Genomic DNA, 267,966 nt, shown 5'->3' on the forward strand with positions numbered 1-267,966 from the left:
GTCAGATCCAGGGCCATGCCCCAGATGTGATCATCTGTGCCCTGGAAGCTGCCCACTGGAAAGTGGAGTCTTCAAGGCGAGACCTGGTGCAGAGCATGACACCCTGAATGGACCGCCTTCTCACCTGGCTCTGACTTAGTCATGCCTTATGTCACCCTCCCCTCTTGTCTCCCTACCTTCCTCAGGGTACAGTTTGAACTAACAGAGTGCTTAGAGAGCCTCTGTAAGTCACCACGTCTGGGGGCAGTGGGGTGCAAACCAAAGATTTATTTTTCAAGTAAAATAGGCAGCCCAGGAAGAGCAGAACAAGAGGAAACCAAGGCTGAGAACAGAAAGCTTGGATATGGAAAGACACAAGAAGCTAGACTGCAACTGCCAGGGAGAGCTGGGGAGGTGGGCTATGGAGTGGTCCTGGGCCCTTGCCCAGGTGCTGGGGCCGAAGGGGCCTTGGAGACTCAACTCCAGGTGCAGCATTTGCAAGAGGAGCTGAACACCAGGCTCCTCAGGCAGCTTTGCTGGAACAACCACCCCCCTGTACAACTTGTAGTAGCTGGACCAGTCCAGAGGGTTGGGGTAGAGCCCGTCAGCTTTGCCCTGGCAGAAGGTGTCTTGTCCGAGGCTGGAGCCATACTCAGGTTCAGAGAGCTGGCCTGGTGCAGGAACTTCAGGCTCTGGGGGGCCTGAAGACATATATGGACAACCTGGGAAAACAGTGACGATTCAACCAAGGCTCCTCCAAAAGATCCCAAACCCATAGGCCAAGCACACAGGCAGCAACCATAGGCAGCAGCAGCTCAACACCCCATACCTTACAGGCAGGGCATAGGCAGACACCCAAGGCAGAGAGCAGCCAGACAGCAACCACACCTACAGCTGGAGCACAGCTCAAGAGAAAACACCGGAGCTACAAGTGTCATAGGCAGTCAGTGGCTATCTACCATCTGCAAAGCCCAACCAAGTAATGGTGAGGGCCAGCGGGGTCTCACAATGAAGGCTGAGTGCAGGTCTTGAGAAGAGAGGCTGAGGGCCCTCTGGAGGGAAGCCCTGGTTACCGACACCCTGGGCAGGCATTGGTACAATCAGAAAGAGGAAGAAGAGTGTGAAAAGAGAATCATTTCTACAGCTTCCTCAGCTCCTGGGGGTGAAATTTGGGAAATCACGGTACTGGGGCAAAGTCATTTCCTCAGAAGAAGCCAGTTCCTGAGGTGCCCTGACCCCATACTCACTCAGCTCCAGCAGCAGCATCTTGATGAGGGGGTATCGGCCCTGGTTGCAGAAGAAACCAGCAAAGTCGTCCATGTTCAGTGTCCAAACCATGACCCCACCCAGTCCCATCTGCTTCAGATAGCTGACCTGTGTGAGGAGCGAGATGGGGGTGGAGGAGAGCAGGGAAGCCCGGCCAGCAGCCCCAGAACCGGTTTCCTCATCCAGGCAGGGACCTCCTTTCTCCAGCACCCCCAGGTCCATGAGTCCTTATCCTTGCTGGGCAGGATTCATTCTGGAATCTCCCTGCCCTGACATAAACCTGGCCAGGGGTGGAGGTGTGAGGAGTACAGGGATGTGTGACCTTCCTTAGGTTGGCAGCCTTAACTTCCCAGCATTTTCTGGGCTGAGCTGTTGTGTTTGGGGTACTGTCTGCTGATTGTGGTGAGTTCAGCTGACATAGGGAACGACTAAACTTCCCCAAAGATCTGAATCCATTCCCTGTCTTCATGTCTTTTTGTCCACGCTGAGGGCCTTCTCACCTCCACCAGTTCCCTGAGGCTTCTTTAGGGTATGGCTGTGTGTCCCCTCCGAGTGGGCTTCCCTGGCCCTAGCCCTGCCAGGGGGCCATGGCTCACCTCTGGCGTGAGGCTGGGGTTACAGGGTAGGGGTGGTCGGAACCCTTGATGGCCCCAATGTCCCTCCCAGCTACCTCCCTTTCTACACCAGTCCCCACTCAGGGTTCCAGCTACGGTACAACTTGCTCTCAGAGGCCAGCTTCCCCTTTCCTCTCCATCAAGTCCTTCTCCTGCGCTTTCCTCCCCAGAAGGCCCACCTTCTCTGCTTTAAGGCTTTCTCAAAATCCCTTCCACCATGATGCCTTCTCTCATCTCCCCCAGCCAGGATCATGCTGCCTCCTCAATTCTCCAGAGCAATTTGTCTACACCACCAGAAGGACCTGCCACTGCGTAACTGACAAGAGATAAGCAGATGAGCAAATGCAGGTCCCTCTGCAGGTGCCAATGACCTCACTGGAGAGAGAGACATGGAAACAGGTAATCGCACTCAAGTTTTGAGGCAGGAATGGAGGGGGTGTCATAAAAGTAAATCAAAGGATCTATAATTTGAGCATGCACCAAATATTGTCAATGGACTGAATAAAATGATATGCCTTACTGTATGTATTTCTCCTTTTACATATCTGTAGAATTTGTGTTTAATAAAATACAAATACTTTCAAGAGAGATACTCAATGCAGAGCAATTTTTTTTGCCATTGTGTCTTTTCTTAATCAATAGGTGATAATGGCACCAAATGGTATCACATGGAGATCTGTGAAATGCTGGGATATTTCTCCTTGAAGAGGTTCTGAATGCTGTCATTGAATGTTATTGACAGGCCTTGGGCCCACACAGGACCACACCTTCCCAGCAGGGCCAAGCCTCACCTTGATTTTGAAGCTCTCCACATCGTCAAAACCGACCCACTGGTTGCTCTGAAAGGCATAGGGCACCTTCTGGTCCTTGAGTCTGTGCTCATCAGCCCCCTTCCAAGAGCAGACCTGTAGGAGCAGAGGAAAGAGCTGGGAAGCAGGTGGGAGGCGCTGCAGGCACCTTCTCCCTGTCGTGAGGAGACTAGAGACTGAAATATTCCCGTCTGAGAAGCTTGGAGAATCTAGGAAGCTCTAGACTGAGTGACCTAGAACTGGCAATTCAACGAGGCACCTGGGGTTAGGGATAAATCCAAGATGACAGGCATGGGATGGAATTTACCCAACCAGAATTCACTGTGCCTAGCATCCTCATTCAGAAATTATGGGAGAAGAAGCCCCTGCTCTGCACAATACTCGGGGTGGCTGTGGGTTTTCCTACTTCATAGTAAGCCAGGAGTCCTCCGTCTTTGGTGAAGGGGCCAGGAGTTCCAGGCCCCGTGGCTTGGGCCCCCACTCCGGTGTCCAACAAAGAGGCCAGGGTAAAGGATCATCCATAGGTGGGCATGCCAAGGATCAGTTTGCTGGCAGGGGTCCCTTTCTGCAGCCACCATTGCATGGCAGAGTCCTGGTGGTGAAGGAGGAATGTCAGGGCTAATTTTCTTTGCCTTTAGACTGGTTCAGATCATCCAAGCCTGGGGGCTCCAGAGGAGTTTCATGAGCATTTACTAGTGTTCCAACCCTTCCCCATCTTCTTTAGATCCTGTCTTAGACCCTGAACCACAGTGATTGAAGTTGCATGGCCCTATAGCCAAGAGCATGGGCTCTGGAGTCAAACAGTCATTGACTCAGTAAATATTTACTGAAGGCCAGCTGTGTGCCAGGCACTGTCCTAGGTGCTTGGGATACCTCAGTAAACAACGATCTCTGCCTTACTCAGCAGCTTATTTGATCTTGCTGAGCCTCGAGCTTCCTGTCTATTAAATGGAAATGATAAAAATATTTGTCACTAAGGGCATTGTGAGAATTAAAAGATATAATGCATATATAAGTCTAACATAGTGCAATAAAGGGGAGCTATGATTGTGATCATTACCATCACTGTTGTTTCACCCTCAGTACAAGAGCAGGGAATTTTATTTATCTCTGTATCCTCAGTGCCTAGAACAATGCTTGGCACTAAGATGCGCAAATAGAAAGAACAAATGAGCACAGGGCTTCTTCACCGCCTCTGCACAAGACCTTCCCCCATCATGTATTACTTGACATGACACCCCCAGGCCTGTGACATGAGGAGGTACCCGATATAACTCTGTGGAATAAACAAATAATGAAGACTCTTCCCTCAAACCAGGATGGTAGGCTCACTTTCCCCAAGAAGGCACCCTGTTTGAGTCCAGGTTTTCTAGTTACCCTGCAACCTCTTAGCACTTAGGTATTTTCACCGTATTGATTTACGTGTATTTGGTTTTGCTGGTCCATATGATTTATCTTTGATCAGACTGGAGCTTTCTGAGGGCAGAGGTCAGAGCACCCTGCTAAGTTCTGTGACATTTTTGTGCAAATTTGGAAAAGTCACCCCTCTGCCCAGAAGCAACATGCAGGGCACATAGTATGGAGAGTAGAAGGCCTCTTTGTAGGAGATTAAAGGCCTCCCTTCCCCCACATGGATCCAGGGCACACAGCTTGGAGAGCACTGTGCCAGTGGGAGTTCAACTCCCTCACCTCTCAGCTGAATGTCTTTGTATGTCTCCCCACTTGACTGGGCTGGCTTCTCCTGGGACCCACACAGTTTCCTAGATGAGGGTGGAGGAGCCAGGTGCAATGTGAGGTCTACATGCTCAGCTCAAGTGCCTGAAGAAGTGCACTTTATTTGTGAAAGAGCCATGGAAGTCCTAGATGTTCCACCCAGCTGACACACAAAGATGTGGGCTCCGCAAAATTAACAAACATTTTAATTTAGGGCTTTTTGTTATTGTTGTTTGTTAAGAAGGAGAAATGATACAGTCAATCTTGACTTTTAAAATTAGAATGGGCTTGTAAAACAATGTCTAGCCTACTGAATGAGGAAGAGCTGGGCAGGAAACCTCCACCCACTCCAGTCTACAACCAAGCCTTCCCTTTCCCGGGACTGGGGTGGCGTAGGGGTGGTTCTGTCCTGAGATGTTATGGAAAGCTCTCACCTCTTTCCAGAAAACACCTTCCAGAAGGACATTCAGTGCCAAGGAGCAAAAGCTACCCGTTATCTTGAAGGAAATGGGGCTGAGGGTGTATGAAGGGAGCAGAAGCCATTTTGGCTGGAAACTTGAGCTCAAAGACAGCCTCCCAGTTAGTCACTGGTTTGTTTGATGTGTCCCCAAACTAGATTGGTTTGCTGTGTCTGATATCAGCCGACATGCTACACAGAAGTGAGGTTTCTCCTCAGCAGTGGCATGGAACAGGAAAATAAAACAAACAAACACAAAAGAAACAAAAATATCCTGGCTTCTCCATGCCCTGCTTGGTATCCTGCTTTTCCCTTCCATTTGGTTCTTCGAGGCTCAAAAGGGGCCACCGGCAAGGGCCTGTGCCAGGGGCGTCCTCCCACTTACCACATTGAATTCGGCCACGGCCCCGCTCTCTCCCTGTCTCTTGTCGGGGGGTGGAGGCGGTTATGCCCTGTGTTCTTCTCCCAAGAGCCATGGAAGTCATAGGCCATGAAGCTGAGGAACTCCAGGTTCCTGCATGAGGCATGGGAAGAAAGAGTGAGGGGCTAGAGCGCAGGGTGGAGCCCTACCCCTTCCTTGCTCCTCCCTCCCCTCTCACGCAGTGTGTGGCCTGGGGAGAGACCTGCATCGTGGGGGCGGGCTCCCTTCTGGCTCTGGGAGACGCAGCAGCATAGGCAGCACCTCCGGTCGCCCCCCCGCACACCATCATCCAGGCCATTCTCATTCTTGGCAGCTCACGTCTTCAGCATCCTCCTCCCAGCTGTCCCCTCAGCACCCTCAGGACAGAGTCCACTCAAGGACACTTCTTGCTATTTTGCTATTTTGAAGGGAAATTTAGCTTAGCATTTCTCAAACTTTAGTTGTGCACATAAATCACCTGGGAATCTCATTCAGGTGCAGGCTCTTATTCAGTAGGCCTGGCGTGGGAACTCATTCTCTTGGAGATGCTAAGTGCTTCCCTCTTTCCTCCCCCAGGGATATTTCACTTCAAGACTGAGGGCCAGGCTCCAAAGAGAGGGACTCCGGAGTGATGGAGTAGCAGATGTGGTAAGGAAACCCTCCCTGGGTCTGCTGGTGGTGCAGGCGAGCCCTGCTCCATTCTGGGGGAAGCTCAGCCTACCCTTGGTCTTTTTCCCCTGCAGAGAACACAGGGTCCATGCCATCTGCCTGAGACTCACAGAGCAATGTTGTCCCCCTCGTATCCAACTTTTGTGCAGTGTGGCCCTGCTGGGACAGCTGTGCTCGGCAGGAGGTGTGCCTTCCCTGAGGCCTGGGCTTCCTGCTGAAAGGCGTTGGCCAGGTCCTGCAGGGGCATCTCAGAGTGAACACACAGGCAGGGAACAGGCAGCCCTGTGAGCCCCAAGCAGGTGTTCCCACACAGGAGCCTGAAAACTGACCACAGGCCTGGTCTGTGCTATGCAGACACATGAAGCAGCTGAGCCTGGGGGCAGAGCAGCACCTATGTGGCCCCCTGGCCAACTAGGTCTTCCCTATCTCACCCAGCTGTACCTGCCCCAGAGCTATGAAGCACTGCTTATCTGATGGAGGGCTCCCCCGGCTGCCTGTGTACTCCCAGTCAAGGTCGAGACCATCAACGCCATATTTGCACAGAAACCTGATGGCTGAGTTGAAAAAGGTCTGTCGGTTATTGGCTATAGCCACCATATCCACGAACCTGTGGGTTGATAAAGGGCAGTGTGGGCCTGTCTTACACAGGACAGTGGGTCATGCTCTCTCAGAGGCAAGTGAGAAACTACTCAAGATATCGGTGCTCGGCTGTCTAGGCCAGAAGGGCACCGGAAGGGCTGCTTCAGAGGCTGCCGGGATATTTGCAGGTGGGTTATGGGCCTGGCTAAGGGAAAGGGACAATGTAGAAGTGCCCCCAAACATTGACATCACCAGGGGCACACTGACTCACTAGGAGCTCTGCTTCCCAAAATTCCCTCCAGAAGCTTACTGCCACATCCCTGCCCAGGGATTTGCTCTAACCTGAATCAGAGCTGGCTGTCAACCCAGCATGGAGATTGAAAAAAGAAGAGGAATCAGTTTCTAAGATGAGGAGGAAGAGAAGCCCAGCAGGCCAGTGAGGATCTGGGTAACCTTGGGGCCCTGCTCTTCTACTTCCCTGGCAGGTTAACATGGTTACTATTCTTCTAACTCACGTTTGTAGAGTGCTTCGTGCTATTGTTATTACTATTACTAGTCCAGAGTTCTTTACAATTCCTGAGGTGCCCCAAGAACAACCTCCCCACATCTTACTTTCTCAAGAAGTCCCTGGACTTCTTGGGGGTCTTGAGTTTTATAGACCGTTTCTATTTTAATTTATTTTTTTAAATTAGCTACTAGCACCATTTCTTAAGTGGGGTTTGTGTGCCTGGGAACCCCAGGCTGAGAATCCTGAATTTCAGTGAAAAATCTGTGTATAAGCAGTGTTTGGGGAAGGGGAGTCATAAATTTCATCAGGTTCTCAACAGGGCTCATGATCCAAAAAAGTATTAGAAAGACTGGTTTAGAATTTTGGGGACCTTACAGTTAGCACTTTCTAGGAAAAGTATGGTTCCAAATATACCATTCCATTACCTCCATAAATCATCAAAAATGTCCTGGAAATGTCAATATTCTGGCATCCAAGCTCAATCTCACAGACTGCTTTTGACACCCAGAAAGGGAACAAAAATTCTCAGACATACTGTTCCAGAGCTCAGAAAATATAGACATTATATGTTGTCTGGGATTAGTTGAGACCCTCCCTTTACACATTTCATGGAGGAAGAGACTGAGGCCTGGAAAGAGGTCAGGCTCTGTGCTGCATATAAAGCAAGACTGGATGGGCTTCCCTGGTGCCACAGTGGTTGAGAGTCCGCCTGCCGATGCAGGGGACACGGGTTCGTGCCCCGGTCCGGGAGGATCCCACATGCCGCGGAGCGGCTGGGCCCGTGGGCCATGGCCGCTGAGCCTGCGCGTCCAGAGCCTGTGCTCCGCAACGGGAGAGGCCACAACAGTGAGAGACCCGCGTACAGCAAAACAAAAAAAAAAGACTGGATGTATAACGGCCTGGAGCTAAGCCCACTCCACTGCCTCCTGAGGAGGTACCAAGAAGTCAGAAGGAAGGTCAGCCCCCAGAGTCCACTCTTCTCTCCCACTCTCCCTCACCCTGGCTACACCTCTACCTGGCTGATTCCCCGACTGGGGATCTCTCTGGCCAGTGAGCCAGTTCCACACTAGGGGCCCTGCCACATTGGTGCCCACAGACAACTCACTTCTGAGTGCCGAAGTTCCAGCCCCCAGTGGCCAGCAGCGTCTTCAGCTTGGGATTCCTGGAAAAGACAAGAGAAGCACCAGAATTTATCCAGCCAGGTCCTGGGGCTCACCTCACTAACAAGGAAGCAAGGAGCCTGGCAGGGCTGGTGGGGTGAGGTAGGGGATATATAAAACCCTATGGTCATATTCTGTACCAGGGAAGCTCTAGATTGGGAAAGAAAAGACACATTCCTGCCTTTGAGGACCTCTTATCTGGCTGGGGAGCCGTACACTCAAGGAATTTAGAAAGCAAGAGATCAGGACAGATCTTCAGAGAGGCTGTATTAAGGTAGTGATAACACTTGAGCTGAAGGATAGATAGATTTTAGGAGATAGAGGGGCACTCATTCCCAGTGGAGGGAAACAGTTTCACAGTCCAGATTCCACTTAGACCTAAACTGGAAGGGCACTTAAGGAGTCACTATCTACCCCCACCTCTTCCACATAAGCACAGGAAAGCCCAGAGAAGTGATGAGACTTGCCCAAAGCCACACAGCGGGTCTGCAGCCAGACTGCAGTAATGGAGAAGGTTTCTGGCTTTGAGAGGAGGTGCCCGTCTTCTCCACCTCCCATCCCCACCTCCTCCACTGCAGCTCACATCTTCTTCAAGCTGTTAAATTCCTTGTAGAGTGTCTCAGCATTCCACGCTATGGAGCTGAGCTGGTGATTGTTCATGCCAGCAAAGGCATATATGAGGTGGGTGCACAGCTTGGGGTCCACATCCTTGGGCAAGAAGCGAGCAGCCCCCTGTCTGTACTGGGCCCAGTTAGTGAAGTAGCAGACCAGTTTTGCCGCAGAGCCTGGCCAGTTGGGGCAAAGCAAAGAAATGGCAATCAGAAGGGCCTGCTATGGACTGGCACCCTCTGCCCAGAGGCAGAACTTATGTCATGCCAGAAGACGTTAAACATGGCCCTTCATCTGCTGGAGGCAGGGAGGCAGAACTTTCAAATCACGGCTTGGAATACTTCAGAATGTTAATTAAAATACAAATATATAAAGTGACAGAGAGGAGGCCCCAGTTACAGGCCTGGGTTTATGTTTCTTTAGTTTTGCTTTAAAGAGGTTTGCATTTAAACACTATTATCCCTTGTAGAGAACTGGTTTAATATCACTGACAAGGTTCTAACAAAGAGAATATTTTCTCTAGGCAAAGGCAGCTTGTTTCTGTCATCCCCATACCCTGTAGAATGGCTTTGTGTGTAGGGCCTCTCCTCCCAGATGGGGGCTTGTCTAGCAGTGATGGCTCCCACCAAGGGCAGCATTGTGCAAAGTTGACCAGAACACCAGAACGCAAAGATGCTCGTCTTCATCCCTGCAGCTGCCAGAAGTGTACTTTGGGCCGATCTCTTTAGCCTTGGCTTAGGGGTCCCCATCTGAAAATAACAGTGTGGTCTCTGAGGGCTCTTCCAGCCTTGCAGACTATGATCGTGTGGTTTGTACACGCCAGCATTTTATGCCAGGGACTTGGCAGAATGATGAGTTTGGACTGGAATATGTCTGTGGTCACGGTCTAGACCCTAGGATTTCCTTTTGCACAGACAGGATCTCTCTGCACCCTCCTGCAGCCCCCATGTGGCCAGTGAGAGGACGAGGAGGGAGAGCAGTGCAAAGTGGCTATAGGAGGGTGTGTAGGAACCCAGAGCATGAAGGGCTGGCTGAGACACCCCTGCACCCATGGATGGCTCTCAGAAGGAGGAGTCAAAGCTCCTGGGTAGTCACTGGCCCTAATTAGAGGTCACCCGGGAGTGAAGTTTGCCGATGGGACTGGGGCGTTGCCTGAGTGACATAGAAGGAGGATTGGTGAACTCCCCAAAGCAAAAGAAGGAAGCAGGGGATTAACCCAGCGAACACATCCCTGGGACCATCTAGAAAGGAGCCAGGAGAGTCTTTTTATTTTGTATCATATCCTGCCATAGCATATTGAATATTGTGCATGAATATTTGTACTATAGAGGCAACAAAGTCTGGTGGTTAACAGCAGGGACTTTGGAATTTCATGCCTGGGTTGAAATCCCAACTCTGCAACTTTTTAGCCAGATAATTCAGCTTTCTCCTTCATAAAATGGGAATGATGATTGCTCCTATCTTAAGGACTACTGTGTGAATGAAGAGTTAATGTATGTGAAACACTCAGAACAGTGCTGGCAGAAAGTAAGCTCTGTTCTAAGTGCTTTGCATACATTAACCCTTAGCCCACACAAAATTCTATTATTATAAATATATACCATCCCATACCATAGCACACCATATGCCCAGAAGTAGCTTGGATTAAAGCTTTTGAGGAAATCTTCAACTTTTCTCTCTTCCCCATGTTTGCTATTTCTCTGGACCTGGCTGTCCCCTCCTGTGAGATGAAGAGGGGAAATGTGTGTCCAGTGCCACAGCCCAGGCTCAGGATGAGGGTCTGAGTACAGGGAGTGGTGTGGGATAGGAAGGGAACCCAGGAGTCCAAGTTGCTAAACACAGGCTCCGGACGTGCAGGCTCAGCGGCCATGGCTCACGGGCGCAGCCGCTCCGTGTCATGTGGGATCTTCGCAGACCAGGGCACGAACCCGTGTCCCCTGCATCGGCAGGCGGACTCTCAACCACTGCGCCACCAGGGAAGCCCGACTTTTAAGCTTTTTAGAGAGAAAGTTTCTCTTTTGAAATAAGTAGAAAACCTGTCCTCAGGATGAAAAGAGCCAGTTTGGAAGGGCTAGGCCAGAGAGCTCATCTCTAGGTGAGGTCTCTGTACCGCTGCTCACAGCCACAACTGACTACTTTTTGCTGCTTTCCTGCCACACTGAACAAGAGGTTGGCTGAGTTACCAATATCCTTGGAGACGTAGGCCTCAGTGGGACTCCTTTAAAAGTATTTATTTCACCTCTCTGGAGACCTTAGATCTTCCCATTAACCTAATAAAACCTGCATGAAAATTTGTAAGGGCACCCAGGGTCATGGCTCCCAGGCTGCCTTTTGCAGGGCAACCAGCATCAGGGTGGGGAAGAATTCCTTGGCAGTGGGCACCCCTGGAGAGTAGGGGGCCTCAGAACACAGGAAAGACAAAACCACCCAATGCCGAGGGGTTCACTGACTCTGGGCTTCCAAAACAGGAGGAAAAGTCATTTTCAGCCTGTTGAGAAAAGCTTTTCCTTGCAACACAAAGCCTCTTGGGCTGAAAGACCTCAGGGGGGAGCCCACAGGGACTGCAAGCCTGGCAGCAGAGAGAGAAATGGAATGACCCTTCAAAGTTCTCCTGAAAGCTTCTGCTTCCTTACACACAGCACCAAGGAGCCATTTCACATACACATCCCCACTTCCCCACAGCTCCCGGGGCGCAGCCCATGCTCCCCGACAGCACCCACTCACCTGCCCAGGCTACAGAGGTGCTGGCTCAGTGACAGACTCCAGCCCACGCGACCAGCTAACCAGGTCCTGCCCTCCTTTTATCAGGCCTCCCTGTCCCACCACAGCCAGGGGTGTTGAAGTCAGACAGGGGCAGGGGATGTGGTATGGAGGTCTAGGGTGCCAAGTAGCACGGACTGGGGACACCTGACATAATGCCCTTTAGCAATGCTTGGTTTTCTGGAACAATCACAGGGTGTAACCTGGGCTCTTATTGCCAAGCCAGGAGGCAAAGGGAGGGAAGAGGGAAGTGTTTCTAAACCTTCTGCTGGGCAAGTTTGATTCTGATTTTCTCTGTGTGGGCTGGTGAGGACCACCAGTAGCCCCAGGCTTTGGAGGAAGAGAAACACCTCATGAATGAGGGGAGCAGGCTTCCAGACCAGCCTGCCTGCTTGCTTTACCAGGGCCCTCTCTGGAATTTAGGTAATCTCTCTGTGAGATGATAGTGTTGCACATATAATCTATATTTTACAATAGTAATATTTTTATTACTATTCATGTGATAGTAATATTTTATATCCATTGAGAAAAATACATAATGATAAATAGCAACTATGAGCTTAGTAATATTTTTAAATGCCTGTGTTTCTTACGAAGAATCAGAGGGACATCTATCAGTGCCCTGTGGCTGCTGTAACAAATAACCTCAAACTAGGCGGCTTAAAGCAACAGGATTTATTACCTCACAGTTCAGGAGGCCGGAAGTCTGAAATCGAGGTATTGGCAGGGCCATGCTTCCTCCAGAATTTCTAGGGAAGAATGTTTCCTTGTCTCTTCCATATTCTGATGGCTTCTGGTGTTCCTTGGTTTGTGGCAGCATCACTCCGATGTCTGTCTCCATTCTCACAAGGCTTTTTCCTCTGTGTCTTTGCATGTCCTCTTTTCTGCCTCATATAAAGACCCTTGTCATTGTATTTAGGGACCACCCAGGGTGATCTCATCTTGAGATTCCCACCTTAATTACATCTGCATAGACCCTTATTCAAGTAGGGTCACATTCTGAGGTGCTGGGTGGATATATTGGGGGAGGGGGCAGCATTCAGCCACTGCAGGACCTACTGGGACATGTTACTTATTCTGTCTGCAGACAATGGCCAGTGCATACATGAACTCCAAGGTCCTGGCAAAACTCTGAGCTTCTAGGGGATCTGCTCTTTGGTCCTAGGCCTTAATGTGAGTGGCCTGAATGGCTGAGTGGGAACGTCCAGTGACAGCAGACTCTGGAGTCAAGTTGCCTGGGTTTGAATCTCAGCTCTGTCATTTACTATCTGTGTAACCTCGAGCACATTCCGTGATTTCTTTGAACTCCAGTTTCTTCATCTGTAAGGAGAAGTCCTCAGAGGATGGTTATTAATGCACTGCCTGCTCTTATTCCTGGGGCTGCCCAGCCCTGACACTCCTGCCCAGTCTCTGTTGGTGTCAGAGATCAGGGCCCTGGTAACCTCTGTGAGGTCTCTGAGGCGGTCAGAGCTCTGTGCCCAGATGGACGGTCCCTGTGTCCTTGCCTTCTCTTTCACTTAGGGATCCTGCCAAGGAGCCTGTTCAGAATCACCTGAGGTCTATAGAGCTGCCTCAGGTCTTGGAACGTGGGCAGAAGGGGAAGAGAGAAGGTGGAAAGTGAAAACCAGGAGACTTTGAGAGGCTTCTCCAGAGAGACAGGTGGCCTCCTTATCTTGCCCCATTCTCCTGTACATATAGCTGACCTGTCAGCTTTGAGCTTTCCTGACTCGGCTTCATGTCACCAAAAGGACCCTGCATTGTGGTGCCCAGGATTCTGAGTCACTCTAAGTGCTGACCTGCCCCCAATCATCTGGGGTCTCCACTGTGCCCAGTAGCCCCGCCATTAGCATCACTACCTTGGTTTATGTAGCTGTTTCTTTTCTTTCCCCCTGACTACCTCATTCCTGCTACTCTCTCCTGAAGCAGAATGCTCTTTTCCTTCCTAGCCCTTATCCTAATTTGAAATTATGTACTTATTTTGTGAGTTTATGAATTGAATGTGTGTCTTTCTCACTAGACTGGAAGCCCCAAGGGTGGGAACCATGTCTGTTTGTCCACTACTGTGCACTGACAACCCCAGTGGCCAGCACAAAGAATAGTCCTCAACAAATATCTGAAAATATTGAGTTTATTATTGAATGCTGTTTCCTCAGTCCTCTCACCATTCAATGTCAAGTGCTCAGAAAGTATCTGGTTGATGTGAGAAGTGCCAACCTCCCCATAAAACCTCTTAGCTATTAGCAGAAGCTATTCTCCCATATTGCAGTTGAAGAAACAGAAGCCAAAGCTTCTGTTTCTTGCAGACTTGCCCAAAGCTGGATAAAAGAGGAGCCAGAGCCGGAGTGAAGGTTCCCAGGCTCTTCCCTTTTCTATCTGGGCATCTTCTGATGGGCCTGAGCCCCAGGCAGGGGTGGACCTCGTGGATGCTGGCCACTGTGCCCTTCAGTCATGCGGAAACGCACATCTGGGAGCCCACCCACCCACCCTCTGGCAAGAAAGGGCACACTGAGCCCTCTCTGGCCATGCAGGTTGTGGCCTTGCCTGTCCAAACGTCAGCTTGTTTCCTGATCCTGGTAGACCACATCCCAGTGGAAGCTGCTTTTCTCACAAATAACAACACGTTTGAGTACGAGGCAGTTAGCATTCAGTGGGTACCAGAAATGAGAGGCGAGGATTGGATCTAGGTAGTATATGGGCCAAGGCTAGAACTACAGCCCATTCATTTCCCTGAGCTTCTCCCCCACTCCCTCCTTCAGAGCCTGACATTCCATGTAGACCCCTTTCCTCTTCCTCCTTCCTTCTCTCTTTCTCACTCTCTTTCTCTCTCTCCTTCTATTCTTCTCTCCTTTATTTCTACACATAATTATTAGTGTAAAATAATGTTCATTGTATACTTTGCAGCATTAAGCAACATAAACTTAAAATAGATTTATGTGTTGCCTATTGGAGCCTGGAATTCTATACCCAATTACAAAGAAATAAACACTTTCTCAATATATTGTTAAAAGGAAAAAGCACAGTGTACCCATTGCACATGGCAGATTGAACACAGGTGTTTATCTCCACTCTCTTCTGAAACCCCCTCAAAATAGCAGTTAAAGGATTAAAATGGTATAAATCAACTAGGATGAAGTAAATGGAAGAGGGGACCAAAACTGATGGGAGATATCAACAGCTGTTTGGAAGATGAAACAGAATGAACAAGTGGAACTCACTCAGCAGACCTGAAAAAGCTGAAACCTCAGCCAACAGGTGGGGAATGCACAGGAAGCAGGGGATTCATGCCAAGGTACCCTGGAAAGGCACAGGAGTTAGCAGAAAATTGTGAAGTGGAGTGAAGCTGACAACAGTAGGTATGAGTGAACTGTTTAGACCCCCAGATCTTCTTCTCCATCCCCATAAAATACAAGATGAACCAGAGTGACTGTACATTTGGGAACACGTTGCCCAGCAGAGAGTGGAGGGGAATGGGGTAAGGGGGATACCAGACTGAAGACTGAGACTGATGACAGGGGAATTAAATGAAGGTCTCTGAAAGTCTCTGGGATGCTCAGACCAACCAGCCCTTCCCTCCACTAGAGCCCCAAGCAGAGCATTAACTCCTCTCAGGAAAACAAACCAGCCTAAGAGAAAAGTTACCAAAACTCAGACTACCAAAACGCAAATGACATCTTGAATAGAATAGCCATGCCCCTATCCCATCACCCCAAAGTGGGGGCCCTTAGATAAAAAGCCACCAAGCCCCCGGAGCTTCCAGTAATGATGACTCACTATTGCATATGGAAGAAATGCAGGATCACCAGACATTTGAGGAAAGAGTCCCTACGTGAAAGATAGATCAAACAAACAGAAAATAAAAGGAACTTGGAGAAATCAGAGTGAGTGGCCGTGAGGGCTTCTGATTTTCTAACCTCAGACAATTATGTTCTGACTGTTAATGATGAGCACACGTTACTTTTACTGTTTTACTTTTATTATTTTAAAAAAGTTAGTCTACCTGTTTGCTGTACACCTTTTAGATAACAAGCACTGTGCCAGGCACTGGGGACCCTGAGATGAATTCACAGCCCCTGTGCCTGTGGAGCTTGCAGCCTACAAGGTTAAGTACTGCTTCTCACTGGGGTCATTTCTCAAAATGCAAATCCCCTTGAGAATCACTCACACTTCAGCCTTTTCTCACTGGTAGGGAGAATTTTCTTTTCTCTTTTTACATCTTTTTTTTCTTTTACATCTTTATTGGAGTATAATTGCTTTACAATGGTGTGTTAGTTTCTGCTTTATAACAAAGTGAATCAATAACACATATACATATGTTCCCATATCTCTTCCCTCTTGCGTCTCCCTCCCTCCCACCTTCCCTATCCCACCTCTCTAGGTGGTCACAAAGCACCCAAGCTGATCTCCCTGTGCTATGTGGCTGCTTCCCACTAGCTATCTATTTTACGTTTGGTAGTGTATATATGTCCATGTTACTCTCTCACTTTGTCACAGCTTACCCTTCCCCCTCCCTACATCCTCAAGTCCATTCTCTAGTAGGTCTGTGTCTTTATCCCCATCTTACACCTAGGTTCTTCATGACATTTTTTCCCTTAAATTCCATATATACGTGTTAGCATACAGTATTTGTCTTTCTCTTTCTGACTTACTTCACTCTGTATGACAGACTCTAGGTCCATCCACCTCATTACAAATAGATCAATTTCATTTCTTTTTATGGCTGAGTAATATTCCATTGTATATATGTGGCACATCTTCTTTATCCATTCATCCGATGATGGACACTTCGGTTGCTTCCATCTCCTGGCTATTGTAAATAGAGCTGCAATGAACATTTTGGTACATGACTCTTTTTGAATTACGGTTTTCTCAGGGTATATGCCCAGTAGTGGGATTGCTGGGTCATATGGTAGTTCTATTTGTAGTTTTTTAAGGAACCTCCATAATCTGGAAATAATAAATGCTGGAGAGGGTGGGGAGAATTTTCCATCCCCACGATGGGCCCTGAGCCTTTTCTATCTTCCACCAAACTTGTTGAAGCTGAGATTCCTCATTATTCAAGGCTTTAAATGTGCAAGGGCAGTGGACTTTAGCTTGGGGCCTTGGGCCAAGGTCTGCTGGTCCCCCTGTGATGGGTTCCCTCTGGCAAGGAAGGCTGGTCCAAAAAGGCTCCGTGTGGCAGCATCATGGTTCTGGCCCATTGCCCCATTAATATGAAATCTCATCTCCCAATCAGGGGGGTGCACAGCCTTCTGTTTCGGGTGCTTCCACCCACTCACTGCCTGCTGACTGAGGAACGCTATAAGTATCAGCTTCCTCTCCCGTGAGCTCCCCATATCATCATGGGATGCGCTATCACAGGCTCCGAACTGAGCTGGGCTTGGCCTTGCAGGACTCATTGTACGTTGTGCCCATGTATACTCGTCTATAATTCTCCCTCCCATTTCTAGGCATTTGAGTTTTCCTTTTTTTAAAATTAGCATTACCAAAGCTTTGTGTATATAGCTCATTTTTTTGAATTTTATTTTATTTATTTTTTTATACAGCAGGTTCTTATTAGTCATCAATTTTATACACATCAGTGTATACATGTCAATCCCAAACTCCCAATTCATCACACCACCAGCCCCACACCCCGCCGCTGGCCCCTCTTTGTGAGCATACGTTTGTTCTCTACATCTGTGTCTCAATTTCTGACCTGCAAACTGGTTCATCTGTACCATTTTCCTAGGTTCCACATATATGCGTTAATATATGATATTTGTTTTTCTCTTTCTGACTTACTTCACTCTGTATGACAGTCTCTAGATACATCCACGTCTCAACAAATGACCTAATTTCGTTCCTTTTTATGGCTGAGTAATATTCCATTGTATATATGTACCACATCTTCTTTATCCCTTCGTCTGTTGATGGGCATTTAGGTTGCTTCCATGACCTGGCTATTGCAAATAGTGCTGCAATGAACATTCGGGAGTGTGTGTGTCTTTTTGAATTATGGTTTTCTCTGGGTATATGCCCAGTAATGGGATTGTTGAATCATATGGTAATTCTATTTTTAGTTTTTTAAGGAGCCTCCATACTGTTCTCCATAGTGGCGGTATCAATTTACATTCCCACCAACAGTGCAAGAGGGTTCCCTTTTCTCCACACCCTCTCCAGCATTTGTTGTTTATAGATTTTTTGATGATGGCCATTCTAACTGGTGTGAGGTGATACCTCATTGTAGTTTTGATTTGCATTTCTCTAATGATTAGTGATGTTGAGAAGCTATTCATGTGCTTCTTGGCCATCTGTATGTCTTCTTTGGAGAAATGTCCATTAGGTCTTCTGACCATTTTTGGATTGGGTTGTTTGTTTTTTTAATATTGAGCTGCATGAGCTATTTATATATTTTGGAGATTAATCCTTTGTCCATTGATTCATTTGCAAATATTTTCTCCCATTCAGAGGGCTGTCTTTTCGTCTTGTTTATGGTTTCCTTTGCTGCGCAAAGGAAGTTTTTGTTTCATTAGGTCCCATTTGTTTATTTTTGTTTTTATTTCCTTTACTCTAGGAGGTGGATCAAAAAAGATCTTGCTGGGCTTCCCTGGTGGCGCAGTGGTTGAGAGTCCACCTGCCGATGCAGGGGACACGGGTTCATGCCCGGTCAGGGAAGATCCCACATGCCACGGAGCAGCTGGGCCCACGAGCCATGGCTGCTGAGCCTGCGCATCCGGAGCCTGTGCTCCGCAATGGGAGAGGCCACAACAGTGAGAGGCCCGTGTACCGCAAAAAAAAAAAAAAAAAAAAATCTTGCTGTGATTGATGTCAAAGAGTGTCCTTCCTATGTTTTCCTCTAAGAGTTTTATAGTGTCCGGTCTTACATTTAGGTCTCAAATCCATTTTGAGTTTATTTTTGTGTATGGTGTTAGGGAGTGTTCTAATTTCCTTCTTTTACATGTAGCTGTCGAGTTTTCCCAGCACCACTTAATTGAAGAGACTGTCTTTTCTCCATTGTATATCCTTGCCTTCTTTGTCATAGATTAGTTGACCATAGGTGCGTGGGTTTATCTCTGGGCTTTCTATCTTGTTCCATTGATCTATGTTTCTGTTTTGTGCCAATACAATATTGTCTTGATTACTGTAGCTTTGTAGTATAGTCTGAAGTCAGGGAGTCTGATTCCTCCAGCTCCATTTTTTTCCCTCAAGACTGCTTTGGCTATTCAGGGTCTTTTGTGTCTCCATACAAATTTTAAGATTTTTTGTTCTAGTTCCGTAAAAAAATGCCATTGGTAATTTGATAGGGATTGCACTGAATCTGTAGATTGCTTTGGGTAGTATAGCCATTTTCACAATATTGATTCTTCCAATCAAAGAACATGGTATATCTCTCCATCTGTTGGTATCATCTTTAATTTCTTTCATCAGTGTCTTATAGTTTTCTGCATACAGGTCTTTTGTCTCCCTACGTAGCTTTCTTTCTAGGTATTTTATTCTTTTTGTTGCAATGGTAAATGGGAGTGTTTCCTTAATTTCTCTTTCAGATTTTTCATCATTAGTGCATAGGAATGCAAGAGATTTCTGTGCATTAAATATGTATCCTGCAACTTTACCAAATTCATTGATTAGCTCTAGGAGTTTTCTGTTGGCATCTTTAGGATTCTCTATGTATAGTATCATGTCATCTGCAAACAGTGACAGTTTTACTTCTTCACTGCCAATTTGTATTCCTTTTATTTCTTTTTCTTCACTGATTGCCATGGCTAGGACTTCCAAAACTGTGTTGAATAATAGTGGTGAGAGTGGACATCCTTGTCTCATTCCTGATCTTAGAGAAAATGCTTTCAGTTTTTCACCATTGAGAATGATGTCATATATGGCCTTTATTATATTGTGGTAGGCTCTCTCTATGCCAACTTTCTGGAGAGTTTTTATCATAAATGGGTATCGAATTTTGTCAAAATCTTTTTCTGCATCTATTGAGATGAGCATATGGTTTTTATTCTTCAGATTGTTAGTATGGTATATCACATTGACTGATTTGTGTATATTGAAGAATCCTTGCATCTCTGGGATAAATCCTGCTTGATCATAGTGTATGATCCTTTTAATGTGCTGTTGGATTCTGTTGGCTAGTATTTTGTTGAGGATTTTTGCATCTATATTCATCAGTGATATTGGTCTGTAATTTTCTTTTTTTGTAGTATCTTTGTCTGGTTTTGGTATCAGGGTGATGGTGGCCTCATAGAATGAGTTTGGGAGTCTTCCTCCCTCCGCAATTTTTTGGAAGAGTTTGAGAAGGATGGGTGTTAGCTCTTCTCTAAATGTTTGATAGAATTCACCTGTGAAGCCACCTGGTCCTGGACTTTTGTTTGTTGGAGAATTTTTAATCACAGTTTCAATTTCATTACGTGTGATTGGTCTGTTCATATTTTCTATTTCTTCCTGGTTCAGTCTTGGCAGGTTATACCTTTCTAAGCATTTGTCCATTTCTTCCAGGTTGTCCATTTTATTGGCATAGAGTTGCTTGTAGTAATCTCTTAGGATGCTTTGTATTTCTGTGGTGTGTGTTGTAACTTCTCCTTTTACATTTCTAATTTTATTGATTTGAGTCCTCTCCCTCTTTTTTGTGATGAGTCTGGCTAATGATTTATCAATTTTTTGTTTATCTTCAAAGAACCAGCTTTTTTTTTTTTTTTTTTTTTTTGCGGTACGCGGGCCTCTCACTGTTGTGGCCTCTCCCCTTGCGGAGCACAGGCTCCCGACGCGCAGGCTCAGCGGCCATGGCTCACGGGCCCAGCCACTCTGCGGCATGTGGGATCTTCCCGGACTGGGGCATGCACCCGTGTCCCCTGCATTGGCAGGCGGACTCTCAACCACTGCGCCACCAGGGAAGCCCAAAGAACCAGCTTTTAGTTTTATTGATTTGCTACTGTTTTCTTTGTTTCTATTTCATTTATTTCTGCTCTGGTCTTTATGGTTTCTTTCCTTCTGCTAACTTAGGGCTTTGTTTGTTCTTCTTTCTCTAGTTCCTTTAGGTGTAAGGTTAGATTGTTTATTTGAGATTTTTCTTGTTTCTTGAGGTAGGCTTGTATAGCTATAAACTTCCCTCTTAGAACTGCTTTTGCTGCATCCCACAGGTTTTGGATTGTCGTGTTTTCATTGTCATTTGTCTCTAGGTATTTTTTGATTTCCTCTTTGATTTCTTCAGTGAGCCCTTGGTTATTTAGTGACGTACTGTTTAGCCTCCATTTGTTTGTGCTTTTTATGGTTTTTTCCTGTAATTCATTTCTAATCTCATAGCATTGTGATCAGACAAGATGCTTGATATGATTTCAATTTTCTTAAATTTACTGAGGCTTGACTTTGACCCAAGATGTGATCTATCCTGGAGAATGTTCCGTGCCCACTGGAGAAGAAAGTGTAATCCGCTGTTTTTGGATGGAATGTCCTATAAATATCAATTAAGTCTATCTGGTCTATTGTGTCATTTAAAGCTTCTGTTTCCTTATTTATTTTCATTTTGGATGATCTGTCCATTGGTGTAAGTGAGGTGTTAACATCCCCCACTATTATTGTGTTACTGTCGATTTCCTCTTTTATAGCTGTTAGCAGTTGCCTTATGTATTGAGGTGCTCCTACATTGGGTACATATATATTTATAATTGTTATATCTTCTTCTTGGATTGATCCCTTGATCATTAGATAGTGTCCTTCCTTGTCTCTTGTAACATTCTTTATTTTAAAGTCTATTTTACCTGATATGTGTAGTGCTACTCCAGCTTTCTTTTGATTTCCATTTCCATGGAATACTTTTTCCCATCCCCTCACCTTCAGTCTGTATGTGTTCCTAGATCTGAAGTGGGTCTCTTGTAGACAGCATATATATGGGTCTTGTTTCTGTATCCATTCAGCAAGCCTGTGTGTTTTGGTTGGAGCATTTAATCCATTCACGTTTAAGGTAATTATTGATATGTATGTTCCTATGATCATTTTCTCAATTGTTTTGGGTTTGTTTTTGCAGGTCTCTTTCTTCTCTTGTGTTTCCCACTTAGAGAAGTTCCTTTAGCATTTGTTGTAGAGCTGGTTTGGTGGTGCTGAATTCTCTTAGCTTTTGCTTGTCTGTAAAGCTTTTGATTTCTCCATCTACTCTGAATGAGATCCTTGCCAGGTAGAGTAATCTTGGTTGTAGGTTCTTCCCTTTCATCACTTTAAGTATATCATGCCACTCCCTTCTGGCTTGTAGAGTTTCTGCTGAGAAATCAGCTGTTAACCTTATGGGAGTTCCCTTGTATGTTATTTGTCATTTTTCCCTTGCTGCTTTCAATAAGTTTTCTTTGTCTTTAATTTTTGCCAATTTGATTACTATGTGTCTCAGCATGTTTCTCCTTGGGTTTATCCTGTATGAGACTCTCTGTGCTTCCTGAACTTGGGTGGCTATTTCCTTTCCCATGTTAGGGAAGTTTTCGACTATAATGTCTTCAAATATTTTCTTGGGTCCTTTATCTCTCTCTCCTCTCCTCTGGGACCCCCTATAATGCGAATGTTGTTGCCTTTAATGTTGTTCCAGATTTCTCTTAGGCTGTATTCATTTCTCTTCATTCTTTTTTCTCCATTCTGTTCTGCAGCAGTGAATTCCACCATTCTGTCTTCCAGGTCACTTATCCGTTCTTCTGCCTCAGTTATTGTGCTATTGATTCCTTCTAGTGTAGTTTTCATTTCAGTTATTGTACTGTTCATCTCTGTTTGTTTGTTAATTCTTCTGGGTCTTTGTTAAACATTTCTTGCATCTTCTCGATCTTTGCCTCCATTCTTTTTCCGAGGTCCTGGATCATATTCACTATCATTATTCTGAAATCTTTTTCTGGAAGGTTGCCTCTCTCCACTTCATTTAGTTGTTTCTCTGGGGTTTTATCTTGTTCCTTCATCTGGCACATAGCCCTCTGCCTTTTCTTCCTGTCTCTCTGTGAATGTGGTTTTTGTTCCACAGGCTGCAGGATTGTATTTCTTCTTGCTTCTGCTGTCTGCCCTCTGGTGAATGAGGCTATCTGTAGCTCATTTTTTAAAGGAAATAAACTCATATGTTTCCTAACTGATTCTATGTTTCTTAATAAAATGGTAGGAACACTTTAGTGATTGTGATGAATTATTGGAGACGCAGCATGAACTAGCTTGAGAGTTAAAAACTCCTCAGGGCTCATTCTAAGTTAGGGCACACTTTGTTTTACCTCCGGAAGCTCCACCCAGTTCTCACATTAAAGATTGGGGAAAAAAATCTAATGTTCCTTGCAAAGGGAGAGGAAAAGCAATTATTTGGAAATAGGCCTGGAGCATTGTCCATAACAAAGACTTGTCCTCTAAGGGAAACTACTTTACCAGAGCTTTATCTGAGCTGCAGAAAATCAGTTAGCCAACTCTGGCCCCCTTTAGCCTTCCTGTCTCATGTAAAAGGAGTAAACACAAAGGCTAAGAAATTCTTTTGAAGGGCACAGCCCAGAGACTGAGGTCCAACTAAAAAGCTGAGATTTATATAAGATTATAGAATGCATCCCCTCCCCAACAATTTGCCCGCAAATCAACAAAGTTCTAGTGGATTACCTATAACAGTGAATTACAAATGAGAGAGCTGCAAGACACAGACTCTATTTAAGAAGGAATTCTAAGGGAAACCCAAGGACAACAAGAGAGGAAACAAACAAACAAACAAGGAAAGTAGGGGACACTGAAGCCTCTGACACTTACATTAAACTACATTAAACATGAAACTCAGTCCCATTCCTCATACTAAAAGCTTAATTATTTCAGTTTCTATTTCTTGATACATCATGTCCAGCTTTCAACAAAAAATTACAAGCCATGATAAAAGGCAAGTAAAAACACAGTTTGAAAAGAACCGAACTCAGATAAGACACAGATTTTTGAATGCGCAGATATGGAAGTTAAAATTACTATGATTAATATGTTAAAGGCTCTAATGAAAGAGTAGACAACATGCAAGAACAGGTGGGTAATGTAAGCAGAGAGGTGGAAATTCTAAGAAAGAATCAAAAGAAAATGCCAGAAATCAAGAGCATTGTAAAAGATAAGACGAATGTCTTTGGTAGTCTCATCAGTAGACTGGAATCAGCCAAGGAAAGAATCAGTGGTCTTGAAGATATCAATAGAAACTACCCAGGGCTTCCCTAGTGGTGCAGTGGTTAAGAATCTGCCTGCTAATGCAAGGGACATGGGTTCAAGTCCTAGTCTGGGAAGATCCCACATGCCATGGAGCAACTAAGCCCGTGCACCACAACTACTGAGCCTGTGCTCTAGAGCCCGCAAGCCACAACTACTGAGGCTGCGTGCCACAACTACTGAAGCCCATGTATCTAGAGGCTGTGCTCTGCAACAAGAGAAGCCACTGCAATGAGAAGCCCATGTACTGCAACGAAGAGTAGCCCCCACTGGCTGCAACTAGAGAAAGGCTGTGTGCAGCAACGAAGACCCAACACAGCCAAAAATAAAAATAAATAAATAAATTTATTTTTTTAAAATAGAATTCACCTGCCAATGCAGGGGATACAGCTTCGAGCCCTGATCCAGGAGGATCCCACATGCTGCAGAGCAACTAAGCCTGTGCACCACAGCTACTGAAGCCCACATGCCTAGACACTGCACTTTGCAACAAGAAAGGACACCGCAATGAGAAGCCCGCGCACCGCAACGAAGAGTAGCCTCTGCTTGCCACGAGAGAAAGCCCGCGTGCAACAACGAAGACCCAACACAGCCAAAAATAAATAAATAAAATAAATAAATTTTAAAAAATAAGAAACTACCCAAACTGAAATTTTAAAAGAAAAATAGAATTAAAAATAAAAGAACACCCAAGAAATGTGGAACAATTGCAAAAGATGTAACATACATGTAATGGGAATATAAGAATGAGAAGAAAGAAGGAAGCAGAAGAAATATTTGAGGCCAAAAATAAAATAAATAAAATGTTTTTAAAATTCCAAAATTAATGACAGACATCAAAATCACTGATCCAGCAAACTCAGCAAACACCAAGCAGTATAAATATGAAAAAAAAATACCCCACAAAACTATGTCTTGGCATATCATATTCAAACTACAGGACACCAAAGACAAAGAGCAAATCTTGAAAGAAGTCAGAAGGAAATTATGCCTTACCTTTAAAAGAGCAAGGATAAGAAATACATGAGGCTTATTATCAGAATCCACACAAGGAAGAAGAGAATGGAGTGAAATATTAATGTGTTAAAAGAGAAAAAATCAACTTAGAGTTCTGGATCTAGCAGAAAATTACCCTTCAAAAATAAAGAAACAATAAACACTTTTTCAGACAAAGAAAAATTGAGGAAATCTATTGCTTGTAAGAAAATTTAAAGAAGTTTTTTAGAGGGATGGAAAATGATATAGGTCAAAAACTCAGATCTACCTAACAAAAGGAAGAGTATCTTTAATTAAAGTCCTTTATTTTTCTTATTCTTAATGAATCTAATAGATAACTGTTCAAAATAATAATAGCAACAATGTATTGGGTGATTATAGCATATGGATGAGTGAAATAAATGAAAGCAAGGCTATAAGAGACATGAGGGAGGAATTGGGAATAATCTGTTATAAAGCACCTGTACCTCTCATGAAATTGTATAATGTCCTTTGAATCTGGATTTATGTTAGCTGTAAATGTATGTTGCAAACTCTAAGACAACCACTAAAAATATTTAAAAAGAAGTACAACTGATATACTAAAAGAAAAGGGAAAAGGCAATCCTGTAAAACGTTCAGTTATAACTAGAGAAGGCAGAAAAAGAGGGGAAGATAAAAAAGGAACAAGTGTGACCAATAGAGCACATTTACAAACATGGTAGAAATTAACCCAACTGTATCAATAATCATTTTCAATGTGAATGGTCTAAATATACAAATTAAAAGACAGAAACTGTCATAATTGATTAAAAACACAACTCGTTTATAAGAAATCCACTTTAAATATAAAGGCACAAATATATTAAAAGTAAAATGGTGGAGAAAGATATACCATGCCAATACTAATCAAAGAAAGCTGGAGTAGACATATCAATTTCAGACAAAGCAGACTTCAGACCAAGGAAAATTATCAGAGATAAAGAGGGGCACTGCATAATGATAAAATAATCAATTCTCCAAGAATACATAGCAATTCTTAATGTGTATACACCTAACAACAGAGCATCAAAACAGTGAGGCAAAAACTGAGAACATCAAGGAGAAATAGACAAATCCACTATTATAGTTGGAGACTTCAACACCCCTATCAGTATTTGACAGACCCAGTCTGTCAAAATCAGGCATAAAATCAGTAAGAATACAATTGAATTGAACAGCACCACTAACCAACTGGATCTAATTGACATTTATAGATTACTTCATCCAACAGCAACATAATCCACGTTCTCCTCAAGCTTACATGGAACATTCACCAAGATAGAGCATATTCTAGGCCATAAAACACATCTTAACATATTTGAAAGAATATTTATCATGCAAACTATGCTCTTAGACCACAATGCACTTAAACTAGAAATCAATAACAGAAAGATAGCTGGAAAATAAAAAAAAAACATTTGGAGATTAAACTTATAACTAATACATAGGTCAAAGAAGTCTCAAGAGAGATGAGAAAATAGTTTGACCTATATATATGAAAATGAAAATACATCAAAATTTGTGTGACGCCATGAAAGCAGTGATTAAGAGGAAATTTTATAACATTGAATGTATTTATTAGAAAAAAAGAAAACTCTAAAATCACTACTTTAAGTGTTCACCTTAGGAGACTAGGTAAATAATGGTAATACAAACCTAAAGCAAGTAGAAGAAAATAAATTGAAAAATTAGGGCAGAAATCAAAACAACTGAAAACAAGAAATCAATAAAGGAAGTCAATAAAAACCAAAAGCTGGTTCTTTGAAAAGATCAATAAAATTGATAAACCTTTAGCCAGGTCAACCAAGAAAAGAAAAAGAGAAGACAATAATTACTAATATCTGAAATATGTGAAAGGGGGCTCCTCATTACTAATCCCATGGACATTAAAAGGATAATAGAGGGGGACTTAGTTGACAGTCCAGTGGTTAAGGCTGCATGCTTCCAACACAGGGGGTGCAGGTTCGATCCCTGGCCTGGGAACTAAGATCCCACATGCTGTGTGATGCAGCCAAAAATTTTTTTTAAAAAAAGGATAATAGAGGAATATTATGAACAATGTTATGCCCACAAATTTGATGACTTAGACTAAGTGGATCAGTTCCTTGAGAGACACAAACTATCAAAACTCACATAAGGAAAAATAGATAATCTGAATAGGCCTTTAAATGATTAAAGAAATTGAATCAATAATTAATAGCCTTCCAAAAAAGAAAGCACCAGGCCCAGGTGGGTTCACTAGTGAATTCTACTAAACGTTTAAGGAAGAAATGATACCAATTCTCTACAATCTCTTTCATAAAATAGAAACAGAGTAATACTTCCTAACTCATTCCATGAGGTTAGTGTTACCCTGATACTGAAACCAGATAAAGATATTACAGCAGGAAAGCTACAGGCCAATATCTCTCATGAACATAGATGGAAAAATCCTCAACAAAATATTAGCAAATCAAATCCAACAATGTAAAAAATTATAAAAAAAGAATTATACAACATGACCAAATGAGATTTATTCCAGGCCTGCAAGCCTGGTTCAACATTTGAAAATCAATTAATGTTATTCATCACATCAATAGGCTTAAGAAGAAAAATTACATTATCAGATAGATGTAGAAAAAGCATTTGACAAAATCCATCACTCATTTATGACAAAAAAATCTTAGCAAATCAGGAATGGAGGGAAACTTCTTCAACTTTATAAAGAACATCTACAAAGAACCTATAGCTAACATCATTATTAGTTGTGAGAAACTAGATGCTTTTCCTGTTACAAAGGGAAATAAATTGGGAACAAGGCAAGGATGTCCCCTCTCACTACTCCTTTTCCACATTGTATTGGATTTCCTAGCTAATGCATTAACACAAGAAAAAAAGGAAATTAAAGGCATATAGCTTTAGAAGGAATAACTAAAATTATCTTTGTTCACAGGTGGTATGATTGCCTATGTAGAAAATCTCACAAAATCAACAACAACAAAAACTATCTTGGAACTAATGAGGAATTGTAGAAAGGTTTCAGGATATGTTAATATGCAAAGTCAATTCCTTTCACATACACAAGCAATGAACAATTGGAATCTGAAATTTCAAACACGATACCATATTACATTAGTGCACACACACACACACACACACACACACACACAGATAAATACTTAGCTTTAAATCTAACAAAATATGTACAGGGCGCTCATGAGGAAAACTACAAAACTCCAATGAAAGAAAATTTAAAAGATCTAAATAAATGGAGAGATAATCCATGTTAATAAATAGGAAGATTCAATATTGTTAAGATGCCAATTCTTACCAACTTGACTATCAATTCACATAATCCCAATAAAAATCCCAGCAAGTTATTTTGTGAATATTGACAAGTTGATTCCAAGATTTAAGTGGGAAAAAAAAGGCCAATACTGAAGAAAAAGAACCAAGTCAGAAGGCTGACTTTATATGAATTCAACACTTACTGTGAAGCTACAGTAAATAAGACAGCATTGGTATTAGTGAAAGAATAGGTAAATACATTAATTTAACAGAATAGAGAGCACAGAAATAAACCCACCCAAATAGAGTCAACTGATCTTTGACAAAGGGGTCAATGGTGAAAAATAGTTTTTCCAGCAAATGGTACTGAAGCAATTGGATACCATGTCTGGTGTTCCCCAAATCACCCTCAGATTTAATGATTCACTAGGTCTCAAAGAACTCTGAAAAAATGTTATGCTCATGGTTATGGTCTACTACGTGAAAGAACACAGATTAAAATCAGCAAAGGAAAAACACACACTGGAAAGACCAGGAGCAAGTTTCTAGTTGTTTTCTCCCAGTGGAGCTGTACAGACAGTGCTTAATTCTCCCAGCAACAATATGTGACAACATGTACAAAGTATTGCTAACCAGGGGAGCTCACCTGAGCTTTGGTGTCAGTCACATAGGCATGGAACATTAGGGTGATTAACCTTAGTTGCTCCTTTTCCAGCCCCTCCAGAGGTCAAATTAATATAGCATCACACAAGACCCCCAAAATAAATCACATTGTTAGAATAAACTATCTGGCATGATCCAAGACCCCAAGTATGAAAAGACAGGCAGGATATTTCATGAACTTAAAGGTTATTTCCAAGAAGCAGTTCAGGAGCCAGTCCCTTCTTTAGAATGTGCAGGGTTTGAACACCTCAAGGCTGCTGAGTTAAACCTTTGCTGAAGAGACATCCATATGCAAACGAATAAAATAAAATGAATCCAGACACAAATCTAACACCTTTCATAAAATTAACTCAATATGGATCATATATCTAAGTGCAAAACACAAAACTGTAAAAGTTTTAGAAAGTAGCATAGGAGAAAATCTAGGTGACCTCGAGTTTGCTGACAAGTTTTTAGACAAATGCCAAAAGCACAATGCATGAAAGAAAAAAATTGCTAAGTTGGACTCTATTAAAATCAAAAACTTCTCTGTGACACTGTTAACAGAATGAAAATACAAGCCACAGACTGGGAGAAAATATTTGCACATCTGATATGATTTGCATATTTGATATGTGTTTAGTATCCAAAATATACACAGAACCCTAAAACTCAACAGTAAGAAAACAAACAACCCAATTAAAAATGGGCAAAAGATCTGAACAGACACTTTACAAAAGAAGACATATAGATGGCAAATAAGCACATACAAAGATGTTCACATCTATTTCCTTAGGTAATTGCAAATTAAGACAACAACACATACAAGGAGGAACAAGCAAGTGAGCAGGACACGAGTGGTCCATGAGGCAGCCATGATGTGGAATGGACCGCCTGGCTGGTACCACATTTTAGAGCACATTGTTTCCCACTTAAATTTCCTTTGATGAGTACTTGAAGAAAAAAAAAAGTAATAACCCAGCCATTATCACACATCAAAAAATTGAGGTTCTGCTCCCTTTGAGGATTTTACCTAATGCTAAAGAGAGAGAAGAAATCCTCATCATACACTGTACAAGCACACTAAAAGTAGCCAGCAGATAAATTGACCTACAAATACTCTGAGCACATTAAGCTTTAAAGATATGGAGATTAGCTCAAGGTGGCTGAGTAGAAGGACATAAGCTAACCCCTTCTCATGAAAACACCAAAATCACAACTAACTGCTGAACAATCATTGATGAAAAAATGCTGGAACCTATGAAAAAAGATGCCCTATGTCCAAAGACAAAGAAGAAGCCACAATGAGATGGTAGGAGGGATGCAACTGCAATAAAATCAAATCCCATACCCCTGGGTGGGCAACCCAAAAACTGGAAAATAACTATATGCAGAAGTTCTCCCACAGGAGTGAAAGTCCTGGCCCCAATGTCAGGCTTCCCAGTGTAGGGGTCCAGCAATGGGAGGAGGAGCCTCCGGAGAATCTGACTTTGAAGGCCAATGGTCTTTGATTGCAAGAATTCCACAGGACTGGGGGAAACAGAAACTCCATTCTTGGAGGGCACACACAAGCTCTCATGTGCACCAGGACCCAGAGAAAAAAAGCAGTGACCTCATAAGGGACTGGGACAGATCTACCTGCTAGTATTGGAGGGTCTCCTGCAGAGGTGGGGATGGCTGTGGCTAACTGTGGGGACAAGGACACTGGCAGTAGCAGTTCTGGGGAGTACTCATTGGTGTGAGCCCTCTTAGAGGCCGCCGTTATCCCCACCCAACAGCCTGTAGGCTCCAGGACTCTGATGTCTCAGGCCAAACAACCAACAGTGCAGAGGGAACACAACCCCACCCATCAGCAGACAGACTGCTTAACATCTTCCTGAGCATGGCCTTGCCTGCCAGAGGGACAAGACCCAGCTCCACCCACCAGTGGGCAGGAGCCAGTTCCTCCCATCAGGAAGCCTGCACAAGCCTCTTAGACAGCCTCATCCACCAGAGGGCAGATAGCAGAATCAAGAAGAACTACAATCTTGCAGTCTGCAGAACAGAAACCACAAACACAGAAAGTTAGACAAAATGAGACAGCAGAGGAATATGTCCCAGGTGAAGGAACAAGATAAAACCCCAGAAGAAAAACTAAGTGAAGTGGAGATAGACAACCTACCAGAAAAAGAATTTAGAATAATGATAGTGAAGATGATCCAAGATGTCGGAAAAAGAATGGAGGAACAGATCAAGAAGATACAAGAAATGTTTAACAAAGAACTAAAGAAGAAACAAACAGAGATGGACAATTCAATAACTGAAATGAAAAATACACTAGAAGGGATCAGTAGCAGAATAACAGAGGCAGAAGAATGGATAAGTGACCTGGAAGACAGAATGGTGGAAATCACTGCCACAGAACAGAACAAAGAAAAAAGAATGAAAAGAAATGAAGAGTCTAAGAGACATCTGGGACAACATAAACACATCAATATTTGCATTATAGGGGTTGCAGAAAGAGAGAAAACACCTGGGAAAATATTTGAAGAGATAATAGCTGAAAAGTTCCCTAACATGGGAAAGGAAACAATCATCAAAGTCCAGGAAGCACAGAGAGTCCCAGGCAGAATAAACCCAAGGAGGAACATGCCAAGACACACAGTAATCAAACTGACAAAAATAAAAGACAAAGAAGACAAAAAATATTAAAGGCAACAAGGGAAACCCAACAAATAATATGCAAGGGAACTCCCATAAGGTTATCAGCAGATTTCTCAGCAGAGACTCTGCAGGCCAGAAGGGATGAAAGGAAAGAACCTACAACCAAGAATACTCTACCCACCAAAGATCTCATTCAGATTCAATGGAGAAATCAAAAGATTTCCAGACAAGCAAAAGCGAAGAGAATTCAGCACAACCAGACCAGCTTCACAACAATGCTAAAGGAACTTCTCTAAGTGGAAAAGAAAAGTCCACAGCTAGAAACAAGAAAATTGCAAATGGAAAAGCTCACTGGTAAAGGTAAACATATAGTAAAGGTAGGAAGTCATTCACACACAAATATGATATCAAAACAAGCAATTGTGAGAAGAGGAGAGCACAAATGCAGGATATTGGACATGCATTTGAAATTAAAAGACCGGTAACTTAAAACAATCTTTTTAATATATAGACTGCTATATCAAAGCCTCATGGTAGGACTTCCCTGGTGGTCCAGTGGTTAAGACTCCATGGTTCCAATGCAGGGGACCTTGGTTCAATCCCTGGTCAGGGAAATAGATCTCACATGCCACAACTAAGAGCCTGCATGCCACAACTAAAAGATCCCACATGCCGCAAATAAAAAATCCCACATGCCACAACGAAGATCCCTCACATGGCAAAGAAGATCTCATGTGCGGCAACTAAGACCCAGTGGAGCCAAATAAACAAATAAATATTTTTTAAAAAAACAAAATTCCTTAAAAAAAAAAAAAACCTCATGGTAACCACAAACCTAAAATCTACAATAGATATAAACACAAAAAAATAAAAAGGAATCCAAACACAACACTAAAGTTAGTCAACAAGAGAAGAGAACAAAAGAGGAAGGGAAGAAAAAAGACCTACAAAAACAAATACAAAACAATTAACAAAATGGCAATAAGAACATACATAAATGTATTAAATGCTCCAATCAAAACATATAGACTGGCTGAATGGATGCAAAAACAAGACCTGTATATATGCTGTTTATGAGAGACCCACTTCAGATCTAGGGACACATATAGACTGAAAGTGAGGGGATGGAAAAAGATATTCCATGCAAGCGGAAATCATGAGAAAAAAGGAGTAGCAATACTCATATCAGACAAAATAGACTTTAAAATAAAGACTGTTACAAGAGACAAGGAAGGACACTACACAATGATCAGAAATCCAAGAAGAAGATATAACAATTGTAAATATATATGCACGAAACACAGGAGTACCTCAATAGATAAGGCAAATGCTAACAACCATAAGAGGAGAAACTGACAGTAACACAATAATAGTGGGGGACTTTAACACACCACTTTCATCAATGGAGAGATCATCCAGACAGAAAATCAATAAGGAAACACAGGCCTTCAATGACACATTAGACCAGATGGACTTAATTAATATTTATAGAGCATTCCATCCAAAAGCAGTGGAATATACATTCTTCTCAAGTGCACATGGAACATTCTCCAGGATTGATCACATGCTGAGCCACAAAGCGAGCCTCAGTAAATTTAAGAAAATTTAGATCATATCAAGCATCTTTTCTGACCACAACACTCTAAGATTAGAAATAAACTACAAGAAAAAACTGTAAAAAACACAAACATGTGGAGGTTAAACAATATGCTACTAAACAACCAATGGATCACTGAAGAAATCAAAAAATATCTAGAGACAAATGAAAACAAAAGCACAACTATCCAAAACCTATTGGAAACAGCAAAAGCAGTTCTAAGAGAGAAGTTTATAGCAATACAATCTTAACTCAGGAAACAAACAAAAAAAATCACAAATAAACAACCTAACCTTGCACCTAAAGCAACTAGAGAAAGAAGAACAAAACAAAACCCAAAGTTAGAAGAAGGAAAGAAATCATAAAGTTCAAAACAGAAATAAATGAAATAGAAATGAAGAAAACAATAGAAAAGATCAGGGAATTTACTGGAAGTCCAGTGGTTAGCTTGCATTTTCGAGGGCCTGGGTTCATTCCCTGGTCAGGGAACTAAAATCCCACAATCTGCACAGTGTGTTAAAAAAAAAAAAGAAAGAAAGAAATCAATGAAACTGAAAGCTGTTTCTTTGAAAAGATAAACAAAATTGATAAACCTTTAACCAGACTCATCAAGAAAAAAAGGGAGAAGGGCTCAAATCAATAAAATTACAAATGTAAAAGGAGACATTTCAATGGACACCACAGAAATACAAAGGATCATAAGAGACTACTACAAGCAACACTATGCCAGTAAAATGGACAACATGGAAGAAATCAACAAATTCTTAGAAAGGTACAATCTCCCAAGATTGAACCAAGAAGAAATAGAAAATATGAACAGACCAATCACAAGCACTGAAATTGAAACTGTGATTTCAAAACTCCCAACAAACAAAAGGCCAGGACCAGATGTCTTCACAGGTGAATTCTATCAAACATTTAGAGAGGAGTTAACACCTACCCTTCTGAAACTATTCCAAAAAATTGCAGAGGAAGGAATACTCCCAAACTCATTCTATGAGGCCACCACCACCCTGATACCAAAACCAGACAAAGGTATTACAAAAGAAGAAAATTACAGGCCAATATCACTGATGAACATAGATGCAAAAATCCTCAACAAAATACTAGCAAACAGAATTCAACAATACATTAAAAGGATCATACACCATGATCAAGTGGGCTTTATCCCATGGATGCAAGGATTCTTCAATATCCACAAATCAATCAGTGTGATTCACCACATCAACAAACTGAAGAATAAAAACAATATGATCATCTCAATAGATGCAGAAAAACCTTTTGACAAAGTTCAATACATATTTATGATAAAAACTGTCTAGAAGGTGGGCTTAGAGGGAACCTACCTCAAAATAATAAAGGCCATATATGACAAACCTACAGCTAACATCATACTCAATGGTGAAAAGCTGAAAGCATTTCCTGTAAGATAAGGAAAAAGACAAGGTTGTCCACTCTCACCACTTTTATTCAACATAGTTGTGGAAGTTCTAGCCATGGCAATCAGAGAAGAAAAAGAAATAAAAGGAATCCAAGTTGGAAAAGAAGAAGTAAAACTGTCACTGTTTGCAGAGTACATACTATACAAAGAAAATCCTGAAGATGCTATCAGAAAACTATTAGGGCTCATCAATGAATTCAGTAAAGTTGCAGGATACAAAATTAATACACAGAAATCTGTCATATTTCTATACATTAACAACAAAACATCAGAATAGAAATTAAAGAAACAATCCCATTTACCATTGCATCAAAAAGAATAAAATACCTAGGAATAAACCTACCGAAGAAAACAAAAGACCTGTACTCCAAAAACTATAAGATGCTCGTGAAAGAAATTGAAGATGAGACAAACAGATGGAAAGATATACCATGTTCTTGGATTGGAAGAATCAATATTGTCAAAATGACTATACTACCAAAGGCAATCTACAGATTCAATGCAATCCCTATCAAATTACCAGTGGCATTTTTCACTGAACTAGAACAAAAAAAAAATCTTAAACTTTGTATGGAGACACAAAAGACCCCAAAGAGCCAAAGCAATCTTGAGAAAGAAAAACAGAGCTCGGGCTTCCCTGGTGGCACAGTGGTTGAGAGTCTGCCTGCTGATGCAGGGGACACGGGTTCGTGCCCTGGTCCGGGAAGATCCCACATACCGCGGAGCAGCTGGGCCCGTGAGCCATGGTCACTGAGCCTACGTGTCCGGAGCCTGTGCTCCGCAAGGGGAGAGGCCACAACAGTGAGAGGCCCACATACCACAAAAAAACAAAAAAAACAAAAAAAAAAACAGACCTGGAGGAATCAGACTCCCTGACTTCAGACTATACTACAAAGCTACAGTCATCAAAACAGTATAGCACTAGCACAGAAAGAGAAATATATATCAATGGAACTGGATAGAGAGTGCCAGAAATAAACCCACTCATCTGTGGTCAGGTAATCTATGACAAGGAGGCAAGACTATACAATGCATAAAAAAACCTAAAAGTAAGACAAGCTACTATAAAATTCTTAGAGGAAAACATAGGCAGACACTCTTTGACAAAAAGTGAAGCAATATCTTTTTCCAATTGTCTCCTAGAGTAATGGAAACACAAACAAAAATAAACAAATGGGGGTGACCCTGAACCAAGATGGCGGAGTAGAAGGACGTGATCTCACTCCCTCTTGTGAGAACACCAGAATCAAAACTAGCTGCTGGACAATCATCAACAGGAAAACACTGGAACTCACCAAAAAAGATAACCCACATCCAAAGACAAAGGAGAAGCCATAATGAGATGGTAGGAGAGGCGCAATCACAGTAAAATCAAATCCCATAACTGCTGGGTGAGTGATTCACAGACTGGAGAACACTTACACCACAGAGGTCCACCCACTGGAGTGTAGGTTCTGAGCCCCATGTCAGGCTTCTCAACCTGGGGCTCTGGCAATGGGAGGAGGAATTCCTAGATAATCAGACTTTGAAGACTAGTGGGTTTGATTGCAGGACTTTGACAGGACAGGGGGAAACAGAGACTCCACCCTTGGAGGGCACACAAAAAGTAGTGTGTGCATCAGGACCCAGGGGAAGGAGCAGTGACCCCAGGGGAGACTGAACCAGACCTACCCTCTAGTGTTGGAGGGTCTCCTGCAGAGGCAGGGGGTGGCTGCGGCTCACTGTGGGGACAAGGACACTGGCAGCAGAAGTTCTGGGAAGTACACCTTGGCATGAGGCTTCCCAGAGTCTGCCCTTAGCCCCAACAAGGACCCCAGATAGGCTCCAGTGTTGGGTTGCCTCAGGCCAAACAACCAACAACACTGGGAGGGAACAACCCTGGGAGGGAACACAGCCTACCCAGCAGCAGTCAAGTGGATTAAAGTTTTACTGAGCTCTGCTCACCAGAGCAACAGTCAGCTCTACCCACCACCAGTCCCTCTCATCAGGAAATTTGCACAGCCTCTTAGATAGCCTCATCCACCAGAGGGCAGACAGCAGAAGCTAGAAGAAATACAATCCTGCAGCCTGTGGAACAAAAACCACATTCACAGAAAGACAGACAGGATGAAAAGGTAGAGGTTTATGTACCAGATGAAGGAACAAGATAAAACCCCAAGAAACAACTAAATGAAGTGGAGATAGGCAACCTTCCAGAAAAAGATTTCAGAATAATGATAGTGAATATGATCCAGGACCTCGGAAAAAGAATGGAGGCAAAGATCGAGAAGATGCAAGAAATGTTTAACAAAGACCCAGAAGAATTAACAAACAGAGATGAACAGTACAATAACTGAAATGAAAACTACACTAGAAGGAATCAATAGCACAATAACTGAGGCAGAAGAACGGATAAGTGACCTGGAAGACAGAATGGTGGAATTCACTGCTGCAGAACTGAATGGAGAAAAAAGAATGAAGAGAAACGAATACAGCCTAAGAGAAATCTGGAACAACATTAAAGGCAACAACATTCGCATTATAGGGGTCCCAGAGGAGAAGGGAGAGAGAGAAAGGACCCGAGAAAATATTTGAAGAGATTATAGCCGAACTTCCCTAACATGGGAAAGGAAATAGCCACCCAAGTTCAGGAAGCACAGATAGTCCCATACAGGATAAACCCAAGAAGAAACACGCTGAGACACATAGTAATCAAATTGGAAAAAATTAAAGACAAAGAAAACTTATTGAAAGTAGCAAGGGAAAAATGACAAATAACATACAAGGGAACTCCCATAATGTTAACAGCTGATTTCTCAGCAGAAACTCTACAAGCCAGAAGGGAGTGGCATGATATACTTAAAGTGATGAAAGGGAAGAACCTACAACCAAGATTACTCTACCTGGCAAGGATCTCATTCAGAGTAGATGGAGAAATCAAAAGCTTTACAGACAAGCAAAAGCTAAGAGGATTCAGCACCACCAAACCAGCTCTACAACAGAGGCTAAAGGAATGTCTCTAAGTGGGAAACACAAGAGAAGAAAAAGACCTGCAAAAACAAACCCAAAACAACTGAGAAAATGATCATAGGAACATACATATCAATAATTACCTTAAACGTGAATGGATTAAATGCTCCAACCAAAAGACACAGGCTTGCTGAATGGATACAGAAACAAGATCCATATATATGCTGTCTACAAGAGACCCACTTCAGATCTAGGAACACATACAGACTGAAAGTGAGGGGATGGAAAAAGATATTCCATGCAAATGGAAATCAAAAGAAACATGGGGTAACAATACTCATATAAGTTAAAATAGACTTTAAAATAATGTTACAAGAGACAAGGAAGGACACTATCTAATGATCAAGTGATCAAACCAAGAAGAAGATATAACAATTATAAATATATATGCACCCAATGTAGGGGCACCTCAATACATAAGCCAACTGCTAACAGCTATAAAAGAGGAAATCGACAGTAACACAATAATAGTGGGGGATGTTAACACCTCACTTACACCAATGGACAGGTCATCCAAAATGAAAATAAATAAGGAAACAGAAGCTTTAAATGACACAATAGACCAGATAGACTTAATTGATATTTATAGGACATTCCATCCAAAAACAGCAGATTACACTTTCTTCTCCAGTGCGCACGGAACATTCTCCACAATAGATCACATCTTGGGTCACAAGTCAAGCCTCAGTAAATTTAAGAAAATTGAAATCATATAAAGCATCTTGTCTGATCACAACGCTATGAGATTAGAAATGAATTACAGGGAAAAAAATGTAAAAAGCACACACACATGGAGGCTAAAGAATACTTTACTAAATAACCAAGGGCTCACTGAAGAAATCAAAGAGGAAATCAAAAAATACCTAGAGACAAATGACAATGAAAACACGACAATCCAAAACCTGTGGGATGCAGCAAAAGCAGTTCTAAGAGGGAAGTTTATAGCTATACAAGCCTACCTCAAAAAACAAGAAAAATCTCAAATAAACAATCTAACCTTACACCTAAAGGAACTAGAGAAAGAAGAACAAACAAAACCCAAAGTTAGCAGAAGGAAAGAAACCATAAAGACCAGAGCAGAAATAAATGAAATAGAAACAAAGAAAACAGTAGCAAATCAATAAAACTAAAAGCTGGTTCTTTGAGAAGATAAACAAAAAATTGATAAACCATTAGCCAGACTCATCAAGAAAAAGAGGGAGAGGACTCAAATCAATAAAATTAGAATTGAAAAAGGAGAAGTTACAACGCACACCACAGAAATACAAAGCATCCTAAGAGACTACTACAAGCAACTCTATGCCAATAAATTGGACAACCTGGAAGAAATGGACAAATGCTTAGAAAGGTATAACCTGCCAAGACTGAACCAGGACGAAATAGAAAATATGAACAGACCAATCACACATAATGAAATTGAAACTGTGATTAAAAATCCTCCAACAAACAAAAGTTCAGGACCAGATGGCTTCACAGGTGAATTCTATCAAACATTTAGAGAAGAGCTAACACCCATCCTTGTCAAACTCTTCCAAAAATTGCAGAGGGAGGAAGACTCCCAAACTCATTCTATGAGGCCACGCTGATACCAAAACCAGACAAAGATACTACAAAAAAAGAAAATTACAGACCAATATCACTGATGAATATAGATGCAAAAGTCCTCAATAAAATACTAGCAAACAGAATCCAGCAAAACATTAAAAGGATCATACACCCTGATCAAGCGGGATTTACCCCAGAGATGCAAGGATTCTTCAATATACACAAATCAGTCAATGTGATATACCATACTAACAATCTGAAGAATAAAAACCATATGATCATCTCAATACATGCATTAAAAGCTTTTGACAAAATTCAACACCCATTTAAGATAAAAACTCTCCAGAAAGTGGACATAGAGGGAACCTACCACAACATAATAAAGGCCATATATGACATCATTCTCAATGGTGAAAAACTGAAAGCATTTCCTCTAAGATCAGGAACGAGATAAGGATGTCCACTGTCACCATTATTATTCAACACAGTTTTGGAAGTCCCAGCCATGGCAATCAGTGAAGAAAAAGAAATAAAAGGAATACAAATTGGCAGTGAAGAAGTAAAACTGTCACTGTTTACAGATGACATGATACTATACATAGAGAATCCTAAAGATGCCAACAGAAAACTCCTAGAGCTAATCAATGAATTTGGTAAAGTTGCAGGATACAAATTTAATGCACAGAAATCTCTTGCATTCCTATGCACTAATGATGAAAAATCTGAAAGAGAAATTAAGGAAACACTCCCATTTACCATTGCAACAAAAAGAATAAAATACCTAGGAAGAAAGCTACCTAGGGAGACACAAGACCTGTGTGCAGAAAACTATAAGACACTGATGAAAGAAATTAAAGATGATACCAACAGATGGAGAGATATACCATGTTCTTTGATTGGAAGAATCAATATTGTGAAAATGACTATACTACCCAAAGCAATCTACAGATTCAATGCAATCCTTATCAAATTCCCAATGGCATTTTTTATGGAACTAGAACAAAAAATCTTAAAATTTGTATGGAGACACAAAAGACCCTGAATAGCCAAAGCAGTCTTGAGGGAAAAAAACGGAGCTGGAGGAATCAGACTCCCTGACTTCAGACTATACTACAAAGCTACAGTAATCAAGACAATATTGTACTGGCACAAAACAGAAACATAGATCAATGGAACAAGATAGAAAGCCCAGAGATAAACCCACGCACCTATGGTCAACTAATCTATGACAATGGAGGCAAGGATATACAATGGAGAAAAGACAGTCTCTTCAATTAAGTGGTGCTGGGAAAACTGGACAGCTACATGTAAAAGAATGAAATTAGAACACTCCCTAACACCATACACAAAAATAAACTCAAAATGGATTCGAGACCTAAATGTAAGACCGGACACTATAAAACTCTTAGAGGAAAACATATGAAGAGCACCCTTTGACATCAATCACAGCAAGATCTTTTTTGATCCACCTCCTAGAGTAAAGGAAATAAAAACAAAAATAAACAAATGGGGCCTAATGAAACTTCAAAGCTTTTGCCCAGCCAAGGAAACCATAAACAAGATCAAAAGACAACCCTCTGAATGGGAGAAAATATTTGCAAATGAATCAACAAAGGATTAATCTCCAAAATATAAAAGCAGCTCATGCAGCTCAATATTAAAAAAACAAACAACCCAGACCAAAAATGGGCAAAAGACCTAAAGAGACATTTCTCCAAAGAAGACATACAGATGGCCAAGAAGCACATGAATAGCTTCTCAACATCACTAATTATTAGAGAAATGCAAATCAAAACTACAGTGAGGTATCACCTCACACCAGTTAGAATGGCCATCATCAGAAAAGCTACAAACAACAAATGTTGGAGAGGGTGTGGGGAAAAGAGAACCCTCTTGCACTGTTGGTGGGAATGTAAATTGATACCGCCACTATGGAGAACAGTATGGAGGTTCCTTAAAAAACTAAAAATAGAATTACCATATGATCCAACAATCCCATTACTGGGCATATACCCAGAGAAAACCATAATTCAAAAAGACACACACACCCCAATGTTCATTGCAGCACTATTTACAACAGCCAGGTCATGGAAGCAACCTAAATGCCCATCAACAGACAAAGGGATAAAGAAGATGTGGTACATATATACAATGGAATATTACTCAGCCAGAAAAAGGAACGAAATTGGGTCATTCATTGAGACGTGGATGGATCTAGAGACTGTCATGCAGAGTGAAGTAAGTCAGAAAGAGAAAAACAAATATCATATATTAACACATATTTATGGAACCTAGAAAAACAGTACAGATGAACCGGTTTGTGGGGCAGAAACTGAGACACAGATGTAGAGAACAAACGTATGGACACCAAGGGGGGAAAGTGGTGGTGGGGTGGGAGTTGTGGTGTGATGAATTGGGTGTTTGGGATTGACATGTATACACTGATGTGTATTAAATTGATGACTAATAAGAACCTGCTGTATTAAAAATATATATAAAATAAAATTTAAAAAGGGTCCTAATTAAACTCAAAATCTTCTGCACAGCAAAGGAACTCATAAACAAAATGAAAAGACAACCCACAGAATGCGAGAAAATATTTGTAGACAATGTGACTGACAAGGGATTAATCTCCAAATTTTACAAATACGTCATGCATCTCAATATCGAAAAAACAAACAACCCAATCGAAAAATGGGCATAAGGTCTAAATAGACATTTCTCCAAAGAAGACATAGAGATGGCCAAGAGGCACATGAAAAGATGGTCAACATCACTAATTATTAGCGAAATGCAGATCATAACTACAATGAGATGTCACCTCACACCAGTCAGAATGGCCATCGTCAGAAAATCTACAAACAATAAGTTCTGGAGAGGGTGTGGAGAAAAGAGAACCCTCCTACCCTGTTGGCGGGAATGTAAATTGGTACAGCCACTATGGAAAACATTATGGAAGCTCCTTAAAAAACTAAAATAAGAGTTACCATACAATCCAGCATTCCCATCCTGTGCATATATCTGGAGAAAAACATGGTTCAAAAGGTTACATGCACCCCAGTGTTCACTGCAGCACAGTTTACAATAGACAAGACATGGACGCAACCTAAATGTCCATCGACAGATGAATGGATAAAGATGTGGTACACATATACAATGAAATATTATTCAGCCATTAAAAAGAATGAAATAATGCCATTTGCAACAACATGGATGGACCTAGAGATTATCACACTAAGTGAAGTCAGACAGAGACAAATATCATGTGATATCGCTCATATGTGGAATCTTAAAAAAATGATAGAAATGAATTTATTTACAAAACAGAAACAGACTCACAGACATAGAGAAGAACTTATGGTTACTAGTGGGGAGAGGTGGGGAGGAGGGATAGATTGGGAGTTTGGGATTGACAGGTACACACTGCTATATTCAAAATAGACAACCAACAAGGACCTATTGTATAGCACAGGGAACACTGCTCAGTATTCTGTAGTAACCTAAATGGGAAAAGAATTTGAAAAAGAATAGAGACGTATTTATGTATAATTGAATCACTTTGTTGTACAACCAACACACCATTGTCAATCAACTATACTCCAATATAAAATAAAAATTTTTTTAAAAATAATAAAAGTAAAGATATGAAGTGGTTTCCAAAAAAAGATAACAGTACATGCATATTAGAATGGCTAAACCAACATAAACAAAAAAATAATTGACAATATGAAATGCTGGTGAGGTTGCAGAGCTAAAAGAACTCTCATTGCTGGTGAGAATGCAAAACAGTACAGTCACTGTGGAGAGAGTTTGGTAGTTTCTTACAAAGAAGACAGGCTTAACATACCAATCATGCTCTTAGGTATTTACCCAATTAAGATGAAAACTTAACACCTGGATGTTAAAAACCTGAATGAAGGGCTTCCCTGGTGGCGCAGTGGTTGAGAGTCCGCCTGCCGAAGCAGGGTACACGGGTTCGTGCCCCGGTCTGGGAAGATCCCACATGCCGCGGAGCGGCTGCGCCCATGAGCCATGGCCGCTGAGCCTGCGCGTCCGGAGCCTCTGCTCCGCAATGGGAGAGGCCACAACAGTGAGAGGCCCGCGTACCGCAGAAAAAAACCAACAACAACAAAAAAAAACCTGAATGTTTACAGCAGCTTTATTCATAACTGCCCCAAACTGGAAGCAGTCAAGTTGTCCTTCAATAGGTGAATCAGTAAGCTGTGGTACAGTGTACATCCATAAAGTGGGATAAACAGAATTGAGCTATCAAGCAACAAAAAGACATGAAGGAAACTTAAGTTCATATTAATAAATGAAATAAGCCTAAAAACAGTCTGAAATGCTAAATATGGTATAATTCCAATTATATGACATTCTGGAAAAGGCAAAACTATAGAGACAGTTAAAAGATTAATGGTTGCCAAGGATTCAGGAGGAAGAGGGGGAAGGATGAGTAAGTGAAGCACAGAGGATTTTTAGGGGGCAAAACTATTCTGTACAATACTGTAACAGTGGATACATGACATTATACATTTGTCAAAACCCATAGAACTGAACTATTAATACAAACTATGTACTTTAGTTAATAGTAATATACCAATATTATCAATAGTAGTATATCTTGAATTATAACAAATGTATCATGCAAATGCAAGATATTAATAATAGGGGAAACTGTGGCAGGAGAGGGGATATGAGGATTCTTTTGTACCGTTAGCTTACTTTTTCTATAAATCTAAAATTGTTCTCAAACTACTATGTATAAAACAAATAAATACAAGGATATCATGTACAGCACAGGGAATATTGCAAATTTTTTACAATAACTTTAAATGGAGTATAATCTATAAAAATATTGAATCACTGTTGTACACCTGAAACTAATATAATATTGTAAATCAACTATACTTCAATAAAAAATAAAATTATTCTAAAAAATAAAATTTATTAATTTTTAAAAATCAGTGGGAATAGAAGTGGTCGTATAGGGCATCCTGGTTGTGCTCACAATCTTAAATCTTTCGACATTTCACTATTGAGAATGATGTTTTGTAGACACCCTTATGAGATTAAAGATGCTTCCCTATTTTCATAGTTTGTCAAAACTTTTTTTTCAAATAATAGATACTAAATTCTATCAAATGCATTTTCTAATCTACTGAGATGATTATACTTTATGTTTCCTCCCTACTCTGTAACTGTGGTGCATTATACTGATCAATTTCTACTGTTTAGCTGAGCTCACATCACTGCAATATACCAGCCTGGGCAGGAGGGTTCTTAACATATGTTGCAGGGTGAATTTATTGGTAGTTTCTTTAAGACTTTTGCTTCTGTGTTCTTGTAACTTTCTTTTCTCATAGTATCTTGCCAGGTCATACTAGCAAGATCATGCTAGCCTCATAAAATGAGTTGGGATGAGTTTCCCATTGTCTCTTCCTTGGGAGAAATTAAGAAAGTTTGGCATTTGGTAGGGTCCTCCTGGACCGGGGCACGAACCCGTGTCCCCTGCATCGGCAGGCGGACTCCCAACCGCTGTGCCACCAGGGAAGCCCGCCACTTGTACTTTTTTGAGGAAAAATTTTTCATTACAGAATTTTTATTTTTCTGTTAGTTATAGAACTATTCATCATTCTTATTTCTTTCTATGTCAGTTGTGGTAAGTTGTATTTTATCAAGGAATTTCACCTAAATTTTCAAATGTAATATCTTCTTATCTTTTTAGTGGTTTTATGATCTGTAATGATGTGCCCTTTGCACTGCTGACTTGTATTATTTTGTGTCATTTCCCTTTTTAATCTTGCTTAGTTTTGCCAGAGGTTTATTAATTTTATTAGCCTTTACAAAGAGCCAACTTTTGGCCTTGTTGACTATCTTTATTTATGTTTTCTATTTTATAATTTTCAGCTCTTTATTCGTTTCTTCCACTTTAGGTTTATTTAACTGTTCTATAACTTCTTGAGCTGGATACAAGATCATTAATTTTCAGCCCTTCTTATATAAAGCATACATTGTTAATATCCCTCTAAGCCTTGTTTAGCTCCATCCCACAAGTTTGGTTTGCTTTTGTTTTTGGTTTTTTTTTCCCCCAGTGGGCTGGCAGCTCCTGAACACACACCTCAGATTCTGGGCAACTCTGACCTCACAGATTTTGATGTATAGTTTTTTGTTACGCCTCACTTAAAAATATTTTCTAATTTGCGCTATGATTTCTTCTTTGCTCCAAAAGTTTTTTTTAGAATTGTAGTTCTTATTTTCTAAAAGTCTGGAATTTTCTTATCTTTTGTTGTTGTTGTTAGTAACTCTTGGCTTAATTGTATTGTGGTTAGAAACATTCTCTGTGTGATTTCAATCCTTGCTTTATGGCTCAGGGTATAGTTAATTTTAGTAAATGCTTTGTGGATGTTTGAAACAATGTACATTCTGTTATTGGGTGTAATGTCCTGTATATGTCAATTAGGTCGTTTGTTAATTGCATTCTTCAGTATTTTATAATTCTTTCTGATTTTTTTTGTTTGCCTAAATCTTTTACCAAAAGAAGGTGTGTTTAAATTTTCAATTATGATTGTAGGTTAACTTATTTTTCCTTGCAGTTCAGTTATTTTTATTTTTAAATTTTTTTTAAATTTTATTTATTTGTTTACTATTTATTTATTTTGGCTGCGTTGGGTCTTCATTGCTGCACATGGGTTATCTCTAGTTGTGGCGAGCAGGGACTACTCTTTGTTGCGGTGCTCAGGCTTCTCACTGCAGTGGCTTCTCTTCCTGTGGAACACGGGCTCTAGGCATGGAGGCTTCAGTAGTTGTGGCACACAGGCTATAGAGTGCAGGCTCAGTAGTTGTGGTGCACGGGCTTAGTTGCTCTGCGGCATGTGTGGTCTTCCCAGACCAGGGCCTGAGCCCATGTCCCCTGCACTGGCAGGTGGCTTCTTAACCACTGTGCCACCAGGGAAGTCCTCTATTTTTAAAAATTAACTAAACTCCGTACTTTATTTGGACATCTGATTTTTCCTTAAAGTTACTTTTCTGTTTTAGTTGTCTCCTTAGCCTTCTCTGATTTATGATATTTAGTTTCTCAGACTTTTTTGTGTGTGATGACCTTAATAGTTTTGAGGAGTACTGGCCAGGTATTTTTTAGAATGTCCTTCAACTTGGGTATGTCTGATGTTTTTCTCATGGTTATGATCTTGGAGAGACAGCAGTGAGCAGTGGCTTGAAGCAAGATCTTAGTTTTCTGCCCAGGAATTGAACCTGGCTAGCCTGGGTGAAAAACCAGGAATCCTAGCTGCTAGTCTACCAGGGGCTAGAGGCTAGAGGCAAATTTGAAAAATGAATTTCACAAGGAGGCAAAAACTGTAAAAACAGGTAAAAAGTTTATTATTAGAGATACAGCACAACCTGTGGAAGAGCACACAGGGAAACAGTTTATTTAAGACAGAAGCAAGGCAGAGATACACACCCGGAGAGAAAGGATGTGGGTGTTCTCCCTAATGAGGAGGAGTGCAGTAAAGAGGCGGTTAAATCATTTTTATAGGGCAGTTCTTCCAGGTCTTTGTTTACCTTTGGCCAATAATCTCATTTCTTTTCCCACATCTAACCTGTTCTAAGACACTCCCCAACATGCATGCATATCTATTTGCCAAGATGGATTCCAACACAGAGGCCTGTGGGAGGCTTGGCATCACCTATTATGGGGTGACGCCCTCTCCTTTTTGACCCCCAAGGAATGTTTCTGCACCTGTGCAGTTGGGGAGTTCTTCTTGACCTCAGGAGTGGTCATCTTATCTCTTTACTCCAGCAGAGCTCAGCTTCTGCCATTAACTTTGTCCTTGGAGTGTCAGGGAAAACAAAGCTCCAATTTTACCCTGCTTGACAAACTCCAGCTGCTCTACCCAGAGGCCTGTATATCTCCTACCTCAGTTAGACACGGGCTACGGACTTGGGGAAGGTAGAATACACAGGTGAACTTGTGAAGGTGAAGTGCCATTCTCATCACATCATATCATGTTCTTGAACACCCTTGCTTCTAGGCCCTCTCAGTGGAGAGCACATATGTATGTATATTGACCACAAGTACAGTCAGTTTTGGCTTTATATATTTTGAGACCATGAAGAAATAAGATAAACACAAAAACTTAGAATTACTATATATTCCCAGTGAATTAAACAGTTTATCATTATGAAGCATTCTTCTTTATCTCTAGAAATATATTTGCTTTAAAGTTTATTTTGTTTGATGTTAATACAATGACACAAGTTTTGGGGAGGTTAGTGTTTGCCTAGTATATTTGATCCATTCTTTTTCTGTCAATTTTACTATATTCTTATGTTTTAGATGTACTTATAAACAGAAAATTGTTATTTTAAAATCTAGTCCAACACGCCCCTTACATGTAATATAATTATATATGTATGTGGATTTATATTTACCATTTTACAATGTGCTTTATTTCTGTCTCATATATTCTATGTTCCTTTTTTCCTTCTTTTGAATTGAACATTTGCATTATTTCATTTTTCTTCTGTTAGTTTAGAAGTTATATGCTTTTATAATTCTTAGAAATTACAATATTACATCCTGAAGTTAGTTGGTGCTTTTATCCTCTTCCCAGTAACGTATGGATAACTATTTAACTCCATTAAACCCCTTCACAACTTAATGCATTTTAATTCTCTCTATATTTTATACCCTAAAAAATTGTTGTTGTTGTCTTATATATACAATATTAGTTTAGATTTACCAATTAATTTAGACTTTTTGTTGCTTTTAAATCCTTTCACTATCTCTGAGTGTCCATCTGGAATTATTCTCCTTCTGTCTCAAGAATGTCCATGAGTATTTTCTTTAGTACAAGCATGCCAGTGAAATATCTTCTCATTTTCTCTTTATCTGAAAATGTCTTTATTTCATATTTATTCTTGAAGCATACTTTTGCTGAGAATAGAATTCTATGTTAGCAGTTATTTTCTTTAGAACACTGAGTACATAATTCCATTGTTGTTCTAGCTTCCATGTTCCTGTTGAAACTATGACTGCCATTCTATTTCTTACTTCTTTGGATGATTTCAAGATTATTTCTTTCTTTTTGCTTTTCAGCAATTTACTCTGACATATATCTAATAGTGAAATTCCTTTTATTTACCCTTCTTGATATTTATTGGGCTTCTTGAGTCTATGGATCATATCTTTCAACTATTTTTGGAAGTTTCACATTCATTATCTCTTCATATATTTTCCCCCATTCTTTTTCTCTTTTCCCTCTAAATATCCACTGAAATATATGTTAAAACTTCTCACTCACTATGTTCTCTATGTCTCTTACATTATCTACTGTTTTATCTCAGCTTTTTTGCCTCTCTATCCTGGATATTTTCTTCTGATCTATCTTACAACTCACTAATTCTCTCTTCAGCTGCATCTAATCTGCTGTTAAGTTCTTTTTTTTTTTTTTTTTTTTGCAGTACGCGGGCCTCTCACTGTTGCGGCCTCTCCCATTGTGGAGCACAGGCTCCAGATGCGCAGGCTCAGTGGCCATGGCTCACGGGCCTAGCTGCTCCACGGCGTGTGGGATCTTCCCAGACCGGGGCATGAACCCGTGTCCACTGCATCGGCAGGCGGACTCTCAACTACTGTCCAAATTCTTTTTTTGAGTTTTACTTTCAGTTATTTTATTTTTTTAGTTTTATAATTTATATTTGAATCTTTTAAAAATAAGCTATTTTGGGCTTCCCTGGTGGTGCAGTGGTTGAGAATCTGCCTGCTAATGCAAGGGACATGGGTTCAAGCCCTGGTCTGGGAAGATCTCACATGCCGCAGAGTGGCTAGGCCCGTGAGCCACAACTACTGAGCCTGCGCGTCTGGAGCCTGTGCTCCGCAACAAGAGAGGCCGCAATAGTGAGAGGCCCACGCACCATGATGAAGAGTGGCCCCTGCTTGCCACAACTAGAGAAAGCCCTCGCACAGAAACGAAGACCCAACACAGCCAAAAGTAAATAAATAAATAAATAAAATTTAAAAAAATAAGCTATTTCACTTTATGTAGTTTTCAGCTCTCTGCAAAAAAATTTCCACCCTCGTAACTTAATCACATCCCAAAGCCTCCACTTCCTAATACCATGATTTGGAGACTAGGATTTCAACACATGAATTTGGGAGGGACACAAAACATTTAGTCCCCAACATTTGGATAAATACATAGATGTGGAATTACAGGGTCATTGGGGAGATATATGTTTAATTTCATAAGAAACTACCAAACAGCTTCCCAAAGTAGTTGTATCATGTTACACATCTAAGAGCAATGTATGAGCATTCCAATTATGCCAAATACTTGCCAATACATGTTGTTTTCAGTTTTTCAAATTATAAACATTCTGGTGGGCATGTAATGATATCTCATTGTGGTTTTGCTTTTCCTTGCTGACTAATGATGCTGAGCACTTTTTCATGTGTTTATTGTCCATTTATATGTCTTCCTTTGTAAAGTGTCTGAGTTTGTCATCCATATTTTTGTTGAATTGTTTGGTTTTATTACTGAGTTACAGGAATTTTTAATATACTATGGACAAAAGTCCATTTTCAGATATGTGTATTACAACTGTTTTCTACCAGTATGTGGTTTTGTCTATTTATAATCTTGAGTCTTTTGATGAATAGCAGCTTTTAATTTTGAGTAAGCCATATTTCATTTTGATTAAAACTTCAGAAAAGAAGAATTTCTTTCATGGTTAGTGTTTTTTGTATCCTGTGTGGGACATTATTTGATCGTATGTGTAGGGGTCTATTTCAGAACTCTGTTGTGTTCCATTCTGTTCCACTTCCATTGACCTGTCTTCAAATTCACGTGTTTGTTTCTTCCAATGCTTCTAGTCTGCTGATAAGCCCATCACATGAATTCTTCATCTCTGATATAATATTTATTATTTCTAGGATTTTCTTTGGGCTTTTTTCTATAGTTTTTATCTCCCTGCTGAAATTCCCCATGTGCTTACATATAATTTCCACATTTTCCACTAGACCCTTTAATATACTTAAAATAGTTATTTAAAAATTCCTATCTCATAATTCCAACACTTGGGCCATCTTTGGATCTGCTTCTGTTGATTATTTTGTCTCCTGATGATGCATCACATATTTTTTCTTCTTTGAATTCTTTAGAAATTTATTAGTGCTCCTATGCTCTCAAGCAGGTGTTTTATTCTTTTGTACAGTTCTAGTTATTCTCAGTGGGATGGTTGACCTAAATTACCTAATTTGTCGCTAGCAGAAGATGCCATATCTATCTTAGTTTATTCCTCACTCAATCTTCCAAAAACCAAGAGCAGTGTTTTAAAATTTCTCTTCTTCCATACCATTTGTGATGTTATTAATTTCTGAATTTTAATATGTTATAGATTTTAATATAATATTATTTAATGCCTTAACTGTTATATACAAATGATGGATATTTTTATGTGTTCTATTCCCCACTCCCTGATTTTTTGCCTTAAATTCTACTTCTTCTGGTTTTTTAGAAAATATTTTCATTTACTTCATATATTTTTGCCTATCCTCTTATTTCTTACCTGATGAGAAACATTTTGCTTTAAGTGTGTCTTACAAAAACATTCATATTTACTATGATTACTTGTAGATGGATACTTCTTATTTTTAAAATCTCTTTAATTTATTAACATCAAGAATAAAACCATAGCTATTGGCATCTCTTATGATAGATGAAAAATTGAACCACTCTCCTTTGCTACCATCCAGTTTTTCTCAAGGTAATTTGTGATACAAAAATCCCAGTTCATAATTATGAAGTCTTTATTATAGATAATTGTAAGAATTATTTTCACCTCATTTTTCTTGAGTTTTATATCATATTAATTACAATTATTTAGCTTACATAGTCTTATTAGTTCTATTGATTTAATTATTCTTTGCCTTTTACACTATATTGTCTTTTGGGTTCTTCATTTTCATTCATTTCTCAGCTGATAGGAATATTTCCTAAAACTATATTTTTCAAAAAGGTTTTATGAAAAATCCCCCAACCCCCCAAATGAGCCCACAGACATCCTGTACCAGTTATCAATTTATTACCTTTCAGCTCCAAATGCACCCTTTATAGATGTCTGGAACACCTTCTCCCTGGCACATGTTATGCTTTATCAGTAGAGGGCGCTGGAGGGACAGGAGAAAAAGAACATCTTCCTGGTTCCTTTGCGCTTTGCTTCTGACTTGCCCTCAGGACTGAAGTCTGGTGGAGCTAACTCCTAGCAGGTTTCAGCAGCACTTCTGCTGACGGCGTCTCTATGGTTAGTTTTGTGGGTGTCCCATCTGGTTTCCCAGTGGCAAGTTTAGCTGCACCCTCGTGGGTGGATTTCTGATGAAAGGCAGGGGTGACTCAACCAGTTCCCTGGAAAGTCCAGCATGCAGCTTCCTCCCAAAGAGGTTTCTCAATGAGTTCTGCAGCAGCACTAGGTGGCTGCGCCATGAGTTCAGCAAAATCCCCCCAAAACAGCTTCCTGGGGAATTTTGTGGACACCCAACAGGAAGCTTCCAGCTGGCAGCCCAAGCCTGCAGTTGTCTGCCCACCAGCCTTGGATCTCTGACTATGGACCAGTTCTGTCCAAAGACAACCCAGAGAGTTTCTCTGCCATCCGGTAGGCTGCAACCACACCTTCCCTAACAAGGGCTGAACCCCAACCTTGGGGAGTCCCTCTCCCCTTCCAAGTGTGTTCCTTCTTTTGTTACTCTCCATCAGCCTTAGGGAATTTTTTAACATTCCCTTTTATTCCCACTGTGTAGTTAATTCCCTGAAAATAGTTAATTTTTATATCAAACCTTCCATTTTCAAACGACTATGTGATTTCTCTCTCCTAATTCGACTGTGACTGAAACACAATCACTGGTTCAGAGACATGGGAAAGCTATATGGGATTTCTTGCCTTCTCTACTCAGAATGGACAGAACCAATGGAATCGTTTTGCTATTAACATCTCAATATTGCACTTGTTTCTGGAGTCTGCACAGAGCAGGAATCCTGCAGAATTATAGCTTGATGGTAAAGTGCTATGTAGGGCGAGGTCACTGCAGAAGAAGTCATATATAACAGGCAGTCAAACCAATTGGAGAAAGTGCTGTTGGTGTTCCATAAAAACCATGTCCCTTCTGATTTCTGCCCTGTGTCTCCTAATACCCCTTGGCTGGAATCCCAGTCCTCTTCCCCTCTTTGGTGTCCTTCATGTGCTCCCTTTTCCACCCTCACTGCCATTGCTCTATCCAGGATCTGATCACCTAGCCTAAGAATTCCCTTGGAAATGCTATCTCCCTTCACTCCATAGGTTCCTGAGTGTCCAACTCAAACCTCACTTCCTGGAAAGCTTCCGCATCATCTTGACTCAAGTGATTCTCCCTGTTCTGCCTTCTCCTAGTATCTATGCAGGTCTTAAGGCACTTTCCTAAGTTGGCTCTGCCACATAACTGATCTTCCCTACCAACATGGGCTGCCTTGATGAAACCTGGTTCAGATTAGCAGAGGGGAAAAACTCACTTATTTGTATAGAAATGGCATCCTCTGTTGGTAACTGTATATATGACTGGATTTCTTTTTCATCAGCTATATAAGAACCCTCACTGCCCAAAGCTGAGAGAACCAAGAAAACTCAGCTGTCCCTCTCTGTTCATCTCACTTCCTTAGCAGATAAAATTCAATCCACTGACAGACTCACCAGATTTCTACCCTTTACTATCACACTAAAAGGTTTCTGATGCTGAAGTCTCTTGGATAACCATCTATAACATTTATTGAACATCTGCTATATGCCAGGCATGGGATTAATTTCTTTACCTATATTATATCATTTAATCCTCACAGAAACTTTATGAAGTAGAACACTTGGGTCAGGTTCCCTAAAATCAAACTTCAGTACATGTTATCTATTTAACATTTATTGAACACTTGCTATATGCCATGCATGGGAAAGGGAGTCTGTTGGGCACAACGTGTCAACAGTATTTTTATTTCTACTATACAAATGCAGAATCATAATCTTTCACATTTGTAGATGCTTTACAGATTTTGGAATGGTTTCATATTCAGTATCTCATTAAATGCTGCAATAACCTTGAGAGATAGTGATTATCATCTCCATTGCACAAACAAGGAGAGTGACAAGATAGGAGACTTCTGCAAGATCAATCAGCCAGTTAAATGTGTCTTGTCTGTTTATGAATAGCACCTTCCCGGATACGTAGCCAGCTGTTGTGAGTCCTAGCTCAGACTCTTCTCTGTGATGTGCAGGCTCTGAGAGTTTACCAGTAGGATCTTACAGCCCTTGTTATTTTGGTTTTTTTTTTTTAACATCTTTATTGGAGTATAATTGCTTTACAATGGTGTGTTAGTTTCTGCTTTATAACAAAGTGAATCAGTTATACATATACATATGTTCCCATATCTCTTCCCTCTTGCGTCTCCCTCCCTCCCACCCTCCCTAACCCACTCCTCTAGGTGGTCACAAAGCACTGAGCTGATCTCCCTTACAGCCCTTTTAACTCAAACTCCTACTCAGCCCTGAAGCTGGTAAACACCCCTTATGAGATCAGGTAAGAGAAAATATACCTGCTTACCAGAAGGGGATCCTTCTGTGCCTACCTGACATTTTGCTGGGCTCACAAAGGTCCTGCAAAATTCCCCTGTAGAAAGAGGATGCTCCTGGAGCATGGCTCACCTGTTTCAGCAGTTTTCCTTAGCAAAGTTTCATTAGAGGTGTCCCAGTAGACCAGAGTCTGTCAGAGCACACTGGGGAACCCAGGGCTACCTGACTACAGCCTTCATCTGCCGCAGAGGGTGGCTGGGTGGCAAGTCCTGTGGCAGAAAGCTGGGGCTTCCCGGATCTCAGGGGAGGTGTCATCTCCACCACCCTCTCAGGGTCCTGGGCTTTGGCCCCCGAGTTGCCCCTGTATCCATCAAAGACCCCTGAGCAGTCTTTTGAATGAATGAGTATGAAGAGTTGCATTAGACAAGCTCCCCTCCTCCAGTTCCCACCCCATCACAATTCTGAGTAATGCTTCACACCTAAGAGCTGATGGAGGTACAGCAGGAGCACATGTAGGGCCCCCAGAAACATCACATTGTGGCAGGAAAGCGTGGGTTTAAGATCTCATTGACTCAGGTTCAAATCCCCCACTCCATCACTTACTAGATTAGGAATCTAATCAGGATGAGGTACAAGTGAAGGTATCAGAAAACCCACAACAATGACTTTAACAAGGTAGAAGTTTATTTTCCTTTTACATAAAAGCCCAGAGGTAGGAGTTTGGGACTGGTATGATGTCCCAGTCTCCTTGCAGCTCACTATTCTGCTGTTCCTAGTGGGTGGCCCTCATCCTCGTGGTTCAAGGTAGCACCCGCCTACCAAACAGCAAAATAGAGGGAGGAACGAGGAAGAAGAGACAGAGAGAATTGACACCGGCTGTGTCTTAAGGAAGAGTCCTAGAAACTACCACATGACACTCCACTTACTTTTCATTGGCCAGAACTCAGTCACATGACCACATCTAACCACACAGGTAGGCTGGGAAATTTAGTCTTCTTTCTAGGCTAGAACGTTGATAACGTAGTAGAAAATTATTGGGAACCACTAGTAGCTTCTACCAGAAGTCTCATGACTTCTCTGGGCATGGGGATGATTCTATCTCATTGTATGCAAATTGTTGTTTTAGCTGAAACCTCCTATGCCAGTCATCTAGACCAGAGCCTGGAGCATACTATGCACAACCTCCCTTTTTCCTCCTCCCCATTTCCAGTATTCTGGAATGCGTGGCAGTAGCTTTTATCCTCTCAAATGTGACCAGAGCTCCTGTAGCCAGTGTCTGAGCATTATCCCCAACCAAACTCTCAGAGTCAGCCTGCAGCTTACCAGGGCTTTGAGCTGGGCCTCCAAGTACTAGAGTAAGTTGTAGGGACTTGCCTTACCCCCATGCCTACCACCCTGGAATCTGTGAAAAGAGATTCTCCCCACTCACCTTTCTGATACTGCTAGTAATTTTGTAAGACAACACCTGCCCCAGCCCCTCAATGGTGCCCCAGCTCTGATTCTTGTCCCGGTACTGGTGGCTGAAGCCCAGGAGAGCCAGGACTTAATTCAAGGCAAGATCTCAGATGTGCAAAAGCCTGTGAAAAAGCTAAGACAGCTCCACTGAAGGGGGCTTGCTGGGCAGGAACCAGCTCCTCACACACATCAGTTTCATACTCTTCTATCAAAAGACTCTCTTGGGCTTCCCTGGTGGCGCAGTGGTTGAGAGTCCGCCTGCCGATGCAGGGGACACAGGTTCGTGCCCCGGTCTGGGAAGATCCCACATGCCGCGGAGCGGCTGGGCCCGTGAGCCATGGCCGCTGAGCCTGCGCGTCCGGAGCCTGTGCTCCGCAGCGGGAGAGGCCGCAACAGTGAGAGGCCCGCGTACCACAAAAACAAACAAACAAAAAAACCCCACTTCTTTCAGTCTTCTCTTCCTTCTTTAAAATTTGTTCAAATTTTACATTTCACTATAGTTTACTTCAAAATATATTTCCCTAAATGCTTCTAGTAAAATTTACACTCCAGCAAGATATACTATGTTTATCCTTTACCTTCACTTGTCCTCAGCCCAGTGTTCATGTCCCTTGGAGTCACTGCATCATTCCCTTTCATTCCTGTACAACCCCATGTGATACGAACTATTATATGGATTGGCAGATTTGGAAACTGAGGTTGAGCGGCTATGCAGATTGCCCAAGGTAACTGGTTGAACTGGGATTCAGGTCCTGGTCCCTCTGGCTCTAAATCCTTACCCTGTAATCATCATGTAAGTAAGTAGGGGCTTCCCACCACCTAGTGATGGAACCTGTGGTTCAGGGATCTTGGCCACACAGGGAAATGAGCAAGGAGGGGACATGATGAAGGAAGCCCTCTCCTAGGTGAGGAGACAGCGCTTTGGAGACTGGCTCACTGACATCAGGAGTTACCACCGAATCAACCTAGCAAGATGCTGGGAGGCTGGAGAGATGCTTCAACAAATAGCATGGGAATGGCTTGGGACTGGCTTGGGAATCCTTCTCATATTGCCCTGGCCTCAAGGACAGAGAGCCAGGACCAGACAGAAGCGGAGAGAGCCCCTCACCCCTGGTCAATGACCCTGAAAAGGGAAAGCTACTTTGTGAGCTGCAGTCAGTCATGAGCACTGATTTCAGCCTGAAGTCCAGGGGTTCCCGGGAGAACTGAGGCCAAGGTGGCCCAGACCGAAGAAAAGAAAGACATGGCCACTGTCTCAATCCATGTGTTCTTCAGAAGAGAGAAAGAGGGACCCCCTACTAGAAGGACACACAAGTGCCGTGTATAATCCTGGAGATGTTGAGCGTGGAGGAGAGTGATATAGGGGATTCCCGATAAGGAGGTAACGATCTAGGCCAGGGTACCCGCTCCCTGCTGGAGACACCAGCTTGGCCTCAGCTTCAGGAGTCCTCCAGCCTCCATCGTGTAAATTCAGCGTTGCCCCCTGCTTGGGGCAGGGATGTGACTTCTTGATGGACTCATCTGGCCTATCTCCCCCATAAGTAGGAGCTCCCCAATGGAAGGGTGCTGCAGGCCCCTTCTTCTGGGCTCCTCATTCCTACAGCAGGACCCCCTACCCACTAGGCACTTATTCCACAGGATGGGCACTTTCCACGTCACCTAAGGACTGTTCCTACCACAGAGTCTGAGGGGCTCGTGCTCATATGGGTCACAGGTAGCTCAACTGTGTCAGCGGTCCAGAGTTAGCCACTGTCTGGCCAAGGAGATAAGGAGGTAAAGTGAAGAGAAGGAGGCCTTGGCCAATGGAGAGGAGAGGACACAGTGATGTCTCCCTGCGGGAGTCTGGTGGTCCTCGTGACAGTCAATGAGCACATCTGCCTCCTCATTGGTCTGCAGTGGAGGAGGCCAATTCCGGTGCCAGCCCCAACTTGCTGTGTGATCCTGGGAGAGTCACTTAAACTCTCTGAGCCTCATCTTTCCTTCCACACTACAGTGAGGTGAATCCTGCATTTGGGAGAATGAACTGAAGTAAATCACTCTGGTTCCCTGGAAGAAAAGAAGATGGAGGGAGACACAAACTGTTAGGTGTTTCTATATCCCAGATAGGACCCAGTACAGAGGTGATATTTGATGTCGCCAAACCTGGTGTGGGTGCCCAGGCCCATCAGCAGGGGGAGCCTGGCCTCTGTTTTGGTCCTTGAGCTGCCCTGGCTGGGAGGGGCTGGGAGTTGGGAAAGACAGGTGTTGCTCCAGGAGAGGTACGTCCTTTGCAGCCCAGATAAAGCACCTGGTGCCCGGAGGTCTGAAATGGCTGATGGAGTTTGTTTCAAGCCGTCATCTGACTTCTTCTGGGCGTGTCCGTTTGGAAGTAGCTGAGTGCAGAGAAGCCTGTGACTGGCAGTGTGGGGGATTCCCTGTGTGCCTCTGGGCTTTGTCCTGAGCTGTGGGAAGGGGCTTCTCTGGTCAGCTCATCGCAGGCTCCAGGCAGTGGCCAGGCCGGACATTTCCTATGCTTGGAGAGGGTGCTACTGGTGCTGCGGAAGAGTCCAGAGCCACTCACCTCCTGGTCCAGCCCAGAAAGGAGTTATTCTGTAGGCCCTGCAAGAGGATGGACCCACTCGGCCAGCCTCTGGAGACAGTCCTTGGAGGCAGCCCGGCCCCTGACCTCTGCAGCAACCCCCCACCCTCTGCTCCTTCCTGCTCTCCAAGTCAGCGTGGACCCAGGACAGAGGAAGTCTCCCTTTCTTCTCTGGCCAGAGGAAAGGAGCCAAGGGCTTGCAGAACAACCCTCAGTTTCTTGGACAAGAAGGCGAAACAAAACAGAACGCAAAACAAAAAGCTCAATCAGATCACTGTCTTACCCAGAGGCAAGTCATTGCTCAAGTCAGGTCAGCCAGCTTGGCCTCTGTCACCTGCTGAGCCCCAGAAACGGACCTGCCCAGGTGGGTGGTCTGATGGGGGCAGGGGCGGGGGGGAGCATAGCCTCTACCCTGGAGCTCCTGGCCTGAGGGAGAGATACTGTCCTCCCCTCTGGAAACAACAGCTTGCAGAATGATATTCCACCAAGGATAAATCAGGCTGTTTCCAGAGGGGCCTGTGGCCATACAGGGCAGAGAAGATGAATTTTAACCACAAGGTAGACAAATTGTTGAGTCCCTTCCCATGGCCCAGTCAGCAGTTCTCTTCTAGCTTCCTGACCACCCAGGGTATCCCCTTTTAAACACTTACCGAAGGGCCACCGGGGCCCATCCTTTCCAAGTTGACGAGGGTATAGACAAGGAGCTTGCAGAGCAGGATGGGTGCTGGACAATCCCCACGCAGTGACAAGCTCTGAAGGAGTCTCTACCTAGGGAGAGGTGTTGAGCCTGCCTTCCCAGAGGCTGAAGGAAGTGACATTCACACTGAGTCGTAAGGAGGCAGAAAAATAATCTAGGTAGAGTGTGGCCCACTGCAATTCCCGCCCTGAAGGTCCCAGGGCCAGTGGCCAGGCAGGCACACACAGCTGGCAGTGATAACTCAGGGAAGAGCACAAAGCACTTTAGTTCACTGAGTTATTTCACATACTTTTATTCTGCGAGGTAGATCAGAAAATGAAGTTCAGAGAAGTTAAATAACTAACCCCAGGACACACAGCAAGGAGCTCTGATTCCACATTCCAAGCCTTAACTAGTTCTTTAGGTAGCCTCTGTCTCACCACCACTCCAACTCCCAGAGGCAGAACCTTGTTGAAAACAACAGGGCCTGTCTTAGCTTGACAGGTCTAGAACTTGGTTTTTTGTTTTTTTCAGGTCACCAGAGTTGATTCACATCTGGAGGCCCAGCTCATGCCAACCAAACACACAGGAGGTGGATGGGCAAGCAGAAAACCAATATGTTCATTTACAGGGAGTGTGGGTTTGTCATTAAGGCTGGTGCTGGGAATATGCTGGAGCCACCCATTACTCCCTGGTGATGCCCATGAATGCAGAGCCTGAGCAAAGGGAGCCAGCCCATCCTGAAGGACTTCTCACCCATCAGACCAGGTGAGAGAGATGCAGGACGTTCCGGGAAGCGTGAGGAAAGGTGGCTCTGGAACGACCTGAATTGGAATCTCAGCTCTACCAGTCTCTGTGTGTCCCTGGCAAGTTACTTAAGCCTCAGCTTCTTCATCTGCTAGATGGAGATAATCATAGAACAACCCAGAATTTCTGGGAGAAGAGACAGAGATGATATGTGTATGATGATGCAAAATAAAAGTTATTTATTAATTGTTATTCAGGGTGGCTGGCGACTTCCCTGTCCCTGCAGAAGGTATATTCACAACAGTTTCCCTTTAGAAGCAGATTGTCCTCACCCCAGTCAGTGCTGGATCCACTCAAATTCTTGCTCTCTCACCGAGCCCTTCTTTTACAGTGTCTCTCCAGTTAGGAGCCAGAGCAAGTCACTGGGTTACAACTTTATCTCGTGGCACTCCTCTCCTGAGGATGCCAATCACGCAGCTTGATGGAAACATCCTCTATTCTTCGAGGAGATCTGAAGACACTATAGTTCACTTCCCTCAACCTACGTCCTCTCTTACAGGGTCATTATCCAAGAAGACAGGTTTCCAAGCCCAAGCCCTGGTTGATGCTACCATGTGTGAACTTCCCCTTGTGGGACCCGTTTCCTCACCTGTCAGTTGGGGCACATCCCCCAACAGAGTTGTCAAGGGGACTAAACTTGAAATGTACGTGACACCTTGTCCAGCATGTGGGGGATCTTAATAAATGGTAACTGCTTTGTCATTTTGATAGTGATGCGGGTTTTACAAGCTTCAAGTTCAGAGATCTTGTCTAGGTAACCATGGTGTAACTGGAGTGTACGAATGACAAGACCTTACAAGTGAATTACTGTTAGAGCCCATGGGTGGAAAAGGCGAACTTCACAAACAGGATGATAGGGGAGGTTTCCTGTGGGCATTTGAACCAGGTCTGCTCAGGCCCCTCCCCTCGTATGTCCTCCCCCCATCAGTGTCCAAGATCCTGCTCGTCTCCCTTTCAGAGCATCCACTCGACACACACTGTGATATGAGGAAAGAGGACAGGATGGAGGGTGCCCTGCAGAGTGGTCTGCTCTCTGACCACCACTGCACCCCAGAGTGTTTCTAGCCTGGAGACCTGAGGGCTCTCCAGGAGTCTGGAGATTTGGGGTCAGGTGGGTGGAAAAGAGGCTTGGGCAGGGAGACTGAGGCCTTTCTGAAGAGCTTTTCTTCTCCCCGATGGCCCCCTCCCTGCCTCTACCCCCACTCCACACTTTCTGTACACAAACCCCTGGGGGAGGCAGGCAGTCCCAAAACAGGTCTTCTCAGGGACACCCACTTAGGCACGCCCTCCAAGAAAGCACACTCACCCCTGCTGCCCAGCCTGCTGCGGTTTGGAGCCGGTGGGGGAATGGATCAGACTGGACAATGGTGGCGCCTGTGCTTGGGTTGCACACACCCGACAAGAGCGGTCTTGTGGGGCAGGCAGAGCGGATGTTTGGGGTGGGGGGAGTTGTTTGCTTTTTTTCTCATTTCAGAAACTTTTATTAATAGTCCCTAAACCACAAGAGTCAAAAGGGTTTTTTTTTGAAAGTACTAAACGTATAATGACATATCTTGAACATTTAATTAAAGTTCTACCAGATTCTAGACGGTGTTCAACCATCTCAATTTCCTAACGCTGTGAGTTTTACTGCCTTCTTCGTTTTCACGGTGCAGTGCTCTTGCTTGGGGGAAGGGCAGTCTATACCGTGGTATAGACTCTGTACTTGAACATTCGGGTAACACAAAGATTTGCCCTGGGACTTCCCTGGTGGTCCAGATAAAGAATCCGCCTTACAATGCAGGGGACGCGGGATCGATTCCTTGTCGGGGAACTAAGATCCCACATGCCACAGGGCAACTAAGCCCGCGTGCCACAACTACTGAGCTCGGCGCCTCAACTAGAGAGGTGCCTGAGCACCGCAACGAAGAGCCCACGTGCTGCAGCTAAGACCTGATGCAGCCAAAAATAAAATAAATTTTAAAAATAATAAATAAATATTTAAAAAAGAAAAAGATTTGCCCTATACCACCCTCCACATGGAGGCAACTGTCTTCCAACCCAAATGAAGGAATTGGAATTTAAGCTTACCGTTAAAGTGATGGCCTTATTCAGATATTAAAGTCTCACATCATTGATCAAAAGCTTTCATTACACTGCAGCAGCCCTTCATTGATGCTGGGAATGCAGAGAGGCAGAAAAGTGTGGCTAGAGCCACACTCCTAGGTCCAAATCCTGGGTAGGAGAGTGACTTGGGTCAGTTACCTAACCTCTCTGTGCCTTGGATTCAGCATCTGTAAAATGGGGAGCAGATTTTTTTTTTTTTTTTTTGCGGTACGCGGGCCTCTCACTGCTGTGGCCTCTCCCGTTGCAGAGCAAAGGCTCCGGACGCGCAGGCTCAGCGGCCATGGCTCACGGGCCCAGCCGCTCCGCAGCATGTGGGATCTTCCCGGACTGGGGCACGAACCCCTGTCCCCTGCCTCGGCAGGAGGACTCTCAACCACTGCGCCACCAGGGAAGCCCCTAGGGAGCAGATTTTTTTATTCTAATTTTAAATTTTTATTGAGGTATAATTGACATATAACATTTTAGTTTTAGGTACACAACATAATGATTTGGTATTTGTACAGACTGTGAAATGATTACCACATCCATCACCATACATAGATAGTTACAAAAATTTTTTTTCTTGTGATGAGAATACTTAAGATCTACTCTCTTAGCAATTTTCAAATATGCAATACAGTGTTATTAACTGTAGTCTCCACGCTGCACATTAATCCCCATGACTTATTAATTTTATAACCGTTTGACCCCCTTCACCCACTTTGCCCCCCTCCCCCTGCCTCTGACAACCACCAACCTGTTCTCTGTGTCTTTGAGCGTGGTTCTTTGTTCTTGGTTTTGTTTTTTTAGATTCCACATATAAGTGAGATCACACAGAGGCAGATGTTTTTATTCCCATTTTACAGATCAGGAGATTGTGGCCCAAAGGGAAGGGACCGTATCCCTCACTCTAAAGTCATGTGGAGAATGGGACTCAGCTGTCTCCCAAGGCAGGCACAGTCTCTGCTGGGTCCTAATGAGCCGGGTAGCCAAGGAAGGCTGCTTGACTGACATGTGGCTCAGCTTAGCTGCCCAGTGAGACATGCCAAGCCCTAGTGCTCCAGAGGGCAGGTAGGTGGCCAGCCCTCCCCCACCCAGGCCCCAACACTGGGACAGGGCTCAGCCTCGAGAAGAGCTGACAGAAACCTGGGTTCCTCCTTGGTCTGGAACAGAAGGGGTTTGAAGGCTCTTGGGGAGGGACCTTCACTCTGAGAATCCCTGTGAGTCTGAGTTTTCCTTGTTTCACTGTCCCTCTGTTTTTTTGTTTTTCTCCAGGGCTGACAAGAAGGGGGAGAAGCTGATACAAATTTCTGAGCTGGGGTTGTGGAAGGGGAACTGGGCTGGACTCCAATGCATATCAATATTAATTCTGTGTACCAATTTAACAGGTCTGCCCTAGCTGGGGCCTTGAAGATTGTCATGGTTGAGAACATTTGGTTGCCCCATCTCTCTGTCTCTGCCCCTGTTTCTTATGTCTGTCTTTGTCTCTTCCCATATATATAAATACACATATATGTGTATCTATACACATATACGTGTGTGTGAGTATATATATATATATATATATATACATACACACACACACACACATATGTATATACATATATATAATGTTTTTCTCTGTCTCTGTCTCTAACCACTAATCTGACTTGAAGGATCACAAGGTGGATGGGACAAGAGTCTTCTTATACATTCACTACCAGAATGGACCTTGAACCATTGGATGTGGGTCAGGTTTTCAAATAAACTCCCACTTCTCACCCTTAGGGAGTCAGTCCACACTTAGCTTGGATCCGACGGTTTCCATATTTCCTCCTTTGGCTAAACTCACATCCTTTGTGCTGCAGTTTGGACACTCACTTTAGTGTCCTAGGGGAATAGTGATAAGACAGAGGTCAGATCCTGGCCCTGCCTGCTGGGTAGTGAAATTTGGTGCTTTATAAGCCTTGCCAGGAGGAGGAAAGTAAGCAGCAGAGGCAGCTCAGGGAGTGTGGCAGGATGCTGTCATGACCCTGTGTGAGATTCCAGTCAAGTGCTGGGTATATTTATAGATACACACACAGAGACACACACGCATGGGAAAGTATTGTTTGTTTCCTGGAAACGTGTGCCCGTTCTCACATTCCTACCCGATTTCCCAGGTCGTGTCATCCTGAAACAGGGAAAAATATGTCCTTTTCTCCCTGGTATCCACCTGAGACATGAAGAGGGATCTTTGGAAAACAGATCTAAGCCCTTCTCTCCCCTTTGGAAGATTACAGGGATTTCCCCTTGTCCTCAGGGTAAGCTTTTTCCTGCACGCCTGACTGCCCAGCTAACTACTCCAGCTCCTCTCCTGCCTCCCAGGCCTCCCTGAACTCCTCCCAAAGCAAAGCACTCTACGTCCAGTCCTATGAGTGCCCCAGACTCCGTTATACTTCCCTCCTTGGCACACACTGTTCCCCCAGCCAGGAGTGCTTTTCCACCCCCTATTCTTCTGGCAGAGTCTTACTTGGTATCCAGATCCAGCCCACACATCACCTCCTCTGGGGTGTCTTTTCTTACCTGTCCCCAGTGGGCAGAGTTACCCATTCCTCTGAGGGCTTAAGACTCTGCCCTCTTATCTCACTGTTGTATTTCTATTCATATCTGTCTCTTCCTCCAAACCATATGCTTTCCAAGGTCAAGAACTGTCTCTTACTCATTTCTGCCTCCCTAGCATCTAGGCCAGTGCCTTCTGCAGAGTAGATGTGCAATGGAGAGCTGTTGAATGAATGGATGAGATGTTTACATTGTAGCTGCTAAGAGCTCAGGGTCTGCTTTTGGTGGAAGTCTGGATTTAAATACCAGCTCCACCACTTGCTAGCCACAGGATTTTTCAAGTCGCTTAGACTCTCTGTCAGTTTCCTAATCTGTAAGGTAGAATATAACAATAGAACCTCATTTATACGATTACTGAGAAATTTTAATGATATTGCATATAAGGGATTTCCTATAGTACCTGGCATAGGCACATACTTTTTTTCTCACAACCCATGCTTTGTCTATCAGCAAATCCTGCGGGCTTTTCCTTTAAAACATCCAGCCACTTCTTACCTTTCAACTGCTAATAGCCGAATTCAAACTACCATCATTTCCTACAGACATATTTTGGTGGCCTCTTCCCTGGTCTCCCTGCCTCCATCCTTGTCCCACTTATCTATTTTCAACACAGCTGCCAGAGGCGATCCCTTAAAAATATAAGTCAAATCAGGTCACTGTTCTGCCACAATTCCCCTTTGGCTTCCCTACCTCAGTGGGAGTAAAAGCCCAAATCCCCATTGTGGCCAACAAGGTTGCTGCTACCTCTGATTCGATCTCCTCACTTTCCCCCTTGCTTTCCCAGCTTCAGCCACACTGGCCACCGTGCTATAACTCAAACCTGCCGCATACCACCCTGCCCCAGTGCCTTTGCACTTGCCATTTCCTTGGCCTGAAATTCTATTTCTCCAGAAAGCCTCATGCCTCCCTGGCTTACTTAAAGTCTTCATTCAAAAGTCACCTTCTCCAGCAGACCTCCACTGGCCAGTCCATCTAAATTTTCAACATTATGCTCGCTGTTGACGCTTTCTATCCCGCTTCCCTCTTTATTAGCCTTTATCATAAATAGAAATATATTTTTTATGATCTGTTCACCATCTGTTGCCTCCAGTAGAATATAAGCTCTAAGAGGGCAGAGATTTTGTCTGTTTTGCTCACTGCTGTACTGCCAGCATCTAGAACTATGTCTGGCACAAAGTACGTGCTCAGTAAGTACTTTGTTGAATAAACAGATCATTCCAAGAAGTTTTACTAGGCTATTTCCCTTCTGTTGCAAGAGCTGGGTGCCCTGAGACTGCAAAGATGAGAATTTAGATTGCTGTAAAATACTGGGACAGCAGCATCTGGGCTGAGCTTGGGCCACTGCTCACTGGCCCTGAGCAGTTAGGACTGACACAGGAGGCAGAGCCCCAAAACATGCTTCTGTCCTCAGACTGGATTTCCCCCTTTTTCAGCCCAACCCAGCTGTGCCCTGCCCAGTAGAGGGTCTGGCTGGGAACTCCAAGCTCCTCCTTTTCTCTGGTGAGTCAGGGATGGCGTCTAGGCCTCAGGAAGAAGGAGTGGCATGAGGAGATGCCCCATAGCTTGAGGGCTGGGTGACACTGCTGAAGCTGCCTTCTGTCCAGTTTTCTTGGGGTTCCCACAGGAACTTCCTCAGGGAAAAAAATCAGTGCCATCCTTCTTGGATTTGGTTTCCCAAGAAAGCAACACCCCTCAGAGTGGGTCCATGGCATCACCTTCCTGCGCCTGGCCCCAGACCTGCTATCAGACTCTCTGAGGTTGGGCCTGGGCATCTGCAAGCTGCAGGTCTACCAAGAAGTTCTTCTTTATACTCAAATGAGAGCCACCCATCAGAGAGTGACCTCCTTGGGGTGGGATTGTGGCCTTCTCACAACCCAGCCACTTGGTCTCAAATTTCACCCCGTCCCCTGCTTTATTTTCCTCCTTAGCACTTACCACAGTGCAATCCAACATAGAATGTACATAGTCTACTTATTTATCCTGTTTATTATCTGACCTCCACCACCCCTTTGCCCACACCAGGAATGGACTTTTTGTCTGTTTTATTCATTGTTGTATCCCCAATGTGTAGAAAAACACCTGACACATAGTAAGTGCTTCATAAATAGTGGCTGAATGAGTAAATCCTTACCCAAAGCCCTCCATGATAAGAGCTCCTTAGTGAGGGAGGGGAGGGCAGAGATAGTAATCCTCTTACAGCAAGATTACCCCTGCCCTCAGGAGACTCCCAGAGGCCACAGGCAGAGCCAGCCCCGAGAATTCCACCTGAGCTGCCTATGCACATTTCACCTGCTGACCTAAATGTTGGACCACTTTGCACAGAGTAGGGATACATTGTGATGGGGCCTAAGACAAGCGGCACATTTTCCTCCCTCCCAAGACCTCCTCCCTTTTGCCTTTATAATTCCCACCCATACGATAGGCCCCTTCCACCCAGCAGGCCCTCCCTTCTCCTCCTTCTCTGAGCTCTAAGGAGCACCAGGGGCCAGTCCCATAATCTGAGCACTCAGTGGCCAGGTGGGGTGCTGCACTGTCAATGGGCCCTTCACAGACATCCTTCTTGCCTCCCTAAGTAGACTGTGAGTTTGCTGACAGTACAGGCTCTGTCTTATTTACCTTGATCTGCCATTATCTAGAGCATAGTAGGTGCCCAATGAGTCGTGAGTCTGTGGCTGTATGAAAGAAAAGTACATGGAATGCAGTTATATTCAGGGCTTGGCATATGCTAGGGCCTAGAGGGGACTGAACAGTGGAGTTTTCTTTACTGTGAAGCTCTATCATACAGGGATTAACTATGGACAAGGGACTATACAGCAACATGCCTTGATGTTGGAACTAAATTGCTCGCCTATTTCCTCTTACTACTACCTCCAGTAATAATAGCTCACATTTATGCACTGTTTACTGTGTGCTAAGTGCTATTCTAAGCATTCCACAGGGATTATCTCATTTAATTCTCATAACATTTCAAGATAGGGACCATTATTATACATGTCACGTGCATTGCAGGATCAGAGCTATTCTGGGGATAAAGGCTGTGAAGTGTTGGTGGGGAGGCCAAGCATGTGTGCTGAGAGGTCAATGAAGAGATCAGGAAGAGAGACTTGATCAGTGTGGAAACCCCAGGTACACATGAGGTAGCATGAGTTTTTCAGAGCAGAGAGACTCAGTTCCATCTCTGTCATGCCTTCAGTCTTGATACCACCAAGTCTCAGGAATGTCATTCAGAATTTCCCAGCCTCTAGAAGTTCAATCTTCAAAAATCCAACCTAGGAATCAAGGGTCCAGGCTTTGTGAACACTTGTCTGATATGCTGGCCACTTTTGATCCATTCAACTGGCTTTCTTCCCATTTGAATTAGGAGCGAAATAAGTATGAAATCACCCTTCCCCGTCCTTGTTTCTACTTGCCTCCCACAGAAGTCTTCCTAAGAAAGCATCCTGCCCTCTTTAACCCCCACCAAACAGGGAGCCCCTATAGGACAGGGCCAAGTCAATCCAACTCCGTGGTACCTCTCTGCCCCCGCCCCCGCCCCACCAATCCCAGGACTAGGAACCTCTCTTGATCCTCTGCCACTAATGGTGAGCCCTCGGCCCCACTCCCAAGCACCTCCCTCTGTCCTGAGAATATGCTCTCCGGGCTCCCAGCTGTGAGTGACACATCGGATCCAGGGGCACGACTCTACTGGGTAGAAAGAAGATGGGAAGGCAAGGAATGGTGACGGGGTGTGAGAAAGTCAGAGAGCAGGGGAAACTGGAGAAGGCAGCAAGTCCATTCCTCTCCCTCCCAGCTTGGAGGCTGGGTTATTAGACAAGGTCTGTAAACACCTGAGTGGTCTCTGGTGCTGTGTTTGAACCATGACTTTCTACTCCCCAAATAGACCTTGACTAACTGCTCCAGGCATTCCACAGGCACTGGGGGAGAGACTGGAACTTGTCCCTCCCTCTCAGGGTACTCTAGAGCCAGGACTCAGGGCTCATAGGTTAATGGCAGTGTTCTGCTGAAATATGGTTAGTGTGACCTTTGCAACATGCTTATGTCCCTGTTTTCCAACAGTTCATAACAATGACAAATATTGCTGTGTTTCCCCCCTGAAAATAAACAGAGATTCAGATGTCCAGGGAGACACCAGAATGGGCTTAAAAGAAATCTGTGTTTAAACCCTACAGAAATTCATCCACTCACCCCCCGTCCCCCATGTTTTGGGTCTCCCAGGAAGGCTCTGTAAAAGGGCAGTGGAAAGACCCTGCATACTCACGGCTGGAGATGGCTGAGGAGAGGCGGAGTGGAGGAGAGTGAGGTCAGAGCTATACAAACATGCACTTGGGTGTTCTGTCCCCACTATAGTGTGTCTCTCATGCCACTCTCCATGTCTCCCGCCCTCTCATACCTTTCACTCCAATAATCTCTCTTCCCTCTGCTATGCAGAGGGCTGACTGAAGGATCTGCCATCTGCTGCCTCCCCCGATCCCAGGTCCCTGTGCCAGGGTGATCTAAACAACTTGGGTAACTGAGATAAGATTCTTGCTGCCATTAAACATTGACAGGTCAGAGCATGGTACTCGGTTGCAGTGAAACTCCCTGGCTAGTCTGCAGGGAGACAGGGAGACCACAGCAGTGGGCCATTAAAAATGGATGGAAACCAACCCACTGAAGAAACAGCTGCGTCTCTCAAAGTGACAGTTCTCCTGTTGGCCAGAGGGAGGGACCTGGAGGACTTAGCAAAGGCCAGCAGGGCTCAAACTGAGCAGTTTTCAGAGTAGCAACTACTCCTGCCCTTCGCATTCTGTCAGTTGGACAGAAAGAACTTGGGCTCTAGAGTCAGGCAGACTTGAATTTAAGTCTCAGTTTGACCCCCTAGTGTGGCTTAAGCACCCTGAATTTTAGCCTGTTCATCTATAAAATGGGCTTAATACTTACTCTAAAGATCGTTATAAGGGTGAAATGAAATAGCATATATAAGATATCTAGCACAGAGTTTGGCCAAAAGAGGTCATTACTAAAGGTTAATCCGCCTTCCCCTTCCTCCTGGAGGTAGATGAGTTTCTCCCCAGGGAAGAAATCTCCCCAGGGACACCCTCTCTGGCCTGGTGGGATATTTTCCCTGACCCAGAAACCCTGGTCTCATTACAGTTTGCTTGTCTGTCTTACCCCACCAGTCTGGAAGCATCTTGAAAACTGCTGTCTCAAGCACCACTGATTTTCCATTGCCCAGCTCAATGTCTGGCATATAATTGTTGTTTGGAGAACTTCATTTCATAACAGCAGAGAAATAGATTAGAAGGCTTCTTAAGTAAGATCCTTTCTCATAATAACAGTATTCATTGAGCCCCAAGTGTTATGTACCCGTTACCTCATTAGTCACAAGCAATCCTATATGATAGAAACTCTTGTAATTCCCACTTTACAGATGAGGAAGTTGAGGCAGAGAATATTAGGTTACTTGCTCAAGCTAAGGTTTGAACCCAAGCAGTTCGACACAGCAGCCTGAACCCCGACCCCTCGTTACACAGCTCTGACTCTATTAGAGAACACCGCTCTGGGGAGCTTGCTGGGTGAGAAGGAACCCTTGTTACAATGACTGACCCCGGGGAAATTTCTCTGGACCTTTGGAGGGAGATTCAAAACCCCTCTCCATCCCAGTTCTAGGTCTGCTTGATAAGCCAGGGATAACGCTATCCTGTTGCCTTCTAGAACCTTCTGCTCCCTGGGGCAGCAGGGAATTTATTTGGCCAGGGATTCACACCTCAGCGGCTCATCTGCCTCAGCAACTAGGGGCAGCTCACTGATGCCAGTGCCAGCCAGCTTTCAGACGGGAAGCTCCTGGGTGTGCTTGCCCTCTGCCACACCTGTGAGAGGTGAGAAGGGCTGGGAGGGACAGTCTGCAGAGCTGGAACCATGAGACCTTTATTCTCTAAAGTAAAGGGACTCCCCGGTTCCATCTCCTCAGGGCTTGACTCTGCTCGGTTTTCTGGGCTCCTCCTGCAAGCAGCTGCCTTTCTGAATGCCCAGTGGATCCCAAATTAGCTTGATTCATAAGAGGAAAATACACAAAACCCCTCTACAGCCAGAGAATGAGTTGTCTATGAAGACCTATGTGTTAAAAATAAAGTTTTACCCTAAGAAGCCATCTGGCTTGTGCCCTCTCCCAAATCCACGCTTCCATTCAGTATACTTGTTACTCTATGCTGTGGGGGAACAGAGAGGTACCGGCTGTGGATCAAGAGAGAATGAGCTTAAGTTCTCATGATGCTGAGAAGGGGGCAGAAGCAGATAAGACAAGCACAGAAACCATGGAAAAGAACTTGAGGGTATTTCCCACACCTGCAAGCAACAGGTGCTGCTCTCTGTGGTACAGTTTGGGTAAGTAAGCGCTGAGGACACAGTGGGATGCGCTCAGCTGCCCAAGGAGGGGAGGCTTGATGTGACGTCTGAGGAAGGCATCTGCCTTGTGGAGATGGCTGCCGGTGGTGACCTGGGCTCTGTGCGGCGGTAGGTAGAAGTAACGGCGCGCACGGTCGCACTGTTTACAGCGCACCTTCACAACCACATCTCACTTGATCCTGACGGCCACTCCGTAAGCAGGCTCCCCCACCCTCACTTCTCAGATGAGGAAACTGAGGCTCAGAGAAGTTTCTGAGTGGCCGTGAACTCAAGTGGTTTCTGACTCAAGTTATTTCCCTTACGTGGCAGTTTGCCTGGGGAAGTCAGGCAAAATCTCACGGAGCAGGAAACCTTGACTTCTACAGAGGCAGCTTCCTCCCAACCTTGGGCAAGGCCCACTGCAGATGCAGGGTCATAGTGGTAAAAAGTGAGTGTGCAGGGGGGCCACACTGAGGAGGGCTGCTGCCTGGACAGCAGCCAGGGGTACTCAGGGGCAGCGCTGGGACCAGGCTGCCCAGCCAGAGTGGGTGTGGCTCAACGCCCCAGAGAGAGGGGTGGGGCTATGGCTGGCCTAGGGGCTGCTGCCCTGTGCCCAGGAGTGGGGGCCTACCCCGAGGGAAGCCAGACTGAGCCCAGGTCTTTTGTGGCCAGAGGTAAGGGTAAGATAAACAAGTGTCTTATTTTTAAACCAAAGAGAGGACAAGGGTTCTTTGTTTCCACAAATCAGCAGGAGAGGAAATGGGTTGTGTGTGGGTGTTGGGGGCAGGGGGATGGGGGGGCGGAGTTTAGAGCTCTAGCTGTGAGGAAGTGGAACTAGTTACCAAAGGACTTCCCTGTTAACCGGAACAGTTGCTCTCCTCCTGGGAGGAGTGGAGCCTCAGGGGGTAGAGGCTTGCAGAGGTTTCTCCCAGCCCTGGGAACCTAGAGTAAACAGTCAGCACAACGTCACGCTGAGGAGATGGGGGTGATGTCGGGCTTTCTGTGATGGGAACAGCAGAAATCCTTGAGTCTGAGCAGTGCCAGGACTTGGTTCCCTTCCTTCTGCCCTCCTCTCTTTGTCAACCTCCCAGAGGATGGAGACTGCTTCCCCAAATTCTACTGGGGCCACCTCCTCTGGTCCCATCACTAAGATAGACAAAAGGGAACTAGCTTTTATTGAGCTCCAACTGCATGCCCTGTCCTGGGCTTCGCACTGCAGTCATGAAATGAAATGAAAAAGGACATATTTTCCTCCCTGAGGGGAAAAGGAGAATTACTAGATTAAAGGAAAGCCATCAACAGAGCTGTAAGCAAAGGTGGCGGGGCAGGGCAGGGGGTGGGGGTAGGCATAGGAGCTGAGGCTGAGACAGTTTTCAGTCTTTCCACAAACTTTTTATTCCCTTAACTTCCACAAAAAGGGAAGCCAGCCAGAAAGGATTCTCCCCATTTTAGTGATAAGAAGTTTGAGGCCCCAGTAAGGGTGTAGCCAGGACAGAAACACCTATCTTGTGCTTCTGTGCTCGCTGCCCTTTCTTCGAGGCCAGGTTGGGATCAGGATGGAGGAGGAAGTGGTGGAGGTGATGAGGTACCAGAGGGAGAAGAAAACTGAGGGATAGGGGACCCCCAAAGGCAACCCTGGAACACCTGATAATGCTGGCTAACTTTCCATGTGGTGTCCTGGAGAGGACTTCTATTACTGCCACTACTTCTAATAGTAATAACAGTTACTATTTACTGTTTACCTTGTGCCAAATACATAAATATTGTGGAAGGGATTAATGTACAAAATGCTTTAGAAGCGATCTCTTTTAACCCTCAGAAGAACCAATAAGATAAATACTTTTGTTTCTATTTTTCAGACAAGGAGATTAAGGTTCGGAGAGGTTGGGGACTTTCCTGAGACCTCATAGTGGCTAGCAGGGGCCACACTCATACCCACTGTGCAGTACGGCCAAGGTGGGACACAAATGCTGCCCCATTATTTTTATTCCTCAACACCTTTGGCATCATCCGGCCCCAGAACGCTGGTCCCTGAAAAAGGAAGGCCTCTGTTTTGCATCCTCTTAAATTCTCAGGCTTAAAACCATTTTTACTCCCCACCACCATCACCACCCCCCCACAAGCCTAGGCCTCAGGGGTGGGGAGATGTCTGCAGACAAGGCAAAGGGACCACATTCTGGGCAGATCCCCTGACAAGGTAGGTCACTATCTCTCCGCATACCTGTGATTCCCACTCTTTGACTGGGCCCAGAGCTTGGTGTGAGGTAGGGTTTTCACCAGACAATTCTCTACCAGGGGAACTACAGAGAGGAAGTGGGTCTTAAGTAGGGTAGGGAGAGTGGGTGGGTGAGCACTGCGGGTGCAAAGGGACAGTTTGGGAGGCCCTGGGGACTTTCCCCTATGCCTGAACTCCTCCCCCAGACAGGGCAGCCAAGTGCCCCAACACCCCACAGGCTGTGAGCCTCTGGCTGGGTTTCTGACTCTTCCCATCCATGTCCTATTTCTCTCCCACCCTCTGCAGTGTACCCCCTCTCCCTTCATCTTAGAATTTGTGTACTACCCATTGCTCCCCTCACCCATCCTTCCCTCCCAACTTCAGGTGAGACAAGGTAGGCCTGGGGGGGCGCACTCCAACAGGCTTTACCCCAGCACAGCTGGACTCAGAAATGAGACAACCCCCCCCACACCCGCCCCCAATGGAGACTCCATGAAGAAGCCTGGTTGAAATGTGAGCCCTGAGCTTCTCTTGTTGCAATTTCTCTTCTGTTTCTGTTTCCTGGCCTCTACAGGGCACTAGGCATCTTGAAACCCTCCTTTTTTAGGCTTCTTCCCCTTCAGCCCCTAGGGCCGACCCCTTTTTATTTGACTTGGCTAGGGCAGCGGTGAGAGGCAGCTTAGTAGAAGGGAAGCGAGTCCCTTACAGCAGCGCCTCTAGTGAGACTTTCTGGGGGTCTCCGGAAGCACAAGTGCCAAGAGTGTTTTTGTTTGTTTAACAAGGAAAACAATGGAGAGATGTGATTTTCTTCAAGCATCCCCCAGCAAAGTTCCTCGTCTGTCTCCAAAGTAAAAATACACACCATGGCTGTAACGTGAAATACGCATCCTTGACACCTTGAGACAAAATAGACTGCAAACACACTTGGGCGTCCAAAGATAAGATCGCCCAGAATACAAATACCTGCTACCACACGGGGACAGAAAGTGATCACGCACGCTAACCCCCTGTTGCACCCACGTTTCTACACATAGCGTAAGGACGAGGCTCGGAGGTGACAGCCCCGTCAGGGGTTAAGCCCGCCCTCCCCTCCTCCTTTCCTCTCTGCCCCTCCTCCTCCCTCCCTACCGGCGTCACTGGTTTTCTTGTCGCGGGGCCGCCCCTCCCCTCCGGCCTCTGACGTGGCCCGCGGCGCGTCACTACCCGGCCGACGGGAAGCGCTGCCCTTATATGGGCGCAGGCTCCGGAGGGGTCCGCGGGGGCGGGAGGCAGGGCGACAGCTACCCGCTGTTCTTGGCCAGGCTCTCAATTTCCAAAAGATTCCCAGGCCCGGGCAAATGTGAGCCAGTTTGGAGATAAGGACGTGGCTTTCCCATCTTCTCCAGAGAGCTGGAGAGCCCAGGTGGGCAGCCTTCCAAGACATTCTCTCCGGGCATCCTCCCTGTTTGTGTTTCTCTTGAAGTGTTCAGCGCTAGATTGAAATGCAGATGACAATTGGCCTTTAATAGATTCACTCAATGGTCCCTTAATGCTCTGGATCCCTAATGTCCACGGCCAGAAGGCTGTGATGCAGAGGCCAGCGTGGAGTAGTGGAAAGGACAGGCTTGCCTCTGCTGGGCAACCTTAAACAAGCCTTTTAGTCTCTTCCAGCCTCATTTACCTTATCCGTGAAGTGTAGAAGATTCTTGCCTGATGGAGTGGTTGTGAGGATCAGATGGGTGTTCAACTTGTTCGTGTAAAGCCGCTTTTTAAGCTGTGAAGTGCTGTGCAAAATTACGGTGGTCACTTTGTACCCTGGAGGAGCCTTGTTCAGGTCCCTTTCTGAGGAAGGGAGCAGCAGAGGCCCAGATGCTGACTTGGCTTCCAGAACCTGTCTCTGGGGCCTTGCCTAACCACTCTGGGAATGCCCTTGGCCCTGTGGAAAAGCTTAAGCCGTGTACACAAAGTCATCCGATGTATGCGTCTGTGCTTCCAAGGCTGTCATGGGCTGTTTGGGGCCGCTGCTAATACGCAAGTGGTGAGTATGCTTGAGATGGCCTTTCCAGTTAAACCACGGAAGGAAACCAGAATTGCCAAAAGACAGCGGGTGAGCAGTTGTGTGAATACCTCATACAGTACTGGACTGTCTTCTGCCCCTGCTAATAAGACCTCCAAATCCAGCTCAGGACTCCCAGCCCCAAAAAGCTATTTCATACTGGACACCAGCTAACTGCTGGTGCCCCCATTCCAACCCTGTTCATTAATTTCGGACTGTGTTTTCTCAGTGCTCATCTGCCCACATTTCTCTGTCTGCCGGCAGCTTTGCATGTGTGTCCTCTGTGTGCGTGCTTCCTCCTCGTCCCCAGCTTGGAGTTTCCTGAGGGCAGGAGCAATTTCTCTCAAACTAGACTGAAGAGCCTCCACCCTCCATGCCTGAGGACAGGCACCAAGTCTCCTTCCTTTGATCGCTATAAAACAAGGAGTACAAAAGGTGTTCAGATCCTGGGGTCAAGTGACTGATTTATGACCCATATATAAATGGCAGTGAGGCATGGGAGGGTCAGACAAGGCCAATCTCTGCAGTATTCACCTCCCCCTCTTTCTCTGCTTCCAGTCTCAGTGATCCCCACAGAATCCACTCCCTGCCAGGGAGAACTGTGCTGAGTTGTTGAGAAGTAGATTGCACAGTGTGCCCTGGCAATCTACTTCTACTTTTTTCTAGTAGAGGGTACCTGCCCCCACTAAAGCTCAAGACAAGTTTGAAGATGAAATCCCACTGCTGGTGCCAGTGAAGGAAACTCCAGCTGCAGGAAGCGTAGAGACACAAAAAGATGCCACAGGAAAGAAGTCTCCAAAGAAGAGTCCTGGTACACACCTCATGGGAAGAAGAGAAAGGCCTCCCCAGCTTTGGAGGCCCCAAGAGATGCGGAGCCCAAGACCCCAGGTAAAGGCCCAGGGAAGAATCAAGGAAGAGTTGGAGAAAGAAAGAACCTCTTCGCTGGGGAAAAAAGACCCAAGACAGACTCCTAAAAAGCCTGAGGGCAAGTTCTTCACTACTGCTAGTAAATCTGAGAAAAAAGCTCCCCGTACCCTCAAAGAGTGGCCCAAAGAACTCAAACTACCCCAGTCAACCTAACATCAGACACTCAACCAGCAGGAAACTCATCAGAGCTATCCAAAGAGCTTGGAAAAAATACCTGGGTCCTGCCCCGCATTGTAACTGCTGAGTGAGGCCTAGACTTAAATATTTTTTAAAACCTCCACAAGTAATTCTGATACGTGTTCATGGGTGTAAGAACCAGTAGTGTGAAGTAATCCATTTATTTCATTGCTCTTCTGTGTATTTACTAATGCAATAGAGGGAAAATAGAGTTTCTTCTAATCTACTTTTTTTTTTTTAATTAGACATATGGGGTTTTTTGTGTGTTTTTTTAAATTAATTAATTAATTAATTTTGGCTGCGTTGGGTCTTCATTGCTGCACGTGGGCTTTCTCTAGTTGCGGCGAGCAGGGGCTACTGTTCTTTGCAGTGCACGGGCTTCTCATTGTGGTGGCTTCTCTTGTTTCGGAGCACAGGCTCTAGGCACCTGTGGGCTTCAGTAGTTGTGGCACATGGGCTCAGTAGTTGTGGCTCACGGGCTCTAGAGTGCAGGCTCGGCAGTTGTGGCGCACGTGATTAGCTGCTCTGTGGCATATGGGATCTTCCCGGACCAGGGCTTGAACCCATGTCCCCTGTATTGGCAGGCAGATTCTTAACCACTGCGCTACCAGGGAAGGTACCCTGCTAGGAGGCAGGTACCCTCCTTTTGGAGGTGGTTGCTCTCATTAAAGGTAAGGCACTTGAGGGTGATACCTAAGGCCATGTTCCCAATTGGTAAACTGTCAGCTGAGGTCCACTGCTCCTTAGGTGCTGGCTAAGATTGGTTCAAAGCTTCATTCTAGGGCTTCCCTGGTGGCGCAGTGGTTGGGAGTCCGCCTGCCAATGCAGGGGACGCGGGTTCGTGCCCCGGTCCGGGAAGATCCCACATGCCGCGGAGCGGCTGGGCCCGTGAGCCATGGCCGCTGAGCCTGCGCGTCCGGAGCCTGTGCTCCACAACGGGAGAGGCCACAACAGTGAGATGCCTGCGTACCGAAGGAAAAAAAAAAAAATCTTCATTCTAAGAACTATGGGAAATCCAATGCCCCTCCTCAAAATATTCCAGATTCCTCTGGGAGTGGGGATGTCTCTAGCTCTGAGCTCCTATTTTTCTTAAGTCAAATCGGTTTAGGAATCATCTTGCCCATCTAGAAGTGCTCTTGCTATGTGAGCGGTGTATTTCAGCCCTTTGCCTTTCAGATTCTTCCTGTTTTCTTTTGCAGAGTAAGTCACCTCTTTCTAACCCCTACCCACACTTCTGTGCCTCTCTACAAATTCAGTGAGATGGGCCCAAAGCTTCTGTGTGTTTAAGTTCTTAGGCAGAGTCCCTCCTCCTAAGCCAGGCCAGGCTGGAGTGGGGTGGTTGGTGGTCTTCCTGGACTTACATACGTTTTTGGTTTTTTTGTTAGTTTGGTTTTTTTTTTTTTTTTTTTTCAGCACACGGGCCTCTCACTGATATTACAACATAGGGATTCACACAGATTAAGGAAGAGACAGGGTGGGTCTCCTGGCCCACACTCTCTTGTTATAGATAAGCAGAGTGTGACTCAGGGAGGTGACTCCCAATCCAGCCACCAGGCTCCCTCCTCTGAACCACAGGTATCAAATGCTTGGCCTCCACTGGCTCTGAGCCATGGTGCAGTTGAGAAATACCTGGGGCCCAGAGCCAGGAGGCCAGAGGGGGAAGCTGCAGTACCTCTTTATTTATTTATTTGTTTATTTATTTATTTTACATCTTTATTGGAGTATAGTTGCTTTACAATGGTGTGTTAGTTTCTGCTGCATCACAAAGTGAATCAGTTATACATATACATATGTTCCCATTTCTCCTGCCTCTTGTGTCTCCCTCCCTCCCACCTTCCCTATCCCACCCATCTAGGTGGTCACAAAGCACGTGCAGTACCTCTTTAGATTCTTCCTCATGTCCCTTTTTATTGAGTCTGTTTTTCTCCACACATTAGCCCGCTACCCAGGGGGGGTTTCTGGCTATCACAGCTGTGATGCCAGCTTCCTGCCTGCCCCAGACACCCAGCCCCAGGAGGCCCAGCCCCATTAAGGCTCTGCCAAAACAACATCTGGGGCAGCTCCAACAGCCTCAGGGCCTCTTCTCTTGTTTTCTGTCTGGAGATGAAGGGGGTTTATGCTGGGCCCCTGGGACTGAGGATGAGGAGAGTTTGCAATGTGTCTGTCCTCTAAGTTTGGGAAAGAGGCAATAAATTCAGCTTCAGATCTGCTGCTGTCCCCAAGTCCGTGTGTTCCCCCGTTGAGTTTCTGGCACTTTCAGTCACACCTTCGAGTACTATTTGAGAAGGCCCAGAGGGTGAAGGTGTGGGAGGTCACATTCCTGGGGGGCCCTCCAGGATAATAGACTTTTAATAGATAGTCTCCATCCTTTTGCTCCTCTGATACACCTAGGGAGTCACAGAAACAAAAACACATCGCTGGGGACCTTTCCAGCCAGATACTGGTCTAGCCATCTGTCCACATGTCTTCTCTCCCCCAGCTCCCACCTTATTCACACTCTCTCTCATACACCCTCAGCCATCCTGCCTTCCTTTGCTCTGTCCTCACCACAGGCCCGTGCTGGTAAAGGAGGGAAGGAAACCGGAGCATTCCTCTAGTGGGTCAGTAGGGCACAGCAGCTGAGAAGCAACCCTCAAGGGAATAGCTATCTTTGGGGAGCAGATCTCCTCCCTAGATAGGAACTGACATACTGTCAGCATATGTCACAAGTTTGATGAATTAATAACACTTTCCAGCGCTCCCTCCCAGCAGAAGGAGAGTGAACCTGTATGAGCCAATGTGGTGCAGGATGATATAAGGGGATGGAGAGGTGACTTTGGAGAGCACAAAGCAGGCCCTTAGAGCCCAATTCCAGGAACCTGGAGGCGTCAACTCTCCAAGCCACAGAGGTCACCTGTGGTCCCCTGGCTGACCCCTGAGAGCAAAAGTGGCAGTTCCCTGTCCTGTCCAACACTCTGTGTCTCATGTTTTTGTGGCTCTTTGCCCTGAGACCCTGAATTCAGTTGTCTCCCAAGGCCCAGCCAGGTCTAAGTCCTCACTCCTCCTCACACTGGTCGCCGTCCAAAGGACAAACACTCTCATCCCCACCCTCTGTGTAAGCGCTGTCTGCTAATCCAACTCCCGCCACCTCCCTCTCAAACCCTCTTGTGTCCAACAAAGTCCCTTGTAGCCTCAAGCCCATCCAAGCATTTTCTGTGCCTCCTGACCCTAGCTGAAACGGGGCTGTCTCAAGGGGAGCTTGTTCCTCTGTCAGAGCCCACACCCCTCAGGCTCACGTGGTGGGGCAGCATCTTCCGTGCTCTGCATTACCTCTTCCGACTGTCACTCCGCATCACCTTCTCTGAAGTTCATTTTGTCCTGCTGTACCATCGTCTTTGACCCTCCTGGTCACTATTTCTCACTGACCCCAGGTCTTGCCCCTGCAGGGCTCACAGTCTTTCTCTCTGTCCCAAACTCCTGCCTCCACCTGAGGAAACATCAACATGTGTGTGAGCAGCTGAATTCATTCTGCCTCCTGAGCTTTCAGCCTCCTACTCCACCTGACCGTATCCTGCCCTCAGCTTCCAACACCTGCCACTCCAAAACCCACCACTGTTCCTCCAGAGCCTGGCACCAAGGGAACTCAATAAATAGTCCCTGAGTAAGTGAAAAAATGAATGAGGGAGTGAATGAAGCCTGTGTCACAAGACGGGATGTGGAAAAATGGAAAGGGCACTAGATGGGGTGGGAGACGGAGGTTTGCCACTAAACAGCTGTGTGATTTTGGGCATCTTTTCCCATCTCACAGCCTCCTTTTCTTCATCTGCAAAATTAAAAAATTTGTGTAGATGATTTCTGAAAACGCTGCTTCTGACTGTTGGCAATACCAAGCTGTGGTTTACTTATACTTATCTGTAATATTTAGGCTTTGCACTAAGCTCTTTCTATATATTACTACTTATCTACCCAATAAATATGTGAAGAACATATTGTCCTCATTATAAAGATGAGAAAAATTGAGGATAAGAGAGATTAAAGATTTACCTTGTCATAGATAGTAGGTGGCAGATTCAGGATTAGAATCCAGGTTGGCCAACAAAAGCAAGTATGTCTGAATGTGTCTCAAGATGAAAGAAGCCTCCTCTTTAGAGGGACTGCTGTCTGCTCTTCTAAACTAGGCCTCCGAGGGAGATTTCCCTGGCGGCCCAGTGGTTAAGACTCTGCACTTCCACTGCAGGGGGCACGGATTTGATCCCTGGTCGGGGAACCAAGATCCCACATGCTGCGTGGTGAGGCCAAAAAATATATAAATAAATAAATAAGGATAAACTAGGCTTCCCGTAGTGAAGGTCTCTCTGAAGTGGCAGGGGGCTGCCTTCAGAATCCTGGCTGGGGGTACAGGCCACGCTTTGCGTGTGCCTGACCACCACCAGTTCAGCCAACAGTTATGAGCCAGGTGCTGCAGCAGGGGGAGGGGTTGACACAGATGGTGGTGTCTGGGCAGACATGTCAGGTGGGTTTGGAGCTCTAAGAGTGCCTCCGAGACAAGGTGTGCTGAGTGGGGTCCATGGACAACTGCATCAGAATGGCCTGGATTCTCATTACAAACAGGCCCATATCCCATCTCAAACTACGAATTAGAATATCAAGGGAGAGGCTGCTTAATCTGAATTTTTACCAAACTCCCCAGTGATCTGAGTTACTGTCCTAAAAAGTCCCAGGGTGTAGGGATTTGAATGCCGGATAACAGATTTTTAATTAATGCTGTAGGCAATGAGAAGCCACTGAAGTTTTTTAAAGGATGGGGCAGAAAGACTGGGGGAGGGAGGACACTGCCCATGGCAAGAGGCGAAAACAGGAGAGATGTTGCACATGTAGACGCTCTAGGCCTTGGCAATTGATTAGCAGGGGTACAGTTAAAGATGTCTGTCAGACTGTGAGCCTGGTGACTAGACAAAGAATGGTAATGCTATTGAGAGAGAGAACGAAATCAGAAGTAGAGAAAGGAGAAAAGTATCTTGATTCCTACATGTTGAGATAAAAACACCAGAAAAAATATTTCAAAAATGTCCAGTTCTCAACTGAAAAAAAAAAAGTAGTTGGGAGTTCAGCAGGAAAGTTAGGGTTAGAGATGATGCTTTGACATTTGCTCTATATCGGGAGATGCTAATTCAAATACCTCCAGGATCAAGGCAAGTTATACAAAAGAGGATTAAGTGTAATAATAATAACAAATCCCAGCATCCAGCCCTGGTAAATGATAACCACCACTTGGTCTCAGCAGGGATGCGATAAAGAGTTGGTGGGGACCTGGGTGAACTGAAGGACACACTTCCTGTCTTAAGTAACAGTCATTGCTAAATAAGAATGTGGAACCAGTGTAAACAGGTATTCTGATTTTTAAAGAGAAATTATAATTCTAGGGTTTTATTTTGATATGACACTTCCTAATCATTAAATGCTGACAACTAATTTTTTAAATGCTTAAACACTATATATCTGTGACTGAGTCAGCTCTGCCTCACAGGCTTCCAACTTGTGACTTCTGAGCTACACGGACTGTATTCGGGAGAGAGAGTTGAGCACACTGAGAGGAAATCCAGAGACTGTGTGCTGTGGAGAACCATGACCCACCCAGGCTCCCAAGTTTGCCTATGGGTGAGCCCAGTAAAGCTTAGAGAGGCCCTGATTGTTTTAGCCACCAGGTGTCTGATGGGCTCCCAGGTTGGTAGTAGCAGGTGGAGCCTGCATCTGCCATGGCTATTTCTATTCAGCACCTGGAAACTGTGTGGGCGACGGCTGAGGTTCTGATACTTTGCAGGTTAGATGCTGCTTGGGGCCAGCAGACTTCACTCCACCACCCTCTGTGGCTATTTTCATCCTTCACTATAAAGGTGCCCTGTACCTCAGTGTCTGAGTCCTGACTGGAGCAGACATCTTGTTTAGCATATCCTAGTTGCTCACTTTCCTATAAGGAAATTCTTCTGTTGCTTAATTTAGGTGCTTTTTATACAATGGAATCTTCTTCTTGCATCTATCTTCAGAGCAAGTGGAGAAATGGGTTACTTTTTAGCTTTCTGACTCTTCTCCAGCCCTCAAGGCATTCTTAGAAATGGTCCTTAGGGACTTGGAAATTGTTGTGACCTGGGGATTAGAAGGCCCTTTTCATATTTATATTCTACCAGGCCTTCCTTCAGTCCAGATGGTAGTTTTCCACTCCACCCTAATCATCTTTGCGTTATCTGTCTCTGTCCCTGTTCTCTTTGCGGTGGGGGAGGGATTTAAAGACAGAAACTTAAAGATAGCTAACATCCCCACTTTCTTAGTCTTTGTTAACAGTTTCTAGGGACAATGTCATCTTTTTTTGTCCTCGATTCCTGTTCCTGATTCTAAAGAGTAACCCCCAGACTGGCTGGCCTAGATCTGAACTTGAAGGGTACAACTTTGTGAGAAGGTGATAGGGAACTCAAAAAGATGTTCCAGACGTTACCCAATGATGCTTGCAAAGAATTATGAATATATTTAGTGGTATTTCCACTCTGATTAGAAAGTGGAGAAGAGGCATCTGTCCTCCCTGGGTGATGTTTCTTATCAGCTCTGGTGCGCAGAGCAAGGTTGTCACCGATGAGGCCTGAAAAGAGGAAAGATCAAATTAGCATCTATACCAGCCACACTCAGACATGCCTGCCAAAATACACACTCCAACAAAACACCCACACATCAAAAGGATGTTCTTCAACATATGCTAAGTACGTGTTAACACCTGCAAACATATATCCACATTCCCTCCTATCCACAAACATCATACACATTTCAGTATGTACACTCAAATAAATATATACCGCCCTCCTACCCACACTGATACACACGTACACACACACATACACATGCACACTCACACACAGACCTAGTGAAACTACACACTGCACAGTGTAGCAGTGAGCTGATGTCATCTTCCTGGAATATTGCAGCCCAGGCTCTGCCTGCAGATCAACTTTACTCAACCTCGGGTTTCAACATGTGGTCAGGAAACTGGGAGGTAGCCTTGACAACCAAGCCAAGACCCTGCAGGCCCAGCAGGATGCTGAGCAAGACAGTCGCATACAATGTTCTGGTTGCTCCTGACTGGGGAGTAGAGAGCAAGGCATGTGTGATGACTCCACAGACAAGGCCAGGGCTGAGACCTGAGGAGAGGGACCCAGTTCTGGTGGGGATTTGGTCTGAAGAGGGCAGTTTGGGATGCTGTGGGTCACTCTAGAGGGGCCACACAGGTAGGCTGTGCAAGTGGGTGAGATGGGCATCCAGGACCAAGGGAGCCAGTGGGTAGGGGTCACATGGTACAGAAGAAGTTTCTGATCCAGTTGAGGCATAAACTAGCATCCACCCCCAGCTCCACCACTACCTGCCCACTTGGCAGTAGGTAGAGCCACAGGTCAGCAGAGTGTCAGGACATTTAATGTTCAAAATTCAACTCAAGGCCCTTCGGGGGAGGGGAAGAGAGGAGTGAGGAAGAAGAGGAGAAGAGGGAGGGAGGGACACACTGTCCTTATCCTGATGCTTGAACTATGCCTTGGCTCTACCGAGGAAAGGGAGGCATCAGGCAACAGAAGAAGAAGTGAAATCTGGACTTTAGAGCTTCTAAGGACCGTGGTCCTAGCAGTTTAAGGGCAGTTTCAGCAAATTCCAAAAGTAATTTGGATTATTATAATGTATTGGGTTGGCCAAAAAGTTTGTTCTGGTTTGACCATAAGATGGGGCAAAAAACCCGAACAAACTTTTTGGCCACCCTAATAGTTGGCCTTAAACTGTTCGAGAATCTAAATCCTGAGTTGGGTACAACTACACTGTGGAGTAACTTGGAAACTTTGAATGTTGGCTACATTAAACTCCCTCTCCCTAGGCTTGTGTGTAGAAAGAAGAGAGGATGAGAAAGTAGGTGAAGTGCTTTCTGGTTCTTATTATCACTGCCCTCTACAAAGTTCAGAACTAATCACCAATGATGAGAATAAGACACTTCCTAGGTAATGGGGGAATGTGGGGGATAAGACCTTGCTACTGTCCCAAAATGAAGGCTGTTTCCCTCCAGTTCATTGCATCATCATCTAGAACAGCTCTGTGGGATGAGGTGGGACCAGCAGCCATTGTAATAGCACAGGGACTCCATGGTCTAATAAAAAGGGCATATTTGAAGTCAGCAGATCTGGTGCCAGTCCTGGCTCTATTAAGAACTAGCTGTGTGACCTGGTGAGTGATACGAGAACCTACATAAGGACAGAGCTCTATTTCCTAAGTCAAAAAACAGGTGATGATCTGTCACAAGACTTTTTTTCCGTCAATTATGGACTAAAGCAAGGCCCAGAACACCAGACCCCAGTCAACAGCATAGTCAGGAAGATGTTAAGTATTTTCAGGTTTTGGTGCTAAACCACCCTGTACACCTGTCTATACCTTGACCTGTTTCCCTGGCCTCCTTGGTGGTTGACCTTGGTCAATTCTGGTCTTGCTGACACCTGATCTTTTTGTTTGATGCACTCCAGGTTATCTTGTTTCCAGTCCTAGCCCTGTTTCCAGTAACAATTGTTTCCCCCTCAATGAGCAGAGGTCTCACCTGGCCTGATCCAGCTTTGTGGAGGAGCCAGTGAAGAGGCCATCTAAGAGATGTGTTCAATGCCAAAATACTAGAATTCCAGGGCATTTTAGTGAGCTATATGAAGCAATGGAGCAGAATATTTGAAACCTGAAGTGTCCTGGAAATGTAGGACATATGAGCATAGTAACCTGTTTTCAAGCAGTCTGCAAACAAGATGTCAACCTCTAAAAAGATCACTAAGAATATCAAACAACAGATTATAAATGCCAAATGGATGGTATGGATAATATTAATTCTGTAGTGAGAAAATGGTCAGCACAGGTTTTCAAGGTGGAGGACCAAGCTTAAGGTGTGCGTTCAGGAGTGTGAGGGATTGGGAAAGATGCGAAGGAGGCAGTGAGGTATCCAAGAGATAATGGCATGAGCCATGGTGCAGCAATGCCAGGCACATATAGGCATACATGGAATGGGGACCATATTACAGGGCAGGGATAGGGATCATAGGCAAATGTTGAGGGCTCTGGGATGCAGAGCTGCTCTGATGCTTAGAGAACAGTGATGAGAGTCACCTTGGAGCACAAAGTGGCAGAAACCTAAAAAGATAGATGGGGCCAAATTATGAAAGGTCTTAACTATTACGCAAAGAAGTCCATACTTAATGCAGTAGACAAGTGGAGGGTGTCTCAGAATGATCTGAGCAAAAGAAGAGCAAGTGAATGCAGAACTTTAGGAAGGTAAGTCTACTAACAGTGGGAAGGGTGATTTGGGGATTGGATTTGACAGAGTCTACTGCAATCATCTAGATATGAAGAAGCAACAGGTCTTGAGACTGGATCTAAGGAGCAAAGTACAAGGTGAAGCCAAACGTGAGTCTGAGTTTTCTGGGTAGAGTGACTGGGAACCGATGGTATCTGATAGAAATGGAGATCAGGAAGGAAGCTGGCCTTGGAGAAGACAGTGGTATTAGACTGACATTGATTTGGTGGCTGGACATCCAAGGGGAGAGACAGAGCAGGTAGGAGGGGCGGGATGAGAGAAGATGTGGACAGACTATGCAGATAAGAAAGTCAATAGTAAAAAAGTAAACATCAAAATGGACAACATGAATAGAATCTCTCTAAGGAAAGAAAGTGGAGAGAAAAGGAAGAGTGAGTGGACCTAGTGAGGGAACGGGGACAGGAAGAGATCCAGGGGAGACACAGCCGGGGAAGGAGGCAGAGAAACCTGGGGTCAAGGAAAAAGAAGGGAGACTGCCTCCAGGAAAAGGTGGTCAAGGAAAATAAGAATTTGCAGAGGCCACTGGGTTTGATTCATTTAACATATATGTATGAGGCACCTATGTATGCTGGACCCTGGTATATTGATTAAGAATTATCCCCATTCAACAGATCTCTAGGAGTGCCTGTGATGCTGCCAGGTTCTGAGCCTGGTTCCCCGTGTGGAAGAGGAAGACTGAAAAATTTCGCAACACTCCCTCCACCCCTACCCACCCAGCAGTCGGTAAGACTCGGATGGTTCTAGGCAAGAGAAAAGGCATTGCTGTAGAAGAGCATAACTTGTTGGGGAAGTTGCTATTGTGGAAGTAAATAGAATACTTAGTCTCCATTTCCGGAGAGCCAAGAGGAACCCATTCCGACTAGTTGGGAAACGCGGCAAAGCGGTAAAATGGGTGAGTTCTGACAGGGTGTGGTTGAAAGTGGGGGAATCAGAAAAGGCGACCTCCTGGTAGAGGTGGTGTCAACGAAGGCTTCTTCTTGGAGGTGTTCTTTAACCTGTCTGGAAGAATGGGAGAATACGAGAGGTCGGAGAATCCCCAGCTTGAAGCGCCACTCTCCTTTCCAGAGAGCCTTCGGGCCCCCCCACCCCTTTCTCCTCCCGCCTCCCTCAGCCTGCAAGCTCAGCTACGGTTCCCAGCACTGACGTCAGCGGGCGATGACCTCAGCGCAGAGGAGGTGGCGGTAGGTGGGGGCGGGACTGAGACCGATGGCGCGCGGGGCGGGGCGGACGTCAGGCTCCGCCCCTATCCGCTGGCTGCGGCCAATGGACTCCGCCGCCGGCTCCTCCGGCTCTCGCAACAGTATGAAAGGCGTGTAGCAGGTAAAGTCCGGGCAAAGCCCTCGCGACTGGCGAGCGAGCAGAGGCTTACGGTTCGGCACGTCCCATCAGAGACCTCTCTCTGACCCCCGCCTCCGCCACCGCTCCCAGAGTTGCACACGACATGAGCCAGGCCAGCTGGACCGGGAAGAGAACAGACATGCTCCCGGAGATCGCCGCCGCTGTGGGTTTCCTCTCCAGCCTTCTGAGGACCCGGGGCTGCGTGAACGAGCAGCGACTTCAGGTTTTCAGCGGAGCTCTCCAGGAAGCCCTGACGGGTGAGCACATTGCGGAGGGTCCTGGCGCCCGTCGAACCCTGACACCGGGGTTCGGCCCTCCTCCCTGCCTGAGGCGTCTTTCCTCTCCACTTAGGGCAGGGCTCCCCACTCTAGCAGCTCCGGGACTCGGTTTCCTTCCAGCTCCCGGGGCGGCCTGCAGTCTCCTCCCCCCACCCCCACATCCCCACCTTCCGCCCATTCCTCTGGGTCCTGTCTCTCCTCCTCGGCCCTGCTCTAGGGTCTCGGTCCGCGGTTGTTCTGGTTGGGCGCTCCCCTCCAAGCTGTCGCGGGCGCAAACACTAGACCTGAGTGCGATCCCGAGTCCCCGGCTTATGTCCCGGAAGAGGGGGGGGCTACCAGCGGGTCTGAGTGCGAGCTCATCTCCCTCAGTGGACCCTGAGACCCTGCAGGCAACAAAGTCTGACCGGCCGGGGGGTCCTTATGGAACAAGAAGGCGCAATTGAACCTTCTCAACAACTTGGAGTCCCAGCCGTGGTTCTTCCCGCCGCGCGGGGCTGCGCTGAGCCTGCGTCTGCTGTTGACTCAGTCGAAGTTGGAATCCGGGCCCCCTTTGTATTTTCTGCCCACCCCCTTAGCCATCTGCCACCTATTATGGTACAGAGAGAGCCTTGTACGTAGTAACTGCGCTCTGCGGGCGTGTGTCGGGGTTGGGGGCGGTGCCGTGTGAGACGGAGGAGGTTGACAAGATACAAGCAGCCGCTGGCAGGGGAAGAGACCCATCTCCCAGCTGTTTCTAGCGGGTTGGCCGGCGGTCTTGGGAAGCAATAGCCATCTCTGAACGTGCCCACACAGATCCTGCCTTCTGAGGAACAACGTATGTTTCACCCAAACATCCCCGTTTTGCCTCCCTTACCCGCTGAGACAGGCCTCTGACTTTTCAAGGCAGAGGGAACCACTGAGGCACAGGGTGGGAGACATGGGTCCGACAATGATGGCAGCCTTCTTGGCCTTGAAACTTCAGCTCATAGGTCCCCAGAGGCCCTGCCTGGACATGCCAGCCCCAGTCACACCCCTCCTCCTTAAACTGGGGATGTGCCAAAGGCAATATACTGGCTACAGAGGATTGACCCAGGGCTCTGGGACACCCTCCCGATACACATAAACCCTTGTCCTGGAAGGAGGGGTTTTTCCAGATCCCGTAATTTTTTTTTCTGCTACAGTGTCAGGAGGGTTTCAGGAGGGTCCTGAAACTCATGAGAAACCATGTTGCTTGCTTAAAATCACTAGGTCCCTTCCTCTCCTATCCCATCACCCCCACCCCCCTTGTGGTAGCATCCATGGCCCAACTGTTCTAACCAGTGCATATCCCCCTTGTCCTGTCTCCACAGAGCACTACAAACACCACTGGTTTCCTGAAAAACCATCCAAGGGCTCCGGCTACCGCTGCATCCGAATCAACCACAAAATGGACCCCATCATCAGCAAAGTGGCTAGCCAGATTGGACTCAGCCAGCCTCAGCTGCGCCAGCTGCTGCCCAGAGAGCTGACCCTGTGGGTGGACCCCTACGAGGTGTCCTACCGCATTGGGGAGGATGGCTCCATCTGCGTCCTGTACGAGGAGGCCCCGGTGGCCACCTCCTATGGGCTCCTCACCTGCAAGAACCAAATGATGCTGGGCAGGAGCAGCCCCTCAAAGAACTACATCATGGCAGTCTCCAGTTAGATCCCCCGCCGCCCCACCCGGCGCTCTGCTATACTCATTCTGCTGTGACAACAGGCCACTGCATACCTCTACCTGGGGAATTGTACTTTAAGTGAAGAGTTATTTATATATATTATATATATATATTATTTTTTTAAGAAAAGGGGGGAAAAAAACCAAAAGATTTTTTTAAGAAAAAAATCCTTAAAGGGAGCTGCTTGGAAGTGGCCTCCCCAGGTGCCTTTGGAGAGAATTGTTGTGTGCTTGAGTCTGGGAGGCAGTGTCTGGAATGGGAGGGGGGAATGGTCAGGGAGGGCATGGGTCTGGCCAAGGTGAGGTGGGAGAAGCTTGGCTAGCAACCCAGGAAGATGTGAGAGGGAGCAAGCAAGGTTAGTAACTGTGAATGAGAGAGGTCAGGATCTGCCCTGGGGAGAGAAGAGAGGCTGAGTTCAAACCTCTCACCCAGGACACCTGCATCCCTGGCCCCTCTCTTACTCTTACTCAGGGGCATTCAAGCCTGGACTTAAATCATACTTTATTGCCTAATCTTCTCTTTCAATTTTTGATGAGATCCTAGGCAGAGAGTGAAAAGGCCTCTCCTGATTCCTTCTGTCCTTCTGTCCTTCTGTCCTGTCCAAGAGCAGCTTTTCTTGAAATCATGACTTGTTTCTAATTCTATTCTCAGGGGGCTGTAGATGTTGCTTCCCACCAAGAATATAAAGCTTTTTGTTTTGGGAGTCAGGGGAGTGAGGCAGGGGTTGAGGGTTATTGGAGTTGGGAGAGAAGGGCACTCTGCACAAAACCTTTGCCTTGCTATGAGCTGCTCTATGTGTGAGTATGTGTGGCAAATACCTTGGGGTTGATTTGCAATGGAATTTGGAATTTTGGGACCCATAGAGTATCCACTGGGATATTTTTTGGCCAAAACCTTTCTTTTTGTAACCAGACGGAAGTCTTCGTGATGCTGCCATTATCCCTTTGAGAGGTGGCTCAAAAGCTACAGGGAACTTCAGGTCCTTGAATACTGCCTTCTTTTTAAAAGCACAACACTCCTCTCTAACTGCCCCCCCCCCCGCCGCCGCTCCTCTCCCCTTCTGGTTGGGTCATGGAGCTACCCTATTTTCTAGGACAAGAGTTCTCAGTCACTGTGCAATATGGCCTCCTGGGTCCCAGGAGGATCTGGAGGAGAACTGGCTCTCACAACCTCCTGGTGCCCTGGTGGGCTTAAGGAACCATTTCTCCCTCTGTCCTCAGGACTATGGCTGGATGCTTAGCCTTGTAGATATTCCTTGGCTGAATGGGAGAATGCCCCAAGTTCTGCAGGACTACTTGGTATTCTTGTAGGGCTGACACTAAAAGCCAAACCTTGGGCATTGTTTTTTCTCCCTGGTGCTCAGAGCACCTGTGGGAGAGGCTACTGTCTCTCTCAGTACAATCCAAATTTGTCTATAGACTTGTGCAATACTTACTGTTCTGGGTTGGAGAAAAATGGAAAATTACACAGGGAAGAAATCTCCTTCCTTCAGTTTCTCGGTGACATTAGTGAGGGATCCTCAGAAGGCCTTGAGTTTCCCAAACCCGAATCACCTTAAGAAGGATGTAGCTAGAACATCTGGTCAACCTGGCTACCCTCCTGCTGTTGCCTTTAGTGAGGAAACTTTCTCCCCACTGCCAGTCCCGTTTCCTGGATTTCTTAAATACTCAATTCTGACTCAAGGGTGCTAGTTACCAAACACTCCCCTACCCATTCCTGCCAGTACTGCCTCTTCAACTTTCCAGATCCCGAGTACCTTCCCAGATCCTTTTTCCAGTCCTTATTGCTTTAAAGTTAACTTCAGGCCAGTAGACCCAAGAGCTCATTTTCTGGTCTGTGGGTTGAAACAAAGCTGTGAATCACTGCAGATTGCTGTTGCGTCTTGTCTGCAAACAGGTCCCTGCCTTTTTATAAGCAGCCTCACGGTCTCATTCTTCATCTTTTCTCTCTTCTTTTTCACGTTCACTTTAAAAACAACACAACGCCCAGAGCTGGACTGTTGAGCAGGCCTGTCTCTCCCGTTACGTAAAAATAAGTCGTTTGTAAGCTATTCTGACAGAAAAGACGAAGGTTACTAATTGTATAATAGTGTTTTTATATGGAAGAATGTACAGCTTTATGCACAAATGGACAAATGGACACTTTTTTTGGGTTTCTTTAATAAAAATGTAGCAGATGAAGTCGTGTGGTATAGAGAAGATAAAATTCCCACATCACTAATTTGCGTTTCCCTCAGAAGCAGATCCTTTGTGCCTCAGAGTATTTCTCTTCAGTTGGATTCAGCAGACCTATCGCGTAGGTGGTAGGGACATTTCCAAGCATCCCCTCTTTCCTGGGAGATAGCTCCTTACTTCCCTTCTTTAATGCATATTCTAACTTCCCTGTGAAAATGCTAGATGGGCCAGTGTTCTAGTCTGAGCATTCCTCAGTCTAGCCAGGGCTCATCTTATGCATCCTGTTCTTCCTCCGCCTTACTCATTAGTTCATTCTGCAAGCATTTATTGTATGTGCTAGGTACTAAAATTATTAAAAATGATTAAGACTCACAGCCTGCTCACAGACTGGGATGGTAAACAGAGGACACTGAACCCCTTTCCAGGTTGGGGCAGAATTTTTCGAAATTCCTGGTCAAGCTCTCTTGTCATCTTTGGAGCTCCCACTTGGCAACCACCATTCTTATTATACAAGAGCAATTGGGCCTCAGGATACAGGCACTGGAGCTGAACATGTGACAGAAGGCCAATGTTACCAGTTAGCTAAAAAGGAGCTACTTCTGACAGCAAACACCAAGAGCATAGGTCTGTTACCCCTTATAACTCTGGCTATGTAGATAGGATCTATGCAAGGACATAGAAACACCCTTTCTCATCCCTGACTCTAGGGTTCTGCCCATGAGGTTTTGAAACAGGCTTCCCCACCCCCACTTCACTTGCTAGCTCCGCAGTTTGCACTAAGGTCACAAGTACATTTTTGACCTGGGCTATCTTTTTTCTTGGCTGTAAGTGGGCTATACTTAAACTAAATTTTAAACATGTTGTCTCATGAGCAGTGGCACCACCCTACACACACACATACACACACACACTTCATTTCATACCTCCATGACCCTCATCAACAAACATGCAGTTTGACCTAGGTGTCTTAGGTGGGAGGTAGGCCTGGGAGTCTGTGTGTGATATACTGGGAGGGTAGGTGAGCCAGGAGATGGGAGTCAGGGAAGCTAGCTCATCTGTATCACAAATAGAATTGGTTAGGGACCCACTTGTGTCAAGGAGTTGTTTAAAAGAATGGTCCCATTTTCATGTCTAGCTTCTAACACAAATGTCCTAGGTACTCATTTGTTAAGGACCTACCTAGGTCCTTAACAAATTAGGTTAGGGTCGAATTTTTGCCATCCTGGTGTACTCTTCTCTTATTCAGTACAAAATCAGCATCTAACTTCTTGTTTCCTAACAGCCTTCTCTCATGAAGGATATTTCATTGTTTAGTCGACGGCCTGAAATTCAGGGAGGGTTGTCTGGGGGTTAAGGGGACACTGTCACCCACCTCTGTTTCCAAGCCAGGTAAACCACAGAATGGCAGATTGGTCTTGAGGTTTCTCATGGCTCTAGGTAGAACTAACAGTCCCTCAATTTAAATAAGAGTGTTCTGTGATCAAGCAGTTTGTTATCTACTTTAGATCTGACCAATGTCAATAGGAGTGGAGAGTACCCCTTAGCCAGGTGAGGGAATAGGGGCTGTGGACAAGAATTGCTTGAGGAATTGCAGTTGGTGGCTTTTATGTGTTCAGGGACTGGGCGTTGGTTGGTCCATTCTGCTCCCAGCTTCCCCACTTGGTAAACAGTGCCAGCCTGGGAGACCTGTGCTTGGTCAGCTGTTTCTGGGTGATAAGCACCGCCCCGAAGAGTGTAGACAAGGCCCTGGGAGCTGCAGATTAAGAGCCCATCCTGGCTCCTGATAAGGAGGTTTGGGTGGGGAAGTCCTTGGTGCTGCAACAAACGAGCCCCGGGGGAAGAAACCCACTTCTGTGAGGCTGACACCTGTTCCTCGAGTAGCCTGTGGTCCGGAAGGATAGTGAGGACTCCTGGCTTCCGAGCCAGCGCTGGCACCCGGCCCAACAAAGAGTGGTGCAGTAGAAAGAGTTCTGGGCTGGGGGGTAGAATCTATGGGCTGTGGTCCAGGTTCTTCTTCCTAGCTAGCTATGTGAGTTCGTATAAACCCTGAAAGTTTCCTGTCTCCGAAATTAGGGGGTGGATTAGATGAACTCTGTTCCTTTCTTCAGCTTCTGGTTCTAAATCATCTCCATTATCCTAGCAATTACTGGAGAGCAAATTAGCACAATTATTATCATATTTTCAGTTAGTTGAACTAAAAGTTCATTTGGGCTGGGAAGTGAAGCCAGTAATAATCTTCCCTTGTTTGGATCAGACTCCTGCCTGATAAGGTTTCAATTTCCAGGTCTAGTGAGACAGTGCTGCAAAGAGGTCAGGAGCTCAGGCCCTGGTGTCAGGCTGCCTGGAGGTCTAATCTCAGCTCTACCACCTACCTACTGGCTGTGAAACCTGGGGCAGATTACTTCACCAGGCCTCCATTTCCCCATTTGTAAAATGGGATTAAGAATAGAACCTATCTCAAAATGGTATGAGGATTAAATGAGATCCATATTCTACTTAGAATAGTGCTTTGCACATTTAAGTACTAAATAAATGAGAATTGTAGTTTTAAGTAGAAGTTAACCTCATCTCTTCATGGGCTCTGAACTGGCCCTGAGACGAATAAGGACACTCTGACATTCTGATAACTGGAAGGAAACCATTATTAAATTAAAATTCCTACTAGGGCCTCCAAGAGCAGCTACAGTTAACACCAAGAAGCCTCTATAAGTACCTGATAAATAAATGAATGAACTGATGTCTGACCTTTGTCATTCTTGCTGAAATGGACAGTGTCCTTTCCAGATATCTGATCTCATTGACCACCGAGCAGTTTTGACCTGTTGGCTTCATGTTCTGCTTGTGGAGATTAACCAAACCGGCTACGTGCTCATTCACACACCAAGTGGGTGGGGAAAGGGATTTTCCAATAACAACTTTGCTTACCTCCATCCTGCCCATCTGTGGAATCACACCCATCTGCTCTCCCTTCCCAGAAGAGAGAAATGGGGAGATTGAGAAGGGGAAGGGTAATGAGTTCTGGAGAGTTCTGGCTTTCTCTCTGCACCATTTCTTTGCAGAGCTGGCAAAAACAAAACAAAACAAAACAAAACAAAAAACCATTTGAGCTTAGTCTAAAAGGCTACCAGGGCCCTGGATAACAATGATCTTATACAAACAAGTGTACCCCAGATGTGCAGCCAGTTCTTTCCCTTGGATTGAGAGAAGCCTGGTTCTCTGAGCTCCCACCAGCTCCAAGACATTTTGTTCCCAGCTGAAGTCTGGCTCTTCCACTCCCCACCCTCATTGCCATAAACAAGGGCGGCCTTAATTCAACCCTGGTTCAGTAAACCTGACAGGCTGCCCGGAGCACATCAGATAAGAGGAGGTTATAGCTGGGCAGGTTGGACCAAGGACTACTTTATATACCAGCAGGGAGAGCTCCTTTAAAATTTGGTGGGTAGCAGGGGTGAGGGTAAGGCCAGACAGTCAATGAATGAGGATAGCTGGACAGAGGCTACAATGAACTTGGAGAGCCAGCTCAAGCCTTGTCTGAAAAGGACCCCACTCATTAGCTCTATACCAGATATTGTAATTTTTCAAGAGAAACCTGAAATGTAGACTCCTATTTGACATCTCCCTAAATTCTAAAGATGGCAACTAATTTTTTTAAAGTGTTAAGCTGTTTTTTTAAAGTGCATATCAGCCTAGGCTGCCAGTTTGTGACCTATGATGCCCCTAGGAGTGGGGATGTAGAGGTTTCTGACCCCATCCCCCATACTAACAGCGAGGCTCTGCATTGAGGATATCAGTGGCTGGCTGTCACCATGGCCATGACCTTTAGGAAGGAACACCCCTAATAGAACCAAGGGCACACCTGAGGCCTCTTCCCCCTCCAAGGACTGGACTAGAAGCAGCTCTCCCTTCCCTCAACTGGTGTCCATTAACCTGCGTCTGGGACTGTGGCCTCTGGACCTTTACTCAGGGATGCTCTGCCCCTCCCCTACCCACCCACTTCATCTGGTTAACTCTTGCCTCTGAAGATTCAGAGCATCTCTTCCAGGCAACTTTTCTGTGACATTTCCCCTTCCCAGTCTGGGACATGTGTTCCCATGTTACTCAGTTCTTTCCTCTACCCTAGTCCTTATAACCCTGAGTTTACAGCTAGAATGTAGGCCAGGGACCTTATCTGAGTAGTGTTTGGTGCTTAGTGGGTGTTAGTGAATATTGGTTGAATGAATGAATGTCAAAGTGGCCAAGAGTAGAGGCTAGCAGATGAAAGAGATTTAGATCAGGGATGGGAGGAAAAACTCAAGTCCATTCAGGGTCTGCCACGAGGAGTCCCAGCTCAAAATACCAACCTGTGATTGCACCTTCTTAAAAAAAAAAAAAACAATCCTTTGACTCTAGCAGCCTCTTAGGTCTTTAACCACCTGCCATTGAAATGTAAATGTCACTTAAAGAGGCGTGCACACACTTTAAGTCATAATATGGGAGAGCCTTAGTTAACAATTAACTCCCTAAATGGGCTTACCCAGAAAGTAATCACCTGGAGAAGAAAAGCCTGGGCTGCCATCAGGAAGGAATTCCAAGGTGGCAGGAGAGAGAATAGAGTCCACAGCTCCTGAACACTGATGCTGTCTACAGAAATTCTCTTCCCAATGTCTACTTGTGAAGCCAGCTATGAGGTGGTGGAAATAGCTCTAGGTTTAGGAGTTGGGAAATAGGGGCCCTAGCTTCAGGTCTGAAAATAGCTAGTAATAGATGTCTTTGACAACTTAGACTGGTCACTTCCACCTCCTGAGTCTTGGTTTTCTCATCTGTAAAATGAGTCACTTATGCTAAATCACCTCTCACCATTCCATTTCCATTTCCAGATGGAACAGGAAAATCTCTGATTCTTCTGTCCCATTTAGGCCAGCACAGAGGTCTAGTCGGGCCCCTGTCACACTTGAAATAAAACAACAGCCTTCTACCTGCTCTACGACCTGGCCTGCCCAGCAGCCCGGGGCAAGTGCAAATTATTTTCATTGTGCCATTCCCTTCCTGCTGCTTTTCTTTTTCATTCTGAATCCCTAAAATGGGAATATAAGGCTCTCCCAGTCTTTCCAACCTCAAATACTCTGTGCAATGGCCTATCTGCACCAGGACCCCTCACCTTGTCAATTCTTATCTGCTCACCTTTCCTTGCAGCCACGTCCACATTTGCAAGTTTCTCTACTCTGACAATTATCACGGCCCAAAACTGCTTGTAAAAGACTTTGACACACTTTCTCCTAGGATATGAGCACTTAACCATGTGCTGAGCGCCCACAATTGCCAGATACTCTGCCTGGTGCCTTACACACAGAATGTCTCTTGTAATGTCCACAGCGCACTGTGAGATATTGTTACCTCAAGTTCACAGATGAAGAAAGCAAAGCACCAGTAACTAGAGGGAGAGGTAGTGGCAACAAATTTAAAATCAATGTGACTCTTGGGACTTCCCTGGTGGTCCAGTGGTTGAGAATCCATCTTGCAATGCAGGGGACACGGGTTCGATCCCTGGTCAGGGAACTGAGATCCCATGTGCCGCGGGGCAACTAAGCCCAAGCGCTGCAACTACTGCGTTCTGCAGTCTTCATGCCACAGCTCAAGAGAAGCCCGTGTGCCGCAATGAAGAACCCACGCGCTACGACGAAAGATCCCTTGTGCTGCAACTAAGACCTGACGCAGCCAATAAATAAATAAATAAAGCTTTAAAGAAAAAAAAAACACCAAAAAAACCTACATGACTCTCTAGAGTTTTTTCCTTCCCCTGTTGCCTCTTCAGGATACTTTTCCTGAATAATCCTGCTAGTCCTCTTTAAAAACATTCTTACCTCAGGGCTTTTCAATGTTTGTACATATGGTTTAAAACTGCTTGCACTTTTATAGCACATTTCTTACTCTAGAGCCTCTTAATGATATATATATACATGTCATCTATTACTGTTTACACTTTCGTAACAAAGAGTCAGCACATCTTCATGTTTTGCTTTTGGTTGAGGTCCGGTGGCTTTGCAAGCTTGCATCCCCTCTCCAACTGTTGCCGTATACGCCTCCACAGGAGGAACCACTGTGTTCTATTTCTTTTTATACCCCCATGTGCCATGCACAACTTGGCATGAGACAGTCTTAGTGCACTGAGTACACTGGCGGTTGAATGAAAGGATGTGCCCACAGGTGACTGTGGGGCAAGTGCCCTCTTCTAATATCCTCCCTCCCATTCAGGACCTAAAAAGGAAATTGCCCACTTTGGGAGTTTCCTAAGAGGGGGTGAGGGAGCCCTGTGAGCTGAGTCCCGCTGCAGATATCACAGTTCCCAGCACATGGTCTACACACCAGCAAATTTGTTCTTAGGTGGATACTGATGGTAGGACTTCATTTGATCTTTTCAGTCAAATCTGTTCCACACAACTGGAACCACAACAACTTGAAATAATAAGCAATGAGTAGGCAGATATGGATGCAGATCTAGATAAATACGTTTGGAAATAAATGGAGACTTATTGTTGGAAAAATGTTTTCACGTAACATAGGCTGATGCATCATTTAAGGATTCTGTCTTCATGCTTATACCATGGGTTTAAATTTACATGGTCTGAAGAGGATTAAACCTTCTGGCTAAGGGTGAGGAGGCCACGGAAGGAGGGAGAGGGGCAGAGGCACAAGCCCTCTCAGGAGTCTTTCCTCTATGAGCCTTCTTGTCCTAGCTCTAGGAAAGCTGGTGCTGGAGGGGGATGATCCCTTTCCTCCGTGTGTGTGTGGTTGGGTGGGGGAGGAGTGACAGCGCATTTGAGCAACTCAGCTGTTAGTTCTCTGCCGCTGGTGGGTTCCCAGAGAAGTGCAATTAAGCAGCCCAGCCCCTCCCCCAGCTCCTCACTGGCCTAACTAATCCTGAAAGCCCTTTCTTCTCCCCGGCAGAGCATCCCCTTGCCAGCTGCCCATTCCTCCAGGTGTTTCCTGTAGCTCTTTGTTTGCTGGCTGGGTGGCTGAGGGCAGCGAGTGGGAGTCTGTTTGGGCTTCCCGTTAACCAATGGCAGCCAGTGGGGGGGGAGGTCTGGAGCTCCTGTATCTGGGGGGAACCGACCACAAACAGCAGCTGCCTCGTGATACCTGCCTTTCTGAGAGTGCATGAACAGTACTGGGCCCAAAGAGGAAGAAGGCTCTCTCAGCAGAGCAGGGCAGGGGCTTCAGCTGGGTCAGAACAGAGGGTCATATCGCAAGTGAAATCGCAAGTCTAGAAGCTTCCTACCTTAATTCCCCTTTCCCCAGGGGAGAGAGTCAAGGTCTAAAGTGTGAGTCACCACAGGGACCTCAGCACAAAGGACTGGTTGCCCTGGACTCTAACGCCAACATGACAAGGGCTGGTGGTGCTGGGTCACCCTCCACCATTCACCTGCCATAAAGTGGAGTGCACTGCTTCTCAAGGCAAAGGCTGAGAGTGCAAGGGGCCGTCTTGACAAAGCCTCCGTTTTCTTACCTCAGAGCTGAAGCGACTATACGCCCCATCTTCACCAAACCTCCCCAACCCCAGACAGTTGGTGCAAAGACAAACGCTGTCTTGGGTTTCTCCCTGGCCACTCTTCCCAGGAAGGTAGGGTAGTATTTGCGGTTCAAGTTTCTCCATTTTAGTTGAAGTGATCCACTCATCTGGGTGATTATTTTATTTATGTCTCCCTGGGAGGCTGTTGGCTCTGGGAGCTGGGCTGCGTATCTTGATGTTACATTGTATCTCCAGTGCTTGCATGGGGCCTGGCATGCAGTAGGTTCTCAACAATAGTGTAAATGAATGAATGGGAATGTTACCTCATTAATCCTTTTCTGTCTTGGTGTTTGCAATGGGCTAACAGAATAACACAATAATAAATGGCGCTAGTGAGCATTCACCATGCGTATAATATCATTAAATTCTCAGAGTAACTCCATGGGTTGATATTATTACCCTTAAACTATAGATGAAGAGACTAAGACTCAGGGAAGGTGAAGCAAATTACCTACAGGCATACTGCTAGTAAGTGACAGGGTCGGGTCAAATCCAGGACTGACTGAATAAACAGAGGGGGAAAAGAAAGAAATAAAAACGAAGGCAAAACTGGATCCAGGGTTTCTTCTAATTCCCCCTGTCACCCTTAGCCCTCTGGTCTTCTGGATTCCAGGAACTTTTACACCAAGCCACAGTTCACATTGCAGGTAGTCAAAAAAAGTTAAGAAGTCTAGAATCTCAATCTTACGTATATTTTATGTCCAAACTCAGATTGCCCGTCCTCTGAACTCCTGCCACTTATCCTAGCCTTGACTGATTTTATAACAACCCTCTAAACTTTTATAGGAAGAAGTTGCTGTTCCCTCGCTTATTCATGTATATGATCTTTTATTTGTGTATGTCTTCCTTGAATTTCTTTTTTTTTTAATATGTCATATTTCAATTTGAAGGCTCTAGAGATCACCTCTGGTATTTCTCAATACCCACTGTAGCTTCTGGGTTTAATGCAGTACCTGGGTATGAAACTGAGAGCAAGAAGGGCTGGGGAACCAAGCAGTCTAGTCTATACACTTCAGTGGACTCCCCGCAGCCCCATAGGGCTCTCTCTCTCTCTCCCTCTCTGCTTCGCCCTTTGCCTCTTTCCGGATGGAGAAATCCTGATCCAATAGAGACCAACCAGCCAGATGGATTGCTTCATCCTCAGCTGCTGACTTCCCAGCTCTTGCGCAAAACACAGGAACTCCTTGTGCTCATTGTGACCCACTTCCTTTCTTACTAGGACCTGCTCAGGGTAGGGGCTTAGGTCTCAGTGGCTTCTCTTGTTTTTGCAAAAGGAAAATAATCTCCCTGTCATAGTCGCCAGTAGGTTTTTCCCATGACTTTTCCCATGGCACCTCCCAGGTGGGAGAGAAAAGAAAGGAACACTGACTGTGTCCTGAGATGAGCTTCAAAGATACCCAGGAGGGCGGAACACAATGTAAAACCACTTGTTAAGATTATAGTGTTATTTGAATACGAGGGATTGAAGTGGGTCGACACAGGTCTTAGAGTCCAGGGTCTGTATCTGGGCTCTAGCACAGAGCCAGCAGCACGTGCAGCTTAAAGGACATTTTTATGGTTTTGAGTTTTCAGTTTGGCAGGCAGGCAATGTGTCCTGGAGTAAGGGCTCTCTTATGTCCAGAGATGGGTCCTTGTGAGAAGCACAGTGTGGGGGGGTGGGCAGAGGCGAGAGTTTTTGCCCTCAGTGTGTTGTCAGTCCAAAAATGTTGATGGGATAATCATAAATGCCAGTACATAAAACACTGATATGTGATTAAATACAAATTAATGGAACTACATAGAATGATACATTCTACATAAATAAGTGCTTAGACAGTTGCTAGACAAATGGAAATGATTAGAGATGGGTGAGGTTAGCTCAAGCAAGGATCGGGAAAGAGAGATGTTTTGAGAAATGCCTTTATTATCTTGTGCCCAAACAGCTCTGAGCACAGGCACCTTGGCCAACTCAAACAACAGGAGGTCCGGTGGGTGGGTGGAGGAGCAGGGCATGGAGCCAGGTAGGAGGAGAGTGGTGAGCTCTGTTCCCTAAGCTCTGAGCGACTCTGCCCACTCCCACTCCTCACCCCTCACCCCCAGCACCACAGCTCAGTTCTTCTGCAGAAAGAGCAACCGGGGGCATTCAGCCCCGAAGAATGCAGACCTGTGGCCTCAGAATCATAACTTTGCATATGCGATACCTTTTTACTGTTTTAAGACATAGGGAATGATTCCCTTTTATTCTGAATTTATCGAGATCTCTTAGCACCTTAACCTAGAGTTCCCATTAATCCTCCCAAAACAGACTGGACTGATGTTGGAGGGTGGAGCGAGAAAGAGACAAAAATCGGAGATTCAGGAGATTAGGGGGCCAGGGGAGCCTTCACCTCTACTCTTTAAAAAAGATCTTTGCATTGCCCTAGACCTTTCTGGTCTCAATTGCCTCATGAAATAATAGATGTGAAGCACTCTGAAAAATGTTTCAACGCTCCACCTCCTGGGAGTTATGACTGTGGGGAAGCTGAAAGTAAAGCCTGCATGGGGGACTTGCCTGGGGGACCAGTGGTTAAGACTCCATGCTTCCACTGCTGGGGGCACGGGTTTGATCCCTGGTTGGAGAACTAAGATTCCACCAAAAAAGAAAAGAAAAGAAGAGAAAACCTCCTATTTGCACAACCTGTCCTGTTTATAGAGCACTGGATTGCACACCAGCTTACTCTCTACTATGCTGGGAGGTAGAGGTGGCGGGTGATTTTACCATTTATGGAGAGGAAACTGAAGCTCAGACAGGCTAGATGACTTGCCCAGAATTATACAGCAAGCAGATGGTAAGCTGAGCATGGAAGCTGACCAGCTGATTCCTGGTCCATTTCTTTCCACCTAGCCTCTTAATGTTTGAAAGCACACATGGGTTATTTTGATAGAATCCTATTCTAGAACAACTCAAAATTCATTATTTAATGGCAGAGTGCCAGATCCCACTGTTCTCCACCTGTTAGGTCTTGGATTTTTCTATTTAACCCTATTTTTTGAGAGGCAAAACAATGCCCAGTCAAGGGAGTTTTACAGAACGAAAGCCTTCAAAGCACAATACGCCAAGCTACCACAGTGTAACATTGTTGCCCCAAATTGAGGTCTCCCTTCCCAGGGGTTCTGGCTCTGCACAGAGCTGGACAGAAGCCGAGGAGGAGTGTGGGGGCAGAGCCTCCCCAGAGGGAAACAGATGGGCAGGCTGGCCCCAGTGCCAGCACTTTGAACAACCCTTTTCTTTTCCAGCCAAACGTCCAACGTCATTCCCCTCTCACCTCCAGCTCCCAGGCAGCCCCCCCCACCCCCATTCTGTCTTTGGGTGGGCTCTGAGCAGCTGATGGACTCTGGAGGGATGGAGGCTGTTCTTTATGACTGGCAGAAGGATGAAAGGAGGCTTGAAACTGGTGTGGGGCAACTGTTGCCATCTGTCTGGTGGGACGTCACCAGGGATGGTCTCGCCCATTCACTCCTTCACGCACCACTGGGCTCGGGCCTTTTGTTTGGTTGGCTAGGGGTGGGGTTGCTGTAGTGCAGTGGAGAGAGGCAGCGGGTGAGAGAAGCAGCTTCTTTGTGTCTGGACCAAACTTTCAGTGATTCACTAGGGTGATTTGCATGAGGAAGCTGCCTAAGGCCCCAAACACCCAAGTGATTGACAGCCTCCAGCCCTCTCTCCTGGTCACACCCCTCCCCCTCCCCCTTCGGCCAAACAGCTCCCCAGGGTTAGAGGGAGTGGCCCCAGCTCCTCTGCAGGGACGGGGAGCAGGGAAAGCTGCTCTGTCCCTCTCTGTCCCCCCTCTGTCCCCATCCCTTTCCCAGTTGGAGGTGGGTCTGGTGTCTTCCTCCCTCCCCACCCCCATCAGTCCCTCACAGCGTTTTTCTTTTTGTTTGGTTTCTGCGTACTAGGCTGGCGGGCAGAGGGGCCAAAGCGGGAGGAAAGGCCCATTAACCACCCAGCAGCTGAGCAGGAAAAAAAAGGAGCTGAATTGAGACGTCGGGGTTGGCAGCCCTCCAGCCCAGCTCCTGGTCTTTGAATAACACCCCAGGCCAGGAGCTGGGATCAGTGTGTGGGAGGCTTTGGGGCATTTAATTATTTAAAGGGCTCACTAAAAGGAGCTAAGACCCAGGGGAAGGGGGAGGATAGGCAGATGGTGTGCCCAAGTTGCTGGGAACCTGGGTGCAGGATGGGTGAGGGTGGGGGTGGGGGAGGTAGGGAGGACTGAGCTAGAGGTCAGGGTTCAGGGAGTAAGAGAATGGGGGAGGGGAAGTGAAACAGAGATTGCCCTCCAGACCCAAGCACGCCCTGTGGATAGTCTTTGCTTACACCAGCTGTGAGCAGGCTCTCAGCTTCTCCTTTCTGTACTCCTGCCCACCACTCCCCAACTTTGAAATTCGTGTCTGCCCTAAGAGGGAACCATTTTGGAAACACACAACAAAACTGTGAAGTTTAGGGGATTACCCCTTCTCTTCTGGCACTTAGGGATGTTCCAGATTGGTTCAATGGTGACCTGAACTGGGCAGACGGATAGGAGGATTTTCTCTTCCTCCCTCCCTCACTCCCTCCCTTCCTTTCTTTCTTTTCTTTCTTTCTTTTCTTTCTTTCTTTTCTTTCTTTCTTTTCTTTCTTTCTTTCTTTCTTTCTTTCTTTCTTTCTTTCTTTCTTTCTTTCTTTCTTTCTTTCCTTTCTTTCTTTTCTTTCTTTCTTTCTACTTGTGGTAAAACTTCTGCAACATAAAATTCACCATTTTATCTAGTTTCATTTTATAAGATGAGACCATACACTGAGTCTGTGGAAATACTGAGAAAGCAAATAATTGGAGGCCCTGCTCTTGGGGGCACAGGATGCTTCAAAAGGCAGTCTGTGCCCCCAAGAGCACAGGGGCCCTAGGTTCCTAGGTAGAAACATACTAGTCAGATTCAATCTGAATTCAGCTCTGCCATGTACTAGCTCTGCGACCACAGGTAAGTTATTTAATTGTTCAATGCCTCAATTTTCTCATCTTTAAAATGAGGATAAAAAATTGCTCCCACTCAGTATTCTTGAGGGGATTAATATAGGTGAAGCACTTAGAAGAGTGTCTGGCTCTTTGTAAGGACACAATAAATGTTATTAAATATTATTGTCATTACCATTACCAGATCAGGAGGCATTTATATAGGCTACACAATGGAAACTGAGAGAAACAGGGAATTTGGGAATTGGGTACAAGGCCAAAGGGGAATTTGGTAAGGGTGTGGATTTGCCTCCATCCTCTCTCCCATTTGTAATGAGCTACGGTTGGAAATATGGTCTTTGCTGTTCCAAAAACAGTGGTCCTGTTCGGGTAGCCCCCCTTTCCCACCTGCATCCCTCTTCCACCTTCACCAGGGCAAGTGAACAGCTCCAGGACCTGGGGCTCTGAAACCCTCTGGTCCAGACCTTGCTTTGTGGCAGTTTAGGCATTATTGTTAGCCCTATTTTACTGATGGGATGATCAATTCAAAGGGGTTAAGGACTTGAGATTTGATTCTTCTGCTTCTTGGGGCTTTCCCTACTCTAGCCCCGCCCAGGCCACAAGGTCATGTGGAATGAACTGGTCACTTGGTCACTGTGGGGCACACAGTGCAATACAGCATCTCAGCCTGTCTTCACTTCTCAGTCTGGCCGGCCTCAAACGTGTGAGGTGGGCGTGTTTTCTGCACCTTCCAGCGAGGCAGTTCTCCCGTCCTCAACACGCCTGGGGGGAAACGGCGACGGCTTTCAGTCGGAGACAGCCAAGGATGATCCCGCGCGGGCCGCCCGGACTCAGACGTGCACCGCAAGGGTGGTGCTGCGGGTAGGCTGGGGGCGTGAGGGCAGGCAGGTGTTTGGCTCCCTCCCTCCCGGATGTGGGCAGAGGGAGGAGCCCCCGGCCAATCATCCACGTCCCTCAGTCCCTAAGGAGAAGCTGTCTGGGACCTTGAAACGCGACCAAACGCGCTAGCTAGTTGATTTTCCTAGTTTGGCAACTGGGTGGTGCCGCAGCCTCCGCCCCCTCTGGGAAGCCCCCACCTTGGTAACAAGCTGCTGATTGGCTGGCCTTGGGGCACAGCGGACCAATCAAAGCTCTCCTTGATGTCGAGGTTTGGCAGAGAGGAGTTAAAAGTGGGGGGTGGGGTGGGGGGACCCCCTCCCTCTCGCCACCTGCTGCTAGAGCGTCTCTGGTCCCTAAAGCTTAGGTCTTTCCTCCATTTCTCAGGCCTTCCTCACAGCCTGACCGACTGCAGGGCTGGTGCAGCCTTTCTTGAGCAATTTTGGAGGTTCCGGGTTTCTGAAACCTCCTCGGTCCTCTCTCCAAAGTCCCTCTGTATTGGGGCGTTTATTTTCCCAAGTTTGTTAGTCGGGCCGTCTTCGTTTTCTTTTTGTACATCTGTGTGTGCTCACGCCCTCCTGGGGCCGTGTTACCAGTCACCAGGTTAATCGTCCGCTTTATTACACTGTGCCTATTGGCACCAACCTCCCAGACTTAGTGCAGTATACATTTCTGAGGACGTACATTGTAAGCTTTGTAAGAGAAAGCATTTTGAATAACATTGTTCCCCCACCTCAACGCACACAAACATACACACATACATATTCAAAGAACCTAGCGCAGTAGCATCAAGATTAAGACTCTAGAGACCGTGACAGGGTACAGTTCCAGCTCTGCCACTGCTACTGGCTCTGTGACCTTGAGCAGCTACTTCACCTCTCTGAACCTCAGTTTTTACCAATGAAAAATGCTAATGATAATAGCACCTACCTCCTAGCATTATTATGACAAAATGCCTGACACATAATGCCTAATAAATGATATTATTTTAGATATTAATAAAGAAGGAATGAGTATTACTTCCCCACAGTTAATCTCAGCCCCCCATTCTTGGTTTAGGTGCTAGGGATAACAACTAGATTCTAGGGACATTTAAAATTACTATCAGTAAAACAATTTAGGACTCAGAATAAAACTTAGCACAGTCTCACAGCCCCCAGCCTTCACATGGGTCCTGTTTTAGCTCATAGATTTCACGAAGGGAGAGATCTGTTGGCAAGATAGGATTCGTTTTTCCTCAAGGACTTTTCTTAACAAGGTTTTTTTTTTTTTTGGCCGCATTCAGCATGAGGGATTCCCCGACCGGGAATCGAACCTGTGCCCCTGCAGTGGAAGCTCAGAGTCAAGGACTTTTCTTCAAATTCCTCCCTCTCAAAAATTTTAGAACAGCAGCGTCTGAAGATTTACAGTAATCCCATTTTAATAGGATTTAACAGTCTCCTTTTTTTTTCACGGACTCATGGAGTGCCTTACTTGACCTCTCCATATACTTACATTAACACCAAGGTGTGACTGTTAAGTTTTTCCCAAAACTCTCCACTGAAGTCCTTTCTTGTTGCTCAGAGACTCATCTTTTCTGCAGTCTCTGCCTCTCCCCCGAATGCTACACACTGGTCCATAGATTTTCCTCAGTGAACACAGAGGCTGGCAGTTCAGTGCTCCCAGACCCGTAGGGGTCATCCTGCCATGTTCTATCACCTGCCGTACCCTGTTGATGTCAGAAGTGGCCTTTGTTGATGTTTTGCATTATTAAGAACAAAAGCAATGATGTGTCTGGGGCACCTCAGTGGTGCCAGATGCCGGGTACAGGGAGGATGCAAGGGGCACCCAGCACTGGGGTGTATTTCAGTGGGAAGCCAGCAGACCTGGGTTTCAGTGTTGAGTATATGTCATTAGGGACAAGTCAATAAAAAGTGTTAGGTCTCAATTACCCTATCTGTAAAGTGGGTGAATCAGACCTGGCTCCTTACTTTATAGATATTTTGGGAAAATAACTGGGGTCATACTGTTGAAAGCACTTCATATTTTTTGGAAATTAAAAGGGGTGTGTTTGTGTGGGTGTGTGCAACAGGCTATTAAATCCATTTTATGCTACTATTTCCATTTGGCTCCCAGAAATATGATCCAACAGTTGTTATTAAAAACTTATGAACCCAGCTTTGTGCTAACTGTTGTGAGGTATATGGAGGGATCATATGACACGCTCTCTACCTTTAAAGAATTTACAGTCTAACCAGGTTGCTCAACTAACACATGAAATGATGTGTCGTATTGACTGTGGGTCCCCCACATATCCTCTTCTGTCTTACAAGTAAAGGATGATCTGGTGGTGTGACAATGGAGCCAATAGGTGGACGTGCCTTACTGCAGCTAGCACAGCTGCTTGCCTCTTACCTCTCTCTTTCTATCCTTGGTGGGGTGTGGGGTCTTACAAACCGTCCTCACTGCTGCCTTCGCCAATGCTCATGAGCCATGGCCTGATGCTTTGTGACCTGTGGTTGGGGAGATGCTCACCTTTGATGCTGCCCTTCACTTACTGTTCATGTAGTTACCTGTTGCTGATGCTTTCTCATCTGCACCTGCCCACTGCCACTGCTTACAAACGCCATCACAGCCATTGTAGCTACAGCAGCTCCTGTGGGGTGGGCTTTGGGTGGGACACTGAGGATACTGTTATTCCCAGCCCCCTGTACCCGACAAGGGAGACCACCTCCCTACCCCTTCTAATCTCTGTATTTGCTCCCATGGGCAGGTAGACTAGAAAAGATGCAAGTTGCTCACGCTTCCCCACAGCACAGAGGGCTGTGTCCCATTTGGGGCTCCCCCCAGCCTTCTTGGTGGAGGGAGCTAGTCTGGGATGGGGTTGAGGACCAGTTCTGTTGCTGATTCCAGCTCCAGGTTCTCTGTGCTGGGCCAGCAGATTTAGCTCCTTTCCTTTTTGGAGACTGTCAACAAAGGCTCAGCATAGCTTCTAAGAAGGAATAGATCAGTGTAATTGCTATCATCTTTGAAAAAAAAAAAAGATGGGCATGCAAATTAAAATAAATATCAATACCAAGTCTCATCCATCAGACTGTCCAAATTACTAAAGTCTGAAGCAGTATTTGGCGTCATGGGGATGTGGGGAAATGGAGGCTCAGGTACAACTGGTGTGAGTGCACATTCGTACAACCCCTTTGGAGAGCAGTTTGACAGAATCTAGTAGAGGTAAATTGTTCATATTTCACGACTTAGCAGTTCCCTCCTGGGCATATATACCAGTAGTTTTTAACTGGTGGTGGTTTTGACCCCCCAGGGAACATTTGGCAACTTTGGAGATATTTTTGAGTTGGACTGGGGAGGGGACAGATGCTAATGGCATCTCGTGGATAGAGGCCAGGGATGCTGCTAAACATCCTACAGGCAGTCCACTCTGTCCCCCCACCCCTTGCCCCACAAAGAATTATCCAGAGCCAAAGGCCAGTAGCGCACTGTTAAGAAATCCTGATGTAAACGCTAGAGAGACTCTCAAATGCAATCTCAAAGAGACAGATAAAAGGATGTTCACTGCATCATTTGTTCCTAACATGACAGTATTGAAAATAATCTAAATGTCCCTCAAAAGGAGAATAGAGAAATAAATTTAGGTGTTTTCACACAATGGTTAGAAGGAATGAACTGGAGCTACAAGAATCGATATGGATAAATCTTGAACACACAATGTTCACTGGAAGAAGCAGAGTAATACAGAAAGTGCTACTCTGTAAAGTTTAAAGACACAAACAACTCTCTACTTCCCCTGTGGATGTAATGCAAGTTAGTTATTTGTGTCTCCACCAAATTCCACAGCAAGTACCTGGAGACCTTTACATTCATTCTTTCATACACTAAATGCACCAACTATTGACATTATCTGGCTCAGGATTTTGCGTACAGAAAAAATGTGTTGAATGATTGAGCTGTGCTCATAGAGAGACAAGACCATGATTTGCCTTCTCTTCTTGCCTTTCCTCTAATAGGATCTGCCTTTCTGCCTGTCTTTTCATGGCTTAATTTAGGGAGGGTCCCAGAACTTGGATGAGAAAACACTGAATCTTCATTTTTCACACTGCTAACTGAAATTTAGCATTCCCTTCAATTATGAAGGTAACAAGTCACTGCAATATTAGCAGCCTGAAGCTTTGTCACCAACTGAAATTACAGATATCTTCATATCACATTACAGTTATTGAAAATACATACGTTCGTGCTCATTAGCACTTCGAAATGACTGTAGTTATTTAGACTTGTTGCTGCATCTCATTATTTATGACATTAATAAACATTTATATATATATATATGATCTAAAATATTTATACATTTTGATAACTGTACTTCATTGGTTTCCTTTGGAATCCAATGGATTTTATTTTATACCTTCAAAAACATTTCGAGAAGAGGTCCATAGGCTTTGGCAGGCTGCCAAAGGGGTCCACAAATGTCAAGACTCCCTGGTTACACCATACCTTCTGATGCTTTGATTATTGGTTAAGTGTCCATTGGGGCTCGGTACTGATCAGAGCCGAATGGGAGAAAGTGGGCATGGATTGCCACCTTTAAAAGTTTCAGAAAAGGCTCTGATGGTGCGAAGTGAGATCTGCCCGCTAGTTGCTGGAAGACAGAACTGTGAGATTGAGCCGGAGCTTTGGAATGTTGGTAAAGTTTTTTGGTACTTGTGTCTGAAATAAGAGAATAAAGGCAGTAGATGGTTTTACCCCTGCCTACAGCTCCAGCCTCGTTGCTCCTTGCCACTGTGCCCCCAGCCATTTTTGCTGTCTTTCAGTGTCCAGGAAGCTTCCTCCTGCATTAGGAGGTCTATACATGCCGTTATCTCTGCTGGACTCTCCTCCCGTCTCTTCATCTAGGTAAGTACACTCTCCCTCCATATCTGATTATCTGCCCCTGTTCCTCCAGACTAGGTCAGGCTCCTTGATAATCCTCACGTAGACCCATCCTCATCTCCTTCACAGCCCTTTCTCAGTTTGTAACCATGTGGTCCTTGGGGTGACTCTTTAGTTCACTGCTTGTCACTGCACCAGATTATAAATCCCCCAATGGCAAGGAAGGCTTGCTTTAATTGTCTGCAGTATCCCCAGTGCCTGACCGAGGGCTTGTGGTAAATATTTATTGATGAAGAGTGAATTTTAATTGGAAAATTCATAAAGGGACTGTGAATGCTAGCAGAATGGATTTAGGTCCACAAAAAATAAAGTCGGATGGCCTCCCCCGCTTGTGAGACCCCATCTACCACCGAGCATCCCCCACACTCCTGGCAGTTGTGCGCACACCAGTAACACAGAGCTCTTCAGGCTAGCACAGTAGAAACAGCATAGCAAAACTGGCAGGCTGGGGAGAGAGAGGGCCTGGGGTCAGATCCTGGCCTCCATGCTTTCTTCCTGGGTGACCTCAGCCTCTTTGTGCCTCAGTCTCTCCATCTATATAAAACAGTGAAAATAACAGTACCAATGGCATAGAATGTTTAGGAATGCTAATGAAGCCACATAAATAAAACACCTCACGCATAAGTACTGATCAAATGGTAGCTTAAAGGAAAAGAGACAACTTTTATCCATCAGAGCCTGATGGATAATCCACCCCTGCTACCCTCTTGAGAAGCACTGGATTTAGAAACAGAATTTCACAGAATGTATTAGTGAATATCTTCAGTCAATAATATATTCAGCTCAGTAAATATCAGTTGTGGTTCTTTCTCTATTAGAAAACTAAAAGCACAAGCCTAGCTCTTAAAGGCTTTCAAGAAACGTGCATTGAGGGCTTCCCTGGTGGCGCAGTGGTTGAGAGTCTGCCTGCTAATGCAGGGGACACGGGTTCGAGCCCTGGTCTGGAAGGATCCCACATGCCGCGGAGCAACTGGGCCCGTGAGCCACAAGTACTGAGCCTGTGCGTCTGGAGCCTGTGCTCCGCAACAAGGGAGGCCGGGATAGTGAGAGGCCCGCGCACCGCGATGAAGAGCGGCCCCCGCTTACCACAACTAGAGAAAGCCCTCGCACAGAAACGAAGACCCAACACAGCAAAAATTAATTAATTAACTCCTACCCCCAACATCTTCTTTAAAAAAAGAAAAAAGAAATGTGCATTGAGAAGTTGAATGAAAGAGCAGATGGGCTACTTGAATGCTTATTTTCCTCTTCCAGGCCCAACTTGGCTTTGCAGTACTTGACTGCCCTCAGTTCTACACAGTTGCCACTAGAGGGCAGGCGCGGTTAAGACAACAATACTCTGTTCCCACCAGCGCCATAATTACTGGGTAAACAAGGGAGGATGGTTGAAGGAGAAAAATGATAGAATGATTGAAAAAAAAATTTTTTTTTCTTTATCTCTTGGGGACCAAATGGAAGGAAATATGGAGCTAGTGAGATTGAAGTTAGACTTAAAGAAGAACTTCCAGAGCACAGAGTTTGCTAACTAGAGATTTTATACAGGTGACTTTTTACAAACCTCTTAGCTATATCTACCCAAGCAGAATAGATGAGAAAGTGGGCTCCTCCAGTCTGAGGCTTATGTGACGCCCCCCCCCCCCTTAAAGTTACCCTTCTGTGTCTGCCTTAATTGACTCCATTCTTGCAGATGCAATTGTAAAATAACTTTATTGGTTGGGTTAGCCACCACTCATGCTTTTCCTGTGATAGGATCCTTTATACAGGCATGATGGTGTTCACATGCAGATACTTTCTGAAGAGCCCTGGGGCAAGGGGCAGCCTTGCCCCTCACCTCAGAGCTCCTTTGTTGAAATGAGCTGGTTTGGCTTTTGTGGATTTCAAGGTCTGGAGCCAAGAAGCAGTCCAAGTATCCCCCCCTTCCCTTTTCAGGAAAACGGCTTCAAAGCATACACTGTATCAGGGACACAGTGGCATCTGGGCAAGGAGCAGATTAGGGCTAGCTGTCCTCAAGCAGTTCCTGGCCATGGCTGCCTGGATGGCTCCATCCCAGTGGTACCCCAGAGAGCAGGAGGGTTAGGTCCCCAGACAACACTCCTTTCAGAAATGGGAAGAATTAATTGCTCTCCACCCAAGCTATAAAGTAACAGCCATCTTCAGTAATGAGAGTGTAGCTCAGAGATGTGAAAGCAGAGGGTTTTGTGCTCAGTACAGGCAAGATTTGGCTGCCTGGCCTGGGCTTCACTGACCCAATGAGCATCTCCAGCCAGAGCTGGTACTATTAACTGTGGCCTTAGGAGAAAACAATTAATACCACAGCCTCCTCCTTTGGCAAATCCTGGGCTGGTTGGAGTCTGTCTCTCCCATCAGGATATAGACCTTTCTGCTTGCATAAGAGGAGAGGACAAATTACCTCTCTCATGCTTTGAGAACCGCATGGACTCTGCCTTTGAAGATAAAGACCCAAGTAGGGAGCTGCTGGGAATGCAGAGTGCTGGCTGAGAATGGAACTACCGCAGCTGCTTCCTCAATTCAGCCAATTCGAGGTGTGTCTGCCTCCATTATGGAGGCTGATGATAAGCAGAATCTGGCCTTTCCTCTTTTTTTTTTTTTTTTTTTTAGTCAAGCCCAAACTAGTCTCCAGCTGAGTCCATGGCCTTTCCTCTTTTGAAGTCTGATCCACCTTCAAAGAATTGCTTAGCTGCTAAAATATAGCCCTATACATTTAGCTAAGCCTGAGGTTGGTTTTCTCCTCCCACATCAAGCCAAGAACATGGTCATCATACTGGTGACCTCTGGTGTAGAGGTGACTCTTGGCGTCCTTCCAACCTCAGACGCGAGTGTGAGTTCTCTGCACAGGCACTGGGCAGATGAGCATATGCCTTGGGGTCTCCTGCCTCTGCCCAAGGCAGAGAAGACGTGTCTGTGGGGCAATGTTGAGTGGATGAGGTGGACTTAAGAGGAGGCAGTTGGCCAAAGAGGTATATACTGAGAAGCAGCGAGTGGGAGCCCAGAGTAACTGCACAACTCGCCCAGCACATGGCAGAGCTGTCAAGCGCTGCTCACAGACAGAATCAGTGACTGTTTAAAAAGTAAGGTTATGTACTATTGCTCAAGCAAATTTTAGGGTTCACGGCACCAGATCATTGTGAAGAATGGGTAATGAGATTTCTGGGGTTGGGACTTCAGGGACAGAAGTCCCTGAAGAAGTCTGCCACCACTTCTGTCCTGGAAAGGAGAGTTTCGTGTCCCTCAGAAGAAGGCTGCCTGTCCCCTGATTCCACCTGAACTTGCCTACAGGGTAGAAAACTGTAGAGGGAGCCCATGGACTTCTGTCACATGGTCTGTCCCAGACCTTCCAGCAAAAGCCAAACCAAACCATCAAGCCAAATGCAGAGGGGCACGGGGGCTCTGGCCCTGCGCCCAGTGCGTGGGCCACTCAGATCTCGATGAGGCTGGCGACGCGCAGGCAGAGGGGTGCGTCGGGCGGCATGGCGCTGCGCTTGATCTCGTTCCCATCCAGGCGCAGCACCTGCAGCTTGGAGAAATTCATGACGTCCACCACGGTGCAGAAGCTGCTGATGGAGAACTCTGTGGGAACAAGAGGGGTGGGGGTGGGTCGGAGAAGCCCAGATCAGGGACCTGGGTCCGCAGTGAGGCCAGACAGCCTCTGTGAAGCTTCTAATGTGAGAGGTGGAACTCGGCTGGGTGGAGCAGGCACTTTCCAGGATCGGAGTCATACTTGAACCAATTAGTGGGCAGAACCAGAGACAGAGTGGGGTCTCTGCCTGCATAGCTCCACCTCATACCCATCCCTCTCTGTAGACCCTGGAATGTCCTTCCAGCCAGGCCTTGATCTTTTCCCATCTTTAGGCAGCAGGTGGCAGCAGAAGGCAGTCAAAGACGAACCCGAGCAACTTTGATTGCTTTTGGAGAGGAGGGTGTTTCCGAATTGCTTTAAGAAGGAAGACTGGGGAAATGCAGGGACTTAAATCTGGAATATTTCCTAACACTTTGCAGATAGAGCAAGTGGCAGAAAATTAAAGAGAGAAAATCTAGACTGAGAGACAAGTGTCTCTGAGTGCAGAGCTTTGAGGGCGTTGTCTGTGTACATTCTGAGTAAAGCCAAAGGAGTGAGCAAGGCCCTGAGGTCTAAGGAGATGGAAACTGATAGATGAACAGGGCTGCTATGGAGCTCAAAAGTCCGATAAATAATTCCCTTGCATCCCACATTTAATATGATACGGTTTACCCTCCTTTTTTGTAATCTCAAAAGAAGCACCCTTTTTTGAAGACTTTCCCTCCAAACCATGCAGTCCTAATTGATACAGTAGTTCTGTTTGATTTAAATACAAACCCTTCTGCTACCATTCACCTTGTTCTCCCTCTGGTTGTCCTCTTGGACAGATCAGCCACCTCTGTCTCTAGCCTGCTGGGTCAGGAACTTGAAGGATAAAAACCAAGAACTCAGCTAAAACTCCAGCAAGGACAGCCAGAGTCACCACTGAGAAGCTGCTGAAGCCCCTAGAGGCGGCCTTCAACACGGTGTGTGAGAGCGTCAGGACGGTGGCTCATGTCAAAGGGGCTTTGGGTGAGGTTACCTGTCGGGTCTCCGTAGGCTGTAACACTTAGGCAGACCCAGAGCTGGGCTTGCTTTTGCCTCAACCAGAGGCATTCCTCTGCTTGCCACAGTGGTCAGGAGCTGTGTGTCAGCCTGGAACTGGGCAGGAGGAATGGGAGGAAGGCTTTCCTGACTCTCTTCCTAGAGGTGACCTTCGAGGGCATTGTGGATGGAGAGATTATGGGTATGAACGTGAAGATTGCAAGGAAGACAGTATGGAGAGCTTAGATAGATGAAGAAATTGTTTTTTAAATTAGCGCTAGCAATTGTTTTCAGTCTCTGTCAAGACTGACAGAGAGGAGATGGGCTGAGGCTGCAGCCAGTTAACTTGTACTGCAAATGTAAGATAGAAAACCCAGCCCCAAAGAATAATGAGAACAGGAAATACCCTTCTTTGGAGAGCACTCGGTGCGGGGTGGGGGTGGAGACCTGGAATGCTTTTGGATGTTTCCTTTCTGGTCCCAGGGAATGGATCAAGTGGCCTCCAGGTGGACAGGTTGGGGGCAGAGCCAAGGCCAGGGGCCAGGTCTATGGTGTCTGTGTGGAACAGGTGGAGTGAGTTGGGCTGGGGAGAAGTAAAGTGGCCCAGCTTAAATATCACCTCCAACCCTGTCGGCAGACTGCACTTAGAGGTTCCACCATAGATCCTCTACACCATCCTGGGGCCTTCAGACTGCCTGCTAAAGTCCTGGATCCCAACTGTTGAGCGCTTAGGGGCTGCTCAACACACAGCATGTATAGATTCTATCCACAGGCTGAGCACCGTGAGCCCCCCTGTTTATCTTCCCATAGCTCATGAATAGGACAGGGGCTTCTGCTTGGAGACTCTGGAGGACACTTTCCATCCCGGATTAAATTCTGACAAAAGTCTTTCCAAATTCCTCCTGGTATACCCGCCCTGCCCCCTGGATCTCAGAGCTACTGAATAACATTCTGAGCTGTGTTTCCTGCTCTTGCCAGGCTGGAAAAACTGAGGGAGATGCTAATGGAAGAAGGAAGGGGGAGGGAGAGGGCCGGGCCTAATTCCACTGCACACCCTTCAGCTCCTGTCCTTTTAGCTCCCCTCTCAGAGGGTTGCTTCAATATCCCACCTTCACCACCCACCCCTGCTCTGGGTCCCTGACCAGCTGTGCAGGGAGACCTCCTTCACATTTGCCCAGGCGAGGGCCTGAGCTTGGAGAACGGTCTTTCCTGCTGTTGGTCTGAATCAGAGAGATACTCCTTCCATTCTCAGCTAGAGAAGCCTGGCTTTCAGTCCTTTGATGTTGATGGTAGAGGCTATGCTACAAGATCTGGGTGACCTAAAGAGATTGCCTTTCCTTCTCTGTGTCTCAGTTTCCCCATCTTTGCGATGAAAAAAATAAAACAGAACAAAACTGTACCTGGCAATTTCAAAGTGGCAATAGAAGAAAAGCTTATAATATGGTTACTATGTATCGCTTTTTCAATTATGTGCCAGGCGAACCAAGCACTTTACATGTATTAATCCACTAATTAAGAAAAATAAGGAGTCGGTGTTATTTTGCCAAAAGAAGACTAAAAGGGAGATAACCAGACAAAGGGGCTTTGGCTTAAATTGCACAAGAAGGGATTTGGGGTAGGCACTGGACATTTTTAGGTTTGACTTAAGGGAGAAATTTCTTGCAAGACCTTGAGACACTCGACTAAAGTGATTTTATCTGTGGCAGAGCTTTTGGAAGGGGTGAACCACCTTGTATTTGAGCGGCAGATGTGGTTCTGCAAGAAGACAGGGTGACAAGATACTGCAATGGAGACTTTCCCACCCCAAGTTTCACTGATTGTACCGTTAGGCAATAACTAATGGCTTCTCTCCCATGACAGCTGCTCTTTGCTGTCACATTTTCAAGGTCAAACTCTGATAAAGCACTGTATACAATATGACGTTTCTGTTGTGACGATCCTCCTGCATTTAGAATGGGTGGCAGGTAAGTAGTGGTGACTCCTGGGTGGGGTGATGAACAGCTACAAGCAAATGTCAAACCCTTTGCAGCATGCACCATCTTAGAGGCCAGAGAACCCTGCCTTGGGAATAGGAAGACCCGCACCCCCACACCCCCACCCCCCAAAGAAAGAGAGACTTTAAATACAAAACAGTTTGCCCTATACATGATGGTGTCTTGCACTTCCAACTAGAGAACCAGGCACCTCTTCACCTTGCCCGCCTCACAGTCAACCTCCGGGACGGGTGCCTCTCTCACTCAGAGGGCTGTCTAGCTCGTTAACATCTGTTCCCTGAGCACAGGGAGAGAAAGTATTGATGGGGGAGGTTGTAGACTCAGTCCCTATCCATGCTTTGATGGTGCTGTTTGCTCTCAGCAGGCTCTACTTCAAAGCCCTTTGCCAATGGTCATTAATGAGTCCTTCATTCCCCAGGGAGCGGGGTACTTTGCTGCAGAGGAAGAGAGGTTAAAATCTGGCTCTGTACCTTCCAGCTGGATTAAGATATCAGAGGCCCTTGGGTAATGTAAGCACATTGTGAACACAAGATCCCGAGAGGGAGCTGAAAATCAACTAGATAATCCAATCTGAAATGAAGATTTTAGCTCTTGGAGACAGAGAGGCAGCACTTTAGGCCTTTTCTGGGAAGAGCTTGGAAAACAAGAAGGCCTTGTCCTTGTCCACCACCCCAGGGTTTGGCGGTGGTCAGGCTCATGTTACCCTAGGGGGCCTCTGCCCTGCCACCAGGGGCTCCTTGTACTCCAGGGAGAACCAACCAGAGCAAGTGCCGCATTCAGCTCTGAGAGGCTACCAATTCTTGTCCACCAGTTGTTATGTTTAAAAAGCAAATAAACATCCAAACACAAGACCAGGCTGTCGAGGCATGAGTAGATCAGGTGGAGACAGAGAGCTCATCCTCTTCCGGGTCAGTGAGAAAGTGCAGATACCACGGTTTCTTAACAGCACACTTTCCTCCTGAGACGGACCGTAGAAGTTCAACTTAAATCCCCTGTCTATGAACTGCCACCTCCCCAACCTCTCCCAACTCCTCTCTCACTGCTTAACACGTGACCCCTTCCTCTTAGACACAGGAATTTCCTGGCTGCCCCCTCCAGGTGGCCTGTTAAATGACTGGTCCCTTTGTTTGTGGCAATTGCATTTCTCAGAAGGGTCCAGTCCTGTGTTCCTCCAGCCCATGCCCGCTTATCTCTCAAGACCTAGATTGAGACTTACCTCTTCTGGGAAGTCTTCTTCCGTACCAACCCACTCTCCCACTGACTTTTCCTAGCACTGCTGTGTATTATAAGAGTATGCCACTATGTACCATTTTGTACGGGGATATGGCAGGGTTTTCAGCTTACTTCATTGGTACTCTTTGGTTCCCCTACTTCTATTTCTTCTGTATTGCCCCCAGCACTCAGAATTGGGTCTTTCCAATGCAGCAGACAGCCCTCCCCTCTCCCCTTTGCCAAAGTCTCACCATTGATCCTGTTGCCTTGGAGGTAAAGGTTCTCCAGGTTGGTGTTCACTGGGGGGATCTTCTGCAGCTGGTTGTAGGAGAGGTCGAGCTCAAGGAGGCTGCTGGAATTGAAGGTGTTAGAGGCCAGGCCACTGTTGGTGAGACTGTTGTGGGACAGCCGCACATACAGCAGCTTGGGCGACCCCCGGAAGTAGCTGTCGGGGACCGAGTAGACATTGTTGTGCTCTAGGTACAGCTGCTCAAGGGCTGAGGGCAGTCCATCAGGCACCTTCCGAAGGTGGTTGTAACTCAGGTCCAGCAAGATCAGTGACCGGAGGCCTCTCACCGAACTGCCCACTTCCTGGATCTCGTTGTGTTGGAGGTACAAGGCCGTGAGGTTCTCCAGCCCCTCCAGTGCGTTGTTGGGGACCCTCGAGATCTGGTTGTGCTCGAGATGGAGCTCCCTCAGGGATCGAGGCAGTGGGCCAGGCATCCGGGTCAGGTTGTTGTGGTCCATGTACAGCCTCTCCAGGTGCCTCAGCTTGGAGAAGACCTTCCTGCCCACCTTATCACTGGTGATCTGGTTGCCATGGAGAGCAATCCAGAGCAGCCCAGTGGCGTTGTCGAAAACTCCCTCCTGGATGGAAGAGATCTGATTGTTCTGGAAGTAGACGTACTTCATGCGGGAGGGGACGAAGGGTAGGTACTTGAGGTTGCGGTTGTCACAGTACATGGCTGTGGGGAAGTTGGGGGGGCAGTCGCACTCCTGGGGGCAGTCGCGGGGCTCTGGCGGGGGTGGAGAGCCATAGGCATAGGCTGGACCTTCCTCTGCCCCGTAGGGGTAAGGCTCATAGGGCTCGTAAGGGTAAGGGTCATAGGGATCGTAGTAGGTGGACTGCTGGTTGCGGAGGTAGTGGAACCACCAGTGGGAGTCTTCCTCATATTGGGCCCGGGAAAGGGAGCAGAGCCCTGCCAGCAGCAGGAGGGAAGCCCACTGCATGTTGTCTCTCTGCAAGAAGGGAGAGAGAACAGAGTAAGCAGGCGTGAGTGAGACTCTAGGGAGGCAGGGAGGCAGAGCAGCTGAGCCTTAGTCTTTGAGCTACGCGGACCTGACTTCAGCAGCAAACAGCTGTGAGCAGTAGCCTTGCTCTCACTTCCTCTGGGCCTCCTCCCAGTGCCGCCTCTGCACACTTGGTCCAGTGGAAACGTGGCTGTCTGGGGGGAGCTAGGTGCATTTTCCTCTGGTCATAGAGTTGCAGAAACATAGCCTTTGAGATTAAAAGGAGCTTGAATGGAGGTGCTGCATTTTTTTTGGAGGGCAGGCCCACAGGAACCTCTAGCAACCTGAAGGTACTGTTGGGGGAGCTAGAAAGGCCACAGCAATTCCCATGGGAGTGGGAGTGGTGGTGGGTGCTCTTTAGTCCTGAATTCACATCCAGTTTGGACTCCCCAGGACATAATGTTTCCCAAGAGTCCAAGGAAAAAGCCTTCTGGCTCTCTCCATATCTCTGGGAAACAGCCAGAAGTGGCTTGAGATCTCAAAGGGGAAGATCTGAACTACTTGGAAAGGCAGAGGTTTCTGTTTTGAGTCTGTGGGGAACGTTGTGGTCCCCCTGCAGCCACCACAAGGCTTGGGCTTGTGGTGCCAGCACCTATAACAGTCTGCTGGTGAGGAAACTCTCTGGTTGGCAGTTTGTGGCTACACATGCAACTTGGCTGGCACAGGGTCTTCATGTAACAGTTACAGATTCGCTCCAGACTGGGGCCACTGCCACCCAGGTATGGCACTTGTCTTCTAGAGTGGGTACTGAGTGCATGCAAGTCTTACTGCACTTGTCCAGTAAAGTGTTACTACTTCTCCCGCTCCACCATGGACATTATGCAAGAGCCAGATGGGACCAAGAGAATGTATGAGGAACATCAAACAGTGGAACAGGAATTGAAGCCTCTTGAGTATGCCCAAGGGAACATGGCTTTAGAATGGGATTTTGGCATCCTTCTCTCCCATCCCAAGCCACCTCTGCATTACCAGGCTCCATATCTAGGCCCCCACATTTCCTGGCAGCCCATTGCCTTCGAGCTTGTTATGCTAGCGAGATGAGAGCAGGGTAGGTTTAGAGAGAAGTGTGGGTTTGGTGTCACCTGAGAGGGAAGCTGAAGGAGTGGAAGATGAGGGGTCATGGGGTGGCATATCAGGCTGGATGTCTTACTCTGAATACCTATAGCCAAAGCACTGCATAACCCCTGTGAGCAATGGGTACCTTCCAGAGGGGTGATTGTCACCCTTGGACAGAAGACCTTAGAACCTTTCTTGGTCTGGAAATAGTCACGTACACCATTCACATTGCTATTGGCCCTTGGCTGGGGTTGGCACCCGTGGACAGGAGAAAGAAAGGAGTCTAAAAGCCAACATCAAATCCAATGAACCGATGAGAAGGACCCTAATAGTGACAATCTAGTCACCTTCTGGCCACCATCTCTGTCAGACCTCTCTGTCCCCTGAAAGCAATTCCCTTAGGCCCACTTTATTCCATTAGCCTCTGGGTTGCAGAGGCGAGGCCCCTGGCTCGCAGAGGCGAGGCGCCTGGCTCATCCTCAGGCAGCCTCAGACAAAGAGCCCACAGTGTTTCTGAGGGGCCAACCCAGCCACCCACTGCCTGGGCATGCTGGCTGGGCCTTGGCACTGGCCGGGGGAAGACGGACGGAATGGCCCATTACCAGTAGCACATTTTTCCATGCTCAGCTCTGGGCTGCTGCAGGATCACGGTGGCTGTCTGGAGGCTGGCACAGTGAGCCTCTGTCTCCATTTCTCCTTCCAGACTAGGCACCGTGGCAGACAAGAGCCATCTTCCTCTTCGAGACCCAGCCTTCCAGGGCTGTGCATCCTGCCCACTTGAGTCTCCTTTGGAGTCATGACGGCTAAAAGGGTTTGGTGGCACCTTATTCCTCTCTTTACCCTACCCCCATCTCTTAGCAATGTTGCTCCAGGGTTTATACTCTTAAATCCTCACCCACCCCACCCCCAATGATAGAGACCCTCCTGTGCTCAGAGCTTTGTAAGGTGGAGAGTTTCTAGGACTGGCACTCTCTGAGTTGGAGGGAGCTTACTCAGGAGTTACTGCCGTTCTTTCATTTCTCCATTCTAGAGAGCCATTTCTCCCTTCTGTCAGAGTCCAGGAGGTCAAGCCAGAGCTATTCCCTAACCTGAATTGGATCCCCATTTCACAGCTCCTTGGACCTGGTCAAGTCTCAATATTTCTGTGTATTCTTTCCCTTTCACCCCAGCAACACACAAGCACGCGTGTGCATGCGCACGCACGCACACACACACTACACAAAACTCCCTCTCCGCTCTCATAACAGAATTTAGTTACCACAACCTTTCTGAAGAGAGACTGCAGGGACACAGGGCTAGGATGGTGGGCTTTCTGAGCAGTAGTGGGGCAGACCTGGCTATGCTAGATACCTGGCCCTTCACTTTTTCATGCCTGAGAATTGGATGTCCCCCAACAACAGAAAGAAACTGTAGGACAAAGGTAGCATGTTGGAAACCCTTCCTTCTACTCCCCTTTCCCGGCTCCAGCATCCTGGGACACAGCCCAGATGGGAGAAGGACGAATGACTCCTTCCGCCCGGCCCTTGCCCTGCTCCCCAGCCTCTTTGCTATGGTCCCTTTGTGGAACTACCAGGGACAAAACCTGAAGTAAAATGACTGACTTACCTCGAGTTGAACCTTTCAGAGAATGACCACGTCTCTCTGTCTGGCCTCCTTGGTTGGAGAGCGTGTGAGAGGGAGAGGAGTGAGGGTGTCTACTGAGAGTGTGTGTGTCTGTGCCAGGCCAGGGCCCGCCCCCACATTCCTAATCAAATGTTGTGAAGAGAGGGGTTGAGGAGCCCGGATCCTGGCTTTTTCGGCTCTGCTGCAGGGGCGGAGCTCACACTCAACCGCGCAAAATCCTGCTGTCCGCCTGACGCTATAAAAACCACCTTCTTTCCACTCATCTGCCCTAAAGCATTGGCAGCTCAGGGTCTCTTTCTGCTGAATGAGTTAGTGGCGCCCTCGAAGTTATTTGTACAGTCTCTTACGAAGCGCCTGGATTTCTCATTAAACCCACAAGGGCAGATGCAGGGATGAGGAGGGCCAGGATTTGGGAAGAGGCATCTTAACTCTTTCAGCAACCCATGGGTGCCACGGGAGAGCGAGGGCTCACCCTTCTGGGCTCCGGCGCCCTCTACGGGCAGGTGGTTAGGCTAATGGACAAGGGAGAGGACACAGGACAGCGGGCTCTGGCTCCAGTTCCATCCCTGACCAGTGTAGACCTGTCTGGGCTGTAGGGTTTCTCTCTCGCCACTGTGATAAAAGGGAAGAAAGGGACTCTCACATTTGTTGATCACTTCACTAGCCTCATGCACTTTCACCTGCCTCATGATGATCTTAGGGTTAGCAACAAGTACCTTGTTGAGTTGTAGCAAGGACTCTGTGAGGTAATTTGTGTGAGGCCCCCGGTCCAGAGATGATTGCTGTTGTGCCCATTTTACAGATGTAGAGACCCTGAGCAAGGGGAAGATGAGGTCGGAGAAGTAGGCAGGAGCTAGATCATGAAGGGACTTTTAGGCCATGGCATGAATTTAACTTTTATTCTGAATGTTTAAGCAGAGGAAGTGAAAAGATCTGACCTACATTTTTAAAAGCACATGGGAGAGACTGCTGTGTGGCAAAAAGCAGGAAAGTGTGGAAGCAGGAGCTCTAGCCCGCCTTTGTTGAGAGATAATGGCAGATTGGGCTAGTGCAATGGAAGAGGGAACAATGTATCTTTAGACAAGGAGTCTTGAAAATGGACCAGATAGGGAGGTAGAGGAAGTCAAGGACGAGTCCTTGATTTTGAGTTTGAGCAACTGGTAGGGTGGTAGCACCATTTCCGGACATTAGAAAGATGGGGAGGGACAGAGTCTAAGTTAGAGATGCCTGTTAGGCATTCCAGTGGAGATGCATGCAGGCAGTTAGATAGATGAGTCTGAACTGGAAGTTCAGGGACTAGAAGAATTTGGATTACTTAGAATCTCAGTAGCTTAGATGAACCCATGCATCCTGAATGCTCTTTCCTCAACTAACTGCCTCATACTAACATCCAAGAAACACCCCTTTAAATTTTTTTAAATTGTGGTAACTAACTCGTAACTTAAACTTTACTATCTTAACAAATTTTAAGTGCGCGGTTCAGAAGTGTTAAGTATTGCTGTACAGCCAGTCTCTAGAACTTTTTCATCTTTCAAAACTGAAACTTTATATTCATTAAACAAAAACGCCCCATTTCACCCTCCCTCAGCCCCTGGCAACCACCAGAGTAGAAAGAATGACTTTCCACCTCTATGAATTTGACCACTCTGCATGACTCATATAAATGGAATCATACAGTCTTTGTCTTTTTGTGACTGGCTTATTTCACTAGAATAATGTTCTCAAGGCTCATCCATGTTGTAGCGTGTGTCAGAATGTCCTTCCTTTTAAAGGCTGAGTAATTACTGTAGGCATATACCACATTTTGTTTATCCATTTGTCTGTCAATGGACATTTGAGTTGCTTATACTTCTTAGCTATTGTGAATAATGCCGCTGTGAACATGGGTGTACAAATATCTCTTTGAGATCCCGCTTTTAATTGTATTGGTTATATGTTCAGAAGTGGAATTGTTGGATCATATGGTAATCTATTTTTAACTTTTTTGAGGAACTGCCATATTGTTTTTCATAATGGATACACCATTTTACATATCCACCAATAATGCACAAGGGTGTGAATTTGAATCGCTCCTTATTTTTTAAAAGTACCGATTGAGAAAGCCTCAGATTTGAATTTGAAGAATTTAGAATTTGAATTTTAAAGAATGGCACTTTTGGTTGCTCCAATAAGGTTGAGCTGTTGACATAATATGAAAGGTCCTTATTAGGCACCCAGTCTCCTCAGGAATTTCAAAGAGTTTTTAAAAAGATTAAATATAACGAATGGGCCTCTGCTGACTACCTACTATAAACTAGATGGTTTATGTATGTTATCTCATTAATAATCACAGTAGATATTTTGTGTTGGAAATAGGGGATCACAGATATAAAGTGATTGGATAGTGGTAAAATAAGGATTTGAATCTTGACCTGCATGACTCCAAAGACCTTTCTCACAACACAAGGCCAGAGGGCTGGTGGAGTGTAGGGGGTAATGACCACCCTGCTGTCAGGGCTGAACTCAATTAATGTGGAGTGCCGCTAATGACAGTGGCCCAATCTGCTTGAATTTGGGGACAGGGGATTGTAAAGATGAGAGGGGGCTGGGATGCAGGGTTTCTCTTCCTGACCCCACACATATTTCACTTCAATTTAATGCATATGAGCATTTACTCTGGGCCTGGCATGCTCTTAAGTGTTCGGGACACAAAGAAGGTTTTGCTAGAGCACCTGCTCAAAATAAAGCAGATGTATAAGCAGCAAACTCTGATCTCATGACGGAGGCAGAGCGGCCTTAATGTGAAGATGGTTATAAAGAATGCACAGATGGGCTTCCCTGGTGGCGCAGTGGTGGAAAGTCCGCCTGCTGATGCAGGGGACACGGGTTCGTGCCCCGGTCCGGGAGGATCCCACGTGCCACGGAGCGGCTGGGCCCGTGAGCCATGGCCGCTGAGCCTGCGCGTCCGGAGCCTGTGCTCCGCAACGGGAGAGGCCACAACAGTGAGAGGCCCGCGTGCCGCAAAAAAAAAAATTGCACAGATAACTTTCCCATCATTTTTGAGTCTAGAAAGCAGTCACTTTTCAATGGAAAACACTAGTTCTGGCAACTGGGCCTGAGAGACACTCCTTAGCTGGATCTAGATAGCCTGGACAAATACACCCATTAGGTACAGATGTTAGTTTTTTTTAATTCCAGCATACCGAATAATACTTCACTTAGTAACAATGAAAGTCAGCAGAGTCTGGGGGCCAAACATTGATTGGGATTCTTTCCAACTAAGATCTACCAAAAAACACAGTATCCCCATGTGGATTTGCACTAGGTCTTTAGTCATCTATTCTGTTTCAAGGTAGACTTGGGAGGAAGAAAAGAGGGAGGGGATGATTGAGATCAGGTCAGGAGGAAGAGTTTCAGGGAATCATTCACTGTTCAAAAATTCCTTTGTCAATGGATTCTAACCTCCATTTTGACTACTGCCTCTCTGTTTCCCTGGTTCCTGGATCTAGGCCCTCAGAGCTTGATTTCAATATAGGAAACCAAGTAGGGGATCCTGATGTCCCTCAGATTGCCAAAGGAACCCGCATGTGAAGAAAGTTCATTTGGGACACTGGTGCTTTCTGGGAGGTGTCAAGCCAGCGCTACCCAGTTACTAGACTGCAAGCAAACTAAGGAAAGAGGCTATGTTATTCATTTCTGTAGCCCCTATCCCCAGCTGGGCATAGAGTGCTTGGCACTTAGTAGGTAATTGGTAAAGTATTATAAAGTGAACTGTATTTTTGGTTCCCTACAGAGTCTGCCTGTCTTCAGAACCCAATGTTTGGTAGAACAGCCACCATCAACCAGGACAGGAAAACCCTTAGGCCTTCAGGCCAGTTAGACTTTCCAGGGGTTCATGTCATTGCTATTTCCTTCCCACCCAGAAAAGTACAGGTTAAGCCACAGCCACTAGGCAAAGCTGATTGCCTTTGATGTTTGGACCCACCCTGTCTGGAAGAGACAAAGTGCCTTCTGATTCAAATTCCTACCAGCAAAGAGAGTTATGCACCTGTGGCCGCCAAACCCTTCCACTTCAACCTTCACAGAACCCAAAAGCCACTGTTTTTATAAAACAGCCTCTGATCCCAAACAACCAAGGGATGAGGGGTAAGCCTGAAATCCACCCAAACAGAATTATTGAGTTGGATATAAAGAGGTCAGTAGAAAGATGATCATGGTGATACAATCCAGGCCCTGCTGCTTGCCCATCCTGAAAACTCTTGATGCCAGAGAGGGACTGTTTACTAGTCTGAGGTTTTGATGGGAAGTCCTGGCTATACTGGCACTCAACAGTGGTATCTCAGAGTTTCCAAGGGAGATGTTTCCCCTTATTCCCTTGGCACTGAGTGGTCATTAGAAGTCCTCACCATGGATAGTCTCCTCTCTCCAGAGGATGAAACAAAGATGTTGGAGCTGGGAGAAAGGCTTGTTTTCTTTCAAATGCAATAGGAGAATAAGAACTTGGAACCTTAAGTTCCAAGTTCTGGGAAATGCATTGAGGGCTTCAGAATTTCCTTTTAATAAGCTCTTTAAAAATAAGACAGAGAACAACCTTTCTTATTTAATGGATAGTATCTCTTATTTTTACTGTATATTTACTGCATGCTTGCTATTATTAACATGATGAGGACATACATGATGGATTCCAGAACATCACCTTCTGGAAAATATGAGTGTATCTGAGTCAGGAAAGGGAGGTTGTTGGTTCAGGGAGCGATACCTAAATGAGGATGGAGGCAGAGGAGACAACCTGAAATTTGAAACCTGGAGGGTTTGGTCATTCAGTGACTCAGTATGTGACATCCCTCTCTGTTCTGCAAATGAGCTAATGGTTCCCCTCAGACTGTGTTTGGGGCTGTTGGAGAGAACAGGTGTAGGATAGACCAGTTCCCAGGATGCTGGTACCTGTCACGGATGTTACCTGGCTGTAGGTGAGACCAGGTCTGGATATTCGCTCTAAAATACCACGTACCATTTCTGAATTCTCACCACAACCCTATGAGATAGGTATTTTCATATCTTACTTTTACAGATGAGGAAACCAAAGTTCAGAAAGGCTAATTAATTTGTTCAAGGTCATATAGCAATTAAAATCAGCAGGGCTTGGATTCTAAACTTAAGTCTGTCCACCCCTAGAGTCTGAGTTCCTAACCAGTATGCTATATAGAATCTCCAGAGTAAAGGAAAAAGCATGGGTTGGGAACACAGATATATGTTCACATTCCAGCTCTACCACTTACTAAAGTAGTCTCTGTGACTTTGGGCTAATTGCTTAAACATCAGTGAGACAACGTTCTCATTTGTAAAATGGGGGCAATAACCTTAACCTCATGAGATGTTGGGAGGACTAAATGACATAAAGGACATAGACTCCTAGTAGGGAGGCTGCCACACGTGGACCTTCAATAAATGGTAGCATCCTTTGGTTATTTTAGTAGATTGTCAGCTCCCTGAGGAACGAGGCAATGTCGTTGTGCCTCCCACTAGTACAATGCTTGGCCAAGTGCCTGGCACGTATTAGCCCTTTTCTAAGCATTATGAATAAATGAAAGGTGAAGAAGCTGGATTTTACTAAAGGGTAGTAAACATACTTTGGTAACTTAAACCAATCGGAGAGAAGCTAGCCAAGGGTAGAGGTGGGACTTTCAGGGCTAGAATTATTGAACTGCCCCAAGGAAGGGCAAGAAAGGTGACTGTAAGGTCAGTGTAGAACCCTCCACAGACAAATGTACAAACATCTTTGGGGGATAGATAGGGAAATATCTTACTTATCTTGGGGGTCATGGAAAGGTCAGGATTCAAGAGCCATGTACAGAGCAGCCCACAAGAGGAGACGCCTCAGCTCCTTCCCAGACAGGAATGTAAGAATCAGGTTTGGGTTGGGGAGAGAATACCACCTAACTGGTAGCACCACTCTGAATACCCTCAGGCTGAGGAGAGTGGTTAACTCCTACCTGGAGATGGATGAGGCTGAGTCCTCAAAGCAAGAATTAGGAACAGGTCCCATGAGCCCATCCAAAGGTCTGTGGACTTGGATCTAGTTCAGTTAGGTCTGCAAAGACCAGGAATAATGATCCTTAGTACCGTGTGAGATATCTAGAACTCTAGTTCCTTCTGTGGTCCCTGAAATAAAACAATAGTTTAACAATTAAATAAAAAACAAATAAGAAAAATTCCTTAAAAACAAAAAGAGGAAGGGCAATATATTGTCATTGTCTTGGAAAGGACAGGGGTTTTGAGTCAGACAGAATGGCTTTGAATCCCAGAATCTAGAGCATGCCCCTTAATTTCCTTGGTTTCCTTAATTTCCTTGGTTTCCTTAATTTCCTTGGTTTCCTTAATTTCCTTGGTTCTCCTTCAGGTTCCTTATCTGTAGCATGAGGATGTTAACACCTAGCTCTTTGGGTGGTTTTAAAACAATTGTAAGTATCTAGCACAGCACCTGGCACATGGGAGACATTTAGGCAAAGCTGATTGCCGTCATTTCCTTTCCTCACCTTGCGTGTTTGTCCAGGAACTCGTTAAAAATAGGACCTTATATCCTAATCTATGGGAAGGTCAGAGGGAAGACAATTTTAGTAGGACTGTAGCTGGTGACAGCCTGGAAAGAAAACAGACTAAATACCTGACACTTGTAAGAAAAAACAGAAATGGGGGTTAGCAGGCCCAAAGGGTCTAGGAGTCTGACAATACAGCCCTCCATTTAGGAGGAGTGGTTCTCAGCCCCGGCTGCACATGGGAGCCACTGGGGTGGCTTTGGAACACACCCGGGCCCAGGCCCCACTCCAGACAAATGGAATAGAATTTCTGCAGTTGGAGCCTGACATCTTTTTGTGGACTGACTGATGATTTTAGTGTGAAACCAGGTTTGAGAGCGCTATCCGGAGGCAGGGGGATGATCATGATGATGTCTAAGACAGAGGTCATCCTAGCATCTACTCCAAAAAGAAGGGCTTTTCAAACTTTTATCTATGAAGTACCCAGAAAAGGAGAGAATGAATGTGATCAAGGAACATGATCCAAAGCAGCTCATTCAAACTGAAATCTCACATTTGATGTAAAAAAATCATCTGAATTTTGTTCCATAAAGCATTCATGTTTATTTCAATAGAAATTACCCCTCCTACCCCCGAAAAAATCTCCTTTAGTAAAAATGGTGCCCCAGATATGCCATGCTTCTCCAGGGCATCATGAATCCCAGGAATCCCCAACTGAACAGCATAATTTTAGGTCATTCACCTTGGCTGACGAGCTCCTCGGCCACTGGAGGGACAGCTGGGCGGGGGGTTGCCCCTGTGCATGATGCTGGCTGTGGGGTCACCCAGAGCAGGAACTGACAGGCCCAGCTCCCTATGTCTGTTGCTGTAGCCTGAGGAGGGGGCACTGTTGCTTCTTCCACAACTTTCTTGCTAGAGAAACTGCCCAATGGCTCCTAGCCAGGCAGCTTGGTAAAGCTTTGTGAAGAAATAGATTCCTTCCCCAATCCTCCTGAGGCTGTATTTCTAAGGGAATTTACAAGAATAGAAATTGTTTTCATCTTCAGTCAAGATACAGAAAGCTTCACTCTCTCCCCATTTCCTCCCACTTTTTAGATCCCCAACTGCTTTAAGAAACACATCCTTGTGGGAGAATTTGCTCTCTCCTCTACCTCCCTACCAGCAGCCAGCCTCACAAAAAGTACTTGAACTGCCCTGAGGCATTTCTGTCTGGCCTGCTACTTTCCTTTGGACCTGCCGCTCTCTCCAAATCCATTGCCCCCTCCTCCTCCAGCCCCCCATTTCATAAATTTCAACAAAACAACATCTTCCAGGAGCAAACATGTTCTGGTTTGAGGGGATAAGTGGGATGTGGGGTGTAGGATTAGAAGGAGCTGCCTTCTTTCCAGAGAACTAGAAGAAGGAAGCAGAGGGAATTAACATTTTTTAAGGCTAAGTCCTCATACATCATTTCATTTAAACGTCATAAAACGCTGGAACACAGCTACAATTATCTCCATTTAACACATGAGAAAAACTGAGGCTCAAAGAGGTGAACTAAGATTTAAACACAAGCATATGGTATGTATAGTATGTATGAATGAATGAACAGATAAATGAGTGAATGGATGGAGTAAACTAGGAAACAAAATTAGGATTCTTTTGACTGCACCACCTGCCCAAGGGTCGCCAGAAGTCCCTACTGTCAGTGATCCCCCTCAGGGAAATATACTGAAGGCCACTGTCCCTGGCTTCTCACAGGCAGTGCTAACTCCTTATTGTCTGTGTTTCTCCTGCTGCTGCGGCTCCCAGCCTCCCATTGTCGGCCCAGGGCAGCAGCAGAGGCGCTCAGCATTTGCCCTGGGACCTGTATTACAAGCTGTACTGTCTAAGTGAATCTTCTTTGCCCACCTGGGAAAGTTAGTTGGAAGGAAGTTCTCCCAGAAAGCCCCAATTCCAGAAGATCTGCTCCTGGGGTCTCCACCACGGAGTCCAGGACTGTGGGAAGCCACCTGACCTGCCGCGGAACACCCACCTTCCGTGTCTCTCTTTCTTCCAGAGCCAGGTTTCCATGAGAACCAAGCCTGAAGGGGACAGAAGGCCGGGTGTTCTCTGACTCTTTCTTTCTTTCTTTTTCTGTGTTCTGGCCTAGTTCTCTTTGACTCTGGCCCTGGTTTGTACTGACACTGCTGAAGGGACATCTCCTCGGACTCTGCACCCATGCCTAGGGCATCGTGGGTATTCAGTCAAGGTTTGATGAAGTGCACTGAGTGGACAGCTGCCAGACATACCATCTTGTCTCAACAGGAGGGAAGAGAGCCCGGACAGGACAAGAAATGGAGGAGAGGAGGGAGACACTGGGGAAGGGAGGAGGGGGCCCTGAGTTAGGAAGGCCTTGGTCTTTAGTTGGCTGCTGTGGGTTTGCTGGAGGAGAGGAGTTAGTGTCACGGATTAGTGGGATTTGACATGAGCAAGTGCTGTTATTTCGAAGGGAATGAAGAATTGAAAGGTTAGTAGCTGAAGAGATGTTCTTGCCTAGTCACACTGTTGTTCTTAGAGACCTGTGTCTGCAGCCCAGGGCTGGGAGCCCCATGGAAGCTCTGAGCTGTGTCGCTATATCATCAGGAGGCATTTTAAGTGAGTGAAAAAAGTGACTGGGGTTCAGGAACAAAGCTGATGCTTTAATTAACGTCCTCTCCTCTGCTGTGTGAGGCCCTCTCCTGATTTAACGCAGCAGGAGGGATGGGAAGAGAGCACCAGCTGGTTATAGGTAAAGGAAAGTCAGATTTTGTTGTTTCTTTTTTTCTTTTTCTTTTTTTTGGCTGGATGCCTCTCCAACTACAGAGGACCACCTCCTGACAAACCTCCTCCCTTCTGCATTATTCATCCTCTTGCTTCTTATGCATATGAGTGCCTGTGTGTGTACACGTGCACGAGCACTGGGGAGGGCGATAGGTGTGCACAGTTTGCCTGGTTGTGCCGGTTCCCTACCTCATGCAGACTGTTGTCTGTGCCCCGGGCTGCCAGCAGCATCTCCTAAAGCCCAGTACCTCCCAGGCCTGGGGGAAATGCAAGGAAACAGCAAGGAGCCATTACCTAAGACCTCTGGCTTCTGGCAGTTGAGCGGGCTTGGCCACCAGGCAGAAGGAACCTTGAGTGCTGCTGGCAGGGCCTCTGGCAGCTCATGTAGTAACTGTGGCTCCAACCCGTCAACCAGGGCAAAGGAGCCCAGAGGCATGAACTCACTTCCACTTTAAGCTCTGGGATTCAGAGAGGTCACCTGGCCCCATTCATCTGGGGTCATTAGGGATGTGGCCTCAGGGGCAGCAAGGCAGCTCCTCTAGAGGTTGGTGACCAGGCGCCTGCTAGAACCCAGCATCTATTGGGGCTTAGAGCAGGCGACGGATGGAGGAGAGCTGGGGCCCCTCTTGCTTGGCAGTCGAAGAAAGCAGTCTTCCTGGTGAGCTTACAGCACCCAAGATTGTTCTCTCCTCACCTCGCACACACTGTCCTGTCCACCCAGCCCTACTGGGATCTTCATGCAAAGTAATAAACACAGGCCTAATGGCCCTAACAGCAGAAGAAGCCTGGGTACCAACCCGGAGTGCCCAGAGCAGCAACAATTTGGCCGCACTCCTTCCCCATGGTACACATCCAGCCCTACAGGCTTTGGGTCCCTCCTGGCCCCTGCCTCTCCAGGGACCCTCCCCGAGGAAAGCAGTACCCTTTAAGTGCTTGGAGATCAGTGCGGGAGGCGCCAGGGGAGTGTGTGTGTCATTCACTAGCTAAAAGCAAATCCTGCCTTCGCATTTGGCTGCAAGTGCCCGCCCGCAGCCTCCCACTTGCTATTGTCTCTGGAGCCTGCCCTGCATTTCTGTGAGCCTTCTGTGGGCACTGCTATGTGTGAAGAGACTCAGTGAGAATAGGAACTCATTGGATTTGCTGATAATTCCCTACTACCTGAGATGCGTAAATTAGGACATATCTGCTCACTGCAGAGGGATGGGTGCTCCACGTGGGAACTGTGTCCTCTGCAGAGCACCACCGCCTGTGGGCACATCAGTGTGCGCGTGGTAACGTATGCCCGCACAGTCTGGCAACAGCACTCTCCCGGGAGGCTGAACTGAACCGCACGTAGTGGAGCATGGTTGCAATGTGCTTTGGAGGAGAGTTAAGGCAAGCTGCCCTCATCTCTTCTCATTGCAGAGGAGTAAGCAAGCCAGCGGGCATATACGCCAAAGGCTTCACACATTGCACACTTCCACATATACGTACATATTTTATTGAGATAAAAAGACGATCATCCATTTAAATGCGCAATGCAGTGTCATTTAGTGCATTCACAGCGTTATGCAGATACCACCACTCTGGTTTCAAAAGATTTTTGTCACCTCTGAAGAATGCCCCTCACCCAGCAAGCAATCACTCCCCATTCTTCCTTCCCACTCAGTCCCTGGCAACCACTCATCTAGTTTCTGTCTCTATGGATTTGCCTATTCTGAATTTTTCATACAAATGATATCATACAATGTGTGATTCTTTGACGTCTTTAACTTAGCATAATGTCTTCAAGTTTCATCCAAAGTGTAGCATGTATCGGGACTCCATTCCTTTTTATGGCCGAATAATAATCTGTTGTATGTATATACCACAGTTTGTTTATCCATTCATCCATTGATAGACGTTGGGGTTGTTACAGCCTTTTGGCTATTGTGAATAGTGTTGCTATGAATATTTGTGAACAAGTATTTGTTTGAGTGCCTGTTTTCAATTCTTTGGGGAATATACCTAGTAGTGGAATAGTGGCTAATATGGTTAAACATAATTCTGTGTTTAACTTTTTGAGGAAATATATATATATATATATATATATAAATTTTTTTTTTGGAAATATATTTTTTATTTGATCCTCACAGCACCCCTGTGAAGTAGACAGGGCAGATATTAGAGAGAATGCATATTAAGCATGTAGGTCGTTCGTTACCTACACATAATAAGTGCTCAATAAATTTTAAAATAGTATTATTATCAGATGCAGAAACTGAGGCTCAGAGAGTTCAAGTGACTTGCACAAGCTCCCTATAAATAATAGAATCTAAACGAAATCCACGGCTTCCAATTTTAGACCATAGAGCCAGTCTTCTTCCAACAGATTTCAGGAACTCAGGACATGGATTTTCCCCAGGAAAAAAAAAAAAACCCGATAGTGTGAATTTCCCCTTGGGCTCAGGGACCTGCCCTGCCCTAGCCCAAGGAGAAGAGACAGGAGAACTGAGCAGGGAGAGACCTCCCACTCTGCTCTCCCAACCTCTGCGCTGTCCTGCCTTCTCCCCGGACCTCAGCTCTGCAACAGCAGCCTGACAGCAGGTGGAGAGTGGCGCTGAGTGTAACTGACAGCTGGCTGGGCTGTCACTTCCCCTGAACTCCCATTGTCCCTCCAGAGCCCCTGGTTTTCCTGCCTTTGGCCCATCTGCAGAAATAGTTACAACGGACCTCCCCCTGGGGCAACCCAGGGCGGGCGTGTGACCCAGAGGCTCGCCCCGCGCAGAGGATCCATCTGCTTGTCTCTTCTCATCTGGGATCCCGCCTGAGCATTTCATGTCTGCATCAGTGTTTACTCACCAGCACCTCAGAGGGACTTGACCAGTACCCTCACCTCAGAGGGCTGGGTCTGCAGCCCGGAGGAGTTAAGTGACTTTCCGGCAGTCAGGCAAGGGAAAGACAGCACAGATTCCCGGCAGGAGCTTTCTGCCCAGCCCCCATTCTCTTACTCTGCCCTGCCCATGATACCAAGAGTAAGGAGCACAGACTTTTGGAGAAGAGAGGTGTCGCAAACTCAGGCAGGAAAGATCCAAGAATCCATGTGGTTCACCCCTGCCTCCGGATGAGATTAGGCTGAAATCCTGTGGGTCTAGCTGACCCCTGCAAATACAGCAGAGGCATCTCCGATGGGATGGGGAGGAAGAAGTGGCAGCCAGGGGGTCCTGGGGGACTTTGTAATTTTTGCTTTGTTTCTTTTACTCGTCCATGATTGTTGCCTTTGGGCCTATCCTTCTGCTTTCCCCCCTCCCTCTCTTCTTGTTAAAAGGCTGTGGTTTGACCGCTTCAAAAAGTGGCAGCCACTCCCAGATTTTATGGTTCTGAAATGTCAAGACCAGTTGGGAGTTTTGTTTTTATTTTTCTCCTGAAGAGTAGGGTGGGGAAGAGCCCTAGAGTGTCCTAGCTTCAGGGGAAAGGCCTTAGGGGAAAAAGTTGACAGGTTTCTGTCTCTTCCTGTGGTCTCTGTTGATTCCTAATGATGCAAAGGTCATAATGGAACAGAGAGGAATGGCCTGGCAGTGACTACCTTGGGCAGAAGGAAGGAGGAGTGATTGGCAGAGGGTGCCTGGGAGCTGGCAACGTTCTATTCCTTGACCTAGTGAGTGGTTATGTGGGTGTTGCTGACCTTGAGCTATACATTTGTGTTTTGTGCATCTTTTAAAAGAAAATATTTATTTGGCTGAGTCAGGTCTTAGTTGCGGCACGCGGGATCTTTCGTTGCGGCACTCAGGCTTCTCTCCAATTGTGGCATGAGGGCTCTAGAGCGCGTGGGCTCACTAGTTGCAGCGTGTGGGCTCTCTAGTTGTGGCGTGCGGGATTTAGAGCACGCAGACTTAGTCGCCCCACGGCATGTGGGATAGAACCCACGCCCCTTGCATTGGAAGGCAGATTTTTAACCGCTGGAACACCAGGGAAGTCCCCTGTTTTGTGCATCTTTATGTATGTGTATTGTTATATTTCACAACAAAAAAGCTTAAAGAAGAAGAATACTGGCTCACGAGTCAGAATATCTGGGTTCATCCTCGGCTCTTCCACTTATTTGTCATGAGGTCATAGTATAGTCAACTTAATCTCTCCGGTCCTCAGTTTCCACATCTGTAAAATGGGGTCAGCAAACCTTAAAGCTCTCAGGGTGGCTGTGAGGGTTGAGTGAAAAACTTGTGTATTGTTGATACCCAGTAAACTATAAAGCGTGATTCACATGTAAAATATTATCGTATTTTATGGAGGGTCAGATAAGGGTGGAGATCAGCAGGAGAGCAGAGGCTGCTGATGGGAACTGGGCCAGCCAAGGAAAGGTCAGCAGCCATGCTTCGGGTCTGTGGGGAGGATGGAGGTATTAGTTTCCTAAGGCTGCCAGAACAAATTACCAAAATCTGGGTGGCTTAAGACAACAGAAATTTATTCTTCCACAGTTCTAGAGCCTAGAAGTGTGAAATCAAGGTATTGGCAGGGCCACACTCCCTCTGAAGGCTCCAAGGAAGAGCCTTTCCTTGCCTCATCCTACCTTCTCCCGGCTCCCCGTAGATCTTGGATTTCTTTGGCTTTGCAGCTGCGTCACTCCCATCTCTGCCTTCATCTTTACACCATCTTTTTCTTTGTGTGTCTCTGTGTCCAAATTTCAGTCTCCTTTCTCTTATCAAGATATAGGTCATTGGATTTAGGGCCAACTCTAGTCCAATATGACTTCATCTTAACTTGACTACATCTGCAAAGACCCTATTTCCAAATAAGGTCATATTCTCAGGTACCAGGGATTAGGACTTCCACATATCCTCTTGGGGGACACAATTCAACCCATCGCAATGGAATTCTGGATGGAGAGATAGAGAAACTGGACTCAGGCCCCACTTCTACCACTTTGTGGACTTGGGCACTGGCTTCTTCAGCCTAAATGAGAAAATAAGTAGGAAATTAGAATTTGTTAAACGCCTGTAACGTGGTGTAAGGGTATTGTGAGGTTGACAATGTCATCCTTATTTTGCAGACAAAAAGATTGAGGCTGGGAAAGGGCATGGAAGTTACTCGATCCCACTGCTAGTAAGAAGGGTCTTCTGGGATATGAGTGGAGAGGAAGTGCATGGTGACCCCTTCTGGGGCTCAAATTCAACAAGTCAAAGCCATAAGATTTTATAAAACACCAGAGGGTTTATTCCTGGTCCCCAGGTGAATCAAAGGATAGGAAGTTAAAAGATAAACTGTAGTTGAACTCAGAACCCAGGACTTACCCTGCCTTGCGGAAATGAGTATGAGTGTAGACCCCTGGGAGAGGATGCACAGCTGTGTAATTCCCTCTGCTCAGTGGCCAGCTCAGCACAGAGTCCTGCATTGGTCATGTGATATGGGCTGTGGAGGACAGGACAGATTCAAATCTCTGCTCTGTCTGCAACGATAAACGTCCACAGCTCCCACCCCAAAGTGCCCTGACCCCTGACTGGGCTATGGCATAGGTTCCTATCTTGGTTATAATGTTGCTGTTGGATTGTCTATGGGTGCTTGGCCTGTCCGTGTGTCCCCCTCAGACTGAGAGATCCCCAGAGACCATCTGGTAAGCATTCAGCACAGCTCACTGTTCAGGTACCTTTCAAATGTAAGCACTGTGCTAGGGATATAGACAAGGGTTGGTTTTCCCACTCCAAGGAATTGGCCCAATTTTCCAGCAGACATCCTCTCTTTCTAACCCACTGGCCAGCTCCTTCCCAGGGATCCAGCTCCCCAGCAGGTGAGGAGTGATCTTCTTTTGCTCTGACCATTTTCTGGGGCCACAGATGCAGCTGCCAACACTTCTGGTCACAGCTCCAGGTGCAGAGGAAAGGAAAAAATGATGGTGTTTGCTCGTTTAACAATTTTGAATAGAACCTTTCAGAAGGGCCTTTGGCTGGCTAGTGGTCTAGCAGCCAGCAGAAACTAATGCCAGGTATAGCAATAGCCTGGAGAAGTTGTCCCTTCCAGCCTCTCCCTTGCAATGTGCTGGTCCCCTAGAGAAGACTAAAGATGTTTCAGTGTTTCCTCGCTACCTCTTGGGCTGCACTGGAAGTGCCCAAAGGAACGGTGGCTGAAATCAGAATTCTGGAAGGCCCCTCGGATCAATGGCTCTCAAACTTGAATCTATCTCAGAGTCACCTAGGGCAGTGGTTCTTAGAATTTTGTGTGCACCAGAATCACCTGAAGGGCTGTTAAAACACAGATTGCTGGGCCCCATCTCCAGAGTCTGTGGTACAGAGGGAGAATTTGCATTTCTCAGAAGTTCTCAGGTGTTCATGATGCCACTGGCCTGTGACTACCCTTTAAGAATACTGGTATAGGACCAGAGTCTCGGGCCCCAGTCCAGGAGATTCTTAGTGAGAATAAGGTAGGGCCCAGACATCTGTATTTTTAACAAACTTGCAGGTGATTCTGAAGCACAAGGTCTAGGAAATCAATGCCTTAGAGCGACATTGTAAGTCAGGGCTTAGGGCTCCCAAAGACACACTCAGGGGATACTGAGGAAGCGGACTTTGAGTACGGTTAGGGCAAGGACAGTGTCACATACATAGACATCTCTGTATGTATTTGGCAGCAAGCAGCATGAAAGAGGTGTGAAATGAGAGTTTATTGCTGAGTGAAAGCTAGGACTTCCCCTGGGGTAAATGGAGATCACGCACTTTGTTTTTTTTAATGAGGGAGACATTGAATAAAGCTAGTGGTCCTGGTTACATTCTGGGACTTTGCTCAGCCTGATTAGAGGATATTTCCCACTTTGGATTAAGAACCAGATAAGATTCTTGTATCTTCTTTCTCTACCAAATTCTCCTCTTCCTAAAATAGGTAGAATAATGTCAGTATCCCTCTGAGATTAGGAGGGAATGGGAACTCCCATGCCAGGTCTGATGAATTGGTAGTGACTGTTTGGAGCTCTGAGTCAAGGGGGGGATTTAAGTCTGAACTCAGCAGAAAAAGTAGGAAAGAGTGATGTGATTGACTAACAGTGGCTACCACGGGTGCCTAGTGAGGATCTGCTGTCCCTGGGCAAGAGCAGGAGGGTTGGGTAGCTGGCAGCCCCCAGAGGCAGGGGTTTACCAGACTGAGTCTTTACTATAATTCTGGTGGAGAGGCTGAGATCTTCAGGATGTGAGGAACTGGCCCTCAACAGCGAGGAAGAAAGCTGGTTGTCAGAACTGGGGCCTGAGGTCAGAGGTGGATGAACAGGCAAGGGCTTGATGCACAAATCCAGGGCTCCAACACCTTTAGTTCCTCTTGCCCAGGTCCAGGACTGGAACACCAGACTGTGTTGGGGCCCCTGAAGGAGTGGGGACCAGGCAAGGTAGCCTGCTCGGGCAGCCTGGACTGACTCATTCTGGAAAGAAGACAAATTTGGGGCTCCTGAGTCCTGTTGGCAGTGCTGACCTCCCGTCCCTAACCTCATCCATCCAGGCTCTGCTGAGGGACTGGCCAGGCCTGGACAAGCATTTGGAAGCGTCTGAGATCAGAAGAAAAAGAAAATAGCCCATGTCTGGGAGATGCATTAACTTTCCACCCTGTGCTCTGACACCTGGTTTTCCACTGGGGAAATTCATGGGATGCCGCTGCCTCCTTCCTGACCTCTGTGTCCCTGTCTGGGCCTCCTGACCTTGTTGCTTCCTCTCATCCTTCAGAAGATGACCGTGCATCCATTCAGGCAAAGTTTAACAGCCAAGATCTCCCACCCCCCACCCCCTCCAGCCTCCTATACTTGTGCAGCCCCGGTTTCTGCTATGAGTCTGTGCACATTCCTATCTGAGGACAGAAGGGGTCGTGATGGGCTCACAATTAAGTCCTGGAACCGCAGCGTGGAGCCAGTTAGTGTGCAAGTCCCAAACCAATGTTGCGTGGCAGCCTGCGGAGGATCCAGTCTGGCCCCAGGGTCTCTGGGCTCTGAGCAGGGAGCAATAGGAAGGTAGCCCCTTACACCCCACCTAAAATAGCAAGACTGTGCAGGACAGCCCTGGACTGGCACCCAGACATAAAAATCACCCCTTAGAGCATTGCCTCTGCCCAGGCTGGCTCCCTGAGAATTCCCTCATTTCTTCACCAGCAACCTGGGGCCTCGGTCAGTTTCCCTCTCCTCCTCACTGTGCCACCACCTACCCTCCCCCAGTACAGTCGGAAAGTGGCCTTTTCGGCTCCCCTTCTCTGGCTCCCTCCCATCCTCCAAACCACAAGTACACAAGTACACGGGTCTTTCTATTTAAAGATGTCTCTACATGGAAACAGACAGGAGGTAAAAGAATTGTGGAAAATATCCCCAAAGGTTTTATAAATTTTTTCTACCAGGAAAGAATTTCTACTGGGCAGTGGCTGACTCACAGTGACACAGCAGGCCAGTGATGCTTGGGGACACATCTGCTCCTCTTAACAGGGTTATATATTCCATGCAATCAGGGGCAATGCACGGTCCTCAATGATCCACAGGGTCTAGTGGTGCCTGCACACAGTAGGTCCCTCATTCATTTTTTTTCAACAACACTTATTGAGAGTCCTTAGGTGCCAAGCATAGGGACTACATTGATAAACAGGACTGTGGAGTCCCTGCTTTTAAGGAACACATGGCTGAAGAAAGAGATGAACATATATCATTGCAAAAGAGGATGTCATCATAAGCCCTGTCAGGGTGGAGAGTTACTAATGCTTTTCCAGAGAGCCCTGAAGGATCAGGAGAATCTTGTCAGGTGTTGATGCAGAGAAAGGACATGGCAGACAAAGGGAGCAGACTTGGCCATTCCTCAGACGCATGGATGGGCCAGCAGGAAGTTGTTACCAGAGTGGTCAAACTGAATGGGGAGGCCGTTCTGTCTCAGCACCCCCTCTCTGACCCCTTTGTTGTCCTCCTCTTATTAGTGTGGCAGGGATTGGTGACAGGTGGGGAAGATGGAGCTCAATGGTCTTTCCACCTTCCTCCCAGCTCTTCTCTAGACTCCTTCTCCCCTTTCAACACCCCCCCCCCACCTATTAAACAAGGAGAGGGGGACAGTTAGGGTAGGGCAACTGTATGGTGTAGTGGCTCAGAGCAGAGACTTTGGAGTAAGACTGTCTGAGATAAAATTTAAGTTTTCCTACTTACTAACTATGTGATCTTAGGACAACCCCCTCTATGTGTCAGTTTCCTAATCTATAAAATGGAGATAATAGTAGTGCCTCCTTCAGAGGGTTACTGTGAGAAGGAAATAACATGTAAAGCACTTAGAAATAGTACCTACCACATGGAGAGTAGCTATAAGTACTAGCAATCATTACTACCCCCACCTCTATTACTATTGTTACAGGATTCTAAGTTATGATATCTCAGGGTCTCTTTGGAGTATCTCTCATTCCAGATTCCATAGAACTGATACCCTTAAACCAGTAATCCCCAAACTTTTGTGTGCATCTGGATTACCTGAAGAGCTATTGGTGCAGTCACAGGGGTCTCTATCTCAGGAGCTTCTAACTCAGTGGTTCTGTGTTGGGGCCCAGGAATTTGTAATTTTATCAATCTCTCTGGGTGTTTCTGATGAACACCAAGGACGGTGAACTTTGTAGAAGCTGATTGTTCCCCCTTTTGGGTTTAGGGACTGGGCATTCTTGTTCTATTGCTCCTGACCCTCAGGGCTGGATTAACTGGGTAATTTGTTACCTTAGAGAAGCATACCTGGGGAGGAGATTCGAATGTATTTGCATCTTGTTGGCAATCAGGAAGGGATACGGACAATCTGAACAAAGGGTTTATTTGTTATAACACTTAGGAGTGAGGGTAGGGCTTCCAGGGACCCAAGTCTGAGAGACCTTGATTAAATGTGAAGGAGAGATGGTGCAGCAAGGTCTAGGTTACAAAAGGAAAGTCTTTTCTCGTCCAGGGGTCCAGGAGAAGAAGAATAGGACCCGGGGGTGCTAAGGTGGGGCAGAGCAGAGGTATAGACCAGCCCTAAGCCAGGGAAGCTGAGATGCAGATCCTGGGAGGGATAAGCAGTCGTTCCACTGACTTCTTGTGTCCCCTGGCCAGCTATCTCCTTTCTCCTCTTTGCAACTTCAACATTTTGACCCCTTTTTGCTCCTGTGTTTCCTCCCATTTCCTGTTGAGAGGAGGATCTTGCCTCTTTGTGGAGGAAGGCCAGAGAAGACCTTCAAGAAATACCAGGCCCTAGAAAGAAACAGCATACATTGATTCAAATGTTAGCTGAGGAGAAGCAGCTGCCTTTCATATCTGCACCAACAAATGTTAAGCAAATCAATGACCCTTCAAGGCTGCTTCTCAGGGGAGGAAAAGGAAGGGAATTATGATCTAAGGCCAGAAGTCTTAGCTGACTTTGGTGCACTTCAATGGGGAGAAAACTTTTACTTAAAAGCTGTTTTAGTGCTGATCCAAAGGGAAATTGAGCCAAGTGAACTACAAAGTAATTTCTGACCTTGGAAAAATAGAAGGCAAAATCCAGCTCCCCCTAAGCACCCCCTCCCCAGGCCTAGAGAGAGCAGAGTTGATTATTGCTATGCCGGCAGGTTATGTTCACTCCAGTAAGATAGTATTTAAATGTATAGTGTTTACCAAGCTGTGGCTTCAGAGGTAGCATGAAAGGTCTAGAAGGGGTTGAGGGGCCTTCACAGTGAGTTCCATGACTGCTTCCAACTCTGCTCAGCTCCAGCTCCCTCTCAGCCACAGGCCGCCACTAGGGAACAGCAGTGATGCTTTCACTTCTTCGGGGCTTTTCATGAAGGAGAGCTGCTAAGGGTTTAGGCCCCTGGAACTCCCTCAAATATGTATGCCTGTCATTTCTGGTCATGTCTATTTCATATCTGTCATTCCACTTCAAAAATTTTTAAAACATTTCATATATCATGACTTCATATTTTGTGTCTGATAATTTCAATACCTGAAGCTCTTGTTGGGAAGCAGGGGGCCACATTTGTTGTGGTCGTTTATTTCTTGTGTGTTTACTGATCTTTGATGGCGAGGTCATATTTGATTTTTATTTCTGAAAAACCTAGAGAACTAAAATGAAGATTCTTTCCTCAGTGAGAATTTGCATTTGCTTTTGATGGAAGCTAGGACCACTACGGACCACAGAAAGCTTTATACCCTAGTGGATCCTTGGCTAAACCTCAGAGTCTTGGGTTCAGCTCCTCCACTTCGCTGATGGCCCAAGGCTTAGTCTCCTAAAAGCAGCCCTGATATCAGCATTTATCCTCTGGGCAACCCTCACCTTTTACTTACGCTTAACCATTCACAGTACTGGTTTTAGTTCATGGTTTATAAGGCCTTTTTTCGTCCTTGTAGAATTATTTATTACAAGTCTGGCACTGAAATAACAATTATATTTTGTATAGGGTCTAGTTGTTTTGTAGCAGAAATCTTCAGAATTTTTAGTCTATCAAACTGCTGCATTATGAAGTCAAGATTTAAATTTATATCCTGCCTCTGACATGTGCTAGCTGCATGGAACTTAACCTTTTGAGTCTCAGTTTGACTCTCTGTGAAAAGATGTGTAAAAATACCTCGCAGTTGTTCCCATCCATTTCCCACTGCCACACACTGCAAAGTGTAATAGATGATATTCACGTGAATGACACACCAGACGTTTATAATACCTAAAACAATTTTACAGGGAAGTAAAGCACTACAGTAGTCTGTATTTGTTACAACTATTAACGTATGTGAGATGTAGTTACTACAAGCACAGATAAGATAAATCTCGCGTTATGTGAAATTTGCCTACCTTTACTAATTTTTCCCCCCACCCAAAATGGCATTTTGGAACAGAAATCAGCAAAAGACTTATTATGTGATAACCTTGATTCTGTTTTAATTCTAACATAATATAAAAAATGTAAATAATTTGAAAACTTTGGTATTCTAAGAGGTCTTTGGATAGCAAGGAGCTCATTCAAGCTGCTTTAGGGCATAGGCAGGCTGGTGGCTGCTCTGAAACCAGAGGGCTGTTGGGATTCAGCCACTTCTCTCTCCCTGTGCATGCCTCCTTTTCCTTATAGCCTCTGTTCACTCCCAGTTTTGCTTCCTCATAACCTCATCTTGCACACAACTTTCATGGCCTTTCCCTTCTCTATATCTTTCCACCTCAACATCCACTGTTAACTACCTCCTCCTTCCAATAGTTTCAACCTTGGATTTCTGAAAGCAACCATCTGAGGGTCCTGGTTAATCTTCTAGCCAGGGCTGGCCAGTCTGTGAATTGGCTGCCACTGGGTCACCTTTGCCCCAGTCAGCTGTATCTAAGAAGACAGAATCACAAAGTTACAGGGGCCTTGGGCAGGGCAATTTTCCGTAGAAGCAGTCTGTGGGTATGGTAAGCTTTCACTGAAGAAACACTTTAAAACTCTAGGGGAAACAACAAGGTAAAGGGTTTGTTACACCAGTGTGTCAGGACATGGTGATTATAACAAGCAAGGAGCACAGCAGCTGTTACACACACAGTGCTAAATATGCGAGTTTTCTTCCTGCCAGAAATTTTCCAACCCCGAACTTGTGAGGGCAGGTGGCTTCCTGAGGTTCTATTCCAGCTTTGAGTTTTCATGGAATGAACACATGCATCTGAAAGTATTCCTGGTAGTTGGGCCTTTGATGCACACCCGTTTTAGCCCTAACCCTCCAGGTGTCAGCAATAAGAAGAGGCACTGACTTCTCTGAATTGATGCAGAGCCCTAGAGCAGAGTTGTCAGGACTAGGACAGTCTAATGGTTGACTGAGTGGACTCTGGAGCCAGACCACCTAGTGTGAATCCTGAATCCATCATTTACTAACTATATGACCTTAGCCAAGTGTCTTTACCTCTTTGTGTCTCTTTTTCCTCATATGTTAAGTAAGGGTGATAATTATCTTTAAACGGTTGTGGCAGAGATTAAACGAGTTGACACACACAAAGCCCTCACGGCACCATAACAATACCCAATAAACATAAGTTATTGTATTATTAAAACTTCCGGAGGTCATCCCGCTGATTGTATGCCCCTCCATGATCCTACTTCTAATTCACCCCACAGAACTGAGTCCTCTCCTCTTAGAATCACCTGGAAGAGAATTCACAAACACTTCAGAAAGGCCTTATTGTATCCCATGGCCCATAAAGAAGTAGAGACATTTTCCCCTGCTCATTCTGCTACAACCCAATCTCATGTCTTCTTTGTGTCTCCTTGTCCTTAGAAGGAAGAAGGGCATGGCCCCTGGCCCCTTGCCCGTGTGCTAAAGGGATCCACAGCTAGAGAACAGCCCTTTCCCTTTGAACAGTGGGAAGAGGGCCACGATGTTTCAGAGGCAGATAGCAGCAGCTGGAGAGAGGGGAGGGGAAGCTTGATATGTCCAAACTTGCCCCTTCAGGGGCCATGGTCTCTCATCTCTCCTCTTACAACATTCCTTCTAAAGAATTTTTAGCTTAAACTTAATGATGAAATCCTGTCCCTAGATGAAATCAACCATCCTTATCATGACAGAAAAATGCAAATATCTGGTACTTTTCCATTACACATAGAGAAAACATAGGGAGTCTTAAAAAAGAAATGTTTGGGTGTTTTAATCCTTTCTTCAAAATGTTTCATTCCTCTCTTTTTAGAAGATGATGACGTTCTCCAAGCATTTCAACCAGGTTTGTGAAAGTCTCACTCCTGCTCACACGAATCACATCTGCATGTGCAAAAATACAGACAGAGGAACACGAAAACGTGATTTTATACACGTTCAAACACACAGGTATCTACAAAATGGCACTCACACGTGCCTGTCTACACACCACACACACACACACACACACACACACACGTATACCTGCAAACATTCAGGTTCACAATAGATGGCACACATACATATGAACAAATAGAAACTAGTAAATAGCGCCATTTCTGCAGTGTTATTGCCATATACAAGCATCCTTCATTTTATTGTGCTTAACTTTACTGCATTTGCAGATACTGCATTTTTCACAGATTGAAGGTTTGAGGCAACCCTGCACTGAGCAAGTCTATCAGCACCATTTTTCCAAGAGCATTTGCTCACTTCATGTCTCTGTGTCACATTCTGGTAATTCTCTCAATATTTCAAACTTTTTCATTATTATTGTATTCGTTCTGGTGATGTGTGATCAGTGGTCTTTGATGTGACTCCTCCTCACTAAAGCCTCAGATGGTGCTTAGCATTTTTTTAGCAATAAAGTATTTTTTAATTGAGGTATGTACTTTTTTAGACCTAATGCTATTGCACACTTAATAGACTACAATATAGTGTAAGCATAACTTTTATATGCACTGGGAAACCAAAAACTTTGTGTGACTCATTTCATTGTGATATTCATTTTATTGCAGTGGCTGGAACCCAGCCTGCACTATCACCAAGGTCTGCCTGTACTGACACGGAGCGCATATACGCACGCATCTTTGGTGTGGCTAATTCACTACCAGGTTTGGGGGTAGGAAAGAAAATTGCATCTTTTCAGGGAGGATCAGAAATCTAGCTGAATTCCTAAACCTGCTGGGTTCCCCATCTCCTCCTTCTGTCCTTGGCTCTCAAGGGAAATGACTGAGTTTTAGAACGGAACTGAGGCCGGAGGATTATTCCAACTCAGAATAGTGGATCCTTGAACATGGGCCCTTGAGAGAGTCCAGTGGAGTCTAAGTAATGTCTACTATGAAAAGAGAAATGAATAACTCCACCACTGAAAACAAGTGTCCAGAAAACAGCAAGTTTATCCTGTGCTAGAGCCAAGGAGCAACCAGGTGCCAATTACATCCCTGGGGGAAGGAAAGGGCAATGCAAGCACAGACTGTGCCCTGTTGTAGGAGACCAGAGGCAGGAAGGGAGGAAAATCTGAATCTATAAGCTTTCTTTTTATATAAACCAGACTCATAAGTTTTCTTTATTTCAGCTGGAACTCACATCACAGCTGCCCTATTTACTTACCTACTGGCTGCATTCCTTAGAACCAGTTTTTTTTCCTGTTCAAATGGAAACCAGGCAGAATTGGGAAAATATTTCATCAGCCAGCTCCTCAGCACTCCTGTCTGAGGGAGACCATCTGACCCAGATGCCCTTTAAGTAAGTAAATACAGTTTTGCCCCGTCCCTGAGCAGAGGAGGGTGTACGAAAAAGGCAGAGGAAACGTTGGGTTCCGGAGGTGGGCTGACGCTGGGGTTGTTCTAACTGACTTCCCTCAGGTCCGTGGAGCCCAGTGGTGTGCTGGTAAACGTTTAACAGCCAATTCTCGGGGCAGGGCGGGGCGGGGGGCTGATTCGTAGTGCCTGCTGATTTCCATGGCCTATTTGGAGCTACCAAAAGTGAAGTCCCTGGACATGGAGTTGGGAAGAGGTGTGCACTGGCACTCCATTTCATGGTATTTCTACCGCCTGATACAATAGGTGTGCGTAGCCTCCAGAACGTAAGTAATTGTAAAACGCCGTAAGATAATTAGTGAGTGACGAGTGTCGAGTATTTATTACCTTTGTTTTTGTTTTGTTTTGTTTTCATTTTTTGGTTTCTTGGTTTTTTTGGCTGAGACGCACAGCTTGGGGAATCTATGTTCCCTGACCAGAGATCGAACTTGGGCCCCGGCAATGAAAGAGCTGAGTCCTAACCACTGGACCGCCAGGGAATTCCCACCTTTGTTTTTAATATGATGTAACTGTCAGTTTTTATAACTTAATTTCAAATGCTGTAGAATGCCTTTAACAACCTGCTCACAAAGTTCTGGAGAACTGAACAGTCAGTTCTTGCAGGCCAGTGTGGGCTGCCTTTAGGGCACCACTGCTGGGACCCCTCTGTTGCTTACAGTCAGGGAATAAATGCACTGCTGTTAAAACCACTCCCACTAGAAGCAAAGGCCACATCACGGGGGGAGGTTTAGAGTGGGTTCCATTTCCTTAAGGAGGTTCGGACTTCAGGAGACAGAACAGACAACTGCTTGGGGGAGAACAGAGGTTGACAAACACCACGTGGGTTTTTTGTTGTCGTTCTACCCGCTCTGAGTGTTTGACACGTGGGTCAGAGGGTTCCATCTTACCCAGGCAGCTCCTAACTGTATGTGCTTCCGCTAACGTAGTTGAGATAGCTTGATAACTTCTGGTTTTATTCCCTTAAGATCTGTGTGCTCTAAGCATAGCTCTCTGGCTGGAGTTCCCCAGCATTATCTGGGTCTCAGACCTTTGCCACTTTAGCTGGAGGATCCTGGAGGTGTCTGTGGCTATATGTTTTTCCTTGTTACTTCCTGGACCCCACCTATAGGAGTTGGGATGCTACTTGTCTCCCAAAACTCTCTTGTTGGAAAACTTCTTGCATGAGAGAGACAACATTTTACTCAACTGGGGTCAAGGGAGGCTACACATCTGGCCCCAGCCTCTGATCTTCTGAAAAATTGCTGAGCTTTATCCAAAGTACTCAGGTCCAGAAGTGGCAGTGTAAGGAAAAAAGAGTATAAGGATTGAAACTGGAGGAGAAAAATCTTAGTAGTAGGGTTATAGGGCCAAGAATTGAGGTAGATTTTTTGTCGAAGGATGTACAAAATGTGCCCGGGACAGCAGGTCAGACAGGAGACAGCTGCCTCAGAAGTGTTTAAAGTGTGGAGAGGTGGGAGTGAACAATGGTAATAGGTTTGGGTCTTCCATTTTGGGGTTGTCTCTGGTGGCCGCCTGCCGGCACAGTCAGTCTCACAATTCCTCGCACTCATCAGGACCTTAGCTACATTGGCCCTGAAATTTAATGACCCGCATTCCCCTCCTGTCTTCATGTCCCTCCTAACCAAGTGGGGATTCTGTGGTCCTTCATTGTAATCATCCCTTGTGTATGTCTTTGTCTTTCTCCAGCATGCTTTAATGAGGTTCAGTACTGCCTGGAGATCCAGCTATACTTCCCTAGTAAATTCACTCCCCAATTCCCAACTGCAGTGGATGTATAGCCCCCACTCCTATTGAGGCAGGTCCCTCCCCAAATGTTGGGCTGGTCCCATCTCCCCCTGTCTACTAAAGACCTTTGTCCTGCAGTTCTCCCCTCTGTCTCCTGAAACATCAATTATTTCCTCTCTACTTGATCAAAACTCTAAATTTCTTATAAAACTCTCTCTCTCTTTCTCTCAGTACTTCTTCTTCCTCTGCTTCAGGCCAGAAGCTGCAGAGGGCAGAAGGGATGGTGATCAGCTTATATTCTATGTCCCCACCTTGTGCGTCTCCTCATTTTCCCCTCCCTCACTAGGCTGCGTAGTGCTCCAAGGCCGCTGCTCAAGGAGAGAGAGGAGGTGCAGGGAGCAGGAAAGTTCTTACTTGACTGGCACTGTTTACTATAGTGCTGATATTTTCTGGCCTTAGTGGATGTTTAAAGCTGACTTTCTTCTCTTGGGTCTAACATATGTTTCTTGGTGATGCCCCTGTTGTGGTCCTTTGATGGCAGCTTCCTTGATACAGACCATGCCTTTCCTCTGGCTGCCCATTTACCATTCCTCCCTTAGCTCATGGGTATCTTTTGGTCCACACCACACATACTCTTGTTGGGGCTCCAAAGTTCCTCTGGGAAGTCATCATGGGCAGGGTCTGTATATAAAGTCACAGATCACCATCCTTATAAGTCACAGATCAGCATCCATAATGCTCCTATCAGCGTTTTGGTCCTACTATCATGAGAGCACAGCTACTTCCCAACACAGCTCTCTCTACTCCACTATGCCAAGGCACTAGCCAGCCACAGTCTCTTTATTACCTTTACAGGCATGGGTCCAGCACCAGTCTATTATGTCTATTATATTCTCCAAGTGATCCCTTAAGCCCTAATCACCTTGTTTGATGTGAAGGGCAAGCTTCTCCTCCCCACCTCCAAAACACTTCTATAACTTTCTCCAAAAAAATCAAATCACCTCCCCTTCAACTTCAGTCACAACCCTTTAATACCCTTAAGGTTGTTGATTAGAATTGCTTAGAATTGCAAAATGGGTTTTAAGATATCTCCTTTGCAAATCCTGTATAGATGGTTTAGCACCTCACCCTGGAATGTGGAGTCATTTTGCACCCATGGCTTTGTGCAAAGCCTTTGGGCTCTCAGTCAGGACTGAGGGAGAAAGAATTGTATTTTAGCATCTCGTTACACATATCCATATCTCTCTGTAACGAAATCCACGTGATGTCGCATTATATTGAGAAAGAAAAGACAACACAAACTTGAGTAGTGAGAGTAACTGTAAAGTCTCTGACTTTGTCTGCTCGGGCTGCTGTAACAGAACACTACAGCCTGGGGTGGCTTATAACAACAGATTTTATTTCTCAGTTGTGGAGGCTGGGAAGTCGAAGATCAGGGTGCTGGCAGATACGGTGTATAGTGAGAGCCCACTTCCTGGTTCAGAGATAACAACCTTCTCACTGTGTCTTCACAAGGCAGAAGAGGTGAGGGAGTTCTCTGGGGTCTCTTTTAAAAAGACACTAATCTCATTCATGAGGGTTCCACCCTCATGACCTGCTTATCTCAGGCCCCACCTCCTAACACCATCGCATTGAGAGTCAGGATTTCAACATATGCATTTGTGGGGATACAAACATTCAGTCTGTAGCAGCCATTTTCATGGTGGACCACCAGAGCAAAGGGGCATGGACACCCTCCAATTTCTGTTTCTCCTGAGATCTGGCCATTAATCTCTTCCTGGGTTCCTGCATACGTTTCTTGAGGCAACTTGAACGGACCTCTTTTCCTTGCCTTCAAAAGCCCATCCAGGGAACTTTCCAGAACTAGATTTGCTTCTCATCAAATACTTCTCTGTAGGACTGCTCCCCCAGCAACCCCTGATTTCATCTCATTCAGTCCTGCCCTCCAAAGCCAGGCCAGGGGACAACCAGGGAGGCATCAAACATAGGAGCTAAAACCTGAAACCAACAACAACGCAGCAACTTTTCAGGGCTCCAACGGGCTGGTTGGAACCTCTTTGCCTAGTATTTCCTGATTACTTGATAGGAAACCACTATCTCCAAGTGACACTCAAGGGCAGGGGCAGGAACCTTCTGGAGGATGGTGAAACAAGAGGAGCGTGTCTTCCCCCAGGCTGTCCTCCCAGAAGGCTTTCCTAAAATGCATTTCATTTCCTGAGTTAGAGTAGATACTAAGTTCTTTCTTGGGACAAGCGTTAGTTTCTCCTTGCAGGCCAGAAAGATACTGCTTGTTCCTCAGACCCTTTTCTACTTTTTATATTTTCTTCTTTTTCCTCCTCTTTTTGGTGGCATTAACCCTTGACTCTACTCAATGGTCTTTAGCAGTTTTTGTCTTTTCTAATCTTCTTCTTGATGGGAAAGTATTTTCCCTGCCTGTCTATATCTAGCTTTTTTGTTCTTGATTTTTTTTTACTACGGACATTTTTTACTACGGACAATTTATCCTTTTATTATCTTTTCCCTGTTGTGTTTTTGCTCCTTTGAAGGTCTTAGCTTTTATTTGCCTTTACTTTTCATGTTGTTTACTTTCTGTACATAATTTTACTTTGTTTCCTTGTAAAATATTTAATTTTTATTTAAAACATTCTTAAATACCTAGTTTTAAAAATAATAATTCTTAAGGTTTGGTTTATTTATTTATTTATTTATTCTGGTTTATCCTTTTCCACTTCTGTTCCTGGCTTTAAATTTTTTATTTTAATTTTCATCTCTTCCTCTGTTTTTTAAATTTATAGTTAGTTTTACGATTTGTTTCTATCATAGCCTGCAAGAGGGGTGGGTGTAGGAATGATAGCAATTGGAAGAGGCCACACAATGCAAGGGGATGATGGGCCACCTTCCTCCTGTCCTTCTGAGCTACTCTGCAGGCACCCTCAGAGGCTCCTGAAATGACTCCCCGTCGCTCTGTAATTAACATTTGTCCTGCTTTGGGGCAGCCCAGCATCTTTTGAGTACTCTGGCATCTTTAAGGTATCAGCTTTCTTCTTCACACTTGTCACCACAGTGCTATAAAACCCAGGATGCTCTACACTGGGGCACCACATCCATGTTCCAGGTAGGAGGAAGGAGGGAGGGGTTGAGTCTGTGTGAAGGAAACACAAGCTTCTCCATGAATTCCCTACACTCTTCTGCTTATGTCTCATTGGCTAGAACTGTGCATCCCTAGCTCTGAGGGAGTCTGGGGTAGTGAGAATAATATAGAACTCTCTAACTTTGTCAAAGCCTTTACTTTTTTTTTTCTTAAAATAATCTCAAATTTAGAGAAAAGTTGCAAGTATGGTATAAAAACCTCTTTTCCCTGAACTGCTGAGAGTAAGTTGCCAACTGATGCCCCAGCACCCCTGAAAAATTTAATGTGTGTTTCCTACAAAAAAGGGATATTCTCCTACATATTGTATAACTACAACACAACCATGGAAATCAGAAAATTGACATTGGTGTAGTACCACCTTTCAATCCCTAGATATTGTTAATGTTTTGCTATTTGTCCCAAGAATCTCCTTTATACCAAAAGTATCCATTTTGGAATCACATGTTGCATTTAGTTGCTGCTTCTCTTTAGTCTCTTCCATCTGAACCAATTCCTCAGTTTTTCCCTGACTTTCATGACTTCGACTCTTTTGAAGATTATAGGCTAATTATTTTGTAGATGTCCCTCATTGTTTCCTCCTGATTATTTTCAGGTTATGCACCTTCAGCAGGAATATCACAGGAGTGACCTGTTTTTTTTCGTTGCACCCTAATAGGTGAGGCTTGACATCAGTTTATCCCGTTACTGAAGAGGCTTTCATTACTTACGTTGATGTCTGCTAGGCTTCTCCACTATGACATTTTTCTTTTCTCCTTTGTAACTAAAAAGTATTTTATAGGCAGTGCTTTGAAACTAGAGTCTGTCATACAGAGTGAAGTAAGTCAGAAAGAGAAAGACAAATACTGTATGCTAACACATATATATGGAATTTAAGAAAAAAAAATGTCATGAAGAACCTAGGGGTAAGACAGGAATAAAGACACGGACCTACTAGAGAATGGATTTGAGGATATGGGGAGGGGGAAGGGTAAACTGTGACAAAGCGAGAGAGAGGCATGGACATATATATACACTACCAAACGTAAGGTAGATAGCTAGTGGGAAGCAGCCGCATAGCACAGGGAGATCAGCTCGGTGCTTTGTGACCGCCTGGAGGGGTGGGACAGGGAGGGTGGGAGGGAGGGAGACGCAAGAGGGAGGAGATATGGGAACATATGTATATGTATAGCTGATTCACTTTGTTATAAAGCAGAAACTAACACACCATTGTAAAGCAATTATACTCCAATAAAGATGTAAAAAATAAAATCCCATTTTAAATCCCATTCTTCAACAAACATTTAATTAATTTAGACCAGGAGTCAACAAACTCTTTGTGTAAAGGGCCAGAGTTATTACTATCTGGTAAGTATTTTCAGATTTGCAGGCCAAGAAGCCAAGTTGAGGATATTATGTAGGTACTTTCATAATGAGAGAAAAAAAATTTTTCCAGAACATTTTCACTGATGAAATTAAAAATATAATTATTGAGTACAAATTTTTTTGTAGTGCAGATATCCTAATGAGAATAGAATTCTTTTGGGGGTGGAGGGAAGATTAGACTTAACTGGGGTTCAAGGTCAGTGTTCCCAATTATCAAATTGATTGCAAATGTTCCTCTGCAAAAATCATTCTGAGCCTGTGGGCCATACAGAAACAGAGGGCTGGATTTGGTCCACAGGCCATCGTCTGCTAACTCATGGATTTGTCTTTTACTCAATGGGTTACATTCTGTTGCTAACATGAATTTTGATGTTGAAATTTTCTCTGAGTTGACTGGTACAAGCTCCTTCAAGCTGACCTCTGTGTCCTTTTGCCACATCCCCATCATACTTTGAGCACTTCCTTGCCTTTGGCACAAGGTGTTCTAGGCTCCTTTTGCATGTTCTCTGCCCCAGCCTTGAAAGCAGCCGTATCTTCACAGAGCCCTAGTGTCTTTCAGCGCAGAGTGATACTCAGAAGCTGAGCTCTGGGTGCCAGGGATGCTCATTGCTCCTGGGGTGTTACTCTTCCCAGGCCCTCTCAGGGGGCAGAGCTAGAATATACATGTGTGTTTACCAATGCCTCCAATTCCAATCTAATACCACAGGGGTGTTTCTACTTTTTCTCCCTTTCCACACTTGCAACTTCTTTTTCTAACAGAGAGAAACCTGGCTCCCACTATAATTAAATTACTTTCTCATTTAATCAATGCCCCCTGTAAGTAACCACCTTCCCATTCCCATTCCCAGCCCTGCCCCTTACTGATGCTCCCTTCATCTTGCTCAGGCTCTGATAACCTTCTCTGGGCCACACTTGTGTGTGGAGGTCAGGTCATCATGCCCAGGCTCTGACTCCCATGACAAGCTGCCCTTTTACTTGGAACCTCTACTCACCTGTTTGGGCTGACAGCTCAGGATGGATGCTACCTTTTTACGGTTCACATCATGAATGTCTTCCTCACACCCCTCCCCCTGGACTCCAACACCTTTTCTGGGCTCTCCCCACATGGATACCCTTCTCACTTTGCTTGGGCGCTGACTCCCCACATCAGCATTTCCCCTGCTTGTGTGGATGCCTCGCTACTCCGCTCTGGCTCTGACACCACATGCCAGATCGCTCCTCTCCATGGATGCCTACCTTGCTCTGCCTTACCTAACAGCTTCAGGACTGAATTGCTCAGGAAGGGGAAGGAGTAAGACTGCTTTTAAAAATCTTTACATAGTTACTGAGATTTTTTTTTTGAGATCTAATAATAGCTAATGCTCATGGTGCTTACTGGGTGCTGGGCATTGTTCTAAACACTGTATACTGAACTCAGGTAATTCTCACAGCCTCTATAGGAGGTTGTATAATTATAATCTCTAGGTCATAAATAAAGAAATTGAGGCACAGAGAGGTTTAGTGACTTGTCCAAGGTCACTCATCTCATAAGTGATGGAACCAGGACTCAGGCAAATAAGTTCACCACACACCACAAGCAAAACTCTTCAGATACAGTTAAGCTCCACAGTGAACTGTCCCTGTTTTCATTTCTTTTCTTGTGTTTTCCAGAGAAAACACTACAGTCATTTGGTATAAGTTATTCCTATGCATATATTTGTACTTTCATTATACATATAGTATAACTTTGCATGCTTTTAAATTTTATGAATATTATACTGAATGCATGACCTTGCAAATTTCTTTTTTTTCTATCTACTTCATGATTTTAAGACTTATTCTTATTGCAATGCATAGCTTTAGTTCATTCCTTGAAATTGCTATATAATATGTTGTATGAATATACCACAATTTATTTATCCAAATACTGTGGGTGGACAGTTTAGGTTGTTCACAATTTTCCACTATTAAAAGCATTGCTGGAATTTCCCTGGTGGTGCAGTGGTTAAGAATCCGCCTGCCAATGCAGGGGACACGGGTTCGAGCCCTGGTCTGGGAAGATCCCACATGCCAGGGAGCAACCAAGCCATGCGCTACAGCTACTGAGCCTGCTCTCTAGAGCCCGTGAGCCACAACTACTGAGCCCGCATTCTGCAACTACTGAGGCCCACATGCCTAGAGCCCGTGTTCCCCAACAATAGAAGCCACCACAATGACAAGCCTGCACACCGCAATGGAGTAGCCCCCACTCGCCGCAACTAGAGAAAGCCTGCGCACAGCAGCAAAGACCCGACGTAGCCAAAAATAAATAAATAAATAAATAAACAAAAATAAAAGCATTACTGAAATAAACATTTTTGTCTTTTATGCAATTGTGCAAGTTTCTTTAGAATATGTGCTTAGCAGTGGAATAAGCTATGTGCATCTTCAACTATGCCTAAGTATTTTTCCAAAATGGTTCTTACTAGTTTACATTCCAACTAGGGGTGACTGAGTTCACGTTTTTTCACTTCCTTGCCAGTGTCTAGTATTGTCAGACTTTTAAAATTTTTCTAGTCTGATGTGTGTAAATATTCCTATTAATTTTCTAATTTACATGTCCCTGATTACTAGTGAAGTTGAGAATATTTTCTTAAATATACAGAATTTGGGGTTTTCTCTTTGGTGAATTATCTGTTCATATCATCTGTCTATTGAGTTTATCATTTTCTTACTGTTTGAGGAATTTTTCAAAGTATGAAATGGATGCAAATTCTTTGCTCAGTTATAATTTCTCCTATTGTGTGGCTTGTTTTTTTCATTTAATAGATGGTATTTTTGTTGCACAGAAGATTATAATTTTCAGGCAATCACACTGATTACTTTTTTATGGTTTACATTCTTTGCATGTTGTTTAAAAATGTCTTCCCTACACAAAAGGCATAAAGATATATCTGTATTTTCTTTTTAGAGTTCTAAAGTTTTGCTCTTGAAACATCTAAGTATCTACTCATTTGAAATTTATTTTTGTGAATATTACGAGGTAAATATCTAATTTCATTTTTTTTCATATGGATACCTAATTGTCTCTGCATCATTTATTTAGAAGTCTGTCTTTTCCCTGTTGATTTAGGATGCCATCTCTGTTGTTTACCAGGTTTCCACATGTGTGGGTCTGTTTCTGGTTTCTTTAATCTGTTCCACTGGACTGTTTGTCTCTCCCTGTATGAATACTACACTGTCTTAATTATAGTAGCTTTTAGAAACAAGTCCTCATATCTATTAGGGCAAGACTCTCCTCCTTTTGTCATGGCTGAACTTGGCTCTTTGCTTTTCCATATTAATTTTATAATCAGCTTGTCAAGTCTTTTGTTTCTTAGCTTTTTACAACTTTATTAAGTTACATGTACAAAACCTGCACATTTTTAACATGTACACTTTGTTGAGTTTCAACATAGGTGTATACCCATAAAGTCATTGGCACAATCCAATAAATTAATATCCCTGTAGCAAACAGACTCTGTGAGCTGCTCTAGCAAATTAATCGAACCCAAGGAGGGGGTGTTGGGAACCTCTGATGTATAGCCAATCATTCAGGAGTACAGGTAACGACAGTGTGGACTTGTGACTGATACACTGAATTGGAGGGGGTCATTGGAACTTCCAATCTACAGTGGGTTGGTCAGAAGCACAGATGATAACCTCGGCCTGCAACTTGCGTCTGAAGTGGGTGGGGGTGGGGAGTCTTGTGAGACTAAGCCCTTAATCTGTGGAGTCTGATGATTTCTACAGGTGGATAGTGTCAGAATTGAGTTGAATTGTAGACAACTGGGGTCTGAGAATTGTTTGTTGTTGTTATGGAAAGCACCTTCACGCCTGCAGTGGAACTGGGTCCCAGAACCCCAAATATTCATGAATTGGTGTATCTTTCCATTTGTTTAGATCCTCTGTGCGTTCTCTCAGCAATGTTTTGTACTTTTGAGTTTAAATATCTTGTACATTTTTTGGCAAATTTATCCCTGGATTGTATTTTTATGCCATTATAAATGGTATTTTAAATTTCTGGTTTTTTGTTGCTAATATATAGAAATACACTTGATGTCAACCTTGTATCATGCAACCTTGATGAACTCACTAAAAAGTTCTGTAGCCTTTTTTTTTTTTGGTAGATTCCCTAGGATTTTCTATATAGAATATCATGTCACTTGAAAGTACAGACATTTTCACTTCCTTCTTTCCGATATGTATGCCTCTTACTTCTTTTTCTTTCCTTATTGCATTAGCTAGGACCAAGCTGTCTTATAAAGTCATTATGGCACCAAATTGACTGCCATAAAGTCATTCATAATATTCCTTTATTAATGCTTTAATATCTGTAGGATCTATAGTGCTTACCCCTCCCTCACTCTCGATATTGGTAATATATGTCTTCTCTGTTATTTTTCTGATCAATCTGGCTAGAGATTTATCCATTTTATTGATCTTCTCCAGGATTCAGCTTTTGGTTCCATTGATTGTTCTTTGTTATATTTTGGTTTTCAATTTATTTTCTGCTCTTTATTTCCTTTCTTCTGCTTTGGGTCTAATTTTTCTTTTTTCCTAATTCCTTCAGGTAGAAGTTGAGGTTATTGATTGTAAATCTGTATACCTTTCTAACATTAGTGTCTAGTGCTATAAATTTTCCTCTAAATCTTGCTTTAGCTATACCGCACATATTTTTATATGTCTTATTTTCACTTTCATTCAGATCAAAGTGTTTTCTAATGTCCCTTGTGAATATTTGTTTGAAACATGAGATGTTTTCAGAAATGTTGCTTAGTTTACAAACACTTGGGAAATTTTCAGGTATCTTCCTATTCTTAATATCTAATATATTCCCTTTTTGTCCAGATAACGTATTTTGTATGATTTGAATCATTTGAAATTTTTCATGACTTGCTTCATGGCCCAAATTATCTATCTTAGTATTTGTTCCATGGGCACTGGAAAGCAATGTGTATTCTGCTGCTGTATCACAGAGTGTTCTCAAAATATCAGTTAGGTCCAATTGGTTGTAGGTTTGTTCAACTCTACTTTATCCTTGCTATTTTTTGTCTACTTGTTCTATCAATTATTGAAATGGGAGTGTTGAAAACTGTTGTAATTGTGGATTTGTCCATTTCTCCTTGCGTTTCTATTAGGTTTTCTTTCATGTATTTTGAAACTCTAATATTAGGTACATAAATATTTTAGGACTACTGCTTCCTCTTAAGGAATCGACCCCTTTATCACTATGAAATGACTCTCTTTTTCCTGGTGCTATTTCTTGTTCTGAAACTTACTTTGTCTGATATTAGTATAGTCACTACAGCTTTCTTTTGAAGTAGTAACATGATATATCATTTTCATCCTTTTACATTTAATCTGTCTTTTCCTATATATTTAACATGGGTGTCTTAGAAAATAATTGTCTTTTTAAAAAATCCAATCTGACAATTTGCCTTTTGGTTAGACTGTTAAGACTAACTGCATTTAATGTGATTATTGACATGGTTGGGTTTAAATGTATCATCTTGCTATTTGTTTTCTATTTGTCTCTTCTTAATTTCCTTTATCCTTTTTTTCCCTGTCATCTTTTTGGTTGATAATTTTAATGATTCTACTTTATCTCCTTTATTAGCTTATTAGCTATACTCCTTTGTATTATTCTTTTCGATTGTTGCTTTAGGGTTTATAGTATTCATCTATAACTTATACAGTCTATCTTTACCACTTTGTGTAAAATATACCATCTGTACAAAGTATATTTGCATTTCTTCATCCCAACTTTTGTGCTATTATTGTCATATATTTTACTTCAACATATGTCATAAACCCTATAATAAATTATTATTATTACACTAAACAGTAAATTATCTTTTAAATGTATATTTTTAATTATTTAAAATTTATATTTACACAAGTATTTACCATTTCCAGGAATTTCTTTTACTCTTTTATGTAGATTCAAATTTTCACCTAGTATCATTTTCCTTTTGTACTTCCTTTAACATTTCTTATACTGCTGGTCTGCTTGTGATCGTCTGTCTTTGCTTTAAGACTTTATCACTAGTTTTAAGCAATTTGATCATGATATGTCTTGATATATTTTTCATGTTTGTTCTGCTTAGGGTTCATTGGGATCTGTAAGTTTACAGTTTTGATCAAATTCAGAAAATTTTTAGTAATTATTTCTTTAAATATGTTTTCTGTTCCTCTTTTCTGGGTCTCTGATTATATGTATATTATGCAGTTTGATGTTGTCCCTCAGTTCACTGATGCTCTGTTTATTTTTTATCAGACTTTTTCTTGGTGTTACATTTTTAATTGTTTCTATTGCTATGACTTTCGGTTTTTAAAGTCTTTTCTTGTAGAGAGTCTAATAATACGTTATAATCTCATCTAGTACGTTTTTCAACCTATAGAATTTGATTAGGTATTTTGTTATGTCCTCCATATCTCTCCTTATCGTGTACACTCATTCCTCTACATTCTTGAACACACAGAGTATATTTATCATTATGTTTTAATGTTCTTGTCCACTTAATTCTATCATCTGTGTCATTTCTGAATTTGTTTCAATAAATTTACTTTTCTCTTCATTAAAGGTTATATTTTCCTGTCTCTTTGCATGCCTTGGCTCACGGGCCCAGCCACTCCGCGGCATGTGGGATCTTCCCGGACCGGGGCACGAACCCTTGTCCCCTGCATCGGCAGGCAGACTCTCAACCACTGCGCCACCAGGGAAAACCTTGTTTTCCCCTTGGCCTTCGGGAAATCACTCTCATCACTCTCTTCCTACCTCACCGGCAGCTCCTCCTCAGTCTCTTTTGCTATAGCTCCTCCTCATCTTCCTGACTTTTTTACCCATACTTACTACCTAGGTGGTCCACCAAATCCATGGCTTGAAATACCATTTATATTTTGATGATTTCCAACTTTACATCCCTATTTCCACCCCTTATCCTGCATTTAACTCCTCTCTTCAACTGCCTACTTATTATACATCTCCACTGCATATTCAATAGATATAATTAAACAAGTCTCAAACTAAACTGATCTTCCGCCTCAAATCCATGTACCCTGTAGTCTTCTCCTTCTCCATAAATGGCATCGCCACGCTACCAGTTATTCAGGTAAAAATATTGGGGCTAGCCTTTGCTCCTGTCACATTCACATGCAGTCCATCAGCAAATTCTGTCAGCTGCACCTTCAAGTCCAATAATTTATTACCACCTCTACCAGTATGCAGTAGTCTCAACTGCCACCAAATTCTCCAACAGCTTCTTATTCCACATAGAGTAGGCTCAAAGTCTTTGCTATGGCTCACAAGGCCGTTCATGATTAGTCATCCTTGCTAATTCTCTGACTTCATCTCCTACTCCTCCACGCTCACTCTGATTCTACCACGCTTACCCTCTTGCACGTTCCCTCCTTGTTCACCTGCACCTACTATTTCCTCTTTCCAGAGCACTTTTTCCTCAGCTATCCCCATGGCTTACTCCATCACTTCATTTGGGTCTCTACTCACATGTCACCTTACCAAAGAGACTGTATCAACTTTCCTGCCTTATTCATCTGTAAACATTTATAACCACTTGCCAAGTTGTTGATTAAGTAATTATCTATTTCAGCCCCACCTCCCACCCCCACTAGAATGTACCATGGCAGCATGACTGAGAATTACTACCATTGGCTATATAATAAATTATTTTAAAAAACAAACAGTAGCAGAGGGGAGTGATCAACAGGATCCAGTGCATTAGAGAAGTCCAAACTGGTAAGTACTGGAAAACGTCTACTGGACTGGGCAGCTGGAAGGACTAGCAACATTGAGAGCAGTTTGTGCAGGTTGTTGTTGGCTGGAGGCACCAGACTGCAGTGGGTTGAAGACGTCCTTTCCTTCACAGTCTCCTAGTTCTTCCCTCAAAAAACTCTTCCTCGCCCTTCACAGCTCTCAGTCCTAATAGTCACACGGTCATACCTGTGTATGAAACACTCCCCATGGGGCATTGTCAGTCCCTGCTCTCCAGCAGGGCACAGTCTGGTGGAGGAGGGCCCAGGGAGCTCCCAATCAGATGGGGTGTGTGTGTGTGTGTGTGTGTGTATGCAGAAATAATAATCATTAAAAAACAACAAATGTAAAAAAGCAAATCAGGAAGACACCTAAAGTCAAATGAATGCATGCTAAAGGGATGCCCGAGAGAAGAGGTTGACTCCGGAAGGAAGGCAGGGACACCCCTGCTGGCTCTGCAACACCAGGACCAACTGGGACATGAAGTCCGTAATTCATAGCCGATCAATCCTGGAGGGCCCAGTGCTTTGATCCCTTTGGAAACTGCTCTCTTCTCTGACAGCTGAGCCCTTCTCCTCGGAGGCCTAGGGCAGGAAGGTTTCTCTGTGAGATGTACTCTGGTGCCCCGCAGCCAGGATGATGGACGAGGAGGCAAGAGAGCTGCTCAGGGCGGCTGAGACCAGTGGGGCTGAGCAGGGAGAGAAATATGGCAGCGACACAGCTCTGTGTGTAGAGAATGATGAAGGCTCAAAGGCTGAACCCTGGGGAGCACCAAGTTTAGCAAGGGGAGTGCATGAAGAAAGCAGAGAAGGGCTGTCAGAAAAAGATGGAGAAAACAAGAAATGCGAAGACAGTTTCACCATGAGAGAGGGAACGCCAAGAGTGACTGCTGAATGCTCCACAGAGGTGCCTGCTGTAAGGCCTGGAAACACCTCCTTTAGATTTGATCATTAGGAGATCTCTGGGGAAATTGGGGAGAGCAGGATCAATGGGCTGAGCAGCAAATGGAAAGTGAGGAAGGGTCAGTGGGGTGCCAGATTTAGCAAATAAAAATAGAGGATACCCAGTTAAATTTGAATTTATCTGAAATTTGAATTTAAGATAAACAATGAATAATATTTTTAGTATTACTAGAATAAACCAATTATTCGTGGCTTATCTGGAATTCACATTTAACTGGGCATTCTGTACTTTGTGTAGTAATCCTAACAGGGTGGCATGTGGACTTCTCTCTCAAGCAACGTGGCTGGGAATAAAAGATGAGTACCAGGGCCATAGATGGAAGGGGACCCAGGTCAACGGAAAATTATGTCTAGATGGGATTGTCTGAGCGCGTAGAGCAGACAACAACACTTCCTGTGGTCTGTTTGTAGGCTGAAGGGAAACAGCCCATAGTGGGAAAGGCTAAGGACACAGTTGAGGGAGTAATTGATTATGTAAACCATGGGCCTCTAGCCAGGGTGAGAAATCACTTCCCACCCATAAAAAGCAGACAGTCCCTCCCCAGCCCTCCATCCCACGAAAAGTTCAGGAAACACAAGTTTCCAATTTTAATTTGCAAGTTGTTTGCTGCTACTTTGAAACTACAGGATTGTGGGTTTAATATGGAATCTTTCCAGTAAAAATCTTTTTATTTCGTTCTTTTTCTTGGTGTTTTAATGGACCACCATAGTTGCAAACATTTTTCTAAATAGATGAATCCACTTTGTCAACTTTGTGTCTCAAAATCCCATCACCAGAGCAAATCATTTTTAATGGCTAGATTCCATTACCAGTTCAGGCCACAAGCCTGAGTTTTTGAAGCAAATTAATCAGATTAGTGCTGTAACCCAGCTCCTCCCTCCTCTTTTTCTCTATTTTAAATCTTACTGTGAACGGTGAATTTGTCAAAGCCCCTTTTGATGATGAAAGATTGATAGCATTGGAGTCACCACATGATATATTCAACAGCTGTTTTTCTTCCTCATTACACCCTATTCCAGGGTCACATCTGGTTTGAAAAACTGGAAAAATGATGTCTTTTTGTTTATTTTTGTTCATTTTCCTCTAATTCCTTAGATTTCTGCCAGATTGGTAGCCTTCGTGACTCTTTTGTTTCTATGCTTGTGAGACAGAAAGGAAAAAGCACCCCCCTTTCCTCAACTCCTAACCCTAAGTCTGTCTGGTCTTAGCCCAGTCCACAAAGGCTAATTCTTTGCTGGGTTTTAGGCATGTGGGCCTCACAGCAGAAGCAGCACTGTGGCTTCCACTGCCTTTCCTAAGAATGTCCCTGGCTGCTGTTGGGACGTTAGCAATGTCCCTCCTTCATAAGGGTCTCTGAGACTTTTAGTAAGGAAAAAATAAATAAATAGATAACAACATTGGGATACACAAATTCCTTTTTTCCCAAATTACTTGTTCTATATTAGCTTCAAAATAAGTGTTCACCAGCTTTGTGTTAAAGAAAGCACCAGTGGACTGCCCACAGTACTGCTTGTTCTGTTTCTGGTCAGCTCCAGGCATCAGCAGAATCCATGTAAGTGGAGAACAATTGCTTTGAACAGATATCCTCAAGATAATCCATAATTTTTCCTTTTGCTTCCTCTCTCTTAGTACTCTGATTAGAGGTTGGTCGTCTTTGACACCTGGAATTCAAGACTGGGTCGGGGGAGGTTATGTTTGGGACCTGATCTCAAATGAAATATCTCTACGCAGTTAATGAGTAATTTAAGACTTTTTCTATGGTGCTTATCCCAAAAAGTAGACAAGTGCAGAGAGGGCTGGAGTTAAGCTGGGGCCAGGACAGGACATGAAAGGGAAATTTCTTTATGGATCAAAATATTTGCAGAGTTTCAAGCAGGCGTGGTACCAACAGGCCCCTCTGTTGACTGCTTCCTTCTGCTAAGCTCACCAGGGCATCAGGGTGGAGTGGCTCAGTATCAGGGACGATGTCTCCTGGAACATGTGGCCTAAATCACCTTATCTGAAGGTTGAAGCTCTCAAACTGTTCAAGCCAGAAAGGACTTTGGAGTCCCTGTAGCCCAGGGTCTGCCCGACTTTTAATTTCATGGTCTGTTAGGACTTGGGAGGGAAATAGTTTAAACAATAACAGGTTGTCAATTTTTATTTTGCTTATTGAACAAATAAAATATTCATCTTCTGTCATCATTTCAAAAAAAGGCACTTTAACATAAAAATATGAAAGACTTATTCTTACTCTTAACATAAAGGTTTTATCCCAGTTCTTTCCCAGAAGGTCAGTGTCAAGCTTACACCAACGTTACACAAATATATTAGAATACGTGTGTGGACGTGCATGCATCCAAATGCACACATGGTTATCATCATGGCACAAAGGAAACACCTGGTAAATAACAGTCATTATTATTATATTTCCACAGACCAGGAAGTCTTCATAAACTGGCCTCTGAGAACTGCAGATAGAGCAACCCTTTCCTCTTCCAGGTAAGGAAAAACTGGTCTAGAGTAGACGTGACTTGTCCAGCTAAGGTCCATGACCAGTTACTGAACATACTGAATAACTTGAGTAGAACTCAAGTTTCTTGACCAAGTATGATGTATCTCTGAAGTTTCCTAGAAAAAATTGAATTTGGCAAATGGCTGGAATCATTGGGCATCTGTCCAGTGTCTGGAGGGATGGGCAGGGAGCTAGCACTTTAGTGGGGCACAATGAGGTCGGTCAAGAGCCACCAGGAGGTCTGGCTACTGCTGCCTTCCTTTCCAACCCCAGAGAAAAATGAAAACAGGAGTAGGTTACCGCCTGGGGGTGAGGGGTGAGGGAGTCCCCACGTGAGGCAAGAGGAGGTGAGTAGCTGCGCTTTGCAAATCTTCCTCTTTCTGCCTTCAGTCCCAACACAGAACACCTGCTGAGCCTCTCAGGTCCCGCCTCTCACAACTCCGCTGGGGGTGCCCCCCTCTGCTGCATGAGGTCCTGCCCTCCCAGTCACCAGTCACAGGAAGATGCCCCAACACTATGACTTGTTTTTGCTGTTGTGATTTGGGGGCTATTCTTCATTTCCTAAGCCTTGGTGAGGGCCACTGGTTCAGGTAGGACTGTGTTTAGTGGCTGGTAACACACCCATGTCAGTGAGGCTGCTTTTCGATTTGACGTAGCAGGAAACCAGGTTGCCTGAGGCAGGCTCCTTCAGCCTCTCTGCTCCATCATCCTTTGCTTATGACTTTCATCCTCATGATTGCCTCCTGATCACATGTTCCAGGCAGGAAGAAGAAAAAAGACAATGATAAAAAAGGAAGGGGTGGGCCTATATCAGGAAATCCAACCTTTCTCACAAAAGCTCCAGTAGCTTCTGCAGATGCCTCATTGGTCAGAGCTATGTCAGAGCTCCTAGGTCCAAGGGAGGCCGGGAAATATGTTGTGTCTAGGCAACAAATTGTGATATATTAGTAAGGAAAGAATGGATAATTGGTAAGAAACATTGTCTGCCAGGAAGGCATATGAGTAAAATTGAGCCTCTTTGTTTCCCTTTATCTCTAAAGTCTACTTCACCAGGTCACGTTTGAAGGAACTGTTAGTCCAGATCCAGAAACCTTGACATCTATATGGGTCTTCACTGAAACCTCCATGCACATGTGCAGTAGATCACATGGCACACCTAGCCAACCTTTTCTACAAGCCTCTTTATGCTATTATCTACCTCCTCTCAGTACTGCTCCAATCTCCCTCTCTTGCTAAACAAAGTAAAACAGGTCTCTCTTCACTCACACCTCTGACCTCCTGTCCTATGTTTCCATGTTTTCCTTCACTGGTCTCTGTGCCCTTTCTTGTGGAAATTGATTTGGTCTCTGGGCTTTTACAAGTCTAGGCCTCTACCCATCACCCCTATAAGCACAACCATGGCTGAAAACAAAGAATCTGGGAGATTACATTGGGGCCTGTAACACATCCTTTTATATTTCCCCAGCTACCGAGGTGATGAGTGAACCCATGTAAACTCCAGCCCTGCTTACACATACCACATCTGTAGACACCTGTCAGGGCCAGTGAGCCCCTCTCTGCTGCCACGGAGACCCGGCCGCAGCCTTCCCGCTCAGCCTCTGGCTCTCCTTGCACTCTGTTTTAGTCCAAATTTTCCCTCTCCACGTTCATACCCATCCTATTGGATTCAGCCCAATAGTTTTCATTTACTCCTTCAAAGGCCTACTTAAGATAGACTCTGAGAAGACTCTCTCAGTTAACCTCGCCTGCCTCCAAGCCAGCCAGTCCACGGTGCTACTCTGAAAGTAAGCCCCTGTTTTATATTATTTTTATTTGACTTGGTATTCAACTTTTGGATCTCATGTCTGTTTTCTTTATAGCTGTTTTCTCTCCACCATTAGGCTGTGAGCAACCTGAGGGTAAGGGTAGGGCCTGGGTCTCCCATCAGCCCCTCAGAACAAGGGTTACTCTTTTTTTTCTAGCTGGTGTGTTTTGGGCACCTTCCATGTGTCAGACACTGAGGGAGGTGCTAAGGATATAAGGCAGATGCAGTCCCCAGCTTCCCTCTTCTTGTCCTTTTCCTACCCCCAGGATGGTGCTCTGTTGATCCATCTGACTGACCACTGTCATGATGGAGATGAGGGAGGACATTGGGATTCAGCCCCCAGAGATGAGCCCCATCACTGTCTTCCTGGACTCCAAGTTCATACCACTCTGGCAGCTCCTCTGAAAAGTCCCCAGGTCTCCTCCCAGTATCCCGGCTTCCGGTGTTACTGTGTTGGCTCTGCCTGCCTGCCTACAGCACAGCCAGGGACTGAAGGAGCATTTATCCCAAATGAGGGCAGTCAGCTGAATTTCCAAGTAACAGATTTTTTCCACTTCAATTTTTCTCTTTTGCCCAAATAACGCATTCATTTTGTGGAAAAGGGATGAGGCAGTTCTTCTAAGGGTTAAAGATTTTATGAGGAATACCTGGGGGATGGGCAGGGCTCAGCCAAAGCCCTTCTCCTGTTGGGAGGGAAGGCAAGAGGAAGCAATGGAGAGGGCTCTCCAGCCCCCAAGGATGACCGAGGGGATGAGGTCAAGCCAGGGGGCCGAGCCTTTTCTCCTCCCACCCGATTCTCCACCCACCGTCCCTTCATCTCTTTCCCTTTTTTTGTCTTCTTCTCTTTCTCTCTTCTTTCCTGTTTTCTTCTGTCCCTCTCCTTCTTTGTTCATGAATTCATTCATTCATGCATTCTCTCAGTGGGCATTGCTTTAGCAGGTGCTGTATGTCAAACACTGTGCTATAAGCTAAAAATACAGAGTAAAAAAGTCAAGGCTCAAGGCTTTTACGGTCTAGGGCCTGTGGAGGGTGGGGCACCCAGATGACAGGCTGGGGGGAGGAGTGACAATTGGCAAAGAGAGTTAACTGCTAAGTCTCCAAGTACATTCAGAGTCTTAGGCAGTACATCTAAAACAGGGAAAACTGGGATCAAGGAGACAGGACTCAGAGAACCTCTAGTGTGTATCCATGCCGCCTGGCTCATTCATCTCTCCTATCCTATCCTAGGCAGAGACATCTCAGTGATAAAGAACATGGACTGTGTGAGCAGGCTGCCCCCCATTCAAATCCCAGGTCTACCACTTTCTGTGATCATAACAAGTCACCTAATCTTTTATTTATTTATAACAGATTTTCTTTTTCTAGGGCCATTTTGGGTTCACAGCAAAATTCAGCAGAAAGTACAAAGAGTTCCCCATGTACAGCTGCCTCCCCCGCCAGGCACAGCCTCCCCTACTATCAACATCCTACACCAGAGCGGGGCGTCTGTTACAGTCGAGGAAACTACACTGACACATCATTATCACCCAAAGTCCATAGTTTACCTTCAGGTTCGCTCTCGGTGTTGTACATTCTATGGGTTTTGACAAGTGTGTAACGACATGTATCCACCAGTATACTGTCATTACAGAAATAGTTTCACTGCCCAAAAAACTCTCTGTGTTTGCCTTCCGTTGGTCTTCTTATTCTCAATTTCTTCTTCTTTGGGTGATCATGGGGATAACACGTGGTAATATATTGTACATGAGGGCCTTGCTTTAGGTGTGAGTTATTAGTATAATATTCCCATGAAAAGCCCAGAGGCCCTCCCCCAGTGGGCCCTGATCGTATTGCACGGTATTGGAGGAAGGAATGGACCAGGTGGCGAGGGGTGAACGCTCTCCGGAACAGTGAGATGACACGCTGCCTCAGCTGGTTGGGTGGTAGGCTACTTGGGGAGCAATAGTGGAAGGAGGATATGGAGACGCACAGGATTCCAAAGGGGCTCTGGACTGCTCTCTGCTCCCGAAGTAGCCCATCCAACTTTATCCAGGCAGTCCTCTGACTGCTCTTGGCAGGGGTTTAGAGAGCCTGCGTTGAGTCCGGTCCACGTGGCTGATGTGGAGAGGGAGGGAGGGCTCGTGCCCAGGCTGGGCCACGCTGGCTTTGGAGAAATTGTTCCTGAAAGTCCCTGGCAGGAAGAGGGCTGCTGTAGGCTGTTAATCTGCAATGCAAATCGACAAGTAAACAGTCTCCAATGAGAATCTCAGATGCCAGAGGCCGGGTTCATTGCAGAGACCCAGACACTCATCCTGGGCTCCAGGTGGGGGCCAGCTAGAGGGAGCCTGTGTATGAGCTGAGGCAGAGCTGCTGGCCTCTCGCCCCTCCCATATCCAGATAGGTATGTTGCCCAGGAGATCTCAGTCTCCTCCTGCCCCCAGACAGGCACAGGGAGAAGAAGACTTGACAGTACAGATGGCACAAATATATCACCTGTTGTTCAGATGGGAAAACTCATTCTAGGGTCTGCTTGGGCTGACTAGACAGAGCAAATGAACTGGACCCTGGTGCTAGAGACATGGGTGGGCTGCGTGGTGGGCTTGGGAGTACACGCTCAGTCTCCACCTCCGTTGGGTCTGTCACCAGGCAGGGGCACAGCCGGGTTTGGGGGGAAGCCAGGTGCTTGCTGTATATATACTCAGAATTTATTGGCCTGTGGTAAGCAGGGGTGGGGAGAGAGAAGATGGAATGGAACACATCTGGTGACCTGATGTTTTTGTTTTCCTACTCTTGCTTGGTTGAGGGCTTTTGCTGTGCTTGGGGCTGGAGGAAGAAGTCCGGAAAATGGGATGAGGCCCTAGAAGGGAAGATGGGGGCAGGGAGTGTACGTTACTTGGCTGGGCTCAGACAGGGAGAGCCAGTTTGAGCCTGGGAAGGCCTCTGCACCTTACAGAGTGGGAGGGAGCTCAGTTTCCTTGTGTGAAGATTCGATTAGGAAGAAAAGTATGATCACATGAACATTTAGCAGCATTTCCAACAAAGACAAACCCGGCAACCATATCCATACATAAACCCCAAGGAAGTACATAAACACATACACCTTCAAGTATAGTTGCAAACGCGGCCATCAACTGTACATACAATGAAAGCTCATACATCTTACTTACACGCATACTGCCTCTGAAACACAGGCAGCCATGTTCATCAAGACCAGAGGGAGTCTCACTGACCCTAAAGATCAAGACCAACGTGCCTTGAACCATCATCACCCCTTGGATGTTGCAAAGCCTAACGCCCATCTCAAGTTTTCTGCATACTTCCAGAGGGCATGCCTGCTTTTGGTGAATCATACAAGCCAGGGTCCCCCGGCCATTCCTCACGACAATCTCTGTTCCACATCACCTCCATGCAGACAGAGAACGTGGCAGAAACACTCTCAAGGCTTCCATGATGTGGCAAGCTTAGGAAGATTTGAAGAAATGAAGAAATGTACTTTATAACAATGCAAAAAACTCAAATAATAGGCATTTCTGTTCTTATTTTTAAAAACCTATTGGTCATTCTCACAACTCCAGATCCAGACACTCTCCACCTTATTCAGCAAATCTTCTTTCCCCTCTCCTCTGTTGTCTTATTCTCAGGGACAAAATCCAAATTCCTCTCATTTTCTTGCATGGAGCAACTCAGCTGTCTCCAACCTCTGTCCCCAACCTTGGCTCCTGAACCCCCTTAAGATAGCCAAAAACTCACTGGAAACTCTGAAAATAGCCCCCGTGGCTTGCTGATTAAGGCCATCTGCCTCTCCCATCTTCCTCTAGAGGGGTAATATATATATACATATATACATATATATATATATATATATATATATATATATATAAACATCTTTATTGGAGTATAATTGCTTTACAATGGTGTGTTAGTTTCTGCTTTATAACAAAGTGAATCAGCTACACGTATACATATATCCCCATATCTCCTCCCTCTTGCGTCTCCCTCCCACCCTCCCTATTCCACCCCTTTAGGTGGTCACAAAGCACCGAGCTGCTCTCCCTGTGCTATGTGGCTGCTTCCCACTAGCTATCGGTTTTACGTTTGGTAGTGTATATATGTCCATGCCACTCTCTCACTTCATCCCAGCTTACCCTTCCCCCTCCCCGTGTCCTCAAGTCCATTCTCTACATCTGCAACTTTATTCCTGTCCTTCCCCTAGGTTCTTAAGAACCATTTTTTTTATTTTTATTTTTTAGATTCCATATATGTGTGTTAGCATATGGTATTTGGTTTTCTCTTTCTGACTTACTTCAGACCGTATGACAGTCTCTAGGTCCATCCACCTCACTACAAACAACTAAATTTCATTTCTTTTATGGCTGAGTAATATTCCATTGTATATATGTGCCACATCTTCTTTATCCTTTCATCTGTCAATGGACACTTAGGTTCCTTCCATGTCCTGGCTATTGCAAAGAGAGCTGCAATAAACATGTGGTACATGATTCTTTTTGAATTATGGTTTTCTCAGGGTATATGCCCAGGAGTGGTATTGCTGGGTCATATGGTAGTTCTATTTTTAGTTTTTTAAGGAACTTCCATACTGTTCTCCATAGTAGCTGTATCAATTTACATTCTCACCAACAGTGCAGGAGGGTTCACTTTTCTCCACACCCTCTCCAGCATTTACTGTTTGTAGATTTTTTGATGATGGCCATTCTGACTGGTGTGAGGTGATACCTTATTGTAGTTTTGACTTGCATTTCTCTAATGATTAGTGATGTTGAGCATCCTTTCATGTGTTTGTTGGCAGTCTGTATATCTTCTTTGGACAAACGTCTATTTAGGTCTTCTGCCCAATTTTGGATTGGGTTGTTTGTTTTTTTGATATTGAGCTGCATGAGCTGCTTGTAAATTTTGGAGATTAATCCTTTGGCAGTTGCTTCATTTGCAAATATTTTCTCCCATTCTGAGGGTTGTCTTTTCGTCTTGTTTATGTTTTCCTTTGCTGTGCAAAAGCTTTTAAGTTTCATTATGTCTCATTTGTTTATTTTTATTTTTATTTCCATTACTCTAGGAGGTGGGTCAAAAAGGATCTTGCCATGATTTATGTCATAGAGTGTTCTGCCTATGTTTTCCTCTAAGAGTTTTATAGCGTCTGGCCTTACATTGAGGTCTTTAATCCATTCTGAGTTTACTTTTGTGTATGGTGTTAGGGAGTGTTCTAATTTCATTCTTTTACATGTAGATGTCCAGTTTTCCCAGCACCACTTATTGAAGAAGCTGTCTTTTCTCCATTGTATTTTCTTGCCTCCTTTATCAAAAATAAGACGACCATATGTGCATGGGTTTATCTCTGGGCTTTCTATCCTGTTGCATTGATCTATGTTTCTCTTTTTGTGCCAGTACCATACCATCTTGATTACTGTAGCTTTGTAGTATAGTCTGAAGTCCAGGAGCCTGATTCCTCCAACTCTGTTTTTCTTTCTCAAGGTTGCTTTGGCTATTCAGGGTCTTTTGTGTTTCCATACAAATTGTGAAATTTTTTGTTCTAGTTCTCTGAAAAATGCCATTGGTAGTTTGATAGGGATTGCATTGAATCTGTAGATTGTTTTGGCTAGTATAGTCATTTTCACAATGTTGATTCTTCCAATCCAAGAACATGGTCTATCTCTCTACCTGCTTGTATCATCTTTAATTTCTTTCATCAGTGTCTTATAGTTTTCTGCATACAGGTCTTTTGTCTCCTTAGGTAGGTTTATTCTTAGGTATTTCATTGTTTTTGTTGCAGTGGTAAATGGCAGTATTTCCATAATTCCTCTTTCAGATTTTTCATCATTAGTCTATAGGAATGAAAGAGATTTCTGTGCATTAATTTTGTATCCTACTACTTTACCAAATTCATTGATTAGCTCTAGTAGTTTTCTGGTAGCATCTTTAGGATTCTCTATGTATAGTATCATGTCATCTGCAAACAGTCACAGCTTTACTTCTTCCTTTCCAGTTTGGATTCCTTTTATTTCTTCTTCTTCTCTGATTGCTGTGGCTAAAACTTCCAAAACTATGTTGAATAATAGTGGTGAGAATGGGCAACCTTGTCTTGTTCCTGATCTTAGAGGAAATGCTTTCAGTTTTTCACCATTGAGAACGATGTTGGCTGTGGGTTTGTTATATATGGCCTTTATTATGTTGAGGTAAGTTCCCTCTATGCCTACTTTCTGGAGGGTTTTTATCATAAATTGGTGTTGAATTTTGTCGAAAGCTTTTTCTGCATCTATTGAGATGATCATATGGTTTTTCTCCTTCAATTTGTTAATATGGTTTATCACATTGATTGATTTGAGTATATTAAAGAATCCTTGCATTCCTGGGATAAACCCCACTTGATCATGGTGTATGATCCTTTTAATGTGCTGTTGGATTCTGTTTGCTAGCATTTTGTTGAGAACTTTTGCACCTAGTTCATCAGTGATATTGGCCTGCAGTTTTCTTTCTTTGTGACATCCTTGTCTGGTTTTGGTATCAGGGTGATGGTGGCCTCATAGAATGAGTTTGGGAGTGTTCCTCCCTCTGCTCTATTTTGGAAGAGTTTGAGAAGGATAGGTGTTAGCTCTTCTCTAAATGTTTGATAGAATTCGCCTGTGAAGCCACCTGGTCCTGGGCTTTTGTTTGGTGGAAGATTTTTAATCACAGTCTCAATTTCAGTGCTTGTGTTTGGTTTGTTTATATTTTCTCTTCCTTCCTGGTTCAGTCTCAGAAGGTTGTGCTTTTCTAAGAATTTGTCCATTTCTTCCAGGTTGTCCATTTTATTGGCATAGAGTTGCTTGTAGTAATCTCTCATGATCCTTTGTATTTCTGCAGTGTCAGTTGTTACTTCTCCTTTGTCATTTCTAATTCTATTGATTTGAGTCTTCTCTATTTTTTTCTTGATGGGTCTGGTCAATGGTTTCTCAATTTTGTTTATGTTCTCAAAGAACCAGCTTTTAGTTTTATTGATCTTTGCTATTGTTTCCTTCATTTCTTTTTCATTTATTTCTGATCTGATCTTTATGATTTCTTTCCTTTTGCTAACTTTGGGGTTTTTTTGTTCTTCTTTCTCTAACTGCTTTAGGTGTAAGTTTAGGTTGTTTATTTGAGATTTTTCTTGTTTCTTGAGGTAGGATTGTACTGCTATAAACTTCCCTCTTAGAACTGCTTTTGCTGCATCCCATAGTTTTTGGGTCATCATGTTTTCATTGTCATTTATTTCTAGGTATTTTCTGATTTCCTCTTTGATTTCTTCAGTGATCTCTTGGTTATTTAGTAGTGTATTGTTTAGCCTCCATGTGTTTGTATTTTTTACAGATTTCTTTTCCTGTAACTGATATGTAGTCTCATAGTGTTGTTGTCAGAGAAGATACTTGATATGATTTCAATTTTCTTAAATTTACCAAGGCTTGATTTGTGACCCAAGATATGATCTGTCCTGGAGAATGTTCCATGAGCACTTGAGAAGAAAGTGTATTCTGTTGCTTTTGGATGGAATGTCCTATATTTATAGGACAATTAAGTCCATTAAGTCAATTAAGTCCATCTTGTTTAATGTGTCATTTAAAGCTTGTGTTTCCTTATTTATTTTCATTTTGGATGATCTGTCCATTGGTGAAAGTGGGGTGTTAAAGTCCCCTACTATGATTGTGTTACTGTCGATTTCCCCTTTTATGGCTGTTAGCATCTGCCTTATGTATTGAGGTGCTCCTATGTTGGGTGCATAAATATTTACAATTGTTATATCTTCTTCTTGGATTGATCCCTTGATCATTATGTAGTGTCCTTCTTTGTCTCTTGTAATAGTCTTTATTTTAAAGTCTATTTTGTCTGATATGAGAATTGCTACTCCAGCTTTCTTTTGATTTCCATTTGCATGGAATATCTTTTTCCATCCCCTCACTTTCAGTCTGTATGTGTCCCTAGGTCTGAAGTGGGTCTCTTGTAGACAGCATATATACAGGTCTTAATTTTGTATCCATTCACCGAATCTATGTCTTTTGGTGGGAGCATTTAATCCTTTACATTTAAGGTAGTTATTGATATGTATGTTTCTATTACCATTTTCTTAATTGTTTTGGGTTTGTTATTGTAGGTCTTTTCCTTCTCTTGTGTTTTGTGCCTAGAGAAATTTCTTTAGCATTTGTTGTAAAGCTGGTTTGGTGGTGCTGAATTCTCTTAGGTTTTGCTTGTCCATAAAGGTTTTAACTTCTCCGTCGAATCTGAATGAGATCCTTGCTGGGTAGAGTAATCTTGGTTGTAGGTTTTTCCCTTTCATCACTTTAAATATGTCCCGCCACTCCCTTCTGGCTTGCAGAGTTTCTGCTGAAAGATCAGCTTTTAACCTTACGGGGATTCCCTTGTATGTTATTTGTTGTTTTTCCCGTGCTGCTCTTAATATTTTTGCTTTGTATTTAATTTTTAATAATTTGATTAATATGTGTCTTGGCATGTTTCTCCTTGGATTTATCCTGTATGGGACTCTCTGCACTTGCTGGGCTTATTACTTCCTTTCCCATATTAGGGACGTTTTCAACTATAATCTCTTCAAATATTTTCTCAGTCCCTTTCTTTTTCTCTTCTTCTTCTGGGACCCCTATAATTTGAATGTTGGTACGTTTAAGGTCGTCCCAGAGGTCTCTGAGACTGTCCTCAATTCTTTTCATTCTTTTTTCTTTATTCTGCTCTGCAGTAGTTATTTCCACTATTTTATCTTCCAGGTCACTTATCTGTTCTTCTGCCTCAATTATTCTGTGATTGATTCCTTCTAGAGAATTTTAAATTTCATTTATTGTGTTGTTCATCATAGTTTGTTTGCACTTTAGTTCTTCTAGGTCTTTGTTAAACGTTTCTTGTATTTTCTCCATTCTATTTCCAAGATTTTGGGTCATCTTTACTATCATTACTCTGAGTTGTTTTTCGGGTAGACTGCCTATTTCCTCTTCATTTGTTTGGTCTGGTGGGTTTTTATCTTGCTCCTTCATCTGCTCTGTGTTTCTCTGTCTTCTCATTTTGCTTAACTTATTGTGTTTGGGGTCTCCTTTTCACAGGCTGCAGGTTCATAGTTCCCATTGTTTTTGATGTCTGCCCCCAGTGGCTAAGGTTGTTTCAGTGGGTTGTATAGGCTTCCTGGTGGAGGGGAATGGTGCCTGTGTTCTGGTGGATGAGGCTGGATCTTGTCTTTCTGGTGGGGAGGACCACGTCCGGCGGTGTGTTTTGGGGTGTCTGTGACCTTATTATGATTTTAGGCAGCCTCTCTGCTAATGGGTGGGGTTGTGCTCCTGTCTTGCTAGTTGTTTGGCATAGGGTGTCCAGCATTGTAGCTTGCTGGTTGTGAGTGGAGCTGGGTCTTAGCACTGATATTGAGATCTCTGGGAGAGCTTTCGCCATTTGATATTACAAGGAGCTGGGAGGTCTCTAGTGGATCAATGTCCTGAACTAGGCTCTCCCACCTCAGAGGCACAGGCCTGACACCCAGCCAGAGCACCAAGACCCTGTCAGCCACACAGCTCAGAAGAAAAGGGAGAAGATAAGAAAGAATGAAAAAAAAATAAAGTTATTAAAATTAAAAATTTATTAAAAATAAAAAAGTAAAAAAAAAAGAAAGAAAGAAGAGAGCAACCAAACAAAAAACAAATCCACCAATGATAACAAGCTCTAAAAACTATACTAAAAAAAAAAAAAATGGATAGACAGAACTCGAGGACAAATGTTAAAAGCAAAGCTATACAGACAAAATCACACAAAGAAGCATACACATACACACTCACAAAAAGAGAAAAAGGAAAAAGATATATATATACACCTACATATAAAAAAAAAGGAAGAGAGCAACCAAATGTATAAACAAATCTACCAATGATAATAAACTCTAAATACTAAACTAAGATAAACATAGAACCAGAAACAAATTAGATGCAGAAAGCAAACCCCAAGTCTACAGTTGCTCCCAAAGTCCAACGCCTCAATTTTGGAAACATTTGTTGTCTATTCAGGTATTCCACAGATGCAGGATACATCAAGTTGATTGTGGAGATCTAATCCGCTGTTCCTGAGGCTGCTGGGAGAGATTTCCCTTTCTCTTCTTTGTTCGCACAGCTCCTGGGGTTCAGCTTTGGATTTGGCCTCGCCTCTGAGTGTAGGCCGCCTGAGGGCGTCTGTTCTTTGCTCAGACAGGACGGGGTTAAAGGAGCCGCTGATTAGGGAGCTCTGGCTCACTCAGGCCGTGTGGGGGGCGACGGGGAGGAAAGGGTATGGATGCGGGGCGAGCCTGCAGCAGCAGAGGCCAGCATGATGTTGCAACAGCCTGAGGCACGCTGTGTGTTCTCCTGGGGAAGTTGTCCCTGGATCCCGGGACCCTGGCAGTGGTGGGCTGCACGGGCTCCCCGGAAGAGCGGTGTGGATAGTGACCTGTGCTCGCGCACAGGCTTCTTGGTGGCTGCAACAGCAGCCTTAGCATCTCATGCCTGTCTCTGGTGTCTGCGCTGATAGCCACGGCTCGCGCCTGTCTCTGGAGCTTGTTTAGGTGGTGCTCTGAATCCCCTCTCTTTGCAAATCCCGAAACAATGGTTTCTTGCCTCTTAGGCAGGTCCAGACTTTTCCCCGGACTCCCTTCCGGCTAGCTGTGGCGCACTAACCCCCTTCAGGCTGTGTTCACGCAGCCAACCCCAGTCCTCTCCTTGGGCTCTGACCTCTGAAGCCCAAGCCTCAGCTCCCAGCCCCCACCCGACCCGGCAGGTGAGCAGACAAGCCTCTCAGGCTGGTGAGTGCTGGTCGGCACCGATCCTCTGTGCGGGAATCTCTCCACTTTGCCCTCTGCACCCCTGTTGATGCGCTCTTCTCTGTGGCTCCAAAGCTTCCCCCCTTCCACCCCCGCCCCACCGTCTCTGCCAGTGAAGGGGCTTCCTAGTGTGTGGAAACCTTTCCTCCTTCACAGCTCCCTCCCACTGGTGCAGGTCCCGTCCCTATTCTTTTGTCTCTGTTTTTTCTTTTTTCTCTTGCCCTACCCAAGTACCTGGGGAGTTTCTTGCCTTTTGGGAAGTTTGAGATCTTCTGCCAGCCTTCAGTAGGTGTTCTGTAGGAGTTGTTCCACGTGTAGATGTACTTCTGATGTATTTGTGGAGAGGAAGGTGATCTCCACGTCTCACTCTTCTGCCACCTTGAAGGTCCTCTCAAGGGTAGTTTATATTTTTCTAGTTGAACTTAAATATGCAAATACACACTTAGCCACAGAAACACAGAACTCTCTGTCCATGTCACCAGACAGGTTAGGCAGAAGACAAAGTCATCTCTGCCATGCTCAGGTCAGTAAGCTAAGTCTAACCTTCTGCCTCCTCCCCCACCCCCTCCCCACTTCCTGCTTCAAGGGTTCTGTGGGCTCTTCTAACCGTGGACTTATTAATTTATAAAGTCAACATCACTGAGAGTCTGTTTATGCCAACCAGTCTTCTTGGGATACAAAGATGAATGAAACAAAGCCATGGAACATAGGAGCTCAAATCATAGATGCGGGGTGCAGATAAGTACAAGGGTAATCATGATTTAATGAGATTATGCCTGTGATATGGAAGTAAAATGTGCTGCTGGAATACAGACGAAGGGTAGTTTAATCAGTTTGGCAGTGGAAGTATGGAGAAGGTGTGCAAGATGAGTAAAAGTTCATCACTTAAAAAAGAGGGGTTGTCATTGGGGACCAAACCAAGCCATCATTCATTCATTCATCCATTCATACCTTCACTCACTAATTTTTAGGACTGTGATAAGCAATAAACAAGACAGACAGACTTTACTTTTTTTTTTTTTTTTTGCGGTACGTGGGCCTCTCACTGTTGTGGCCTCTCCCGTTGCAGAGCACAGGCTCCGGACGCACAGGCTCAGTGGCCATGGCTCACGGGCCCAGCCGCTCCACGGCATGTGGGATCTTCCCAGACCGGGGCACGAACCTGTGTCCCCTGCATCGGCAGGCGGACTCTCAACCACTGCGCCACCAGGGAATCCCCAGACTTTACTTTTAATGGAAACTTTAATACACATGGGAGTGTTCTGGAAGGGAAAGCTGAGTGAGATGAACCTCTCTAAGGAGGTGACACTTAGGCTGAGACCTAAAGGAAGAATAAGCATTAGCTAGGTGAAAAAGAGTGGAAACATGTTCAGGCAGAGGAAGGAACATGTTCAAATCTAAAAGTGAGAAAGAGTTTCATGCTTATGAGAAACAGCAAGTCGTCTGGTGTCATTGATGCTAAGAGACACGGAGAAGAGTGCCATGAAATGAGGCTAAGGAAGTAGGAAGGGTCCAGACATATTAAGGGATTCCCCCAACACACACACTTCCTCCTGATATGGCTGTGTGCAGAATTAGGGGGAACACTAAGAAGACAGAGCCTGGAGTTTAACTCTATGAGTTGAGTTCAACTCTATGAGATTAAAGAGCTTTGAGCTGGGAGCTCCTCTGCATCCAGTCACTTGGTAAGGGAGATGTGGTCCAGGAAGAATACAAGTGTAAGCCAACAGAGCTGCAACCTTGGTATACTGTAGCCGTGTCACATGAAGGCATGGAATTCTCCTCCCTTAAAGACTCACCATCATGGCTGGTACAGGGCCATGGATCAACAAGGATGTCACGCAGCATCAGATAGGGATGCATCAGTCAAATGTGACCATCCTACAAATAAGACGCCATATAACACTCAAAGGTGGCCAGAAGAAAGGACCCGATGGTGGCCTGGCATATTCTCAAGTTCCCCCCTTCTTTTGGCCTTTGAATGCAGATTGACTTTTTTGGACTAAGCGACCACTATGGTCCTTAGGCTCAAAATGGGTACAGATTGAGGGTCAAGTGGTTAGTGTGAATAGTAAACAGAGGCAAGTCCTTATTTTTATTCCAAACTTGTAACATTAATCATACAAGTTACACTAAATGTTTTTGATGCGACACCAACAAAAGCATTTAGGCTAGGAAATGTAAAGATCAGAATTACGTTTGTAAAAGATTACTTTGAATACTGGTGAGTTCAAAGTATTCATGGAATACTTTGGAATGCATTAAAGGAGAGAAAGAAAATAAAGCCTGAGAGACTAATTAGGAGGTTTTATTAGTTAGAAATGCTTTCAGCTTCAAGTAAGAGAATACCCAACATAGTTTAAACCTTGGTTTAACAACAAGAAGTCCCCCAGGTATGGTTGGGCAGCTCAATAATATCATTAAAGACCCAAGCTTGTTCTATCCTTCCACTCCACCACTGTCCATGTGTTGGCTTTTTATTCTCTTGCTTGTCCCCTCATGTTTGCAAGATGATTGTCTTACCTCAAGACACAATAATCTTATTGAAGGCAGAGAAAAGGAGGAAGGAACAGTGCTAGCCACCATCTGTTCCTTTTCTCAGAAAAGCAAAACTTTCCCAGAAGCTCATCACAGATGTCTCCTTACATCTCATTTGTCAGAATTGGATCACAATGCCCCTCTAACTGCAAGCAAGACTGCAAAATTGAAAATCTGGATTGTACATTATAATTCAGTGCGTGAAGCTTGAAACATTGCTGCCTGGAGCAAAATTGGGGTTCTCATAGCCAGGTGAAAAGAGAAATGACTGTTGAGTAGGAAATAAACAGCAATGGTCACAGAGGCAAGAGAAGAGGGCCCCAGATAAGATACATTGGAGACAGAGATATTTAAAAGGTGGAAGTTACAGAACTTGGTGATGGGATGAGGAGAATAAAGGAGGGAAAGAGGAAAAGGTTGATTTCCAGGTTATCAGTTTGGGCAGCCAATGGATTATAATGTCATCAGAAAATATGAGGAAAAAACACAGATGTGGGGAAGATGAAAAGTCTACTTTTAGACATTTTGAGTTTGAGGAGTTTGCATATATCCAAGTATTAATATCATGTATGTAGGTGGATATATCACTCTGGAGCACAGGAGTAAGGTCTGGGCTATAGATATGGATTTGAGAATCATTGGAAGCCATGGGAATAAAGGGGTTTATTAGAGAGGATGCCTTGGGTTACAAACAAGGTTAAGGAGAGAAAAAGAACAAATTTGGCTCACACAGCAGGAAATACATAGGATGGGGCTAAATTATGGTCCAAGAGCATCTAATACTGATACTCAGATCTGGAAGGTGGTTTTTTTCCCTTCCCTCCAGCTCCCACTTTTCTTTATCTTTTATAAGATAACAAACCATTTCTGTGTATATTACTTCATTATATCCTCATGACTATCCCCTGAAGCAGGTATATTATTATCCCCACTTTAAACATGAAAAGTCAAAACCTAAAAGATTAAGTGTCCTGTCCTCACTCAAGAAGGGAAAGGAATTTAGATTTGCAGTCTGCAAGGGACATGAACCTCTGACTCTCAGAGCTCCTAGACCTTTAGCTATGGGCAGAAAGGGCCTTTCAATGAAGCTGTAAATTATCTCCTCCTTGTTGTCGTGTAGACAAGCATGAACGATGATTGTCTCTCTCTTGCAACAGCTCACTGAAGGTCAGCAGGAACTGACCAACACAAGTCAACATCCCAACATTTTTCTATCAAGCCCCCTAAATCACCACTCCTGGAGTTGTTTGACTTTTGTCAACAACAAATCATGGGAATGATTTGAGCATGTATAAAAAAATGAATAAGATCCAGGAAAGCAGAAAAGATGGAAGATATAGAAAATAGAGGTGTGAAGGTGGTAGAGCGTGGGATCCATAGCACCAATGGAAAGACTGGCCTCACAAGCTGCCTTCCATTGTAACAGGAAGGCCAGAAGAGAGAATGGGAAAGGATGCAAGGAAGATTGTATATGTCTATGTCAGCTTGCTCTACCCCATTTCAATACCTTTCTATATTACCTTTCTCTGTTATAGAGGCTGGAAAGAGCAAAACTAAAATTGCTGATGTCCCTTGCAGCTAGGAGTGTCCATGGGATGAGTTCTAGTCAATGGGAGTAGCTGAAATCCTAGAGGGGGCTTTCCCTTCCTGAATAAAATGGCAAAGCATCTCTAGCAGTGGGCTTTTTCTTTCCCACCTTTTTATTTCCTCTCTTTTTCTTGGCTGGGCATTGGCTTTGATGCCTGGATATCCAGCAGTTATATTGCAACCACGAGGAGAAAGTTCACACACTAAGGATGATGGAACAGGAAGACAGAGCCTGGTACCTTAATGATCTCCTTGAGCAGCTGCACTTGCCCTGTACTACCTATCTCCACACTTTTTGTTTCACTGAGGAAGGAAGGAAGGAAGGAAAGAAGGAAAGAAGGAAGAAAACAACTTCCTTAGTTAAGCCATTATCTGTCAGGGTTACTATTACTGATAACTAAACATAAACCTGGTTTATGTATACCCCTGGGGCCTCTGGGATGCCTCCTTTTATTCCTGGATGCACTCCCCTGACAGCTGTGGACACAATACTAATGGCAGTACATGCTGGGGCTCACTGGGCCATGCCATAGAACATGTGGGTATCAAGACTCCTGTATAAGTACGACAGGAGAGCGGAAGGAGCTGGGTTAGCAGACCTAGAGGAGCTTCTCTTTGGAAGGGAGTAGGGAAGGCGAGAGAGACACGCTGTGTAGCAGAAAGAGCAGTTGACTGGGATTAGTTATCCTGGTCCTAGCCCTCAGCCCGCCACTATCTGTGTGACCTCTCTGGGCCTCAGCCTATAAAATGAAGGATTTGAGCCAGATCAGTGGTTCTCAACTTTACCAAAAGGAAGAAGAACCCTATATTTTTTGAAAGACTTTCGATCTACCTAACTGCATTTTTCAAACTATTCATATTCCCTTGAGAATACTCTGTTGCTATAATTCCAGCCAAAAGCAAAGAAAACCAACTTTTAAATTTAGCCTGTTTAGTCTTATCATAGGATAAAATTTCCATTAGTTCTTTAGAAAGCTGTAAATGTTTCTCAGGTCCACATTATTATCTTTGAGGACTCGTCATAATCTAGGGATTCGCCTAGGAGAGCTCTGAGGTCCAATTCCCCCTCCCATGATGCCGGAGCCCTGTGCCCCTTAGCAGCCGGTGGAGGTCCATTTTCCATTCTGCTCGTAGGCTCAGTTCTGATTTCCAGTGCCAGGAGCTATCTTATTTCCTTTATGAAAAACAAGCCTGTCCTAATGGCCCATTCCTGCTGGCCTGAGAGTACCTCATTTGCCCTGCGTGTCTGCCAGCCCTCCTCAAACGTAATCTTTTTCTACCTTACCCCACCTTCCTCCTCGTGCCAGGAGGGAGCTGTCTCACCTAAACCTTCATCTCAATTACCCTGCTGTGAAACCTTCTGACCTGAGAGACCTGGAGACCCTCTCAGCCAGTCTGAGGAGTGAGCCCTGATCCTTTCCCTCAAGTAGCTCCATCTGCCACTGAAGAGAGAGGGGCAGAGACTCTCAATCCAGTTGAGTAGATGTGGTGACGGAGAATCCAATTTGCTGCTGAAGCACTTAATGGTCAATTCTGCTTGGACGTGGGAAGGCCAGAGAGAGGTGGGAGAGAAGGTGATATCTGAGTAGAGCCTGAAGGGTGAAGGGAGAGCCAGGGCAACATTGAAGATCAGTGCCACAAAGGAAGGTTGGGTTGGGCTGGGGAAGGGCGGGGCTTGCATGCTAGTTCCTAACTCATTTGCCTGACAACTTTATTTAAGGCCTCCCTCCCTCCCTGCCTTCCTTCCTCTCATAAATATTTATTGAGCATCTTTTTTGTGTCAGATATCCTTTAGGTGGTAGAAACAAATATGAATAAGACATGTCTTGTCTTGAAGGAGCAGACACTCGGGAGGCAAGGATATATCCACTCTATTCCTGCTCCTTAGAAGGGACTGATAAGCATTATTCCTCCCACCCTCTCTGACCCTGACACCTCACTGCTCTAGAGGAGTCCAGGCCTGGACAGAGGATGAGTGGCATGCTCAGAAGGCATGTGCAGTTAGTGGAGAGCCTGTGGTGGGATCATCATAAAATAATCCTCAGTGAAGCTGCAATCCTAGTAGATCCTGGGGGAGAGAGGCCAGCACCAATCAAGTCTGTTCAACAAACTTTACCAAGGATCTCCTAAGCCCAGTGCTACTATTGGAGTTCCCGGGGAGAGGAAGTATTCCTTTCCCCTCAAAGCATGCACATTGAAGTTGTTGAGACAAATACACAGTGAGAATGTTAGGGAGAGTAAGATAACTTCCCTGGGAGAGGTACAAAAAGCTCAGAGACAGGGAAGAGCCTACCCAGTCAGAATGGTTAAAAATGGAGAGAGCAGCTGTTGGGATGAGCCTTCTCATCAATTAGGACAACCTTTGGCTACATGTGACAGAAACCTGATTACTGAGGTTTAACAAATAGGTGTTTGTTTTTCCCTTGTAACAAAAAGTGTGGAGGGAGGCCCGTACAGGTCTCAAGGATGTCATCAAGGACCCAGGCCCCCTCTGTCTTCCGGGCCAGCATCCTTAATATGCAGCCTTCTTGGGTTGGAAGTTGGCTTCTCCGCCCCCAGGCATCAATCACATCATAGACTTTCAAGGCAGCAAGAAAGTGAAAAGCAAAAGACACATGCCAGATATATTACCGCTCTGCCTCCTCCTTTTTTGTTAAAAAAAATGTATATCTCATTGGCCAGAACTGTGTCACATTATCAACAAAGAAGCCTGGAAAATCATTACTTTTAGGATATCACATTGATCTCCCTTCTCCAAACAAAATCAATGTACTGTAAATGAGGCAGAAGATAGCCATATCCCACAGATATGGGCTGGACAGCAAGCAGTGCCTGCCAGAACCCTAAAGAATCAGTAGAACCCGCTAGAATGAAGTGTGGAAAGACTTCCAGGCAGAGGAAACAGCAGGAGCAAAGGCGCAGGGTGGGAATGTGCCAGGCATGTTTGGGGCACCACGAATATTCCAGTTCAGCTGGAACATAGGGAGTGACTAGTGGGAAGAATGGACTCTCTCACTTAGTCCCAGTTTACCCTTCCCCCTCCCCGTGTCCTCAAGTCCATTCTCTACGTCTGCATGTTTATTCCTGTCCCTCCTGGGACTAATTTCTTGAACAAACACTAACGTGGCACTTACTACGTGTCAGACACTGCGCTAAGCGCTTTCTAAGTAGTCATCAGTTAGTCCTCATAACAGCCCTATGGGCTAGGCACAATATCACCCGTGTGTTACAGATAAGGCAACTGAGGTACAGAGAGGTTAAGTAACTTGCCCAAGGCTCCACAGCCACTCACAGCAGAGTCAGATTTTCAGCCAGAGTCCATGTTCTCAAGGACCTCAGTGTGAGGCCACTGTGTGGAAGCTTCAGGAAGTTCTCTGGGTCACAGAAGACATGCTCTCTAAGGGGATGGTCAAAGATGCCAAGGGCTAGGAGGGAGTTAAGCATGGACACGGCTGATCTCTGTGACCTCCAAGGACTGTCTCTCGCCTTATGCCCTATCCAGGGCTGCTAGGAGTCTAAAATGGATTAATGGGAATGAAGGTGCTTTGACAAAGTTGGGCCGTGCTCCCTAAATACAGGGTCATGCCATTCCCCAGGTTGGCCAGCACTGGAATATCAATGAGGTCTTCTAGTGAGACTGAAGGTCAAGGACACTGAGAGGCAGGGAAATTATTTCCCTTCTGGCCCTGCCTGGCTGCTCTCCATTCCTGCCCTTCCCCAACTCCAGGAGGGTGAGAGGAGAGAGTGAGGCAGAAAGGAGTAAGGAGGCAGTCAACACAAGGAAAGACAGGCTGCCCTTAAAACGGCAACCAAAAGTCCCCTCCTGACTTAGAGGTTTGGTCTATGCACTGAGCTTTTGGATTAAACTGAAACCCTTTGGCCCATCCTGCCTGCTGGGCACAGGGTCTGTTTTCCCAGCAGATCGCTTCAGCCTGACCTGAAACTTTTCTAGCAAAGGGTCAGTGCAGACCAGGAAGAGGGCCTGGAGCAAGAAGAGATAGTAGCACCCATCTTGCATCATGGGCGGAGGCCCCGGGGGGTCTCTGACATTTTGTCAGAGGAGCCAGGAAGGCAGCCTCGATTCCTACTTCTCCCCAAGCCGACAGCTGGGTGAGACAGCTCCAGGGCCCAGCCTGCAGATTCACTTCAGTTGTTCTGTTTCCATCTGTCCCTGACTGACTGCCTCAGGAGCTGCGGTGTGGTAGACAGAGATAAGCTCTCTGCCAGAGGCAGTATGGAGCGTGGCTGGGAAGATGTCTGGGTCCAGGAGGGGCTGTGTACAGGAGACATTATGTAGCCACCGTCTAAAGACAAATTACAGGGATGGGGAGGATGGAGAGAAGGGATGGAGGTGGCTCCTGAAGCCTTGGGGAAGGAGAAAGGGAAGCTAAATTAGGACAGTGAAGAAAAAATAAACACACAGAGTAGAAAAAGGAAGGAAGAAAGTAAAAAAATGAGCTTTTTGCATCCTCCTGGAGGGCAAAATAGAGAAGATAGCTTCACTGCTAAACTTCAGCAAGAAGCATTGGGTTAGATCTTAGATTTCAAGAGGGGGCGGCCACCCACCCACCTTTATCCACTGGCATGGTTGCACAGTGAGACGTCTTCCTTAGAAGCTGGAAGGAGGGATGGGCTCCGAATACATCCAGGGAAACGGGCTTAGGGACCTCCAGAAGCCCTTCTAAGTAGACTTTATAGTTTCCTCAGAGCCAGGGAAAAAGAGAGAAGCAAGAACTGGGAGGAAGGAGGGCAGAACTGACATTAATTGAAGGCCACAGTGTAGGTTCTCTGCTGACATTCTGTCACTGAATGCAGACACTGGCCCCCGTGCAGGGGCTAGATCTCTCTTTCACAAGGGAATAATCTGAATGCTATACAAGGTCAAATGGCAATTAAGTAGCAGAATCAGGATTTGAACTTGAGTCTGGCACAAATGCCCATGATCTTTCCACCAGGGTACTTCTTGGGAAAAGGCAGTAGGAGGAGGCTTAGTGGGAGTCGAGGAAGAGAGCCTGCTATAGTGGAAAGAATGCTGAACCTCAAAGACCAAGGTCAAATATCTGGATCTGACGTGCAAGAGATGTCTTATGACCTTGGACAAATAATTTCCATCTCCTAGTCTCAGTTTCGCATCTTATAAAGTGAGAGCTTGGGCTAGGCGCTCTCTAAAGCCTTTACTGTCTCTAAGCACATAATGTTTAGTTGAGAACCTGCTTCCATTTACCGCAGTAGCCTTCTTTTTCCTACTTCTGGTATTATGTTCTATTCTGGGCGTGTGAACTAGGGGTGGGTACCCCTTCCTGCAGCCCATTCAAGATTGAGGGCAGAGACTAGAAATTATGATGACACTTTCTAACGTGGTGTGATCAATTAATTAACCAAATAAATAAACAAATATGTATTAAACCTACCATGTGCTTGACATGGTGCTTAGTTGGTGATACAAAGGAGAATGAGACTTGACCTCCAGGTCCAAGGAGCTTACGGGCTAATGGGAAACCCACATCCACAAAGGATAGTTGCCAAATGTGATCAGAAATCGCTAATGCTTTATGGAAAAGCTTGGTAAGCCATGCCCATTTCAGCCCAGGCTCCTCCACTCAGAGAGATGTATGTGAGCCAAGGTCAAGGGTGTTTGGGACCACACCTTCTTTATTTTGTCAGCTTTGGCCTCTTGGATGCTGGCCACCTCTGACATTGGCACCCACGTTGAAATCATAGTCAATTGTCTCTGACTGTGGTTGGCAGTCTCTGGGGGAACCTGGGACAACTTGTTCATGGCCAGTGGACGGTGATAGGGGGCAAGCATGGAGTGGTTTGGCCACACTCAGGAGGGCTTGAGACAGGCTGGGACCCAGGAAGGACCCTTTGCTGCAGTGCTTGTACCTGGACACACGCCTCCTCGAGCAACAGAACACAAAGAAACCATAAGGGACTAAAAATAAATGTGTGCATGCACAACTGGGGCAAATTCTGGACAACGAGATATAAAGAGGCCAAAAAGCCCAACTGCCACTTCCAAAGAGCCGGGAGCAAAATCAGGGGGTTGGGAGAAAAGCCCGGTATTGCGCGTGACCCCTGCACACACCACCGCCTAAGGGGTGGGCAAACCGCTTAAGCCACCCCTCAGGCCTGACCCCTGGACACACCTCTACCCTCACCGCTTATTAGGAAACAGCTTGCCCCGCCCCCACCCCAGCAAGCCAGCGGGCAATCAAGGGAACCTGTTGTTTGTTCTCGTTACCCCTGCTGCAGGAGGGGCCCCAATAAAGCCTTGCCTGAATTTCTTGTCTGGCCTCTGATCAATTTCTATTGATTAAGGAGGCCAAGAACCCTGGTTGGCAAAAGGCTGAACAACCTGACTGTGGAAGGGAAGACCTTGGGAGGACGAGACCACTGATGCAGAGGTAGAGGTGGAGGGCCTTCCTGCCAGAGGGGATGAGAATGTTTACAGGCCTGGAGGAGAGAAAGCAAGAGACTTGTTCCAAGGATTGCAAATAAATACTAGAGTTGGCTGGAGGGTAGAGATAGTACTGAAGCGGAAGGCAAAACCAGTGGCAAAGGGGCTCAGAGGTGATGCTGGGGGTCAGCACTTTATCCTGAGAGTAACAGGGGAGCTGTCCCTCCTGCTCTTGTCCACAACAGCCCTTCTGTGGCCATTTCCCTTTCCTGCCTTTCTTTACAAGGCTCCCAGGTGCCTAGGATAAACTCCCTTTAAGCTTGGCCTGGTTAAATCTTGCCCATCCTCCAAGGCCCTGTTCAGATTCCCTTTCCTCCAGGAAGCCTTCTTGGACTACCTCATTTCATTTATTCATTCATTCAACAAATGTGCATTAAGGTCCTCCAGTGGGCCAGGCACTGTGCTAGGCACTGGCCATGAGCAAGCAGATATGGTTCCCATCCTTGCACAGTCTGTGGAGCACAATATTTTGGAAACCTCGGTGATATCTCCTCTAGGTGCCCTGCCAATGAGGCTGTCAAGGACCCTTCCATGAGAAGTCCCCTCCTTCCTAGACAGACAGCAACTCGGGGCAGAGACCAGGCCTCCTCATCTCTGTATTCTGGAGGTGGTTGGCACAGTGCCGGGCACTTGAGACGCTCAGCCCGCGTTGTAGAAATATCTGGCTTTCCAACAGCTTTAAGCAAAGTGGAAAGTTCCCCTGGCTGACACCCACCCTTTCCCTATCCTCCCCAATTCCAGCACAGCTCCTCTGCAGAGAAAAGAGATGGAAGCTCCAGCTGAACCTTTAGCCCCAGGATGCAGAAAGAGAACAGAGAAAGGAGGAAACGCCTGGGCTGGATGCCAGCCCGGATGCCTTGGGCCAAGCTGGGGGTTCTTGGTCCTCTGTGCTCTGGAATGTGGCAAGGGCTTGCCAGGGTGGCTTGGAGCAGCTCCTCCCCAAAAGCCACTGGCTCCTCACCCTGAACAGAGCCACGCTGGCAGCTCCTCCTGGGCCCTCCTCACAGTGCACTGGTGCCCCATGCTGGACAGAAAGCAGGCCCTGATCTCGTTCCCTCCTGAGGGTTTGTGTATCACTGATGCAGAGGCCTCAGAAGGCCTTGCATGGGGCTGAGCCTTGGGCATGGCCCCTGAGCTTTCTCCACTCTGACCTCTGACCACTCACCTGGACTCTCTGGGGTTTTTCCTGACAGTGTGGCAAACTCATTGTCAGGATAGGCTGACCCCCACCCCAGTACTGTCTTCCTTTGAATCAGGCACAGACCCACCACCTGCTGGAGGGCATATCCCAATGCAATCTTAAATTAAAAACAGGCTCCTCGGAGGTCAGTCCAAATGCCCACAGCAGGGCTGGGGCACCCTGTGTAAGCCTCCCACCTTCAGGGGTGGGGGAGATGAGAGTGATCATGCCGACAAGAAACCAAGGCCAGCCTGCAGCTTGCCACCTCCATCTGGGCAGAGGATGGAGGGCAGAGTCAGGGGGGATGGCGACTGAGGTGAGGCGGAAGGCTGGAGGAGGATGGGGTTCTCCTGGGGCTGAGACAGAGCCCTGGAATGCTGTGGAATGTAGGAGCATCCGTTTTTAAATTTTAATTTAATTTCCCCCCTGATAACAGGCTGTGTGCAGCTGCTGGAAAGAGAAGGGCGTTAACCTTCCAGAGCCATGGAGTGGACAGTCCTATCTCTGCGACTCTGTGCTGACCCCTCACCTCCCAGGGCATGAGCCTCCTGGAGGGACACCCTTACTCTCAGGACAATTTTTCCCCGTCTTTACTTCTGAGCTCCTAACTGGGGGCCCAGCAAAGCTCCTCCTCCTCCCCCCAGCCCAGCTCCCTCTGTTTTGAGAGACAGACGGTCAAGCTGTGGCCAAGCCTCTCCTTCTCCTTCTTCTCCCAGAGTTGCTCCAGAGGCTACAGCCAGAGTAGTCAGTGACACCACAGACAGACAGGTCTCTGAAAGCCCTGAGAGTCTTTGAGCTCCTTTCACATATCTGGACACAGCTGGGCCTGGGGCAGCCTAAATTCCCCAGGCCATAAGTCACACAGACTTCTAAGCCTGGAACAGATGAACATTTCTTTGGCTTTGAGCCTCTTCCCCTCACAGTCACTGACCCAACCGTCTCCTACACATAGAAACACTCACCACACCCCATTCCTGCTCTGCTGTGAAATCACAGCGCAGGCCCCAGAGAGTTGTCACCCACATGGTCCATGCTCAAAGCAGTTGCCATCAATAAACTCAGTCTGACAACCAAAAAATGTTTCAAAATAACTCAAGTTATTTGTAGTATTCTCAAAACAATACTTCTCAAAATCCTGTTTCCCCTCTCCCATTTATTTCTCTATATACCAAATCTGATCCTGTAGCTCTCCTTTCCAAAATTCCTAGCTCCCAAACTCCTTTTCCAGCTCTTCGTCTTATCTCCACTTTCCTCTTGATTCTGTAACACAAAAGCCCCAAACACAGAGACCACCCCTGGAGAGAGGGGAGGGGAAGAAGATGACTGGGTAAAGCCCTCTCTCCTGGGCAGGGGAAAGGGTGAAGGTTGGAAATATTCATGCGGTCATCACTTTTTCCCCATCACAGTAGCTGTCACTACAGATAGCCCTTACAGATCACACCGAGCCACAGCTGGGCAGGACAATTGCTGGACAAAGGGACCATACCAACCTGACTATTCTGGTCAGCCCTGATCTAAATATTCTGTTCCAGTTCTAAGCTACAATGGGCTGCCATTAGTCAATTGTCCCAATTCTGAGTTGGAAAAATATGGTGACCATATCTCTGACCCACATTTTCTCTTGGCGACCCTAATATATCCTGACTGTATTACTTTGTATATTGCTATAGACTGAAAGTTTGTGTCCCCTGCCCCAAGTCATATGTTGAAATCCTAATTGCCAATGTGATGGTATTTAGAGGTGGGGCATTTGTGAGGTGATTAGGTCACAAAGGTAGAGCCTTCATGAATAGATTAGTGTCTCTATAAAAGAGACCCCAGAGGGCTCCCTTGCCCCTTCTGCCATGTGAGGACACAGTGAGAAGACAGCTGTGTGTGAGTCAGGAAGTGGGCTTTTATCAGATACCAGATCTGCTGGTAACTTGACGTTGGACTTCCCAGCCTCCAGAAAGATGAGAGATAAATTCTTATTTATGAGCCACCCAGTCTATAGTGCTCTGTTATAGCAGTCCAAATGGACTAAGACATATACATTGTTGATTCCATTAGTGTCTGCTTGGTCACCTGGAGACTGTAGGTTCCTTAAGGTCTCAGACCATGTTTATTCTCATTCTGTCCTAAGCCTCATGAACAGGTCTGTAGTGGTTAGCTAATGCTGCATAACAAATCATCTCAAATATTAGTGACTTAAAACAACAACAATCGTTTATTACCTTGCATTGTTTCTACAGATCAGGAATCTGAGAGTGGCTTGGCTGGGTAGTTCTGACTCAGCTCTCATGAGGTTGTGGTCACAATGTCAGCCAAGGCTGCAGTTCCTAAAGGTGTGATTGGGTCTGGAGGATCCCCTTCCAAGGTTGCCTATTCACATGGCTGGCCAATTGGTGCTGGCTGTTGGGGGAAGGCCTTAGTTCCTCTTCAAGGGGACCTCTTCATGTGGCCTGGGCTTCCTTACAACATGGCTACTGGGTTCCAAAGGCAAACATCTTGAGACAGAGTGAACCAGGCAGAAGCTGAAGCTTTTTGTGACCTAATCTTTAGAAGTCACACGGCATCACTTCTGCTGTGTTCTGTGGTTCAGGGCAATCCCGAGACCCTGCTGATTCAAGGGGGGAGGGAACATAAAACCTGCCTCTCACTGGGTTCTAGTCAGCTGGTAAGGAGAGCTCATGGGATGGGATAAATATACAGATGTAGCCACGTTGGGATAATAGAGTGCGACCACGTCTCTGGCCCTTGTGAGCCCAAAACAAATGCTCATGTGTGGACTTTGTATTCAGTGGCACTTGGAACTGAAACAACCATGTCACTGGGGAGGGAAATTAATTCAGAGTCCAAATTCTTCACTGCTCTCTGTGTCCACATCCTTTGCCGTGAAATCTTTGGTGTCCTCCCTACCCTGACCCTGGCCCCAACCATAAGGCTTGCCTTGACTAACAGGTTGTCAGCAGACGTGAATCCAACAGAGGCTTTATAAGGCACTTGCATGTTTCTCCTGGGGCTCTTGCACTTCTGCCCTTGCCGTGAACATAAGTCTGAGCTAGCCCACAGAGGATACGAGACATGCAGAAAGGAACCGATTTGTCTCAGCTGTCCCAGCCGAGGAGGGCTGACCTACGAACATGTTAGCAGGGCCAGGGAAGATGAGAACCACTCAGAACCCCACAAGCTTGTGAGCTAAATGAACACGTCTAGTTTGAAGGCCTGAGTTTTGGGGTTGGTCAGTTATGCTGCATTTTTGAGGCAATAAGTAACTGACATAGCCCTCTCCTACTATCACAGAAAGCACCTCATGAGCTGGGAGCCTGTGTTCTAGGTCAGGCTCAGTATCTGTTGTAGACAGAATTAATGGCCCCCCGATGTCCACATCCCAATTCTCAGAGCCTGTGAATATGTTACCTTACATGGAAAACGGGACCTTGCAGATGGAATTAAGTTAAGGATCTTGAGATGGAGAGATCATCTTTCGTTATCTGGGTGGGCCCAACTTAATCACAAAGGTGCTTATGAGAGGGAGGCAAGATGGTCAAAGTCAGGGAGAAGGTGTGATGACAGCAGAGGTTGAGTGTGTGTTCCCGCTGTGGAGGTCGGAGCCACAGCCAAGGAACGCAGGCAGCCTCTAGAAGCTGCAAAAGGCAAGGAAAAAATTCTCCCCTAGAGCCCCCAGAAGAAACACCATTCTGTTGAAACCTTGATTTTCACCTATAAGACACATTTCAGCCTTCCGGCCTCCAGAAATATAAGAGAATAAATTAGTTGTTTTAAGCCACTATGCTTATGGTAATTTGTTACAGCAGCACTAGGAAACTAATAGAGTGTCTAACAGCTATATGCCCTAGAAGCAGTCAGGTGCCACACTATGAGCCTCACCTACTCTTCTGGCAAATGAGGACACGTGGTATATTAAAGATGGCCACAGACCTTGACTACTCCTCCTTTTGAGACCTGGGTTGGCCTTAGTGGCTTGCTTGACCAATAGAATGTGGCAGAAGTGATGTTCTGGAACTTTCAAGGCTTGTAACAAGAAAACTTACCTCCTCTCAGGTCTCTCAAAACACGCTCTAGGAGCCTAGCGGCCAGCCCCTGTCTTAAGGCAGGCCTGTCTCCTAGGCAGCTGGCTACCTGGCTCAATTTTTAACAAAATGTCTACGGACGCCCTCTCCTCCAGTCCCTTCAGACCCTGCAGGGGTGTCCCAGATCAAATCTTTGGACAAGTGCCCACTGATTAACTGGACAGAGAGTCCAGCTTCCCACCCGAGTAACAGCTTGGCTCTCCTACTGTCTATGTCATTCTTTCCATTGGCTTCTGGAGACAGGGCGGCACTGACTGCTTCCCTTGGAGCTGTCATCCCAGGCTCTGCCCCAGCCTGCCATTTTCCTGGCAGCCAGTGGGTTAGGCCTAGAGTTTGCTGGGGTTGGACAGGGTGGGGAGTATTGTTCAACAGAAGGTCTGGGAATTAGAGGGCCTAGAATTGGAGCTGGACTGGGACAAGGGAGAAGGGAACAAGCTCCTGCCTTTACTCAGAGGAAGCGTTGGTGCATTCCAAACCTTCCAACTCATTTACTCCAACTTCCCTTTTCTACAAGCTCTTTACAGCCAGGACCTCCATGTCTATATTTGCCAAATGTAGGAACAGCTTCACCATTTTCAACAATGAAATTTCCAACCTTTCCCAAAAGATGCTATCTATAATCTAAAAATAGGTTTTCCACCTCCCCTCTTTTCATGCACTAGTCTAGCTATTTCCCAGCTATTTCCCATATATATATGTTATGCGTCACTCTGCATTCCTCTAGGAAATGGCAGAGTCTAGGAGTTAAGGCTGTGGGCTCTGGAGTCAGATAGACCTGGGTTTAAATCCCAGCTTGCCTCTTAACAGCTATGCAGGTCAGTTACTTATCCTCTGTAAGCCTTGGCTTCCTTTTCTGAAGAATGGAGTGAATTATTTTCCTTACCTCATAGGGCTATTTGAGGAATTAAATAAGACAGACCACATCAAGGACATATAATAAGTGCTGTAGCAATTGTTATTTAGACTCTCATTGCTTGGTTAGCTCTGAATAAGTCATTAGACAACTGACTTCTTCCCTGGTTCTTTATCTAGAAGACAAGAATCTGGGGAGATGGGGAGATAGGCACGAAGGACCTCGACCCAAGGCATTTCTGTTCTCCATTTCCACTGTGGGTAAGGTCAGAGGGGTGGGCTAATGAGTTCAGAAATATGCCTGAATTTGACAAGAGACCCTGGGGCTTGGGGTAGGCTGTCATCCTCTCTGTTCTGTTCATTTCTCTGCTTTAGTGACAAGCCTTCCAGCCTCAGTCTCATACTCCACAGGGTAGGAGAAAATTTCTCAAGGGAAGGCTTAGAGAGAGCTGGCTTTGGAGGACTGAGCACCATTTAGAGAACCGGGAGAATAAAACTATATGCCCATGTCCATATCTGTGAGTGTATTTGAAAGTGGAAGACACTTGAAAAAATGCAGAACTGAATGATGGTATTAACTGAGTCACCTCCTGCTTGCAGGCACTCTGACCTGACTCCCGACAAATAGGTAAATCCCCAGTTTCCCTTGGGACATGAGCCAGTATTTTTTGGTCCAGATGATGTGGAAATGCTCCCCGATGTTTAATGTAAATCCCTCCTTCTGCAGCCAGCCTAAGCCATATTCTTCCTTCCAAGAGGTCAAGACAGTGAGCAGGCAGTCAGAGGGCCCCCTCTTCCTCAGCAAGAACATTTTCCAAGTCCATGGCTGCAGCTCATCCCAGTGGGAAGCCGCTGAAGGCAGGAGGTTCCATGGCTCCACCTCACAAAGTGTTGGGGGAGGGGTGGGTACAGGACTCGCCAGGCCGCCCTTCAGAGGAGCGGGTGAGGCAGCTGTCCCAGACATCAAGGCTGCTAGGGCGTTAAACACATAAAGGTCAACGAAGCCTGTGTCTGGAGCCTCCTCTGGGCTCCCCTGAGCAGCAGGCACCAAGGCACACTGTGTTCATGACCCATTTCACCACCCAAGGTGGCGACAGCTATGAAATTGCAAAACATTTTCCATCCTCAGCCCTGTCCTGGTAACTTCACTCTTCGTGGCTAATACTTCTAGTTCTTCCATATTTGCCTGAGATGAATGAATGACTAGATTCAGGAGTTTCGTTTGGTTTTTTTTGTTTGTTTTTTTTTTTGGTGAAATGTTTGGAAAATTACTGCTAACACTACAATGATCCTCTTTCTCCCTTTTATTTATTTATTTTTTAAGGGAGTGGGGTTGGAATAATTTTTTCTTCTTCTTCTAAAAGGTACTAGAGATTTAGATTTGTAGTACAGTGACCACCTGTCTTATATTTTCTCAGAAAGCCCCAGTTTTTAAAATGTAATTTGTGTAATCTTTACATAAATATGATTTAAATTTTATGAATCATTATTCACAAACTCATGTGTATGAGAAGTGTGACTCATTTCCTTTCATTTCTGTTTTGACTTTTTATTCAGTTGGGTTGGCAGAATCTTCAAGAACCACCTCCCTTCCCCAGGGTGGTGTCTAATGTGCCTGGATCTGATTCTCAACATGGCCTGTTTGCAGAAGAAACCTCCTCCGAGACCTCAGCCACCCTACCTGGTCTTGGTGGATGGGACCCTCGGATAGTGAGTAGATGTCCTTTGCTCTGCCCCATGGTCCCTTCAGGCTGATGGCTCTCTCCGTTGTTCTCTGCCACTCTCCAATGATTCTGGAGCTCCAACCATGTGCTGGAAGAAACAGAAGCTTCTGTAAGGCCTTTACCTCCCTAGGCGGTCCAGGCAGCATTTCTCTACACGCTTGTTGCTGCCTGGAGCTGTCCCACTCGATGAGGCCCATACCCCCTGTTCTTGGATTCCTCTTATCTCCCTGGTATTTTCCCCTCTCTGGGGTCATTGAGTGAAGAAATGTGTGCAGGGTCAGCTTTTCCAAAACTTATCAATGTCTGTGCTCTCTTGTCCCCCTCCCCCAACCCCATACTTCTGAATTTTAGGAGCTGTCCCGCTGAGCAGGGTGAGGAGAGTCTTATATTTCTTACATAAAAATATATAATATTATTAATATATTTCTCTCCCAAGTCTTGTATCTAATCTACATTCTAGTCAAGGGGACAAAACTGGGCAGAGGGTGATTTTTGCTCTGCTGATACAACACTGCCCGAGGTAATTAAAAGCCCTAGCTTTGGAGAGGAAGGGCAAAGAGGAGATGGAAACAAGGGGGGTCAGGGGGAGACATGTTAATAGTTCTGAAAGTTTTCCTGCTCAGCATAAAGACTCACAGCTCTTTAATATGTTGACCATATGTCCAGTATTTCCTATGACAGTCCCCAGTTTGAGTAATTTTATTCTTTAAAAGGAGACTCATTGTTAAATCTGTAGCTAAGTTTGTTTTAAATTGCATCCTTCGGGAGGGCTTTCCATATAGATACATTAAAGATGGGAGAGGGTGGGAGGACCCTGAGGTCTGCCTCACTTTCTTCTGCAGGTGGAATGCATCATGGCCAAGTGGAGGTGTCGAGAGTCCCCTTGTGCCGTCTGGATTGGAATAAGACACTGCTAAGAAACCCTTCCAAAGAATTGGGGAGTGTCCCTGAGCACCTCCCACTCCCAAAGGACAGTGCATGTGTTCCCTGGTTCCCCAAGCCTAGCAGGGCAGCCCGCCCGTCATCCAGAGAACTGTGGGATCCTATCTGCTTCAAGGACTCTTTCCAAAATGATCTCCCAAGCAGCTCATGCCTGCACTTGGAGTAGTGACAACTACATCTCTCACACCCCACTCATCTTGTTCTCTTCTTGTCCCTTCCCCCCAAGTATAGCATCCTATACTAGCATTTCCTAGTATGTAAATAGCTTATAATCAGGGCTTGGTTTACCTAATATGTTCTTAGAGTAATAAAGGTAAGTGTCATGTGTATAAGAGTCACACCCAAGCCCCCCCCCTGCTTTTCTCTCCCCCCACACCGCCCCAGGGTCATCCCAGCCACTCCCATGACTTCAGCTACCACCTATCTGCAGATGACCCAGTCTCTGTGTCCAGCCTACGCTTCTCACTAAACCCCACCCCTAACCACCCATCTGCCTAAGCACCCACCTTCCACTTGGAGGTCAAATTTGAAACAACTCAAATTCAAGTTCTCCAGAAGTGGACTCCTTAATTTCTTCCATAAACCTGAGGCTCCTTTGTGTTCCATATTCTGATGCGTCACATTTGACAGTGGTTTTTGGTCCATGTATGTCAGAGGACGGATGGGTGGGGGGGAAAGGGTGTGTCTATGAACCTCTTGAAATTTTATGCAAGATTTTGTGTGTACATGTGTTTTCTTCCTGCAATAAGAGATGGCAGGTTTTTCAGAACCTGACTGTGACCCCTGAACTAGAGAGTCAAGCCCCCGTCTGTTTCTCTGGCTTCATCTCTTGGCAGTCCCGCTTTGAGCCCCAAGCCCCACATCTCCTGAACCTATGCTCGCGGGCAGTGACTGACTCTTGGAGTTCCTGGAAAATGCCATCAGTTTAACGTATGCTGGTTCTTCTACTGAAGTGTGTTCCCACCCTCTTTGTCTGCAACCTTCAGGCAGCACCTCCTCTGGGAAGCCTCCCTTGCCTGACCCAGGCAGAGCTGATCAGCCCGTCCCTAGTGCCCCACCTCCATATGGCATCCATCATACTGTAGGACAGCCTCTTGCACCCTGCGTGTGCCTCAGAATCTCCTGCGCATCTTTTAATAAAATGCAGATGCTCCAGCCTTGCTTACTCCCCAGTGAATCAAAACTGTGAAGGAGAGAGGCCCCCAGGGGACTCTGAGGCACACGCTGCATGCTAAGCCACAGTTGTAGGGCCTTTTTTGGGTCCATATTACTTGGATGCACCAGACTATGAAATCCTTGAGAGCAGGGATCTTGTCTCAGCCACTTCCCCAATCCCCGTGGCACTTAGAACAGTGACAGTGCACAGTAGAATGAGCCAATCTCAACACTGGCCTACTGGGTGCCAGGTACCATTCTAGGGATTTCCATGTACTGCCATTCAGCACCTACAATTTTCCCATGAGTTACATCATTGATCCCCTTTAGAGATGAAGAAATATTTGTGAATGAGTGAACAAGTGAATCATACTTTCTAGAAAGCTGATTGGTTTAGAGAAATCTGAATATGATTTATTTCATAAACATGACTTTTTACAGGGGCAAGAAATGTCTCACTCTGTTCTGATCATGTCCGGGAGGGGAGAAAGAGAGAATCCGGGAAGAGATGTGATGATTTTCTGGAAAAGAGAACTACTCGGGTGGTGGTAGAACCAGACCAGGGCTGCCAAAAACTCACCCAAGAAGCCCCAACACAGCCCAGGCTGAGTCTGCCTCTTCCCAAACATGAGGGGCTTGGCACAGGGCAGACTAAGACGGCCATCAGGGGAGGGAGGGCAGCATTCCTGTCTCCTGCCTCCTCCTTTTCATGGCCGTTAGCCCCAAGGCCCAGTCTCTAGCTGCCATTTGCTCCCTTGGGAGTATAGTTTAAATCATGAAGTTTAAATCAGAGGCAGGCCTCTGTGTCCATTCACAGCCACCTGCAAGCTGAACAAGGCCTTTGAGATCACAGAATTCTGCTCCTTACCACGGAAGTGATGGGAGGACCACTCCCAGCCAGAAAGGGCAAGTAGGATTCAGAAAACAACGCAGAAGGGTGGCTGGCAGGACCTCAGTCACACCACAACCATGGCACTGGGGCGACCCAACCCTGTTCTCATCCCGTTTTTCAAGGTCCTGCTCTTCAGGGACCACCTTAACCCTAACCCTCCAGAAGCCTTCCCAGAAATTGCACACTGTGTCCTCTCTCAGGCATCCACTCCCAACTCAACCCCAGGGCTTTCCCTCATAACACTTCTCTCTTCCCAGGCTGCTAGTCCCAGTTTCCCCAGGGAGGCATGAGCCCCTCAGACATCACAGACCTCCCATAGGAGCTAGCACCCCACTGGGAGCTCAAGAGTAAACAGCTTGACTATTCTGCTTACCAACAAGTCTTAAAAAATTAAAACCCTTCCAGTAAAATAACATCCAGTTATTTGAGTGAACAATTTGCCCTTACATTTTAACGTAGATTTTAGAGTTGTCCCAGCACAGTTTTTTAGAGATGTAACACAACAAGAGTTTAAAATGGTCTTGAATTCTAGACCTAGATCCCTTGGGTTCAAATTCCAGCTTTGCAACTTATTAGCTGTAAATTCACAGGCAATGTCCTTAACCTTGCTGTACCTCAGTTTCCTCATCCCTAAAATGGGTATAAAAATAGCACCTGGTCATAGGGCTGGTGTGAGGAGTGGATGAGTTAATGTAAAGCACTTAGGACACTGTCTGCCAAGCAGGAGCTCATAATGTGATCCTCTCATTAATTAAATTGATGTGATTCTCCCATGACCTCTTGTGATTCTCACAACACTAGAAAGTAGGTAAAGATCTCTCCTCTTCACAGAAGAGGAGACCAGTCTCAGAGAAGTTATGTTACTTGCCTCCGACAACACAGCTAATACATGAGCACATGGTTACTCAAAGCCAGGATTCTGATGTCCACAGACATGGCATAAAAAAGCCCTCAACTCTGGCATCCCTACCGTCCCTCCAACTTCCCCTCCCCTGGCATTCCTGTGGCCTTCCCACACATTCTTGAAGCTTCCCAATAACAGTTGGCTTTTCCACCCCAAACCCACTGTGGGCTGGGGGAATGGTGTCCCCCTCGCCCGCCACACTCCTACCTTTCTGATCATGGGCAGAGAGACATTCACGAACCACTCTGGGCTCAGCTGACAGTGCTGGTGGGTGCTGTGAGCAGGCAGGAACCACGGTCCTCATTTGGCTCTCCCAGGACCCAACCTACACAGGATCCTATAGATTATCTCCTGGTGTCATCCTGCCAGGCTTTGCTGACGCAGCTGCCCAGGGCCCAGTGCAGTGGAGCCTGTCAGAGGGGGATGTCCTAGAACACAGGACTCTGCCCCTGAGGCAGGTTGGTAGAGCTGCTGTGCAAGGAAGGTGGCTGGGTAGGTGTCCTTGGACAGGCTGAGGACAGAGAGTAGGTTGAGGACCTTGCTCTGCATGGGAGCCAGATGCTATCTGAAAGGCAGAATGATGTTGCATAGAAGCTTTGGGTGGGATCCTCAGACAGGAGAGACCTGGACAGAGACCTATCAGCTGTAGCGTGAATGCTGATCCCTTCAGGGTGTCCTGGGCTTTGCAGCTCACCCAGTCTCTTCAACACAGATGTTGCCTCACTAAGTCTCATAGCTGTCCTCTCAGGTAGATATTGTTATTATCTCCATTTACAAGTGAAGAACTGAAACTCAGAGCTCCTGTCTCCAATTTAGGGGTCTTGCTACTAACCTCACCGTTGAACAGACACAAACCTAATCCAGGAGACCAGGCAGGTTCCAGACGCATATGTGAGCAGGTGACGCTGGTGGGGAGCGGCGTAGAGACTGGAGAGCAGGCTCTGCTCAGTGCCTTCTGATCGTTGCCAGGCGGGAATGCAGCCTCAGGATTACAGGATCTTTGGTTTTTTCCGGAGAAGCTGGAAATCTGGATTTTTAAAATGTGAAATTTCCCATTTTTTTATGTTGGCAACTAATCTTATTTAGTTTAAAATGTCTAGTGGGCTTCTCTGCTGGCGCAGTGGTTAAGAATCCACCTACCAATGCAGGGGACATGGGTTCGAGCCCTGGTCCAGGAAGATCCCACATGCCGCGGAGCAACTAAGCCCGTGCACAACAACTACTGAGCCTGCGCTCTAGAGCCTATGCTCCACAACAAGAGAAGAAGCCACCACAATGAGAAGCCCACAACAAAGAGTAGCCCCCACTCGCCACAACTAGAGAAAGCCTGCGAGCAGCAACAAAGACCCAATGTAGCCAAAAACAAATAAATTAATTAATTATTTTTTAAAAAGTCTAGTGGGCTAAACAAAACACATTCTTGGGCTGGATTCGACTCAGGCTGCCAATTTGCAGACTTGGGCCAGCACACTGCCTTTAAGATGCCAGTAAGGCTGGGATAAGCCCTATCCTCCTCAATCGAATTAAAATGTTCAAATGCCCCAGCAGATCATACCCATGTAAGTCAACACAAACCAGTGAGTGAGGAATTATTTACTGAATGCCTGTATGTCAGACTTAGTTTTAGTGGTACAGGATGTATCTCAACAAAAACAGAAAAAAACACCAAAATCATGGAGTTATATTCTAATTGGGAGACATATGATAAAGATAAATTTGTATAATTTATAATGTGTTAATAACAACTGCTAAGGGGAAGAAGAAAGCAGAAAAGGGACTTACGAAGTTTTGTGCAGGTATTTCAATTTCAGACAGGGTGGGCAGAGACATCCACTGAGAAGATGAAATGTGATAAAGACTTGAAGTTGAGGGGTGAGGGAGTTATGTAGATATCTGCAGGGAGAACAGGCAGAAAGAGAGAATAACACGTACAAAGGCCCTGAGGCCCAAGGAGAGTATCAGAGTGGCTGAGAAACAGGAAGGGGGCAAGAGTGGCCGGGAGAGGTGTGGATAGTAGTATTAGAGGTGAGAGAGGTAACAGGTAAGAGGAGTGAGGAGGAGAAAGCCAAAGTACCTAGGGCTTTGGGTCTCACTTGGAGTGAGACTGGAAGCCATTGGAGTGACAGGGTCATTCTTGCTGCAGTGTTGAGGATCAGTTGAAGAGAAGCAAGGAATGAAGCAGAAAGAGCTTTTAAAACACCAGTGTGATAATCTGGGTAAGGAGATCGTGGTGGCTGGGGTCACAGTGCTGGCTGGCAGGGTAGTGAGAAGCGATCAGATTCTGGACATATTTTGTGGGTAAGCCCAGTGGTGTGCTAGTAAAGGCTGAACAACCAGCTCTTGCAGGGTGGTGGCTGATTTCCATTCCTAACAGGTACAGAGAGATGTGTGAGAGCACCAGGCCTGGAGCCCTCCAAGGGGCAGGAACGGTGCCAACCCCACTCTTGCTGGATTCAGCAGGGGCCCGGAAGCAGAGTTACGCTTCCAGGTCCGTTCTTCCCCACCAGCTTGGTTACCCAACTCCTTTTGTGGGATCTTGTGTACCCCTGCCTATGGGGCAATGAAGAAGTGTAAGACACAGATCTATGGCTGGTAGCTGTGTGGCTTTTGACAGGTTATTTAATCTGAGTCTCAGTTTTTTTTGTATTTAAAGTGGGGATAAAAATGACAATGAGGCAATACATGAAGGTTCTTAACATATTGCCCGGCACATAGTAGCCATTTAATGTGTGAAAATTATTATTATTATTAATATGATAAGACAAAAACAAGGGGAAAAAGTGAAAGATTAATTTAGGATATAATTAAGGATATTTTTAGGTGGTATAGACCAGATCAGCCTTCATTCATGGAAGCAAGTAGGGCCAAGAAAAGGGGAAAAAAAAATTGGAGTTAATGCATCATTCATGCATTACATAAATATGTATAAGGGGCCTACTCTGTATATTTTTCTCCCCTTCATAGTACAACCACCATTTATGATATACTTAGATTTATTTATGTGTTTGTTTATTTTTTTTCCAGCTCTATTGAGGTATGATTGACAAACAAAAGTTATATATATTTGGGTTACACGATGTGATTTTTTTGAGGTTATTTTCTGTGTCTCCTGTTAGACTGAGCTCTGCAGGAGGGCAGGGACCATGTCTGTTTTGTTCACAGCTGTGTTCTCAGAGACTAATATAGTGCCAACCGCATAGTTGGTGCTCAATAAGCATTTGTGGGATGAATGCCAGGCCTGGGCAGGGTGCTGGGATACGCTGTAAGACTTCATAGAGCATTTCATCTCAAGGGGAAGCTGGAATAACTTAAATAATTCTCTGAGGGCAGTTCTGAGACCTTTGTGAGAGCAGAAGGTATCAGGCAAGGGGCCTGAGATGAGGAGAGAGGGACAAGGCAGTGGAGGAAGATGACAGGCACACGAGCACTGATAGGGAGGCAGCAGGGGCACCAGAGATGGGCTGGGGCGGGGGGAGCAGGAGAAGGGGCCCAACGCTGGGCTTAGAAGCCAGGACTGGGGCCGGGAGGGTGAGGGTGAAGCTTGCAAGAGGGAGGCTGAAAAGGGAGTGACCTGGAGCCACCTCCGCCCCAACCCACCAGGGACTTGGGTTGAGGGAAGGGACCCAGCTCTGGGTCACAGGGACCGGGTGGAGTGGAGGCAGCCTGGAGCTGCACTGAAGGGTTGGGAGAGTCCTGGCGGAGCTGCAGGGCTCGGAGGCGCCTGGGGCTCAGTGAGGGCCTGGTGGAGAGGAGAGTGCTGCCGGAGCGGAGCGGAGCGGCCAGGATGATTTAATCCCACGTCAATGTGACGGCTAATGAATTTCATAGCCCCTCCCTGAGCTCAGCCACAAGAGGAGCCCAAGGCTGGGGGAGAGAGGAAGAAGCTGGGAGCAGGATGGGAGAATGAAGTGAGCAGCCTGAAGAGGAAATGGAGGGATGGGTGAAGGGGAGAGAGGACCAGAGGAGAAAGGAGGGGGAGAGAAGAGTGGGAGGGAGGAGTAGGGTCTCCTGACCACAGGAATCAGTGTGACAGCCTCACGGACCAAATGGCCCATATCACACCCTTGTACCTCCACGGGTGGTGACCATCATAAATCAGGTTCATAAATGCCAGTCTGATGGGGTGACACAGCCTCTTTCTGGGGGAACATGTAGTCTAAGGGCGGAGCCACATTATAAGAAGAGCATAGGGCTTCCCTGGTGGCGCAGTGGTTGAGGGTCCGCCTACCGATGCAGGGGACGCCGGTTCGCGCCCCGGTCCGGGAGGATCCCACGTGCCGCGGGGCGGCTGGGCCTGTGAGCCATGGCCACTGGGCCTGCGTGTCCGGAGCCTGTGCTCCGCGGCGGGAGAGGCCGCAGCGGTCAGAGCATAGCTGGCTCCCCTCTGAGCCCCTCCTTGACTTCCTCCTTCTGCCCCCTCCTCACCACACCTCCCCATCTCCCCTCTTTCTTCCGCTCCCCAGAACAAACGGGAAGGAGGGTGGCTGCCTGCCTGCCCAGAGAGCTACTGCATTCAGAAGGAGCAGACAGACGAGTAATGTTCATGATATAATAGCCCTAATGACGACGCCGCGGTTTACCCAGCACCTGTCTCCAGAACCCAAGGCTCTCTTTCAAATCCACGTTCCACTTAAGGCGGGAGGGGGCTTCTCCGTCCTCCAAGAAGGATCTGAATATAAAAAAGGGGGCTTCCCTGGTGGCGCAGTGGTTGAGAGTCCGCCTGCCGATGCAGGGGACACGGATTCATGCCCTGGACCGGGAAGATCCCACATGCCGCGGAGGGGCTGGGCCCGTGAGCCATGGCCGCTGAGCCTGCGCGTCTGGAGCCTGTGCGCCGCAGCGGGAGAGGCCACAGTAGTGAGAGGCCCGTGTACCGCAAAAAAAAAAAAAAAAAAAGGGAACCTGAATTCCAGCATGAGAGAGGCAAGGTAGACTGAAGGAAGAACTTCCTCACAAGGCCATTTAAGCTTAAAGTGCTAGGCTAATGAAGGCTCGGTGTATGAAGGAAAGGTGGGGTGGAAAGCCTTCATTTCTGGGGGTATCTAGTGAAAGCAGAGCCACCACTATCCCAGACTGCCTCCTCCCAGCTCACCACACCACTTTGCTAACTCCAGAGCCTCTCATTGAGCCCTGGCCCATGGAGCAGACAGTCGGGGCTGCCAGCCACCTTCCAAAACATGTTTTGCCTTTTTGCCTTCATTCTGTGGCTTGGCTCAACTGGGACTGAAAATTCCCCACACCTGGGGTAGGCCAAGATGGGATGCTCCACCATTAACATCACTGTTTCCAGCCTGAACACCCTGCTCTGTCCTCAGAACAGCCTTATGGGGTGGGACAGCAGGTCTTCAGTCCCCAAAAGCAGCGAGGGGCAGCTTCCAGGGCCACATGGGGGGAGGGGCATCAAAAGGCCATGGTTCAGAGTCTCTGGGGTCTTGCTGCACAGCCCCTAGTGCCACCCCCAGAGTGCCTCCCAAGAAAGAGCATCTACGGTGGACTTCTAAGACCTGGCTGGAGTGGCCCCATCAGCTCACTGCCAAGAGGTGACTGGAAAGAAGGGGCATCATTTGTGCCCAGTAAATTTCTTTCCAGCTTGCAGGCCTAGGCCCAGAGCTCCCTTGGCTAAATCCTCTGTCTATGGCCGCCAAGGCCAGTGTAAACACTACAAAGGAAACACAGTGTCTCTTGGCAAGGACACTTTATAACAAAGCTCGGGATTCTTCCATGATGCTGTTTCATGAGCTACGGCCATAAAAAGTATTTATCAAAAAATAAAATAAAATAAAAATTAAAAAGTATTTATCCTTTACTGTGAATCTTTGGGTTCAGACAGTCGTTATGGGTCTTGTTGCCCCGATTGTCCTGTCTGTGTGTGTATTGCCCATTTTAGCCTGAGAGTCAATGGAACACTTCAAATAAGCCCTAAGCTCCCCTGCTACCCTCCCTGGACACGGACTGGGGAGGGAGAACAAGGATGAAGCCAGTCATGGCTCCTCTTTCCCACACCATCAGCTGGGAGAATCCCTTCTCACACTGCTCTTGGGAAATGCCAATGCCAGGCTGATGGGGAGACGCAGCCTCTGTCAGGGGCAGAACCACACCATGTGAAGAAAAGAGAAAGGAGATCCAGGAACAAACCACAGGCACGCAAGTGTGAACAGAAGGCAGGGTGAATGTAGGAACAGAGGGGTTCCAGGAATCTGCTCCGGTGGGCCGCCCTCCCTTCCGGAAGGGTGCTTTGACACAATTTCCAGGGCAGGATGGTGGCTCCACTCTGGAGAACCAAGCTGGGGCCCACAGACAGCTACCAAAGGGCGTTCTCTCTCTCCCTCTGCTTCAGCCTACCCAGGGAGAGCCCCTGGAGGCAACAGAAGTCTCAGGCAGTGGGTGGGAGTGCATGTGTACAGTGCTGTGACATCCTACAGTAGCACTTCTGAACGCGGCAGGCTGAGAAAGGAGAAAACTGGAGCTGAGAACATTGGCTTCCGTCTTTGCCTCTGCCTGGATCCTTTCCCTCTGGTGGGGCCGGAATCAGGAGGGAGCTAAGGGTGGGCAGCCACGTGGCTCAGCCCCTGAGCCCTGTGACCTGGCTCCGAGTGAGGCCAGGGGTGTGCACAGGAGGTAGGCGGAGGAGGGCCGGGAGGCAAGAGGGAGGTGGGGCACCGTTCCCTGAGCTGCAGGCCAACCAGTCATTTTTCCAGACTGGGCACGCAGAGCACAACACAAGAGAAATAAAAAGAAAGGAGGCTGAGGCTCATGGGGATAATGAGAGGAGCGGGCGAGCACTGTGTCAGCTCCCGGAAAAGAGATGACAGCTCTGTTATCTCAGTAAAAGCCACAGACCAGGTCTCGGGAGACCAGGGTTCCAGTGCAGCCTGACACCGGGAGTAGTGTGGGTAGGAGTCGGGTCATATCATGTTTTATTAACTAACACCGCCCCCCCCACTCCCACACACACATAACTCACTGTGGATTACCATTCGTTCAGCAAGCATTATCAGTATAGTGTAGCATGGACCCTGGAGCCAGGCTGCCTGGGTCTGACACTTAGAGACTGTATAACACTCTGTAAAATGGGGATAATAATAATAGTACCTAGTCCTGTGGTTGTTATGAGGATTAAATGAGCTAATGCACTGTAAAGTAGATGCATGGTACATAGTAGGCTCTTGGAAATGTTAGCTATTCTGACCGTTACTATTCCTCTGCCAGGTCCTTTGCCAGGAGCTGGGTTTCTACCTTGGAGACCCTCCGATCATACAAAGGAGGTACAAGCAGTAACTGCACCGTGCGGTAAGTGCAGTAAGAGAGCTGTGGCCCAGGGGAGCACGGACAAGAGCAAGCTCACTCTGCCTGTGGAAATCAGGGAGAGCTTCACACAGGAGATAATATTTGATTTGGGTCCTGCAGGGTGAATAGGAGTTCCCCAAATTACGAATAAGGAAAGAAGGACATCTGAACCTAGATTGGGCAAAAGCTCAGAGACATGAAAACCTGGGATACATGACCCCGTGAATCTGGCTCTCAAGTTCTGTAGGAATTATAGAAGGAAATGAGAATGGCAGGAAAACCAGGTCAGACTGCAGGGCCTCGTGTCATGCTAAGGCATTTGAATTTTGTTCTGTAAAACACTGAGACTCACTACGGAATTTTAAGCAAGGGAATCGCATGATCAAGTTTGTGTTTTGGGAAATAACACACTTGTGGGTCATGAAAAATAGATTAGAAAGTGAGAAGGCTGCAGAAAAACACACACAGGAGGATTTTGCAATGGCTCGGGCAAACACAAAGGAGGAGAAAGTATTCTAGTGCTTCTGGACTGGCTGGCAGATTACACTGAGGCCAGGGTGCAGGGTACTGACACCTACTGTGTGTCAGAACTGTGCCAGGTCCCAGGGCTCCAAGTAAGAATCAGATTTGACACAGGCCACTGGGGAGTTTGTAGAGCAGGCAGAGAGGAGAACAGAGGAGGGCAGGGAAGTGGCACAGGTACTGGGCTGGACACACACTAGGGGGATGCTGGAACACATGGACAGAGTGCTTATGGCTACCCATGGGGTTGGAGAGGAAAGTGCTGTCAGGAGATCATCCTAGAGGATGCAACAGCTGGAGGACAGAAGGGTCAGAGAGCAAAGATGTGGAGATGTGAAATAGCCTGGAGGATTCTGGTTGCTGTGAGACAGTCACATGGTTAGGGTCTAGAGTTTGAGAAATGGGGCTGGAGAAGTAAGGAGGAATCAGAGCTCAGCCAAAGGTGTGGATCCCAATCTCTCACGGTGGCAGCCTTTAAAAGTACAGATCTAGGACTTCCCTGGTGGCGCAGTGGTTGAGAGTCCACCTGCCGATACAGGGGATATAGGTTCGTGCCCCGGTCCGGGAAGCTCCCACATGCTGCGGAGTGGCTGGGCCCGTGAGCCATGGCCACTGAGCCTGCGCGTCCGGAGCCTGTGTTCCACAATGGGAGAGGCCACAACAGTGAGAGGCCCGTGTACCGCAAAAAAGAAAAAAAATACAGATCTATTTGAATCAGCATCTCTAAGGCGGGGGGTGGGGGGGGGCTCAGACATTTTTAAGAGCTCTCTGGTGAATCTGACCTGCACCATAGGCTAAGAACCATGGTTATGGGGACAGGAAGTCACTGAAAGGTGACCTGGTCAGATCCATGCCTTAGGAAGATCCAGGTGGAAGGTGGAGGCCAGAGGGAGGGGTGAGGCAGGGACACTCGTTCCGGAGCCGCAGTAGTGGTGTAGTACCATGGCAGGTGAGGGGGGAGGCTGCCAAAGCCACGAAGGAAATACAACTGACAGAACTTAGGGAGTCCATACGGTTGCGGGTGGGGGGAGAAAGAGAGGAGTTGAGAGTAAATCTGTATTTTAGGGATGAGAAACTGAGGCCTGGATCAGTGGTTCTCAACAGTTTTGAGTGTGAGGATTTCTCTTCAACATAAAAAAAAATGTGATGATACTTAAACTTGCATTAATAGAAAATACCTAAGGACACCAGCTACGTAGATTTCTAAAATGATCTCTAGATCATTTTAAAGAACTTGCATTTTATTCATCGCAACAGCATAGATATATACATGAACAAGAACATTGGAAGCAGAGCAACCTGGATTCCAGTCTTATCTCTACCATTACTGGACGTGTGACCTTGGGCACCGGAACTATCTGTGCCTCCGTCCCTCCCCCGTCAGGTGGGCGTTTCAGCAGCACCGCATCATGGAGGTGTACTAGGATTGAAGAGTTGTTCATGTAGAGGGCTGAGAAGAAGGCTTGAGGTATGGTCGACTTCAACGAGCTTTAGCTATTACTATAACTTTTATTCAGGTTAAAGATGATGCTTGGTGCACATGCGGATGTGAGGACGCCCAAGGTCATGTGTGGTGGCCCCAGGTCGGCCTGAGTTGCTCCTGCCCTCCTGAACTTTGCAACATGGGGCATAATTAACTACATATGTCCACGTGCCATCATCACATGGCGGCAGTGTGACTGTGCCTATGTAAGGCAGTGTCACTACCCAATATTCCATTGCATGGAGCGGGATGCCATCGGTGATTTATCAGAATTATATCTGGAACTTGGATATTAGATCTAGGTGTTGTGACTTGCAAAAGGCAATTTTTACAACATAAATATTAAGTTAGACTGGAGTTCCAGGATGATGTAATTGGAGGGTGGAAGAGGCATCCCAGAACCTTGGAGGACCTCACCTTGGAAGGCAAAATGCCATTACCACTCCCCTGAGCCTGGCTTCTCAAGGACCTGAGGAGCTCTGGAAGCAACGCTGACCAAGCAGCCCCCTGACCAGCGTTGTCTGGTCGTGCCAGCTGATGGTGTAGCAGGACCGCGCAGCTGGCTCACAAACTGACAACCTCTGGACAGGATCATGAACAATGAGCAGAAAGGGATTTCAGGGTCCCCCAGTACAACTGCACTCCCTGTGTGGCTGCAGACATGGTTCATTTCTCCCCTCCCTGTCTTTGCCCCTCCCTTTGGTTGACAACCAGAGCCCTTGGGGGTTTCCGAGTATACATGCAATGTCTTGGCCAGAAGTAAAGAGGATAAGGAAGCTTATTCCCCGAGAAGAAATGGTCCCTGGTTGGGGCCAGGCCAGGGTAGAATGTGGGGTCTTGGGGGGGGGGGGCGCTGAGCCCCTGGCAGAGTGCCAGGAGCCAGCATGTCTGCAGAAAGGAAATGACAGCTTTGCAGAAGGTTTCTGTCCTCAGTACACAGCCTTAGAAAGCGTCAGAGGGCTGCCAGGCCAGAGGGGCCTCCCAGGATGAAGGGCGTGTCCTGTGGCACGGGAGGTAAAACGTTAACTGCCTCAGCAGCTGGACAACCCCAAGGGGAGGGACATCCAGGACTGAGGTGGAGTTTTCCACTGTCCCAGTGACAAGAGTGCTCAGATTCAGAAACTAAGTTAAATTATAGAAGAAAGTTTAAATTGTAAAATAATTTAACTACTTAGTCAGTAGACTGCAGTTGATACCTGCCACACACAGATGAGAAAACTGAGGCTCAGAGAGGGCAAATGAGTAGCCCAAGGCCACCTAGTTAGCATGGAAAGGAGGCAGAGCCAGAACTGGACCCAAGTTTGTGAGACTCCAAGCCCAGCACGGCTTACCTTAAAAATGGGTCAGGAGGTGGCAACAAGCCCAAATGTCCATCAGGAGGGGCTGCTCAGACAAATATGGGGCAGAGAGGGAGAGAGAGCCTTATGCACCAATATGGAGTGATCATCAAGATATCCTACTGAGTAAAAATAAAAGTGCATAGTTGCTTGAACCTATCGCTGGTATGTGCATTAAGTTAAATCTGGCAGCACGCAAGAAACTGGTATGCTGGTTGTGTCCTGAAGGAAACTGGGTTACGGGGAAACAGGCAGGGGGAGAAGACTTTTCCCCGGTGCAATCTTTCGTACCTTTTGGATTTTGAATCAAGAGAAGGTACTAGCTTTTCATATTTTTACAGTAATAACATTTTTTAAAAAGAGATCGAGGGGCTTCCCTGGTGGCGCAGTGGTTAAGAATCCGTCTGCCAATGCAGGGGACACGGGTTCGAGCCCTGGTCTGGGAAGATCCCACATATGCCACGGAGCAACTAGGCCTGTGAACCACAACTACTGAACCTGCGTGTCTGGAGCCTGTGCTCCGCAACAAGAGAGGCCGCGACAGTGAGAGGCCCCCGCACCGCGATGAAGAGTGGCCCCCGCTCGCCACAACTAGAGAAAGCCCACGCACAGAAACGAAGACCCAACACAGCCATAAATTAATTAATTAATTTAAAAAAAAAAAAAGGCTTCCCTGGTGGCGCAGTGGTTGAGAGTCCGCCTGCCGATGCAGAGGACGCGGGTTCGCGCCCCAGTCCGGGAAGATCCCACATGCCGCGGAGCAGCTGGGCCCGTGAGCCATGGCCGCTGAGCCTGCATGTCCGGAGCCTGTGCTCCGCAACGGGAGAGGCCACAACGGTGAGAGACCCACGTACCGCAAAAAAAAAAAAAAAAAAAAAAAAAAAGAGATCGACAGAGAATTTCCTTGTTCAACCCTCTTAAATGTGATGAAACAGACTCCTACTGAGCACCCAGGCTGTGCCAAGCCTCAGGTGGGGACTGCGGGTTATACCATGATGGGCAGGATGCTGCCTCTACCCACCAGGAGCCACTCACCCCAGGCGACCCAGACCCCCAGGCTGGCTGAGGGGTACGCTACCACAAGACTCCCACAGGTCCTCCCTGTTGCGTATTTGCCCGGACCCCCAGCCACCCGAGGCTGTGAGCCTCAGTTTGTGAGGGGTGAGGGTCTGACCCAGATCCAGCCCCTGTGGGCCTGATGATCACAGGGCTGTTGAGCCCAAACTGCTCAGGGCCACACCTCTCCTTCCTGGCAGAGTCTCCAGACAGGGCAGTGGGGAGGTGGGGAGCCTGAGCTGCCTCCCTGTGGAAAGGATCATAGACAATCGTGCCCTTTCTTCTCTTGCTTTAAGCACTTACTGTGCAGATCAAATAAGCAGTGAGCCCCCAAGATGGGATTTCAACCTGGGTGGGAAGTGTGAGCAGGTCCTGACTCTCTGGAAATGTAGCTGTATTCCACCACATTGGAGAGCCACCTCCCCACTGCCTCACCTTCCCTGCACTTTTCTGTCCCCACATTCCGCCTCCTAGCTCCATCCTAGGAGTCGGCAACTGCAGCAGCAACCCAGGTATCTTAACTTCCCACCACTTTTCCCAGCCTTCACCTCATATTGTCCTTGACACGCCAAAAAGAGATAGATACCTCCCTTAGGGTGAAGCTTCGCCAATTGGTGTCCCCGAGACTCCAAGAAGGGCAGCTCTTTCTGGAGGAGCCACCTCTTTCTGGAGGAGGCTAAGGGTCTGGCTATATGAAGCCAGTGAATCGCAAAATGCTCTCCCAGCCAATGCTTCCAATGAAGCAGCTCTCCAGGGACCTGATGATAGAAAAAGTAAACATCATCAAGTTTTCTAAGTAATCAGCTGAGGTGGCAGGCAGTTTCGACGGGCTGTTACTTAACACTTAGCTACAAGTGTGTTGCAGTTTTTTAACTGACGAGAATTGTTAGAGGTGATGGTCTTACTTGAGTGGGTCTTCTGGGGTGACATGGACAGGGGACGTTTGGGTTTCCTCATGTACTTTGTGTGATGACCATACAGCCTTCAACTCTCTCCTGAGTGTGATATACATGGAGAAGCTGAAAAAAGACACTGACGTTGTTCACACGGACAGTGACTTTAGGTCTTACATAAAATCTTTATTCTGCCTTACCTTTGCAGTGTGATCCCAGGCCAGACTTTTCCATCTCTGGTCCTCAGAGCATCCTGGCAGCCAAACCAAGGCTGTCTCTTGTGCTAACTCACACGCAGCAAGACTCCATTCCCTTAGCAACCTCCTAGACAAGATGACCCAGGGAAGGATTGTCACTGCTCAGAGGACACATCCCACACTCCTCACATTTGGGAATGTAACAGCAGGAGAGTGAGGGGCATTAGAAGAAAGGCAATTGTTAGAAGGAGGAATGAAAGAGTCTGACGCTTTTCATTCCTTTTCCTCTGTTAATTTGGCCTGTTTTCCAACATGGGTCAAACAATCTCCCTCCCAGAAGCAGCAGCAGCAGAAGGAAATGTTATTAAAAACGGGTCCGTTAGTGGGCATGGTGTGTGGATGAAGTCTTTGGGAGTCTTGGCTGCTAAATAAAGACTTTATTGTTGTCATTCCTCCTTTCCCAAGCTCCCTCCCTCTCTTCTCTCCTCCCTCCCTTCTCCCCTCCATCCCTCCCTTCTCTCCTCCCTTCCTCACTCCTCCCCTCCCTCCTTACAATTTGCCCGGCCCTCCCCCCACCTAACCTCCCCACCCCAGTAGGATCCGGTGGAAGAAAAGCCAGGCAAACACAAGCAGGCACACACCACTAGGAGATCAGAACTCCTCGCTGGCTCTCTGCTGCCACAGCTCCACCAAAGGGCGGGGGGAAACGGAGGGAGCCTTGCCGACGAAACCCAGAGCTGAGAGGAGAGGAAGGTGGTGCAGGTAAGTCCAGTCTGGAGATGGGCAGGAAGGCTCCTGCCGCCAGCCAGTTTCTTCCTGCTCTATCCAAGCTAGTTTATTGATCTAGTCTGTATCCTCTCCTTCCTTCCTTCCTCCCTCCCTCCCTCCCTCCCTCCCTTCCTTCCATCCTTCTTTCCTTCCTTCCACCAAATGTTTCTCCTTTCGAAGGAGCTCACATTAGTCTTCCTCATTTCTTCTCCACGCTCTTCCCTCTCTGCATCATTCTGTACCCATGTATTTGCTTGCTGCGAAAGCTAAACTTTCTTGGTACAGATGTTTGTTGTAGCGCAGAGTTACGCTGCGCACGGTGTTTCTACAGATCAAGTTCCCATAGAAACCCTACTCTAGAACCCATCTCTCTGCACCTTTCACGTTTTGTCACACACTGTCACAGGCGCACACACGTGTCACACAGAGGCTGCGCTCTCGCTCCACATGCACACCCACGGATACGCACACCATATGAAGGCATCCTGTCCATTCACCTCCACTCTTCCGCATTTGACATGCAGGGCTAGAGCACACAGCGATGAGACACTGGCAGGGACACACACAGGCACGCTCACGCACGCTGCATCTTGTCTCTTGCCCTCTCACACGCCTCCCCAGCTGTAAGAGAAAAGAGAAAGTGTGTCTCCCCACTGAGATGGCAGAGCCAAAAGAAATCATGTGTCCTGAGTCCAGGCGGAGTAGGAAGGGCATGAACAACTGCAGGAGCTGGAAGGATTTCTTCGTTCTTCAGAACTTAATTGAGTGGGAGAGAGAAAAGCAGGTTTCCAACCTGCACAGTGTCTTCCTAGTAGCTCTGACTTTGGAGGTACTAATTCCCAGCTCTGGGGGCAATTCATTTCTTTTTTCTGCGGGCAGCTAGAAAAGATTTCTCTTTAAAGCCACTTCAAAATTATCCCACATTGGTAAGGGGTCCCTGTGGGAGAGGAAAAAAGACAGCAGTTCCTTAATCAGTCAGGGAGGGGAAAACTGAAGTGGCCAACTGAATGGGGCTTGTTTCCAAATAGAGTGGTTCCTCTCCATCTCCCCAGCTCATTCCTCTTTGACAACACAGAGTGCTATCCCAAGGCAGGCAGGGCATGGGCAAGAGCAGGGTCTCCAAATATGGTTGCTCTTCCAAACGCCCTGAGTGCAGGGGAGGGGGAGAGGGGTGCTTACTAAAAATATAGATGCCTGGACCCCTTGCTCCAGACCCACTGGATCAAGACCCAGGAATCTATTGTTGTCTTAGGACTTGAGGGTCAGCTAGGGCTTGAGAACCTGAACCAGGGGCTTGAAGGAGACCTGTGTGGAATTGAAGAGCCCAGGCTGTTAGCTGCACAGAAGGGCTGTGTGGCTTCCTGGACAAGGACTGTCTGATGGAGGAGCTCCCGAGGGTCCCAAGTGGGCCACCCTCTTTTGCGGAGTAGAAACAAGCACCTGAGGGAACAGGGAAGACCTCCTGTGAGCTCTCACCCTCCCTTCTCCTTGTAAGCACTGACAGGTATGTCGTGGGGGTACATTCCAGAAAGAAAGTTCCCCCAAGGTACCTCCAAAGAGTTTATGTTTCCTCTTACCTGCTAATCTGCCTTCCCTGGGCCCCCAGGGGCATGCGTGCGGCTCCCCTCCATCCCTTCTAGATGCCCCCCCTCCCCTGCCCAACAGCTGTCTGTTCTGACGGGCTCACACAGAGGATGGGCTGAACACTCCCCCTTCGCCTTCCTGGGAGAGGGGGCGGCAGCCCTATTTATTGGGCCTGTGGGAGAAGCTGGAAGGGGCAGAAAGGCCAGGTGCAACAGGTTGGGATGGGAAGTCACGGGCCACAGTGGGACTCCACAGCCTGCTGAGGACAGCAGAGTGCACCGTCCCTGGTCAGCATCCCCTCACCTGCTTCAGAAATGCTAGGGGTGGGGGTTACTGAATTGGAGGGACAGAGTAAACGTTCCCCGAATGGCCAGAGGCATCTGTGTTCTCTCTAATTTGTTGGTTCTGAGACCCAAGTGTGGTCTCACAGGCCCCAAAGAGGAGGAAATTGCTCTGTGTAGGAAGGTTGGGAGAAATCCATGTGCCCGCCTGCAAAGATCAGCCTTTCGGTGGAGGGCAGGCCTGTCCTCTGGCCAAGCTGGAGGGAAAGAGACCCCATTACTTTGAAATAATGTCAATAATAGCTTAACATTCACTGAGCCTCACTTTTCACACATTTCCTCACTTAACCTTCAAAATAATCTGATAAGAAGGTGTTAGTATGCCCATTTTACAGATGAGGAAACTGAAGCTTAGTAGAGGTAAGAGATTTCTCAAGAGTACCCGGCTAAACAGCTGATGAGTTGCAGGGTTGAGACCCACATCTACAAGCACCCAGTGCATCAGACAGATTCTTGTATGCTTTTTTTCAGGGCTTGGAGATGTTAGGGGATGGAGGCAGAGAGAAGGATACGGTGAGGTGACAGGCTGTCAGAGGACTAGAGCCATTCTCACGCTTGTTTCTTCCCCAGGCCCTTGGAATGGAAAACTTGCTCTTCTAGACTAGTGGCCTGAGGCCAAAAAAACACTGTGTTTACACTTTGCCTGGTGGTAGACACTGGGGAGACAGATTGTCTCTCCATAATAGTGTTATATTGATTTTTAGCACTTTCTGATCTGTAGCACATTTTAAAGTTGCTTATCACACTTCTGAAAACAACTGGATGAGGAAGATAGGGATAGGGAAAACTTCGTTATCTCCATTTTACAGATAAGGAAACTGAGGCGAGAACAGGGTCACGTCACTAGGTCAAGGTAGACGGGCTGTGACCCCACGTCCCCTGTCTAATATGCACCATGATGCGCTCCCTGTCTCTGCCCCAATCAGGCTCACCCTTACTCTGATTTCACTCCCCAGGAAAGGGACAGTGCATCAGTGATGTGCTGAATTTATCACGCCTCCATGTCAACCCTTTCCTTACCTCAGGACCCCACAAGCCCTACTTGGAGGCCTTGGAAGAGTCTCAGGCAGCCTGGCTGGGCCTGCCTCACTCCTCTGCTAACAGCTGATCAGAGACCATCTGATTCGCCTAGCTTCTAACTCTCTTCTGGGCTTCAGAAAGAGATAAAGGGAACAGGATGGCTTTCAGAAGTCTGAGTTTAGGACAGAAGGAAGGGAATAAAGAAAGAGGGTCATCCCAATGTCCATGGGTGTGTCCAGGGGCAACCCCATCCTCCGTGGTAGGGTCACTGGCTGTGTTAAGCCATGGAGGCTCAGGGGAGACAAGCTAGATGGGAAATCTGACAAGAAAGAAGAACACCAGGAAGTAGCGTGGAGTCATCCTTCTTTAACCCGGGGAGACACATCCAACCTCACTCCCAGCCCAGCCCCAATCCTAGACTCTCTCCATACAAAGCCAATTACCCGTAAACCTGCCCTAATGACTTGGCAAACCCATGTGGACCTCAACCCTGCCCCCAGTCCTGAGGCTAAACATTGCAAGGATCCTGGGAGTTTGAACCTTAAATGAATGAATTTATGAGCTAAGCAGGGACAGGGCTATCTCACTTTAAAAATCAGAGTCTCTCGGACTTCCCTGGTGGTCCAGAGGTTGAGACTCTGTGCTCCCAGTGCAGAGGGCATGGGCTCAATCCCTGGTTGGGGAACTAAGATCCCACATGCCACACAGCGCGGCCTAAAAAAAATAAACAAATAGGTCAGAGTCTCTCTAGAGAATATGCCCTTTTATAAACAAATAAATGAATAAACGAAACCACTGCCATCTGTAGAGATTTTATGCTCTACAACATGACTTAATGTGTGTGATCCTCACACAGTTGAGGAGCCTGGGGCCTGAGGAAGAGGGTCAGAGCCAGGATTCAAGCCCAAATCTCTAATACTTGGAACTGAAATTTGAATTTAAAACTCTCTTAGAAAATGTTCTTAGGGCTTCCCTGGTGGCACAGTGGTTAAGAATCCACCTGCCAGTGCAGGGGACATGGGTTCGAGCCCTGGTCCGGGAAGATCCCACATGCCGCAGAGCAACTAAGCCCGTGAGCCACAACTACTGAGCCCGCGTGCCTAGAGCCCGTGCTCCGCAACAAGAGAAGCCACCGCAATGAGAAGCCCGCGCACCGTAACGAAGAGCAGCCCCCACTCACCGCAACTAGAGAAAGCCTGCGTGCAGCAATGAAGACCCAGCACAGCCAAAAGATAAATAAATAAATTTATTAAAAAGAAAAAAAGAAAATGTTCTTAAATGAGGGAGTGAATTTTGGGTCAGTCAAAGCAATTGCTTTCCCCCCACAAACGAGCAGCGTTCTGAGAACCGATGCTGGTGAACAGGCTGCAGGAAGAGGTGAGTGGTTCTAGGTGGTCCACACGCGTTCATTGAGCAAGCAGTGAGCAAAGCCTGGCAGAAAGCTGGGAGGCGTGCTTGCAAAGGCATACGAAATTTAAAACTCACACACACTTACGACCCAGCCTAAGGCACTGTTATGACTGGACAGAAGGTTCTGGAAGACAGGAACATAAGAAGGTGTGAGTCTGGGCTTTGTGAGGAAGACTGCGGCTCCCCTTGGAGTCCAAGGACCTCCAGTCTGTCACAAATTCTGGTTTGGAGACTTAGACTCTGGGGGCTGCCCAGACTCCAGCAGGACGGCGCACTGCCTGATGAGAAAAGCCTTAGAAATGAGCACTATTTCCTAAAGAAGGAAGTGTGTGCGTGTGCGAACACACACACACACACAAACACACACACACAGAATGGTTCAGCCACAGGCTAAGAGAAGGGGAATTGAACAGATCCAGTTTCTCCACGGAACAGGCCCAGGAGCTTCTCCGTGGGAACCTCCTCTCATCTCTGAGAGGAGCTTGGCCAGCCCCAGAGGTCTAGAGTGTAGAAGGGTCAGAGGACCCATGGGAAGATAAGAGAAGTTCCCAAAAGGTCTGGCATAGGCGGTGGGGATGAGGAAGTCCTGTGTTCACGTGGATGGAAGGAGTCGGGGGCAGGCCTGCCAGGTGGAGCTGTGACTAACCTGTGATTCTGTCACCCCTGACAATGAGGCCAAGTGCTTGCTGCCCAGGCCCTGAACCACCAATAAACACCCCTGAGCGAGGGCCAGCTGCCTGAGTCAGAGTCACAGTGCCTCACAGAGCAGGCTTCCACTCTGGACGAGCTTTTCTTGCTTCCCTCAGGGCCCAGCACCAGGTAGATGCTCTTGGTGACAAAGGCAATGAAGGGATAGAGGTCCCAGCCAGCCTGGGAAGACTCCCCAGGGCAGGGCTTCTCACACCACGAGAGATCTCTTGCTTATTGTCAGGCTTCTGGGTGATCAGGAAATAAAAAACTCCAAAGCAAAAAAATTCAAGGTCACAAAAATTGGGGCTCTTAAAAATGTTTGAGTTTAGTACACTAATGTTTTAACCACCTGTTTAAAATCTATGTGCAATATGGTTGTGCTATTTTCAAGAAAATTACAGGACTTGTAACATATTAATTCATGGTTCACCAGTTACAAGTGGTGTGGGGTCCGGCAACAAGACTCAAGTTTGGTTTTACAATGAATGTCTTTTCCTCTCAGTCCTTTTGGTGTATCCCCAAGACTGTTACATCCTCAACTGGAGATAAAGACAAGAATCTAACTGCAAGGTCCTTTGTGATGGGAGGCCCAGGGGACATGGTACTCCGGGACCCCTTGGAGAGGTCTGCCTGGGAAGAGACCACCTTAGAGGGAGGTGAAGAAGCAACAGAAGCTGCAGGGCAGTCTCTTCCCTCCTCCGTCCTCATCTGTCTTCCGCCTTCTTCCTCTCCTTCCTTCCCATACTCAGTATGCTCTATGAGGCCTCACTCTTGCACACAGATGACAGGAGGGCGTGCGTTTGCTTATGTGTGTGGTACGGGGAGAGGAGTGGTGTGTGTGTGAGAGTGTGCAGGCTGGGTGTCCAGGGGGTATGTGTGAAAGGTGTGGGGAGACGCCCTCTGCCCCTCCAGGGTGGGCTCTGCCCTCTTTCCTGTTTCTTGTCGCATTCAGCTCCTCCCGAGCATCGGACTCAGGACTAAGTAGCTGGTGAGGGGCTTCTATCGTCTTCCTTTGAGCAAAGCCAGCAGGAAGCTGGCACTGGGTCACACAAGGAAAGATGTGGGCTCCAAGGAAAGAGAGGGGAAGCCTGGAACAGAGGCTTCACAGGGTCCAGATGCAGCTGGGGATACACTCCAGCCCACTCTCTTGCAGGGCACCCCAAGAAACCTGCATCTCCAGTGTGTCCCAGACCCCAGGAAGGAGAGGGACAGACCACCACAACTGTGAAGCAGCAGCAAGGAGGGCCATTGGAAGCAATGTGGAAACAGAGACCCCAGAGGGAGACCAGAGGGGCTGTCACAGGGATGATGGCCCTGGGAGGGGAAAGTACAGGTAACCCAGCCAGGCCAGGGGAGCAAGTCTATGGGAGAAGCCAATTTCCATCTGCAGACTTGGGTCTACTGCAATTTCCCCAGCTTAATTCAACTCAAACTACATGGCCCTGTCTGAGGTGTCATCAGGACCAAGGGGAAGGGCAACCCGAAAACATCCTTTAGCAACCTATTCCACTATGTCTCTGAGGCAGGAAGTTCTTCTTTATATCCCACCTCAATCCCACCAACTCCAATGGATATGGAAAGCAGCAATACCAGGTCAGAAGAAATGACCCCCACAGCCTTTTTTTAAATCGAAGTATAGTTGATGTACAATATTATATAAGTTACAGGTGTACAATATGGTGATTCACAATTTTTAAAGGTTATACTCCATTTATAGTTATTATAAAATATTGGCTATATTCTGAGTGTTGTACAATATATCCTAGTTTATTTTATACATAATAGTTTATACCTCTTAATCCCCTACCTCTGTATTGCCCCTTCCTGCTTCTCTCTCCCCACTAGTAACCACTAGTTTGTTCTATATACCTATGAGTCTGCTTCCTTTTTGTTATATTCACTAGTTTGTTGTATTCCCCATAGCTTTCAGTTCCTTCCTTGTTTATTTCCCCAGGATCCTCCACATCTGGGGAGAAATTCTTGGTGTGTATCCTGCTGGCAAAGACCAGCATTCTCTGAGCTGAGCGCTGGGGGTGAGGGGTGATCAAGGGCAGACACAAGGGTACCTGCAGCACTTCCTTCCCAAGAGCGCTGTGAGCCCATGGAGACCTGGGGTTTTGTCCTGGGTCTGCTGTTACATAGCTTCCTGGCCTTCACAAGCTACTTCTTTCCTCCAGTACTCAATTTTTATAACTAGTCAAGTCTGGACTTGATTGGTGGATTTCAAAACATTTTTAGCAATGCAACTTTTTTTTCAAATGAATGCCTTGGCTAAACCTCAATATACATAACAGATTAAAAAACACAGAGCTGCTCAGGTTGGCACAGGGGTGGGTTGGGGGTACCCCAGGGCCACCCCCTTGGTCTCCCTCTCTCAGGAGGACTCCACAGAAATGGGGGCACAGTTTGAAAACCACCGAGTTATGGGATCCGTAAGGAGCCTGCAGATGTAACACCCCAGGACTCTATGGCTCACATATTCTAACATCCCTCCTGTAAGGGGAGTATAAGTGAAGGGATGATTTTCTCATGATGCAAATGGGGACACCGAGGGCTAGAGAGGTTAAGGGTCTTCTCCAGGAAGCCCCGGGACTCCTGATTCACAGCCCAATGTGCTTTCTGCCAGGATGGCTCACACTCTCCAGAGCAGGCTTAACACATTCAGTGGCTAGGCCTCTGGGAGAGGGATCCAGGCCCTCCGGCCCTTGTTACTTTCTCACCTGCTGGATACAGGCAAACAAGGAGATGCTTCCACAGGTCCCTCCCACAGCTGCCCCTGGAGCCCATCCTGACCAACTCTAGCCGCAAAGACATGTCCTCTCATTACTGAGGTCCAGCCGGCTGATGACTTCCTGTATTCCTCCCCACAGGGGCGTCACCTGGATCATGAGGTCATCCCTCTGCTGGCTCCTCCCACTTCTCCTCATCTTGGCCTCAGAGGTCCAAGGCCAGCCAACAAGACGACCAAGACCCAGACCAAGGCTCCAGCCCAGACCCAGACTCAGGCCCACACCCAGCTTTCCTCAGCCCCATGAGCCATTGGAGCCTACAGACCTGCCTCCTCCCCTCCCACCAGGCCCTCCATCTATCTTTCCTGACTGTCCCCGGGAGTGCTATTGCCCCCCTGATTTCCCGTCTGCCCTCTACTGTGACAGCCGCAATCTTCGAAAGGTCCCTCTCATCCCATCCCGCATCCATTACCTCTATCTCCAGAACAACTTCATAACTGAGCTCCCAGTGGAGTCCTTCAAGAACGCCACGGGACTGAGGTGGATCAACCTGGACAACAACCGAATTCGCAAGGTGGACCAGAAAGTGCTAGAGAAACTACCCAGCCTGGTGTTCCTCTACATGGAAAAGAACCACCTTGAAGAGGTGCCCTCGGCTCTGCCCCAGAACTTAGAGCAGCTGAGGCTAAGCCAGAACCATATCTCCAGAATCCCACCCGGCGTCTTCAGCAAGCTGGAGAAACTGCTGCTCCTGGATCTCCAACACAACAGGCTAAGCGACGGCGTCTTCAAGCCCGACACCTTCCAGGGCCTTAAAAACCTCATGCAGCTCAACCTGGCTCACAACACCTTGAGAAAGATGCCACCCAAGATCCCCGTGGCCATTCACCAGCTCTACCTGGACAGCAACAAAATCGAGACCATCCCCAGCGGATACTTCAAGGGCTTCCCCAACCTGGCCTTCATTCGCCTCAACTACAACAAGCTCTCAGACAGGGGCCTCCCCAGGAACTCCTTTAACATCTCCAACCTCCTCGTGCTCCACCTGTCGCACAACAAGATCAGCAATGTGCCTGCCATCAGCAACAAGCTGGAGCACCTGTACCTCAACAACAACAGCATCGAGAGTGAGTGGGGGCAGGGCTGGGGTGCAGCCACTGGGAGGGAAGCTGGAGTCTCTGCTGCCTCAACACTTTCTCATGAGCCTCATGGTGGGGGGTGCAAAAAGCACCCAATGGGGCCCTGGTCTTCAAACCTTGGTCTTTCCACTTACTATCTATGTGACCTTAAAAGGATATCTGACCTCTCTGGGAAGTTTCCTCATTTGTAAAATGAGAGTGGCACAAAGTTGACGTGAAGATCTAATAGTTTAATATGGATAAAGTGCCCAGAATACCATGCTTGGAGGGTAATAGCTTTTCTCCTTCCACCCCTTCCCATCAGCCCCAGCTCCTTTGCCCTCCAGATCTATAGGTAAGGTAGACGTGGAATATAGCCCCGGACATCCTCCTAAAAGCAGAATGGTGACATTTAAATGTTGACTCGGAAATGTCCTGGGCCTGTCCACTGCAGAAACTGGTAGCTGTGAGGAAAGAGGCTTCTTCCCAAGCCTAAGCCTAGGTTTTAAAGAGTCTGCAAAAAGCATACACAGAGAGGCAGCTATATACTCAGAGTATATACAACTGGTAAAAACGTGCAGCCAGAAGGACATGTCCGTATGCAGGTGCTTTCTGAATCTATCTGGAAGGCTGGAAGATTTACGCATATAAGATAGTACACTTAAGGCAGAATTTGCCTAAGCTACATTGACAGGGTCCCGGGCTTGGGATAAAAAAATTGCAGGCCAGAAAAGAGGCTCGAAGTCACAGTTTTACTTCAATCAAAAATGTCAGGTCTGAGTAGAGCATAAGCAGAACAGTTTGAAAACAAAAGAGAAAATATTATCTGGTCCGTGGACAAAATCAGGCTACGTTCACACAAGGAATGCAGCAGCTGTGCAGATAAAGGACACCACGAGGAAAGAGAAGCAGTCCTAAAATAATATTAGGAATCCTTAGTTTTCAAGCCAGAGGATGAGAGGGGGATTTTTGAATTTCTATAATAGTGAAACAAGCAGGTGGGAGAACAGGCTTATTCACTCATCTGAGATAATTACACAAAAGTAGGGGAAGGCTTCTTAAAATCTTGTAAGAAACAAATTCAGGAAAAGGGAAAACTACTGTCTAATTTTACCCTGCAGGTAGCAAACTAATGGAACACATTACCCCCAGGAGGCTGTATAGGCCACAGATCTAGACAGAAATGATACCTTGATTAATCCATGGCTGACAAGTTTCTACCACACTGTGGAAGAACAGGCTGCAGGGGTGGGGGGGGGCAGTGTATTATCCAGCCTTCTGAGGTTGAAGACAGAAAGGTCACACCCACTCGCACCATTTCACAGATTTGAGAACTGAGCATCAGGGTGGTAAAGTCCAAAGTCACAAGGGTCATAGGAAGAAAATCCATCTATGTCAGGGCTCTTTCTGCTACTCCAGTGTTGAAGAGAGAAGAAAGGGGAGAGAGGGAAGACGAGGAAGAGGAAGAAGGAGACGAAGAGCAACCACAACAACAACCCACAGAATATAAAAGAAGCAAGGCTTCGGGAGAATCAAAACCTCCATTTAGAAGATGCCATACCTCCTGTCATCTAATAAGAGGGGAAGGAGAAAATGGAAACTCATTTTCCATTTGAAAGCCTACCAAAATTTGGCCATAACTTACCTTTCCAGCTTACCTTCCCCAGAATCGGTAATCAACTTCAGAATCAACAGATTCATCATGTCCTAGGGCTCCGTGCCCTTCCCAGGCCCCTCTCCTCTTCCTGTCATCCCTATTTCAGTTAATGTAACCACCTTCTGCTCATCCTCATGCCTCACATCCTGTTCTCAGGAAAACCTCCAGAGTAACCCATCCACCGGCTGGCTTCAGATCTTGCTTCCCCCTATTGTTTCTCCACACTGTAGCCAGATTCATCTTTCTATAGTACAAACCTGATCATAGGACCCTTCCAGGTTTAGCGCTCCAGGATACTATGGTTCATATATCCCACCATCCATCTCATAACAACAGTCCTGCTCAGTGCCATTCCTCAGACTGGAAATCAAAGACCCCATCCTTAGTGAAATATCTGAAGGCCTACCGTAACTGGTGGCCACAACTTACCTCTCCAGCTTAGTCTTCCTAGTACATCACATTGTACTGTTTACTGGTCCCAAACCCTGCCATGAGCTTCTTGGCCTCCACAGTATCATTCAAATAGGTCACAGCATCAGGACACCATCCCCAGGTCTCCACCTGCTGTAATCCTCTCTTTGAAGGTTCAGCTGAAAGTTTACTTCCTCTGTGACTCTTCTGAGTAAATTTTCAATAACAATTGTTGATCAATTCCAACTTAATTTGTTTCACAAATGGGTAAATGGAGTCTGGAGGTTACGGTCGACTCATTCACGGTCACACGTTCCCAAGAACTGGTCAGCCAGTTCCAGAGAGGAAAACTCTAGAGTCCTTGCCCCTGTCTACCCTCTTCTTCCTCTTTGTCTTTTACTCCAGCCCTGTCAGGCCTGATCCCCTGCCCATCTCTCCTGCTGACTTCTCCCCTTTTTCTCCATAGAAATCAATGGGACCCAGATTTGCCCCAACGATGTAGTTGCCTTCCACGACTTCTCCTCGGATCTGGAGAACGTGCCACACCTCCGCTACCTGCGGCTGGATGGAAACTACCTGAAGCCGCCCATCCCGCTGGACCTCATGATGTGCTTCCGCCTGCTGCAATCTGTGGTCATCTAGGCCTTACTCTGCCCCTGGAGCTCCTCTGGCCACACTTGAATGCAGTGGCCCAGGTGCCTGTGCCCACCATTTGTTTTCTCTGTCTCCTTTTCTTGCTCTCAGCTTTGCCTTTCTTAACCCACCCTCCTGATGCAAGGACAAGCCACGCACTCTGCTGCCCCTGCAGCTTCTAGAGCAAGACTTCCAAAGGCTTGATTTGGTCCACGCAGCTCAAAGACACCCACTGCACATCCAAACTTCTGGCCCCAGAAGCACAGAGGTGTGTCTAAAGACTTCATATTCTCTTCTCTCTCCTCCTCCCCTCATCACTCCTGGGTAAGTCTGGGCTATGAACTGACATCTGGATCTTGTCCTGGCCAAAGCAAGCAGAAGATGGTCAGGGGAAGCCTAGAGGTGAGGTTTGGGAAGTCCTGCTGGAAACTCCTGCATGGTGGGCAGCTCTGGCCCAAAGAGGCTGAGAAACCCGTGTCTCCCTGGCCGAGGATCCCATCTTCCAAAACTGCTGCTCCACCACCGCATTCACTGGTACCAGACAGTGCACCAGCTCTGTGCCAGCCTGTGTTCTCCGGAAAGGAAGTGCAAGGGAACGGCTGAGGGAGGGCAGAGGGTCAGAGATTCACACAAGGGCCTGCATCAGGCTGTCTCTGCATAGGGATGAGATGGGGCCCTCCTTCTCAGCACACAGCCTTCTGGCTGGTCCTCTCTGTTCCAAGAGTAAGAGCAGGGAGGAACATTCCAGGAGAAGAATGGCTCAAAAAACTAGGAATCAGCTGGTGGGAGTCATAGACCCAGGCTGGGCCCCGTGTGGGTGCAGATGGATCCTGCTGTCCCCTTGGCCACTCTGGATAAGAGGCCTGATGCCCTGGGGGAACACAGCATCCACAGTGGAGTGTACAGAGCCACCAACCCCGCCCCGCCATCTGTTCTCTATCAGTGAGGATGGCCCAATTCTTTCCACTCCCGGGAAGCAGTTCCTGAGAAACTGCTCAAGAAGGGGTGGAGCACCTGGAAATCTCCCAGAAGCCTCTTCCACTTATGCAGATTGGCCTCCCCTTCTAAGACAGACACAGCAGTGACACCTGGTGGCTGGTGCTGGCCACATCTGGCTCCCGTGTTCCTGCTCATCTCTCTGGTGTGATTTTCCAAGATCAAGGAGTTGGCCTCAGGTTCCAACTTGGAGAGCCATGGGCAATGTGCATGGTCTCTCTCTCTCCTCTGGGGTCTAAAGGGCACAAAGGTACAGAGGCCCCAAGGTGGGGGATCTGATTCCCATCATGAGTGAACACAAGTGGGAACCTTCAGGAAACCAGTTGAGGATACAGTTTGTTCTGATCTGCTCTCTTACCTTATGGGTCCCCTCTGCTCTCAGCTTTCATGTGGTACACCAAGGAGGTGGATAAGATGCCCCTCCAAGGACCCTCTGGCGCTCATGTTCCTGTATGCAGCTCCATCCTTTAGATCGTGTTCTAATGCAGGAAGAGTCCTAAATATTATCCCTTTCCCTTGCAATAATTTATTCCCTGTATGGGCTTTCCTTCCCCCAGAGTTCCCACCCCACCCTGTCTGGCCCAGGTGAGCAGTGTGTCAGGCCTCTAAGGGAAGCCTGGGTTCCACAGGGCTGACTCAACTTCATCTTCCCCTTAACTCTCTCTAGGGGATGCTGCCCCTCTACAGCCTCTGAGTGTATGTTGGTGGGGGTGGGGGCATATGTCCTAGAAATGATTAGGATACAGTGCCCACTCCCAAGTTAGGTTGAAAAAAGTTCCCGAGATGTTTAAGAAATTGGATTAAGCTAGGTCCCTAACTTCAAGAAATTCCCATTATACTCTTATTTTTCCCTTTTGCTAATTTACAGAATATGGGCCCATTTCATTACAGCCTCCATCCCCCATGCTCGCATACAACTGCTTCATTCTCCGAGGCTGCAGCTGGTTTCGAGTCAAGATATTACTGTGTCTGTAAGCAACCTGTTGCTATGGCCTGGATAAGCCCCTTCTGCACCTTATCCCCACCTTGCGCCCTCAGCCCCTCTGATGAGGCCCTCAGGGGAGCACAGCTCCTGGGACTCGCCGGGGAGGAGGGGTCATTCCCCAGCTCCTGCCAACCTGAAGTGTTTTGATTCAGCAGCAACAAAATCACCATCATCCTATTGCTGCATCTGGCATATTTCTGCTTCTTCCATTGCTCCCTGTATCTGTAAACCAGAGGAAATTAAATTGGCTTTACAGCACCACCCTCCCACATACAATGTGCTGTTTTCCCTTGGGCTTAAGGAAGCCCCCTCCTCCATATACAAGTTAACTCTCTCAGTGCTGCTGACATATGCACATACAGGTGTGTAGGAAGGTGTGTATGTATGTGTACTCTGTACATATATCTGTTCTTTCTTGAAGACCGTATTAACTTTGTGCAACAACTTTGACATTCCAGCATGCTTCACAGCAGAGAAAATAAAGTTATATGAAAAATACCCTGCTTGAACTTGACAGTGTAAACAGATGAGAATAGCATCTTAAAGTCACTTTGCCACCCCTCTCCCCCGGCCTCCCACCTTCCTTGCTCTGAGAAGACTGGTGGAGAAAGGATCCTATCCTTAAGAAGCTCTAGGAAAATGATTCCAAAAGTTTTTTTGGTGAATTTCCCCCAAACTCACAATTGTTACAAAAATAATCCCTAAAGTCAGACAGGTAATCTGACAGCTACATTTGAAGCCCAAATCTCCAAGTTCTTTTTAACCCACACATACCAAATTGTTGAGGTCTCCCAAATGCTCAGTACTAAAAGACACAAAACAGACACCATTCCTGACCAGGAAAAGCTAACAGACTAGTTGAGGATAGGCAGTGTAAGATACACAAAACAATGGCAGAGGTGTATCAAGGGCAGTGAGCAAAGGGCCAGCCACATCACCTGGAATGGTCTACATGCTATGCAGATGTTCACAGAAGGGCTAAAACAGGGTACCCTGGAATCTCTCTTCAGGTGGAAGGTTTGTTCCAGAGCCAACCCTGTGGTCCTCCTGGACTACACCATCTTCTTTTGAATGAAAACTGCCGGATGCTGTCCCACCCCTCCCACCCTGCCCCCTAATTTCCTGCTTCAGTTCAATTCAGCACGTTTTCAGCATATATCAACCACGTGCAAGGTTCCCAGCTAAGAATTCAAGGATAAGTAATATATACCCCACGCCACTGAGGAATTCATAAAGGGAAAAATCCATGAATTAGTAATTGCATGTCTTAAGTGTTTGCAATAATGTTGGGTACAGAAAGCATAGTGGAGAGGGCCTCTGCTTCTGCCTGGGAGAAACCAGAATGGCTCCTATCATTTAAGCTGGATCTTAAGGTTTGAATCAGATTTTGCCAGGTGGGAGAAGGAGGAAAAAGCACATAAACAGGAAAGAAGGGAAGCAGCATGAGAAAAAGATTGGAAGACATGGAGTCTACCCTGTATGAGGGGTGTGTGTGTGTGTGCCTGAGAGAGGAAGAGAAATGAGTTCCAGCCGTGCAGTTATGTAGCTACAAGCCCTCAGCAGGGAATATACCCTTGCTGTCCAAAAAGCAGGAGGGTTCCTGAAACTTCCACCCCTGCCTCTCTCTCTGCCCACGAACAGGGAAGCAACAGGGTCAGCTGGCCAGACTTCTGTCCCCAGGGCCTGCCACCTCCGTTCCATCATCATGCCCTCCGGCTTTTCCTAATGAGATTCGGATTAGACCAGCTCCGGCACCTCCCGCCACCTTTTCCGGGCTCTCTGGGGGCTGAGCTGTCTGGAACAACAGCATGATCGTTAGACGGTTCCCACGTAGGTCTCACACACACACACACACACACACACACACACACATCCCATGGACCCTCCCTGAAATCCATGGTAACCAGAATGTGTGCCGGTGTGTTTGTGAAACCGAGAGCAGAAGCTGGGAGAGGGTCTAAGACGTGCAGCCTAAATCAGAAGCTGCTCCACTGGGGGCCGGGGGCCGGGGGCGGGTGTGGGGGGGCGGTCCGGGGTGGGTGAGCCGGCGCATGCGTGGCGTGACCGCAAATCTGGCCAAGCTGGCCGAGTGCGTGGGAGAATACCGATTGCAGGGGGCACAGCGATAGAGCCCAGAGAGCAGGAGGGCTGGCGGGTGTGCGTCACCGAGAAAGCGGGAAAGGAGAGTGGGAGCAGACTGCAGGGGGGAATGAATGAACAGTCACATCTGCATTCTTCGCAGGGAATAAATGGTGGGAGGTGGGGACGGGTGACACCCAGGCTGACTGGGGGGGCGGGGCGGGGGCTCGGGTTTCTGGCTGCAGAGCCTAGACTGTAGAGAGAAAGTAGAGGACAGCCCGCCACATATGCATTCTGCTTTCTGGGCACCTTCCTGGCTCCAGGGGCTCTCTCCCTCCACCAGCAGAGCCCTGCGTGTCTCTCCACACGCGGGGGGCTGTCTGGGGCACAGGAAAAATTGTTGCTCTGGTGACAAGGTTCTTGAGCTGGGGAAGCCCCCTCCACACCAGCTGGTGCCCAGGAGCACTGCAGGCTGAGCACTGCCCCTGGGGCCAGGCTGTTAGCTCTGACCCTTCACCTGTTGTGCCAGGGCAGAGATGAGTTCTGCCAAGGCCATCTCTTCTGAGGGCACGGAGATACATGGCCTCAGGACCTCAGGGGTGAGGCAAAGAAGGGGAGGGTCATAGGAATAAAGGAGAACTCTCTGGCCTGAGAATCAGGAAATCTAAGACCTAACCCTGGCTCTGTGTGACCTTGGGCAAGTCACCTCACCTTGCTGGGCCTCGGTTTCCCCACATGCACTATGAAAGGTTTGGATTAAATGATCCTAAGGAGAACTATGCAGCTGGGATTCGGTATCTGGTTAGTAGGAGGAAGTATGGAGGAGCCTCACCTATGAACCTGGGCAAACATGTATGCAGGCTGGCAGACTCCTGGGGACAATGTCTTAGCCCCTTACCCGTGCCTTCAGCAAGGACTTGCCCTGCAGCAACCTAAGGCACCAGGGAAAGGAGAGTCTCTCCTGACACATGCATCTTTGGTAGGGGACCATGGAGTGGGGGGAGTCTCCTCTGCCCCCTGAGGACCCCACGCAATGCCTCCTGGTGTTTATGATCAGGAAGGTTTTTTCTAGGGCTCAATCTTATAGATTTGGGAGAATTTCCTATATCTTCCTCCCCATCATCGTCAGAGAGCTTGAAGTTGGCTATCAAATCCTGCTCCATCCCCCATTCACCTTCTCTTTGAATCTCTTTCCCTGTGGTGATCTTTATTCAGTTATGGTCCTGTATTAGAGGTCCAGGTGGTGGGTAGTGGTGCTGGTCGGAGTACCTCAGCTGAGCCTCTTTTAATCTTTGGATTGCATCTATGAAACCAAAGCCTTATCACTCTCTGGCTGGAGAAAAAACTGGAAAGCCAAGCCCCATCCCTCCACATACCCCCACTGCTGCCTTCTCTTCTTGGAGAGTACAGAATCTGAGGGGTTGGTCTCCCCTCAGGAGGTGGGAACCACCTGCCCTCTCAAAGACGGTGGGCCAGAAAAAGAGAGATGTAGCAGACAGAGAAAGAGAGGAAAAGATGAGGGGAGGTGGGGAGGGGTACGTATAGGGGGCTGAGAGTAGAAGAGGTGGAGGGAGGGAGAAAAATAATCTTTCAAACCAAGCAAAGGAGTGGGATGAGGGACCCGCTGAGGAAGGAGGAGAAGAAACAGCTGGACGTCAGGAAAAAGAGAAGTCTGATTGGCTACACGCCTGCCTTGGCTGGCTCCCCTGCCCTCCCCAGGCGACAGTCTACCCAGACCCCTCCGTGGGTCATGACTTCTCCATCAGAGTCCCCACCTCTCTGGAAGCTGTGAGCCTCCGTTTGGAACCAAAAGAGTCTCCAGGGGTAAGATTCAAGGCTTTCAGGGGTTAGGCCCATTGGTATGCAAATGAGGGAGAGTGCTTGTGGGGAGGAGAGCACAGGACAGGGCTGCAGTGAGGTGGGGTGTCTGGGTTGAGACAGGGGATTGAGGTTGGAGGGAGGCAGTAAACTGTCTTAGGGCTTTTGCTTTAAGATTTTTTTGATTATATAATTTGGTTTGGAGTAACATATGGGAGGTAAGATGAAGAGACACCTCTTGCTAGGATGGGGGCTTACCCCATTGCCCAGCAAAAACTAAGAAAGGGAGCGTGCTCTCTTTGGCAGCACACATACTAAAATTGGAATGCTACAGAGAAGATTAGCATGGCCCGTGCACAAGGGTGACACGCAAATCCGTGAAGCTTTCCATATACTTTTTTTTTTTTTTTTTTTGCTGCATTGAGTCTTTGTTGCTGCGCGCAGGCTTTCTCTAGTTGCGGTGAGCAGGGGCTGCTCTTCGTTGCGGTGCACGGGCTTCTCATTGTGGTGGCTTCTCTTGTTGTGGAGCACGGGCTCTAGGTGTGCGGGCTTCAGTAGTTGCAGCACGCTGGCTCAGCAGTTGTGGCGCACGGGCCTAGTTGCTCCGCGGCATGTGGGATCTTCCGGGACCAGGGCTTGAACCCGTGTCCCCTGCTTTGGCAGGCGGATTTTTATTTATTTATTTTTTTTGCGGTACGCGGGCCTCTCACTGTTGTGGCCTCTCCCGCTGTGGAGCAACAGGCTCCGGATGCGCAGGCTCAGTGGCCATGGCTCACAGGCCCAGCCACTCTGCGGCATGTGGGATCCTCCCGGACCGGGGCACGAACCCGCGTCCCCTGCATCGGCAGGCAGATTCCCAACCACTGCGCCACCAGGGAAGCCCGGCAGGCGGATTCTTAACCACTGTGCCACCAGGGGAGCCCCATACTTTTTATAATTGAGTCACTTTGCTGTACAGCAGAGATTGGCACAACATTGTAAATCAACTATACTTCAGTTTTTAAAAATGAAGAAAAAAAGAGGGAGAGTCTACTAGAGACTTGTGTAGCCAGCTTTGGGGAGAGCTGCATTATCAGAAATACACTGGGTACCTCACATCCACACTGCACACATTCCTTGACCCATCTGTGCATACGTGGATGAACATTTGAATTCACCTGTACACAGAAACCTAAGGAACTTTCTGAGTGTGTACAACCAAACACAAAGAGCTCTTTTGTTTCCGTAATCATTTGTTTCTAAAAAGCTGCATTTATAAATAGATTTTAAAACTAACATGCTTTTTTACACTGTAATCAATTTTTAAGCCTATGTTCTCTAAATGGACTAGTCATTCCTGGAACTAGGCATGCCTTATTTATTTCTGTGCCCCCAGAGACAAATCCAGTGCCTGGGACTATTAAGATATCTCATAAATGTTTGTCAAGCAAAGGCATGAATGAATGAATGATCTTTTTAAAAACCACAGGATTCCTTAATGGTGAAGTTTCTCTGAATCTAGTTTAGTGGCTAATGGTTGTACTCGGAGTGGGTGGCTGTATAAGAGAGAACATCTGTGTAAATTCACAAGTGTGTGCCTAGTTAGTAGGGAGGTATGTAGACAAGGGGACATGCATGAGTGTGTGTGTGTTAAGTAAATAAGCCTTTGCCAGGTGCCTGCACTTTCCTGCGTGAGTGAATATCAGTGTGTGGATGAGCATGTGAAGAGACTGAAGTGGCAAGCAGTGCGGGGGGCTGGCAGGAGATATCCCCCTAGATGTAGCCCCAGCCTTGAAGGAGCCTGCACATGCAATGAAGGCACTAAGTGTGTGACAAATGGCTTAAGAGTCTGCAAGTGTGGGGGTGGGAAGTGGGGTGAGTTTGTGAGCTGTTCCCCCAGGACTGGATACCTAAGTGATTCGGCCCCATTCTCATCCCATCCCCCACCTGCCAGGACTTCCATGAAGCTCCTGGCCTTACTCAGCCTGCTGGCCCTGATGCTGGCCCAGGAAGCAAGGACAGCATCTCTCCCAAAGACGGAGAGGGAGACGGAAGGAGACCAGCCACACGGAGAAGGCGATTCTTATGCAGTTCTGCAACTGGGGGACTATGTCCTGAGCCTAGACGACTACGATCAAGTCATTGACCTGAGCAACTATGATGAACTCACAGACTACAGGGAGCAGCTCCCCAAGGTGAGGGGCATGCAGCAGACCCATTGCATTCCCTGCAAGAAACTGGGAGCCTGAGGCCTGGTCCCTCTCTACCTGTTCCATAATGCAGGTATCTCAAGCCTCCACCTTTCTCTAGGAGGTGGAAATTCTTGTCCCTCCACAGGAACTTGTCGTTTAGATAATACTAAGAAAGAGGACACAAAACTTCAAGTTCTTTGTCTGTTTGTAGCAAATTCTGTGGGACTTCCCTCAGAAGTCATACATCCCTCCTTCCCTCTGCCTTCAAGACCATAAGGCGTATCTCACTGGGACAACAGCAATGTCCTCACATTCTCCCTTGGAAAAAGGAATGCTACAGCCTGTCTTTTCTTAGACTATCTTCAGTTCTAAAGTTCAGTTTTCAGCCCTTTCTGGCCTTCGCAGGGGCTGATCTGAAGTCTGCACTCATCTCCTGTCTGACCTTGGTCTGTGCGGGCAAGGGAAAAGCCCAGCCTGGGGGGTCCGGAGATGGGGTTCTGGCTCTGCCACCAGATGGCCCCTTGAGCTCAGTCCCTCCCCATCTGGACCTGAGTTTCCTCATCCACGTCATGATGAGGGACCAGATGCTCAGAAGGCCCTTGCCTTGCTCACTCTTCCTGCCGTCCCTCCCTCGTTTTCCACAGTGACTCTTTGCAAGCTTGAAATTGGTCGCTGAAGTTCCCAGAATCCAAAGTGAAGTCCCTCTCAGCCCCTCAAAGCTGGCTTACTGTATACTGTGTCTCCAGGTTAAAGGGACCAGCCTGGCTTCTCCAACCAGGACAAGTTTCACTCAGAGCACAAGGGCTCCAAGGACATCCCCTTCAAACCCCACAATGGCCAGGCCTACGACGCGGGGCCTGCTGGTTTCCCTGACCAGCCATGGTAAGTTCACAGGCACAAGTCTCAATAGCCACAGGTCATGGGCCAGCAGCCATGACCCAGCACCAGGGATGCGAAAGAGGAATGCAGTCAGAGCTATATGGAGTGGAGGATCAGGGAGAGAAGGGGAAACAGCTGCAGGGGAGGAAAAAAAAAACAAAGGGAGAGGCTGGCTGTTCCTAATGCTTCTTCCTGAGTGCACAAACTGGATAGGAAGCAAAGAAATGCAAGAACTCCGCTGTGCCTAGAAAAGCCACCTACCTTAATTAATAGCATCGCTGGGGGAGCAGGTTGAGTGGTAATTAGATTAGAGACAATTAAAGGCCTGTAGAGAAGAATAAATAACTTCGTGGCCGCCATTTGGCATGGGGGCAAATGAAGCAGTCATACTGCTTTTCAGCTTGAATTCCCTGGTTAGCAGCTTTTCCCTCTCCTTGAGGCCCTCCTGGAGACTCTGGGATGCGGGCATATCCGCCGGTAGGGGGTTGGCGCTCTGCTGGGGATCAGAACTGAGCCAGAGGAGGATGCAGTTAATTCCTGACTTGCCCTTGCTCTCGGTTCCTGTTCTCTTCTTGAGATGTTTGCCTTGGGTGGGTATAGGGTAATGGGGCACCTGCAGAGAAAACACTTCTGTCAGGAATCCATGACCTCGCAGGCTTAAAGAGACCATAAAGGGCCTCAGCTGGACCTGCCATTCAAGGCCTGGGGATAAGTACACTGTCTGGTCACGACTGGTGAAGAAGAGCTATCTCTTAATCTTGGGTCTGTGTCACTACCAACAGAGTTCCCCCTTGAGTTGGACGAGCAGTGATCTCCAGTAATCTCTGTCCTTTCTAATAACAAGGGATGGAAACCTCCTGCAGTAGTCAGTAACACCTTCCCAACTTTGTAAAGCCAGTCTGAGCTCAATGGCCTGGCCTAAGTCTCATGACCACTGGTCATGGACTGAGAACAGGGGAGGGATGTTTTCCAATAGAAAACTGAGATGCTGATAACGATGAGAAGGGGAAATGAATCCTGGGCAGGCAGTGTACACTCCACCTTGGCTCTATTATGCTTTTTGGAGCCACACAGAACATGTCTAACTCCTCGCCCACCAGGCAGACGGCAGAACCGGCAGCCATTGGCCACTCCACTGAATCTGGCTTTATTTCATCTTCATTGCACCTTTTAGGACCAGAGAGGAGCCCTATGGAAAAGAGACTGATAGATGTCCTAGAAACGCCCACATAGGCCCAGAAAAACCTACACAGGACCAGGGTCTGATAAAGGCACTAATGGGCTTGGATTGTAATGGGTAATAACTGAGGGTGGATCTGCTTCTCTTAGGTCAAGGGCTGAGTGCCAGGCTGGCAGCGGCCAACAGCACTCCTGGGTACATTGTGACAGTCGGTCTGGGCAGCAACCCAAGAAGACACAGACAGCCACGGCTCAGACACTCCCTGGGGCCGGGGCTATTGGTCCCAAGGGCTGAAGGGTGTCTGACTGAGGAGGGGGGTCTCCCTTTGCTCTGTCTTCCACCTGGGCCAGGCCTGCCAACCTGTCTGATCTGCGTGTGCCTTGGTTCCTCTGTGTACTGTGATGATGCTGACCTAGAGAACGTCCCTCCTCTTCCCCAGACAACCGCTTACCTGTACGCCCGCTTCAACCGCACCAGCCATATTCGGGCTGGAGACTTCAAAGGGCTGAGTATGTAATGTCCTGGTAACAGAAAAGAGTGGGTGGGCAGAGGGAACCCCCAGGGTTCTTTCCCTTGCCACCCAGCCACATTGAACTGTCACCAGACCAAGTGCCTTTCCCTGTTGGGTTTCAGTCACTCCAGCTATCAAACAGAAATAGCCCCAGTCTCTTTAATTCCTTTGCTTGAAGATTTTTAGATGGCAGAAGTGACCTGTTCTTGTATGTTCTCCCCGAAGCTATGGGAAGCAGGGGAGGAGAAGGTATGATCAAGCCTACGTTTTCAGGCTGTCCCAGCAACTGTAGCTCTCTGCCGTCCTGGCCTCTGGACAAGGCCATGTTAACTCTTGTCTCTAATCCAGATTCTTCCACTAATTACTGACAGCCTTCCTGGGCCTCATTGTTCTTTTGTGTAAACTAACAGGTAGAAGTGGGATGGATCCAGGGATTCCTGAGCCTGTTGGGTCTTACCCTCAAAAAGCTTCTTCCAAGCCAATCCACATAGGACAGAACTCCAGGGAAAGGTATTACAGAATCTGAGGGCTTTTCCAGGTTTATAAAGTTATTCCTTCTGGTTTGGACCTGGTGCCGGTGGAGAGCTGGCTAGCATCCCTTATCCTGAGAGGCAGGGAGCAGGGCACAGGCAGCTCCAGCAGGAGCAAGGGAAGATGGTATGTCCCTCATCTCTCTGTGTTCTGCCCTGCACCTCTTAGCAAAACTGAAGAGGATTGACCTCTCTAGCAATTTCATCTCCTCCATCGATGACGATGCCCTCCTCCTGCTGCCTGCTCTGCAGGATCTGATCCTCCCTGAGAACAAGCTGGCAGCGCTACCTGTGCTGCCCACTGGCATTGAGGTCCTGGACATCCGCCTGAACCAGCTCCAGAGCTCAGGGATACAGCCTGAAGCCTTCAGGGTGAGCCAGGGCCTTAAGTCCCCCATCTACCACCTGTCACCCATGCCTACAACCACACACACACACACACACACACACACACACACACACCCATGGCCCTCACGGGATATCTCTGCTCCAACCCTGTTCTGGGGCGTGAAAATCAAACCCAATTTTCCTCATCTAAACCATCAGCAGCTCCCCCTCTCCCTCTGTGGGGCACCTGGTCTCTTGGCTTCTTTCTGTGCAACTGCCCAGTCACCTCCCTGTGCACCAACATCCTCGCACACTCAGTTTCTGCTCCCCTAAAACTTTGACTTACATGTGACTGGACTTGCAGTGGTACTGGCTCCAGTTCTCACTCTACATATTCTTTTATTTCCAAAACCCATCACTAACTGGCTAATCATTGTCTTTCTAGGAGCAAATTCTCAAGAGAGAAAATCTGGTCACTGGCTGGCCAGTTTTGATGGGAAGGGCTCAACACATGGCACAAATATGGCCCCCTGGGCTGCCCACTCAGCAGGGCCAGGAAGAGTCCTGGGGACAGTTCCAGTGAGGAAGTGAAGAGGGGTGTGGATGAGATTGACACCCCAGCTCTGTCACTCTCACATATGCAATTTGTTTCCATTGTGCCTGTGGCTCTCATTACGCTAGTCCGAGTATTTCCCGACCATGCTCTCCATAGCTGCTCCAGATTTAGCATCTGGAGACTTTTCATTTGGGAAAGTCCCTTCTGATAGCAGAGATGCTGAGGCTGGGCCGAAATGTCCTGCATCCTGCCTCCCACCCATCCCTGCCCCTTGCCTGCTCTTCCCAGAGTCGCCACTGACACTGCCGAGTGCCTTCACGCTCCCCCAGCTGCTGGCGCCTCAGTGGCAGCAGCTTTTCCTTCTGCATCCAGTGGGAGGAAACGGGCCTCCCCCACAGCACCCAGCGCGGAACCTGGCACCTGGCTGAGGCCCAGGAGACCCTGAGTGAGCGAACGGGGTCACATCAGCCACCCATCACTGCCAGGGCCCCACAGCACCCACCAGCCTCACGCACCCTTTGTCTCCTCCCCAGGCGCTGGAGAAGCTGCAGTTCCTCTACCTGGCCGATAACCTGCTGGACTCCATCCCCAGGTCCCTGCCCCTGAGCCTGCGCTCACTACACCTGCAGGTGAGCGGCCTCCCCAAGAGCAAAGGCATTGAACAGCACAGAAAGTGGAGGTCAGATTGCAGGGAGCCCGCCCCTTAGGCAGCGGTGGGTCTACGTCACTGAGAGCTCGTGGGAGACAAGGATTGGTAGGTGTTGTTCAGACCACTGTCCACAGACTCAGTTTGATTTCTTCCCCTTCCTGCTCTTTGAAACACTTCCCCATGTCCTTATCCCATCTCACTCAATTGCTTGTTCCTTCTCCCCCTTCCCTTACCCTCTGTCTCCCGTCTTCCCTTCTTCCCTCTCAATCTCCCCTCTCTCTCCATCCGTCCTCAATGGGTCTCCTCTCCTCTTTCCTTGTATGGGGCGTTGGCTTTCTGTGCCTCGGTTTCTCCAGTTGTAAAGGGGAGGCGAGGTGGTAGGGAGAACACACTGAGCCTGCCTTCAGTGCGGCCTGAGGGCAGAATCTCCAGGCAGAGCAGGCTTGCAGCTGTCAGTGTGTTCTTTCCAGAATAACATGATAGAGACCATGCAGAGGGACACCTTCTGTGACGCTGAGAGGCCCAAGCACACGCGGAGGCAGCTGGAAGACATCCGCCTGGACGGCAATCCCATCAACCTGAACCTCTTCCCCAGTGCCTACTTCTGCCTACCTCGGCTCCCCACAGGCCGCTTCACCTAGCTCACCCCTTCCACTGCTCCCAAGTAAGAGCCTTGGAGGACCACCAAGGGCACGGGCCTCCTGGGCCACAGGGCCCGATCCCTGTCAGTGGTCTTTCATGCAGGCACTAACCATCCTCAAGATGCAATTGCAAAACTCCACACACACCCCTCCCCCAACACACACACGGAAATGTCCTCCAGGAGCCAGATTTGTATTTCTCCATCCTCTTTCCTGAACACCTTATGGCTCCTGGCTCAGAGAATAGCGACGTCTGCAGCAAAACTCCTTCCCATATCCCCCATCCCTCCTACCCATACAGAATGCCAAGAAAATCATGTAAGAGGAAGAGGAGGAACAGAAAGAGAAGGAGGAAGTGGGGAGAAGCAGTGGCGTGCTGGAGCCAGCTCTTACTACTAGGCTCGCAAGAACTGATCATTAAAATTTTCCAGAATTTTGCAAACCAGTTGTTAAATACAGCCATTATTAAAAACTAAATTATATAAACTCACAATTAAATATATTATGTTGAAAACAAATGTAATAAATACTCAAACCCATCACCTCCCAATTACTTTACTGTGTTTTACTATTAACCATGTTCTTGAACTTACTTACGTCCACGGTACCTGTGTGGTGGAACTACTATATAATGACAGGCTCCTGCTGCTCATCTCTTCCCAGCTCTGCTTTCAGTGGCATCACATTGGTAGTTTGAAATTGGCCATGATGGGAGTATTTACACCACGCACATCGGTAAACACTACACATTAGGATTTTTTTGAGAAAGAGAGACAGCCTGTTGTTAAGCATCTGCTAGCACACCACTGAGGAAAAAGAAGAGCTGTTTAAACAACCCCTCCCCGTACTTCCAGGCCACCCCACTGGGGGTAGGGTGGGGTTTCTGTGGGGCTTTTAAAATTTTCTTACTTTTCCTGTGCCAGGGCTTCCTGTTAGATTTGGAGGGAGCCATTCATAAGGACGGAGAACTGACATGAATCTTCATCCGGATGCCTGCTTGTAGCGCTTACCTGTTCCCGGTTCAGTGACCAGCTTCTGAGCATGGGTGGCTCAGCCAGCTGGTTCCTAGCCATGCTCTCTTGATGTTTAACCACCAGAGGGCAGCCTTGTGCAAAGATAAATAAATAAATATAGCAATTACTCACCTTTTGCAACCTTCTTGGATCCTGGGCTGGGCCTGCTGTACTGGGCGAATGGGAAGAAGGGCAACTATGATCTAGCCAACTTGCCCCTTGAATTATAATGGGAAGAGAGATGTCATCTTTCTCCTTCTTATAAGGACATGTTGGGCAAGGGGGGGGTGGTGTTATAGATCGGTGCTTGGCATCAGGTGTTGACTGGGGCATAGAAGAAGGGTAAGGCCAGCAATTCATGTATTCATTCAGCAAGGATTTTATTGAGCACCTACCTGCTATGTGCAGATGGTATGCAATAGACATACTCCTTTTCTTCATGGAGCTTAAAGTCAAGTGTGGAAGACATGTGTGAAACAAATAATCACACAAATAACCACACTATTCAACTCATGATAAATACTGTAAAAGGAATATTCAAAACGCTATGAGAACTTACAGGAGGGGGACAGAGTTTAAGGGTCCAGGAGACCTTGAAGAATCAATGTCTAAGCTGAAAGCTGAAGGAATAGGAGTTAGCTAAGGCAACCACTCAAGGCCCCAGGTGGTCCCCAAGTCTGGAGGAACAGGTGTGTCTTGGGGCCCACCTGGAAGGGAACCCATTCATCCGCCTCCCCCACCTCTGTCTAGACCTCTCCAAGTACTGTGGGTGCTCAGGACAGTCCTGTAAGCAGACCAGTCAGGGATCATTATTCACATTCTTCAGATGAAGAATTTGAGAACTACAGAAGACTCCACACACAGGCTGCAAACTAGGAGTGGGAAGTCTCAAAGGCGGTGAGAGCGGCCTGGTACAGTTGCTGCTGTGTTCACCCTCCCTCTCCCCAAGGACCCAAGGATTCCAGGACCCAGCAGGCTCCCTGTCTGTCTCTGTCTGTCTGTCTCTCTCTCTGTCTCTGTCTCTCTCTTGCTCTCTCTCTCTATCTCTCTCACATGCACGCTCTCTCTCATCCCCCAGTCCCATCCTCTTCCATATCCCACTGTATTTGATTATGACCAGGCCTAGGCATGCAACAGTTGGAAACCTCAAGACCTGTAAGTGCAAGAAACGCTGATTTGAAACAATCCAATGAAAAAAACAGAAGAAATTTTCCAGAACTGGGGCTCCCGTGTGCTAGAAGCCACATCATACCCATATGCCCCAAGGTTAATATGTGCTAAATACAGAAAGTCATCTGACCCCTGTTCTATTGTGGGAGAAGGGGACTCACAATTTCTGGACTCCTGGAATTTGCCAGACACTGTATTAGAAGTTTTTATGCACATCAACTCACTTAATCCCAACCACCACTCTAGATAGTAGAAATGTTTATCTCCACATTGTGGATGAGGAAACAAGTTTGTGGAAGTGTGGTACCCAAATTCACACAGCTAATAAGTGGCAGAGCCAGGATTCAAACCTAGGTCCCTCTAAGCATAGGTTACGAAGTCCTGCTCTCACAGCACACTTCAATGTAGGCACTACTTTCAAGGCCAGCCAAAGTAGGCAGGCTCCTTTCCTGAGGCCACGGCTGCTGTGCTGGGTAGGATTTCCCCAAGGGCCTGCTGCCTTTGCAGCTGTCTCCTAACTAATGCCCCATTTTTGGCTAGGGAAACCCAAGGAATAGAAAGAACGCCCTTGTTGGCCGCCTCCCTGAAGAAATTATAAATAGTGCATCTGTCCCTTGGCCCCTCCCATGATCCAGGGAGTGGGGAGGGTAGAGAAATCCAAGTGCCTCCCAGCAGCTCTTATATCTTGACTGAAGGAGCTGGGGCTCTCTTCTCAGGGACCTAAAGAAGTTAGGGTCGGACACCTGGCAGGGGAAAGAGAGAGCACCTCTTTATCCAGACTGAGGGTCTCCTGTCCAGCGGAATGGTAAAGACGGGTGTGAACCAGCCCTGAGGAAAAAAGGGAGAGCAGAGAGGAGTGGGCTGTGGGGGTCCAGTCAGGTGGGGAAGGGGCCTCACTGCTGATGCAGTGGGCAGTGCTAGTTGGGATTTAAATCCACTTCTTCAAAGAGCCAGTCTTTTCTAGCCTCACTCATCCAGGTCTTTAATGGCACTCAGCACCTGTGCTCCACCTTGGCAACCTTGGTGAGGACCCTTGCTCTTGAGTGGCTCCCTGGTGGCCCTCCTGCCAGCCCTGAGCAAAGGGGAGCACCTCCCCCACACCCCGTTGCACCCCATGGCCTCAGGATGGTTCTAGCTCCAGGCAGGCGCCCTGACCAGTTCTGTGACTGTTGTGGGAGGAGGCAAAGGGGCCAGGGTAAGTTTGCAGTGACTGCCCGTCCACCTGCCCGTCCGCAACTCCACAGCCAGGCCCAGGGCAGGAAGAGGCTGGTAGGGAATGGAGGGAGGGAGGGGCTGCTGGAGGGGCTGGAGCTAAATCCATTCAGGAGCCAGGGAGTGTTTCCTCACCCTGACCTTTCCTTGCTGCTTCCTTTCCCCTTGAATTTCCTCCCTGAATAATAATCTCTTACGCTTATGCTGTAAATTTTCACTTTACAGATAGATCTCTTTGATATATGGGATTGAATTTATGGTCCCAATAACTCTGCAGACGGTATTATTACCTCTACTTTACAGATAGAAAATGGGAGGCTAAGTGATTTGTTCACGGGAAAGTTGACTTAACGTATAGAAGCACAAGGGAGATGGGGGGAGACAGCCATCATTTCTTGGGAATTCCTGCAAGAGAAATGGAAATCCCATCACCCGCTGCTGGAGCAATGGATTAGTATCCCCCTCCCCACTCCCCAAGAGCTCTTTGAAAAGCAAGGAACAGAGGGAGCCTCTCTCAGACTGGCAAAATGCGTGCCACCCACAGGGCTGTGGGCCTGCATCCTGATGGTGCACAGGAGGTAGTGAGGAGAAGGCAGCTTCTGTGAATCTCAGCTCAGGAAAACCCCAGGACTCAAGGACACACTGCTCCCCATCTCTGCCCCCACCCCAGCAGGCGCATGGACAGCCCAGCACCCACACGCCCCCATCTGTGTCCTTCTTGCTTCCGGCCAGAAGGAGGGAGGCAGACAGACAGGAGGTGCACAGAGGCTCTGCCCTGCCCCCTCCACTGTCTGGATCTCTCAGCTTTCTCCTTCCTCCTGCCTGCCCCTCCCCTCTCTCCCACACTAGACACCAACTCAATTTGGCCTCTCCTCTCTTTCAAGGTCATCTCTCTCAGCTGGGCCAGCTTCACATCCCCCAGCAGCCAACATCTCCCCATCTCACAGACCTCCCTCCTGTGGTTGCTGGCAGCTTAAAGGAGGGTCTCCATAAGGAGGGGGGATGCTGGTTTCTTTCCCCACGGCTCCCATGTCTCCCTTCTCCTCCAAGAGTGATAAAGCAGCCAGGGGACCACCTCCTTCCTGTCTCACTGCACAGCCCCCCCAAACTCAGACCTCCTTCTTATCTTCAGACCAGCCTGTTCATCCCTCCCAGGCGTGGAAAAAACCTGTGGCCGGGACATGCATGTGCACACTGTCCAGTACGTGCACGCAGAACGCGCTACATCTGCTCTCTTCTTTCCTCCCCTCTGCAGTCTGGTTCCCTTCCCATACCCACTGCTGTGCCCCAGGCACCGGAGCGAACAGTTCTTAGCCTTTTCCTGGCACTGCTGGTCCCAGCCCCGTTGCCCTGAATCCTCGTCTCTGGGGTGTATCTAACACACAGTTCACACAAAGGAGGAAACGCAAAGTGTCCCCTGCTGCAGCCACCTGCAGAGGAACCATGGTCCAGGGAGCGAGCAACTGGAATGAGGGTCCAGAGCCCTGAGTCTGGCCACCCGACGCCCTGACTCGCTGTGCAACACGCGGCAAAAGTCATGCCGGCACCACAGTCCGCCTGCCTTCCACTTGGGGCCCCTCAGCCTACTTCTGTGGCTCAAAGCATGAAGAAGCCTGGTGGGCGTGGTGTATCTCCCCACCCCCATTACTTTTCTAGTCTAAGAACAAAGACCAAACCCTCCCCCACTATTCCCAGTAGCACAGGCCAACATTGACAGAGACACCTAATGGTAAAGGAGAACAAAGGAAAACAAAGGGGAGTAAGGACAGAAAACACACACCACACAAAATGTGTCTAGCCCCCAACTCAAGGTTTCTGATCCCAGATCAACTGCATTTTGACCCAAAAACTGGCTTAGCTGCAGGCCTTCCTGAGCCCCTCTCTGGTCCTGCAGAATAGGAAACAATCCAAGCTCTCCTCCCACTTAGGCCAAGGAACCTGGGACAGGGACATCCATCCTGACCCCTCTTGACATTAGAGGCAACAGCTCTTGAATCACACGTTGCCCATGATCAGTGTTCACCCACCTAAGGATGACCAGTCACCAAAGGGTAACCGAAACGCAGTCTCAGGAGAGGTGTTTCCCTCCCCCAGAGGGGACCCTGCATCCGAGGACAGGCTCCTGGAGCCCAGTGCCTGCAAGAAGAGCAGCACGACTCTTGGGGATCTAAGAAATCCCCATGGAGCCACGTCCTGGGAGACAGGCATGATGGCAGATTTGAACCTTGGGGACAAGTGATAGCAGGTGAGACTGTGACCTTGGGGAAAGTGCTGGGGGATGGGGGAGGTGGGGATTGGCATGGGCAGAGGAAAGGTGGGACCTTAGCCATGCATGAAAAATGCCAGGCTAGAGAGATGCCCACAGGCCCCATGCCCAGAACGCTCTGCAAAGTAGGAAGGTGTTAAGCAGTTACACAGATGTTTCAAGCTAACGCCCCCTGCAGAGGAGAAAAAAAAACAAAAATGGAGGCTTTAGGGATTCAAGTCTTCCAGATCACCTGTATAGTTGGGTTAAAGTCACCTTGCCCAGGCAGATGCTGGTACCCCTCTGAACAAGTCAGTCTGAAAATAGGCTCCATTTTAAAGTCAGCAGATCAGAACATTATCCCTACAGAGATTATGGGAGGTAACGAAAGATGGGAAGAAATTCAGTATTCCAAAGGCCTTGAGATGGCTCACAGACCTTCAGTCCAAGCTCCTGTGTCCAGGCAGGTCTTTATCTAGTGCAGGTAAAACCTCCCCTGGTTTTAAGTAAGAGCCAGAGGTCCAAGCTGCAGAAAGCTACCCAACCACCATTTGCAGGACACCGTTGCCTGGCCTTGGCGAGCCCTTTGCATTGCACGCATGGTTACATTTAATCCCCATAGTAGCTTGATGAAGTGAGCACTGCCCCAATTTTATAGAAGAACCCCGAGAGGTTAAGTTCCTTGTCCAAGGTCAAGGAGTTCCTTGTCCAAGTTATGCAGCAAGTAAGAGGCAAGTTTGAATGGAAATTCAAACTTGGCCTGACTGCAAAACCCTCTATCCCTCCTGGATTGGTGCTGGGTGTCTGACATTCCTGGTAAATCATGGGTCACCTCACGCTTCCCATAGGAGCCTTGCGTATGGAACACACCCAGCAAACACCATGCGGCCAGCTCCATGGCGTCGTGGTCCGAACGCAGGCTGGAAGAGGACTGCCAGACATAAGGCAGAACGTAAAGAAGATAGAATTTATTAGAGGGAAGGTCGCTGCCAGAACAGCAGGCCGACTTCCTGGTAGTCTGGGAGAGTCGAGCCCCGAGCATGTGCTATTGATCAGCTTTTATAGCCAGAAAACAAAGAATGGTCCGAGGTGAAAATTTCGTTTACTGATCTGTCGAGGCACATACACCTTCCTTCTATAGGGTGGGAGTGGGACAGGGCAGATGCCTTTCCTTATTTGGGACAGGTCCCATTGCCCAGGTGGGCGTCGCCCAGGTGGGCTCAGGAATTTCATAACCATCGCAACATGGTGGGGAGGGCAATTAAGAGTCCGGTAGGGGGTGTGACGCTGACACTTTTTCAGGCAGGGTCGTCCTCTGTCCTTGAAGCACCATTGTCCTTGGAGCACCACATATGGCATGGGGAGGGAGGCAGACTTCTGCAGAAATCTGACCTTAAATAGCTCCTTTTCTGCCCCCTCCCTACCCCCCGTGGTGGCACCCGCACGCCTGGATTTCTCCTTCAAGCCTTTCCAGTCTAGATCTCCCTTCCCACACCCCCTCCCTTCGTACCCATTGTCTCTGAGCCCAACTTCTTGGCCCCTGATATTCTATTCACCGATTTCTTCCCGCTTCTTTCACCCTGAATACAATAGGCTCCTTCCTGTGTGTGTTGGTAAACAGAATCACGACATTCTATTCCGAGGGCGGTGTGTTCCAGACCAGGTTTCAGCTCCTCAAGGAGCCCCTCATGCCACAGTCTCTTCCTGATGGGGACAGAACATCCTAGAGAGGTGGCCTGGCCTGGCCCATGCCCTGCCTCTCTGCCCCTGCCATTCTTGCACATTGCAGCTTAGGGGACAAGTGGTACAGCGCCAAACGTGCTGCCTCTATTTTTCCTCAGAGCCCAGGAATTGCTCTCTCAGCTCCTGCCTAGAATACTGGAAGAGGGATGGGAAGGGGAAAGTGTTCTTTTGTTTGTAGCCATCACCAAGCAAGTTCCTACCACCCCACACCCAGGCTGAGATCTGGTGGGTGGGGGAATGGTGTTTTCCAAGTAACCTCCATGACAGCTGGCGAAGAAGCAGCAATAAACATGGCAGAGACAACACCGGAGAAGGGAGACACAACCACCTGAAGAGAGCAGGCGGCCACAACTCCTCCATCACAGAGAATGATAGGGATCCCCTAATTCTTGACTCACATGGATCCTGAGCCTCGGTTTTCTGAGCAGGCTGGAGAAGGAGCATGAGTCTGCAAGGGCTCATCAACCAAGAGATTCACATAGAACTAGGCCCTCCCTTAACCTTAACCATCTCCAGTGTCCTTCATTGATTCTTTGAACAAGTCTTTATTAAGTACCAAGCATCAGGGACATTATAATAAATAGACAGACAAGGTCCCTGTTCTCAGTGGAGGAGGCAGGCAGTAATGGAATAAGCAAACAACCAGATCAACAATATAATTCAGACACATGCAGCAAAATGAGGGTGATGTGACAGAGACTGGTGATAGCACCCGCAACATTAGAAAGGGGAATTAAGGAAAGCCTCTTGGAGGTAGTGATGGTTGAGCTTGGACTTTCATGACAAGAAGGCAGCAGCCTTTCCAAATACGAGGCGAATGCTCTCCAGGCAGAAGGGAGAGAAGAAGCAAAGGCCCTGTGCAGAAACAAGCAGATTCAAAGAGGAGAGAGGAGACCCATGCAAGCAGCCAGAGCTGCTTCCCCCTACCAGGGTGTGAGGTAGGGGGAAGCAGCCGGCCCTGAACATCAAGGTCTTGCAGGATTTTACTGGAAATGCGATGGGTCCTTTTCCGAGGAACTCGAACACCCTTACCTGATTGTCTCTCTGTTAGTGATGCTAAAAACACAAGGAAGGAGGGGAAGGAAGCGTGATTCACTGGCGATGACATTGACCAGAGCCAGTATAACCTTTTAGGGAGGAAGGATCTGTTGCTTGGCTACCAGGCCTGGGGAGGGTCATGGGTGGAAATGGGCAAGAGAAGTGGAGCAAAAAGAGAGACACCAGGGGAGGGTGTCTAGGGGAGGGCTGAGAGCAGGAAATCTCACTGGGCTGGAGCTTAAAGAGCGAAGGAGGCCTGAGCGGCTCCCAGGAGCCATGGCGCTTTGAATAGAGGGGAACAGAGTATTTTAAGGAAATTTGTTTGGCTTTCACACAGTGTAATTTCCCCTTGGTTATCCTCTCAAGAAGACCTTGTGTTAAGAGCTTCACTATGTCCCAAAGCTTTTAGAGTCTGATGTCAGCTCCTTTTAGACAAGTCTAGAGACTTGAAGTGGGCCTCAGGAGAGCCCCAGTGCTCAGTGCACTGTTGAGATTGGAACACAGGTGAAAAGGGCTCCTGCTGGGACACTCGCTTGCTGTGTAGCCTCAGTCCAGTCACTTCTCTGTTCCCTTCCTCTGGCCATGAGAGGACTGACTTAGAGGATCTCTAAGGTGCAAGCAGTCTGGGGCTCCAAGATGCCACATGTCCTTTCGTTTCCTTAACAGAGACTTGAGAAGATGAGGCTTAGATCCTCCTGACCTCCAGAGACGGTTGTCTCACCCCTGCAGCAGGCTGTCCTGCTGTCCTTAGTGCCGAGAGGGGACAGTTTTAGGGGCACACCTGCTCCCTGACCGCCACACACTGCTCAGGCCCAGCCTTCTCCAAGGAACTTACCTCCCTCAGGGACAAGGGACTCCTGGAAGCTTTCATCAGCGTCTGTCTTTCGATGCCAGGACTGGGTTGGGTGCAGCCCCGAGCAAGGTAGACCATGTAAACGACTCCTCAAGGAAGGTGGCTATGACCTCACTGGTGAGATACCCCCTGGGGAGCAGAAGAGCCTCTTCACCTTCTGGAGAGGGTCTGGGGTGACCTGTGACCCTGGCAGAGCCAAGAGTTCAGGCCCTCTCTCCTCCATACCCTGCTGCTTCAGGGCCAAGCAGAGTCTCCAGACCCTGGTCAGCCCTCTCCTTCCTGGTTCCTTCCTGGCTCCTTCCTTCTAGCTTGGCTGCAGGAACCCGGGCATAGCTGCTTTAGCAGGCTGCCTGCTTCCTTCAGCACAGCAAGTCCTTCCTGCAGAACCTGCAGCGCTTTCTACCACCTTAGTAACCAGCACACGTACCCAGCGCTCTTCCCCTCCTCCCCTCCCCTCCTCCCCTGCCTCCTGCCTCTTTCCTCCTTTCTCTCTCTCTCTCTCTCTCTCTCTCTCTGTGTCTCTCCCCCACCCCCTTCCTTTACCTTCTCCTGCTTCCTCCCCACCCCTCAGAGCCATTGCCACCTCCTGGGAAACTGAGTGGGTTTATCATCAAATCAGGCTTTGTCATAAGGAAAACAGGTTTATTTTCCTCACTTTGCGAAGGTGCTGACAGGAGCAGCTAGGTAAAGGGTGTTTTGTATATTCAAAGCCTCCATCTGTCCGTCCCCCACACCCCCTCACCCCCACCCCCATGGCTGAATCTGGCACTGTTTTCTCATTTTCCTCAAAGGCTGCTCCTCTGACCTGCCTCTTGGGTCCCCCATTCTCTTAACCCTCACCTGTGAGCCTTTGCCCACAGGACCCATCCACTCCTAACCATTCCTTCATTCAGGTCATTTCACTCATTCAGCAATTTAGAGTCATTGCTTTTATGTGCTAGGGACTCCAGGTGCTGTGGATATGAGCTACGGGGGGTGGGGGGGGGGTGCATGGACACATGAATAAACCATTAAAGTACAAAGCAGTAACCGTGGCAGCAGCGGTGGCACACGGCACCAAGGTGGGGCAGAGACCACGGAAGGCGGAAGCTGTACTGAAGGGGGAGATAGTGATGCCAGAGCAGGAAGCCTGAGGCCAAGTGGGATCATGGGATCAAGGGCTGGTGGGGGGATGGGGGGGGATGCGCTACAGGCCTGTACCCAGGGCACGCGGTGGTGCTGAGCAGGGTGATTCTGGAGCAGACGTTGTGAGCAGAGGAAGCAGGGGCAGGAGAGGCTTATGAAAGGAGCCCCTGCTGGGTGGCACATGGGGGATCAGAAGGGTCAGGCTGGTGTCTCAGAAGTTCTGTGAAAGGCAGTTTTGAGGGGGACAAGCCTGGAGTCTGGGGCAGGGAGACTGGTTAGGAGGCCAATGCCATGAGAATCAGAAGTGAGTTCTGGGACTTCCCTGGTGACGCAGTGGATAAGACTGTGGGCTCCCAGTGCAGGGGGCCCGGGCTCGATCCCTGGGCATGGGAACTTGATCCCACATGCATGCCGCAACCAAGAGTTCACATGCCACAACTAAGGAGCCTAGGTGCCACAACTGAGGAGGCTACATGCCACAACTAAGGAGGCCACCTGCCGCAACTAAGACCCAGCACAACCGAATAGAATAGAATAGAATAGAATAGGATAAAAAAATAAAATGAAGTGAGTTCTGAGTTGAGAACAGTGGTGGGACAGGAGAAGTCGCAGGAGCCATTAAAGGAAGAGCCTGCAATAGTTTTGGGGAGTGGGACTCTCCAGCAGAGGGGCAGCTGAATCCAGGAGAGGGTATGCGATGGATTACTAAGCACATGAGCTGTGAGAAAGGCAGCCAGGGGGCAGAGAGCGCTGCCCAATGGGAGGAGCCCCAGGCCGGGTAGGTGTGCAGGCAAAAGAGAAGCCAGAGAGGTGAAAGCAGCAGGAGAGGCTGGCAGCCCAGAAGGGAAGAAAAGGGGTAGAGGGTAAAGCGGGAGGCAGTCGGGTCAGGCTTCACTCAGAGCAGAGTGTCACTAACAGCTAACACCCTGTTCAGTGTGGAAGTGACATTGGCCCTGGTGACCCCTGTGTGAGCAGTCTGGGCTCGCTGCTGCCTCTCCCCTCACCTCTGGGGTCTTCCTGGAGACAACCACTCTTCATTCTGCCACCCCATTATCCATCACAGTGACTGCTGGTATTGAGCACCAACTGGCAGTCCACCCTTCCACGGGCTATGTAGCGTATGGGAGAAGCACAGCCCTCATGCTCAGAGAGCTCCCAGTCTATTGCAGGAGCATGTGCACAAAATCTCCATCCATTAAAAAAGCAGCCAACAAGGGACTTCCCTGGTGGTGCAGCAGTTAAGAATCTGTCTGTCAATGCAGGGAACACGGGTTCGAGCCCTGGTCCTGGAAGATCTCACATGTCACGGAGCAACTAAGCCTGTGCGCCACAACTACTGAGCCTGCCCTCTAGAGCCCGCGAGCCACAACTACCGAGCCTGTGCACCACAACTACTGAAGCCCGCGTGCCTAGAGCCCATGCTCCGCAACAAGAGAAGCCACTGCAATGAGAAGCCCACGCACCGCAACGAAGAGTAGCTCCTGCTCGCCAAAACTAGAGAAAGTCTGCGTGCAGCAACGAAGACCCAAGGCAGCCAAAAGAAAAAGAAAAAAGCAACCGACAAGTAATATCAATCAGGAATGAACCTAAAGTCAATGAGTGCATGCTAAAGTGATGCCCGAGAGAAGAGGTTGACTCCGGAAGGAAGGCAGGGACACCCCTGCTGGCTCTGCAACACCAGGACCAACTGGGACATGAAGTCCGTAATTCATAGCCGATCAATCCTGGAGGGCCCAGTGCTCTGATCCCTTTGGAAACTGCTCTCTTCTCTGACAGCTGAGCCCTTCGCCTTGGAGGCCTAGGGCAGGAAGGTTTCTCTGTGAGATGTACTCTGGTGCCCCGCAGCCAGGATGATGGACGAGGAGGCAAGAGAGCTGCTTGGGGCGGCTGAGACCAGTGGGGCTGAGCAGGGAGAGAAATATTATGGCAGAGCAACTGAGAAACAGGAGAAGCACTCAGGGGCTAGATGGGAGTGGCGGGGAGCTAGGTCCTTCTCTCAGCCATCTCCATTCACCTGTCTGCCTCTTGAACCAGGTCCTAAGTTCTATGACACAAATGACACAGAGGGACAGCTGAGAGGGGAAGGTGAAAGATCAAGGTTCCAAAGGATCATCTATTCCCTTCAAGGTCATGGGTTATGGAAAGCTCTTGGGTGTACTCAGGAGTAGCTCACCTGGCAGCCGAGACCTGGTCCCTGTTCCAGTGCCCCAATGCCCCAGAGATGGGCCCAGCCCCAGATTCTCCTGGCAGAGATTCAAGCTCCCGTTCAACTCACTCCCTCAGGCATAGGAGATGCTGGGGCCAGCAGCTAGCAGAGGGAAAGACACATCTCCTTGGAATCAATCCAATCAGGACTCCATCCCAGGGTCCAAGGTACAATAGAATGGCAGCCAATCCCTCCGGAAACTGACTGGCAGCCTCCACCGCCCATAGATGTGACGATTAAGGCCTCAGCCTACTCTTCTCCAGCCTTTGCATTCCATTTGTCCAGGCCTCTGGAATGTACTGCATCCCTCCCATGTACACACAGGACGATAGGGATGCCACTGTCCTCTCACTCCCCAGCAGGTGCTGGATAAGAGGGGAATCAAAGAAACAGAAGCTCGTGGGAGCCACCCTCGCAAGCAGCTGAAGTGAAAGGAAGCTGGGCACAGGGGGAGGGGGCCTGGGGCTGGGCCAGCTGGCATTATCGGTCTCGCCTGCCCAACAGACAAAACGTGACTGCATTATTGGTTGGCTAATTGAACTCTCTTTTCTAGAGGTGAGCACAGAGCAGTGGGGTAACAGAGCTTCTCTAACCTGAGTGCTGCATGCTTTGTGCTTCCCTTACTCCTAGGTATAGGGTTATGCTGACAAGTCAAACATGAGTCTGTGCTGGAGAGTTTACTCTGGAGGCCATGGCTGAGGCAGTAATGCTAACAGTGTAAGACGTGGAAGCTCAAGGGAGGAGGGTGCCGTGGGCTGAAGTCAGCTGGAAGCCTGAGTCGGGGAGGCAGTGTGTGAACTGCCATGGCCCCTCCTCACTCCCGCAGAGGCAGCTCTTTAGTACGACTTCTACGTGGCAGGGACAGGCCTTACACGCAGCACAGTACCTATTTATGGAAAGAATAAGAGGCTGCTGGCAGCGAAAGTATGTTTCTGAAGGTAAGCCGCGCGAAGGGGCCCTCCTGGGTAGCTGGCCTTCGCCAGTCCCTCTCTTGCACGCCTTCCTTCATGGGGGGGGGCATCTTCTCCCTGACTCCTCTCCATCTCTACTTGGTTCCCTCCCCGTCTCCAGGTAGGCCCCTGTTCAAATCCCCTGTGTCCCTGAGGGGAGGAACGGGAGACTCCCCGCCTCGCTCTCACACCCAGGACATCAGGTAGAAGATGCTGCCCCGGGTGCAGGCAAAATACAACTGCGTGCTTCCCAGCCCGACCCTTATCAGGCTCCTGGAGCATCAAGGAAGTGCCAGTTTCTCAGCAAGTTCCAGAGGCACCTTGCATTGAATAGCCTCCATTCGCCCCTCCGCCCCAGCTCCCACACCCTCCACCCTCCTCTACCCTGCTCTGAGCCCTGTATCTGGAAGGCTGATTTCTAAGCCTGCACCAGCCAGGCTCCCCAGACCTCCAGCCTCCAGTGGGATCAGCTGTTGGAGACCTGGCGCAGGAGGAGACTGTGCCGTCCTCGTCCCCTCGTTTACTTCCCGGCCCTCAGCCCTCCTCTGTCCGGCAGCCTCCTCCTGCCGCTGCAGCTCTCTCCAGGTCCCAGGGAAGGCCCTCCCCCATTCCTTCAGAGTGTTTCACCTTCCCTTGCCGGTGTCCCGCAACCCTGCCGGGGTGTATATGCCACCTCTTTCCTGCTGGAGCCCCTCTAATGCATACTTTGCCCCTGCTCTCCTCACCAGTGGGAAATAGGGAGAAAAGATGCCTTAGAACGCTGCCCCAGAACAAGGCCCAGTTTGGTTAACTTAGAGATGAATCTCGGTTTGAAACTTAGTTCTACTGCAAGGTAAGTTATTTTTCTTGTGTTTCACTTTTTTCATCTGGGAAACGGGAATACCGCTCCCTCTCGGGGTTGTTATGAGGGTTAAGTTAAGCAATGTACACACACATGGTGCTCACCATTATTTGGCACATAGAGCTTGACAAACAGAAGTGACTGTTATTGTGCTTTAAGAGAAGTATGACGAGCTCTAAATCCTCCCTCTTTGAACTGCCTTTGGGGCCCATCAAGCAGTCATGGTGACCAAGACATGGGGCTATTTTGGGGCCTCTGAGAGACCGCAGGACAATTCTTGTAGGGTGGGTCTCAGACTCCCCTTTCTTGAAAGGTTACCTTCCCAGGAGACCTCCAACTTCTCTCTGATGCCACAGGAACAGCCTAGGAGCAGCATGTCAGTGCGGGGAGGGGAGTGGGGGGAGGGGTTATAGAGACCCTTTGTATTGGAATCCCAACTGGTAAAGGCAAGGATCAGGGCAGCCTGCCTCTCTGACTCATTCCAAGTTTCATGAGGCTCGTTATCATACTGAGATCGTAGCTCAAATGAGCTTCTCTCATTTCCATGCTATCAGCTTCTGTGACTCATTCTCCAAGTCCCAGGGTGCATAAGGAGCCACTGAGGCTATGTGGATCCAGATATATCACATCTTGGAAGTGAGAAGCAGGAAAGGAGGCCTGAAGCCTCAGGTGACATAGATGAGGCCAAGGTGACGGCAGCTCCAGCCAGCATCGGCCTCGCAGGTGCCGACTGACTCCCAGGCCTATGGCATCCCCACTCCAACCAGATGCTAGAAGGGCACAAATAAGCTTAAAAAAGGAAAGGGAAATGGGGAACTAAGACCGATGAACTCCCCCTGTGTGCTAGATGTTGGGTTAGGCACTGTATACCCACTATCTAATTTGACCCATACCTTCAATCAGCTGTATCTCCATTTTACAGATAAGAAAAATCTAAGGCTCAGAAGGGTGATGTGTTTGCTACATGACAGACAGCTAATCAGTGGGGTTCCAGCCCTACTCCTCCACTTGCCCAAGCTGCATCCTCCTAGGGAGGAATATTCCCTCACCGAGAGCATGTTGGGCGGCTGGGCGGCTGCATCTGCGGGCTCAAGCAGGGAGTGGTGGAGGTCAGTGGGCAAGAGCACGGTGAAGCTTGGTGAGCTGCTGGGGCTGGTGGTGGCTGGGCCTGAGTGGCAGGGGCCCTGAGCAGCACACAGGTTGGGGGCTGGGGGCTGGGGACAATCTTGGGTAGGGAGCTGGGCCCAGAGCGCCATGTGGTTCTCTGAAAGATGGGGGCGGTAGGAGTGGCAGAGAAAAAAGCTCAACCAATTTTAAAAAAATAAAAGAGACTTCCCTGGTGGCGCAGTGGTTAAGAATCTGCCTGCCAATGCAGGGGACACGGGTTTGAGCCCTGCTCCAGGAAGATCCAACGTGCCACGGAGCAACTGAGCCCCTGCGTCACAACTACTGAGCCTGCCCTCTAGGGCCCGTGTGCTGAAACTACTGAGCCCACATGCTGCAACTACTGAACCCCGCACACCTAGAGCCCATGCCCTGCAACAAGAGAAGCCACCACAATGAGAAGCCCGCGCACCACAGTGAAGAGTAGCCCCCAGTTCGCCGCAGCTAGGGAAAGCCCGCGCAGAGCAACGAAGACCCAATGCAGCCAAAAATAAATAAATAAATAGGGCTGGCTCCAATGCCAAAAGAGACCCAGGCTTGGGGTCTGGGGCTGGGAAGGCTGGCTGTGGCCGGGGCCACCCCTGCTGGAGAGGGAGCCGCAGTAACAGGGATGTGGGCCATCCTGCTGAAAGCACTGGAGCCCCCCCTGGAGCTCTCCCAGTGTGACCTCAGGGATGACAGCAGAACCAGCCTTGCACTAGGCCCTGAGGCAACTCAGAGGACACAGGGAAAGGGGAAGGGAAAGGAAAGCTAGGGAAACAGAGAGGAGAGCTGGAACTCTCCTGCACCCTGAGAAGGAAAGGGACCCCCTCCTGGGTCAGGGTGGAGGGAGTGCCCCTGGAGGCATTTATGTTGCCTCCCCCCATCCTGTCCTCTCTGAAAGCAGAGGAGCCTGGGTGTCAAATGATCACTAGAGCACAACTCTGTGGAGGGACAAATCCCCACTATAGGATTTCTATGACATTTCTAGTACAGACACTCAGCAGCAGTGTGTCTAGGACACTGTCCTCCTGGCCCCTCTGCTACAAGCAGGCCAATGGGTGGGCCACCAGAAGAGCTCAGATTTCACCAGTGTCAACCACAAAGGCCTGCAATCATTTTTAACTGCTAACACCTAAGCTGCTTAATATTTTCAGTAGAACTGAAAAACATTCACGTTAGACATCCATTGTTTGTGGGTGTAGGAAATCCATTTTCATAATGCTTAATATTTTTTGATTTATTGAATTTTCACTTGACTTTTATTGGCCACTCTCCCCCGCTGCACTTGCTACAAGAGCTTCGCAGAACAGGGTAATTGTTTGCACAAATTCAGCCGGGAGAGAGGATGGCATCCTGGGTAGTGAGGGAGTGCCAGGTGCCAGCCTGCAGAAGGACCCTGGTACCATGAGGGCTCTCAGGGCAGTAATGGACAAAGGCTTCAGCCAACAAGAATGGCCTTCCCCTCAGCACACCAGTGGGGGCGGGGAACTCGGGTGCACACCAGGAGCCAGAGCTGAAGCCCAGCGCAGGGGCCACGGGGGCTCTTCCCGGCCACTCAGGGCTGTTGCCCAACCTCCGAGCCTAGGCAGGTGGCTCTCACATGGGACAGGTTTCACTCTCCTGGGCTCAAGTGTATAAGCCTGAAGCTCATTGAGCATCCTCAGTGCCTGGACAGGACAGGGTCGGGCTGTGCAGCACTGACATCATCAAAGATCTAGAAGATTCTGCCACCACCTCTCTCTGAAGCTGAGTTTTCCTCACCTACAAAGTACAAGACCTGAGTCTAATCCCAGCTCTGCCCCTTCCTAGCTGAGTGACCTTTGGCAAGTCACTCTGATTCTCCGAGCTTAGTTTCCTCTATGAAATGGTTTTAATAATGTGCCATTGGAAAGGCTGATGTGAGGTTTAAAGGGAATACCACGGGCAAAGCTCCTAATGCTATGCCTGACACATAGTGGGAGGACAGCAAACGTTCATTCACTCTCACCCTCACCCCAACCCTGGGAAATGGTCAGGGTGTCGTGGCCACACACCCCTCACCCCCATCACTGCTTCTTACTGGCTCTGCAGACACCCAGACACTATTCAGTTCACCCCCCACACCATCTGGGAGGAGTGTGGGTGAGGAAGCTGCATGGCCATGGAGGGAGGCAGGGAAGAGAGGATTAGGGGAGGGGGCTGGTGGCATATCCAGCAGAGCCAGGCACAGCCGGGCCCCAGCTGGAAAGAACTGCCTACCAGCATCTATGACTGGAAGCCCAGGGTGGCCCCATCCCTCGTTCCATCCCCCACTTCCCTGCCACCAGACTGAGTCAGGATGTTTCTGGGTTAAGTGCTCTGTATGACTCTGGAACCCTGGGGACCCCGCCTGTCTGACTGAAAAGGTCCCAATGCCCAGCTCTGCCTCTGTCCTGGGATCCACAGGGGCTCGTACTACTAACAATAGCTGCAAATCCCTGATTAAAATGCTGCAGCAGGGAGAATCCATAACCATTGGCAGCTACGCCTCTAATAAGTCTAACAATCACCATTAAGGGAAAGAGTGGGGGAGTGAGTGGGGCTGGTAATACAGCGATTACAGTAATCTGACTCCGCCCCCCTCTGCATCCTCCTGCTGTTGGCGTGCCCCTGCCAGGAGCCAGTCAGGAGGGGCAAGGGATGCCAGCCCAAGCAGGCAGCCTGGCTTCACCCTGTTCCCAGCCTCTGGGGGCACCGCAGCCCCCAACACCCACTTCATTCACTGATCTGGAGAAAAGCTCCCTGCCTGGATGGGAGGAGGCAAAGTGAATCTCAGCGGGGAGGGGAGGGATAGAGAAGACATGGAGAACTCCTCACTTAGACACCAGGACTGCTAATACGTGTGAGTCTGTTCAGGCTTCAAGAATTTCTTGCTCCATGAGCTCCACAGGGCTGATAATTTATTGAATCTCATTTAATAGAAACTTGCACAGTGCTTACCATGCACCACACATTAGTTTAAGCATTTTGCAAATGTAAACTCACTTAATCCTCATAACAACCCACAGAGTAGATGTTCTTATTGTCCTTACTTTGCAGATGAGAAAACTGAGTCACAGAGTTGGTTAACTAATTTGCCCAGGGTGACTAAGCCTGAAGTGGCAGATCCAGGACTTTAACTAGATGGCCCAGCTTTACTCTCTGTGCCCTGAACCCTTTTTCTATGTGGCCTCTGTAACCCCTGTGCCTGACACATAGTAGACACCAAACTCATTGGCTGTCTGGAGCATTAAGCTACCCCCAGTCCCTCCCAATTGTGATATTAACACTACTCGCCCCGTGCTTTTATTGTATCTAACCCCATCCCAGAGTCTGGGCATGTTCTAAAATGTTTTCTAGCAGCATTGGTGAACAGGAGCGAGGCCTGTGGGAGAGCGCCGCCTCGTCCCTTCTCCCCAGCTCTGGCTAAGTCATGAACACTGACCATGCCCTCCTCATGGCTGTGGGACCACGACACCAACCCAGAAACCCTCTAGAGTTACATTCATGTATCTCACCTGTGCTCAAAACCTAAAGCTAAGTGAGCTGGAAGCTGCCATCTTCCAGAGGCAGAGTTTTCTTGGACATGGGACAATACAGAGGGGTTTGTTGGAAATGTCCATGCCCACCTCGTCCACCTGGGACCTAGCCACCTCTCCAGCCCCAACATGCAAAATCAGGGCACGTGAGACATCACAGTTTATATTATCTCCGATAGTTTAACTGGTTCCCCTAGAACTGCAATTCCCCTAGTTATGATCATTATTGAGGAGAAAATAGGTCAGCATCCAGGTCTGTCATGTTTGTCCCACTGTGCGCCCTGTTCGGAGCATGGTGCCTAGTGCGTAGCTGTGTGTTTCATGATACGAAAGAACAAATGAATGAACAAGTTTTCTCCTTGTTCTCATGCACTATTTCATATTCCAAACTCCAAACAAGCTCTACTTAAATGAATTGGGTTTTAGGAAAGAGAATTTTTAATGTCTTTTTAGTTTTCTTCAATGCACATTTTTTTTATTGTGTAAGGTACACATAACATAAAATTGACTGTTTTAACCATTTTAGGTGTATAGTTCAATAGCACTGAGGACATTCACATTGTCGTACAATCATCACACCATTCATCTCCAGATTCTTTTCATCTTCCCAAACTGAAACTCCATACCCATTCAACAATAACTCCCTATTCCCTCCCCCTCACAGCTCCTAGTAACCGCCATTCTAATTTCAGCCTCCGTGAATTTTGCTGCTCTAGGGGTCTCATAATTGCACAAGTTTGGGTAGATGGCTCTGTCATAATTTAGTTCAGCATTCCCTTAGGATTGATCATGCAGATTGTTTCCAGTCTTTCCCTTACAATAATGCAGCAACAAGGATATTGAATATTTGTGCAACTAGCTTTTGTGTGTGTATATTTAGGGTTATTACTTTGGGTTTGATTGTCAAAATCAAGAATTACTGAGAAAAAAATAGCTTAAACATATTTTTGTTTTTGATATATATTGTCAGCTTATCCTAAAGGATTTTAGAGTTAATATATTACATCTTAAACATTACACCAGCAACATAAAAATGTGCCCGTTTCTCTGTATTCCTACCTCCACTGGATTTTTTTAAAATGCATTGCTAATTTGTTAGGCAAAGATCTATACGTCATTGTTAGACTAAAAATATGTCATGGCAACTGGAGTTTAGTGGAAAGATGGATGAACTGAGAATGAGATCTATTTTTGGAAGGTGAGTATAAAGCAAAATGTACGCTGAACTGAAAGGAAAACGAAGAGCTGCCGCCGTTTTCAAGTGTTTAGGCCCTAAGTGAGGCTGGCAGAAGGAAAAGCAAGGGAAGGAAGAGAAACCAGCATCAGGAAGAGAAACCAGCATCTGTATACCGGGCACTGCTGTAGCACCTGGGGGTCCAAGTCAAGAAGACAGTCTCTCCATCTGCTCACAACTGAATAGAATTTTTAAATTCCATTTTACAGAAGTGAAAACTAAAGATGAGAGTTAGCTGTTAAAATAACTTTTGCAAGGTCATACAACTCATCAGTAATAATGGCAACTAAAATGTATAGATGGCTAACCACATACTAGACACTGTGTTAAGCACTTTATATAGGTTTTTTTTAACACCTTTATTGGAGCATAATTGCTTTACAATGGTGTGTTAGTTTCTGCTTTATAACAAAGTGAAGCAGCTATACATATACATATATCCCCATATCTCCTCCCTCTTGCATCTCCCTCCCTCCCTCCCTATCCCAGCCCTCTAGGTGGTCACAAAGCACCGAGCTGCTCTCCCTGTGCTATGTGGCTGCTTCCCACTAGCTATCTATTTTAGATTTGGGAGTGTATATATGTCCATGCCACTCTCTCACTTTGTCCCAGCTTCCCCTTCCCACTCTCCGTGTCCTTAAGTCCATTCTCTACGTCTGCGTCTTTATTCCTTTCCTGCCCCTAGGTTCTTCAGAACCACTTTTTTTTCTTTTTTCTTTTTCTTTAGATTCCATATATGTGTGTTAGCATACGGTATTTGTTTTTCTCTTTCTGACTGACTTCACTCTGTATGACAGACTCTAGGTCCATCCACCTCACTACAAATAACTCAATTTCGTTTCTTTTTACGGTTGAGTAATATTCCATTGTATATATGTGCCACATCTTCTTTATCCATTCCTGTCGATGGACAACTTAGGCTGCTTCCATGTCCTGGCTGTTGTAAATAGTGCTGCTATGAACATTGGGGTGCATGTATCTTTTCAAATTATAGTTTTCTTTGGATATATGCCCAGGAGTGGGATTGCTGGATCATATGGCAACTCTCTTTTTAGTTTTTTAACGAACCTCCATACTGTTCTCCATAGTGGCTGTATCAATTTACATTCCCACCAACAGTGCAAGAGGGTTCCCTTTTCTCCACACCCTCTCCAGCATTTGTTGTTTATAGATTTTTTGATGATGGCCATTCTGACTGGTGTGAGGTGATACCTCATTGTAGTTTTGATTTGCATTTCTCTAATTATTAGTGATTTGCGTTTCTCTAATATGATTAGTGATGTTGAGCGTCCTTTCATGTGTTTGTTGGCAATCTGTATAGTGCTTTATGTAGTGCTCATTTATTCATTACCTTCCCAAATCCCCATAAAGCTGGTCCCACTTGGTCCCATTTAATAGATTTCCTAAGATCACAGAACCTGGATGCCTGGTCCTACAGTGTGACCCACCCCCCAGGCCTACCTGCATGTCCCATCATCTCTCAGCGCCAGGCACCCCATTCCAGACAATGCATAGCTCCCGAAGATCTCCCTTTTTTCACTCCATGCCATTTCCTCTTCTTGGAACCTTGGAACACCCATCCACATCCCCCAACCTTTTCTGTTTGTCTAACCCATTCATAAGAATCAGCTCAGAATCAGCCCTGACCCCCAGTACCTCCACCCCACCTGACCCCACATGGGGTTTGGTGTCCCTCTTATGAGCGTCAGTGGATAAACCTATCACAGCGCTTACCACGCTATATTGTAATTGCATATACATCTGTCTCCCTAGCCAGGTGTCTAAGATCACAGGCTGTGTTATTTTATCTCCATATTCCTTTACCTGAGTCCTGGTACTCAATAAGAGCTTAGTGAATGAATGCATTCTCTGCCATGCAAACCCAGATTTGGCCCATTCTGAAGTCTGAGGAATTTCCAGCAAAGGTGAATGAAACAGGGCAGGAGGAAGCACATAGGCTGGATTCTCCTCCTGGGGGAACTTTGAAATCCCCTGGGCTGGCACCATCTTCCCATTCTCCACACCTGCACCTTGACACTCAGACCTGCTCGTAACCAACATTGGAGTGCTCAAGAGGGAAGCACTGTGGAAACACAGAACCTTCGGCCTGGTGAGAGGGCAGTAATTAAATTTCTCTGCTAACATGCTCATCCTGGAACAGCCTCACCTCCAGACTGGTCCTCTAGGAATAGAGACCTGGCTGTTTTCTTTTTCTGCAGCCAGAGCCGGTGGCTGACTGGAAGTGCTGGAGGCCCAGGAAGCTGCTGACACTCACAGTGAGAGAAAGTGGATCTGGAGGTGGGGGAGCTCTCCCTGTTGCCTGGAGCCTGGGACTGACAGCTTCTCCAGGGAGGCTGGGGAAGCCCCCAGGATCGCAGGCCACCGGGCAAGGGTGCAGGGATTCCAGCCTCTGCTCAGAAACAAGCTGGCCCTCTCACCGTACCCAGTGCTCCAACGCTTATGGGACACCCAGTAAAGCAGACACAGGAAAAACAGTTCGAGTGACTTTATGCTTGACATTCTAGTCAGCATTATGGGAAAGTCAGAACTCTTTGGGAGTTTCTTGCCTTAATTCATGTTTCATTTTCTGCTATGTCAGGATGTCGGGGCAGTTGAGAAAGCACCATAATCTTTTTAAGGCTCAGGACTTCCTAAATATTTTCCTCCAGCCCTGGCAGGTCCACATCTGAGGATGAGAACCCTGAGATTTAGGAGGGGCAGATCAAGAAAGACTTCCTGAAGGAGTGTGAAGAGAGCAGCCTAGCTGGATCTCACTGAAGTTAAGCCCCCTTGAGGCTTAGTTTGCACCTCTTATCTGGCCTTTTGCTCTTGCAACAAGCTTTTGTGCGTGTGTATTTAGGATTATTACCTTGGGTTTGATTTGTCAAAATAGAGAATAACTAGGGAAAAAATAGCTTAAACATATTTATGTTTTTGATATATATTGGCAGTTATCCTAAAGGATTTTAGAGTTTATATACTACATCTTAAACATTACAGGGATGATGCCTTGCTCTTTCTTCTGGGACTAGGCGTCCATGCCAGGGGCCCCTGGGGGTGGGGGCGGCTGCCCTTTGCCCAGCACAGCCTTGTGGGCTGATGTGCACAGTCTTTCCTAATGAGCCACATCTCCCACTTCCTGACATTCCATTTTGGAGAGGAAAGTTACCAGAGGGGGAGGGAGGAGGGTGGGATGGGAGTGGGGAGGATGGGGCTCTGCCTTACAGGATTATTAGTCTTTCAGCACTAGAGTGTTTAAAGATCAGAATGATAATTTAAAGGTAAAAAAACAAAACCAGCAAGGCAATCACTCTAAAGAATCTTCCCTGAAAGAAAATGGGGGAAATCAATATTTAATTCAGAATTCATTGATTTGCAATTTAGGTACCACACTCGGCACTCGATTTTGTTCAGGTTTCTCAGTGAGAGATTATTATGGAGTCACCGGAGATGGATACTTAGTGCCTCAGGGAAAGGCTGTGATGGGAGACAGAGAAACAGGGGACTTTCCCTTGAGTCAGCTTTCCCTGTCTGCTCCCGTCTCCAGCTCCAGGTGCCTCCCGTCTCTGAGAGCTTGGGGAAACCCAGGCTGAGCATGAGGTGGCAGCCACCGAAATCCAGGAGGGATGTGAGGAGAATACATATGGTCCATTCTCCTGACTCTGGGTAGAGCGGTGTCCAAATCCTCTCAAAATGAGCTGCCTGCACTTGCACACACACACACCCACCCCCACCTTCGTCATCAAAAATGCCCTAAATGTGTAGAGATGCAAACTGAAGTAACTAAGGATGAAAAATCATAATATCTGTAATCTACTGTAAAACGCTTCAGAAAAAAAAGATCAAAAAAAAAAAAATCTTAGAAGAGAATTCTCAAAACTTCACACAGTCTCTCCCTTTTCTTTCCTTGGGCCTTCCAGCTAACCGAATCTATCTAAAGTCTAGGCTAAATCCATGTCGTTGCAAATGAAGCATGTACCATTCTGTTCTAACTTTCGCTGTCATGGAAACTGGCTGCTCACCTGTACCCAACCCCCGCCCCAGGCCCCCCAAAAAGAGGCAGTGACTATGAATCCGTAGAAAAACTGGATATTACCACATACACGCAGCCAAGCTCTCAACCAGTCAGCCACTCAGCACATGCTGTGGCGCAGCTGCCCTGCTGAGCAGCTGGAGGTGGGGGATGGGGGAATGAGGGGGTGGGACGGGGTGGGAGGAAAATGGAAAAGTACGGTTTTTAGTCTTCTCTGCCGCCATGCAGTCCAGATGGGGACATACACCTGGAGCACCCGGGATCAGAGAGCTCCCAGTCCACAATAAATGACATATTGCCACACTCGTGGGTTAGTGTTCTAAAAATTAATTAATTAATTAAAAACAAAAACACACAAAAATTCTCTCCTAGTCCTTCAGAATTTGTTACAATTTTCAGTGTTCTTTTATATCTGTTAACTGCAGTTGGTTCTTGTTCCTTGTTCAGAATACTATGAAATGGTTAGGGCTGGAATTATTTGTCCCCATTTTACAAGTGAAGACATTGCGGCACCGGAAGTTGTATGAATGAGTAGCATAGATTAGTGGCAGTGCCGGGGTCAGGACTCAGGCCACTCCCCACAATGCGGCACTTTCCCAGTCTTGCTGCCTGAGAGGGTTTCTGCACATGCCTCAGGGAGCCTTCGAGCTGGACAACCTCTAGGCCATCTTCCCCAACTTTCCTCCTCTCTTAGTCCAGCAGCAGATCCAGCCAATGTCCAACTATTCGACCTTTCTCAGAACTTCTCTAAAAGCTCCCAGTGGTCTTCTGCCACTGAGCCCCTCCATCACATATGGAACAAGAGAAGCCACTGAATGAGAGAAGCTAGTGTACCTCAACGAAGGGTAGCCCCCGCTTGCCACAACTAGAGAAAGCCCATGCGCAGCAATGAAGACTGAACACAGCCTAAAGTAAAAATAAAAAAATTAAATTAAGAAAAATCTTTTAAAAAAGTAATTGAGATTGATCTTTTTAAAAAAATGAAAGTGCCTTATACATTACAAAGGGCAATTCTATCATGAGTTATTTTTTGTAGCTAAGAAGAAAGAAAGAAAGAAAGAAAGGAAGGAAGAAAGAAAGAAAGGAAGAAAGAAAAAGCAAGGAAGGAAGGTAGGAAGGAAAAAAGAAAGAAGGAAAGAAAGGAAGAAAGAAAGACAGAAAGAAAAATTTTTTAAATGCCCCTTATTAATAGTTATAATTTATTGAGTGCCAACTAGGTGCTACTTACTACATTTAGCGATTTAAATCTATTATTTCCAAAACTCACAAAACCAGTAAGGAGGGCACTGAGCTCATTTTATAAATAAGTTGTCCAAGACATTCAACTAAATGGTGGAGCGGAAATTGGAACCTAGGTGTGTCTTCTTTCACATTCTATATTTTTTCTCTACCCTAGCAAAAGCCTACACCACACACACGCTTCCATTGCCATGTTCACCACATTGCATTTGTAATTTGTTTGTCTATACATTTTTCTCCTAGAAGACCATGGACTTGTGAAGGACTGAGACTATACATTTTGGCCATTTTAGTCTATACATCTTGGTCCTATCTTTGTGATTGTCAGATAATAGGCATTCACTGAGTATTTATTGATATGGCTATTCACCGAATCTCATTTCCTCCTAAACATATTCAGAGGCCTAGTATAAGGGTGGAAGGGTGGGGGTGTTAAAGAATAGGGCACACAGGCCCTCTGCAATTCTCTGTCTAGGGGGCTGTAAATCCAGGAGTTATCCTCAGAAGCCTGCCTCTTCCCAAAGTTCTAAGAGCTCATACATATTCATAATGGGAGAAAACACTGACAAGAGATATTTATTTTGTTTATTAAACTGACATCTTGGCAAATTATAGCAGAAAAATGAATAAGTCTGTTTCCTCCTGTGCTTTCACAGTATGAGAGTTGAATTGATGGTGCCTCCTAGCCTGACAGTTGGAAGGAACAAAGAGAGCTGGGCCATCATCCAACCAGAGTTAGCCTGGAGCAGCTCCTACGGCAGAGATGGGATTCACCAAAGGGAGAGGATGCCCACTGGAGTTTGGGAGGCTCAAGAAATAACACCCCTCTTTTCTCTACCCAAGTGAGAAAACAAAACAAAAACAAAACCAAAGGAGAGGGGACTTCCCTGGTGGCTCGATCCCTGGTCAGGGAACTAGATCCCACATGCCACAAGTAAAGATCCTGCATGCCACAACAAATATCCCAAGTGCCGCAACTAAGACCCGGCACAGACTAAATAAATATTCAAAAACAAAAACAAAAAAAGCAAAGGAGAGATAGACCCAGTAATCACAAAGATGGAGGTAGTAAAAAAAATATTTTAACAAAATATTCAGATGTGCTGTGCTTGCTAATATCCCCTCTCCAGTACTGAATTTATCCCTTATTAAGAATTACCCAGGACTTCCTTGGTGGTGCAGTGGTTAAGAATCCACCTGCCAATGCAGGGGACACGGGTTCAAGCCCTGGTCTGGGAAGATCCCACATGCCGCGGAGCAACTAAGCCCATGTGCCACAACTACTGAGCTTGAGCTCTAGAGCCCACGAGTCACAACTACTGAAGTCCATGCACCTAGAGCCCGTGCTCTGCAACAAGAGAAACCACTGCAATGAGAAGCCCATGCACCGTAATGAAGAGTAGCCCCGGCTGGCTGCAACTAGAGAAAGCCTGCACGCAGCAAGGAAGACCCAACGCAGCCAAAAATAAACAAAACAAAACAAAACAAAAGAATTACCCAGAATTATCAAAATCTTGGAAATAATGAAAAAACATGACTACTTGTTGTCTCAATATTATACTGGATCACTGTCTAACAGCCCCACCAAGATTTTTTTAATTTTCCAGGAGAAATTAGTCTTTGCTTGACTTTTACTGACTATGTATTAGGGCCCAGATTTGTTAACATTCATTAATATTACATGTTAATATGTAGATTTTTGTCTGACAGAGACCCAAGCGATATCTCTTTGATAGAGAAGATGACTGCAAAGGCTATCATTTTATTGCATGGGAGGGTATTTTGCATTTAATTTAATAAACTTATTTCAGCATTCCTTTTCTAACTATATAAATTTCTTCATCAAATGCTCTTAAGACCCAGCTTTAACATTTTCTTATTAATGAGTTAAACAGAGCTTTGGCATATATTCTTCCATATCTGTATAGAAGTAATGTTTTTTAACGTTTTTGAAAATTATACTTTGACCCACTCTCCGTCCCCCCACCACACCCCACTCCCCACCCAGCCATAAGCCTGTCCTGAAGATCCAGATCATGCTCTCTAAGCTCACACAGAGTAGACAGGACAGTTCAGAGTGCAGCTCTCAGGACAGAATCCAGGAGGACTCCCTTCTTATTTTCAGTTCCTTCCTCAAAATCGTTAATCGAGTAAGTTGATCCCTTGTTCCTCGGGTGGAATGAGAGAAACCAGGAGTGATACCCCAGAGAAGCCCTTGCTCATGGAAACAGGAAGAGTGGAGACTGTGTCCCTACCGAACTGGGCCCACAGGAGGAACAGCCACAGCCTGATGGGAAACTGGCCACTTGACTGGTGGCCAATGGAGAGAGGCAGGAAGTGGACCTCTCCCAGTGAGGCCATGAGGACCACAACCCTGAAGCCTCGGCCAATGGCTAGTAGGAATCCATTTGCCTAGAGAGTGAGCCTTCTGAGCCTGGGGCTGGATGAGATCAGGGCACTAGGAGTAGCTCGAGATTCAGGAAGGGAAACAGATTGTCCCAGTATCCTTGCTGCCTGGACAGCTCTAACTATATCCTTCCCCATGTTGTTACCTGGGTTACCCTCAGGTCCTGGAAGCTCTCAACAAGGTCCCACATCCTGGGGAATCAGCCCAACCACATCTCATGACTGTAGTCTTTCATTGACTCAGGAAAATGCTGCATTTCAGCATTGATGAGGGGAGGGGAAACAAATAAAATTAATTTACGACCTTTCATATATCAGGTACCAGGTAGATGCTTTTGTATATTTTATATGTTGTACTCCTCATGACAACTCTGAAAACTAGATAAAACTGAGAAGCTAAGTGAATTATTCAAGGCCACAGAGCTCATTAATATAGAGATAGAATCAGCTGTGTGGCCCCAAAGCCTATGTTTTGAACATCACACTGCCTCATTCAAGAAAGTAATGCAACACCTCTAGGGCCAGAGGTCTGCAGATCCAGGACACAGCGCCTCTCCACTGTGAGACCCCAGACAAGCTCTGACCTTGCTTCTCTTCCGTGAGGTTCACTGCCTCTGATCTCTCCTACCACTTCCATGGAGAATGTAAAGTTAAATATGGTCCCAGAAGCTCAATTTGCATTGAGTTTCCGTTGGAGTTGACTTTGTCTCTTGGCCTGAGAGGTTCTCAAAAGAGCCAGCTGCAGTCATAAGGTCATTAATGATCGGAGTTGATTGAAGTTAAGATTTGAGAAACCACAAACTGGGCTGCATCACCCCTTTGGCAGCCGAGAGGTCTTGGGTCCTATTCTCCCTGCTGTTGGCTGACCAGTCCACACCTGGCAAAAATCCTCCCCAGCCAAGAGGATCCTGTTCTAGTCATGGAGATAATATGCATATAGGAATAGTCTATCTTCTTCTCCCTCCCTCAACCCCAATCCAGAAGGGGCCAGAAACAGAGGCAGAGAGAAGGAGGATGAATAGAGGGAAAAGGTTAACATCACCCAGCTCCCTGCCCCAGATAGCCCATCTGCAGCAAGTGGCCCAGCCAGACAAGGGGCTGTAACTTAAGTTGGAAGCTTTGGTTTAATCAATTTGATTATTTAAATTATTAATTTCTAAACTGGGACAGAGTATAACAACTTAACGTGACCCAAAAGGCTTATTACCTAAGAGTGACCAGAAAGTCATAAGACTATGTAAGTTTTTGTGCAGGAGCAGAGGAGGAAATTTCCCAGCTGAATAAATTTTAAAGGGAAGTAGGAGACAAAATAAAATCACTTTGTGCTTATAGCCTTTGAGTCCTGTGTGTACAACACCCAAGAATAACTTCACAGAGGTCAAGTGCGATCTGTGCTCTGCTTCCCGGCCTTTGCCCTAATTGTTCCCTGCCCACCCACCCTCTTACCTTGTCAGAGTTCTATCCTTCCATCAAAGCCAGACTTTTTCTTGTCTATAGATGTTTGGTAACCAGTGACTGTGTCTTTTTCATATCAGTCCCCCAAACCCAAGGTGCAGTCTCAGATACAGAAAAGGCCATCATGTCCCCCCAGTATTCATATGTTGAAGTCTTAATTCACTATCCCTCAGAATGTGACTGTATATGGAGATAGGATATTTAAAGAGATAATTAAGTTAAAAAGAAGTCATGGGCTTCCCTGGTGGCGCAGTGGTTGAGAGTCCGCCTGCCGATGCAGGGGACGCGGGTTCATGCCCCGGTCTGGGGGGATCCCGCGTGCTGCGGAGCGGCTGGGCCCGTGAGCCATGGCCGCTGGGCCTGCGCGTCCGGAGCCTGTGCTCCGCGGCGGGAGAGGCCACAGCAGTGAGAGGCCCGCGTACCGCAAAAAAAAAAAAAAAGTCATTAGGGTGGGCTTAATCCAATAGGACTGCTGTCCTTACAAGAGGAAATTAGGACACAGACACACACAGAGGGAAGACCATGCGCAGACAAAGGGAGAAGACACATCTACAAGCCAGGGAGAGAGGCCTCAGAAGAAACCAACCCTGCTGACACCTTGATCTCAGACTTCCAGCCTCCAGAACTGTGGGAAAATAAATTTCTGGTGTTTAAGCAACCCAATCCGTGGTACTTTGTTACAGCAGCCCTAACAAACTAATACAGCACCCTCCATCCATATTTGCTGACTTGTTAATTCAGAATTGAATAGTACAAACTTTAATTATCAGTTTTAATGTCTTCCTAACACTTCATTATCTAGACATTTCATATTTTATTTAACCAGCTCCTATTGTTGAACTGTTGATTTCTTCCACATGTTCTCTACTATATAGAATGTCTCTATGAACACTATTGTTCAAAGAGCATTTGGTGTTCCATTGAATTATTTCCTTAAAGCATAAATTTTCATGGGCAGGATTACTTGTCAAAGACATGAACATATTTTATGGCTCTCAAGGACTATACCAATTTGGAACGATATCAACATTGAATGAGCTCACCCAGTTTCTGAAAGCCTTACCAGACTGGAATTTATCAAGTGAAGTCATTACATTCTGAGCCTGAGGCGCTGCTTTTTTCCACCCCTTAGCTACTGATCCCATAATTCAGGGGTCCTCCCTTCCCCATTGCCAACACATCTACCTGCCGAAGTTCTCGTACATTCTAAATCCTGATGAAAGTTCTCGGTTTCCAGGCAACCCGTCCTGGTTTATCTTGCATGACTCTGATCTTTCTTATACATTGACTTTTCTCACACTCTAATCTCTTTGGACTGAGTAGCGCCCAGGTTGCTAGGCAATTGTGTACAGTGGAATAGCAGGGAATGAGAGAGGAAAGGAAGATTCTGGAATTCCTGGTGATAAGGGCACTTCAGGCTGAAATGTTGAGGTGAAATAAGTCAATGAAATGTGATGGGATTGTACCTAAACAGGTCAAGCAAATCATGGGGGTTGCAGAGGCTTTCAAGCATGCTGGAAGACTGGGGCTAGGGAGGGGAATGAGAGCAGGAAGTTCCAAGTGATCAGCGTCTGGGTGCCAATGAGTAATGATGATGACTGGAGCCCTCGGGGCAGGCTGGGATTGGACAGCAAAGGGTTTGGTGCCATGCTAATGAGTTCAGATTTTCACCAGAAAGAGAGAAGAAGCACTGAAGGCTTCAAAGCCAGTAAGTGATCTGATCAGATCTGGCCTTTGTGTATCTGGCAGCTGCATGGGGATGAATTAGCAAAGGGGAGATACTAGAAGTGAGGAAGTCTGTTAGGGGGTTGTTTGCATTCCTCCAAGGGAGAGACGCCCAGGGCCTGAACTAAGTACCCTTGGTGTTTTCATGTGTGCTGTTGCTGTCTCCTCAATGAGACCAGAGGGTGGAACTCTTGGTGGGTAGGAGTTCTGGGGGATAGGACTGCTTTCTCTTCCTTGTGTCTCCCCAGAGATGGTAGCATCATACACAGCACACAATGCTGTGCACCTAAACATTTGTGAATGTGCAGAGCTCTCTCCCAGGCACTGGGCTAGGGGTAGGAAGTACCCAGGGCAAAAGTGGCCACAGTACCTCCGTCTTCAGGGTCCAGTCTGGGTGAGGAAAACCATAGAACATCATCATTCAGAAGGACCTTAGAGATCATCTAGTCAAACCCCTTCAGTTTACAAATGGGAAAATTGAGGATCAGAGGAAGAAAGTGACAAAAGACTAAAATTCAGGTCTTCTGGTCAAGGGCAGGAGCCACTTCCAAGTATTTTTCATAAAAGGGACATGGTCCCTGCTCTTGGGAAATTCCCAGCCAGGCTGGAAGGCCCTACACATAGCCCATTGTGAGGGTGGAATGAAAGGCACCGGTGCAGAGCACAGACATCAACACTCAGGTACAGACAATGGGTGGGAACTGAAGCCCTACTGTGAGCCAGACACTGTGATCGTGGCTTTCACCAAATGCGCCCACAATCCTCACCACTCCTGTGTGAGTTGGTATGATTATTCTTTCCCATGCAAAAGATGAGAAGACTGCAGCTCAGGCTGATAAGAGTCAGAGCCCTGACTCAAACTGAGGCTGCTCTCCTTCAAAGGTGTTCTCTCACTGGGACACCAAGCTGTTCCACTAAAGAGGCACCAGGCTTTGGGGTGATGGGATTTGACAGGGCAGCAGGAGAAGGTCATGTGGTGTGGCAGAAGGAACACGGAGCTGAAAGCACACACCTGGGTTTATATCTCAGTTCTATCCCTGACACAGAGTAGCCATGGGACTTAGGGAAATTACTTAACCTCTCTCAGCTCAATTTTCTGTAAAAGGAGGTAAAATCTGTCCCACTGACCTTAAAGATGGTTGAGAGGCTCAACCAAGATAACACGTCAGGCAGAGTTCCGTGGTGGCCTAGTGGTTAGGATTCTGGGCTTTCACTGCCATGGCCCTGGGTTCAATCCCTGGTCTGGGAACTGAACTGTTATCCTGCAAGCTGCACCAAAAATAAAAAAGTAACATGTCAGAAATCTGTTTGTAAACTGTAAAGAAAGTTCTGTGTCAGTGAGAGGGAGCCTGAG

At 46.7% G+C, this 267,966-nt stretch overlaps 5 protein-coding genes, 1 long non-coding RNA gene and 1 other non-coding gene across 7 annotated transcripts; 5 read left to right on the forward strand and 2 right to left on the reverse strand.

Moving 5' to 3' along the window:
* Window positions 1-266: 266 nt before the first annotated feature.
* Window positions 267-76,024, reverse strand: CHIT1 (chitinase 1). The gene is given in 12 exon segments (XM_089917372.1): window positions 267-542; window positions 544-701; window positions 1,227-1,353; window positions 2,651-2,785; window positions 3,075-3,260; window positions 5,224-5,267; window positions 5,270-5,352; window positions 6,018-6,142; window positions 6,349-6,514; window positions 8,100-8,156; window positions 8,738-8,939; window positions 75,961-76,024. Coding segments are annotated over 12 exon segments (1,434 nt in total). The 3' UTR covers window positions 267-455.
* A 9,901-nt stretch (window positions 76,025-85,925) lies between these two features.
* BTG2 (BTG anti-proliferation factor 2) lies at window positions 85,926-90,139 on the forward strand. The gene is made up of 2 exons (XM_022593736.3): window positions 85,926-86,262; window positions 87,612-90,139. The coding sequence occupies exons 1-2, from the start codon at window positions 86,109-86,111 to the stop codon at window positions 87,944-87,946; spliced, it is 489 nt and encodes a 162-aa protein (XP_022449444.1). The 5' UTR covers window positions 85,926-86,108; the 3' UTR covers window positions 87,947-90,139.
* Window positions 90,140-102,286: 12,147 nt separating this feature from the next.
* Window positions 102,287-197,363, forward strand: LOC111184801 (uncharacterized). The gene is made up of 6 exons (XR_002647406.3): window positions 102,287-103,501; window positions 108,319-108,400; window positions 144,384-144,553; window positions 162,017-162,080; window positions 192,925-193,077; window positions 193,934-197,363. It is a non-coding gene; the product is annotated as an uncharacterized LOC111184801 (long non-coding RNA).
* On the reverse strand, window positions 111,027-120,635 carry FMOD (fibromodulin). The gene is made up of 3 exons (XM_022593734.3): window positions 120,194-120,635; window positions 116,494-117,481; window positions 111,027-112,024 (listed from the first exon to the last, which is right to left on the reverse strand). Exons 2-3 carry the CDS (start codon window positions 117,470-117,472, stop codon window positions 111,873-111,875), a joined length of 1,131 nt encoding a protein of 376 aa, XP_022449442.1. The 5' UTR covers window positions 117,473-117,481; window positions 120,194-120,635; the 3' UTR covers window positions 111,027-111,872.
* A 13,000-nt stretch (window positions 197,364-210,363) lies between the features above and the next one.
* PRELP (proline and arginine rich end leucine rich repeat protein) lies at window positions 210,364-226,042 on the forward strand. Its single transcript, XM_022593733.3, has 3 exons — window positions 210,364-210,521; window positions 218,443-219,428; window positions 221,954-226,042. Exons 2-3 carry the CDS (start codon window positions 218,459-218,461, stop codon window positions 222,127-222,129), a joined length of 1,146 nt encoding a protein of 381 aa, XP_022449441.1. The 5' UTR covers window positions 210,364-210,521; window positions 218,443-218,458; the 3' UTR covers window positions 222,130-226,042.
* Window positions 226,043-228,288: 2,246 nt separating this feature from the next.
* On the forward strand, window positions 228,289-228,395 carry LOC115803108 (U6 spliceosomal RNA). The gene has a single exon (XR_004023771.1). It is a non-coding gene; the product is annotated as a U6 spliceosomal RNA (small nuclear RNA).
* A 1,132-nt stretch (window positions 228,396-229,527) lies between these two features.
* On the forward strand, window positions 229,528-237,483 carry OPTC (opticin). Its single transcript, XM_089908212.1, has 6 exons — window positions 229,528-230,172; window positions 230,916-231,049; window positions 232,571-232,737; window positions 233,439-233,641; window positions 234,686-234,781; window positions 235,272-237,483. The coding sequence occupies exons 1-6, from the start codon at window positions 229,939-229,941 to the stop codon at window positions 235,440-235,442; spliced, it is 1,005 nt and encodes a 334-aa protein (XP_089764338.1). The 5' UTR covers window positions 229,528-229,938; the 3' UTR covers window positions 235,443-237,483.
* Window positions 237,484-267,966: the final 30,483 nt, after the last annotated feature.

This window comes from Delphinapterus leucas, chromosome 1 (assembly GCF_059928025.1).
Source record: "Delphinapterus leucas isolate spDelLeu-1000000601 "Yukka" chromosome 1, BTC_Dleu_Yukka2, whole genome shotgun sequence".
In the NCBI taxonomy this organism is placed as follows: Eukaryota; Metazoa; Chordata; class Mammalia; order Artiodactyla; family Monodontidae; genus Delphinapterus; species Delphinapterus leucas.

What these genes read in the sequence shown, in the direction of transcription:
- BTG2 (XM_022593736.3), top strand. Translation starts at nt 86,109, where the DNA reads ATGAGCCAGGCCAGCTGGACCGGGAAGAGAACAGACATGCTCCCGGAG. An exon ending in TCTCCAGGAAGCCCTGACGG is followed by an intron (nt 86,263 to 87,611) that starts GTGAGCACATTG and finishes CTGTCTCCACAG; the next exon opens with AGCACTACAAACACCACTGG.
- FMOD (XM_022593734.3), bottom strand. Translation starts at nt 117,472, where the DNA reads ATGCAGTGGGCTTCCCTCCTGCTGCTGGCAGGGCTCTGCTCCCTTTCC. An exon ending in CCAAGGCAACAGGATCAATG is followed by an intron (nt 112,025 to 116,493) that starts GTGAGACTTTGG and finishes TTGTTCCCACAG; the next exon opens with AGTTCTCCATCAGCAGCTTC.
- PRELP (XM_022593733.3), top strand. Translation starts at nt 218,459, where the DNA reads ATGAGGTCATCCCTCTGCTGGCTCCTCCCACTTCTCCTCATCTTGGCC. An exon ending in CAACAACAACAGCATCGAGA is followed by an intron (nt 219,429 to 221,953) that starts GTGAGTGGGGGC and finishes TTTTCTCCATAG; the next exon opens with AAATCAATGGGACCCAGATT.
- OPTC (XM_089908212.1), top strand. Translation starts at nt 229,939, where the DNA reads ATGAAGCTCCTGGCCTTACTCAGCCTGCTGGCCCTGATGCTGGCCCAG. An exon ending in ACAGGGAGCAGCTCCCCAAG is followed by an intron (nt 230,173 to 230,915) that starts GTGAGGGGCATG and finishes CTGTGTCTCCAG; the next exon opens with GTTAAAGGGACCAGCCTGGC. An exon ending in TACAGCCTGAAGCCTTCAGG is followed by an intron (nt 233,642 to 234,685) that starts GTGAGCCAGGGC and finishes TCTCCTCCCCAG; the next exon opens with GCGCTGGAGAAGCTGCAGTT.